The 212,540-nt window shown below is 48.7% G+C and overlaps 1 protein-coding gene and 1 long non-coding RNA gene across 3 annotated transcripts; one reads left to right on the top strand and one right to left on the bottom strand.

The window, feature by feature from the left end:
• Positions 1-5,743: 5,743 nt before the first annotated feature.
• On the bottom strand, positions 5,744-34,971 carry LOC140402899 (uncharacterized). Its single transcript, XM_072490527.1, has 8 exons — positions 34,863-34,971; positions 33,204-34,770; positions 32,279-33,095; positions 29,354-29,427; positions 28,342-28,478; positions 22,050-22,189; positions 20,563-20,718; positions 5,744-6,117 (listed from the first exon to the last, which is right to left on the bottom strand). Exons 1-8 carry the CDS (start codon positions 34,969-34,971, stop codon positions 6,052-6,054), a joined length of 3,066 nt encoding a protein of 1,021 aa, XP_072346628.1. The 3' UTR covers positions 5,744-6,051.
• Positions 34,972-42,391: 7,420 nt separating this feature from the next.
• Positions 42,392-206,962, top strand: LOC140403027 (uncharacterized). Of its 2 annotated transcripts, none has more exons than XR_011938213.1 (3): positions 42,392-42,432; positions 118,006-118,233; positions 206,710-206,962. It is a non-coding gene; the product is annotated as an uncharacterized lncRNA (long non-coding RNA). The 2 variants fall into 2 exon arrangements; XR_011938214.1 differs by having other exon boundaries at positions 118,006-118,256.
• The last annotated feature ends 5,578 nt before the right edge of the window (positions 206,963-212,540 follow it).

The following is a 212,540-nucleotide window of genomic DNA, read 5'->3' as shown; positions in this document are numbered from 1 at the left end:
GTCAATTTTCGGAGAGTTCCTTAAATCTATCACCAGGGGCGGCACGGTGGCGCAGTGGTTAGCACTGCTGCCTCACGGCGCTGAGGACCCGGGTTCGAATCCCGGCTCTGGGTCACTGTCCGTGTGGAGTTTGCACATTCTCCCCCGTGTCTGCGTGGGTTTCGCCCCCCACAACCAAAGGTGTGCAGGGCAGGTGGATTTCTCTGTCGTAGAACTCCACGGATTCTGCATTGACAAAATAAATAGTCACCTGGATAAATGCGGATTAATAAGGAAAAGCAGCAGGGATCCCCCCCCCCCTCCCGCCATGACCTCTTCCCCTCCTGCTCCATCACCTCTTCACCCCATCACTCTGCGTCGGTCTTTCCTGGCCTGGAACTTTGAAGATTTGCTTTCGTGCTATTTCCAGCCCATTGTGAATCTCAGTGCAGGGAGATTGGATGGAGCAGCTTTACAGCGCTGGGGAAACCCCAGGGTCCCGCGCAGTCCGTTTGGGAAACCCGGCCTCCAGGTTTAGGGGAATGAGGCAGCACGGTAGCACTGTGGATAGCACAATTGCTTCACAGCTCCAGGGTCCCGGGTTCGATTCCCGGCTTGGGTCACTGTCTGTGTGGAGTCTGCACATTCTCCCCGTGTGTGCGTGGGTTTCCTCCGGGTGCTCCGGTTTCTCCCACAAGTCCCGAAAGACGTGCTGTTGGGTGAATTGGACATTCTGAATTCTCCCTCTGTGTACCCGAACAGGCGCCGGAGTGTGGCGACTAGGGGCTTTTCACAGTAACTTTTTTTTAATGTATAAATTTAGAGTTAGCCAATTCATTTTTTCCAATTAAGGGGGCAATTTAGCGTGGCCAATCCACCTAGCCTGCACGCCTTTGGGTTGTGGGGCTGAAACCCACGCAGACACGGGGAGAATGTGCAAACACCACACGGACAGTGACCCGGGGCCGGGATCGAACCCGGGACCTCGGCGCCGTGAGGCAGCAGTGCTAACCACTGCGCCACCCTGCTGCCCTATTTTCACAGTAACTTCATTGCAGTGTTAATGTAAGCCTACGTGTGACAATAATAAAGATTATTATGATCGAACCAAATGGTGGAGGAGAGTCGAGGGGCCGAATGGCCTTCTGCTGCTGCTATTTTCAACATTCCATGTTCTTAAAGCGAGGCCCTCGCTGTCCCCCAGCTGATGAATATAGTCGGAGCCATGGCACTATTTGAATAACAGGAGTGTTCCCTAATAACCTGAGCAATATTTTATCCTTCAGCCAAGATCAACAACACATGAGATTTGCTGCTAATTTATCATTGATGTTTGCGGAGCTGAGCTTACTTTGCACAAGCAGCTGCAGCGTTTCCCTGCATTATGACGATGACCAGAGTTGAAAAACACTTTTATCGGCTCTTTAAAGCTTTGGGATATTTCGAGGTTTCGATCAGGCTCCGCCTCCGATCTTTTGCGATTCTTCTACCAGAGGGGAGAGCAACAGAGACCCAACCGGGGAGAATCATAGAATTTACAGTTCAGGAAGCCATTCGGCCCATCGGGTCGGTGCCGGCCCTTGAAGAGCACCCCACTTAAGCCCACACCTCCACCCTATCCCCGTAACCCCCACATCTATCCTTTTGTGGACACGAAGGGGCAATTTAGCGCAGCCAATCCGCCTAACCTGCACGTCTTTGACTGTGGGAGGAAACCGGAGCACCCGGAGGAAACCCACGCAGACACGGGGAAGAGAACGTGCAGACTCCGCACAGACAGTCATCCAAGCCGGGAATCGAACCCGGTCCTTTGCGCTGTGAAGCAGCAGTGCTAACCACTGTGCTACCTTGCCAAGCAAACCAGCCCTAAGCAATTGTAGCGCTGTACAGCAGAGTGGCTGTGCGATTAATAAACAGGCAGGCAAAAACAAAACCTCATTGAAAAATAATTATTGTTCCCTTTATTTGAGTGACACTTCATACTGACATTTCACAACTTCCTGTGTTACCAATTTGTCAATTGCCAAAAAATCTTACAAAGCAACGTGTGATAGGCTGAAATTACCATCAGAAGAATTTTAATACAAAAAAAAAACATGAATTTGTTTTATGTATATTCTGCAATCCTCAAACAGGAGTGGAGTTTTATTCTGGTTATAAATATAGTTAGTAGTTAATCAAGTTATTTAAAATGAGAGCAATGGTGATATATACACACACACGCAGACACACACACACGCAGACACACACACACGCAGACACACACACGCAGACACACACACACGCAGACACACACACGCAGACACACACACGCAGACACACACACACACGCAGACACACACACGCAGACACACACACACACGCAGACACACACACACGCAGACACACACACGCAGACACACACACACGCAGACACACACACGCAGACACACACACACGCAGACACACACACGCAGACACACACACACACGCAGACACACACACACACATGCAGACACTAACACACACACCTCACACACACGTGCACGCACAGACACACACACGCGCGCACGGACACACACACACACACACGCAGACACACACACACACGCAGACACACACCCTCACACGCAGACACACACACACGCGCAGACACACACACCCTCACACACACGCAGACACACATGCAGACACACACACACACGCAGACACACACACACACACCCTCACACACACGCAGGACACACACCCTCACACGCAGACACACACACACGCAGACACACACACCCTCACACACACGCAGACACACACACACACGCAGACACACACACGCAGACACACACACCCTCACACGCAGACACACACACACACGCAGACACACACACCCTCACACACACGCAGACACACACACACGCAGACACACACACACGCAGACACACACACACGCAGACACACACACCCTCACACACACGCAGACACACACACACATGCAGACACACACGCACGCAGACACACACACGCAGACACACACACACGCAGACACACACACACGCAGACACACACACCCTCACACACACGCAGACACACACACACATGCAGACACACACGCACGCAGACACACACACGCAGACACACACACACGCAGACACACACACACGCAGACACACACACACACGCAGACACACACACCCTCACACACACGCAGACACACACACACATGCAGACACACACACACGCAGACACACACACGCAGACACACACACACACGCAGACACACACACCCTCACACACACGCAGACACACACACACATGCAGACACACACACATGCAGACACACACACACGCAGACACACACACGCAGACACACACACACGCAGACACACACACGCGCAGACACACACCCTCACACACACGCAGACACACACACACATGCAGACACACACACATGCAGACACACACACGCGCAGACACACACACGCAGACACACACACGCAGACACACACCCTCACACACACACACACGCGCAGACACACACCCTCACACGCAGACACACACACACACGCAGACACACACACACACACACACGCAGACACACACACGCAGTGCAAGCACACATTGCTGGCAGAGAGAGAGTAGTTTTATGTCAACCCAGAAATCATCTGATCCCTCAGAACATGGTGGCCGCTCTGTTAGAAAGCATAGTCACACCAACCTCAGGTAGAAAGAAGCCTAACTTGGCAAATATATATATATATATACAGCTCAGACTGATAATAATGACTAAAGGGTTAAAAGCTGTGTATAAAAATTGAAGAACAGCCATCCTTACACACACAAAACTACAATTCCCTATCAGACAGCGACCGTTCCATCATACGGCTGGCTTTACAATCCTTGGACAGGCTCTGTGAAGAAAAGTCCAGTCGGTCCAGAGCTTAACGATCCATTCTTGAGGCAGCAACTGAAGTAAGAACATTTTCACATGCACGCAAAGTTTTGGCACCCAGCATTCAACGTTGGAATCCAAGGACACGATGGACTTGTAGTGAGTGTGAGGGAGGTGGTGAGCTGGCAGTGGAGGGCGGAGGGATTTTTTTTGCAGGCTGATTGTTTCACATTTGCTTGCACGCCTCCAAATAAATTGTTTATCGGGTCGTCTGGGTGGAGTAGCAAAGATTGAAATGAAAATCGCTTATTGTCACAAGTAGGCTTCAAATGAAGTTACTGCGACCCCGAGTCGCCACATTCCGGCGCCTGTTGGGGGAGGCTGGTACGGGAATACTGGCCTGCCTGGGTCTGCTTTCAAAGCCAGCGCTTTAGCCCTGTGCTAAACCAGCCCCTTTTTTGATTGCGAGAGAGCAAAGCGCTGCTTTGTCCCAATACGGGCTGGCGGAATCTCACAAATAACGAAGAGGCAGATTCAACTGGACAAAGTGATTCTCTTCCGTGTGAAAAAAATTGCTGCAAATATGCGACTTGACTATAAATATTTGTTTGCGTATTTACATATGGCGCGGCAAGTTATACATGAGCCGATATCGGAGATAGAATCAGCAGAACGTGGATTTCTAAAGACGCTTTACTGCACATTTGGGTAACAGGAGAATAATCTGCTCAGGACGTCTGCGGACGGGGTTGATGCTAAATCGGCAATTAACTCCAAATCGGAATTCAAGAGATTTGACGGGATTTCAGAGTGCTGTACCCTTTATTCTCTCAGTGCAAGGAGCACATGGATGGAATTTTTAGGTTATACTAACCTTGGGAGGGCACCCAATTGTCTGGCAGGTGGCGATTGTACACCTTAAACATAATCTGTGCCAATGTTTCGGTCTGAAAAGTTGCTCTGTGCATCAGAACTGGTTAAACTGACATTAATGAACAGCTGTATTAGCACTAATCTATTTGAATGGTAGAATTTACAGTGCAGAAGGAGGCCATTCGGCCCATTGAGTCTGCACCGGCCCTTGGAAAGAGCACCCCACCTAAGTTCACATCTCTACCCTATCCCCGTAACCTAACCTTAGACACGAAGGGCAATTTAGCATGACCAATCCACCTAACCTGCATATCTTTGGACTGTGGGAGGAAACCGGAGCACCCGGAGGAAACCCACGCAGACACGGGGGAGGACGTGCAGACTCCGCACAGACAGTGACCCAGCGGGGAATCGAACCTGGATCCCTGGAGCTGTGAGGAAGCAGTGCTAACCACTGTGCAGCCCGAGGTCCCTGCAAAGCAGCAGTGCTAACCAGTGTGACCCGGGTCCCTGGCGCTGTAAGGCAGCAGTGCTAACCACTGTGCCACCGTGCTGCCCTTAGTACCAAGCAGGCGGGTAATTAAGGCAAGGTTACAACATCAGGCTCAGTGGGAAAGGCATTAAACTCCTGTGGCCTCTCTTCTCGTCACCAAACCCACCCCAACCTTCAGAAACTGCCTCGTCCCAAAAACACGAATGGCTTTCCAAACTTAAACTTCAGTAAAAATGTGAGGAATTTCAACAATGCTCATACGATCAGAAGATGAGTGAGATCGGAAGATAAGACCAGCAAGGTAAGACCACAACGTAGCCCACGCCACTCTCCCAATCACGCTGAATCCCAAACAGATCCCAGCCATTCCTGTTCTGTGCAGCAGCCCACATGGACCCTGGCGATTCCGGTGCACCATCCCAAGGGATCACCAACCCCTCTCCTCCCCCCCCCCACCCCGAAAATTCCTGCACCGTGCTGCGTTCAAGGCTTTGAATTCTCTTCCCGCTCCAAATCAGTCGCCCTCGTCGCTGCCGTTTCCCATTTGACCGTTTTATGTGCCCGTGTTATTCTAACTTCCTAAACATTGGGCGTTTAAGTTTGACTGTGCGGTAAGGGTCACCGTATGTCCCCCCGCACTTTCTTTCATGGCTCTTGCCGTCGGTATCGGCAGTGAGGAGATCGAATGTTTATCCGGGGGGGGGGGGGGTTAGGGGGAGAAAACATTCCTTTGATAATATTTTAAAACGAAAGAATAGACTCAAAATTAAGTTTCAGAGTTGCCCGGCTGCGCGCTTCAATTGGAGGCCGCGTTCCACGTGAAATCTCCCGTCCGCCTTGTTCATAAGTTGTCCGACTCCACAGCATGGTTTGTATACGAGTACAAGTTTGTGCCGTTCCCGGGCATCTGCAAAAGTAGCGCAACAAATCGCAAATTATTTAAGTGCGCAACAAATGTCATTTCCAACATTAGCTTTCCTATATAGGCAATCGAAATAGAACAGCAAATTATGTCACACCCACTCCAATCTAATTTACTCCATTCTTCTGCTATTACACCCATGATGGGAGGCGGGGTGGTCTTGTCACTGGGCGAGCCATCCAGGGTAATGCTCCAGGGACCTGGGTTCAAATCCCCGATGGTGAAATTTCAATTCAGTAAAAATCTGGAATTGTAATGACCCCAAAACCATTGCCAGTTGTCGTAAAACCCCATCTGGTTCACTAATGTCCCGTAGGGAAGGAAATCTGCCGTCCTTACCCGGTCTGGCCTACACGTGACTCCAGACCCACAGCTATGTGGTCGATTCTTAACCCCGCCCCCCCCCAGGGCAATTAGGGATGTGTAATAAATGCTCACACAGCCAGCGACGCCCACGTTCCCATGAACGAATTTTAAAAAACCACTCTCGATGCGTCTCAATAAATAGTTTATTTTTTCTTTTTTAAATAAATTTAGAGTTCCCAATTCTTTTTATCGAATTAATGGTCAGCACGGTAGCACAAGTGGCTAGCACTGTGGCTTCACAGCGCCAGGGTCCCAGGTTCGATTCCCTGCTGGGTCACTGTCTGTGCGGAGTCTGCACGTTCTCCCCGTGTCGGCGTGGGTTTCCTCCGGGTGCTCCGGTTTCCTCCACGAGTCCCGAAAGGACTGTTAGGTCAATTGGACGTTCTGAACTCACCCTCTGTGTACCCGAACAGGAGCCAGAATGTGGCGACTAGGGGCTTTTCACAGTAACTTCATTGCAGTGTTAATGTAAGCCTACTTGTGACAATAAAGATTATTTTAAAAAAAATTAATTTAGACTGGCCAATCCACCTCCCCTGCACATCTTTGGGTTAGAACAAAGAAATGTACAGCACAGGAACAGGCCCTTCGGCCCTCCAAGCCCGTGCCGACCATGCTGCCCGACGAAACTACAATCTTCTACACTTCCTGGGTCCGTATCCCTCTATTCCCATCCTATTCATGTATTTGTCAAGATGCCCCTTAAACGTCACTATCGTCCCTGCTTCCACCACCTCCTCCGGCAGCGAGTTCCAGGCACCCACTACCCTCTGCGTAAAAAACTTGCCTCGTACATCTGCTCTAAACCTTGCCCCTCGCACCTTAAACCTATGCCCCCTAGTAATTGACCCCTCTACCCTGGGGAAAAGCCTCTGACTATCCACTCTGTCCATGCCCCTCATAATTTTGTAGACAAGGTTGTAGGGGCGAGACCCAAGCAAACGCGGGGAGAATGCACAAACTCCACACGGACAGTGACCCAGAGCCGGGATCGAACCTGGGACCTCGGCGCCGTGAGGCAGCAGTGCTAACCCACTGCCCCACCGTGCCGCCGCCCCCCCACTCAATAAATAGTTTTGATTTGACATTCAGCGGCATCACAGCTAAACATAATCTTGTCCCCAAACAGGCATTTCCAGGTGTCAGGAATAGCATCTGGGAGAACCGCTGGAGCGACTGACTCCTTCACACCTTTCCAGTACGAAACGCGTTGCAAATTCCAGTTTTTTCCCTGGATGCGGAATGAGATCATTAACCTCAGCAATATTCGTTTTCTGAGGCCTCCCTTTGCCCCAATGGACTGCAGGGAGAAAACCAGCTCGATCGCTAATTCTAATGATGTTGTGAAACAGCCGTGGGTGGGAGCGTGGAGCAGTGAGGCCGCCCCCCCCCCCCCCCCCCCCCCCCCCCCGGGGAGGGTTACAGTAAAATTAATTGGTGGCCCAACGGGGAAGCAAATGCATTTGACCACACGCGATTGGGAAACGAGTCGGGTGAGGGACAGATTTCAGTTCGAGAGGAATTAGAATTGGAGATGAGTGTGACGTACGACGTGGGAATTAAGCTTCACCCATTTACAACGTAAACCTCTGCTGGATCCTGCTAGCGAGCTGGAGCAGGTTTTGGCTTGGTAACCTAGCGACACGGTGCAAGGCCAGCTGGAGTATAATTAGCATTTTTCCACTTCGATACTTTAGTCACATTTGCACAGCAGAGGAGGGGTCCGCCCTATCCACAGCAGCCCCTCTCATCCACTTGGCAAGAGATTTCCCCCCCTAATTGAGGTAATTAAGCGTCTCGACTTCCGTCTCCAATTTGGGAAATGTGCCCTGAATTTCGCCGGCCTCCAGTGCCAGGCACGATCTGGTGAGCACGTCGGAAGGATAGTTGCGAAAACGACCATCGATCTTCCGCACAGACAACAGGAACTTAAATCTTCGGGTTGTGGAGGGGGGGGGGGGGGGGGGGGGTGGCGAGAGAACCACGCAGACACGGGGAGAATGTGCAAACTCCACGCGGGACCGGGACCCGGGGCCGGGATTCGAACCCGGGTCCTCGGCGCCGTGTGGCGGCGGCGCTAACCACTGTGGCACTCTGCCACCCGGAATTTTGTACCGCTTACATGAGAGATCCCTTTGCCATCTTAGGGGGCAGAGATCATCTACCTCCAACTCTGCCGTGTCCAAAGCCTCATTCGTATCTCTTTAAACTCCAGATCCCCATCATAATCACCATCATCATCTTTACTAGTGTTACAAGTCGGCTCACATTAACACTGCAGTGAAGTTACTGTGAAAAGCCCCTAGTCGCCACACTCCGGCACCTGTTCGGGTACACAGAGGGAGAATTCAGAATGTCCAATTCACCCAACAGCACATCTTTGGACTGTGGGAGGAAACCGGAGCACCCGGAGGAAACCCTCGCAGACACGGGGAGAACGTGCAGACTCCGCACAGACAGTGACCCGAGCCGGGAATCGAACCCGGGACCCTGGCGCTGTGGGCCACAGTGCTAACCACTGTGCTACCGTGCCGCTCCATGCGTTCCCCATTGTCCTCACATCCTCCAGCGCACCACCCTCTCCCACAGCGGCCAGCCCTTCTGTGCGGTCTGGACCCCGATGTGTAATCGCACAAAATGTTCTTGAAATGATTATTCACAGCTAACTAAGAATTATTTAACCTCGACATACTGGAGTAAAGCAGCTTGTGTTAATCAGCTGATTTTGAGAAGGGCTGGAAGCCAGATAGTACATTCCAGGCAGATCACTATCGGAGAGGGTGGGAGGAGCTGGAGAGAGTTTCAGGCGCAGGTGCACGGAGCAGCAAACAGTTTACTGTCCAGCTGGGCTGAAATGGGTCAGGCTGAATCTATTCTCATGGTACGGCATACACAGCTGTACGGAAAAGCCGGAACATTGAAAATCCTCCAGAATAAGGATTGTTGCATCACGGCAATAAACAATTTGATACTGGCGCGTCACGGTGATGTAGTGGTTAGCGCTGCTGCCTCGCGACACCGAGGACCAGGGCTCAATCCCGGCTCCGGGTCACAGTCCGTGCGGAGTTTGCACATTCTCCCGTGTTTGCGTGGGTCTCACCCCCACAGCCCAAAGATGTGCAGGGGAGGTGGATTGGCCGCGCTAAATTGCCCCTTCATTGGAAAAAATTAATTGGATATTCTAAATTTATTTAAAAAAAACATTGGGAAAAAAATAGAATTGGGTACTCTAAATTTATAAAATAAAAACAGGTGTAATTGTGTGCCGTCCCCATTGGCACGTTTGGTGTTGGGGGCATTTAATAGCATGGGGGGGGGGGGGGGGGCAGCGACCTGCCACCTCCACCTGATTTGCATTTGTTTATTGTCACGTGTTCTGTGAGCAGATCAAACAGATCATTTAGTACATGAAAAGAAAATACATAACAGGGCAACACAAGGTCCACAAGGTAAATACATAACACCGGCATCGGGTGAAGCAGACAGGGTGTAGTGTTAATCAGTTCAGTCCATAAGAGGGTTGTTTAGGAGTCTGGTGACAGCGGGGAAAAAGCTGTTTTTGAGTCTGTTCGTGCGTGTTCTCAGACTTCTGTACCTCCTGCCCGATGGAAGAAGTTGGAAGAGTGAGTAAGCCGGGTGGGAGGGGTCTTTGATTATGCTGCCCGCTTTCCCCAGGCAGCGGGAGGTGTGGATGGAGTCAATGGATGAGAGGGGGGTTTGTGCGATGGACTGGGCGGTGTTAGTACGCGGTGGAAAGGTCTGTGGATGGCCTTCCCGCCCAATTAATGTCTATTTAATGGCCTCATCCTGCTGTCATTCAGGGTCAGACAGGTGGGCTCGCCTTGCAGGGAGCAAGACAATATAACATTCTTTATTATCGCAGGTAGGTTTACATTAACACTGCAATGAAGTTACTGTGAATATCCCCTCGTCGCCACACTCCGGCGCCTGTTCGGGTGCACGGAGGGAGAATTCAGAATGTCCAATTCACCCAACAGCACGTCTTTCGGGACTTGCGGGAGGAAACCGGAGCGCCCGGAGGAAACCCACGCAGACACGGGGAGAACGTGCAAACTCCGCACAGGCAGTGACCCAAGCGGGAATCGAACCCCGGAGATGTGAAGACACAGTGCTAACCGCTGCGCTACCGTCTATCCTTCAAAGACACTCAGTGCTTGACTGAGGAGTCTGACATTAGGAAGGCGGAGGGACCACTGAAAGCCCTTACCGCCGTACCCCCCCCCCCCCCTTCCCTCACTCCATGACAAACCCCGCATTGCCCCAATTAGTATCCAGCACGATACTAAGCCTCACTAAGCCACCACCTACCCAGTGATGCCATCGTTCCAGAGAGCCGCCGGGGGTTTCCAGCTGGCTATATTTTTGTTAACGATTTGATCGCCAGGTTGTAGATATTTCCCAGTCCCGCCATACTGCCATTAATTCTTCTTCCCAAGTGCCTAGATGTCACGGCCTCAACCACCTGCCCGTTGCACACAGGAATGTGCATTTTATACCGAGGCTTTGGTGAGGAGAAGGTTTTCGAAAGATGCAGTCAGGCAAAACTGGAAACTGAGCCAAAATTAAATGTTTTGTGGCCAAAAGCTTGATCCTAATTTTAAGCTGGGACATAAAGGGGGCAGGGTGTTTGATGGAGAGGCTAGCGACCTCCAAGGGGAACTGGGTTGAGATACTATCTGATCCGAACAGTTGGAAGTGCAGATGCCATTGCCAGAATTAAGAGAACGGGAGTTGGTGCGGACGCCGGGAGGAGGTGGGCAGTGTTCCGAATGTCTTTGTGTTCCAGAGGATATATTGTTAGACACTAACATTCAGACCCGATGGGTTGCCAAGTTGGCCAATTGTCTGGTCCAACTCCAAACTGTGGCCGGAGGAGAGAGGGGAAGGTTCCAGAATCTAGCTTTGATTTTTTCAAAACTTAACTGGATCAAACATTGGCTTAGACCTCAGAATCTACAGAGCAGAAGGAGGCCCCTTGGCCCTTCGAGTAGACACCAGCGCCCTACCCAAGCCCACACCTCCACCCTATCCCCGCAACTCAGCCTAACATCTGGACGCCACGGGGCTATTGATCCCGGCCAATCCACCTTTCCCACACATCTCTGGACGGTGGGTACCCGGAGGTAAAGCAGGCAGTGACCCGAGCCGGGAATCGAACCCGGGACCCTGGCGGTGTGAAGCAACGGTGCTAACCACTCTGCTACCGTGCCGCCCGGTCTGACCAGCCAGGCGTCATCAATAGTTAGGGGCAGGTCAGGGCGGCCTGTGCCATGTTGCATGGCGTGTCTGCTGCAGGCCGCAGACCCGGCAATTCACCAAGCCGTAACGGCAACTAGAGCCGGGGACTCTACATTGCCGGCCTGTTAGCCCCCCCCACCAAACGGAGGATCAGTGGCTGTTTTGTGCCGAATTATCGGTCGTAAAACGTCACCATTCCCGCGCCGGCATCAGGGCATGGCCTGAGAATCGGAGACTCCAGCTGCCTGGGCGGGATTCTCCACCCCCGCGCGTGCGCGGTCGCCGTCCTGTCCGAATCCGCCCCGCAAGAAGATGGCGGACGGATCTTGCGGGGCCGCGGAAGGAAGGAGGTCCTCCTTCAGAGAGGACGGCCCGACGATCGGTGGGCACCGATCGCGGGCCACCCCACATACCAGGTGAAGCCCGGTGCAGGATCCCCCCTCGCCCCCCCCACGACGGCAGCGACCAGGTGTGGACGGCGCCGGGGGGAACCCGCCGTTTTTGGCCTGGCCGCTCGGCCCATCCGGGCCTGAGAATAGTGGGGGTGCCGGAGAATCGCCGGAAACACCCAAAATGGGAGGGCGTCGGACCGGCGTCCCCGGAAATTTTGGCGGCCCAGGCGATTCTCCCAACCGGCGTGGGAGTGGAGAATCGCGCCCCCCTGTGTCTCACCTCCAGCAAATTTCCCACAGGCCTGGACATAGTGTACAGGCAGGAAACTGCTCAACCTCTGAGCAAAGTTTCCGGCAAGTCTACAGACCAAGTTCTGAAAAATAAAATTAAAATGAGCGGCTAGAGTCTTTTTTTCTCTTCTTTCTTTCTTTTCTTTTTATAAATTTAGAGTACTCAATTCATTTTTACCAATTAAGGGCCAACCCACCTACCCTGCACACCTTTGGGTTGTGGGGGTGAGACCCACGCAGACACGGGGAGAATGTGCAAACTCCACACGGACTGTGGCCCGGAGCCGGGATCGAACCCGGGACCTCGGCGCTGTGAGGCAGCAGTGCTAACCACTGCGCCGCCTGCCGCCTTTTCCTCTTCTTTCGCCAGCGCAGACACGGTGCCCTCTTTCGCTGCTGTTCTGCGCCATCTTCAATCCAAACCCACCCCAGCCTCAGTCAGAGAATTCGGTTTGCAGATGATGCAGGAATGAGCACGCTCAGAGATCCAGGGCTCATGGCGGCATGGCGGCGCAGTGGTTAGCACTGCTGCCTCACGGCGCCGAGGTCCCGGGTTCGAATCCCGGCCCTGGGTCACTGCCCGTGTGGAGTTTGCACATTCTCCCTGTCAATGTGTGGGTCTCACCCCCCACAACCCAAAGATGTGCCGGGTAGGTGGATTGGCCGCGCTAAATTGCCCCTGAATTGGAAAAAAATAATTGGGTACCCGAAATTTATATTAAGAAAAAGAAATCCACGTGTCCGTTTACTCGTTCTCTGAAACGTATGGGACAATGGGCCTTTCCACTAAACACGAGAACATAAAACTAAGGTCCTCTTCCCAGCAACCCCCACAGCAAAATGCCCCCGTCCCATCAATTAAGATCAACGCCCTAGAAAATGTAGAACGCTTTCCATGGTCGGGATTCTCCGCAATCGGTGCGATGTCCGCCGACCGGCGCCAAAAACGGCGCGAATCAGTCGGGCATCGCGCCGCCCCAAAGGTGCGGAATTCTCCACATCTTGAGGGGCCGAACCTTCACTGTGAGGGGCTAGGTCGGCGCCGGTCTGATTTCCGCCCCGCCAGCTGGCGGGAAAGGCCTTTGGTGCCCCGCCAGCTGGCGCGGAAATGACTTTGCCGAGCGGCGCATGCGCGGGAGCGTCAGCGGCCGCTCACGGCATCCCCGCGCATGCGCAGTGGAGGGGGTCTCTTCCGCCTCCGCCATGGTGGAGACCACGGCGAAGGCGGAAGGAAAAGAGTGCCCCCACGGCACAGGCCCGCCCGCGGATCGGTGGGCCCCGATCGCGGGCCAGGCCACCGTGGGGGCACCCCCCGGGGCCAGATCGCCCCGCGCCCCCCCCCCACAGGACGCCGGAGCCCACCCGCGCCGCCTTGTCCCGCCGGTAAGAGAGGTGGTTTAATCCACGCCGGCGGGACAGGCATTCCAGCAGCGGGACTTCGGCTCATCCGGGCCGGAGAATCGCCGGGGGGGGGGGGGGGGGGCCGGCAACCGGCGCGATTCCCACCCCCGCCGAATCTCCGGTGCTGGAGAATCCGGCAACCGGCGGGGGCGGGATTCACGCCAGCCCCCGGCGATTCTCCGACCCGGCGGGGGGGGGGGGGTCGGAGAACCCCGCCCCATATCTTGAAAGCCTTAAGCTCGATGAAGGCAGACACAAACAACAAAATTCATCAATGCCTCTAATGTGCCTCCTCACCCTGTGGTCGACTGGGAAAAAGAGTATTTGAGACCGGGGTTCCTGGTTTACCCAGGGAGCAGCGACCCACGTGCTCCTGAATGCTTCAGAAATTTGGGATAACCTACAGCAGGCACTTCAAAGAACTGGTGAAGTACCTCTAGCAGCGTCTGCACAAGATCCTCCAAATTCAGTGGCAAGTAAGTTAGTCTGTGAACAGCATGTTCTCTCCCAAGCTAGCACGCCCAACATTGAGGTACTGATCACTCCAAGCCAGCTCTACTGGGAGGGACGTGTAGTGTGTAAGCCAGACATCGGACACCTGAAGCTAACTGCTTTTCCTGGAGCGTGGTTTCAAAGGCTCTCCAGAGGACAGTGGAAATTCTTCTGGGATGTCCTCGAAGCTTCACAAAGCGCTCGAACCATCCCCGCCGACTATTGGGTGTTTCTGACTTGGGACCACCCAAAATGGAGAAGGCTCTTCCGGGAAGGCACCAGATCTACTGAGAGACATCGTAGCACGTTCTCCCCGTGTCTGTGTGGGCCTCACCCGCCACCCCCCCCCCTCCACACACACACACACACACACACACACACCATAGATTCACACGGATGATCCCAGGAATGGTAGGCCTAACATACGATGAACGTTTGAGGATCCTGGGATTATATTCATTGGAGTTTAGGAGGTTGAGGGGAGATCTAATAGAAACTTACAAGATAATGAATGGCTTAGATAGGGTGGATGTAGGGAAGTTGTTTCCATTAGCAGGGGAGACTAGGACCCGGAGGCACAGCCTTAGAATAAAAGGGAGTCACTTTAGAACAGAGATGAGGAGACATTTCTTCAGCCAGAGAGTGGTGGGTCTGTGGAATTCACTGCCACAGAGGGCGGTGGAGGCCGGGACGTTGAGTGTCTTTAAGACAGAAGTTGATAAATTCTTGATTTCTCGAGGAATTAAGGGCTATGGAGAGCGGGTAAATGGAGTTGAAATCAGCCATGATTGAATGGTGGAGTGGACTCGATGGGCCGAATGGCCTTCCGCTCCTATGTCTTATGGTCTTATAGATGTGCCGGGTAGGTGGATCGGCCACACTAAATTGCCCCATTGATCGGAAAAATGAAGTAAAAATATATGTTAAACTTCTGCAGATGATACAAAGATCTGTAGAGGGACGGGTAGTATTGGGGAAGCAAGGGGGCTGCAGGAGGATTTGGACAGGCTCGGAGAGCGGGCAATGAAGTGGCAAATGGAATACAATGTGGGAAAATGTGAGGTTATGCACTTTGGAAGGAGGAATTTAGACACAGACTATTTTCTAAATGGGAAAATGCTGCGGAAATCAGGAGCACAAAGGGACTTGGGAGTCCTTGTTCACGATTCTCTTCAGGTTAACGAGCAGGTTCAGTCGGCAGTTAAGAAGGCAAATGCAATGTTAGCATTCATGTCGAGAGGGCTAGAATACAAGACCAGGGATGTACCTCTGAGGCTGTATAAGGCTCTGGTCAGACCCCATTTGGAGCATTGTGAGCAGTTTTGGGCCCCGTATCTAAGGAAGGATGTGCTGGCCTTGGAAAGGGTCCAGAGGAGGTTCACAAGAACGATCCCTGGAATGAAGAACCTGTCGTACGAGGAACGGTCGAGGACTCTGGGTCTGTACTCGTTGGAGTTTAGAAGGACGAGGGGGGATCTTATTGAAACTTACAGGATACTGCGAGGCCTGGATAGAGTGGACGCGGAGAGGATGTTTCCACTTGTAGGAGAGACTAGAAGCAGAGGACACCATCTCAGACTAAAGGGACGATCCTTTAAAACAGAGATGAGGAGGAATTTCTTCAGCCGGAGGGTGGTGAATCTGTGGAACTCTTTGCCGCAGAAGGCTGTGGAGGCCAAATCACTGAGTGTCTTTAAGACAGAGATCGATAGGTTCTTGATTAATAAGGGATCAGGGGTTATGGGCAGAAGGCAGGAGAATGGGGATGAGAAAATATCAGCCATGATTGAATGGCGGAGCAGACTCGATGGGCCGAGTGGCCTAATTCTGCTCCTCTGTCTTACGGTCTTATGACAGGCGAACACCCTAAAACTCAACTGAGTCCGAAGCAATAGCCAAGCGTCAGACTGACGTTTTGGCCGAGAGCCAATGGTGGAAGACAGACAGATTAAATGCAGCTACCTCCTGATCGAACAGGGGAAACAAAACAAATGGAACAACCTCAAAATGCAGGTGCTAAAATGCCCTGGTGACCTCATCAGAGGCTTGTGACTGTAAACAGAAAAAGAGAGTAGCACAAACAACACAGAGTCAGTCCCAGTGGAGGAACCTGTTGTACAAACAGAGGCAGCCCGCGGGCAAAAGCAGCACCTACTGGCTCCAGAAAACCTGGGTGCAAGGAGCTTTCTCTCGCCACGTCGGCAAGTGGTCTGGATCGGCTGCCCCCCTGTTCTCCAGAGGGGCGATGACAGGCGCAGAGGGATGGTTCAAAGTAATTTTGTTCTAAAGTGACTCCTGGGCTATGGCCTCCTCCTGGGCCTGTGGCCTACTCCCGGGCCTATGGCCTACTCCTGGGCCTGTGGCCTACTCCCGGGCCTATGGCCTCCTCCTGGGCCTATGGCCTACTCCTGGGCCTATGGCCTCCTCCTGGGCCTGTGGCCTACTCCTGGGCCTATGGCCTACTCCTGGGCATATGGCCTACTCCTGGACCTATGGCCTACTCCTGGACCTATGGCCTACTCCTGGACCTATGGCCTACTCCTGTGCATATGGTCTACTCCTGGGCCTATGGCCTACTCCTGGACCTATGGCCTACTCCTGGGCATATGGTCTACTCCTGGACCTATGGCCTACTCCTGGACCTACGGTCTACTCCTGGACCTATGGCCTACTCCTGGGCATATGGTCTACTCCTGGGCCTATGGCCTATTCCTGGGCCTATGGCCTACTCCTGGGCATATGGTCTACTCCTGGGCCTATGGCCTACTCCTGGGCCTATGGCCTACTCCTGGGCCTACGGCCTACCCCTGGGCTGTGGCCTACTCCTGCACCTATGGCCTACTCCTGAGCCTGTGGCCTACTCCTGGGCCTGTGGCCTACTCCTGGGCCTGTGGCCTACTCCTGGGCCTGTGGCCTGCTCCTGGGCCTGTGGCCTACTCCTGGGCCTGTGGCCTACTCCTGGGCCTGTGGCCTGCTCCTGGGCCTGTGGCCTGCTCCTGGGCCTATGGCCTACTCCTGCGCCTACATTCCTATGTTTTCTTTTGCATGCTGACCAACAGCTGTGCATTTCCATCATCATCTTTTTTATGTCGCGATTTCCACCATTGCGGCTCCGGGCCACCATCTGGCCAACTCAGGATGGGCAGTCAAGGCCGGCTCTACCCGCACCACCCACCCCCCCAGAACTATTCCTTTAAATTCTGACATATTGCTTTTACCGCACTTTCCCCTTTCCATGTCCTCCGACCAGTTTTAGACTTGATCCACACAAGTTCATTCCACACTGGCATCCTCCCGTAGTACAGTTATCTCCCAGTGACACCCTCAATATGGGAAGCTTATAATTACCTCCCTGAGGCACTGTTATCAGGAAATCTCAATGCACCAAATTCACCCCTTGGGAGTCGGCTCAGTGTATAGGTTTCAGGGTCAAGGTATTTAATCCTGTTTCACCTTCAGTTCTCTTGTCAATAGTGTGGTAGCCACTCCCCACCCAATTTATCAAACTGAGCTCAGCAGACAGGCATGTGGTAGGCTGTTTGCACATACCTTCACAGCGACTCAGACAGAGCACAGGTTATCAGAGCCCCTCCATCACAGAGCTACACCGTACTGTCTCCTCCTCATGAAACATTCCACTCGCTCGCTCCCACAATGGCTGTGAGCTTTAAGGACGGAACAACGGGGTCCTCTGGGTCACGAAGCTCACAGGCTGGGATGGCAATGGTGGGCCTTTGGTAACTTTGATAAATTGTGGGCTCAGAAAGAGGGCCGAACCTCACCAGGCCTCACCAACACCCCCGGGTGTGGCAGGACAGAATCCCAATTGTACCTTTATTCAAGGATTTTCCAAATCAACTTTCAATGAAGATGTTTATGAGGAACATATTTCAGCCGCTTTTTGAAAACTGGGGCGGGATTCTCTGCAGACTGGCGATGATGTCCGCTACCCGGCGGCAAAAACGGCACTGATCACTCCGGCGTCGGGCCGTCCCAAAGGTGCGGACCTTGAGGGGCCAAGCCCTCACCTTGAGGGGCTCGGACCGCGTCGGAGTGGTTTCCGCTCCACCAGCCGGCGTGAAAGGACTTCGCCGGACGACTAGCTCCAGGGTCCCGGGTTCGATTCCCCGCTGGGTCACTGTCTGTGCAGAGTCTGCCCGTATCTGCGTGGGTTTCCTCCGGGCGCTCCGGTTTCCTCCCACAAAGTCCAAAGATGTGCTGTTAGGTGAATTGGCCAATGATAAATTGCCCTTAGTGTCCAAAAAAGGTTGGGTGCGGTTACGGGGATAGGGTGGAGGTGTGGGGATGGGGCGGAGGTGTTGAGTTTGGGTGGGGTGCTCTTTCCAAGAGCTGGTGCAGACTCGATGGGCCGAATGGCCTCCTTCTGCACTGTAAATTCTATGATTGTACGATTGGCCTCCCTCGGTACTCTGGGACTTTATTCCAGCTGCTAAAAAAAAATAATGCAGCACTCGCCCCTCACTCCTCCCCTCCCCCCCACTGCACACTCCCCATGTCCCATCCATACCAACACGAGCCACTTCATGCCTCACCATCTCTCCATGCTAACCCATTCCCCTGTACCCACTCCCATGACCTTCATAATCCCAATCCCAGCCCATGCGCCTCCACCCTTTGCCCTTACACCCTCAATGCCAGTGTCCACCATGGGCCGACCTCAGGATCCATAGTGTGATGAAATAAAATAAAGCTCTAAGTGTCTATTGATAACTTTGTCATTTTAAAAACCCATTCGTAAAAACCCATTCAATGAGCTTACACACTTTTCCCCCACATTCATATCTTCGAACAATCCCGAATGCTTGATTTTTCCCAAGGATCACCTGAGCCGTCCCAAGGGCACCTAACCCTCATGGCAGGTTGATGCAAAAGATTACATCACACAGGGTCAGGGGTGAGCTAGCTGGATGGATCCAGAACTGGCTGGGCCATAGAAGACAGAGGGTAGCAGTGCAAGAGTGTTTTTCCGAATGGAGGTCTGTAACTAGTGGTGTTCCGCAGGGATCAGTTCTGGGACCTCTGCTCTTTGTAATATATATATAAATGACTTGGAGGAAAACGTAGCGGGAATGATTAGCAAGTTTGCGGATGACACTAAGATTGCAGGAGCTGCGGATAGTGATGAAGATTGTCCGAGAATACAACAGGATATAGATAGGCTGCAAAATTGGGCAGAGAAATGGCAGATGGAGTTTAACCCGGACAAATGCGAGGCGATGCATTTTGGTAGATCCAATTCAGGTGGGGGCCATACAATAAATGGCAGAACCATCAGGAGCAGAGACACAGAGAGATCTGGGCGTGCAGGTCCACAGATCCTTAAAAGTGGTAGCACAGGTGGAAATGATGGTAAAGAAAGCGTATGACATGCTTGCCTTCATAGGACGGGGTATCGAGTATAAAAGCTCGAAAATTATGTTTATTATATAGAATGTTGGTTCGGCCACATTTGGAATACTGTGTCCAATTTTGGGGTCCCGCACTACCAGAAGGACATGGGGGCTTTGGAGAGAGTACAGAAAAGGTTTACCAGGATGTTGCCTGGTATGGAGGGTATTAGCTATGAGGAGAGATTGAATAAACTGGGATTGTTCTCCCCGGAGAGACGGAGGCTGAGGGGCGACCTGATAGAAGTTTATAAAATTATTGGGGGTATAGATAGGGTGAACAGTTGGAGGCTTTTTCCCAGGGCGGAAATGACAATTACAAGGGGGCACAGGTTGAAGGTGAGGGGGGGAAAGGTTCAGTGGAGATGTTCAGGGGCTGTTTAGCACAGGGCTAAATCGCTGGCTTTGAAAGCGGACCAAGGCAGGCCAGCAGCACGGTTCAATTCCCGTAACAGCCGCGCCGGAATGTGGCGACTAGGGGCTTTCCACAGTAACTTCATTTGAAGCCTACTTGTGACAATAAGCGATTTACATTTCCATGTGCGGGGGAAGTTTTTTTACACAGAGGGTGGTGGTGGCCTGGAATGCCACTGCCCAGTGAGGTGGTTGAGGCAAATACATTAGACCTTTAAGACTTATTTGGATAGGCACATGAACAGACGGGGTATAGAAGGATACAGGCGATTGGTCTAGATAGGGCACGTGATTGGCACAGGCTTGGAAGTCAGAGAGACCCTCTCCATCTTTACAAAGAATTCAGAGCCAAGTCTCCCCGAGCTCGAGGATTAAATCAGGTTTTCCGTTAAATCAGATTACCCTACCTGGTTGTAGGAATTTTGCTTCCCATTGGGTGATGTGAACCTGGTATGAGTTGTGTACTGCGGGTAATCGCTCCGATCCGCCATTGGATAGTACGATCCCCGGGACCCGAGCAATTCGAGCTGCCCCTTGCTCCTGCGACGGCACACGTAGATGATCTGGAGGGAGGGAGGGGAGGGTACGGTAGAGGTTGCAAAATGAAAAATGAGTTAGTTCTACCAAACAAACAAGGGTTGTAATAACCAGGAAAAAAGTTGACAAATTCTTATTTATAATTTGCAAAAATCACAAAACAAATGTTGAAATGGAAAAACATGTGGCTGGATTTCACAAGCTTCTCCCCAGGGATATAGAACACATCTGTTAGCGTAGACCTAACAACCTGACAAAGGCTTCTCTTAAATAAAGCCTGGGGAAGATCTTGCAGGCAAATCGTAGATCAGACGTTTGGATTTCAATTCCTGACCCTTCAGCCACACACCAGTCTTTTTTTTAAACGTAAATTTAGAGTACCCAATTCATTGTTTCCAATTAAGGGGCAATTTAGCCAATCCACCCACCCTGCACATCCTTGGGTTGTGGGGGTGAAACCCACGCAGACACGGGGAGAATGTGCAAACTCCACACGGACAGTGACCCAGAGCCGGGATCGAACCTTATAGAGATAGATAGGTTCTTGATTAATAAGGGATCAGGGGTTATGGGGAGAAGGCAGGAGAATGGGGTTGAGAAAAATATCAGCCATGATTGACTGGCGGAGCAGACTCGATGGGCCGAGTGGTCGAATTCTGCTCTTATGTCTTATGGGACCTGGGACCTCGGTGCCGTGAGGCAGCAGTGCTAACCACTGCACCACCGTGCTGCCCTCACACACCAGTCTTAAGGACGCACCAAGTTGTCTGTCTCGGGGCCTGACCAACACAAAACATAATCAGAATGTGCATGTTCTTGAAATTCAGCTTGAGTTGAAACTGCCATATTCACGTTGTGTCCCTTTATAATAATCATCTTTACTCGTGCCCAATTCACCTGGCAATGAATCCGGGAGGAAACCGGAGCACCCGGAGGAAACCCACGCAGACACGGGGAGGACGTGCAGCCTCCGCACAGACGGTGACCCAGCGGGGAATCGAACCTGGGACCCTGGCGCTGTGAAGCCACAGTGCTAACCACTGTGCTTACCATGCCGCGTTGGACTGCATTTGTTCGGGGTCCCATTTCCCTCTTACCCCAGTGAGCAAGCTCAAGCGAGAAGAGGGAGAGAGTAAAGTTTGGCTTTTCGGAGGCCAAACCATTTCCCCCAATGCCCGCAAGCTCCTCAAAGCTGATGGTGACGCTGGCCTAACCGGATTTCAAGCTTGTCCAGGGTCCCCATGGAGGGGATTTGTAGGAGGCAGTGGAAGGTCCACCTCATTAATCAGGACTGTACAACCTGCAAGGGGAGGATTATCAATGGGTACAGTACAGACGAAAACCATTGAGGACTTACAATGAGGAGCAAGATGATGATGACGATCAGGAGGATGACGCAGGCAAGAACGAGAAGAGCAATGCCCCAGCCGGGGACGAGAGGAGCCCGAGAGGTTGTGGTTGCTGTGGTTGTAGCGGAGCCGGATAGTATCTCATTCACTAAACAAAGAAGTTACGATAAATAAAGAGCACGGTCTTCCCTCTGAAATTTCACTTTCATTCGCCAATGAGAGGATTTACACGAATGAGAAATGGTCAGACAGCCACACCCTGGGCGGGATTCTCTCAGCCCGGGGCCGGGCCGGAGAATCCCCACGCTCGGTCCACGCCGCAGCGGGCGGCCTCCTTTCCTACGCGCCGGCCCCTGTAGCCCTGCGCCACGTTGCGTTGGGGCCGGCGCGTTGAATGAGGCCGCTGCGCATGTCCTTTTTGGCACCCCAACCACTGCGCCCGTGCGGATCCCGCGGCCCCCGGTCCGCGCCGGGATCGGCGGCTGAACCACCCCAGCGCCGTGCTGGCCCCCTGGAGGCACCAGAATTACTCCCGGCAGTGGCCGGTTCACGCGACGCCGTTTACGGTGGCGCGGACACTCTGCTGCGGGATGAGAGAATCCCGCCCCCTATTTTAGAGACCCAAATGGGACTTTCACCTTTTTCCTGCCATGCACCCATATTTCCTGCTCAATCAGGACTCAATATAACCCCTGCTGAATACTTCACATGGATCCACGAGTCAATAAAACAGTGAATCTATTCAAGAGGCGGCTGGATATAGCACTTGGGGAGAATGGGATCAAAGGCTATGGGGAGAAAGCAGGATTAGGCTATTGAGTTGGATGGTCAGCCATGATGGTGATGAATGGCGGAGCGGGCTCGAAGGGCCAAAAGGCCTCCTCCTGCTCCTATCTTCCATGGCTTTATGTCTCTAAGGAGAAGGGGTAGAGTGAGTTAGGATGGAGGAGGAATCTTGAAAGAGGTCTAGGTTGAGGGCCATAGAACATAGAACATTACAGCGCAGTACAGGCCCTTCGGCCCTCGATGTTGCGCCGACCTGTGAAACCACTCTAAAGCCCATCTACACTATTCCCTTATCGTCCATATGTCTATCCAATGACCATCTGAATGCCCTTAGTGTTGGCGAGTCCACTACTGTTGCAGGCAGGGCATTCCACGCCCTTACTACTCTCTGAGTAAAGAACCTACCTCTGACATCTGTCCTATATCTATCTCCCCTCAATTTAAAGCTATGTCCCCTCATGCTAGACATCACCATCCGAGGAAAAAGGCTCTCACTGTCCACCCTATCCAATCCTCTGATCATCTTGTATGCCTCAATTAAGTCACCTCTTAACCTTCTTCTCTCTAACGAAAACAGCCTCAAGTCCCTCAGCCTTTCCTCATAAGATCTTCCCTCCATACCAGGCAACATTCTGGTAAATCTCCTCTGCACCCTTTCCAATGCTTCCACATCCTTCCTATAATGCAGCGACCAGAATTGCACGCAATACTCCAAATGCGGCCGCACCAGAGTTTTGTTCAGCTGCAACATGACCTCATGGCTCCGAAACTCAATCCCCTCTACCAATAAAAGCTAACACACCATACGCCTTCTTAACAACCCTCTCAACCTGAGTGGCAACTTTCAAGGATCTATGTACATGGACACCGAGATCTCTCTGCTCATCCACACTGCCAAGAATCTTACCATTAGCCCAGTACTCTGTCTTCCTGTTATTCCTTCCAAAATGGATCACCTCACACTTTCCTGCATTAAACTCCATTTGCCACCTCCCAGCCCAGCGCTGCAGCTTATCTATGTCCCTCTGTAACTTGTAACATCCTTCCGCACTGTCCACAACTCCACCGACTTTAGTGTCATCTGCAAATTTACTCACCCATCCTTCTACGCCCTCCTCCAGGTCATTTATAAAAATGACAAACAGCAGTGGCCCCAAAACAGATCCTTGTGGTACACCACTAGTAACTGGACTCCAGTCTGAACATTTCCCATCAATCACCACCCTTTGTCTTCTCCCATGCCTCCGTATTTTCTGCAGTAGCCTACCGTGGGGAATCTTATCAAACGCTTTACTGAAATCCATATACACCACATCAACTGCTTTACCCTCATCCACCTGTTTGGTCACCTTCTCAAAGAACTCAATGACGTTTGTGAGGCACAACCTACCCTTCGCAAAACCGTATTGACTATGTCTAATCAAATTATTCCTTTCCAGATGATTATACATCCTATCTCTTATAAACCTTTCCAAGACTTTGCCCACAACAGAAGTAAGGCTCACTGGTCTATAGTTACCGGGGTTGTCTCTACTCCCCTTCTTGAACAAGGGGACAACAGTTACGGGAATTGGGCCAGCAGCACGGTTCAATTCCCCTAACAGCCTCCCCGAACAGGCGCCGGAATGTGGCGACTAGGGGCTTTTCACAGTAACTTCATTGAAGCCGACTTGTGACAATAAGCGATTTTCATTCATTCATTCATTTCATTTCATTTCATTTGCTATCCTCCAGTCTTCTGGCACTATTCCTGTAGACAAAGATGACGTAAAGATCAAAGCCAAAGGCTCAGCAATCTCCTCCCCAGCTTCCCAGAGAATCCTAGGATAAATCCCATCCGGCCCAGGGGACTTATCTATTTTCACACTTTCCAGAATTGCTAACACCTCCTCCTTATGAACCTCAAGCCCTTCTAGTCTAGTAGCCTGAATCTCAGTATTCTCCTCGATAACATTGTCTTTTTCTTATGTGAATACTGACGAAAAATATTCATTTAGCACCTCTCCTATCTCCTCGGACTCCACGCACAACTTCCCACTACTGTCCTTGACTGGCCCTACTCTTACCCTAGTCATTCTTTTATTCCTGACATATCTATAGAAAGCTTTAGGGTTATCCTTGATCCTACCTGCCAAAAACTTCTCATGTCCCCTCCTGGCTCTTCTTAGCTCTCTCTTTAGGTCCTTCCTAGCTAACTTGCAACTCTCGAGCGCCCTAACTGAACCTTCATGTCTCATCATTACATAACCTTCCTTGTTCCTCTTGACAAGTGTTTCGACTGCTTTAGTAAACCACGGTTCCCTTGCTCGACCACTTCCTCCCTGCCTGACAGGTACATACTTATCAAGGACACGCAGTAGCTGTTCCTTGAACAAGCTCCACATTTCCATTGTGCCCATCCCCTGCAGTTTGCCTCTCCATCCAATGCATCCTAAGTCTTGCCTCATCGCATCATAATTGCCTTTCCCCCAGATATAACTCTTGCCCTGCGGTATATACCTATCCCTTTCCATCACTAAAGTAAACATAATCGAATTGTGGTCACTATCACCAAAGTGCTCACCTATCTCCAAATCTAACACCTGTCCTGGTCCATTACCCAGTACCAAATCCAATATGGCCTCGCCTCTCGTTGGCCTATCTACATACTGTGTCAGGAAACCCTCCTGCACCCATTGGACAAAAATGGACCCATCTAAAGTTATCGAACTATAGCGTTTCCAGTCAATATTTGGAAAGTTAAAGTCCCCCATAACAACTACCCTGTTGCTTTCGCTCCTATCCAGAATCATCTTTGCAATCCTTTCCTCTCCATCTCTGGAACTTTTCGGAGGCCTATAGAAAACCCCTAACAGGGTGACCTCTCCTTTCCTGTTTCTAACCGCAGCCCATACTACCTCAGTAGACGAGTCTTCATCAAATGTCCTTTCTGCCACCGTAATACTGTCCTTGACTAACAATGCCACCCCTCCCCCTCTTTTACCACCTTCCCTGAGCTTACTGAAATATCTAAACCCCGGCACCTGCAACAACCATTCCTGTCCCTGCTCTATCCATGTCTCCGAAATGGCCACAACATCGAAGTCCCAGGTACCAACCCATGCCGCAAGTTCACCCACCTTATTCCGGATGCTCCTGGCATTGAAGAAGACGCACTTTAAACCACCTTCCTGCCTGCCGGTACACTCCTGCAACTTTGAAACCTTACTACTTTGAGACCTCACTACTCTCAACCTCCTGTATACTGGAGCTACAATTCAGGTTCCCAAGCCCCTGCTGAACTAGTTTAAACCCTCCCGAAGAGCATTAGCAAATTTCCCCCCCAGGATATTGGTACCCCTCTGGTCCAGGTGTAGACCATCCCGTTTGTAGAGGTTCCACCGACCCCAGAATGAGCCCCAATTATCCAGAAATCTGAAACCCTCCCTCCTGCACCATCCCTGTAGCCACGCGTTCAACTCCTCTCTCTCACTATTCCTCGTCTCGCTAGCACGTGGCACGGGTAACAATCCAGAGATAATAACTCTGTTTGTCCTAGATCTAAGTTTCCACCCTAGCTCCCTGAATTCCTGCCTTACATCCCTATCCCTTTTCCTACCTATGTCGTTGGTACCTATGTGGACCACGACTTGGGGCTGCTCCCCCTCCCCCTTAAGGATCCCGAAAACACGATCCGAGACATCGCGGACCCTGGCACCTGGGAGGCAACATATCAACCGCGAGCCTCTCTCGTTCCCACAGAATCTCCTATCTATCCCCCTAACTATGGAGTCTCCAATGACTAATGCTCTACTCCTCTCCCCCCTTCCCTTCTGAGCAACAGGGACAGACTCTGTGCCAGAGACCTGTACCCCATGGCTTACCCCTGGTAAGTGTCCCCCCCCCCAACAGTATCCAAAGCGGTATACTTGTTACTAAGGGGAACGACCACAGGGGATCCCTGCACTGACTGCTTCCTCCCAGCCCCTCGCACCGTCACCCATCTATCTTTATTCTTCGGAGTAACTACATCTATGGTGACGGCAGCGTTGCCAATGGCTCCGAGTAGGTATTCGGGGAGCCCAGTGGTGCAGTCCACGGTGAAGATATGGAATCAGTTGAGGAGGCATTTTGGGGTGGAAGGGATGTCGGTGCTAATGCGCTGTGCAAGAATCATGAACTGGGGGTGGTGGATAGTGTATACAGGAGGTGGAGGGAAGCGGGGTTGGTCAGGGTGAGGGATCTGTATTTGGAGGAAGGGTTCGCCAGTCTGGAGCAGCTAAGGGAGAGGGTAGCGCTGCCGAGGCGGAGTGAGTTCAGGTATCTGCAGGTTAGGGTCTTTGTGCGAAAGTTCTGGTGGGGGTTCCCTAGGTTGCCGGGATACACCCTGCTCGAGCGACTGCTGCTTCCAGATGTGGAAGGGGAGGGAAGAATTGGGGATATATACAAGTGACTGGGGGAGCAGGGAGGCGAGCGGGTGGTGAAGATCAAGGAGAAATGGGAAGCGCAGTTGGGAATGGAGATCAATTGGGGAGTATGGAGTGAGGCACTGCAAAGGGTAAACGGGACCTCCTCTTGTGCAAGGATGAGCCTGATACAGTTTAAGGTGGTGCACAGGGTGCATATGACTCGGGCGAAAATGAGTGGGTTCTTTCAGGGGGTAGCAGATGAGTGAGAGAGGTGGGGGCGGGAGCCAGCGGATCGCGCGCACATGTTTTGGCGTTACGAAGAATTGGGAAGATTCTGGGCGGGAGTGTTGGCGGTCTTAGCCAGGTTAGTGGAGGAGGTTGTGGACCCGGACCCTTTGGTGGCGATATTTGGGGTTTCAGAGAAGCCGGAGCTCATGGAGAGGAGGAAGGCCGATGTCGTGGCCTTCGCCTCTCTGATTGCACGGCGGCGAATTTTACTGGAGTGGCGGTCGGCATCGCCACCGGGGGGTAGCGGCTTGGTTGGGTGACCTGTACGGCTTCCTGCAATTGGAGAAGATAAAGTATGAGTTAAGGGGCTCTTCAGAGGGGTTTGAGGAAAGGTGGGGGATGTTTGTGACCGCGTTTGAGGGGCTGTTCAGCGCAGGGGGGGGGGGGGGGGTGAAAAAGGGGGAAAGTCTGTACAGACTAGTTGATTGTTGGGAAGTAAGTTTCCCGGCGTGTTTGATACACATATGTAATAAAATGCATTTTTAAAAATTGTGTCTAGTCTCTAATTAAAAGCCTGGCTTCCCAAATTTTATTTTTGTCTATCCCCTTCATAATCTCCTCCGTCCTGCAAACATGATTCCTTATCCAGTGCTTCCCTCCTGAATTAGCCACAACGCTGTTCTATAAAGGATGGCTGCTCGAGGGCCTTGTCCAACTGATTGGTCTTCATGTGGGAGCCTAAACTGTGAGGTTTTGCCGTAGGCTGGGGAAGAGCAACAAAACCTCCCTTTTCTGCAACGTCTCTCCTCAGCCCATCATGGAACACCAATTACCAGCCTGCACCGTGTTGGTCCCACCTCTTGTCCCAACCTTCCTACACATCGGCAAATAGCACTACCTTTTAAATCTTTGACCCTCAGACTGTTGATTGTATTGTCCTTCAGAGCATTATTAAACTGTTCCTTAACTTGCTCGGCGTTTGCGTTACTGTCCGTCTTGAAGGTAGATTTAGTTTCAGCGACAACCGACCCTTCACTTAACGGAACAAACAAAACAATTCATCACAAACCATCCATTACGAAACTGCTTCAAAGACATCGGACGCATTAGGCTAGAAAAGCCCTCCTGTGAACTCTGAACTATGCTGAGTTAGTTGGTCTGTGTCAGGGCACAGGAACAACCCAATGAGCATCTTTGGACTGACGGTGATCCCGAAACAGGGGCCGATGACTTCAGTAAGAATCCTTTTTTAAAATATTGCCTATTGCCATCCGGGACGCTTGCCTGGCTCTGCGGTCTCAGTCCGCGGCCGCCCTGGTTGGGGGGGGGGGGGGGGAAAATCGGACCTTATGGGCAGATCGGTCCGGACCGACCTCCGGGCGCCCGGCCGATCGGGCGGGGGGGGGGGCCTACATTTTGCAGCAGCCTCCGCGGTTCGGGTCGGCCATGCTAGCCCCTGGCAGGTGAGTGAATTGGGTGATCTTTTTTATCAGGACATCGGGAATGAAACGCCAACGTTTTTACGCCGGCGTGGGGGGCGGAGTCCCATTTTCAGAGAATCCAGACCGTGAACTTCACTTTGAGCAATTATAAAAGTTGAAAGGATATTTGCTCTTGTGTGGAGCCGCACCTCTTTAAATTCGAGGTGGCAGCCACAACCTCCTGCCCCCCGACTAGGAGAAAAACCCCAGCGTAAAACTAAAAGCTTTGCTGAGATTTAATTTGCGAACTGATTGTTCAATTTAGCTGACCTCACAAAATTGACACTGCTGTCACTTTGGGACACACAACGACGTATTCTCGGTCGAGATTTTGCCAGGGCTGCAACACTGAAGGGACAGTGTTATTTCTGCGCTTGTGGTTGTCCCTCGTGCCACATCATCAGCTGTCACAGAGAACGAACGGCTTACCTGAATCGTACAACCTCTGAGCCTTCGTACGATGAGCCGAGGGGGCATGTAGAACAATTATAAGCTTCTTCCAGCTGCAAAAATACATTTTTAAAATGCATGATTCGATGGAATGGAAATAAAGCCCCAACAATTTCCTATTATCTGTGCCCCAAATACTTCCCCCCCTCCAACATCCTCAGCTCTCCACTTGCCTGGATGAGCGCAGCTCCATCAACACTCGAGAAGCTCGACACCATCCAGGACAAAGCAGCCGTTTGATTGTTCCTCCTTCCACAAACCTTCACTCCCTCCACCACTGACGCACAGTGACAGCCGTGTGCACCAGCTACGAGATGCACTGCAGTAACTCACCAAGGTCCCTTAGACAGCACCTTCCAAACCCACGACCACTGCCATCTAGGAGGGCAAGAGCAGCAGATACCTGGGAACCCCACCAACAGGAGGTTCCCCTCCAAGTCACTCACCACCCTGATTCGGAAATCTATCGGCCGTGCCTTCACAGTCGCTGGGGCAACATCCTGGAACTCCCTCCCTAACAGCACAGTGGGTGTACCTACGGTCATAATATACAGCAGTATATCATGGTGCAACACACACTGATGGACACACAGCGGGACCAATCAACACACACAACATCGCAGCCAATCACCAGTTAGAGCACACGCACTATAAAGACAGGGGGCATCAGAGTTCCCGCTCATTCGGGATGCAGCCTCCTACAAGGACAGAGCTCACAGCCTGCAGCACACATCTTCACCATGTGCTGAGTGCATAGACTGGTTAGGACAAGGCATAGGTCTTTAGTTCAATCTAACATCGTTAGTGAAAGTATGTTCAACAGTTTCTGACTTAAATAAAATAGTGTTGCACTATTTTAAGTGTTGGTGGCCTGTATGTGCTCCACGGATCCAGAGCGCCCAACACGACACCTCCACCTCGGGGACTACAGCGGTGCAGGAAGGCAGCTCACCACCACCTTCTGACGGCAACTAGGGATGGGCAATAAATGCTGGGTAAATGAATAACTAAAAAAATACAATCCCAAACATCTGGATCTTCCTTCATTCCGTTCTGTCACCACCAGCGATCGCTGCTTCCCTTCTCTCTCTCACCGCCAACTGCTTCCAAATTTAATGTATTCCAGTGGACCCTTGATTCAGGCAAGAGGTGAATCAGGCCTTCAGTGGAGTGGGCTTACCTGAAAGTGCCCTGATGCGGATCCCACTCTCTGCTGATAGCAAACGGCATCCACGAAACAGAAATGTTGCAAATGGGAGATGCACAGCTGTGATTGCAGGATTTAAAATGTCGCACCCCTCACTGATTGCAGGATTTAAAATGTCGCGCCCCTCACTGATTCCAGGATTTAAAATGTCGCGCCCCTCACTGATTCCAGGATTTAAAATGTCGCGCCCCTCACTGATTCGGCGCAGGCGCTAGTCCCACAATACCTGTCACAGCAGCGAGAGGCTTCTATCGGATCTACAGTTTGCCGCAGCAATGGCTGCTCATTCACAGAAATATTTTGGGGAGCGATGTTGTGCCCCTAGCCAAGAATGGACACACACACACACACACACACACACACACACACACACGCGCGCGCAGAGCAAGCAGAGAGTTCAGGGTTAAGCATACATAATGGAGTAAGAACCAAGCTCATTGCTCCTGCTCCGTGATCTGCTTCATTCAACATCTCGAGAATCAGGCACTTTAAATCCAGTCAGGGTGGATGCCTCCTTTATCTTCCGGCTAAAAGGTGGCAACAAAAACTAGATTTCATAGAATTTACAGTGCCGAAGGAGGCCATTCGGCCCATCGAGTCTGCACCGGCTCTTGGAAAGAGCACCCTACGTAAGCCCCCCCCACCCAGTAACCCCACCTGACCCTTTTTTCTGGACACTAAGGGGCAATTTATCACGGCCAGTCCACCCAACAGCACGTCTTTCGGGACATGTGGGAGGAAACCGGAGCGCCCGGAACAAACCCACGCAGACACGGGGGAGAACGCGCAGACGCCGCACAGGCAGTGACCCGGGCCGGGAATCGAACCCGGGACCCTGGAGCCGCGATGCGGCGGTGCTAACCGCTGTGCTACCCTGGCGCCCGGACCTGCGAAACCTCGTGCGCTCCAGCTGATTGCAAAGGTTGGCCACAGCTATGAGGTCTTTCAGAGACATCGCTAGATTGAGAGAAGAGGTTGTATGGCGGCCAAATCAATTATCCAATTGAAAACCAAAGTGACGGCTGGCAACTTTCCCCGGAGAATTCTTTCCCTCTCGATTCCACTTCCTGCTGAATGCAGCTCCCTCCTTTCTCGCCTAAACAGGGTGTCGACGAGCTACTTAACCATTGCAAAAATGGCAGCTGATTCTGATGCCGTGTCCTCGCGCAAACACTTCTCAGCACAGATTACCAGGAGGAGGGTTTTCAAATTGTTTTTCAAAATAAAGTACCCGATTCATTGTTCGCCCCCAATTAAGGGGCGATTTAGCGCGGCCAATCCACCTACCCTGCACATCTGTGGGCTGTGGGGGCGAGACCCACGCAGACACGGGGAGAATGTGCAAACTCCACACGGGCAGTGACCCGGGGCCGGGATCGAACCCGGGACCCCGGCGCCGTGAGGCAGCAGTGCAAACCCCCGCCCCGCCGTGCTGCCCTGATTACCAGGGATCTAAGAAAGTTTCCCAAATTCTCCCCGTCCCGTCCCATGGCCATTAAGGCCCATTTTACTCCCTCTGCTGCTACACATTTTGAGGATTTTCCCAGTGTATCGGTCTCAGTATTTCCGCTTGGGAACAGATATTTTCACCCATTAAGTTGGGGATTATGGAAGCAGGTTGGGGAGCACGAGGGCTGGAAGATGTAGTGTGTGTTAATCAGCACATGCATTTTCAATGTTGATACTATTAGACTTACTGCTTTGATCACTTCGTCGCGCAGCTTCTTGAACTCTGAAGAGGATCTGTCTGTCAGGGTTCGACTGAAATTCTTGTTGACGATTCTGAAAGTCACATTGAAGTTTAAAGCCGGGGCTGAGATGGTAATCGGCGCCTTGCTGGTGGTCCTCATGGTTGGTGGCACAGTGGACCCCGTGGCGTCGCTCGACAGCATGCTGCTGGTGGACATGTTATTGGCCGTGCTGCCAGATGTAGTAGTCAGACCAAGGCTGGCGTTGGCGGACGTTGGCGCGGTAGCCCGCGTTGTGACGGCCGCCCCCGAAGCGGTGGAGTTTGTCACAGGAGTTGGTGTTGGCGTGACAGTCGCGGTGCTCGGGGTCGCTGTCGTTATCTTGGTGGAAGTTGCACCGGTCGCGTTAGAAACAGTTGTAGAAGCCATCGGCGAAGAGGTTGTGGACTGAGCCATCGAACTAGAACTGGTTGTCCCGTTCATCGTCGTCCTTGTATTGTCCGGTGACACGGCACCAGTTGTAGAGTACGAGTGTGCAGTTGAATTCACTTCAGTTGTCACGCCAGTGGCGGCTGCGGTCGAGAACAGTGTGGGGTTACTTGTTACAGCTGAACCAGTGACCAGTGGGGCAGGCGTGCTGCTGTTCCCGGGCGGCGAATAGGTGCTGTTGCTCATTGGAGGAGGAGTCGAGGTCCCGTTTGCCAGTGGGGTGGAAGAGGTCCCGTTTGCCAGTGGGGTGGCAGAGGTCCCGTTTGCCAGTGGGGTGGCAGAGGTCCCGTTTGCCAGTGCGGTGGAAGAGGTCCCGTTTGCCAGTGCGGTGGAAGAGGTCCCGTTTGCCAGTGGGGTGGGAGAGGTCCCGTTTGCCAGTGGGGTGGCAGAGGTCCCGTTTGCCAGTGGGGTGGGAGAGGTCCCGTTTGCCAGTGGGGTGGGAGAGGTCCCGTTTGCCAGTGGGGTGGTCAAGGTCCCGTTTGCCAGTGCGGTGGGAGAGGTCCCGTTTGCCAGTGGGGTGGAAGAGGTCCCGTTTGCCAGTGGGGTGGAAGAGGTCCCGTTTGCCAGTGGGGTGGGAGAGGTCCCGTTTGCCAGTGGGGTGGTCAAGGTCCCGTTTGCCAGTGGGGTGGGAGAGGTCCCGTTTGCCAGTGGGGTGGTCAAGGTCCCGTTTGCCAGTGGGGTGGCAGAGGTCCCGTTTGCCAGTGGGGTGGTCAAGGTCCCGTTTGCCAGTGGGGTGGTCAAGGTCCCGTTTGCCAGTGGGGTGGGAGAGGTCCCGTTTGCCAGTGGGGTGGCAGAGGTCCCGTTTGCCAGTGCGGTGGCAGAGGTCCCGTTTGCCAGTGGGGTGGTCAAGGTCCCGTTTGCCAGTGGGGTGGTCAAGGTCCCGTTTGCCAGTGGGGTGGGAGAGGTCCCGTTTGCCAGTGGGGTGGTCAAGGTCCCGTTTGCCAGTGGGGTGGGAGAGGTCCCGTTTGCCAGTGGGGTGGCAGAGGTCCCGTTTGCCAGTGCGGTGGCAGAGGTCCCGTTTGACAGTGGGTTGGTCAAGGTCCCGTTTGCCAGTGGGGTGGGAGAGGTCCCGTTTGCCAGTGGGGTGGTCAAGGTCCCGTTTGCCAGTGGGGTGGTCAAGGTCCCGTTTGCCAGTGGGGTGGTCAAGGTCCCGTTTGCCAGTGGGTTGGTCAAGGTCCCGTTTGCCAGTGGGGTGGTCAAGGTCCCGTTTGCCAGTGGGGTGGGAGAGGTCCCGTTTGCCAGTGGGTTGGTCAAGGTCCCGTTTGCCAGTGGGGTGGGAGAGGTCCCGTTTGCCAGTGGGGTGGGAGAGGTCCCGTTTGCCAGTGGGGTGGTCAAGGTCCCGTTTGCCAGTGGGGTGGGAGAGGTCCCGTTTGCCAGTGGGTTGGTCAAGGTCCCGTTTGCCAGTGGGGTGGGAGAGGTCCCGTTTGCCAGTGGGGTGGGAGAGGTCCCGTTTGCCAGTGGGTTGGTCAAGGTCCCGTTTGCCAGTGGGGTGGCAGAGGTCCCGTTTGCCAGTGGGGTGGGAGAGGTCCCGTTTGACAGTGGGGCGGCAGAGGTCCCGTTTGCCAGTGGGGTGGCAGAGGTCCCGTTTGCCAGTGGAGTGGCCGAGGTCCCATTTGCCAGTGGGTTGGTCAAGGTCCCGTTTGCCAGTGGGGTGGCAGAGGTCCCGTTTGCCAGTGGAGTTGCCGATGTCCCGTTTGCCAGTGGGTTGGTCAAGGTCCCGTTTGCCAGTGCGGTGGCAGAGGTCCCGTTTGCCAGTGGGGTGGTCAAGGTCCCGTTTGACAGTGGGGTGGCAGAGGTCCCGTTTGCCAGTGGGGTGGCAGAGGTCCCGTTTGCCAGTGGGGTGGCAGAGGTCCCGTTTACCAGGGGAGTCGCCAATGTCCCGTTTGCCAGTGGAGTTGCTGATGTCCCGTTTGCCAGTGGTACAGGGGTGGAGGATGTGATCCCCCCTGTACTTGTGGAAGGTGATGAAACATCTCCATCCGTGTTCACAACTGTCGGACTTGTCCCTTCCACTGAAAAAGACCAAAAAACAAAAGCCATCATTGTGAGAGTGACAGGCGGGAAGGGGGAGTAACAATCTTCAACAAAGCAGATTCTGGTTCACATGAATCTTCCACCGCTTTGGTAGAAAGCTGTTCTCGCACACTGATGGAAAGCTGATGGAGCTCCCCCACAATAGCTCTGTCATTAATACTGAGTGTGCCAACCAACATTGATGCACCAACCCTCTTGCCTCACCCGAGTAAAGTGCTGTGTGAAAGAAGCCCACTTGAGTCTTTACCCTGTGTCATGGTGGGGAGATGTTAGGAACTTGGGGTCCAAGATGTAGCAGGCAATTTAGGGGTTAAACAGACTGATGGAAATGACTGCTAGCAACAGTGTTAGAGGGATACGACCACAGCCTGAGTTAACTTATCCCATTGAGACGTAACTTTGTTACCAGGAACACATAGGATGTCCCGGTTCAGATAAGATGATCCACCGAGGATCCATTGCCATTCGGGACAACGTTGTTTGACCAGCCATCAGCCCATCATCGGCAGATAACCTATTCGTCCATCAATGGAAGGTTAGTTGCATATGGGAGAGCACGGCAGCACAGTGGTTAGCACTGTGGCTTCACAGCTCCAGGGTACCAGGTTCGATTCCCAGCTTGGGACTTTTCACAGTAATTTCACTGCAATGTAAGCCTACTTGTGATAATAAAGATTATTATTATATGAATGGTATAATTCTGTTCTTTTGTATAAACAGGAGTGAGAATTCAGCCAAGATAACGAGAATAATAATAATCTTTATCATCACAAGTAGGCTTACATTAACACTGCAATGAAGTTACTGTGAAAAGCCCCTAGTCTCCACATTGCGACGCCTGTTCGGGTACACAGAGGGAGAATTCAGAATGTCCAAATTACCTAACAAGCACGTCTTTTGGGACTTGTGGGAGGAAACCGGAGCACCCGGAGGAAACCCACGCAGACACGGGGAGAACGTGCAGACTCCGCACAGACAGTGACCCAGGCCGGGAATCGAACCTGGGACCCTGGAGCTGTGAAGCGACAGTGCTAACCACTGTGCCACCGTGCCGATCAGCCAAGTCCGACCAGCTCAGGGGAGAACCTGTGTTTGAGGGAGGATGGGCGGAGCTAGAGAGAGAGAGAGAGAGACAAGGAACGCTGTTTGGAACAGTTACAGAAAGAAGGCTGTGGAAATCAACCAGGGTGAACGTTGCCACCGAGTCAGACTTGAAAAAAAGATTCTGAAGAAATGGCCCGACCAGAAATAAAGTGCTTTGTAAATGTAAGTATTGCCTTTGTCTGTCTGTGTAAGTGGAACAAGAGCTGCATTTTCATGTACAGTGTCGTTTAATGGGGACTCCTGTGTTAAGGTTAAGAAACATGCATGTAATCTGTTAGCGTTCAGCTTGCAGTTTAAAAGTTTAAATATTCTTTTCTTTTGTTTTAATAAAGTTTGTTTATAAAATAACCAAACTCTATTTCTTATATTATCACTCCTGGAATGAATCGATCTTTCCGCACTGCGCTAAAACTTAAAAGCATTACGACATCTGGTCCGGCCTCTTAGCCACTGTTGACCAGGTATCCTTAACACCCACCTTCCGATGTACAAAGAACAAAGTACAGCACAGGAACAGGCCCTTCGGCCCTCCAAGCCCGTGCCGACCATGCTGCCCGACTAAACTACAATCTTCTACACTTCCTGGGTCCGTATCCCTCTATTCCCATCCTATTCATGTATTTGTCAAGATGCCCCTTAAATGTCACTATCGTCCCTGCTTCCACCACCTCCTCCGGTAGCGAGTTCCAGGCACCCACTACCCTCTGCGTAAAAAAAACTTGCCTCGTACATCTCCTCTAAACCTTGCCCCTCTCACCTTAAACCTATGTCCCCTAGTAATTGACTTTCCCACTCTGGGAATTCTGATTATCCGCTCTGGCCATGTCAGTAATAGTTTTGTAAACGTCGATCTGAGTTTATATCCCTTTTTTTTCTTTAAAACAAAATAAAATGTAGAGTACCCAATTCATTTTTTTCCAATGAAGGGGCAATTTAGCGCGGCCAATCCACCTACCCTGCACATCTTTGGGTTGTGGGGGTGAAACCCACGCAGACACGGGGAGAATGTGCAAACTCCACACGGACAGTGACCCAGGGCCGGGATCGAACCCGGGTCCTCGGCGCCGTGATGCAACAGTGCGAACCCACTGCCCCACCGTGCTGCCCTAATCTGAGTTTATCCAACCTCCCCTCATAGCTAATGCCCTCCAGTGAGTATCACAATCTGATGTACGCTGACACTTTAATTAATCCATAGAATCCGTACAGTACAGAACGAGGCCATTTGGCCCATCGATGCTGCACCGACCCTCCGAAACAGTACCGTACCTAGGCCCACTCCCCCGCCCCATCCTTGTAACCTCCCGCATTGATCACGGCCAGTCCCCCTAACCTGCCCAACTTTGGGCTGTGGGAGGAAACCGGAGCACCCGGAGGACACATGTGGAGAACGTGCAGACTCCTCACAGACAGTGCCCGAGGCAGGAATTGAACCCAGGACCCTATGGGGCAGCAGTGCTAACCACTATGCTGCTCCAATGAGACCCTGAGAAAGTATCATATTAAAGATGTACTTCGGGGGCAGTTAGCACTGCTGCCTCACGGCGCCGAGGTCCCGGGTTCGAATCCCGGCCCTGGGTCACTGTCCCGTGTGGAGTTTGCACATTCTCCCCGTGTCTGCGTGGGTCTCACCCCCACAACCCAAAGATGTGCAGGGGAGGTGGATTGGCCGCGCTAAATTGCCCCTTAATTGGAAAAAAAATAATTGGGTACTCTAAATTTTCAAACAAAAAGATGTACTTCGGATGAAACATTAAAGCTGGTGAACTGAGCCCAACGCATCACACAAGCTCGCCGCTCTCACGTGGATTCTGTCTACACCTCCCGCTGCCTCGGGAAGGCAGACAGCATTGTCAGAGACCCCTCCCACCCAGTCACTGCCTTCTTCCAGACCCTTCCACCAGGCAGAAGGTACAGAAGTCTGAAGACCCGCACATCCAGACATGGGAACAGCTTCTTCCCCACAGCTACCAAACTCCTCAACGACTCCCCCTCGGACTGATCTGTTACCTGTAGGAACACTGGGTAAAAGCAAATTACTGCGGATGCTGGAACCTGAAACCAAAGAGAAAATGCTGGAAAATCTCAGCAGGTCTGGCAGCATCTGTAGGGAGAGGAAGGAGCGAACGATTCGAGTCCAGGTGACTCTTTGTCAAAGCTCCTTATCAAAACATTCCTGCTCCAGGCTCATTTTCTCTCTTTCAACTCTTTCAGTAAGATTCTAATCTCTACTTTGCATGGGTGAAACTTGTTGTCAATTGAAAGTCTGCTGTACAGGAGCTCAGATCCTGCATAAGATAATCGCATTCATCATGTCATCGTATTTACAGATACAAAATAATCAAAGATGGGGATCTAAGAGAAGAAGGAAAGATGACACACTGAAGTCACATTGTACAGTCTTTGGGCTCCCAGGGCTGGTCCCCCCCCCAACCCACCAGTCTTGGCACTATTTAATAGTTATCCCTAAAACTTACTTCTAACTTTTGTACCTTGTCCTGGGTAAGCGATGACAACAAGGAGCATAAACTCACATTTGGCACATGCAGAATCATTTGGGACACGTGGTAAGGGACAGAGCTGTGAGGGTGACTTCTAACCATTGCCCCTCAGTGAATGGTCACATAGTTGCTGTAATTTCCTATCCTATAATTCATCATCTCCCCCGGCCGCCATCTCACACTGAAACCAGACTGTTCGCAACGCTGCCACCTTATCTGACCCAGAACTGCCCATGTCCAAACTTACTCCGAGTCCCGCTTACACCATCACCCCTGCCTCCACTCGCTGACCTGGTCCAGCAACGACACCGTTTAAAAATTCCAGTCCCTTTGTTCCAATCCTTACATCTCTGTAACCTCCTCCAGCCCTTAACACCTTCCGAAAATGTTGTTTCTCCAACTCTGATGTCTTGCACAACCTCACTTACCTTCTCGCCAAAATTGGCTGAGGTGCCTTCAACAATCGAGGGCAGGCTTGTACAAAAGTACAAATGTGCTCCTCCCCTCCCCTCTCCTCCCCATCTCCCCCCTCCCTCCCCCCGCCCCCCCAACATGAGTGAAAAGGTTGGTCAAGCCCAATTGAGTACCGAAACTCCAGAATCTGTTCCGAAAACCTCCCCGAAAACCTAACTCTTTGACCCAGTAGTTGTTCCCTATTCCACGATCGTACTGGGCACAGTAGACATTTTTGTCTGATTCTTTCCTGCGCTTTATCAATGCAAGTTACGAGGGTTTGCAATTGGAATGTAAGATTGAGGTCAGTTTGAATGATTGAGTTAAGCAAGCTCTCCTCCACATCCTGCCCCCCCGATTCAATCACAAAGGGGGATTGGATTGTAACTCTGTGCAGTTGACTATTACTTCTCCAGCTGATGACACTGGAGCAAGCCAACCTTTTATTGATCAATTTAAAAATCTTCAGGGGCTTTAGAAACATTTTACCTGCAGTGCATTTGGTTAGTTTGCTTTGTTTTATATGATGTCGTTTTCTATTAGTTATTCCCCCCTTTGAAGGGGGGGAACTTTTGATAAGATTATTTATAAGTCAGATCCAGTTAGCACTGCTGCCTCACGGCGCCGAGGTCCCAGGTTCGATCCCGGCTCTGGGTCACTGTCCGTGTGGAGTTTGCATATTCTCCCCGTGTCTGCGTGGGTTTCGCCCCCACAACACAAAGATGTGCAGGGTCGGTGGATTGGCCGCGCTAAATTGCCCCTGAATTGAAAAAAAATAAATTGGGTATTCTAAACTTATAAAATAAAAATAAATCAGCCCCACTGTGATTGATCAGTTCTTTTTATTCGTTCTTGCGCTATCATGAGACTTTTGTTTTAATTTAGAATGCCCAATTCTTTTTTATTTCCAATGAAGGGGCGATCCACCTACCCTGCACATCTTTGGGTTGTGGGGGCGAAACCCACGCAGACACGGGGAGAATGTGCAAACTCCACACGGACAGTGACCCAGGGCCGGGATCGAACCCGGGTCCTCAGCGCCGTGAGGCAGCAGTGCTAACCGCTGCGCCGCCCTGCTGCCCCTCTTAATTCCAGATTTTCTTTCTTCTGAAGTGAAATGGGATCGGACCCAGGGTCACAGAGCATTACCCTGGCTCTCTGCATTACTCATCTAGTGGCAATACCACTGCGCCAATGTAGTCTGTCCCCACACTGACTGGGCACTTGGGCTGTGTCGAGAACCACTTCCAATAATTACACTGAAAGCAATTCCAAATTGAAGATGCTGTAAATCTGAAATAAGACCAGAACTTGCTGGCAATACTCAGTGAGTTTGGCACGCGATGTACTTTACCTGGACAACTTGGAAACTTGTACATACCTGAGCAGGTATGGTGTGGAGATGGAGCGGGAGAAAAACAATACACTTTCTCCCCTCTAACTGGAGGGTGGGGGTGGGGCTGGGGGAGGGGGGGGGGTAAGATGAATTTCTTTCGGGGGGAAGGGGTGACAAGCAGAATGGGAAGACCCACAGAAGCCGGGCCCACACTGAGCTGTAACCCTGCCTGACTGGGAAAACCATCCACGCCGTTAGACAGGCAGTAACTTATTAGTTACTCTGTAACTTGGCCAACAAAAAAAAACAACATCATTCACGCGGGGCGATACTGGGAGTGCTGGCGGTTGGATTGCAAGCCCCTTAATCAGCTGCCAACAACTGAAGGAATCCGACACAGAGCAAAAAGAAAAGTACACGCCAGCTATTGCCCGAATTTCAGACTGAAAAAATATGTAACGTTCGTTTCCCAAGACCTGGATCTAGTCATTAAAAACAAACTGCTGGTTGGAATGGGGCGCAGTGGTTAGCACTGGGACTGCGGCGATGAGGATCCGGGTTTGAATCCCGGCCCTGGGTCACTGTCCGTGCGGGGTTTGCACATTCTCCCCGTGTCTGCGTGGGTCTCACCCCCACAACCCAAAGATGTGCAGGGTGGGTGGATTGGCCGCGCTAATTCGCCCCTCAAGTGGAGAAAAAAAATAATTGGGTACTCTTAAATTCTTTTTTTTTAAATCTGCAGCTGTACCGAGGTAAAAGAGAGCCAGCAGTTGCAATTGGATGCGGTACAGTTTGCACTGGGTGTGCGGGGTCACAGAAAAGGGATGTTGCTCGCGATTGCTGGAGAATCCAGTGGTTGGAGCCGCTGCTCCCTCGGGCATTCGATCCCCCCCGAAGCCCGGCAAGGAAGGGGTATCTTTAGCGAGAGCGGCTGCACGCACCCGGGACAGGGCGGTGGGGGCGCGGAATGGCCCTGGATAATAGCTGACCAGAGTGACGGGGTTGGGTCAGCAAACAGAAGTGTTCACAAGGCTGGCCTGTGATGTCACTGCGATCCGCTGACTCAAGGTCACTGCTCAGAGCTCGTTGAATCACACGCGACACGATCGTTCCAGTGATTCCTGTAAACCTGGTTTAGTCAGTCGTTTCGTGCTGCCCCCACGGGGGAGCACCTCGAGCTGACAATGAATGTGGCACTGACCCTTTGCAAACTGATGAGGTTTGAACATAGAACTTGGAACATAAACAGTACAGCACAGCACAGGCCCTTCGGCCCACAATGCTGTGCCGACCATTTAGCCTAATCTGAGATCAAACTCACCTACACCCCTTCAATTTACTGCTGTCCTTGTGCCTGTCCCAGAGTCGCTTAAATGTCCCGAATGACTCTGACTCCACCACCTCTGCTGGCAGTGATTCCACACACCCACCTCTCTCTGTGTAAAGAACCTCTGACATCTCCCCTATACCTTCCTCCAATCACCTTAAAATTATGTCCCCTCGTGACAGCCATTTCCACCCTGGGGAAAAGTCTCTGGCTATCCACTCTATCCATGCCTCTCATCACCTTGTCCACCTCTATCAAGTCACCTCTCTGCCTTCTTCGCTCCAGTGAGAAAAGCCCTCGCTCCCTCAACCTTTCTGCATAAGACCTGCCCTCCAGTCCAGGCAGCATCCTGGTAAATCTCCTCTGTACCCTCTCCAAAGCATCTACATCCTTCCTCTAATGAGGCGACCTGAACTGGACACAATATTCCAAGTGTGGTCTAACCAGGGTTTTATAAAGCTGCAGCAAAACCTCGCGGCTCTTAAACTCAATCCCCCTGTTAATGAAAGCCAACACACCGTACGCCTTCTTAACAACCCTATCAACCTGGGTGGCAACTTTGAGGGATCTATGTACGTGGACCCCAAGATCCCTCTGTTCCTCCACACTTCCAAGAATCCTGCCTTTAACCCGGTATTCAGCATTCAAATTCGACCGTCCAAAATGAATCACTTCACATTTATCCAGGTTGAACTCCATCTGCCACTTCTCAGCCCAGCTCTGCATCCTGTCAATGTCCTGTTGTCACCTGCAACAACCCTCAACACGATCTACAACTCCCCCAACCTTCGTGTCATCGGCAAACTTACTAACCCACCCTTCCACTTCCTCATCCAAGTCATTTATAAAAACCACAAAGAGCAGAGGTCCCAGAGCAGATCCCTGCGGGACACCACTGGTCACCGATTCCGACACAGAGGTGGGTAGCTGCCTTTAAAAGTTGAGAAACTTCACAAGTTTGAATTAACTGGTCGCCGCACTACCAGAAGGACGTGGAGGCTTTGGAGAGAGTACAGAAAAGGTTTACCAGGGTGTTGCCTGGTATGGAGGGTATTAGCTATGAGGAGAGATTGAATAAACGGGGATTGTTCTCCCGGGATAGACGGAGGCTGAGGGGCGACCTGATTGAAGTTTATAAAATTATTACGGGTACAGATAGGGTGAACAATTGGAGGCTTTTTCCCAGGGTGGAAATGACAATTACAAGGGGGCACAAGTTCAAGGTGAGGGGGGAAAGGTTCAGTGGAGATGTGCGGGGGAAGTTTTTTTACACAGAGGGTGGTGGTGGCCTGGAATGCCACTGCCAAGTGAGGTGGGTGGGGCAGATACATTAGAGACCTTTAAGACTTCTCTGTATAGGCACAGGAACAGACGGGGTATAGAAGGACCCAGGCGGTTGGTCTCGATAGGATATGTGATCGGTGCAGGCTTGGAGGGCCGAAGGGCCTGTTCCTGTGCTGCATTGTTCTTTGTTCTTTGAAACCTCATGCCTTCATTGGCTCTGAGGCTCTTTGGAAGGCCCCCTGGGGATTCCACCTCTAAATCCCTCAACCTCTCTCCTTCTTGAAGACATTTCTTGAAACCTACCTCTTTGAACAAACGTAGGGCAAAGAGTCATGGAGCTTTTACAGAACTGACAGAGGCCCTCCTGCCCATCCTGTCTGCACTGGCCATCAAACATCTATCTTCTGCAACCCCGTGTCCCAGCACTTGGCCCATAGACGTGTGTGCTATGGTATTTCACGTGGTCATCTAAATCCTTCTTCAGTTCCCAGCTGTTCCAGATTCCAACAACCTTCCGGGTGAAAAGACTTCCCCTCACATTTCCTAGAAACCTCCGACACATTAAATCTATGCCCCCTGGTTATCGATCCCTCCGCTAAGGAAGAAAGTTCCTTCCTGGCCACCCTATCTACGCTCCTCATACACCTCACTCAGGTCCCCCTTGGCCTTCTGTGCAGCCAGGAAAACAACCCTTGTCTATCCAGTCCAAAGATGTGCGGCAGATTGACCGTATTAAATTACCCTTAGTGTCCAAAAGGATTAGGTGGGGTTACGGGGATAGGGTGGGGGAGTGGACTTAAGTAGGCTGGCTCTTTCCGAGGGCCGGTGCAGACTCGATGGGCCGAATGGCCTCCTTCTGCACTGTAAATTCTATGATTCTACGATTTTATAAAAATAAATTTAGAGAACCCAATTCAGTGGTGGGGTTAGCACTGGGGCTGCGGCGCTGAGGTCCCAGGTTCGATCCCGGCCCCGGGTCACTGTCCGTGTGGAGTTTGCACATTCTCCCCGTGTCTGCGTGGGTTTCGCCCCCACAACCCAAAGGTGTGCAGGTTAGGTGGATTGGCCACGCTAAATTGCCCCTTAATTGGAATAAAATAATTGGGTACTCTAAATTATTTTTGGTTATAATTCAATCAGATCATGCCTGGGGTGGGATTCTCCGACCCCCCCGCCGGGTCGGAGAATCGCTGGGGGCTGGCGTGAATCCCGCCCCCACCGAATATCCGGTGCCGGGAATCGCGCCGCGCTGGTTGGCGGGCCCCCCTCCCCCCCGCCGATTCTCCGGTCGCGATGGGCCGAAGTCCCGCTGCTGGAATGCCAGTCCCGCTGGCGAGAATCAAACCACCTCTCTTACCGGCGGTACAAGGCGGCGCGGGCAGACTCCGGGGTCTTGGGGGGGGGGGGGCGGGGCGATCTGGCCCTGGGGGGTGCCCCCACGGTGGCCTGGCCCGCGATCGGGGCCCACTGATCCGCGGGGGGCCTGTGCCGTGGGGGCACTCTTTCCCTTCCGCCTTCGCCGTGGTCTCCACTGTGGCGGAGGCGGAAGAGACCCCCTCCACTGCGCATGCGCGGGGATGCCCAAAGGCCTTTCCCACCAGCTGGCGGGGCGGAAATCAGTCCGGCGCGGGCCAAGCCCCTCACAGTGAAGGCTCGGCCCCTCAAGATGCGGAGAATTCCGCACCTTTGGGGCAGCGCGATGCCGGACTGTTTCGTGCGTTTTTTGGCGCCGGACATCGCGCCAATTGCGGAGAATCCTGCCCCTGATCTCTTCCTGGTCTCAAACCCACCTCCCCACCTGTTGCCCAAATCAGAAATATATCCAGAGGGCTCAATCAGTAAATGCTCGGTCTAGGGCGGAACCTGAGCCACAAGGGCATTCCAATGCCCCCAATTCGATATCATGTCCTGCGTTGGCCAGCGGCCGAGAGCTTGATTCGGGCTTGGTGAAGTCCACAAATAATAATGTTGTTTGCTCGCCCGTGTGATGACTTGGTCCGGCCAGTCACAGTCGCCGAATAGGAGGTAGCAAATTTCAAACTGAGTCGAGGAGAAACTACTTCCTCCAATGGGCTGTGGATCAGTGGAATTCGTGACCCCAGAGTGCAGTGCATGCTGGGACAGCGAGTAAATTTAAGGAGGGGGTTAGACAGATTTGTAATGGGTTGAAGGGTTATGGAGAACGGGCAGGAGGGTGGAGTTGAGGCTAGGGTGGGACCAGCCATGATCACATTGAGGGTGTTGGGCTCGGGAGGCTAAATTGCCGATTCCCGCTCCTAGATCGTGTGTTCCCGGGAGGAGGTGCTCTGGCTGATTTCGCAATCCAGCTCTTGGTCTGTAACATTGTAGGTAGCAGATGAGGAACATAGAAGCATGATAGAATGGCGGAGCAGACTCGATGGGACGAATGGCCCAATTCTGCTCCCATATCTCATGAACAAGTGAAGAAACTGGTGTGGAATTTAGCATAAATGCAGTCAGAAACAATTCAATCAGTGGCTTTGCAAGATTGCTTAAAGCTCAGTTACTAACTTAACTTGCCTTCACTGCACGGTAGCTCATCGACTGGATTCGTAACAGCACAGCCTCCCCCCCCCCCCCCCCCTTCTCCCCCGCTTGCACCACACCCTGAGAGAGTGTGGCAAACAACTCATTCCTCACCAAAGTGATTCAGCGTCAAAGTAACACCGGCCCGAGAGTGAGTTACGGGTCCGAATTTGTAACAGTTCTGCTCCCCGCCACCCCCCCCCACCCCCCACACTCGCTCGCCCTGCTGCTGATGCCAAGCAGTGCCAATCCTGCCACCCCACCCACATTCTTTCCGTTCACAGGATTGCCACGGTCGTCACACATATTATCGATGTTTTTAATGTAAATTTAAAGTTAGCCAATTATTTTTTTTTCCAATTCAGGGGCAATTTAGCGCGGCCAACCCACCTGCCCTGCACATGTTTGGGTTGTGGGGGGCGCGACCCACGCAGACACGGGGAGAATGTGCAAACTCCAGACGGACAGTGTCCCAGGGCCGGGATTCGAACCGGGGCCCTCGGCGCCGTGAGGCAGCAGGGCTAACCCCTGCGCCACCCTGCTGCCGCCATTGCATCTATCCAGGCCGACCACGAAATAAATCAATCTACACTTCTGAGCGGCGCAGTGGTTAGCACTGCTGCCCCACGGAGCCGAGGACCCGGGTTCGATCCTGGCCCCGGGTCACTGTCCGTGTGGAGTTTGCACATTCTCCCCGTGTTTGCGTGGGTTTCGCCCCCACAACCCAAAAAGACGTGTGCGGTGGGTGGATTGGCCGCGATAGATTGCCTCTTAATTGGAAAAAGAATTGGGTACTCTAAATTTAAAAAAAATATATCAATCCACACCAGTCCCATTCCCCAGCACTCGGCGCCTAGCCAGTTTAATTCGCCGTTGATTACCGACACACCAGAAATATACACAATGCCTCCCACAGATGGAGCAAGACTAGTTTCCCCTCAGCAGCGACTCTGGGTGAGTTGCAGATTTGCACTGGGCAGGGAAGTGGTTAGGCTGGTCTGGTCTGGTGTGGGATGGTGGTGGACAATGGGGGAGGGGGTGCAGTCGATTTAACCAACCCCAGGGTGAAGGAGCAGCCCCTGTGTTGCCCACAAGATCTCTGTTCAACACCACAACCCCTTTGTCTCTTTGGTTTTTCCAGCCAGTTTGGGCTGTGATGGACCTCCCAGTCGAACAGTTCCCTGGGGGAGGGGACGCCTGGCTTTCGGATCAGACAAAGGGGAAGTGGGGGGTTTGCTCAGACAGCATGGAGCCAGCTCAGCTCCAGGGGGCCAGGAGGGACCCTCAGCTCCCACAATCACAGTGCCTGAAACATTTCCAAAGGCTGCTCCTTTGCCCCAGCAGCACCCCAGCCCTCACACCTCTGCTCTGCAACCCACTGCAACGCTTCTCCCCGCACCTTCCCACTTTGAGGGAACTGGGTGCCAAGGTGAGCCCCCCCGGGGAAAGCGCACAGCTGCCCCCACATCCTGCCCCTCTCTCCTGCTCACTCCCGAGGGATTTGAAACTCTCACCTGCTCCCAGCAACATCCCCAACAAGAGTAGGGCGGGCACCCTGCGCCGCGGCTCCATGGCACGGACAGGGACACAGACAGAGACACACACAGGGACACAGACACTGAGAACAGTCAGCACTGCACCACCTCCTGGGCACGAATCAAGAGGCTCCGCCTGCAACAGGTACCAGTGCACCTGGAGACCCCGCCCATGCCGAGCAAACCCCACCCACCGGCCCGGCCCCCCCCCCCCCCACCGGCCCGGCCACCCCCCCCCCCCAACGGCCCGGGACCCCCCCCCCCCCCCCCCCCATCCAGCAGAAATTTACAAAACCCACTTCCCGCTCAAATTAACCTGCATCCCTCACTCCCCCAAACTCCAGCAGAACACAGTGCCCCATATAACACACTGCCCCATATAACACACTGCCCCATGTAACACACTGCCCCATGTAACACACTGCCCCATATAACACACTGCCCCCATATAGCACACTGCCCCAGAAACACACTGCCCCATATAACACACTGCCCCATGTAACACACTGCCCCATATAACACACTGCTCCATGTGACACACTGCCCCATATAACACACTGCCCCATATAGCACACTGCCCCATGTAACACACTGCCCCATATAACACACTGCCCCATATAACACACTGCTCCATGTGACACACTGCCCCATATAACACACTGCCCCATATAGCACACTGCCCCATGTAACACACTGCCCCATATAACACACTGCCCCATATAACACACTGCCCCATATAGCACACTGCCCCATGTAACACACTGCCCCATGTAACACACTGCCCCATATAACACACTGCTCCATGTGACACACTGCCCCATATAACACACTGCCCCATATAGCACACTGCCCCATGTAACACACTGCCCCATATAACACACTGCCCCATATAACACACTGCCCCATATAGCACACTGCCCCATGTAACACACTGCCCCATGTAACACACTGCCCCATGTAACACACTGCCCCATGTAACACACTGCCCCATATAACACACTGCCCCATGTAACACACTGCCCCGTATAACACACTGCCCCATGTAACACACTGCCCCATGTAACACACTGCCCCATGTAACACACTGCCCCATGTAACACACTGCCCCATGTAACACACTGCCCCATATAACACACTGCTCCATATAACACACTGCCCCATATAGCACACTGCCCCATGTAACACACTGCCCCATGTAACACACTGCCCCATATAGCACACTGCCCCATGTAACACACTGCCCCATGTAACACACTGCCCCATGTAATACACTGCCCCATGTAACACACTGCCCCATATAACACACTGCCCCATGTAACACACTGCCCCATGTAACACACTGCCCCATGTAACACACTGCCCCATGTAACACACTGCCCCATATAACACACTGCTCCATATAACACACTGCCCCATGTAACACACTGCCCCATGTAACACACTGCCCCATGTAACACACTGCCCCATGTAACACACTGCCCCAAATAACACACTGCCCCATGTAACACACTGCCCCATGTAACACACTGCCCCATATAACACACTGCCCCATATAACACACTGCCCCATATAGCACACTGCCCCATATAACACACTGCCCCATATAGCACACTGCCCCATATAACACACTGCCCCCATATAACACACTGCCCCATATAACACACTGCCCCATATAACACACTGCCCCATATAGCACACTGCCCCATATAACACACTGCCCCATATAACACACTGCCCCCATATAACACACTGCCCCATATAACATACTGCCCCATATAGCACACTGCCCCATGTAACACACTGCCCCATGTAACACACTGCCCCATATAACACACTGCCCCATATAGCACACTGCCCCATATAACACACTGCCCCATATAACACACTGCCCCATATAGCACACTGCCCCATATAACACACTGCCCCATATAACACACTGCCCCATATAACACACTGCCCCATATAGCACACTGCCCCATGTAACACACTGCCCCATATAACACACTGCCCCATATAACACACTGCCCCATGTAACACACTGCCCCATATAACACACTGCCCCATATAGCACACTGCCCCATATAACACACTGCCCCATATAACACACTGCCCCATATAACACACTGCCCCATATAACACACTGCCCCATGTAACACACTGCCCCATATAGCACACTGCCCCATATAACACACTGCCCCATATAACACACTGCCCCATATAACACACTGCCCCATATAACACACTGCCCCATATAACACACTGCCCCATATAGCACACTGCCCCATATAACACACTGCCCCATATAACACACTGCCCCATATAACACACTGCCCCATGTAACACACTGCCCCATATAACACACTGCCCCATATAACACACTGCCCCATGTAACACACTGCCCCATATAACACACTGCCCCATATAACACACTGCCCCATATAACACACTGCCCCATGTAACACACTGCCCCATATAACACACTGCCCCATATAACACACTGCTCCATATAACACACTGCCCCATATAACACACTGCCCCATGTAACACACTGCCCCATATAACACACTGCCCCATGTAACACACTGCCCCATATAACACACTGCTCCATATAACACACTGCCCCATATAACACACTGCCCCATATAACACACTGCCCCATATAACACACTGCCCCCATGTAACACACTGCCCCATATAACACACTGCCGCATATAACACACTGCCCCATATAACACACTGCCGCATATAACACACTGCCCCCATGTAACACACTGCCCCATATAACACACTGCTCCATATAACACACTGCCCCATATAACACACTGCCCCATATAACACACTGCCCCATGTAACACACTGCCCCATATAACACACTGCTCCATATAACACACTGCCCCATATAACACACTGCCCCATGTAACACACTGCCCCATATAGCACACTGCCCCCATATAACACACTGCCCCATATAACACACTGCCGCATATAACACACTGCCCCATGTAACACACTGCCCCATATAACACACTGCCCCCATATAACACACTGCCCCATATAACACACTGCCCCCATGTAACACACTGCCCCATATAACACACTGCCGCATACAACACACTGCCCCATATAACACACTGCCCCCATATAGCACACTGCCCCATATAACAAACTGCCCCATATAACACACTGCCCCCATATAGCACACTGCCCCATATAACACACTGCCCCATATAGCACACTGCCCCCATATAACACACTGCCCCATGTAACACACTGCCCCATATAACACACTGCCCCATATAACACACTGCCCCCATATAGCACACTGCCCCATATAACACACTGCCCCATATAACACACTGCCCCATATAACACACTGCCCCATATAGCACACTGCCCCCATATAACACACTGCCCCATGTAACACACTGCCCCATATAACACACTGCCCCATATAACACACTGCCCCCATATAGCACACTGCCCCATATAACACACTGCCCCATATAACACACTGCCCCATATAACACACTGCCCCCATATAACACACTGCCCCATGTAACACACTGCCCCATATAACACACTGCCCCATATAACACACTGCCCCCATATAGCACACTGCCCCATATAACACACTGCCCCATATAACACACTGCCCCATATAACACACTGCCCCATGTAACACACTGCCCCCATATAGCACACTGCCCCATGTAACACACTGCCCCATATAACACACTGCCCCCATATAGCACACTGCCCCATATAACACACTGCCCCATATAGCACACTGCCCCCATATAGCACACTGCCCCATATAACACACAGCCGCCATATAGCACACTGCCCCATATAACACTCTGCCCCATATAACACACTGCCCCATGTAACACACTGCCCCATATAACACACTGCCCCATATAACACACAGCCGCCATATAGCACACTGCCCCATATAACACTCTGCCCCAAATAACACACTGCCCCAAATAACACACTGCCCCATGTAGCACACTGCCCCATATAACACACTGCCCCATATAACACACAGCCGCCATATAGCACACTGCCCCATATAACACTCTGCCCCAAATAACACACTGCCCCAAATAACACACTGCCCCATGTAGCACACTGCCCCATATCACACACTGCCCCATATAACACACTGCCCCATATAACACACTGCCCCATAGAACACACTGCCCCAAATAACACACTGCCCCAAATAACACACTGCCCCATGTAGCACACTGCCCCATATAACACACTGCCCCATATAACACACTGCCCCATAGAACACACTGCCCCAAATAACACACTGCCCCAAATAACACACTGCCCCCATATAACACACTGCCCCATATAGCACACTGCCCCATATAACACACTGCCCCATATAACACACATAGAACATAGAAAATACAGCACAGAACAGGCCCTTCGGCCCACGATGTTGTGCCGAACCTTTGTCCTAGATTAATCATAGATTATCATTGAATCCACAGTGCAGAAGGAGGCCACCCGACCCCCCGAGTCCGCACCAGCCCCCGGAAAGAGCACCCCACCCAAACCCAACACCTCCACCCACCACCAAGGGCAATTTGGACATTAAGGGCAATTTATCATTGGCCAATTCACCTAACCCGCACATCTTTGGACTGTGGGAGGAAACCGGAGCACCCGGAGGAAACCCACGCAGACACGGGGAGGACGTGCAGACTCCGCACAGACAATGACCCAAGCTGGAATCGAACCTGGGACCATGGATCTGTGAAGCAATTGTGCTATCCACAATGCTACCGTGCTGCCCTTAAGAACAAATAAATCTACACTATATCATTTTCCCGTAATCCATGTACCTATCCAACAGCTGCTTGAAGGTCCCTAATGTTTCCGACTCAACTACTTCCACAGGCAGTGCATTCCATGCCCCCACTACTCTCTGGGTAAAGAACCTACCTCTGATATCCCTCCTATATCTTCCACCTTTCACCTTAAATTTATGTCCCCTTGTAATGGTGTGTTCCACCTGGGGAAAAAGTCTCTGACTGTCTACTCTATCTATTCCCCTGATCATCTTATAAACCTCTATCAAGTCGCCCCTCATCCTTCTCCGCTCTAATGAGAAAAGGCCTAGCACCCTCAACCTTTCCTCGTAAGACCTACTCTCCATTCCAGGCAACATCCTGGTAAATCTTCTTTGCACCTTTTCCAGAGCTTCCACATCCTTCCTAAAATGAGGCGACCAGAACTGTACACAGTACTCCAAATGTGGCCTTACCAAGGTTTTGTACAGCTGCATCATTACCTCATGGCTCTTAAATTCAATCCCTCTGTTAATGAACGCGAGCACACCATAGGCCTTCTTCACAGCTCTATCCACTTGAGTGGCAACTTTCAAAGATGTATGAACATAGACCCCAAGGTCTCTCTGCTCCTCCACAATGCCAAGAACTCTACCGTTAACCCTGTATTCCGCATTCATATTTGTCCTTCCAAAATGGACAACCTCACACTTTTCAGGGTTAAACTCCATCTGCCACTTCTCAGCCCAGCTCTGCATCCTATCTATGTCTCTTTGCAGCCGACAACAGCCCTCCTTACTATCCACAACTCCACCAATCTTCGTATCGTCTGCAAATTTACTGACCCACCCTTCAACTCCCTCATCCAAGTCATTAATGAAAATCACAAACAGCAGAGGACCCAGAACTGATCCCTGCGGTACACCACTGGTAACTGGGATCCAGGCTGAATATTTGCCATCCACCACCACTCTCTGACTTCTATCGGTTAGCCAGTTCGTTATCCAACTGGCCAAATTTCCCACTATCCCATGCCTCCTTACTTTGTGCAGAAGCCTACCATGGGGAACTTTATCAAATGCCTTACTAAAATCCATGTACACTACATCCACTGCTTTACCTTCATCCACATGCTTGGTCACCTCCTCAAAGAATTCAATAAGATTTGTAAGGCAAGACCTACCCCTCACAAATCCGTGCTGACTATCCCTAATCAAGCAGTGTCTTTCCAGATGCTCAGAAATCCTATCCTTCAGTACCCTTTCCATTACTTTGCCTACCACCGAAGTAAGACTAACTGGCCTGTAATTCCCAGGGTTATCCCTAGTTCCTTTTTTGAACAGGGGCACGACATTCGCCACTCTCCAATCCCCTGGTACCACCCCTGTTGACAGTGAGGACGAAAAGATCATTGCCAACGGCTCTGCAATTTCATCTCTTGCTTCCCATAGAATCCTTGGATATAACCCGTCCGGCCCGGGGGACTTGTCTATCCTCAAGTTTTTCAAAATGCCCAACACATCTTCCTTCCTAACAAGTATTTCCTCGAGCTTACCAATCTGTTTCACACTGTCCTCTCCAACAATATCGCCCCTCTCATTTGTAAATACAGAAGAAAAGTACTCATTCAAGACCTCTCCTATCTCTTCAGACTCAATACACAATCTCCCGCTACCGTCCTTGATCGGACCTACCCTCGCTCTAGTCATTCTCATATTTCTCACATATGTGTAAAAGGCCTTGGGGTTTTCCTTGATCCTACCCGCCAAAGATTGTTCATGCCCTCTCTTAGCTCTCCTAATCCCTTTCTTCAGTTCCCTCCTGGCTATCTTGTATCCCTCCAATGCCCTGTCTGAACCTTGTTTCCTCAGCCTTACATAAGTCACCTTTTTCCTCTTAACAAGACATTCAACCTCTCTTGTCAACCATGGTTCCCTCACTCGACCATCTCTTCCCTGCCTGACAGGGACATACATATCAAGGACACGTAGCATCTGTTCCTTGAACAAGTTCCACATTTCACTTGTGTCCTTCCCTGCCAGCCTATGTTCCCAACTTATGCACTTCAATTCTTGTCTGACAACATCGTATTTACCCTTCCCCCAATTGTAAACCTTGCCCTGTTGCACGTACCTATCCCTCTCCATTACTAAAGTGAAAGTCACAGAATTGTGGTCACTATCTCCAAAATGCTCCCCCACTAACAAATCTATCACTTGCCCTGGTTCATTACCCAGTACTAAATCCAATATTGCCCCTCCTCTGGTTGGACAATCTACATACTGTGTTAGAAAAGCTTCCTGGACACACTGCACAAACACCACCCCATCCAAACTATTTGATCTAAAGAGTTTCCACTCAATATTTGGGAAGTTAAAGTCGCCCATGACTACTACCCTATGACTTCTGCACCTTTCCAAAATCTGTTTCCCAATCTGTTCCTCCACATCTCTGCTACTATTGGGGGGCCTATAGAAAACTCCTAACAAGCTCCTTTCCTATTTCTGACTTCAACCCATACTACCTCAATAGGGTGATACTCCTCAAACTGCCTTTCTGCAGCTGTTATACTATCTCTAATTAATAATGCCACCCCCCCACCTCTTTTACCACCCTCCCTAATCTTATTGAAACATCTATAACCAGGGACCTCCAACAACCATTTCTGCCCCTCTTCTATCCAAGTTTCCGTGATGGCCACCACATCGTAGTCCCAAGTACCGATCCATGCCTTAAGTTCACCCACCTTATTCCTGATGCTTCTTGCGTTGAAGTATACACACTTCAACCCATCTCCGTGCCTGCAAATACTCTCCTTTGTCAGTGTTCCCTTCCCCACTGCCTCATTACAAGCTTTGGCGTCCTGAATATCGGCTACCTTAGTTGCTGGACTACAAATCCGGTTCCCATTCCCCTGCCAAATTAGTTTAAACCCTCCCGAAGAGTACTAGCAAACCACCCTCCCAGGATATTGGTGCCCCTCTGGTTCAGGTGCAACCCGTCCTGCTTGTACAGGTCCCACCTTCCCCAGAATGCGCTCCAATTATCCAAATACCTGAAGCCCTCCCTCCTACACCATTCCTGCAGCCACGTGTTCAACTGCACTCTCTCTCTATTCCTAGCCTCGCTTTCACGTGGCACCGGCAACAAACCAGAGATGACAACTCTGTCTGTCCTGGCTTTCAACTTCCAGCCTAACTCCCTAAACTTGTTTATTACCTCCACACCCCTTTTCCTACCTATGTCGTTGGTACCAATGTGCACCACGACTTCTGGCTGCTCCCCCTCCCCCTTAAGGATCCTGAAGACACGATCCGAGACATCCCTGGCCCTGGCACCCGGGAGGCAACATACCTTCCGGGAGTAAACACTGCCCCATATAACACACTGCCCCATAGAACACACTGCCCCAAATAACACACTGCCCCATATAACACACTGCCCCATATAACACACTGCCCCATAGAACACACTGCCCCAAATAACACACTGCCCCAAATAACACACTGCCCCCATATAACACACTGCCCTCATATAGCACACTGCCCCATATAACACACTGCCCCATATAACACACTGCCCCAAATAACACACTGCCCCATATAACACACTGCCCTCATATAGCACACTGCCCCATATAACACACTGCCCCAAATAACACACTGCCCCATAGAACACACTGCCCCAAATAACACACTGCCCCCATATAACACACTGCCCCATATAACACACTGCCCCCATATAACACACTGCCCCATATAACACACTGCCCCATATAACACACTGCCCCATATAACACACTGCCCCAAATAACACACTGCCCCCATATAACACACTGCCCCCATATAACACACTGCCCCATATAACACACTGCCCCCATATAACACACTGCACCATATAACACACTGCCCCATATAACACACTGCCCCATAGAACACACTGCCCCAAATAACACACTGCCCCCATATAACACACTGCCCCATATAACACACTGCCCCATATAACACACTGCCCCATATAACACACTGCCCCCATATAACACACTGCCCCATATAACACACTGCCCCAAATAACACACTGCCCCATATAACACACTGCCCCATGTAACACACTGCCCCATATAACACACTGCCCCATGTAACACACTGCCCCCATATAACACACTGCCCCATATAACACACTGCCCCATGTAACACACTGCCCCATATAACACACTGCCCCATATAACACACTGCCCCCATATAACACACTGCCCCATGTAACACACTGCCCCAAATAACACACTGCCCCATATAACACACTGCCCCATGTAACACACTGCCCCATATAACACACTGCCCCATATAACACACTGCCCCATGTAACACACTGCCCCATGTAACACACTGCCCCCATATAGCACACTGCCCCATGTAACACACTGCCCCATGTAACACACTGCCCCCATGTAACACACTGCCCCCATATAACACACTGCCCCATGTAACACACTGCCCCAAATAACACACTGCCCCATATAACACACTGCCCCATGTAACACACTGCCCCATATAACACACTGCCCCATATAACACACTGCCCCATGTAACACACTGCCCCATGTAACACATTGCCCCCATATAGCACACTGCCCCATGTAACACACTGCCCCATGTAACACACTGCCCCATATAACACACTGCCCCCATATAACACACTGCCCCCATATAGCACACTGCCCCATATAACACACTGCCCCATATAACACACTGCCCCATTTAACACACTGCCCCAAATAACACACTGCCCCATATAACACACTGCCCCATGTAACACACTGCCCCATATAACACACTGCCCCATGTAACACACTGCCCCCATATAACACACTGCCCCATATAACACACTGCCCCATATAACACACTGCCCCAAATAACACACTGCCCCATATAACACACTGCCCCATGTAACACACTGCCCCATATAACACACTGCCCCATATAACACACTGCCCCATGTAACACACTGCCCCATGTAACACACTGCCCCCATATAGCACACTGCCCCATGTAACACACTGCCCCATGTAACACACTGCCCCCATATAACACACTGCCCCATGTAACACACTGCCCCATGTAACACACTGCCCCATGTAACACACTGCCCCATGTAACACACTGCCCCATATAACACACTGCCCCATATAACACACTGCCCCATGTAAAACACTGCCCCATATAACACACTGCCCAAAATAACACACTGCCCCATGTAACACACTGCCCCATATAACACACTGCCCCATGTAACACACTGCCCCATATAACACACTGCCCCCATATCGCACACTGCCCCATGTAACACACTGCCCCATGTAACACACTGCCCCCATGTAACACACTGCTCCATATAACACACTGCCCCCATATAGCACACTGCCCCATGTAACACACTGCCCCATGTAACACACTGCCCCATATAACACACTGCCCCATATAACACACTGCCCCATGTAACACACTGCCCCATGTAACACACTGCCCCATATAACACACTGCCCCATGTAACACACTGCCCCATATAACACACTGCCCCATGTAACACACTGCCCCCATATAACACACTGCCCCATATAACACACTGCCCCATATAACACACTGCCCCATGTAACACACTGCCCCACATAACACACTGCCCCCATATAGCACACTGCCCCATGTAACACACTGCCCCATGTAACACACTGCCCCCATGTAACACACTGCTCCATATAACACACTGCCCCCATATAGCACACTGCCCCATGTAACACACTGCCCCATATAACACACTGCCCCATATAACACACTGCCCCATGTAACACACTGCCCCATATAACACACTGCCCCATGTAACACACTGCCCCATATAACACACTGCCCCATATAACACACTGCCCCATATAACACACTGCCCCATATAACACACTGCCCCCATATAGCACACTGCCCCATGTAACACACTGCCCCATGTAACACACTGCCCCCATGTAACACACTGCTCCATATAACACACTGCCCCCATATAGCACACTGCCCCATGTAACACACTGCCCCCATATAACACACTGCCCCATATAACACACTGCCCCATGTAACACACTGCCCCATATAACACACTGCCCCCATATAGCACACTGCCCCATGTAACACACTGCCCCATGTAACACACTGCACCCATGTAACACACTGCCCCATATAACACACTGCCCCATATAGCACACTGCCCCATGTAACACACTGCCCCATATAACACACTGCCCCCATATAGCACACTGCCCCCATGTAACACACTGCCCCCATATAGCACACTGCCCCATGTAACACACTGCCCCCATATAACACACTGCCCCATGTAACACACTGCCCCCATATAGCACACTGCCCCATGTAACACACTGCCCCATGTAACACACTGCCCCATATAACACACTGCCCCCATATAACACACTGCCCCCATATAGCACACTGCCCCATATAACACACTGCCCCATATAACACACTGCCCCATATAACACACTGCCCCAAATAACACACTGCCCCATATAACACACTGCCCCATGTAACACACTGCCCCATATAACACACTGCCCCATGTAACACACTGCCCCATATAACACACTGCCCCATGTAACACACTGCCCCATATAACACACTGCTCCATATAACACACTGCCCCATATAACACACTGCCCCATATAACACACTGCCCCATATAACACACTGCCCCCATGTAACACACTGCCCCATATAACACACTGCCGCATATAACACACTGCCCCATATAACACACTGCCGCATATAACACACTGCCCCCATGTAACACACTGCCCCATATAACACACTGCTCCATATAACACACTGCCCCATATAACACACTGCCCCATATAACACACTGCCCCATGTAACACACTGCCCCATATAACACACTGCTCCATATAACACACTGCCCCATATAACACACTGCCCCATGTAACACACTGCCCCATATAGCACACTGCCCCCATATAACACACTGCCCCATATAACACACTGCCGCATATAACACACTGCCCCATGTAACACACTGCCCCATATAACACACTGCCCCCATATAACACACTGCCCCATATAACACACTGCCCCCATGTAACACACTGCCCCATATAACACACTGCCGCATACAACACACTGCCCCATATAACACACTGCCCCCATATAGCACACTGCCCCATATAACAAACTGCCCCATATAACACACTGCCCCCATATAGCACACTGCCCCATATAACACACTGCCCCATATAGCACACTGCCCCCATATAACACACTGCCCCATGTAACACACTGCCCCATATAACACACTGCCCCATATAACACACTGCCCCCATATAGCACACTGCCCCATATAACACACTGCCCCATATAACACACTGCCCCATATAACACACTGCCCCATATAGCACACTGCCCCCATATAACACACTGCCCCATGTAACACACTGCCCCATATAACACACTGCCCCATATAACACACTGCCCCCATATAGCACACTGCCCCATATAACACACTGCCCCATATAACACACTGCCCCATATAACACACTGCCCCCATATAACACACTGCCCCATGTAACACACTGCCCCATATAACACACTGCCCCATATAACACACTGCCCCCATATAGCACACTGCCCCATATAACACACTGCCCCATATAACACACTGCCCCATATAACACACTGCCCCATGTAACACACTGCCCCCATATAGCACACTGCCCCATGTAACACACTGCCCCATATAACACACTGCCCCCATATAGCACACTGCCCCATATAACACACTGCCCCATATAGCACACTGCCCCCATATAGCACACTGCCCCATATAACACACAGCCGCCATATAGCACACTGCCCCATATACCACTCTGCCCCATATAACACACTGCCCCATGTAACACACTGCCCCATATAACACACTGCCCCATATAACACACAGCCGCCATATAGCACACTGCCCCATATAACACTCTGCCCCAAATAACACACTGCCCCAAATAACACACTGCCCCATGTAGCACACTGCCCCATATAACACACTGCCCCATATAACACACAGCCGCCATATAGCACACTGCCCCATATAACACTCTGCCCCAAATAACACACTGCCCCAAATAACACACTGCCCCATGTAGCACACTGCCCCATATCACACACTGCCCCATATAACACACTGCCCCATATAACACACTGCCCCATAGAACACACTGCCCCAAATAACACACTGCCCCAAATAACACACTGCCCCATGTAGCACACTGCCCCATATAACACACTGCCCCATATAACACACTGCCCCATAGAACACACTGCCCCAAATAACACACTGCCCCAAATAACACACTGCCCCCATATAACACACTGCCCCATATAGCACACTGCCCCATATAACACACTGCCCCATATAACACACATAGAACATAGAAAATACAGCACAGAACAGGCCCTTCGGCCCACGATGTTGTGCCGAACCTTTGTCCTAGATTAATCATAGATTATCATTGAATCCACAGTGCAGAAGGAGGCCACCCGACCCCCCGAGTCCGCACCAGCCCCCGGAAAGAGCACCCCACCCAAACCCAACACCTCCACCCACCACCAAGGGCAATTTGGACATTAAGGGCAATTTATCATTGGCCAATTCACCTAACCCGCACATCTTTGGACTGTGGGAGGAAACCGGAGCACCCGGAGGAAACCCACGCAGACACGGGGAGGACGTGCAGACTCCGCACAGACAATGACCCAAGCTGGAATCGAACCTGGGACCATGGATCTGTGAAGCAATTGTGCTATCCACAATGCTACCGTGCTGCCCTTAAGAACAAATAAATCTACACTATATCATTTTCCCGTAATCCATGTACCTATCCAACAGCTGCTTGAAGGTCCCTAATGTTTCCGACTCAACTACTTCCACAGGCAGTGCATTCCATGCCCCCACTACTCTCTGGGTAAAGAACCTACCTCTGATATCCCTCCTATATCTTCCACCTTTCACCTTAAATTTATGTCCCCTTGTAATGGTGTGTTCCACCTGGGGAAAAAGTCTCTGACTGTCTACTCTATCTATTCCCCTGATCATCTTATAAACCTCTATCAAGTCGCCCCTCATCCTTCTCCGCTCTAATGAGAAAAGGCCTAGCACCCTCAACCTTTCCTCGTAAGACCTACTCTCCATTCCAGGCAACATCCTGGTAAATCTTCTTTGCACCTTTTCCAGAGCTTCCACATCCTTCCTAAAATGAGGCGACCAGAACTGTACACAGTACTCCAAATGTGGCCTTACCAAGGTTTTGTACAGCTGCATCATTACCTCATGGCTCTTAAATTCAATCCCTCTGTTAATGAACGCGAGCACACCATAGGCCTTCTTCACAGCTCTATCCACTTGAGTGGCAACTTTCAAAGATGTATGAACATAGACCCCAAGGTCTCTCTGCTCCTCCACAATGCCAAGAACTCTACCGTTAACCCTGTATTCCGCATTCATATTTGTCCTTCCAAAATGGACAACCTCACACTTTTCAGGGTTAAACTCCATCTGCCACTTCTCAGCCCAGCTCTGCATCCTATCTATGTCTCTTTGCAGCCGACAACAGCCCTCCTTACTATCCACAACTCCACCAATCTTCGTATCGTCTGCAAATTTACTGACCCACCCTTCAACTCCCTCATCCAAGTCATTAATGAAAATCACAAACAGCAGAGGACCCAGAACTGATCCCTGCGGTACACCACTGGTAACTGGGATCCAGGCTGAATATTTGCCATCCACCACCACTCTCTGACTTCTATCGGTTAGCCAGTTCGTTATCCAACTGGCCAAATTTCCCACTATCCCATGCCTCCTTACTTTGTGCAGAAGCCTACCATGGGGAACTTTATCAAATGCCTTACTAAAATCCATGTACACTACATCCACTGCTTTACCTTCATCCACATGCTTGGTCACCTCCTCAAAGAATTCAATAAGATTTGTAAGGCAAGACCTACCCCTCACAAATCCGTGCTGACTATCCCTAATCAAGCAGTGTCTTTCCAGATGCTCAGAAATCCTATCCTTCAGTACCCTTTCCATTACTTTGCCTACCACCGAAGTAAGACTAACTGGCCTGTAATTCCCAGGGTTATCCCTAGTTCCTTTTTTGAACAGGGGCACGACATTCGCCACTCTCCAATCCCCTGGTACCACCCCTGTTGACAGTGAGGACGAAAAGATCATTGCCAACGGCTCTGCAATTTCATCTCTTGCTTCCCATAGAATCCTTGGATATAACCCGTCCGGCCCGGGGGACTTGTCTATCCTCAAGTTTTTCAAAATGCCCAACACATCTTCCTTCCTAACAAGTATTTCCTCGAGCTTACCAATCTGTTTCACACTGTCCTCTCCAACAATATCGCCCCTCTCATTTGTAAATACAGAAGAAAAGTACTCATTCAAGACCTCTCCTATCTCTTCAGACTCAATACACAATCTCCCGCTACCGTCCTTGATCGGACCTACCCTCGCTCTAGTCATTCTCATATTTCTCACATATGTGTAAAAGGCCTTGGGGTTTTCCTTGATCCTACCCGCCAAAGATTGTTCATGCCCTCTCTTAGCTCTCCTAATCCCTTTCTTCAGTTCCCTCCTGGCTATCTTGTATCCCTCCAATGCCCTGTCTGAACCTTGTTTCCTCAGCCTTACATAAGTCACCTTTTTCCTCTTAACAAGACATTCAACCTCTCTTGTCAACCATGGTTCCCTCACTCGACCATCTCTTCCCTGCCTGACAGGGACATACATATCAAGGACACGTAGCATCTGTTCCTTGAACAAGTTCCACATTTCACTTGTGTCCTTCCCTGCCAGCCTATGTTCCCAACTTATGCACTTCAATTCTTGTCTGACAACATCGTATTTACCCTTCCCCCAATTGTAAACCTTGCCCTGTTGCACGTACCTATCCCTCTCCATTACTAAAGTGAAAGTCACAGAATTGTGGTCACTATCTCCAAAATGCTCCCCCACTAACAAATCTATCACTTGCCCTGGTTCATTACCCAGTACTAAATCCAATATTGCCCCTCCTCTGGTTGGACAATCTACATACTGTGTTAGAAAAGCTTCCTGGACACACTGCACAAACACCACCCCATCCAAACTATTTGATCTAAAGAGTTTCCACTCAATATTTGGGAAGTTAAAGTCGCCCATGACTACTACCCTATGACTTCTGCACCTTTCCAAAATCTGTTTCCCAATCTGTTCCTCCACATCTCTGCTACTATTGGGGGGCCTATAGAAAACTCCTAACAAGCTCCTTTCCTATTTCTGACTTCAACCCATACTACCTCAATAGGGTGATACTCCTCAAACTGCCTTTCTGCAGCTGTTATACTATCTCTAATTAATAATGCCACCCCCCCACCTCTTTTACCACCCTCCCTAATCTTATTGAAACATCTATAACCAGGGACCTCCAACAACCATTTCTGCCCCTCTTCTATCCAAGTTTCCGTGATGGCCACCACATCGTAGTCCCAAGTACCGATCCATGCCTTAAGTTCACCCACCTTATTCCTGATGCTTCTTGCGTTGAAGTATACACACTTCAACCCATCTCCGTGCCTGCAAATACTCTCCTTTGTCAGTGTTCCCTTCCCCACTGCCTCATTACAAGCTTTGGCGTCCTGAATATCGGCTACCTTAGTTGCTGGACTACAAATCCGGTTCCCATTCCCCTGCCAAATTAGTTTAAACCCTCCCGAAGAGTACTAGCAAACCACCCTCCCAGGATATTGGTGCCCCTCTGGTTCAGGTGCAACCCGTCCTGCTTGTACAGGTCCCACCTTCCCCAGAATGCGCTCCAATTATCCAAATACCTGAAGCCCTCCCTCCTACACCATTCCTGCAGCCACGTGTTCAACTGCACTCTCTCTCTATTCCTAGCCTCGCTTTCACGTGGCACCGGCAACAAACCAGAGATGACAACTCTGTCTGTCCTGGCTTTCAACTTCCAGCCTAACTCCCTAAACTTGTTTATTACCTCCACACCCCTTTTCCTACCTATGTCGTTGGTACCAATGTGCACCACGACTTCTGGCTGCTCCCCCTCCCCCTTAAGGATCCTGAAGACACGATCCGAGACATCCCTGGCCCTGGCACCCGGGAGGCAACATACCTTCCGGGAGTAAACACTGCCCCATATAACACACTGCCCCATAGAACACACTGCCCCAAATAACACACTGCCCCATATAACACACTGCCCCATATAACACACTGCCCCATAGAACACACTGCCCCAAATAACACACTGCCCCAAATAACACACTGCCCCCATATAACACACTGCCCTCATATAGCACACTGCCCCATATAACACACTGCCCCATATAACACACTGCCCCAAATAACACACTGCCCCATATAACACACTGCCCTCATATAGCACACTGCCCCATATAACACACTGCCCCAAATAACACACTGCCCCATAGAACACACTGCCCCAAATAACACACTGCCCCCATATAACACACTGCCCCATATAACACACTGCCCCCATATAACACACTGCCCCATATAACACACTGCCCCATATAACACACTGCCCCATATAACACACTGCCCCAAATAACACACTGCCCCCATATAACACACTGCCCCCATATAACACACTGCCCCATATAACACACTGCCCCCATATAACACACTGCACCATATAACACACTGCCCCATATAACACACTGCCCCATAGAACACACTGCCCCAAATAACACACTGCCCCCATATAACACACTGCCCCATATAACACACTGCCCCATATAACACACTGCCCCATATAACACACTGCCCCCATATAACACACTGCCCCATATAACACACTGCCCCAAATAACACACTGCCCCATATAACACACTGCCCCATGTAACACACTGCCCCATATAACACACTGCCCCATGTAACACACTGCCCCCATATAACACACTGCCCCATATAACACACTGCCCCATGTAACACACTGCCCCATATAACACACTGCCCCATATAACACACTGCCCCCATATAACACACTGCCCCATGTAACACACTGCCCCAAATAACACACTGCCCCATATAACACACTGCCCCATGTAACACACTGCCCCATATAACACACTGCCCCATATAACACACTGCCCCATGTAACACACTGCCCCATGTAACACACTGCCCCCATATAGCACACTGCCCCATGTAACACACTGCCCCATGTAACACACTGCCCCCATGTAACACACTGCCCCCATATAACACACTGCCCCATGTAACACACTGCCCCAAATAACACACTGCCCCATATAACACACTGCCCCATGTAACACACTGCCCCATATAACACACTGCCCCATATAACACACTGCCCCATGTAACACACTGCCCCATGTAACACATTGCCCCCATATAGCACACTGCCCCATGTAACACACTGCCCCATGTAACACACTGCCCCATATAACACACTGCCCCCATATAACACACTGCCCCCATATAGCACACTGCCCCATATAACACACTGCCCCATATAACACACTGCCCCATTTAACACACTGCCCCAAATAACACACTGCCCCATATAACACACTGCCCCATGTAACACACTGCCCCATATAACACACTGCCCCATGTAACACACTGCCCCCATATAACACACTGCCCCATATAACACACTGCCCCATATAACACACTGCCCCAAATAACACACTGCCCCATATAACACACTGCCCCATGTAACACACTGCCCCATATAACACACTGCCCCATATAACACACTGCCCCATGTAACACACTGCCCCATGTAACACACTGCCCCCATATAGCACACTGCCCCATGTAACACACTGCCCCATGTAACACACTGCCCCCATATAACACACTGCCCCATGTAACACACTGCCCCATGTAACACACTGCCCCATGTAACACACTGCCCCATGTAACACACTGCCCCATATAACACACTGCCCCATATAACACACTGCCCCATGTAAAACACTGCCCCATATAACACACTGCCCAAAATAACACACTGCCCCATGTAACACACTGCCCCATATAACACACTGCCCCATGTAACACACTGCCCCATATAACACACTGCCCCCATATCGCACACTGCCCCATGTAACACACTGCCCCATGTAACACACTGCCCCCATGTAACACACTGCTCCATATAACACACTGCCCCCATATAGCACACTGCCCCATGTAACACACTGCCCCATGTAACACACTGCCCCATATAACACACTGCCCCATATAACACACTGCCCCATGTAACACACTGCCCCATGTAACACACTGCCCCATATAACACACTGCCCCATGTAACACACTGCCCCATATAACACACTGCCCCATGTAACACACTGCCCCCATATAACACACTGCCCCATATAACACACTGCCCCATATAACACACTGCCCCATGTAACACACTGCCCCACATAACACACTGCCCCCATATAGCACACTGCCCCATGTAACACACTGCCCCATGTAACACACTGCCCCCATGTAACACACTGCTCCATATAACACACTGCCCCCATATAGCACACTGCCCCATGTAACACACTGCCCCATATAACACACTGCCCCATATAACACACTGCCCCATGTAACACACTGCCCCATATAACACACTGCCCCATGTAACACACTGCCCCATATAACACACTGCCCCATATAACACACTGCCCCATATAACACACTGCCCCATATAACACACTGCCCCCATATAGCACACTGCCCCATGTAACACACTGCCCCATGTAACACACTGCCCCCATGTAACACACTGCTCCATATAACACACTGCCCCCATATAGCACACTGCCCCATGTAACACACTGCCCCCATATAACACACTGCCCCATATAACACACTGCCCCATGTAACACACTGCCCCATATAACACACTGCCCCCATATAGCACACTGCCCCATGTAACACACTGCCCCATGTAACACACTGCACCCATGTAACACACTGCCCCATATAACACACTGCCCCATATAGCACACTGCCCCATGTAACACACTGCCCCATATAACACACTGCCCCCATATAGCACACTGCCCCCATGTAACACACTGCCCCCATATAGCACACTGCCCCATGTAACACACTGCCCCCATATAACACACTGCCCCATGTAACACACTGCCCCCATATAGCACACTGCCCCATGTAACACACTGCCCCATGTAACACACTGCCCCATATAACACACTGCCCCCATATAACACACTGCCCCCATATAGCACACTGCCCCATATAACACACTGCCCCATATAACACACTGCCCCATATAACACACTGCCCCAAATAACACACTGCCCCATATAACACACTGCCCCATGTAACACACTGCCCCATATAACACACTGCCCCATGTAACACACTGCCCCCATATAACACACTGCCCCATATAACACACTGCCCCATATAACACACTGCCCCAAATAACACACTGCCCCATATAACACACTGCCCCATGTAACACACTGCCCCATATAACACACTGCCCCATATAACACACTGCCCCATGTAACACACTGCCCCATGTAACACACTGCCCCCATATAGCACACTGCCCCATGTAACACACTGCCCCATGTAACACACTGCCCCCATATAACACACTGCCCCATGTAACACACTGCCCCATGTAACACACTGCCCCATGTAACACACTGCCCCATATAACACACTGCCCCATATAACACACTGCCCCATGTAAAACACTGCCCCATATAACACACTGCCCAAAATAACACACTGCCCCATGTAACACACTGCCCCATATAACACACTGCCCCATGTAACACACTGCCCCATATAACACACTGCCCCCATATCGCACACTGCCCCATGTAACACACTGCCCCATGTAACACACTGCCCCCATGTAACACACTGCTCCATATAACACACTGCCCCCATATAGCACACTGCCCCATGTAACACACTGCCCCATGTAACACACTGCCCCATATAACACACTGCCCCATATAACACACTGCCCCATGTAACACACTGCCCCATGTAACACACTGCCCCATATAACACACTGCCCCATATCACACACTGCCCCATGTAACACACTGCCCCATATAACACACTGCCCCATGTAACACACTGCCCCCATATAACACACTGCCCCATATAACACACTGCCCCATATAACACACTGCCCCATGTAACACACTGCCCCATATAACACACTGCCCCCATATAGCACACTGCCCCATGTAACACACTGCCCCATGTAACACACTGCCCCCATGTAACACACTGCTCCATATAACACACTGCCCCCATATAGCACACTGCCCCATGTAACACACTGCCCCATATAACACACTGCCCCATATAACACACTGCCCCATGTAACACACTGCCCCATATAACACACTGCCCCATGTAACACACTGCCCCATATAACACACTGCCCCATATAACACACTGCCCCATATAACACACTGCCCCATATAACACACTGCCCCCATATAGCACACTGCCCCATGTAACACACTGCCCCATGTAACACACTGCCCCCATGTAACACACTGCTCCATATAACACACTGCCCCCATATAGCACACTGCCCCATGTAACACACTGCCCCCATATAACACACTGCCCCATATAACACACTGCCCCATGTAACACACTGCCCCATATAACACACTGCCCCCATATAGCACACTGCCCCATGTAACACACTGCCCCATGTAACACACTGCACCCATGTAACACACTGCCCCATATAACACACTGCCCCCATATAGCACACTGCCCCATGTAACACACTGCCCCATATAACACACTGCCCCCATATAGCACACTGCCCCCATGTAACACACTGCCCCCATATAGCACACTGCCCCATGTAACACACTGCCCCCATATAACACACTGCCCCATGTAACACACTGCCCCCATATAGCACACTGCCCCATGTAACACACTGCCCCCATATAGCACACTGCCCCCATGTAACACACTGCCCCATATAACACACTGCCCCATATAACACACTGCCCCATGTAGCACACTGCCTCATGTAACACACTGCCCCCATATAACACACTGCCCCCATATAGCACACTGCCCCATGTAACACACTGCCCCATGTAACACACTGCCCCATATAACACACTGCCCCCATATAGCACACTGCCCCATGTAACACACTGCCCCATGTAACACACTGCCCCCATGTAACACACTGCCCCATATAACACACTGCCCCCATATAGCACACTGCCCCATGTAACACACTGCCCCCATATAACACACTGCCCCATATAACACACTGCCTCATGTAACACACTGCCCCATATAACACACTGCCCCCATATAGCACACTGCCCCATGTAACACACTGCCCCATGTAACACACTGCCCCCATGTAACACACTGCCCCATAGAACACTGCCCCCATATGGCACACTGCCCGATGTAACACACTGCCCCATATAACACACTGCCCCCATATAGCACACTGCCCCCATGTAACACACTGCCCCCATATAGCACACTGCCCCATGTAACACACTGCCCACATATAACACACTGCCCCATGTAACACACTGCCCCATGTAACACACTGCCCCATATAACACACTGCCCCATATAACACACTGCCCCATATAACACACTGCCCCATATAACACACTGCCCCCATATAGCACACTGCCCCATGTAACACACTGCCCCATGTAACACACTGCCCCCATGTAACACACTGCTCCATATAACACACTGCCCCCATATAGCACACTGCCCCATGTAACACACTGCCCCCATATAACACACTGCCCCATATAACACACTGCCCCATGTAACACACTGCCCCATATAACACACTGCCCCATGTAACACACTGCCCCATATAACACACTGCCCCATATAACACACTGCCCCATATAACACACTGCCCCATATAACACACTGCCCCCATATAGCACACTGCCCCATGTAACACACTGCCCCATGTAACACACTGCCCCCATGTAACACACTGCTCCATATAACACACTGCCCCCATATAGCACACTGCCCCATGTAACACACTGCCCCCATATAACACACTGCCCCATATAACACACTGCCCCATGTAACACACTGCCCCATATAACACACTGCCCCCATATAGCACACTGCCCCATGTAACACACTGCCCCATGTAACGCACTGCCCCCATGTAACACACTGCCCCATATAACACACTGCCCCCATATAGCACACTGCCCCATGTAACACACTGCCCCATATAACCCACTGCCCCCATATAGCACACTGCCCCCATGTAACACACTGCCCCCATATAGCACACTGCCCCATGTAACACACTGCCCCCATATAACACACTGCCCCATGTAACACACTGCCCCCATATAGCACACTGCCCCATGTAACACACTGCCCCCATATAGCACACTGCCCCCATGTAACACACTGCCCCATATAACACACTGCCCCATATAACACACTGCCCCATGTAGCACACTGCCTCATGTAACACACTGCCCCCATATAACACACTGCCCTATATAACACACTGCCCCATGTAACACACTGCCCCATATAACACACTGCCCCCATATAGCACACTGCCCCATGTAACACACTGCCCCATGTAACACACTGCCCCCATGTAACACACTGCCCCATATAACACACTGCCCCCATATAGCACACTGCCCCATGTAACACACTGCCCCCATATAACACACTGCCCCATATAACACACTGCCCCATGTAACACACTGCCCCATATAACACACTGCCCCCATATAGCACACTGCCCCATGTAACACACTGCCCCATGTAACACACTGCCCCCATGTAACACACTGCCCCATAGAACACTGCCCCCATATAGCACACTGCCCCCATATAACACACTGCCCCCATGTAACACACTGCCCCATATAACACACTGCCCCATATAACACATTGCCCCCATATAGCACACTGCCCCATGTAACACACTGCCCCATATAACACACTGCCCCATATAACACACTGCCCCCATATAGCACACTGCCCCATGTAACACACTGCCCCATGTAACACACTGCCCGATGTAACACACTGCCCCATATAACACACTGCCCCCATATAGCACACTGCCCCCATGTAACACACTGCCCCCATATAGCACACTGCCCCATGTAACACACTGCCCACATATAACACACTGCCCCATGTAACACACTGCCCCCATATAGCACACTGCCACCATGTAACACACTGCCCCATATAACACACTGCCCCATATAACACACTGCCCCATGTAACACACTGCCCCAGGTAACACACTGCCCCATATAACACACTGCCCCCATGTAACACACTGCCCCATATAACACACTGCCCCCATATAACACACTGCCCCATATAGCTCACTGCCCCATATAACACACTGCCCCATGTAACACACTGCTCCATGTAACACACTGCCCCATGTAACACACTGCCCCATGTAACACACTGCCCCATATAACACACTGCCCCATATAACACACTGCCCCATATAGCACACTGCCCCATATAGCACACTGCCCCCATATAGCACACTGCCCCCATGTAACACACTGCCCCATATAACACACTGCCCCATATAACACATTGCCCCCATATAGCACACTGCCCCATGTAACACACTGCCCCATATAACACACTGCCCCCATATAACACACTGCCCCATATAACACACTGCCCCATGTAACACACTGCCCCATATAACACACTGCCCCCATATAACACACTGCCCCATATAACACACTGCCCCATATAGCATACTGCCCCATATAACACACTGCCCCATATAACACACTGCCCCATACAACACACTGCCCCGTATAACACACTGTCCCCATATAACACATTTCCCCATATAGCACACTGCCCCCATATAACACACTGCCCCCATATAACACACTGCCCCCATATAGCACACTGCCCCATATAACACACTGCCCCATATAGCACACTGCCCCATATAACACACTGCCCCATATAACACACTGCCCCATGTAGCACACTGCCCCATATATCACACTGCCCCATATAGCACACTGCCCCATGTAACACACTGCCCCATGTAACACACTGCCCCCATGTAACACACTGCCCCATATAACACACTGCCCCCATATAGCACACTGCCCCATGTAACACACTGCCCCCATATAACACACTGCCCCATATAACACACTGCCCCATGTAACACACTGCCCCATATAACACACTGCCCCCATATAGCACACTGCCCCATGTAACACACTGCCCCATGTAACACACTGCCCCCATGTAACACACTGCCCCATAGAACACTGCCCCCATATAGCACACTGCCCGATGTAACACACTGCCCCATATAACACACTGCCCCCATATAGCACACTGCCCCCATGTAACACACTGCCCCCATATAGCACACTGCCCCATGTAACACACTGCCCACATATAACACACTGCCCCATGTAACACACTGCCCCCATATAGCACACTGCCCCCATGTAACACACTGCCCCATATAACACACTGCCCCATATAACACACTGCCCCATGTAACACACTGCCCCAGGTAACACACTGCCCCATATAACACACTGCCCCCATGTAACACACTGCCCCATATAACACACTGCCCCCATATAACACACTGCCCCATATAGCTCACTGCCCCATATAACACACTGCCCCATGTAACACACTGCTCCATGTAACACACTGCCCCATGTAACACACTGCCCCATGTAACACACTGCCCCATATAACACACTGCCCCATATAACACACTCCCCCATATAGCACACTGCCCCATATAGCACACTGCCCCCATATAACACACTGCCCCCATGTAACACACTGCCCCATATAACACACTGCCCCATATAACACATTGCCCCCATATAGCACACTGCCCCATGTAACACACTGCCCCATATAACACACTGCCCCCATATAACACACTGCCCCATATAACACACTGCCCTATATAGCACACTGCCCCATATAACACACTGCCCCATATAGCACACTGCCCCATATAGCACACTGCCCCCATATAACACACTGCCCCCATATAACACACTGCCCCATATAACACATTTCCCCATATAGCACACTGCCCCATATAGCACACTGCCCCCATATAACACACTGCCCCACATAACACACTGCCCCATATAACACACTGCCCCATATAGCACACTGCCCCATATAGCACACTGCCCCCATATAACACATTTCCCCATATAGCACACTGCCCCATATAGCACACTGCCCCCATATAACACACTGCCCTCATATAACACACTGGCCCCATATAACACACTGCCCCCATATAGCACACTGCCCCATATAACACACTGCCCCATATAACACACTGCCCCATATAACACACTGCCCCATGTAACACACTGCTCCATGTAACACACTGCCCCATATAACACACTGCCCCATGTAACACACTGCTCCATATAACACACTGCCCATATAGCACACTGCCCCATGTAGCACACTGCCCCATATAACACACTGCTCCATATAACACACTGCCCCATGTAACACACTGCCCCCATATAACACACTGCCCCCATAAAACTAACTGCTCCATATAACACACTGCCCCATGTAACACACTGCCCCCATATAACACACTGCCCCATATAACACACTGCCCCCATATAGCACACTGCCCCATGTAACACACTGCCCCATGTAACACACTGCCCCCATATAACACACTGCCGTCATATAACACACTGCCCCCATATAACACACTGCCCCCATATAGCACACTGCCCCATATAACACACTGCCCCATATAACACACTGCTCCATATAACACACTGCCCCATGTAACACACTGCTCCATGTAACACACTGCCCCATATAACACACTGCCCCATGTAACACACTGCTCCATATAACACACTGCCCATATAGCACACTGCCCCATGTAGCACACTGCCCCATATAACACACTGCTCCATATAACACACTGCCCCATGTAACACACTGCCCCCATAAAACTAACTGCTCCATATAACACACTGCCCCATGTAACACACTGCCCCCATATAACACACTGCCCCATATAACACACTGCCCCCATATAACACACTGCCCCCATATAGCACACTGCCCCATGTAACACACTGCCCCCATATAACACACTGCCCCATATAACACACTGCCCCATGTAACACACTGCCCCATATAACACACTGCCCCATGTAACACACTGCCCCATATAACACACTGCCCCATATAACACACTGCCCCATATAACACACTGCCCCATATAACACACTGCCCCCATATAGCACACTGCCCCATGTAACACACTGCCCCATGTAACACACTGCCCCCATGTAACACACTGCTCCATATAACACACTGCCCCCATATAGCACACTGCCCCATGTAACACACTGCCCCCATATAACACACTGCCCCATGTAACATACTGCCCCCATGTAACACACTGCCCCATATAACACACTGCCCCCATATAGCACACTGCCCCATGTAACACACTGCCCCATATAACACACTGCCCCCATATAGCACACTGCCCCCATGTAACACACTGCCCCCATATAGCACACTGCCCCATGTAACACACTGCCCCCATATAACACACTGCCCCATGTAACACACTGCCCCCATATAGCACACTGCCCCATGTAACACACTGCCCCCATATAGCACACTGCCCCCATGTAACACACTGCCCCATATAACACACTGCCCCATATAACACACTGCCCCATGTAGCACACTGCCTCATGTAACACACTGCCCCCATATAACACACTGCCCTATATAACACACTGCCCCATGTAACACACTGCCCCATATAACACACTGCCCCCATATAGCACACTGCCCCATTTAACACACTGCCCCATGTAACACACTGCCCCCATGTAACACACTGCCCCATATAACACACTGCCCCCATATAGCACACTGCCCCATGTAACACACTGCCCCCATATAACACACTGCCCCATATAACACACTGCCCCATGTAACACACTGCCCCATATAACACACTGCCCCCATATAGCACACTGCCCCATGTAACACACTGCCCCATGTAACACACTGCCCCCATGTAACACGCTGCCCCATAGAACACTGCCCCCATTTGGCACACTGCCCGATGTAACACACTGCCCCATATAACACACTGCCCCCATATAGCACACTGCCCCCATGTAACACACTGCCCCCATATAGAACACTGCCCCATGTAACACACTGCCCACATATAACACACTGCCCCATGTAACACACTGCCCCCATATAGCACACTGCCCCCATGTAACACACTGCCCCATATAACACACTGCCCCATATAACACACTGCCCCATGTAACACACTGCCCCAGGTAACACACTGCCCCATATAACACACTGCCCCCATGTAACACACTGCCCCATATAACACACTGCCCCCATATAACACACTGCCCCATATAGCTCACTGCCCCATATAACACACTGCCCCATGTAACACACTGCTCCATGTAACACACTGCCCCATGTAACACACTGCCCCATGTAACACACTGCCCCATATAACACACTGCCCCATATAACACACTGCCCCATATAGCACACTGCCCCATATAGCACACTGCCCCCATATAGCACACTGCCCCCATATAACACACTGCCCCCATGTAACACACTGCCCCATATAACACACTGCCCCATATAACACATTGCCCCCATATAGCACACTGCCCCATGTAACACACTGCCCCATATAACACACTGCCCCATATAACACACTGCCCCATATAACACACTGCCCCATATAACACACTGCCCCATATAGCACACTGCCCCATATAGCACACTGCCCCCATATAACACACTGCCCCCATATAACACACTGCCCCACATAACACACTGCCCCATATAACACACTGCCCCATATAGCACACTGCCCCATATAGCACACTGCCCCCATTTAACACATTTCCCCATATAGCACACTGCCCCATATAGCACACTGCCCCCATATAACACACTGCCCTCATATAACACACTGCCCCCATATAACACACTGCCCCCATATAGCACACTGCCCCATATAACACACTGCCCCATATAACACACTGCCCCATATAACACACTGCCCCATGTAACACACTGCTCCATTTAACACACTGCCCCATATAACACACTGCCCCATGTAATACACTGCTCCATATAACACACTGCCCATATAGCACACTGCCCCATGTAGCACACTGCCCCATATAACACACTGCTCCATATAACACACTGCCCCATGTAACACACTGCCCCCAAAGAACACACTGCCCCCATAAAACTAACTGCTCCATATAACACACTGCCCCATGTAACACACTGCCCCCATATAACACACTGCCCCATATAACACACTGCCCCATATAACACACTGCCCCATGTAACACACTGCCCCATATAGCACACTGCCCCCATAAAACACACTGCCCCATATAACACACTGCCCCACATAGCACACTGCCCCATATAGCACTCTGCCCCATATAACACACTGCCCCACATAACACACTGCCCCATGTAACACACTGCCCCATATAACACACTGCCCCCATATAACACACTGCCCCATATAACACACTGCCCCATATAGCACACTGCCCCATATAACACACTGCCCCATATAACACACTGCCCCATATAACACATTTCCCCATATAGCACACTGCCCCATATAACACACTGCCCCATATAACACACTGCCCCATGTAGCACACTGCCCCATATATCACACTGGCCCATATAGCACACTGCCCCATGTAACACACTGCCCCATGTAACACACTGCCCCCATGTAACACACTGCCCCATATAACACACTGCCCCCATATAGCACACTGCCCCATGTAACACACTGCCCCCATATAACACACTGCCCCATATAACACACTGCCCCATGTAACACACTACCCCATATAACACACTGCCCCCATATAGCACACTGCCCCATGTAACACACTGCCCCATGTAACACACTGCCCCCATGTAACACACTGCCCCATAGAACACTGCCCCCATATAGCACACTGCCCGATGTAACACACTGCCCCATATAACACACTGCCCCCATATAGCACACTGCCCCCATGTAACACACTGCCCCCATATAGCACACTGCCCCATGTAACACACTGCCCACATATAACACACTGCCCCATGTAACACACTGCCCCCATATAGCACACTGCCCCCATGTAACACACTGCCCCATATAACACACTGCCCCATATAACACACTGCCCCATGTAACACACTGCCCCAGGTAACACACTGCCCCATATAACACACTGCCCCCATGTAACACACTGCCCCATATAACACACTGCCCCCATATAACACACTGCCCCATATAGCTCACTGCCCCATATAACACACTGCCCCATGTAACACACTGCTCCATGTAACACACTGCCCCATGTAACACACTGCCCCATGTAACACACTGCCCCATATAACACACTGCCCCATATAACACACTGCCCCATATAGCACACTGCCCCATATAGCACACTGCCCCCATATAACACACTGCCCCCATGTAACACACTGCCCCATATAACACACTGCCCCATATAACACATTGCCCCCATATAGCACACTGCCCCATGTAACACACTGCCCCATATAACACACTGCCCCCATATAACACACTGCCCCATATAACACACTGCCCTATATAGCACACTGCCCCATATAACACACTGCCCCATATAGCACACTGCCCCATATAGCACACTGCCCCCATATAACACACTGCCCCCATATAACACACTGCCCCATATAACACATTTCCCCATATAGCACACTGCCCCATATAGCACACTGCCCCCATATAACACACTGCCCCACATAACACACTGCCCCATATAACACACTGCCCCATATAGCACACTGCCCCATATAGCACACTGCCCCCATATAACACATTTCCCCATATAGCACACTGCCCCATATAGCACACTGCCCCCATATAACACACTGCCCTCATATAACACACTGGCCCCATATAACACACTGCCCCCATATAGCACACTGCCCCATATAACACACTGCCCCATATAACACACTGCCCCATATAACACACTGCCCCATATAACACACTGCCCCATGTAACACACTGCTCCATGTAACACACTGCCCCATATAACACACTGCCCCATGTAACACACTGCTCCATATAACACACTGCCCATATAGCACACTGCCCCATGTAGCACACTGCCCCATATAACACACTGCTCCATATAACACACTGCCCCATGTAACACACTGCCCCCATAAAACTAACTGCTCCATATAACACACTGCCCCATGTAACACACTGCCCCCATATAACACACTGCCCCATATAACACACTGCCCCCATATAACACACTGCCCCCATATAGCACACTGCCCCATGTAACACACTGCCCCCATATAACACACTGCCCCATATAACACACTGCCCCATGTAACACACTGCCCCATATAACACACTGCCCCATGTAACACACTGCCCCATATAACACACTGCCCCATATAACACACTGCCCCATATAACACACTGCCCCATATAACACACTGCCCCCATATAGCACACTGCCCCATGTAACACACTGCCCCATGTAACACACTGCCCCCATGTAACACACTGCTCCATATAACACACTGCCCCCATATAGCACACTGCCCCATGTAACACACTGCCCCCATATAACACACTGCCCCATATAACACACTGCCCCATGTAACACACTGCCCCATATAACACACTGCCCCCATATAGCACACTGCCCCATGTAACACACTGCCCCATGTAACACACTGCCCCCATGTAACACACTGCCCCATATAACACACTGCCCCCATATAGCACACTGCCCCATGTAACACACTGCCCCATATAACACACTGCCCCCATATAGCACACTGCCCCCATGTAACACACTGCCCCCATATAGCACACTGCCCCATGTAACACACTGCCCCCATATAACACACTGCCCCATGTAACACACTGCCCCCATATAGCACACTGCCCCATGTAACACACTGCCCCCATATAGCACACTGCCCCCATGTAACACACTGCCCCATATAACACACTGCCCCATATAACACACTGCCCCATGTAGCACACTGCCTCATGTAACACACTGCCCCCATATAACACACTGCCCTATATAACACACTGCCCCATGTAACACACTGCCCCATATAACACACTGCCCCCATATAGCACACTGCCCCATGTAACACACTGCCCCATGTAACACACTGCCCCCATGTAACACACTGCCCCATATAACACACTGCCCCCATATAGCACACTGCCCCATGTAACACACTGCCCCCATATAACACACTGCCCCATATAACACACTGCCCCATGTAACACACTGCCCCATATAACACACTGCCCCCATATAGCACACTGCCCCATGTAACACACTGCCCCATGTAACACACTGCCCCCATGTAACACACTGCCCCATAGAACACTGCCCCCATATAGCACACTGCCCGATGTAACACACTGCCCCATATAACACACTGCCCCCATATAGCACACTGCCCCCATGTAACACACTGCCCCCATATAGCACACTGCCCCATGTAACACACTGCCCACATATAACACACTGCCCCATGTAACACACTGCCCCCATATAGCACACTGCCCCCATGTAACACACTGCCCCATATAACACACTGCCCCATATAACACACTGCCCCATGTAACACACTGCCCCAGGTAACACACTGCCCCATATAACACACTGCCCCCATGTAACACACTGCCCCATATAACACACTGCCCCCATATAACACAATGCCCCAATAGCTCACTGCCCCATATAACACACTGCCCCATGTAACACACTGCTCCATGTAACACACTGCCCCATGTAACACACTGCCCCATGTAACACACTGCCCCATATCACACACTGCCCCATATAACACACTGCCCCATATAGCACACTGCCCCATATAGCACACTGCCCCCATATAGCACACTGCCCCCATATAACACACTGCCCCCATGTAACACACTGCCCCATATAACACACTGCCCCATATAACACATTGCCCCCATATAGCACACTGCCCCATGTAACACACTGCCCCATATAACACACTGCCCCATATAACACACTGCCCCATATAACACACTGCCCCATATAACACACTGCCCCATATAGCACACTGCCCCATATAGCACACTGCCCCCATATAACACACTGCCCCCATATAACACACTGCCACATATAACACATTTCCCCATATAGCACACTGCCCCATATAGCACACTGCCCCCATATAACACACTGCACCACATAACACACTGCCCCATATAACACACTGCCCCATATAGCACACTGCCCCATATAGCACACTGCCCCCATTTAACACATTTCCCCATATATCACACTGCCCCATATAGCACACTGCCCCCATATAACACACTGCCCTCATATAACACACTGCCCCCATATAACACACTGCCCCCATATAGCACACTGCCCCATATAACACACTGCCCCATATAACACACTGCCCCATATAACACACTGCCCCATGTAACACACTGCTCCATGTAACACACTGCCCCATATAACACACTGCCCCATGTAACACACTGCTCCATATAACACACTGCCCATATAGCACACTGCCCCATGTAGCACACTGCCCCATATAACACACTGCTCCATATAACACACTGCCCCATGTAACACACTGCCCCCATATAACACACTGCCCCCATAAAACTAACTGCTCCATATAACACACTGCCCCATGTAACACACTGCCCCCATATAACACACTGCCCCATATAACACACTGCCCCATGTAACACACTGCCCCATATAGCACACTGCCCCCATAAAACACACTGCCCCATATAACACACTGCCCCACATAGCACACTGCCCCATATAGCACTCTGCCCCATATAACACACTGCCCCACATAACACACTGCCCCATGTAACACACTGCCCCATATAACACACTGCCCCCATATAACACACTGCCCCATATAACACACTGCCCCATATAGCACACTGCCCCATATAACACACTGCCCCATATAACACACTGCCCCATATAACACATTTCCCCATATAGCACACTGCCCCCATATAACACACTGCCCCCATATAACACACTGCCCCCATATAGCACACTGCCCCATATAACACACTGCCCCATATAGCACACTGCCCCATATAACACACTGCCCCATATAACACACTGCCCCATGTAGCACACTGCCCCATATAACACACTGCCCCATATAGCACACTGCCCCATATAGCACACTGCCCCCATATAACACACTGCCCTCATATAACACACTGCCCCCATATAACACACTGCCCCCATATAGCACACTGCCCCATATAACACACTGCCCCATATAGCACACTGCCCCATATAACACACTGCCCCATATAACACACTGCCCCATATAACACACTGCCCCATGTAACACACTGCTCCATGTAACACACTGCCCCATATAACACACTGCCCCATGTAACACACTGCTCCATATAACACACTGCCCCATATAGCACACTGCCCCATGTAGCACACTGCCCCATATAACACACGGCTCCATATAACACACTGCCCCATGTAACACACTGCCCCCATATAACACACTGCCCCATATAACACACTGCTCCATATAACTCACTGCCCCATGTAACACACTGCCCCCATATAACACACTGCCCCATATAACACACTGCCCCATATAACACACTGCCCCATGTAACACACTGCCCCATATAGCACACTGCCCCCATATAACACACTGCCCCATATAACACACTGCCCCATGTAACACACTGCCCCATATAACACACTGCCCCCATATAACACACTGCCCCATATAACACACTGCCCCATATAGCATACTGCCCCATATAACACACTGCCCCATATAACACACTGCCCCATACAACACACTGCCCCATATAACACACTGTCCCCATATAACACATTTCCCCATATAGCACACTGCCCCCATATAACACACTGCCCCCATATAACACACTGCCCCCATATAGCACACTGCCCCATATAACACACTGCCCCATATAGCACACTGCCCCATATAACACACTGCCCCATATAACACACTGCCCCATGTAGCACACTGCCCCATATATCACACTGCCCCATATAGCACACTGCCCCATGTAACACACTGCCCCATGTAACACACTGCCCCCATGTAACACACTGCCCCATATAACACACTGCCCCCATATAGCACACTGCCCCATGTAACACACTGCCCCCATATAACACACTGCCCCATATAACACACTGCCCCATGTAACACACTGCCCCATATAACACACTGCCCCCATATAGCACACTGCCCCATGTAACACACTGCCCCATGTAACACACTGCCCCCATGTAACACACTGCCCCATAGAACACTGCCCCCATATAGCACACTGCCCGATGTAACACACTGCCCCATATAACACACTGCCCCCATATAGCACACTGCCCCCATGTAACACACTGCCCCCATATAGCACACTGCCCCATGTAACACACTGCCCACATATAACACACTGCCCCATGTAACACACTGCCCCCATATAGCACACTGCCCCCATGTAACACACTGCCCCATATAACACACTGCCCCATATAACACACTGCCCCATGTAACACACTGCCCCAGGTAACACACTGCCCCATATAACACACTGCCCCCATGTAACACACTGCCCCATATAACACACTGCCCCCATATAACACACTGCCCCATATAGCTCACTGCCCCATATAACACACTGCCCCATGTAACACACTGCTCCATGTAACACACTGCCCCATGTAACACACTGCCCCATGTAACACACTGCCCCATATAACACACTGCCCCATATAACACACTGCCCCATATAGCACACTGCCCCATATAGCACACTGCCCCCATATAACACACTGCCCCCATGTAACACACTGCCCCATATAACACACTGCCCCATATAACACATTGCCCCCATATAGCACACTGCCCCATGTAACACACTGCCCCATATAACACACTGCCCCCATATAACACACTGCCCCATATAACACACTGCCCCATATAGCACACTGCCCCATATAACACACTGCCCCATATAGCACACTGCCCCATATAGCACACTGCCCCCATATAACACACTGCCCCCATATAACACACTGCCCCATATAACACATTTCCCCATATAGCACACTGCCCCCATATAACACACTGCCCCACATAACACACTGCCCCATATAACACACTGCCCCATATAGCACACTGCCCCATATAGCACACTGCCCCATATAACACATTTCCCCATATAGCACACTGCCCCATATAGCACACTGCCCCCATATAACACACTGCCCTCATATAACACACTGCCCCCATATAACACACTGCCCCCATATAGCACACTGTCCCATATAACACACTGCCCCATATAACACAATGCCCCATATAACACACTGCCCCATGTAACACACTGCTCCATGTAACACACTGCCCCATATAACACACTGCCCCATGTAACACACTGCTCCATATAACACACTGCCCATATAGCACACTGCCCCATGTAGCACACTGCCCCATATAACACACTGCTCCATATAACACACTGCCCCATGTAACACACTGCCCCCATATAACACACTGCCCCCATAAAACTAACTGCTCCATATAACACACTGCCCCATGTAACACACTGCCCCCATATAACACACTGCCCCATATAACACACTGCCCCATATAACACACTGCCCCATGTAACACACTGCCCCATATAGCACACTGCCCCCATAAAACACACTGCCCCATATAACACACTGCCCCACATAGCACACTGCCCCATATAGCACTCTGCCCCATATAACACACTGCCCCACATAACACACTGCCCCATGTAACACACTGCCCCATATAACACACTGCCCCCATATAACACACTGCCCCATATAACACACTGCCCCATATTGCACACTGCCCCATATAACAGACTGCCCCATATAACACACTGCCCCATATAACACATTTCCCCATATAGCACACTGCCCCCATATAACACACTGCCCCCATATAACACACTGCCCCCATATAGCACACTGCCCCATATAACACACTGCCCCATATAGCACACTGCCCCATATAACACACTGCCCCATATAACACACTGCCCCATGTAGCACACTGCCCCATATAACACACTGCCCCATATAGCACACTGCCCCATATAGCACACTGCCCCCATATAACACACTGCCCTCATATAACACACTGCCCCCATATAACACACTGCCCCCATATAGCACACTGCCCCATCTAACACACTGCCCCATATAGCACACTGCCCCATATAACACACTGCCCCATATAACACACTGCCCCATATAACACACTGCCCCATGTAACACACTGCTCCATGTAACACACTGCCCCATATAACACACTGCCCCATGTAACACACTGCTCCATATAACACACTGCCCCATATAGCACACTGCCCCATGTAGCACACTGCCCCATATAACACACTGCTCCATATAACACACTGCCCCATGTAACACACTGCCCCCATATAACACACTGCCCCATATAACACACTGCTCCATATAACTCACTGCCCCATGTAACACACTGCCCCCATATAACACACTGCCCCATATAACACACTGCCCCATATAACACACTGCCCCATGTAACACACTGCCCCATATAGCACACTTCCCCCATATAACACACTGCCCCATATAACACACTGCCCCATGTAACACACTGCCCCATATAACACACTGCCCCCATATAACACACTGCCCCATATAACACACTGCCCCATATAGCATACTGCCCCATATAACACACTGCCCCATATAACACACTGCCCCATACAACACACTGCCCCATATAACACACTGTCCCCATATAACTTATTTCCCCATATAGCACACTGCCCCCATATAACACACTGCCCCCATATAACACACTGCCCCCATATAGCACACTGCCCCATATAACACACTGCCCCATATAGCACACTGCCCCATATAACACACTGCCCCATATAACACACTGCCCCATGTAGCACACTGCCCCATATATCACACTGCCCCATATAGCACACTGCCCCATATAACACGCTGCCCCACATAACACACTGCCCCATGTAACACACTGCCCCATATAACACACTGCCCCCATATAACACACTGCCCCATATAACACACTGCCCCATATAGCACACTGCCCCATATAACACACTGCCCCATATAACACACTGCCCCATATAACACACTGCCCCATATAACACACTGTCCCCATAGAACACATTTCCCCATATAGCACACTGCCCCCATATAACACACTGCCCCCATATAACACACTGCCCCCATATAGCACACTGCCCCCATATAACACACTGCCCCATATAACACACTGCCCCATATAGCACACTGCCCCATATAACACACTGCCCCATATAACACACTGCCCCATGTAGCACACTGCCCCATATAACACACTGCCCCATATAACACACTGCCCCATATAACACACTGCCCCATGTAACACACTGCCCCATATAACACACTGCCCCATATAACACACTGCTCCATATAACACACTGGCCCATATAACACACTGGCCCATATAACACAGTGCCCCATATAACACACTGCCCCATGTAACACACTGCCCCCATATAACACACTGCCCCATATAACACACTGCCCCATATAGCACACTGCCCCATATAACACACTGCCCCATATAACACACTGCCCCATGTAACACACTGCCCCCATATAACACACTGCCCCATATAATACACTGCCCCATGTAACACACTGCTCCATATAACACACTGCCCCATATAACACACTGCCCCATGTAACACACTGCCCCACGTAACACACTGCTCCATATAACACACTGCCCCATGTAACACACTGCCCCCATATAACACACTGCCCCATATAACACACTGCCCCATATAGCACACTGCCCAATGTAGCACACTGCCCCATGTAACACACTGCCCCCATGTAACACACTGCCCCATGTAACACACTGCGCCATATAAAACACTGCCCCATATAACACACTGCCCCATGTAACACACTGCCCCCATATAACACACTGCCCCATATAACACACTGCCCCATATAACACACTGCCCCATATAGCACACTGCCCCATATAACACACTGCCCCATATAACACACTGCCCCATGTATCACACTGCCCCATATAACACACTGCCCCATGTAACACACTGCCCCATATAACACACTGCCCCATATAACACACTGCCCCCATATAACACACTGCCCCATATAACACACTGCCCCATGTAACACACTGCCCCATATAACACACTGCCCCCATATAACACACTGCCCCATATAACACACTGCCCCATGTAACACACTGCCCCATATAACACACTGCCCCATATAACACACTGCCCCATGTAACACACTGCCCCATATAACACACTGCCCCATATAACACACTGCCCCCATATAACACACTGCCCCATATAACACACTGCCCCATGTAACACACTGCCCCATATAACACACTGCCCCCATATAACACACTGCCCCGTATAACACACTGCCCCATATCGCATAATATCCCATTGGGGTCCCGCCCAGGAATATAATCACTGCACCTGACCAGTCCCGCACATGGAACATGTCCATATCTAGAACATGCCACACCTGGACTGATCCTGAACTGCCACATACCCGCACCTGGACTGATCCAGAACTGCCACATACCCGCACCTGGACTGATCCAGAACTGCCACACACCTGCACCTGGACTGATCCAGAACTGCCACGTACCTGCATTTGGACTGATCCAGAACTGCCACATATCCGCACCTGGACTGATCCAGAACTGCCCCATACCCACACCTGGACAGACCCAGAAATGCCACGTACCTGCATCTGGACTGATCCAGAACTGCCACATACCCGCACCTGGACTGATCCAGAACTGCCACATACCCACACCTGGACTGATCCAGAACTGATACATACCCACACCTGGACTGATCCAGAAATGCTACCTACCCACATCTGGTCTGATCCAGCACTGCCACATACCTGCATCTGGACTGATCCAGAACTGCTACATACCCACACCTGGACTGATCCAGAACTGATACATACCCCCACCTGCACTGATCCAGAACTGCTACATACCCACACCTGGACTGATCCAGAACTGATACACACCCACACCTGGACTGATCCAGAACTGCTCCATACCCACATCTGGACTGATCCAGAATTGCGACATACGCACACCTGGGCTGATCCAGAACTGCTACATACCCACACCTGGACTGATCGAGAACTGATACACACCCACACCTGGACTGATCCAGAACTGCTACATACCCACACCTGGACAGATCGAGAACTGATACACACCCACACCTGGAGTGATCCAGAACTGATACACTCCCACACCTGGACTGATCCAAAACTCACACATACCCACATCTGGAGTGAGACAGAACTGCCACATACCCACATCTGGACTGATCCAGAACTTTTACATACCCACACCTGGACAGATCCTGACCTGCTACATACTCACACCTGGAGTGATCCAGAACTGATTCACTCCCACACCTGGACTGATCCAGACCTGCTACGTACCCGCACCTGGACTGATCCAGAACTGCCACAGACCCACACCAGGACTGATCCAGAACTGCTACACACCCAAACCTGGACTGAACCAGAACTGCCAGATACCCACACCGGTTCTGATCCAGAACTGCTACATTCCAACACCTGGACTGATCCAGAACTGCCACGTACCCACACCTGGATTGATCCAGGTCTGCTACATACCCACACCTGGTCTAATCCAGAACTGCTACATACCTGCACCTGGACTGATCCAGAACTGTTACATACCCACACCTGGACTGATCCAGAACTGCTACATACCCACATCTGGACTGAACCAGAACTGCTACATACCCACACCTGGACAGATCCAGAACCGCTACACACCCACACCTGGACTGATCCAGAACCGCCACATACCCACACCTGGACTGATCCAGAACTGCTACATACCCACACGTGGATTGATCCAGAACCGCTACATACCCACACCTGGACTGATCCAGAACCGCTACATACCCACACCTGGACTGATCCAGAACCGCTACACACCCACACCTGGACTGATCCAGAACCGCTACATACCCACACCTGGACTGATCCAGAACCGCTACATACCCACACCTGGACTGATCCAGAACTGCCACACACCCACACATGGACTGATCCAGAACTGCCACAGACGTGCACCTGGACTGATTTGGAACTGCCACATACCCACACCTGGACTGATCCAGAACTGCCAAATCCATGCACCTGAACTGTTCCTGAACTGCTACATACGCACACCTGGACAGATCCTGAACTGCTACATACACACCTGGACTGTTCCAGAACTGCTACCTACCCACACCTGGACAGATACAGAACCGCCAGATTCCCACACCTGGACTGATCCAGAACTGCTACATACCCACACCTGGACTGACCCAGAACTGCTACATACCTACACTTGGACTGATCCAGAACTGATACAGACCCACACCTGGACTGATCCAGAACTGCTACGTACCCAAACCTGGACTGTTCCAGAACTGCTACATACCCACACCTGGACTGATCCAGAACTGCTACATACCAACACGTGGAGTGATCCAGAACTGCTACACACCCACACCTGCAGTGATCCAGATCTGCTACACACCCACACCTGGACTGATCCAGAACTGCCACATTCGCACACCTCGACTGATCCAGAACTGCTACGTACCCACACCTGGACTGATCCAGAACTGTCCCATTCCCACACCTGGACTGATCCAGAACTGCCACATTCCCAAACGTGGACTGTTCCAGAACTGCTACATACCCACACCTGGACTGTTCCAGAACTGCTACATACCCACACCTGGACTGATCCAGAACTGCTACATACCCACACGTGGAGTGATCCAGAACTGCTACTACCCACACCTGCAGTGATCCAGAACTGCTACATACCCACACCAGGACTGATCCAGAACTGATACATACCCACACCTGGGCTGATCCAGAACTGCTATATACCCACACCTGGACTGATCCAGAACTGCTACATACCCACACCTGGACTGATCCAGAACTGCTACATACCAACACCTGCAGTGATCCAGAACTGCCACATTCCCACACCTGGAGTGATCCAGAACTGATACATACACACACCAGGACTGATCCAGAACTGCCACACACCCACGCCTGGACTGATCCAGAACTGCCACATACCCACACCTGGACGGATCCAGGACTGCCACATACCTGCACCTGGACTGATCCAGAACTGCTACATACCCGCACCTAGACTGATCCAGAACTGTTACATACCCACACCTGGTCTGAACCAGAACTGCTATACACCCACACCTGGACTGATGCAGAACGGCCAAATACCCACACCTGGACTGATCCAGAACTCCTACATCCCCACACCTGGACTGATCCAGAACTGCTACACACCCACACCTGGACTGATCCAGAACTGCTACATACCCACACCTGGACTGATCCAGAACTGCTGCACACCCAAGCCTGGACTGAACCAGAATTGCTACATACCCACACCTGGACTGTTCCAGAACTGCTACACACCCACACCTGGACAGATCCAGAACTGCTACATACCCACACCTGGACAGATCCTGAACTGCTACATACCCAAAACTGGACTGTTCCAGAACTGCCACATACCCACTCCTGGACTGATCCAGAACTGCCAAATACCTGCACCTGGACTGATCCAGAACTGCCACATACCCACACCTGGAGTGTTCCAGAACTGATACATACTCACAACTGGACTGATCCAGAACTGCCACATACGAACACCTGGACTGTTCCAGAACTGATACATACCCACACCTGGACTGATCCAGAACTGCCAAATCCATGCACCTGAACTGACCCTGAGCTGCCACATACCCACACCTGGACTGTTCCAGAACTGCCACATACCCACACTTGAACTGATCCAGAACTGCCACATTCCCACACCTGGACTGATCCAGAACTGCTACATACCCACACCTGGGCTGATCCAGAACTTCTACATACCCACACCTGGACTGATCCAGAACTGCTACATACCCACACGTGGAGTGATCCAGAACTGCTACTACCCACACCTGCAGTGATCCAGAACTGCTACATACCCACACCAGGACTGATCCAGAACTGCTACATACCCACACCTGGGCTGATCCAGAACTTCTACATACCCACACCTGGACTGATCCAGAACTGCTACATACCCACACCTGGACTGATCCAGAACTGCTACATACCAACACCTGCAGTGATCCAGAACTGCTACTACCCACACCTGGACTGATCCAGAACTGATACATACCCACACCTGGACTGATCCAGAACTGCTACATACCTACACCTGGACTGATCCAGAACTGATACACACCCACACCTGGGCTGATCCAGAACTGCTACATACGCACACCTGGGCTGATCCAGAACTGCTACAAACCCACACCTGGACTGATCGAGAACTGATACACACCCACACCTGGACTGATCCAGAACTGCTACATACCCACACCTGGACTGATCGAGAACTGATACACACCCACACCTGGACTGATCCAGAACTGCCAGATACACATGCCTGGAGTGAACCAGAACTGATACACTCCCACACCTGGACTGATCCAAAACTCACACATACCCACATCTGGAGTGAGCCAGAACTGCCACATACCCACATCTGGACTGATCCAGAACTTTTACATACCCACACCTGGACAGATCCTGAACTGCTACATAACCACACCTGGAGTGATCCAGAACTGATACATTCCCCCACCTGGACTGACACACTCCCACACCTGGACTGATCCAGAACTGCTACATACCCACACCTGGTTTAATCCAGAACTGCTACATACCCACACCTGGACGGATCCAGAACTGCCACACACCTGCACCTGGTCTGATCCAGAACTGCTACATACCAGCACCTGGACTGATCCAGAACTGTTAGATACCTACACCTGGACTGATCCAGAACTGCTGCATACCCACATCTGGTCTGAACCAGAACTGCTATACACCCACACCTGGACTGATCCAGAACCGCTACATACCCACACCTGGACAGATCCAGAACTGCCACATACCCACACCTGGACTGATCCAGAACTGCCACATACCTGCATCTGGACTGAATCGGAACTGCCACATACCCACACCTGGACAGATCCAGAACTGCTACATACCCACACCTGGACTGATCCAGAACTGCCAGATTCCCACACCTGGACTGATCCAGAACTGCTACATACCCACACCTGGACTGATCCAGAACTGATACAGACCCACACCTGGAGTGATCCAGAACTGCTACGTGCCCAAACCTGGACTGTTCCAGAACTGCTACATACCCACACCGGGACTGATCCAGAACTGCTACATACCAACACGTGGTGTGATCCAGAACTGCTACACACCCACACCTGCAGTGATCCAGAACTGCTACACACCCACACCTGGACCGATCCAGAACTGCCACATTCCCACGCCTGGACTGATCCAGAACTGCTACATACCCACACCTGGACTGATCCAGAACTGTCCCATTCCCACACCTGGACTGATCCAGAACTGCCACATTCCCAAACCTGGACTGTTCCAGAACTGCTACATACCCACACCTGGACTGATCCAGAACTGCTACATACCCAAACCTGGACTGATCCAGAACTGCTACATCCCCAAACCTGGACTGTTCCAGAACTGCTACATACCCACACCTGGACTGATCCAGGACTGCTACATACCCACACGTGGAGTGATCCAGAACTGCTACTACCCACACCTGCAGTGATCCAGAACTGATACATACCCTCACCAGGACTGATCCAGAACTGCTACATACCCACACCTGGGCTGATCCAGAACTGCTACATACCCACACCTGGACTGATCCAGAACTGCTATATACCCACACCTGGACTGATCCAGAATTGCTACATACCAACACCTGCAGTGATCCAGAACTGCTACTACCCACACCTGGACTGATCCAGAACTGCTACATACCAACACCTGCAGTGATCCAGAACTGCTACTACCCACACCTGGAGTGATCCAGAACTGATACATACCAACACCAGGACTGATCCACAACTGCCACACACCCACACCTGGACTGATCCAGAACTGCCACATACCCACACACTGGACGGATCCAGAACTGCCACATGCCTGCACCTGGACTGATCCAGAACTGCTACATACCCACACCTAGACTGATCCAGAACTGCCAGATACACACTCCTGGACTGATCCAGAACTGCCACATTCCCACACCTGGACTGATCCATAACTGATACATACCCACACCAGGACTGATCCAGAACTGCCACACACACACACCTGGACTGATCCAGAACTGCCACATACCCACACCTGGACGGATCCAGAACTGCCACATACCTGCACCTGGACTTATCCAGAACTGCTCCATAACCGCACCTAGACTGATCCAGAACTGTTACATACCCACACCTGGACTGATCCAGAACTGCTACATACCCACACCTGGTCTGAACCAGAACCGCTACATTCCCACACCAGGACTGATCCAGAACTGCTACACACCCACACCTGGACTGATCCAGAACGGCCACATCCCCACACCTGGACTGATCCAGAACTGCTACATCCCCACACCTGGACTGATCCAGAACTGCTGCACACCCACCCCTGGACTGATCCAGAACTGCTACATCCCCACACCTGGACTGATCCAGAACTGCTGCATACCCACTCCTGGACTGATCCAGAACTGCCACATACCTGCACCTGGACTGATCCAGAACTGCCATATACCCACACCTGGACTGTTCCAGAACTGATACATACCCACTCCTGGACTGATCCAGAACTGCCACATACCTGCACCTGGACTGATCCAGAACTGCCACATACCCACACCTGGACAGATCCAGAACTGCCACATACCCACACCTGGACTGATCCAGAACTGCCACATTCCCACACCTGGACTGATCCAGAACTGCTACATACCCAAACCTGGACTGACCCAGAACTGCTACATACCCAAACCTGGACTGTTCCAGAACTGCTACATACCCACACCTGGACTGATCCAGAACTGCTACAAACCAGTACCTGCTGTGATCCGAGAACTGCTACTACCCACACCTGGACAGATCCAGAACTCCTACATCCCCACACCTGGACTGATCCAGAACTTCTACACACCCACACCTGGACTGATCCAGAACTGCTGCACACCCACACCTGGACTGATCCAGAACTGCCACATACACACACCTGGACTGATCCAGAACTGCCACGTACCCACACCTGGACTGATCCAGAACTGATACATACCCACACCTGGACTGATCCAGAACTGCCACATACCCACACCTGGAGTGATCCAGAACTGCGAAATATCCACACCTGGACTGATCCAGAACTGCTGCACAACCACACCTGGACTGATCCTGAACTGCCACTTACACACACCTGGACTGATCCTGAACTGCCACGTACCCACAGCAGGACTGATCCAGAACTGATACATACCCACACCTGGACTGATCCAGAACTGCCACATACCCACACCTGGCGTGATCCAGAACTGCGAAATACCCACCCCTGGACTGATCCAGAACTGCTACAAACCCACGCTTGGACTGATCCAGAACTGCTACATACCCACACCTGGAGTGATCAAGATCTGATTCACACCCACATCTGGACTGATCCAGAACTGCTACATACCCACACCTGGTCTGAACCAGAACTGCTACATACCCACACCAGGACTGATCCAGAACTGCTACACACCCACACTTGGACTGATCCAGAACGGCCACATACCCACACCTGGACTGATCCAGAACTGCTGCACACCCACACCTGGACTGATCCAGAACTGCTACATATCCACACCTGGATTGATCCAGAACTGATACATACCCACACCTGGACTGATCCAGAACTGCCACACACCCACACCTGGACTGATCCAGAACTGCCAGATTCCCACACCTGGACTGATCCAGAACTGCTACATACTCACACCTGGACAGATCCTGAACTGCTACATATCCACACCTGGACTGTTCCAGAACTGTCCCATTCCCACACCTGGACTAATCCAGAACTGCTACATACTCACACCTGGACAGATCCTGAACTGCTACATACCCACACCTGGACTGTTCCAGAACTGCCAGATTCCCACACCTGGACTAATCCAGAACTGCTACATACCCACACCTGGACTGATCCTGAACTGCTACATACCCAAACCTGGACTGACCCAGAACTGCTACATACCCAAACCTGGACTGATCCAGAACTGATACAGACCCACACCTGGACTGATCCAGAACTGCTACGTACCCAAACCTGGACTGTTCCAGAACTGCTACATACCCACACCGGGACTGATCCAGAACTGCTACATACCAACACGTGGAGTGATCCAGAACTGCTACACACCCACACCTGCAGTGATCCAGAACTGCTACACACCCACACCTGGGCTGATCCAGAACTGCCACATTCCCACGCCTGGACTGATCCAGAACTGCTACATACCCACACCTGGACTGATCCAGAACTGTCCCATTTCCACACCTGGACTGATCCAGAACTGCCACATTCCCAACCCTGGACTGTTCCAGAACAGCTACATACCCACACCTGGACTGATCCAGAACTGCTACATACCCAAACCTGGACTGATCCAGAACTGCTACATCCCCAAACCTGGACTGTTCCAGAACTGCTACATACCCACACCTGGACTGATCCAGAACTGCTACATACCCACACGTGGAGTGATCCAGAACTGCTACTACCCACACCTACAGTGATCCAGAACTGATACATACCCTCACCAGGACTGATCCAGAACTGCTACATACCCACACCTGGACTGATCCAGAACTGCTATATACCCACACCTGGACTGATCCAGAATTGCTACATACCAACACCTGCAGTGATCCAGAACTGCTACTACCCACACCTGGAGTGATCCAGAACTGATACATACCAACACCAGGACTGATCCACAACTGCCACACACCCACACCTGGACTGATCCAGAACTGCCACATACCCACACACTGGACGGATCCAGAACTGCCACATACCTGCACCTGGACTGATCCAGAACTGCTACATACCCGCACCTAGACTGATCCAGAACTGCCAGATTCCCACACCTGGACTGATCCATAACTGATACATACCCACACCAGGACTGATCCAGAACTGCCACACACCCACACCTGGACTGATCCAGAACTGCCAGATTCCCACACCTGGACTGATCCAGAACTGCTACATACTCACACCTGGACAGATCCTGAACTGCTACATACCCACACCTGGACTGTTCCAGAACTGTCCCATTCCCACACCTGGACTAATCCAGAACTGCTACATACTCACACCTGGACAGATCCTGAACTGCTACATACCCACACCTGGACTGTTCCAGAACTGCCGGATTCCCACACCTGGACTAATCCAGAACTGCTACATACCCACACCTGGACTGATCCTGAACTGCTACATACCCAAACCTGGACTGACCCAGAACTGCTACATACCCAAACCTGGACTGATCCAGAACTGATACAGACCCACACCTGGACTGATCCAGAACTGCTACGTACCCAAACCTGGACTGTTCCAGAACTGCTACATACCCACACCGGGACTGATCCAGAACTGCTACATACCAACACGTGGAGTGATCCAGAACTGCTACACACCCACACCTGCAGTGATCCAGAACTGCTACACACCCACACCTGGACTGATCCAGAACTGCCACATTCCCACGCCTGGACTGATCCAGAACTGCTACATACCCACACCTGGACTGATCCAGAACTGTCCCATTCCCACACCTGGACTGATCCAGAACTGCCACATTCCCAAACCTGGACTGTTCCAGAACAGCTACATACCCACACCTGGACTGATCCAGAACTGCTACATACCCACACCTGGACTGATCCAGAACTGCTGCACACCCAAGCCTGGACTGAACCAGAATTGCTACATACCCACACCTGGACTGTTCCAGAACTGCTACACACCCACACCTGGACAGATCCAGAACTGCTACATACCCACACCTGGACAGATCCTGAACTGCTACATACCCAAAACTGGACTGTTCCAGAACTGCCACATACCCACTCCTGGACTGATCCAGAACTGCCAAATACCTGCACCTGGACTGATCCAGAACTGCCACATACCCACACCTGGAGTGTTCCAGAACTGATACATACTCACAACTGGACTGATCCAGAACTGCCACATACGAACACCTGGACTGTTCCAGAACTGATACATACCCACACCTGGACTGATCCAGAACTGCCAAATCCATGCACCTGAACTGACCCTGAGCTGCCACATACCCACACCTGGACTGTTCCAGAACTGCCACATACCCACACTTGAACTGATCCAGAACTGCCACATTCCCACACCTGGACTGATCCAGAACTGCTACATACCCACACCTGGGCTGATCCAGAACTTCTACATACCCACACCTGGACTGATCCAGAACTGCTACATACCCACACGTGGAGTGATCCAGAACTGCTACTACCCACACCTGCAGTGATCCAGAACTGCTACATACCCACACCAGGACTGATCCAGAACTGCTACATACCCACACCTGGGCTGATCCAGAACTTCTACATACCCACACCTGGACTGATCCAGAACTGCTACATACCCACACCTGGACTGATCCAGAACTGCTACATACCAACACCTGCAGTGATCCAGAACTGCTACTACCCACACCTGGACTGATCCAGAACTGATACATATCCACACCTGGACTGATCCAGAACTGCTACATACCTACACCTGGACTGATCCAGAACTGATACACACCCACACCTGGGCTGATCCAGAACTGCTACATACGCACACCTGGGCTGATCCAGAACTGCTACAAACCCACACCTGGACTGATCGAGAACTGATACACACCCACACCTGGACTGATCCAGAACTGCTACATACCCACACCTGGACTGATCGAGAACTGATACACACCCACACCTGGACTGATCCAGAACTGCCAGATACACATGCCTGGAGTGAACCAGAACTGATACACTCCCACACCTGGACTGATCCAAAACTCACACATACCCACATCTGGAGTGAGCCAGAACTGCCACATACCCACATCTGGACTGATCCAGAACTTTTACATACCCACACCTGGACAGATCCTGAACTGCTACATAACCACACCTGGAGTGATCCAGAACTGATACATTCCCCCACCTGGACTGACACACTCCCACACCTGGACTGATCCAGAACTGCTACATACCCACACCTGGTTTAATCCAGAACTGCTACATACCCACACCTGGACGGATCCAGAACTGCCACACACCTGCACCTGGTCTGATCCAGAACTGCTACATACCAGCACCTGGACTGATCCAGAACTGTTAGATACCTACACCTGGACTGATCCAGAACTGCTGCATACCCACATCTGGTCTGAACCAGAACTGCTATACACCCACACCTGGACTGATCCAGAACCGCTACATACCCACACCTGGACAGATCCAGAACTGCCACATACCCACACCTGGACTGATCCAGAACTGCCACATACCTGCATCTGGACTGAAACGGAACTGCCACATACCCACACCTGGACAGATCCAGAACTGCTACATACCCACACCTGGACTGATCCAGAACTGCCAGATTCCCACACCTGGACTGATCCAGAACTGCTACATACCCACACCTGGACTGATCCAGAACTGATACAGACCCACACCTGGAGTGATCCAGAACTGCTACGTGCCCAAACCTGGACTGTTCCAGAACTGCTACATACCCACACCGGGACTGATCCAGAACTGCTACATACCAACACGTGGTGTGATCCAGAACTGCTACACACCCACACCTGCAGTGATCCAGAACTGCTACACACCCACACCTGGACCGATCCAGAACTGCCACATTCCCACGCCTGGACTGATCCAGAACTGCTACATACCCACACCTGGACTGATCCAGAACTGTCCCATTCCCACACCTGGACTGATCCAGAACTGCCACATTCCCAAACCTGGACTGTTCCAGAACTGCTACATACCCACACCTGGACTGATCCAGAACTGCTACATACCCAAACCTGGACTGATCCAGAACTGCTACATCCCCAAACCTGGACTGTTCCAGAACTGCTACATACCCACACCTGGACTGATCCAGGACTGCTACATACCCACACGTGGAGTGATCCAGAACTGCTACTACCCACACCTGCAGTGATCCAGAACTGATACATACCCTCACCAGGACTGATCCAGAACTGCTACATACCCACACCTGGGCTGATCCAGAACTGCTACATACCCACACCTGGACTGATCCAGAACTGCTATATACCCACACCTGGACTGATCCAGAATTGCTACATACCAACACCTGCAGTGATCCAGAACTGCTACTACCCACACCTGGACTGATCCAGAACTGCTACATACCAACACCTGCAGTGATCCAGAACTGCTACTACCCACACCTGGAGTGATCCAGAACTGATACATACCAACACCAGGACTGATCCACAACTGCCACACACCCACACCTGGACTGATCCAGAACTGCCACATACCCACACACTGGACGGATCCAGAACTGCCACATACCTGCACCTGGACTGATCCAGAACTGCTACATACCCACACCTAGACTGATCCAGAACTGCCAGATACACACTCCTGGACTGATCCAGAACTGCCACATTCCCACACCTGGACTGATCCATAACTGATACATACCCACACCAGGACTGATCCAGAACTGCCACACACACACACCTGGACTGATCCAGAACTGCCACATACCCACACCTGGACGGATCCAGAACTGCCACATACCTGCACCTGGACTTATCCAGAACTGCTCCATAACCGCACCTAGACTGATCCAGAACTGTTACATACCCACACCTGGACTGATCCAGAACTGCTACATACCCACACCTGGTCTGAACCAGAACCGCTACATTCCCACACCAGGACTGATCCAGAACTGCTACACACCCACACCTGGACTGATCCAGAACGGCCACATCCCCACACCTGGACTGATCCAGAACTGCTACATCCCCACACCTGGACTGATCCAGAACTGCTGCACACCCACCCCTGGACTGATCCAGAACTGCTACATCCCCACACCTGGACTGATCCAGAACTGCTGCATACCCACTCCTGGACTGATCCAGAACTGCCACATACCTGCACCTGGACTGATCCAGAACTGCCATATACCCACACCTGGACTGTTCCAGAACTGATACATACCCACTCCTGGACTGATCCAGAACTGCCACATACCTGCACCTGGACTGATCCAGAACTGCCACATACCCACACCTGGACAGATCCAGAACTGCCACATACCCACACCTGGACTGATCCAGAACTGCCACATTCCCACACCTGGACTGATCCAGAACTGCTACATACCCAAACCTGGACTGACCCAGAACTGCTACATACCCAAACCTGGACTGTTCCAGAACTGCTACATACCCACACCTGGACTGATCCAGAACTGCTACAAACCAGTACCTGCTGTGATCCGAGAACTGCTACTACCCACACCTGGACAGATCCAGAACTCCTACATCCCCACACCTGGACTGATCCAGAACTTCTACACACCCACACCTGGACTGATCCAGAACTGCTGCACACCCACACCTGGACTGATCCAGAACTGCCACATACACACACCTGGACTGATCCAGAACTGCCACGTACCCACACCTGGACTGATCCAGAACTGATACATACCCACACCTGGACTGATCCAGAACTGCCACATACCCACACCTGGAGTGATCCAGAACTGCGAAATATCCACACCTGGACTGATCCAGAACTGCTGCACAACCACACCTGGACTGATCCAGAACTGCCACTTACACACACCTGGACTGATCCTGAACTGCCACGTACCCACAGCAGGACTGATCCAGAACTGATACATACCCACACCTGGACTGATCCAGAACTGCCACATACCCACACCTGGCGTGATCCAGAACTGCGAAATACCCACCCCTGGACTGATCCAGAACTGCTACAAACCCACGCTTGGACTGATCCAGAACTGCTACATACCCAAACCTGGACTGACCCAGAACTGCTACATACCCAAACCTGGACTGATCCAGAACTGATACAGACCCACACCTGGACTGATCCAGAACTGCTACGTACCCAAACCTGGACTGTTCCAGAACTGCTACATACCCACACCGGGACTGATCCAGAACTGCTACATACCAACACGTGGAGTGATCCAGAACTGCTACACACCCACACCTGCAGTGATCCAGAACTGCTACACACCCACACCTGGGCTGATCCAGAACTGCCACATTCCCACGCCTGGACTGATCCAGAACTGCTACATACCCACACCTGGACTGATCCAGAACTGTCCCATTTCCACACCTGGACTGATCCAGAACTGCCACATTCCCAACCCTGGACTGTTCCAGAACAGCTACATACCCACACCTGGACTGATCCAGAACTGCTACATACCCAAACCTGGACTGATCCAGAACTGCTACATCCCCAAACCTGGACTGTTCCAGAACTGCTACATACCCACACCTGGACTGATCCAGAACTGCTACATACCCACACGTGGAGTGATCCAGAACTGCTACTACCCACACCTACAGTGATCCAGAACTGATACATACCCTCACCAGGACTGATCCAGAACTGCTACATACCCACACCTGGACTGATCCAGAACTGCTATATACCCACACCTGGACTGATCCAGAATTGCTACATACCAACACCTGCAGTGATCCAGAACTGCTACTACCCACACCTGGAGTGATCCAGAACTGATACATACCAACACCAGGACTGATCCACAACTGCCACACACCCACACCTGGACTGATCCAGAACTGCCACATACCCACACACTGGACGGATCCAGAACTGCCACATACCTGCACCTGGACTGATCCAGAACTGCTACATACCCGCACCTAGACTGATCCAGAACTGCCAGATTCCCACACCTGGACTGATCCATAACTGATACATACCCACACCAGGACTGATCCAGAACTGCCACACACCCACACCTGGACTGATCCAGAACTGCCAGATTCCCACACCTGGACTGATCCAGAACTGCTACATACTCACACCTGGACAGATCCTGAACTGCTACATACCCACACCTGGACTGTTCCAGAACTGTCCCATTCCCACACCTGGACTAATCCAGAACTGCTACATACTCACACCTGGACAGATCCTGAACTGCTACATACCCACACCTGGACTGTTCCAGAACTGCCGGATTCCCACACCTGGACTAATCCAGAACTGCTACATACCCACACCTGGACTGATCCTGAACTGCTACATACCCAAACCTGGACTGACCCAGAACTGCTACATACCCAAACCTGGACTGATCCAGAACTGATACAGACCCACACCTGGACTGATCCAGAACTGCTACGTACCCAAACCTGGACTGTTCCAGAACTGCTACATACCCACACCGGGACTGATCCAGAACTGCTACATACCAACACGTGGAGTGATCCAGAACTGCTACACACCCACACCTGCAGTGATCCAGAACTGCTACACACCCACACCTGGACTGATCCAGAACTGCCACATTCCCACGCCTGGACTGATCCAGAACTGCTACATACCCACACCTGGACTGATCCAGAACTGTCCCATTCCCACACCTGGACTGATCCAGAACTGCCACATTCCCAAACCTGGACTGTTCCAGAACAGCTACATACCCACACCTGGACTGATCCAGAACTGCTACATACCCACACCTGGACTGATCCAGAACTGCTGCACACCCAAGCCTGGACTGAACCAGAATTGCTACATACCCACACCTGGACTGTTCCAGAACTGCTACACACCCACACCTGGACAGATCCAGAACTGCTACATACCCACACCTGGACAGATCCTGAACTGCTACATACCCAAAACTGGACTGTTCCAGAACTGCCACATACCCACTCCTGGACTGATCCAGAACTGCCAAATACCTGCACCTGGACTGATCCAGAACTGCCACATACCCACACCTGGAGTGTTCCAGAACTGATACATACTCACAACTGGACTGATCCAGAACTGCCACATACGAACACCTGGACTGTTCCAGAACTGATACATACCCACACCTGGACTGATCCAGAACTGCCAAATCCATGCACCTGAACTGACCCTGAGCTGCCACATACCCACACCTGGACTGTTCCAGAACTGCCACATACCCACACTTGAACTGATCCAGAACTGCCACATTCCCACACCTGGACTGATCCAGAACTGCTACATACCCACACCTGGGCTGATCCAGAACTTCTACATACCCACACCTGGACTGATCCAGAACTGCTACATACCCACACGTGGAGTGATCCAGAACTGCTACTACCCACACCTGCAGTGATCCAGAACTGCTACATACCCACACCAGGACTGATCCAGAACTGCTACATACCCACACCTGGGCTGATCCAGAACTTCTACATACCCACACCTGGACTGATCCAGAACTGCTACATACCCACACCTGGACTGATCCAGAACTGCTACATACCAACACCTGCAGTGATCCAGAACTGCTACTACCCACACCTGGACTGATCCAGAACTGATACATATCCACACCTGGACTGATCCAGAACTGCTACATACCTACACCTGGACTGATCCAGAACTGATACACACCCACACCTGGGCTGATCCAGAACTGCTACATACGCACACCTGGGCTGATCCAGAACTGCTACAAACCCACACCTGGACTGATCGAGAACTGATACACACCCACACCTGGACTGATCCAGAACTGCTACATACCCACACCTGGACTGATCGAGAACTGATACACACCCACACCTGGACTGATCCAGAACTGCCAGATACACATGCCTGGAGTGAACCAGAACTGATACACTCCCACACCTGGACTGATCCAAAACTCACACATACCCACATCTGGAGTGAGCCAGAACTGCCACATACCCACATCTGGACTGATCCAGAACTTTTACATACCCACACCTGGACAGATCCTGAACTGCTACATAACCACACCTGGAGTGATCCAGAACTGATACATTCCCCCACCTGGACTGACACACTCCCACACCTGGACTGATCCAGAACTGCTACATACCCACACCTGGTTTAATCCAGAACTGCTACATACCCACACCTGGACGGATCCAGAACTGCCACACACCTGCACCTGGTCTGATCCAGAACTGCTACATACCAGCACCTGGACTGATCCAGAACTGTTAGATACCTACACCTGGACTGATCCAGAACTGCTGCATACCCACATCTGGTCTGAACCAGAACTGCTATACACCCACACCTGGACTGATCCAGAACCGCTACATACCCACACCTGGACAGATCCAGAACTGCCACATACCCACACCTGGACTGATCCAGAACTGCCACATACCTGCATCTGGACTGAAACGGAACTGCCACATACCCACACCTGGACAGATCCAGAACTGCTACATACCCACACCTGGACTGATCCAGAACTGCCAGATTCCCACACCTGGACTGATCCAGAACTGCTACATACCCACACCTGGACTGATCCAGAACTGATACAGACCCACACCTGGAGTGATCCAGAACTGCTACGTGCCCAAACCTGGACTGTTCCAGAACTGCTACATACCCACACCGGGACTGATCCAGAACTGCTACATACCAACACGTGGTGTGATCCAGAACTGCTACACACCCACACCTGCAGTGATCCAGAACTGCTACACACCCACACCTGGACCGATCCAGAACTGCCACATTCCCACGCCTGGACTGATCCAGAACTGCTACATACCCACACCTGGACTGATCCAGAACTGTCCCATTCCCACACCTGGACTGATCCAGAACTGCCACATTCCCAAACCTGGACTGTTCCAGAACTGCTACATACCCACACCTGGACTGATCCAGAACTGCTACATACCCAAACCTGGACTGATCCAGAACTGCTACATCCCCAAACCTGGACTGTTCCAGAACTGCTACATACCCACACCTGGACTGATCCAGGACTGCTACATACCCACACGTGGAGTGATCCAGAACTGCTACTACCCACACCTGCAGTGATCCAGAACTGATACATACCCTCACCAGGACTGATCCAGAACTGCTACATACCCACACCTGGGCTGATCCAGAACTGCTACATACCCACACCTGGACTGATCCAGAACTGCTATATACCCACACCTGGACTGATCCAGAATTGCTACATACCAACACCTGCAGTGATCCAGAACTGCTACTACCCACACCTGGACTGATCCAGAACTGCTACATACCAACACCTGCAGTGATCCAGAACTGCTACTACCCACACCTGGAGTGATCCAGAACTGATACATACCAACACCAGGACTGATCCACAACTGCCACACACCCACACCTGGACTGATCCAGAACTGCCACATACCCACACACTGGACGGATCCAGAACTGCCACATACCTGCACCTGGACTGATCCAGAACTGCTACATACCCACACCTAGACTGATCCAGAACTGCCAGATACACACTCCTGGACTGATCCAGAACTGCCACATTCCCACACCTGGACTGATCCATAACTGATACATACCCACACCAGGACTGATCCAGAACTGCCACACACACACACCTGGACTGATCCAGAACTGCCACATACCCACACCTGGACGGATCCAGAACTGCCACATACCTGCACCTGGACTTATCCAGAACTGCTCCATAACCGCACCTAGACTGATCCAGAACTGTTACATACCCACACCTGGACTGATCCAGAACTGCTACATACCCACACCTGGTCTGAACCAGAACCGCTACATTCCCACACCAGGACTGATCCAGAACTGCTACACACCCACACCTGGACTGATCCAGAACGGCCACATCCCCACACCTGGACTGATCCAGAACTGCTACATCCCCACACCTGGACTGATCCAGAACTGCTGCACACCCACCCCTGGACTGATCCAGAACTGCTACATCCCCACACCTGGACTGATCCAGAACTGCTGCATACCCACTCCTGGACTGATCCAGAACTGCCACATACCTGCACCTGGACTGATCCAGAACTGCCATATACCCACACCTGGACTGTTCCAGAACTGATACATACCCACTCCTGGACTGATCCAGAACTGCCACATACCTGCACCTGGACTGATCCAGAACTGCCACATACCCACACCTGGACAGATCCAGAACTGCCACATACCCACACCTGGACTGATCCAGAACTGCCACATTCCCACACCTGGACTGATCCAGAACTGCTACATACCCAAACCTGGACTGACCCAGAACTGCTACATACCCAAACCTGGACTGTTCCAGAACTGCTACATACCCACACCTGGACTGATCCAGAACTGCTACAAACCAGTACCTGCTGTGATCCGAGAACTGCTACTACCCACACCTGGACAGATCCAGAACTCCTACATCCCCACACCTGGACTGATCCAGAACTTCTACACACCCACACCTGGACTGATCCAGAACTGCTGCACACCCACACCTGGACTGATCCAGAACTGCCACATACACACACCTGGACTGATCCAGAACTGCCACGTACCCACACCTGGACTGATCCAGAACTGATACATACCCACACCTGGACTGATCCAGAACTGCCACATACCCACACCTGGAGTGATCCAGAACTGCGAAATATCCACACCTGGACTGATCCAGAACTGCTGCACAACCACACCTGGACTGATCCAGAACTGCCACTTACACACACCTGGACTGATCCTGAACTGCCACGTACCCACAGCAGGACTGATCCAGAACTGATACATACCCACACCTGGACTGATCCAGAACTGCCACATACCCACACCTGGCGTGATCCAGAACTGCGAAATACCCACCCCTGGACTGATCCAGAACTGCTACAAACCCACGCTTGGACTGATCCAGAACTGCTACATACCCACACCTGGAGTGATCAAGATCTGATTCACACCCACATCTGGACTGATCCAGAACTGCTACATACCCACACCTGGTCTGAACCAGAACTGCTACATACCCACACCAGGACTGATCCAGAACTGCTACACACCCACACTTGGACTGATCCAGAACGGCCACATACCCACACCTGGACTGATCCAGAACTGCTGCACACCCACACCTGGACTGATCCAGAACTGCTACATATCCACACCTGGATTGATCCAGAACTGATACATACCCACACCTGGACTGATCCAGAACTGCCACACACCCACACCTGGACTGATCCAGAACTGCCAGATTCCCACACCTGGACTGATCCAGAACTGCTACATACTCACACCTGGACAGATCCTGAACTGCTACATATCCACACCTGGACTGTTCCAGAACTGTCCCATTCCCACACCTGGACTAATCCAGAACTGCTACATACTCACACCTGGACAGATCCTGAACTGCTACATACCCACACCTGGACTGTTCCAGAACTGCCAGATTCCCACACCTGGACTAATCCAGAACTGCTACATACCCACACCTGGACTGATCCTGAACTGCTACATACCCAAACCTGGACTGACCCAGAACTGCTACGTACCCAAACCTGGACTGATCCAGAACTGATACAGACCCACACCTGGACTGATCCAGAACTGCTACGTACCCAAACCTGGACTGTTCCAGAACTGCTACATACCCACACCGGGACTGATCCAGAACTGCTACATACCAACACGTGGAGTGATCCAGAACTGCTACACACCCACACCTGCAGTGATCCAGAACTGCTACACACCCACACCTGGGCTGATCCAGAACTGCCACATTCCCACGCCTGGACTGATCCAGAACTGCTACATACCCACACCTGGACTGATCCAGAACTGTCCCATTTCCACACCTGGACTGATCCAGAACTGCCACATTCCCAAACCTGGACTGTTCCAGAACAGCTACATACCCACACCTGGACTGATCCAGAACTGCTACATACCCAAACCTGGACTGATCCAGAACTGCTACATCCCCAAACCTGGACTGTTCCAGAACTGCTACATACCCACACCTGGACTGATCCAGAACTGCTACATACCCACACGTGGAGTGATCCAGAACTGCTACTACCCACACCTACAGTGATCCAGAACTGATACATACCCTCACCAGGACTGATCCAGAACTGCTACATACCCACACCTGGACTGATCCAGAACTGCTATATACCCACACCTGGACTGATCCAGAATTGCTACATACCAACACCTGCAGTGATCCAGAACTGCTACTACCCACACCTGGAGTGATCCAGAACTGATACATACCAACACCAGGACTGATCCACAACTGCCACACACCCACACCTGGACTGATCCAGAACTGCCACATACCCACACACTGGACGGATCCAGAACTGCCACATACCTGCACCTGGACTGATCCAGAACTGCTACATACCCGCACCTAGACTGATCCAGAACTGCCAGATTCCCACACCTGGACTGATCCATAACTGATACATACCCACACCAGGACTGATCCAGAACTGCCACACACCCACACCTGGACTGATCCAGAACTGCCAGATTCCCACACCTGGACTGATCCAGAACTGCTACATACTCACACCTGGACAGATCCTGAACTGCTACATACCCACACCTGGACTGTTCCAGAACTGTCCCATTCCCACACCTGGACTAATCCAGAACTGCTACATACTCACACCTGGACAGATCCTGAACTGCTACATACCCACACCTGGACTGTTCCAGAACTGCCGGATTCCCACACCTGGACTAATCCAGAACTGCTACATACCCACACCTGGACTGATCCTGAACTGCTACATACCCAAACCTGGACTGACCCAGAACTGCTACATACCCAAACCTGGACTGATCCAGAACTGATACAGACCCACACCTGGACTGATCCAGAACTGCTACGTACCCAAACCTGGACTGTTCCAGAACTGCTACATACCCACACCGGGACTGATCCAGAACTGCTACATACCAACACGTGGAGTGATCCAGAACTGCTACACACCCACACCTGCAGTGATCCAGAACTGCTACACACCCACACCTGGACTGATCCAGAACTGCCACATTCCCACGCCTGGACTGATCCAGAACTGCTACATACCCACACCTGGACTGATCCAGAACTGTCCCATTCCCACACCTGGACTGATCCAGAACTGCCACATTCCCAAACCTGGACTGTTCCAGAACAGCTACATACCCACACCTGGACTGATCCAGAACTGCTACATACCCAAACCTGGACTGATCCAGAACTGCTACATCCCCAAACCTGGACTGTTCCAGAACTGCTACATACCCACACCTGGACTGATCCAGAACTGCTACATACCCACACGTGGAGTGATCCAGAACTGCTACTACCCACACCTGCAGTGATCCAGAACTGATACATACCCTCACCAGGACTGATCCAGAACTGCTACATACCCACACCTGGGCTGATCCAGAACTGCTACATACCCACACCTGGACTGATCCAGAACTGCTATATACCCACACCTGGACTGATCCAGAATTGCTACATACCAACACCTGCAGTGATCCAGAACTGCTACTACCCACACCTGGAGTGATCCAGAACTGATACATACCAACACCAGGACTGATCCACAACTGCCACACACCCACACCTGGACTGATCCAGAACTGCCACATACCCACACACTGGACGGATCCAGAACTGCCACATACCTGCACCTGGACTGATCCAGAACTGCTACATACCCGCACCTAGACTGATCCAGAACTGCCAGATTCCCACACCTGGACTGATCCATAACTGATACATACCCACACCAGGACTGATCCAGAACTGTCACACACCCACACCTGGACTGACCCAGAACTGCCACATACCCACACCTGGACGGATCCAGAACTGCCACATACCTGCACCTGGACTGATCCAGAACTGCTCCATACCCACACCTGGACTGATCTAGAACTGCTACATACCCACACCTGGTCTGAACCAGAACCGCTACATACCCACACCAGGACTGATCCAGAACTGCTACACACCCACACCTGGACTGATCCAGAATGGCCACATCCCCACACCTGGACTGATCCAGAACTGCTACGCACCCACACCTGGACTGATCCAGAACTGCTACATACCCACACCTGGACTGATCCAGAACTGCCACATACCTGCACCTGGACTGATCCAGAACTGCTACATACCCGCACCGAGACTGATCCAGAACTGCCAGATTCCCACACCTGGACTGATCCATAACTGATACATACCCACACCAGGACTGATCCAGAACTGCCACACACCCACACCTGGACTGACCCAGAACTGCCACATACCCACACCTGGACTGATCCAGAACTGCTACACACCCACACCAGGACTGATCCAGAACTGCTACACACCCACACCTGGACTGATCCAGAATGGCCACATCCCCACACCTGGACTGATCCAGAACTGCTACGCACCCACACCTGGACTGATCCAGAACTGCTACATACCCACTCCTGGACTGATCCAGAACTGCCACATACACACACCTGGACTGATCCAGAACTGCTACATACCCACACCTGGACTGATCCAGAACTGCTACGCACCCACACCTGGACTGATCCAGAACTGCTACATACCCACACCTGGACTGATCCAGAACTGCCACATACACACACCTGGACTGATCCAGAACTGCTACATACCCACACCTGGACTGATCCAGAACTGTTACATACCCACACCTGGACTGATCCAGAATTGCTACATACCCACACCTGGACTGATCCAGAACTGCCACATACCTGCACCTGGACTGATCCAGAACTGCCACATACCCACTCCTGGACTGATCCAGAACTGCCACATACCTGCACCTGGACTGATCCAGAACTGCCACATACCCACACCTGGACTGTTCCAGAACTGATACATACCCACACCTGGACTGATCCAGAACTGCCAAATCCATGCACCTGAACGGACGCTGAACTGCTATATACCCACACCTGGACAGATCCAGAACTGCTACATACCCACACCTGGACTGATCCAGAACTGCCACATACCCACACCTGGACTGATCCAGAACTGCCACATTCCCACACCTGGACTGATCCAGAACTGCTACATACCCAAACCTGGACTGACCCAGAACTGCTACATACCCAAACCTGGACTGTTCCAGAACTGCTACATACCCACACCTGGACTGATCCAGAACTGCTACAAACCAATACCTGCTGTGATCCAGAACTGCTACTACCCACACCTGGACTGATCCAGAACTCCTACATCCCCACACCTGGACTGATCCAGAACTTCTACACACCCACACCTGGACTGATCCAGAACTGCCACATACACACACCTGGACTGATCCAGAACTGTGACGTACCCACACCTGCACTGATCCAGAACTGATACATACCCACACCTGGACTGATCCAGAACTGCCACATACACACACCTGGACTGATCCAGAACTGCCACATACCCACACCTGGAGTGATCCAGAACTGCGAAATACCCACACCCGGACTGATCCAGAACTGCTGCACACCCACACCTGGACTGATCCAGAACTGCCACATACATACACCTGGACTGATCCAGAACTGCCACATACCCACACCTGGACTGATCCAGAACTGCCACATACCCACACCTGGCGTGATCCAGAACTGCGAAATACCCACACCTGGACTGATCCAGAACTGCTACAAACCCACACTTGGACTGATCCAGAACTGCTACATACCCACACCTGGACTGATCCAGAACTGCTGCACACCCACACCTGGACTGATCCAGAACTGCTACACACCCACACCTGGACTGATCCAGAACGGCCACATACCCACACCTGGACTGATCCAGAACTGCTGCACACCCACACCTGGACTGATCCAGATCTGCCACTTATACACACGTGGACTGATCCAGAACTGCCACGTACCCACACCTGGACTGATACATACCCACACCTGGACTGATCCAGAACTGCCACATACACACACCTGGACTGATCCAGAACTGCTACATATCCACACCTGGATTGATCCAGAACTGATACATACCCACATCTGGACTGATCCAGAACTGCCACACACCCACACCTGGACTGATCCAGAACTGCCACACACCCACACCTGGACTGATCCAGAACTGCTACATACCCACACCTGGACTGAAAAAAAACCCTGGAGGTTCACCAGCAAGTCACCCACCACCCTGACTTGGAAATATATTGTTGTTCCTTCACTGGGGCAACATCCTGGAACTCCCTCCCTAACAGCACCGTGTGTGTACCTGCACCTCCAGGACTGCAGCTGTAAAGAAGGCAGCTCACCACCACCATCTGAGGGCAACAGTGGATGGGCAATAAATGCTGGGCCTAATCAGTGATGCTCACGTCAGTTAAATGAGTTACAGAAAGAAGCTTGGAGGTGACATTGAACATGAACAGGGACACGAAACCGGCAGTAATGCTCCACTTGCAGTTTGGGGGTTCCACTCTATATGTCGTTCAATTGTATACAATAAACCTGAGTGTTACACATGTGGTATTATGGGCAGCAGAATCATGTTTCATGTCGTTAAGACTTCCCAAAATTGAAGGGTAGTTTGTATCAACAGATACACCTGCACACGTACACCTGCACACATACACCTGCACACATACACCTGCACACACACACCTGCACACACACACCTGCACACATACACCTGCACACATACACCTGCACACACACACCTGCACACACACACCTGCACACATACACCTGCACACACACACCTGCACACATACACCTGCGCACACACACACCTGCACACATACACCTGCACACACACACCTGCACACATACACCTGCACACACACACCTGCACACACACACCTGCACACATACACCTGCACACACACACCTGCACACACACACCTGCACACATACACCTGCACACACACACCTGCACACATACACCTGCACACACACACCTGCACACATACACCTGCACACACACACCTGCACACATACACCTGCACACACACACCTGCACACACACACCTGCACACACACACCTGCACACATACACCTGCACACACACACCTGCACACATACACCTGCACACACACACCTGCACACACACACCTGCACACACACACCTGCACACATACACCTGCACACATACACCTGCACACATACACCTGCACACATACACCTGCACACACACACCTGCACACACACACCTGCACACATACACCTGCACACACACCTGCACACACACACCTGCACACATACACCTGCACACATACACCTGCACACAAACACCTGCACACATACACCTGCACACACACACCTGCACACACACACCTGCACACATACACCTGCACACATACACCTGCACACATACACCTGCACACATACACCTACACACACACACCTGCACACATACACCTGCACACATACACCTGCACACATACACCTGCACACATACACCTGCACACACACACCTGCACACACACACCTGCACACACACACCTGCACACACACACCTGCACACATACACCTGCACACATACACCTGCACACACACACCTGCACACACACACCTGCACACACACACCTGCACACACACACCTGCACACACACACCTGCACACATACACCTGCACACACACACCTGCACACATACACCTGCACACACACACCTGCACACATACACCTGCACACATACACCTGCACACATACACCTGCACACACACACCTGCACACATACACCTGCACACACACACCTGCACACACACACCTGCACACATATACCTGCACACATACACCTGCACACATACACCTTCACACATACACCTGCACACACACACCTGCACACACACACCTGCACACATACACCTGCACACATACACCTGCACACATACACCTGCACACATACACCTGCACACACACACCTTCACACATACACCTGCACACATACACCTGCACACGTACACCTGCACACATACACCTGCACACGTACACCTGCACACACACACACCTGCACACACACACCTGCACACATACACCTGCACACATATACCTGCACACATACACCTGCACACATACACCTGCACACATACACCTGCACACACACACCTTCACACATACACCTGCACACATACACCTGCACACGTACACCTGCACACATACACCTGCACACGTACACCTGCACACATACACCTGCACACATACACCTGCACACACACACCTGCACACATACACCTGCACACATACACCTGCACACATACACCTGCACACACACACCTGCACACATACACCTGCACACACACACCTGCACACATACACCTGCACACATACACCTGCACACATACACCTGCACACACACACCTGCACACATACACCTGCACACATACACCTGCACACACACACCTGCACACATACACCTGCACACATACACCTGCACACATACACCTGCACACACACACCTGCACACATACACCTGCACACACACACCTGCACACATACACCTGCACACACACACCTGCACACATACACCTGCACACATACACCTGCACACATACACCTGCACACACACACCTGCACACATACACCTTCACACATACACCTGCACACATACACCTGCACACATACACCTGCACACACACACCTGCACACATACACCTGCACACATACACCTGCACACATACACCTGCACACACACACCTGCACACATACACCTGCACACACACACCTGCACACATACACCTGCACACATACACCTGCACACATACACCTGCACACACACACCTGCACACACACACCTGCACACATACACCTGCACACACACACCTGCACACACACACCTTCACACATACACCTGCACACATACACCTGCACACATACACCTGCACACACACACCTGCACACACACACACCTGCACACACACACCTGCACACATACACCTGCACACATACACCTGCACACACACACCTGCACACATACACCTGCACACATACACCTGCACACATACACCTGCACACATACACCTGCACACATACCTGTGGAGGAACAGATTGGGAAACAGATTTTGGAAAGGTGCAGAAGTCACAGGGTAGTAGTCATGGGCGACTTTAACTTCCCAAATATTGAGTGGAAACTCTTTAGATCAAATAGTTTGGATGGGGTGGTGTTTGTGCAGTGTGTCCAGGAAGCTTTTCTAACACAGTATGTAGATTGTCCGACCAGAGGAGGAGCAATATTGGATTTAGTACTGGGTAATGAACCAGGGCAAGTGATAGATTTGTTAGTGGGGGAGCATTTTGGAGATAGTGACCACAATTCTGTGACTTTCAGTTTAGTAATGGAGAGGGATAGGTACGTGCAACAGGGCAAGGTTTACAATTGGGGGAAGGGTAAATACGATGTTGTCAGACAAGAATTGAAGTGCATAAGTTGGGAACATAGGCTGGCAGGGAAGGACACAAGTGAAATGTGGAACTTGTTCAAGGAACAGGTACGTGTCCTTGATATGTATGTCCCTGTCAGGCAGGGAAGAGATGGTCGAGTGAGGGAACCATGGTTGACAAGAGAGGTTGAATGTCTTGTTAAGAGGAAAAAGGTGACTTATGTAAAGCTGAGGAAACAAGGTTCAGACAGGGCATTGGAGGGATACAAGATAGCCAGGAGGGAACTGAAGAAAGGGATTAGGAGAGCTAAGAGAGGGCATGAACAATCTTTGGCGGGTAGGATCAAGGAAAACCCCAAGGCCGTTTACACATATGTGAGAAATATGAGAATGACTAGAGCGAGGGTAGGTCCGATCAAGGACAGTAGCGGGAGATTGTGTATTGAGTCTGAGGAGAGGTCTTGAACGAGTACTTTTCTTCAGTATTTACAAATGAGAGGGGCCATATTGTTGGAGAGGACAGTGTGAAACAGATTGGTAAGCTCGAGGAAATACTTGTTAGGAAGGAAGATGTGTTGGGCATTTTGAAAAACTTGAGGATAGACAAGTCCCCCGGGCCTGACGGGATATATCCAAGGATTCTATGGGAAGCAAGAGATGAAATTGCAGAGCCGTTGGCAATGATCTTTTCGTCCTCACTGTCAACAGGGGTGGTACCAGGGGATTGGAGAGTGGCGAATGTCGTGCCCATGTTCAAAAAAGGAACTAGGGATAACCCTGGGAATTATAGGCCAGTTAGTCTTACTTCGGTGGTAGGCAAAGTAATGGAAAGGGTACTGAAGGATAGGATTTCTGAGCATCTGGAAAGACACTGCTTGATTAGGGATAGTCAGCACGGATTTGTGAGGGGTAGGTCTTGCCTTACAAGTCTTATTGAATTCTTTGAGGAGGTGACCAAGCATGTGGATGAAGGTAAAGCAGTGGATGTAGTGTACATGGATTTTAGTAAGGCATTTGATAAAGTTCCCCATGGTAGGCTTATGCAGAAAGTAAGGAGGCATGGGATAGTGGGAAATTTGGCCAGTTGGATAACGAACTGGCTAACTGATAGAAGTCAGAGAGTGGTGGTGGATGGCAAATATTCAGCCTGGATCCCAGTTACCAGTGGCGTACCGCAGGGATCAGTTCTGGGTCCTCTGCTGTTTGTGATTTTCATTAATGACTTGGATGAGGGAGTTGAAGGGTGGGTCAGTAAATTTGCAGATGATACGAAGATTGGTGGAGTTGTGGATAGTAAGGAGGGCTGTTGTCGGCTGCAAAGAGACATAGATAGGATGCAGAGCTGGGCTGAGAAGTGGCAGATGGAGTTTAACCCTGAAAAGTGTGAGGTTGTCCATTTTGGAAGGACAAATATGAATGCGGAATATAGGGTTAATGGTAGAGTTCTTGGCAATGTGGAGGAGCAGAGAGATCTTGGGGTCTATGTTCATACATCTTTGAAAGTTGCCACTCAAGTGGATAGAGCTATGAAGAAGGCCTATGGTGTGCTCGCGTTCATTAACAGAGGGATTGAATTTAAGAGCCGTGAGGTGATGATGCAGCTGTACAAAACTTTGGTTAGGCCACATTTGGAGTACTGTGTACAGTTCTGGTCGCCTCATTTTAGGAAGGATGTGGAAGCTTTGGAAAAGGTGCAAAGAAGATTTACCAGGATGTTGCCTGGAATGGAGAGTAGGTCTTACGAGGAAAGGTTGAGGGTGCTAGGCCTTTTCTCATTAGAACGGAGAAGGATGAGGGGCGACTTGATAGAGGTTTATAAGATGATCAGGGGAATAGATAGAGTAGACAGTCAGAGACTTTTTCCCCGGGTGGAACAAACCATTACAAGGGGACATAAATTTAAGGTGAAAGGTGGAAGATATAGGAGGGCTATCAGAGGTAGGTTCTTTACCCAGAGAGTAGTGGGGGCATGGAATGCACTGCCTGTGGAAGTAGTTGAGTCGGAAACATTAGGGACCTTCAAGCAGCTATTGGATAGGTACATGGATTACGGTAAAATGATATAGTGTAGATTTATTTGTTCTTAAGGGCAGCACGGTAGCATTGTGGATAGCACAATTGCTTCACAGCTCCAGGGTCCCAGGTTCGATTCCGGCTTGGGTCACTGTCTGTGCGGAGTCTGCACGTCCTCCCCGTGTCTGCGTGGGTTTCCTCCGGGTGCTCCGGTTTCCTCCCACAGTCCAAAGATGTGCGGGTTAGGTGAATTGGCCAATGATAAATTGCCCTTAATGTCCAAATTGCCCTTGGTGTTGGGTGGAGGTGTTGAGTTTGGGTAGGGTGCTCTTTCCAAGAGCCGGTGCAGACTCAAAGGGCCGAATGGCCTCCTTCTGCACTGTAAATTCAATGATAATCTATGATTAATCTAGGACAAAGGTTCGGCACAACATCGTGGGCCGAAGGGCCTGTTCTGTGCTGTATTTTCTATGTTCTATGTTCTATGTTCTATGCACCAGTACACATGCACCTGCACGCATACACCTGCACGCATACACCTGCATGCATACACCTGCACGCATACACCTGCACGCATACACCTGCACGCATACACTTGCACACATACACCTGCACACATACACCTGTACATATGCACCTTACACATTCACCAGCACATATACTCCTGTTCACATACACCTGTACACATACACCTGTACACCAGCACATATACACCTGTTCACATACACCTTTACACGTACACCTGTACACATACACCTGTACATATACACCTTACAAATGCACCTGTACACATACACCGGTACAGATACACCAACACATATAGACCTGTACACATACACCTCTACACATACACCTGTACACATACACCTGTACACGTACACCTGTACACGTACACCTGTACACATACACCTGTACACATACACCAGCACAGATACACATGTACACATACACCAGTGCACATACACCTGTACATACACCAGCACATATACACATGTACACATACACCTGTACACATACACCTGTACACATACACCTGTACACATACACCTTACAAATACACCTGTACACATACACCTGTACACATACACCTGTACACATACACCTTACAAATACACCTGTACACATACACCTGTACACATACACCTGTACACATACACCTGTACACATACACCAGCACATATACAGGTGTATGTGACTAGACTACATCATTCTCCCAGGGAAGCCTGTGTTGCTGGCTGCTATTATATAATCCTGATATTTTCATTAGAGCGACTGGTTGATGGTACATTTTGTCCATGTTTTGTTTCGCGGTGAATAATTGAGAAACAATTTGTTTCCAGTGTTCTGGTCTCCCAGAGTGGAGGAGCTACAGTCCCAACATCAAAGAGAGGTGTCAACAGATCCGGTTCCCTGACCCCGGGCTGCGAGCCAGCATTGAGAGTCACATTGAGATCGAGAGCTCAGCAAATGTGATTACAGCTCCCCCAAGTGCTCACCCTAAACCTTCCCGCCTGTCGACTTGGGCACGGGACCAGTAATTCGCAGGTGAAAACAGAAAACGGCAGGAGGTCAGCAGGTCTGGCAGTTTGAGGTCAGTGATCTTTCACGAGACATTTTATTATCGTTCCCGACGCGGATCCGGGTCTGTGGCACCGTGAGGCTGCACGCTAACCACTGCATCACCGCACCGCCAAACTCTTTTTGTAAAATAAATGTAGAGTGCCCAATTATTTTTTTTCCAATGAAGGGGCAATTTAGCGCGGCCAATCCACCTACCCTGCACATCTTTGGGTTGTTGGGGGGGCGAAACCCACGCAGACACGGGGAGAATGTGCAAACTCCACACGGACAGTGACCCAGGGCCGGGATCGAACCTGGGACCTCGCCGCCGTGAGGCAGCAGTGCTAAGCTAACCATGCCGCCCCTGAAATGTTAACGCTTTCTGTGTGCGTGGCTGCGGCTAACGCTGCGAAGTATTGCCGCCGTTTTCTCATTTTATTTTGGATTTCCAGCACCGCAGGATTTTGCTTTTGCATTGCGGAAGAGTTTTTAAAACCCGTTTTCTCCACACTTCTGCTGATGGTACCGACTCAAAACCATCTTCACCGGTCCGTCCTATCACCCACCGGGTCAAATTCACTCTCATCAACTCAAACTTCCTCAACTACCTCACACCAACAATTAGCAACCAATTCCCAACCAGAATTCACCGTCTATCCTGATTCTCACGGCAACCACCATCAATCACTGGATCTCACGAACTATCACTGGCTCTAATTGTCAACCACTGTCTCTCACTGTCAATCATTGGCTCTCACTAACTATCACTGGCTCTCACTGTCTCTCACTGTCAATCACAGTGCTCACTGTCAATCACTGTCTCTCTCTGTCAATCACTGTCTCTCTCTGTCAATCACTGTCTCTCACTGTCTCTCACTATCAATCACTGTCTCTCACTGTCAATCACTGTCTCTCACTGTCAATCACTGTCTCTCACTGTCTCTCACTGTCAATCACTGGCTCTCACTGTCCCTCACTGTCAATCACTGTCACTCACTATCAATCACTGTCTCTCACTGTCAATCACTGGCTCTCACTATCAATATCTGTCTCTTACTGTCAATCACTGTCTCTCACTGTCAATCACTGTCTCTCAATATCAATCACTGTCTCTCACTGTCACTCACTGGCTCTCACTATCAATATCTGTCTCTTACTGTCAATCACTGTCTCTCACTGTCAATCACTGTCTCTCAATATCAATCACTGTCTCTCACTGTCAATCACTGGCTCTCACTATCAATATCTGTCTCTTACTGTCAATCACTGTCTCTCACTGTCAATCACTGTCTCTCACTGTCAATCACTGTCTCTCAATGCCTCTCACTGTTAATCACTGTCTCTCTCTGTCAATCACTGTCTCTCACTGTCAATCACTGTCAATCACTGTTTCTCACTGTCAACCACTGGCTCTCACTGTCATCACTGTCAATCACTGTCTCTCACTGTCTCTCACTGTCAATCACTGTCAATCACTGTCAATCACTGTCTCTCACTGTCAATCACAGGCTCTCACTGTCAATCACTGTCTCTCACTGTCAATCACTGTCTCTCACTGTCAATCACTGGCTCTCACTGTCAATCACTGTCTCTCACTGTCAATCACTGTCTCTCACTATCAATCACTGTCTCTCACTGTCAATCACTGGCTCTCACTGTCAATCACTGTCTCTCTCTGTCTCTCACTGTCAATCACTGTCTCTCACTATCAATCACTGGCTCTCACTGTCAATCACTGTCTCTCACTGTCTCTCACTATCAATCACGGTCTCTCACTGTCTCTCACTATCAATCACTGTCTCTCACTGTCAATCACGGTCTCTCACTGTCTCTCACTATCAATCACGGTCTCTCACTGTCTCTCACTATCAATCACTTGCTCTCACTGTCAATCACTGTCTCTCACTTTCTCTCACTATCAATCACTGTCTCTCACTGTCAATCACTGTCTCTCACTGTCAATCACTGGCTCTCACTGTCAATCACTGTCTCTCACTATCAATCACGGTCTCTCACTGTCTCTCACTGTCAATCACTGTCAATCACTGTCTCTCACTTTCTCTCACTATCAATCACTGGCTCTCACTGTCAATCACTGTCTCTCACTTTCTCTCACTATCAATCACTGTCTCTCACTGTCAATCACTGTCTCTCTCTGTCAAGCACTGTCCCTCACTGTCAATCATTGTCAATCACTGTCTCTCACTGTCAATCACTGTCTCTCACTATCAATCACTGTCTCTCACTGTCAATCACTGTCTCTCACTGTCAATGACTGTCTCTCACTGTCAATCACTGTCTCTCACTGTCTCTCAGTGTCTCTCACTGTCTATCACTGTCTCTCACTGTCAACCACTGTCTCTCACTGTCTCTCAGTGTCTCTCACTGTCTATCACTGTCTCTCACTGTCAATCACTGTCTCTCACTGTCAATCACTGTCTCTCACTATCAATCACTGTCTCTCACTGTCAATCACTGTCTCTCACTGTCAATCACTGTCTCTCACTATCAATCACTGTCTCTCACTATCAATCACTGTCAATCACTGCCTCTCACTGTCTCTCACTTTCTCTCACTGTCTCTTACTGTCAATCACTGTCTCTCACTGTCAATCACTGGCTCTCACTATTCTATATCTGGCTCTCACTGTCAATCACTGTCTCTCACTGTCAATCACTGTCTCTCACTATCAATATCTGTCTCTTACTGTCAATCACTGTCTCTCACTGTCAATCACTGTCTCTCACTGCCTCTCACTGACAATCACTGCCCTTCACTGTCAATCACTGTCTCTCACTGTCAATCACTGTCTCTCACTGTCAATTACTGTCTCTCTCTGTCAATCACTGTCTCTCAATGTCAATCACTGGCTCTCACTGCCAATCACTGTCTCTCACTGTCTCTTACTGTCAATCACTGTCTCTCACTGCCTCTCACTATCAATCACTGCCTCTCACTGTCAATCACTGTCTCTCACTGTCAATCACTGTCTCTCACTGTCAATCACTGTCTCTCAATGTCAATCACTGGCTCTCACTGCCAATCACTGTCTCTCACTGTCTCTTACTGTCAATCACTGTCTCTCACTGCCTCTCACTATCAATCACTGCCTCTCACTGTCAATCACTGTCTCTCACTGTCAATCACTGTCTCTCACTGTCAACCACTGTCTCTCACTGTCAATCACTGTCTCTAACTGTCAATTACTGTCTCTCTCTGTCAATCACTGTCTCTCAATGTCAATCACTGGCTCTCACTGCCAATCACTGTCTCTTACTGTCAATCACTGTTAATCACTGTCTCTCACTGTCTCTCACTGACAATCACTGTCTCTCACTGTCTCTCACTGATAATCACTGTCTCTCTCTGTCAATCACTGTCTCTCACTGTCATCACTGTCTCTCACTGTCATCACTGCCTCTCACTGTCAATCACTGTCTTTCACTGTCTCTCACTGTCAATCACTGTCTCTCACTGTCTCTCACTGTCAATCACTGTCAATCACTGTCTCTCACTGTCTCTCATTGATAATCACTGTCTCTCTCTGTCAATCATTGTCTCTCACTGTCTCTCACTGACAATCACTGTCTCTCACTGTCTCTCACTGTCTCTCACTGTCAATCACTGTCTCTCACTGTCAATCACTGTCTCTCACTGTCAATCACTGTCTCTCACTGTCTCTCACTGTCAATCACTGTCAATCACTGTCTCTCACTGTCAATCACTGTCTTTCACTGTCTCTCACTGTCAATCACTGTCTCTCACTGTCTCTCACTGTCAATCACTGTCTCTCACTGTCTCTCACTGTCAATCACTGTCAATCACTGTCTCTCACTGTCTCTCATTGATAATCACTGTCTCTCTCTGTCAATCATTGTCTCTCACTGTCATCACTGCCTCTCACTGTCAATCACTGTCTCTCACTGTCTCTCACTGTCATTCACTGTCTCTCACTGTCATCACTGGCTCTCACTGTCATCACTGCCTCTCACTGTCAATCACTGTCTCTCACTATTAATCACTGTCAATCACTGTCTCTCACTGTCTCTAATTGTCAATCACTGCCTCTTACTGTCTCTCACTTTCTCTCACTGTCTCTTCCTGTCAATCACTGTCTCTCACTGTCAATCACTGGCTCTCACTATTCAATATCTGGCTCTCACTGTCAATCACTGTCTCTCACTGTCAATCACTGGCTCTCACTATCAATATCTGTCTCTTACTGTCAATCACTGTCTCTCACTGCCTCTCACTGACAATCACTGCCTCTCACTGTCAATCACTGTCTCTCACTGTCAATCACTGTCTCTCACTGTCAATTACTGTCTCTCACTGTCAATCACTGGCTCTCACTATTCAATATCTGGCTCTCACTGTCAATCACTGGCTCTCACTGTCAATCACTGTCTCTCTCTGTCAATCACTGTCTCTCACTGTCAATCACTGTCTCTCACTGCCTCTCACTGACAATCACTGCCTCTCACTGTCAATCACTGTCTCTCAATGTCAATCACTGTCTCTCACTGTCAATTACTGTCTCTCTCTGTCAATCACTGTCTCTCACTGTCAGTCACTGTCTCTCACTGTCAATCACTGTCTCTCACTGTCAATCACTGTCTCTCACTGTCAATCACTGTCTCTCACTGTCAATCACTGTCTCTCACTGTCTCTCAGTGTCTCTCACTGTCTATCACTGTCTCTCACTGTCAACCACTGTCTCTCACTGTCTCTCAGTGTCTCTCACTGTCTATCACTGTCTCTCACTGTCAATCACTGTCTCTCACTGTCAATCACTGTCTCTCACTGTCAATCACTGTCTCTCACTATCAATCACTGTCTCTCACTGTCAATCACTGTCTCTCACTGTCAATCACTGTCTGTCACTGTCAATCACTGTCTCTCACTATCAATCACTGTCAATCACTGCCTCTCACTGTCTCTCACTTTCTCTCACTGTCAATCACTGTCTCTCACTGTCAATCACTGTCTCTCACTGTCAATCACTGTCTCTCACTATCAATCACTGTCAATCACTGCCTCTCACTGTCTCTCACTTTCTCTCACTGTCTCTTACTGTCAATCACTGTCTCTCACTGTCAATCACTGTCTCTCACTGTCAATCACTGTCTCTCACTATCAATCACTGTCAATCACTGCCTCTCACTGTCTCTCACTTTCTCTCACTGTTTCTTACTGTCAATCACTGTCTCTCACTGTCAATCACTGTCTCTCACTATCAATCACTGTCAATCACTGCCTCTCACTGTCTCTCACTTTCTCTCACTGTCTCTTACTGTCAATCACTGTCTCTCACTGTCAATCACTGTCTCTCACTGTCAATCACTGTCTCTCACTATCAATCACTGTCAATCACTGCCTCTCACTGTCTCTCACTTTCTCTCACTGTTTCTTACTGTCAATCACTGTCTCTCACTGTCAATCACTGTCTCTCACTGTCAATCACTGCCTCTCACTGTCAATCACTGTCAATCACTGTCTCTCACTGTCTCTCACTGTCTCTCACTGATAATCACTGTCTCTCTCTGTCAATCACGGTCTCTCACTGTCATCACTGTCTCTCACTGTCATCACTGCCTCTCACTGTCAATCACTGTCTTTCACTGTCTCTCACTGTCAATCACTGCCTCTCACTGTCTCTCACTTTCTCTCACTGTCAATCACTGTCTCTCACTGTCATCACTGCCTCTCACTGTCAATCACTGTCTTTCACTGTCTCTCACTGTCAATCACTGTCTCTCACTGTCTCTCACTGTCAATCACTGTCAATCACTGTCTCTCACTGTCTCTCACTGTCAATCACTGTCTCTCACTGTCTCTCATTGATAATCACTGTCTCTCTCTGTCAATCATTGTCTCTCACTGTCTCTCACTGACAATCACTGTCTCTCACTGTCTCTCACTGTCTCTCACTGTCAATCACTGTCTCTCACTGTCAATCACTGTCTTTCACTGTCTCTCACTGTCAATCACTGTCTCTCACTGTCTCTCACTGTCAATCACTGTCAATCACTGTCTCTCACTGTCAATCACTGTCTTTCACTGTCTCTCACTGTCAATCACTGTCTCTCACTGTCTCTCACTGTCAATCACTGTCTCTCACTGTCTCTCACTGTCAATCACTGTCAATCACTGTCTCTCACTGTCTCTCATTGATAATCACTGTCTCTCTCTGTCAATCATTGTCTCTCACTGTCATCACTGCCTCTCACTGTCAATCACTGTCTCTCACTGTCATTCACTGTCTCTCACTGTCATCACTGGCTCTCACTGTCATCACTGCCTCTCACTGTCAATCACTGTCTCTCACTATTAATCACTGTCAATCACTGTCTCTCACTGTCTCTAATTGTCAATCACTGCCTCTTACTGTCTCTCACTTTCTCTCACTGTCTCTTCCTGTCAATCACTGTCTCTCACTGTCAATCACTGGCTCTCACTATTCAATATCTGGCTCTCACTGTCAATCACTGTCTCTCACTGTCAATCACTGGCTCTCACTATCAATATCTGTCTCTTACTGTCAATCACTGTCTCTCACTGCCTCTCACTGACAATCACTGCCTCTCACTGTCAATCACTGTCTCTCACTGTCAATCACTGTCTCTCACTGTCAATTACTGTCTCTCACTGTCAATCACTGGCTCTCACTATTCAATATCTGGCTCTCACTGTCAATCACTGGCTCTCACTGTCAATCACTGTCTCTCTCTGTCAATCACTGTCTCTCACTGTCAATCACTGTCTCTCACTGCCTCTCACTGACAATCACTGCCTCTCACTGTCAATCACTGTCTCTCAATGTCAATCACTGTCTCTCACTGTCAATTACTGTCTCTCTCTGTCAATCACTGTCTCTCACTGTCAGTCACTGTCTCTCACTGTCAATCACTGTCTCTCACTGTCAATCACTGTCTCTCACTGTCAATCACTGTCTCTCACTGTCAATCACTGTCTCTCACTGTCTCTCAGTGTCTCTCACTGTCTATCACTGTCTCTCACTGTCAACCACTGTCTCTCACTGTCTCTCAGTGTCTCTCACTGTCTATCACTGTCTCTCACTGTCAATCACTGTCTCTCACTGTCAATCACTGTCTCTCACTGTCAATCACTGTCTCTCACTGTCAATCACTGTCTCTCACTGTCAATCACTGTCTGTCACTGTCAATCACTGTCTCTCACTATCAATCACTGTCAATCACTGCCTCTCACTGTCTCTCACTTTCTCTCACTGTCAATCACTGTCTCTCACTGTCAATCACTGTCTCTCACTGTCAATCACTGTCTCTCACTATCAATCACTGTCAATCACTGCCTCTCACTGTCTCTCACTTTCTCTCACTGTCTCTTACTGTCAATCACTGTCTCTCACTGTCAATCACTGTCTCTCACTGTCAATCACTGTCTCTCACTATCAATCACTGTCAATCACTGCCTCTCACTGTCTCTCACTTTCTCTCACTGTTTCTTACTGTCAATCACTGTCTCTCACTGTCAATCACTGTCTCTCACTATCAATATCTGTCTCTTACTGTCAATCACTGTCTCTCACTGTCAATCACTGTCTCTCACTGCCTCTCACTGACAATCACTGCCCTTCACTGTCAATCACTGTCTCTCAATGTCAATCACTGGCTCTCACTGCCAATCACTGTCTCTCACTGTCTCTTACTGTCAATCACTGTCTTTCACTGTCTCTCACTGTCAATCACTGTCTCTCACTGTCTCTCACTGTCAATCACTGTCTCTCACTGTCTCTCACTGTCAATCACTGTCAATCACTGTCTCTCACTGTCTCTCATTGATAATCACTGTCTCTCTCTGTCAATCATTGTCTCTCACTGTCATCACTGCCTCTCACTGTCAATCACTGTCTCTCACTGTCTCTCACTGTCATTCACTGTCTCTCACTGTCATCACTGGCTCTCACTGTCATCACTGCCTCTCACTGTCAATCACTGTCTCTCACTATTAATCACTGTCAATCACTGTCTCTCACTGTCTCTAATTGTCAATCACTGCCTCTTACTGTCTCTCACTTTCTCTCACTGTCTCTTCCTGTCAATCACTGTCTCTCACTGTCAATCACTGGCTCTCACTATTCAATATCTGGCTCTCACTGTCAATCACTGTCTCTCACTGTCAATCACTGGCTCTCACTATCAATATCTGTCTCTTACTGTCAATCACTGTCTCTCACTGCCTCTCACTGACAATCACTGCCTCTCACTGTCAATCACTGTCTCTCACTGTCAATCACTGTCTCTCACTGTCAATTACTGTCTCTCACTGTCAATCACTGGCTCTCACTATTCAATATCTGGCTCTCACTGTCAATCACTGGCTCTCACTGTCAATCACTGTCTCTCTCTGTCAATCACTGTCTCTCACTGTCAATCACTGTCTCTCACTGCCTCTCACTGACAATCACTGCCTCTCACTGTCAATCACTGTCTCTCAATGTCAATCACTGTCTCTCACTGTCAATTACTGTCTCTCTCTGTCAATCACTGTCTCTCACTGTCAGTCACTGTCTCTCACTGTCAATCACTGTCTCTCACTGTCAATCACTGTCTCTCACTGTCAATCACTGTCTCTCACTGTCAATCACTGTCTCTCACTGTCTCTCAGTGTCTCTCACTGTCTATCACTGTCTCTCACTGTCAACCACTGTCTCTCACTGTCTCTCAGTGTCTCTCACTGTCTATCACTGTCTCTCACTGTCAATCACTGTCTCTCACTGTCAATCACTGTCTCTCACTGTCAATCACTGTCTCTCACTATCAATCACTGTCTCTCACTGTCAATCACTGTCTCTCACTGTCAATCACTGTCTGTCACTGTCAATCACTGTCTCTCACTATCAATCACTGTCAATCACTGCCTCTCACTGTCTCTCACTTTCTCTCACTGTCAATCACTGTCTCTCACTGTCAATCACTGTCTCTCACTGTCAATCACTGTCTCTCACTATCAATCACTGTCAATCACTGCCTCTCACTGTCTCTCACTTTCTCTCACTGTCTCTTACTGTCAATCACTGTCTCTCACTGTCAATCACTGTCTCTCACTGTCAATCACTGTCTCTCACTATCAATCACTGTCAATCACTGCCTCTCACTGTCTCTCACTTTCTCTCACTGTTTCTTACTGTCAATCACTGTCTCTCACTGTCAATCACTGTCTCTCACTATCAATCACTGTCAATCACTGCCTCTCACTGTCTCTCACTTTCTCTCACTGTTTCTTACTGTCAATCACTGTCTCTCACTGTCAATCACTGTCTCTCACTATCAATATCTGTCTCTTACTGTCAATCACTGTCTCTCACTGTCAATCACTGTCTCTCACTGCCTCTCACTGTCAATCACTGTCTCTCACTGTCAACCACTGTCTCTCACTGTCAATCACTGTCTCTAACTGTCAATTACTGTCTCTCTCTGTCAATCACTGTCTCTCAATGTCAATCACTGGCTCTCACTGCCAATCACTGTCTCTTACTGTCTCTCACTGACAATCACTGTCTCTCACTGTCTCTCACTGATAATCACTGTCTCTCTCTGTCAATCACTGTCTCTCACTGTCATCACTGTCTCTCACTGTCATCACTGCCTCTCACTGTCAATCACTGTCTTTCACTGTCTCTCACTGTCAATCACTGCCTCTCACTGTCTCTCACTTTCTCTCACTGTCAATCACTGTCTCTCACTGTCATCACTGCCTCTCACTGTCAATCACTGTCTTTCACTGTCTCTCACTGTCAATCACTGTCTCTCACTGTCTCTCACTGTCAATCACTGTCTCTCACTGTCTCTCATTGATAATCACTGTCTCTCTCTGTCAATCATTGTCTCTCACTGTCTCTCACTGACAATCACTGTCTCTCACTGTCTCTCACTGTCTCTCACTGTCAATCACTGTCTCTCACTGTCAATCACTGTCTCTCACTGTCTTTCACTGTCTCTCACTGTCAATCACTGTCTCTCACTGTCTCTCACTGTCAATCACTGTCAATCACTGTCTCTCACTGTCAATCACTGTCTTTCACTGTCTCTCACTGTCAATCACTGTCTCTCACTGTCTCTCACTGTCAATCACTGTCTCTCACTGTCTCTCACTGTCAATCACTGTCAATCACTGTCTCTCACTGTCTCTCATTGATAATCACTGTCTCTCTCTGTCAATCATTGTCTCTCACTGTCATCACTGCCTCTCACTGTCAATCACTGTCTCTCACTGTCATTCACTGTCTCTCACTGTCATCACTGGCTCTCACTGTCATCACTGCCTCTCACTGTCAATCACTGTCTCTCACTATTAATCACTGTCAATCACTGTCTCTCACTGTCTCTAATTGTCAATCACTGCCTCTTACTGTCTCTCACTTTCTCTCACTGTCTCTTCCTGTCAATCACTGTCTCTCACTGTCAATCACTGGCTCTCACTATTCAATATCTGGCTCTCACTGTCAATCACTGTCTCTCACTGTCAATCACTGGCTCTCACTATCAATATCTGTCTCTTACTGTCAATCACTGTCTCTCACTGCCTCTCACTGACAATCACTGCCTCTCACTGTCAATCACTGTCTCTCACTGTCAATCACTGTCTCTCACTGTCAATTACTGTCTCTCACTGTCAATCACTGGCTCTCACTATTCAATATCTGGCTCTCACTGTCAATCACTGGCTCTCACTGTCAATCACTGTCTCTCTCTGTCAATCACTGTCTCTCACTGTCAATCACTGTCTCTCACTGCCTCTCACTGACAATCACTGCCTCTCACTGTCAATCACTGTCTCTCAATGTCAATCACTGTCTCTCACTGTCAATTACTGTCTCTCTCTGTCAATCACTGTCTCTCACTGTCAGTCACTGTCTCTCACTGTCAATCACTGTCTCTCACTGTCAATCACTGTCTCTCACTGTCAATCACTGTCTCTCACTGTCAATCACTGTCTCTCACTGTCTCTCAGTGTCTCTCACTGTCTATCACTGTCTCTCACTGTCAACCACTGTCTCTCACTGTCTCTCAGTGTCTCTCACTGTCTATCACTGTCTCTCACTGTCAATCACTGTCTCTCACTGTCAATCACTGTCTCTCACTGTCAATCACTGTCTCTCACTGTCAATCACTGTCTCTCACTGTCAATCACTGTCTGTCACTGTCAATCACTGTCTCTCACTATCAATCACTGTCAATCACTGCCTCTCACTGTCTCTCACTTTCTCTCACTGTCAATCACTGTCTCTCACTGTCAATCACTGTCTCTCACTGTCAATCACTGTCTCTCACTATCAATCACTGTCAATCACTGCCTCTCACTGTCTCTCACTTTCTCTCACTGTCTCTTACTGTCAATCACTGTCTCTCACTGTCAATCACTGTCTCTCACTGTCAATCACTGTCTCTCACTATCAATCACTGTCAATCACTGCCTCTCACTGTCTCTCACTTTCTCTCACTGTTTCTTACTGTCAATCACTGTCTCTCACTGTCAATCACTGTCTCTCACTATCAATATCTGTCTCTTACTGTCAATCACTGTCTCTCACTGTCAATCACTGTCTCTCACTGCCTCTCACTGACAATCACTGCCCTTCACTGTCAATCACTGTCTCTCAATGTCAATCACTGGCTCTCACTGTCAATCACTGTCTCTCACTGTCTCTCACTGCCTCTCACTGTCATCACTGTCAATCACTGTCTCTCACTGTCTCTTACTGTCAATCACTGTCTCTCACTGCCTCTCACTATCAATCACTGCCTCTCACTGTCAATCACTGTCTCTCACTGTCAATCACTGTCTCTCACTGTCAATCACTGTCTCTCAATGTCAATCACTGGCTCTCACTGCCAATCACTGTCTCTTACTGTCAATCACTGTCTCTCACTGCCTCTCACTATCAATCACTGCCTCTCACTGTCAATCACTGTCTCTCACTGTCAATCACTGTCTCTCACTGTCAACCACTGTCTCTCACTGTCAATCACTGTCTCTAACTGTCAATTACTGTCTCTCTCTGTCAATCACTGTCTCTCAATGTCAATCACTGGCTCTCACTGCCAATCACTGTCTCTTACTGTCAATCACTGTCAATCACTGTCTCTCACTATCAATCACTGCCTCTCACTGTCAATCACTGTCTCTCACTATCAATCACTGCCTCTCACTGTCAATCACTGTCTCTCACTGTCATCACTGTCTCTCACTGTCATCACTGTCTCTCACTGTCATCACTGCCTCTCACTGTCAATCACTGTCTTTCACTGTCTCTCACTGGCAATCACTGTCTCTCACTGTCTCTCACTGTCAATCACTGTCAATCACTGTCTCTCACTGTCTCTCATTGATAATCACTGTCTCTCTCTGTCAATCACTGTCTCTCACTGTCAATCACTGCCTCTCACTGTCAATCACTGTCTCTCACTGTCTCTCTCTGTCATCACTGCCTCTCACTGTCAATCACTGTCTCTCACTGTCTCTCACTGTCAATCACTGTCTCTCACTGTCATCACTGGCTCTCACTGTCATCACTGCCTCTCACTGTCAATCACTGTCTCTCACTATCAATCACTGTCTCTCACTGTCTCTAATTGTCAATCACTGCCTCTCACTGTCTCTCACTTTCTCTCACTGTCTCTTCCTGTCAATCACTGTCTCTCACTGTCAATCACTGGCTCTCACTATTCAATATCTGGCTCTCACTGTCAATCACTGTCTCTCACTGTCAATCACTGGCTCTCACTATCAATATCTGTCTCTTACTGTCAATCACTGTCTCTCACTGCCTCTCACTGACAATCACTGCCTCTCACTGTCAATCACTGTCTCTCACTGTCAATCACTGTCTCTCACTGTCAATTACTGTCTCTCACTGTCAATCACTGGCTCTCACTATTCAATATCTGGCTCTCACTGTCAATCACTGGCTCTCACTGTCAATCACTGTCTCTCACTGCCTCTCACTGACAATCACTGCCTCTCACTGTCAATCACTGTCTCTCAATGTCAATCACTGTCTCTCACTGTCAATTATTGTCTCTCTCTGTCAATCACTGTCTCTCACTGTCAATCACTGTCTCTCAATGTCAATCACTGGCTCTCACTGTCAATCACTGGCTCTCACTGCCAATCACTGACTCTCACTGTCTCTTACTGTCAATCACTGTCTCTCACTGCCGCTCACTATCAATCACTGCCTCTCACTGTCTATCACTGTCAATCACTGTCTCTCACTGTCAATCACTCTCTCTCACTGTCAATTACTGTTTCTCACTGTCAATCACTGTCTCTCACTGTCAATCACTGTCTCTCACTGTCAATTACTGTCTCTCTCTGTCAATCACTGCCTCTCAATGTCAATCACTGTCTCTCACTGTCAATCACTGCCTCTCACTGTCAATCACTGTCTCTCACTGTCAATCACTGTCTCTCACTGTCAATCACTGTCAATCACTGTCAATCACTGTCTCTCACTGTCAATCACTGTCTCTCACTGTCAATCACTGTCTCTCACTGTCTCTCACTGTCAATCACTGTCTCTCACTGTCAACCACTGGCTCTCACTGTCATCACTGTCAATCACTGTCTCTCACTGTCTCTCACTTTCAATCACTGTCTCTCACTGTCAATCACAGGCTCTCACTGTCAATCACTGTCTCTCACTGTCAATCACTGTCTCTCACTGTCAATCACTGGCTCTCACTGTCAATCACTGTCTCTCACTGTCAATCACTGTCTCTCACTATCAATCACTGTCTCTCACTGTCAATCACTGGCTCTCACTGTCAATCACTGTCTCTCTCTGTCTCTCACTGTCAATCACTGTCTCTCACTATCAATCACTGGCTCTCACTGTCAATCACTGTCTCTCACTGTCTCTCACTATCAATCACGGTCTCTCACTGTCTCTCACTGTCAATCACTGTCAATCACTGTCTCTCACTTTCTCTCACTATCAATGACTGGCTCTCACTGTCAATCACTGTCTCTCACTTTCTCTCACTATCAATCACTGTCTCTCACTGTCAATCACTGTCTCTCACTGTCAATCACTGGCTCTCACTGTCAATCACTGTCTCTCACTATCAATCACGGTCTCTCACTGTCTCTCACTGTCAATCACTGTCAATCACTGTCTCTCACTTTCTCTCACTATCAATCACTGGCTCTCACTGTCAATCACTGTCTCTCACTTTCTCTCACTATCAATCACTGTCTCTCACTGTCAATCACTGTCTCTCTCTGTCAAGCACTGTCCCTCACTGTCAATCATTGTCAATCACTGTCTCTCACTGTCAATCACTGTCTCTCACTATCAATCACTGTCTCTCACTGTCAATCACTGTCTCTCACTGTCAATGACTGTCTCTCACTGTCAATCACTGTCTCTCACTGTCTCTCAGTGTCTCTCACTGTCTATCACTGTCTCTCACTGTCAACCACTGTCTCTCACTGTCTCTCAGTGTCTCTCACTGTCTATCACTGTCTCTCACTGTCAATCACTGTCTCTCACTGTCAATCACTGTCTCTCACTGTCAATCACTGTCTCTCACTATCAATCACTGTCTCTCACTGTCAATCACTGTCTCTCACTGTCAATCACTGTCTCTCACTATCAATCACTGTCTCTCACTATCAATCACTGTCAATCACTGCCTCTCACTGTCTCTCACTTTCTCTCACTGTCTCTTACTGTCAATCACTGTCTCTCACTGTCAATCACTGGCTCTCACTATTCTATATCTGGCTCTCACTGTCAATCACTGTCACTCACTGTCAATCACTGTCTCTCACTATCAATATCTGTCTCTTACTGTCAATCACTGTCTCTCACTGTCAATCACTGTCTCTCACTGCCTCTCACTGACAATCACTGCCCTTCACTGTCAATCACTGTCTCTCACTGTCAATCACTGTCTCTCACTGTCAATTACTGTCTCTCTCTGTCTCTCACTGTCTCTCTCTGTCTCTCACTGTCAATCACTGTCTCTCAATGTCAATCACTGGCTCTCACTGCCAATCACTGTCTCTCACTGTCTCTTACTGTCAATCACTGTCTCTCACAGCCTCTCACTATCAATCACTGCCTCTCACTGTCAATCACTGTCTCTCACTGTCAATCACTGTCTCTCACTGTCAATCACTGTCTCTCAATGTCAATCACTGGCTCTCACTGCCAATCACTGTCTCTCACTGTCTCTTACTGTCAATCACTGTCTCTCACTGCCTCTCACTATCAATCACTGCCTCTCACTGTCAATCACTGTCTCTCACTGTCAATCACTGTCTCTCACTGTCAACCACTGTCTCTCACTGTCAATCACTGTCTCTAACTGTCAATTACTGTCTCTCTCTGTCAATCACTGTCTCTCAATGTCAATCACTGGCTCTCACTGCCAATCACTGTCTCTTACTGTCAATCACTGTTAATCACTGTCTCTCACTGTCTCTCACTGACAATCACTGTCTCTCACTGTCTCTCACTGATAATCACTGTCTGCTCTGTCAATCACTGTCTCTCACTGTCTCTCACTGTCATCACTGCCTCTCACTGTCAATCACTGTCTTTCACTGTCTCTCACTGTCAATCACTGTCTCTCACTGTCTCTCACTGTCAATCACTGTCAATCACTGTCTCTCACTGTCTCTCATCGATAATCACTGTCTCTCTCTGTCAATCACTGTCTCTCACTGTCATCACTGCCTCTCACTGTCAATCACTGTCTCTCACTGTCTCTCACTGTCAATCACTGTCTCTCACTGTCATCACTGGCTCTCACTGTCATCACTGCCTCTCACTGTCAATCACTGTCTCTCACTATCAATCACTGTCAATCACTGTCTCTCACTGTCTCTAATTGTCAATCACTGCCTCTTACTGTCTCTCACTTTCTCTCACTGTCTCTTCCTGTCAATCACTGTCTCTCACTGTCAATCACTGGCTCTCACTATTCAATATCTGGCTCTCACTGTCAATCACTGTCTCTCACTGTCAATCACTGGCTCTCACTATCAATATCTGTCTCTTACTGTCAATCACTGTCTCTCACTGCCTCTCACTGACAATCACTGCCTCTCACTGTCAATCACTGTCTCTCACTGTCAATCACTGTCTCTCACTGTCAATTACTGTCTCTCACTGTCAATCACTGGCTCTCACTATTCAATATCTGGCTCACACTGTCAATCACTGGCTCTCACTGTCATCACTGTCTCTCACTGTCATCACTGCCTCTCACTGTCAATCACTGTCTTTCACTGTCTCTCACTGGCAATCACTGTCTCTCACTGTCTCTCACTGTCAATCACTGTCAATCACTGTCTCTCACTGTCTCTCATTGATAATCACTGTCTCTCTCTGTCAATCACTGTCTCTCACTGTCAATCACTGCCTCTCACTGTCAATCACTGTCTCTCACTGTCTCTCTCTGTCATCACTGCCTCTCACTGTCAATCACTGTCTCTCACTGTCTCTCACTGTCAATCACTGTCTCTCACTGTCATCACTGGCTCTCACTGTCATCACTGCCTCTCACTGTCAATCACTGTCTCTCACTATCAATCACTGTCTCTCACTGTCTCTAATTGTCAATCACTGCCTCTCACTGTCTCTCACTTTCTCTCACTGTCTCTTCCTGTCAATCACTGTCTCTCACTGTCAATCACTGGCTCTCACTATTCAATATCTGGCTCTCACTGTCAATCACTGTCTCTCACTGTCAATCACTGGCTCTCACTATCAATATCTGTCTCTTACTGTCAATCACTGTCTCTCACTGCCTCTCACTGACAATCACTGCCTCTCACTGTCAATCACTGTCTCTCACTGTCAATCACTGTCTCTCACTGTCAATTACTGTCTCTCACTGTCAATCACTGGCTCTCACTATTCAATATCTGGCTCTCACTGTCAATCACTGGCTCTCACTGTCAATCACTGTCTCTCACTGCCTCTCACTGACAATCACTGCCTCTCACTGTCAATCACTGTCTCTCAATGTCAATCACTGTCTCTCACTGTCAATTATTGTCTCTCTCTGTCAATCACTGTCTCTCACTGTCAATCACTGTCTCTCAATGTCAATCACTGGCTCTCACTGTCAATCACTGGCTCTCACTGCCAATCACTGACTCTCACTGTCTCTTACTGTCAATCACTGTCTCTCACTGCCGCTCACTATCAATCACTGCCTCTCACTGTCTATCACTGTCAATCACTGTCTCTCACTGTCAATCACTCTCTCTCACTGTCAATTACTGTTTCTCACTGTCAATCACTGTCTCTCACTGTCAATCACTGTCTCTCACTGTCAATTACTGTCTCTCTCTGTCAATCACTGCCTCTCAATGTCAATCACTGTCTCTCACTGTCAATCACTGCCTCTCACTGTCAATCACTGTCTCTCACTGTCAATCACTGTCTCTCACTGTCAATCACTGTCAATCACTGTCAATCACTGTCTCTCACTGTCAATCACTGTCTCTCACTGTCAATCACTGTCTCTCACTGTCTCTCACTGTCAATCACTGTCTCTCACTGTCAACCACTGGCTCTCACTGTCATCACTGTCAATCACTGTCTCTCACTGTCTCTCACTTTCAATCACTGTCTCTCACTGTCAATCACAGGCTCTCACTGTCAATCACTGTCTCTCACTGTCAATCACTGTCTCTCACTGTCAATCACTGGCTCTCACTGTCAATCACTGTCTCTCACTGTCAATCACTGTCTCTCACTATCAATCACTGTCTCTCACTGTCAATCACTGGCTCTCACTGTCAATCACTGTCTCTCTCTGTCTCTCACTGTCAATCACTGTCTCTCACTATCAATCACTGGCTCTCACTGTCAATCACTGTCTCTCACTGTCTCTCACTATCAATCACGGTCTCTCACTGTCTCTCACTGTCAATCACTGTCAATCACTGTCTCTCACTTTCTCTCACTATCAATGACTGTCTCTCACTGTCAATCACTGTCTCTCACTGCCTCTCACTGACAATCACTGCCTCTCACTGTCAATCACTGTCTCTCAATGTCAATCACTGTCTCTCACTGTCAATTACTGTCTCTCTCTGTCAATCACTATCTCTCACTGTCAGTCACTGTCTCTCACTGTCAATCACTGTCTCTCACTGTCAATCACTGTCTCTCACTGTCAATCACTGTCTCTCACTGTCAATCACTGTCTCTCACTGTCAATCACTGTCTCTCACTGTCTCTCAGTGTCTCTCACTGTCTATCACTGTCTCTCACTGTCAACCACTGTCTCTCACTGTCTCTCAGTGTCTCTCACTGTCTATCACTGTCTCTCACTGTCAATCACTGTCTCTCACTGTCAATCACTGTCTCTCACTATCAATCACTGTCTCTCACTGTCAATCACTGTCTCTCACTGTCAATCACTGTCTGTCACTGTCAATCACTGTCTCTCACTGTCAATCACTGTCTCTCACTGTCAATCACTGGCTCTCACTGTCAATCACTGTCTCTCACTGTCAATCACTGTCTCTCACTGTCAATCACTGTCTCTCACTATCAATCACTGTCTCTCACTGTCAATCACTGTCTCTCACTGTCAATCACTGTCTGTCACTGTCAATCACTGTCTCTCACTATCAATCACGGTCAATCACTGCCTCTCACTGTCTCTCACTTTCTCTCACTGTCTCTTACTGTCAATCACTGTCTCTCACTGTCAATCACTGGCTCTCACTATTCAATATCTGGCTCTCACTGTCAATCACAGTCTCTCACTGTCAATCACTGTCTCTCACTGTCAATCACTGTCTCTCACTATCAATCACTGTCAATCACTGCCTCTCACTGTCTCTCACTTTCTCTCACTGTCTCTTACTGTCAATCACTGTCTCTCACTGTCAATCACTGTCTCTCACTGTCAATCACTGTCTCTCACTGTCAATCACTGTCTCTCACTATCAATCACTGTCAATCACTGCCTCTCACTGTCTCTCACTTTCTCTCACAGTTTCTTACTGTCATTCACTGTCTCTCACTGTCAATCACTGTCTCTCACTATCAATATCTGTCTCTTACTGTCAATCACTGTCTCTCACTGTCAATCACTGTCTCTCACTGCCTCTCACTGACAATCACTGCCCTTCACTGTCAATCACTGTCTCTCACTGTCAATCACTGTCTCTCACTGTCAATCACTGGCTCTCACTGTCAATCACTGTCTCTCACTGTCAATCACTGTCTCTCACTGTCAATCACTGTCTCTCACTATCAATCACTGTCTCTCACTGTCAATCACTGTCTCTCACTGTCAATCACTGTCTGTCACTGTCAATCACTGTCTCTCACTATCAATCACGGTCAATCACTGCCTCTCACTGTCTCTCACTTTCTCTCACTGTCTCTTACTGTCAATCACTGTCTCTCACTGTCAATCACTGGCTCTCACTATTCAATATCTGGCTCTCACTGTCAATCACTGTCTCTCACTGTCAATCACTGTCTCTCACTGTCAATCACTGTCTCTCACTATCAATCACTGTCAATCACTGCCTCTCACTGTCTCTCACTTTCTCTCACTGTCTCTTACTGTCAATCACTGTCTCTCACTGTCAATCACTGTCTCTCACTGTCAATCACTGTCTCTCACTGTCAATCACTGTCTCTCACTATCAATCACTGTCAATCACTGCCTCTCACTGTCTCTCACTTTCTCTCACAGTTTCTTACTGTCATTCACTGTCTCTCACTGTCAATCACTGTCTCTCACTATCAATATCTGTCTCTTACTGTCAATCACTGTCTCTCACTGTCAATCACTGTCTCTCACTGCCTCTCACTGACAATCACTGCCCTTCACTGTCAATCACTGTCTCTCACTGTCAATCACTGTCTCTCACTGTCAATTACTGTCTCTCTCTGTCAATCACTGTCTCTCAATGTCAATCACTGGCTCTCACTGCCAATCACTGTCTCTCACTGTCTCTTACTGTCAATCACTGTCTCTCACTGCCTCTCACTATCAATCACTGCCTCTCACTGTCAATCACTGTTTCTCACTGTCAATCACTGTCTCTCACTGTCAATCACTGTCTCTCAATGTCAATCACTGGCTCTCACTGCCAATCACTGTCTCTCACTGTCTCTTACTGTCAATCACTGTCTCTCACTGCCTCTCACTATCAATCACTGCCTCTCACTGTCAGTCACTGTCTCTCACTGTCAATCACTGTCTCTCACTGTCAACCACTGTCTCTCACTGTCAATCACTGTCTCTAACTGTCAATTACTGTCTCTCTCTGTCAATCACTGTCTCTCAATGTCAATCACTGGCTCTCACTGCCAATCACTGTTAATCACTGTCTCTCACTGTCTCTCACTGACAATCACTGTCTCTCACTGTCTCTCACTGATAATCACTGTCTCTCTCTGTCAATCACTGTCTCTCACTGTCATCACTGCCTCTCACTGTCAATCACTGTCTTTCACTGTCTCTCACTGGCAATCACTGTCTCTCACTGTCTCTCACTGTCAATCACTGTCAATCACTGTCTCTCACTGTCTCTCATTGATAATCACTGTCTCTCTCTGTCAATCACTGTCTCTCACTGTCAATCACTGTCAATCACTGTCTCTCACTGTCTCTCATTGATAATCACTGTCTCTCTCTGTCAATCACTGTCTCTCACTGTCTCTCACTGTCTCTCACTGTCTCTCACTGTCAATCACTGTCTCTCACTGTCATCACTGGCTCTCACTGTCTCTCACTGTCAATCACTGTCTCTCACTGTCATCACTGGCTCTCACTGTCATCACTGCCTCTCACTGTCAATCACTGTCTCTCACTATCAATCACTGTCAATCACTGTCTCTCACTGTCTCTAATTGTCAATCACTGCCTCTCACTGTCTCTCACTTTCTCTCACTGTCTCTTCCTGTCAATCACTGTCTCTCACTGTCAATCACTGGCTCTCACTATTCAATATCTGGCTCTCACTGTCAATCACTGTCTCTCACTGTCAATCACTGGCTCTCACTATCAATATCTGTCTCTTACTGTCAATCACTGTCTCTCACTGCCTCTCACTGACAATCACTGCATCTCACTGTCAATCACTGTCTCTCACTGTCAATCACTGTCTCTCACTGTCAATTACTGTCTCTCACTGTCAATCACTGGCTCTCACTATTCAATATCTGGCTCTCACTGTCAATCACTGGCTCTCACTGTCAATCACTGTCTCTCTCTGTCAATCACTGTCTCTCACTGTCAATCACTGTCTCTCACTGCCTCTCACTGACAATCACTGCCTCTCACTGTCAATCACTGTCTCTCAATGTCAATCACTGTCTCTCACTGTCAATTACTGTCAATCACTGTCTCTCACTGTCAATCACTGTCTCTCAATGTCAATCACTGTCTCTCACTGCCTCTCACTGACAATCACTGCCCTTCACTGTCAATCACTGTCTCTCAATGTCAATCACTGGCTCTCACTGCCAATCACTGTCTCTCACTGTCTCTTACTGTCAATCACTGTCTCTCACTGCCTCTCACTATCAATCACTGCCTCTCACTGTCAATCACTGTCTCTCACTGTCAATCACTGTCTCTCACTGTCAATCACTGTCTCTCAATGTCAATCACTGGCTCTCACTGCCAATCACTGTCTCTTACTGTCAATCACTGTCTCTCACTGCCTCTCACTATCAATCACTGCCTCTCACTGTCAATCACTGTCTCTCACTGTCAATCACTGTCTCTCACTGTCAACCACTGTCTCTCACTGTCAATCACTGTCTCTAACTGTCAATTACTGTCTCTCTCTGTCAATCACTGTCTCTCAATGTCAATCACTGTCTCTCACTGCCAATCACTGTCTCTTACTGTCAATCACTGTTAATCACTGTCTCTCACTGTCAATCACTGTCTCTCTCTGTCAATCACTGTCTCTCACTGTCATCACTGTCTCTCACTGTCATCACTGCCTCTCACTGTCAATCACTGTCTTTCACTGTCTCTCACTGGCAATCACTGTCTCTCACTGTCTCTCACTGTCAATCACTGTCAATCACTGTCTCTCACTGTCTCTCATTGATAATCACTGTCTCTCTCGGTCAATCACTGTCTCTCACTGTCATCACTGCCTCTCACTGTCAATCACTGTCTCTCACTGTCTCTCTCTGTCATCACTGCCTCTCACTGTCAATCACTGTCTCTCACTGTCTCTCACTGTCAATCACTGTCTCTCACTGTCATCACTGGCTCTCACTGTCATCACTGCCTCTCACTGCCAATCACTGTCTCTCACTGTCTCTTACTGTCAATCACTGTCTCTCACTGCCTCTCACTGTCAACCACTGTCTCTCACTGTCAATCACTGTCTCTAACTGTCAATTACTGTCTCTCTCTGTCAATCACTGTCTCTCAATGTCAATCACTGGCTCTCACTGCCAATCACTGTCTCTTACTGTCAATCACTGTTAATCACTGTCTCTCACTGTCTCTCACTGACAATCACTGTCTCTCACTGTCTCTCACTGATAATCACTGTCTGCTCTGTCAATCACTGTCTCTCACTGTCTCTCACTGTCATCACTGCCTCTCACTGTCAATCACTGTCTTTCACTGTCTCTCACTGTCAATCACTGTCTCTCACTGTCTCTCACTGTCAATCACTGTCAATCACTGTCTCTCACTGTCTCTCATCGATAATCACTGTCTCTCTCTGTCAATCACTGTCTCTCACTGTCATCACTGCCTCTCACTGTCAATCACTGTCTCTCACTGTCTCTCACTGTCAATCACTGTCTCTCACTGTCATCACTGGCTCTCACTGTCATCACTGCCTCTCACTGTCAATCACTGTCTCTCACTATCAATCACTGTCAATCACTGTCTCTCACTGTCTCTAATTGTCAATCACTGCCTCTTACTGTCTCTCACTTTCTCTCACTGTCTCTTCCTGTCAATCACTGTCTCTCACTGTCAATCACTGGCTCTCACTATTCAATATCTGGCTCTCACTGTCAATCACTGTCTCTCACTGTCAATCACTGGCTCTCACTATCAATATCTGTCTCTTACTGTCAATCACTGTCTCTCACTGCCTCTCACTGACAATCACTGCCTCTCACTGTCAATCACTGTCTCTCACTGTCAATCACTGTCTCTCACTGTCAATTACTGTCTCTCACTGTCAATCACTGGCTCTCACTATTCAATATCTGGCTCACACTGTCAATCACTGGCTCTCACTGTCATCACTGTCTCTCACTGTCATCACTGCCTCTCACTGTCAATCACTGTCTTTCACTGTCTCTCACTGGCAATCACTGTCTCTCACTGTCTCTCACTGTCAATCACTGTCAATCACTGTCTCTCACTGTCTCTCATTGATAATCACTGTCTCTCTCTGTCAATCACTGTCTCTCACTGTCAATCACTGCCTCTCACTGTCAATCACTGTCTCTCACTGTCTCTCTCTGTCATCACTGCCTCTCACTGTCAATCACTGTCTCTCACTGTCTCTCACTGTCAATCACTGTCTCTCACTGTCATCACTGGCTCTCACTGTCATCACTGCCTCTCACTGTCAATCACTGTCTCTCACTATCAATCACTGTCTCTCACTGTCTCTAATTGTCAATCACTGCCTCTCACTGTCTCTCACTTTCTCTCACTGTCTCTTCCTGTCAATCACTGTCTCTCACTGTCAATCACTGGCTCTCACTATTCAATATCTGGCTCTCACTGTCAATCACTGTCTCTCACTGTCAATCACTGGCTCTCACTATCAATATCTGTCTCTTACTGTCAATCACTGTCTCTCACTGCCTCTCACTGACAATCACTGCCTCTCACTGTCAATCACTGTCTCTCACTGTCAATCACTGTCTCTCACTGTCAATTACTGTCTCTCACTGTCAATCACTGGCTCTCACTATTCAATATCTGGCTCTCACTGTCAATCACTGGCTCTCACTGTCAATCACTGTCTCTCACTGCCTCTCACTGACAATCACTGCCTCTCACTGTCAATCACTGTCTCTCAATGTCAATCACTGTCTCTCACTGTCAATTATTGTCTCTCTCTGTCAATCACTGTCTCTCACTGTCAATCACTGTCTCTCAATGTCAATCACTGGCTCTCACTGTCAATCACTGGCTCTCACTGCCAATCACTGACTCTCACTGTCTCTTACTGTCAATCACTGTCTCTCACTGCCGCTCACTATCAATCACTGCCTCTCACTGTCTATCACTGTCAATCACTGTCTCTCACTGTCAATCACTCTCTCTCACTGTCAATTACTGTTTCTCACTGTCAATCACTGTCTCTCACTGTCAATCACTGTCTCTCACTGTCAATTACTGTCTCTCTCTGTCAATCACTGCCTCTCAATGTCAATCACTGTCTCTCACTGTCAATCACTGCCTCTCACTGTCAATCACTGTCTCTCACTGTCAATCACTGTCTCTCACTGTCAATCACTGTCAATCACTGTCAATCACTGTCTCTCACTGTCAATCACTGTCTCTCACTGTCAATCACTGTCTCTCACTGTCTCTCACTGTCAATCACTGTCTCTCACTGTCAACCACTGGCTCTCACTGTCATCACTGTCAATCACTGTCTCTCACTGTCTCTCACTTTCAATCACTGTCTCTCACTGTCAATCACAGGCTCTCACTGTCAATCACTGTCTCTCACTGTCAATCACTGTCTCTCACTGTCAATCACTGGCTCTCACTGTCAATCACTGTCTCTCACTGTCAATCACTGTCTCTCACTATCAATCACTGTCTCTCACTGTCAATCACTGGCTCTCACTGTCAATCACTGTCTCTCTCTGTCTCTCACTGTCAATCACTGTCTCTCACTATCAATCACTGGCTCTCACTGTCAATCACTGTCTCTCACTGTCTCTCACTATCAATCACGGTCTCTCACTGTCTCTCACTGTCAATCACTGTCAATCACTGTCTCTCACTTTCTCTCACTATCAATGACTGTCTCTCACTGTCAATCACTGTCTCTCACTGCCTCTCACTGACAATCACTGCCTCTCACTGTCAATCACTGTCTCTCAATGTCAATCACTGTCTCTCACTGTCAATTACTGTCTCTCTCTGTCAATCACTATCTCTCACTGTCAGTCACTGTCTCTCACTGTCAATCACTGTCTCTCACTGTCAATCACTGTCTCTCACTGTCAATCACTGTCTCTCACTGTCAATCACTGTCTCTCACTGTCAATCACTGTCTCTCACTGTCTCTCAGTGTCTCTCACTGTCTATCACTGTCTCTCACTGTCAACCACTGTCTCTCACTGTCTCTCAGTGTCTCTCACTGTCTATCACTGTCTCTCACTGTCAATCACTGTCTCTCACTGTCAATCACTGTCTCTCACTATCAATCACTGTCTCTCACTGTCAATCACTGTCTCTCACTGTCAATCACTGTCTGTCACTGTCAATCACTGTCTCTCACTGTCAATCACTGTCTCTCACTGTCAATCACTGGCTCTCACTGTCAATCACTGTCTCTCACTGTCAATCACTGTCTCTCACTGTCATTCACTGTCTCTCACTATCAATCACTGTCTCTCACTGTCAATCACTGTCTCTCACTGTCAATCACTGTCTGTCACTGTCAATCACTGTCTCTCACTATCAATCACGGTCAATCACTGCCTCTCACTGTCTCTCACTTTCTCTCACTGTCTCTTACTGTCAATCACTGTCTCTCACTGTCAATCACTGGCTCTCACTATTCAATATCTGGCTCTCACTGTCAATCACAGTCTCTCACTGTCAATCACTGTCTCTCACTGTCAATCACTGTCTCTCACTATCAATCACTGTCAATCACTGCCTCTCACTGTCTCTCACTTTCTCTCACTGTCTCTTACTGTCAATCACTGTCTCTCACTGTCAATCACTGTCTCTCACTGTCAATCACTGTCTCTCACTGTCAATCACTGTCTCTCACTATCAATCACTGTCAATCACTGCCTCTCACTGTCTCTCACTTTCTCTCACAGTTTCTTACTGTCATTCACTGTCTCTCACTGTCAATCACTGTCTCTCACTATCAATATCTGTCTCTTACTGTCAATCACTGTCTCTCACTGTCAATCACTGTCTCTCACTGCCTCTCACTGACAATCACTGCCCTTCACTGTCAATCACTGTCTCTCACTGTCAATCACTGTCTCTCACTGTCAATCACTGGCTCTCACTGTCAATCACTGTCTCTCACTGTCAATCACTGTCTCTCACTGTCAATCACTGTCTCTCACTATCAATCACTGTCTCTCACTGTCAATCACTGTCTCTCACTGTCAATCACTGTCTGTCACTGTCAATCACTGTCTCTCACTATCAATCACGGTCAATCACTGCCTCTCACTGTCTCTCACTTTCTCTCACTGTCTCTTACTGTCAATCACTGTCTCTCACTGTCAATCACTGGCTCTCACTATTCAATATCTGGCTCTCACTGTCAATCACTGTCTCTCACTGTCAATCACTGTCTCTCACTGTCAATCACTGTCTCTCACTATCAATCACTGTCAATCACTGCCTCTCACTGTCTCTCACTTTCTCTCACTGTCTCTTACTGTCAATCACTGTCTCTCACTGTCAATCACTGTCTCTCACTGTCAATCACTGTCTCTCACTGTCAATCACTGTCTCTCACTATCAATCACTGTCAATCACTGCCTCTCACTGTCTCTCACTTTCTCTCACAGTTTCTTACTGTCATTCACTGTCTCTCACTGTCAATCACTGTCTCTCACTATCAATATCTGTCTCTTACTGTCAATCACTGTCTCTCACTGTCAATCACTGTCTCTCACTGCCTCTCACTGACAATCACTGCCCTTCACTGTCAATCACTGTCTCTCACTGTCAATCACTGTCTCTCACTGTCAATTACTGTCTCTCTCTGTCAATCACTGTCTCTCAATGTCAATCACTGGCTCTCACTGCCAATCACTGTCTCTCACTGTCTCTTACTGTCAATCACTGTCTCTCACTGCCTCTCACTATCAATCACTGCCTCTCACTGTCAATCACTGTTTCTCACTGTCAATCACTGTCTCTCACTGTCAATCACTGTCTCTCAATGTCAATCACTGGCTCTCACTGCCAATCACTGTCTCTCACTGTCTCTTACTGTCAATCACTGTCTCTCACTGCCTCTCACTATCAATCACTGCCTCTCACTGTCAGTCACTGTCTCTCACTGTCAATCACTGTCTCTCACTGTCAACCACTGTCTCTCACTGTCAATCACTGTCTCTAACTGTCAATTACTGTCTCTCTCTGTCAATCACTGTCTCTCAATGTCAATCACTGGCTCTCACTGCCAATCACTGTTAATCACTGTCTCTCACTGTCTCTCACTGACAATCACTGTCTCTCACTGTCTCTCACTGATAATCACTGTCTCTCTCTGTCAATCACTGTCTCTCACTGTCATCACTGCCTCTCACTGTCAATCACTGTCTTTCACTGTCTCTCACTGGCAATCACTGTCTCTCACTGTCTCTCACTGTCAATCACTGTCAATCACTGTCTCTCACTGTCTCTCATTGATAATCACTGTCTCTCTCTGTCAATCACTGTCTCTCACTGTCAATCACTGTCAATCACTGTCTCTCACTGTCTCTCATTGATAATCACTGTCTCTCTCTGTCAATCACTGTCTCTCACTGTCTCTCACTGTCTCTCACTGTCTCTCACTGTCAATCACTGTCTCTCACTGTCATCACTGGCTCTCACTGTCTCTCACTGTCAATCACTGTCTCTCACTGTCATCACTGGCTCTCACTGTCATCACTGCCTCTCACTGTCAATCACTGTCTCTCACTATCAATCACTGTCAATCACTGTCTCTCACTGTCTCTAATTGTCAATCACTGCCTCTCACTGTCTCTCACTTTCTCTCACTGTCTCTTCCTGTCAATCACTGTCTCTCACTGTCAATCACTGGCTCTCACTATTCAATATCTGGCTCTCACTGTCAATCACTGTCTCTCACTGTCAATCACTGGCTCTCACTATCAATATCTGTCTCTTACTGTCAATCACTGTCTCTCACTGCCTCTCACTGACAATCACTGCATCTCACTGTCAATCACTGTCTCTCACTGTCAATCACTGTCTCTCACTGTCAATTACTGTCTCTCACTGTCAATCACTGGCTCTCACTATTCAATATCTGGCTCTCACTGTCAATCACTGGCTCTCACTGTCAATCACTGTCTCTCTCTGTCAATCACTGTCTCTCACTGTCAATCACTGTCTCTCACTGCCTCTCACTGACAATCACTGCCTCTCACTGTCAATCACTGTCTCTCAATGTCAATCACTGTCTCTCACTGTCAATTACTGTCAATCACTGTCTCTCACTGTCAATCACTGTCTCTCAATGTCAATCACTGTCTCTCACTGCCTCTCACTGACAATCACTGCCCTTCACTGTCAATCACTGTCTCTCAATGTCAATCACTGGCTCTCACTGCCAATCACTGTCTCTCACTGTCTCTTACTGTCAATCACTGTCTCTCACTGCCTCTCACTATCAATCACTGCCTCTCACTGTCAATCACTGTCTCTCACTGTCAATCACTGTCTCTCACTGTCAATCACTGTCTCTCAATGTCAATCACTGGCTCTCACTGCCAATCACTGTCTCTTACTGTCAATCACTGTCTCTCACTGCCTCTCACTATCAATCACTGCCTCTCACTGTCAATCACTGTCTCTCACTGTCAATCACTGTCTCTCACTGTCAACCACTGTCTCTCACTGTCAATCACTGTCTCTAACTGTCAATTACTGTCTCTCTCTGTCAATCACTGTCTCTCAATGTCAATCACTGTCTCTCACTGCCAATCACTGTCTCTTACTGTCAATCACTGTTAATCACTGTCTCTCACTGTCAATCACTGTCTCTCTCTGTCAATCACTGTCTCTCACTGTCATCACTGTCTCTCACTGTCATCACTGCCTCTCACTGTCAATCACTGTCTTTCACTGTCTCTCACTGGCAATCACTGTCTCTCACTGTCTCTCACTGTCAATCACTGTCAATCACTGTCTCTCACTGTCTCTCATTGATAATCACTGTCTCTCTCGGTCAATCACTGTCTCTCACTGTCATCACTGCCTCTCACTGTCAATCACTGTCTCTCACTGTCTCTCTCTGTCATCACTGCCTCTCACTGTCAATCACTGTCTCTCACTGTCTCTCACTGTCAATCACTGTCTCTCACTGTCATCACTGGCTCTCACTGTCATCACTGCCTCTCACTGTCAATCACTGTCTCTCACTATCAATCACTGTCAATCACTGTCTCTCACTGTCTCTAATTGTCAATCACTGCCTCTCACTGTCTCTCACTTTCTCTCACTGTCTCTTCCTGTCAATCACTGTCTCTCACTGTCAATCACTGGCTCTCACTATTCAATATCTGGCTCTCACTGTCAATCACTGTCTCTCACTGTCAATCACTGGCTCTCACTATCAATATCTGTCTCTTACTGTCAATCACTGTCTCTCACTGTCAATCACTGACAATCACTGCCTCTCACTGTCAATCACTGCCTCTCACTGTCAATCACTGTCTCTCACTGTCAATTACTGTCTCTCACTGTCAATCACTGGCTCTCACTATTCAATATCTGGCTCTCACTGTCAATCACTGGCTCTCACTGTCAATCACTGTCTCTCACTGCCTCTCACTGACAATCACTGCCTCTCACTGTCAATCACTGTCTCTCAATGTCAATCACTGTCTCTCACTGTCAATTATTGTCTCTCTCTGTCAATCACTGTCTCTCACTGTCTCTCACTGTCAATCACTGTCTCTCAATGTCAATCACTGGCTCTCACTGTCAATCACTGGCTCTCACTGCCAATCACTGACTCTCACTGTCTCTTACTGTCAATCACTGTCTCTCACTGCCGCTCACTATCAATCACTGCCTCTCACTGTCTATCACTGTCAATCACTGTCTCTCACTGTCAATCACTCTCTCTCACTGTCAATTACTGTTTCTCACTGTCAATCACTGTCTCTCACTGTCAATCACTGTCTCTCACTGTCAATTACTGTCTCTCTCTGTCAATCACTGCCTCTCAATGTCAATCACTGTCTCTCACTGTCAATCACTGCCTCTCACTGTCAATCACTGTCTCTCACTGTCAATCACTGTCTCTCACTGTCAATCACTGTCAATCACTGTCAATCACTGTCTCTCACTGTCAATCACTGTCTCTCACTGTCAATCACTGTCTCTCACTGTCTCTCACTGTCAATCACTGTCTCTCACTGTCAACCACTGGCTCTCACTGTCATCACTGTCAATCACTGTCTCTCACTGTCTCTCACTTTCAATCACTGTCTCTCACTGTCAATCACAGGCTCTCACTGTCAATCACTGTCTCTCACTGTCAATCACTGTCTCTCACTGTCAATCACTGGCTCTCACTGTCAATCACTGTCTCTCACTGTCAATCACTGTCTCTAACTATCAATCACTGTCTCTCACTGTCAATCACTGGCTCTCACTGTCAATCACTGTCTCTCTCTGTCTCTCACTGTCAATCACTGTCTCTCACTATCAATCACTGGCTCTCACTGTCAATCACTGTCTCTCACTGTCTCTCACTATCAATCACGGTCTCTCACTGTCTCTCACTGTCAATCACTGTCAATCACTGTCTCTCACTTTCTCTCACTATCAATGACTGGCTCTCACTGTCAATCACTGTCTCTCACTTTCTCTCACTATCAATCACTGTCTCTCACTGTCAATCACTGTCTCTCACTGTCAATCACTGGCTCTCACTGTCAATCACTGTCTCTCACTATCAATCACGGTCTCTCACTGTCTCTCACTGTCAATCACTGTCAATCACTGTCTCTCACTTTCTCTCACTATCAATCACTGGCTCTCACTGTCAATCACTGTCTCTCACTTTCTCTCACTATCAATCACTGTCTCTCACTGTCAATCACTGTCTCTCTCTGTCAAGCACTGTCCCTCACTGTCAATCATTGTCAATCACTGTCTCTCACTGTCAATCACTGTCTCTCACTATCAATCACTGTCTCTCACTGTCAATCACTGTCTCTCACTGTCAATGACTGTCTCTCACTGTCAATCACTGTCTCTCACTGTCTCTCAGTGTCTCTCACTGTCTATCACTGTCTCTCACTGTCAACCACTGTCTCTCACTGTCTCTCAGTGTCTCTCACTGTCTATCACTGTCTCTCACTGTCAATCACTGTCTCTCACTGTCAATCACTGTCTCTCACTGTCAATCACTGTCTCTCACTATCAATCACTGTCTCTCACTGTCAATCACTGTCTCTCACTGTCAATCACTGTCTCTCACTATCAATCACTGTCTCTCACTATCAATCACTGTCAATCACTGCCTCTCACTGTCTCTCACTTTCTCTCACTGTCTCTTACTGTCAATCACTGTCTCTCACTGTCAATCACTGGCTCTCACTATTCTATATCTGGCTCTCACTGTCAATCACTGTCACTCACTGTCAATCACTGTCTCTCACTATCAATATCTGTCTCTTACTGTCAATCACTGTCTCTCACTGTCAATCACTGTCTCTCACTGCCTCTCACTGACAATCACTGCCCTTCACTGTCAATCACTGTCTCTCACTGTCAATCACTGTCTCTCACTGTCAATTACTGTCTCTCTCTGTCTCTCACTGTCTCTCTCTGTCTCTCACTGTCAATCACTGTCTCTCAATGTCAATCACTGGCTCTCACTGCCAATCACTGTCTCTCACTGTCTCTTACTGTCAATCACTGTCTCTCACAGCCTCTCACTATCAATCACTGCCTCTCACTGTCAATCACTGTCTCTCACTGTCAATCACTGTCTCTCACTGTCAATCACTGTCTCTCAATGTCAATCACTGGCTCTCACTGCCAATCACTGTCTCTCACTGTCTCTTACTGTCAATCACTGTCTCTCACTGCCTCTCACTATCAATCACTGCCTCTCACTGTCAATCACTGTCTCTCACTGTCAATCACTGTCTCTCACTGTCAACCACTGTCTCTCACTGTCAATCACTGTCTCTAACTGTCAATTACTGTCTCTCTCTGTCAATCACTGTCTCTCAATGTCAATCACTGTCTCTCACTGTCTCTCACTGACAATCACTGTCTCTCACTGTCTCTCACTGACAATCACTGTCTCTCACTGTCTCTCACTGATAATCACTGTCTGCTCTGTCAATCACTGTCTCTCACTGTCATCACTGCCTCTCACTGTCAATCACTGTCTTTCACTGTCTCTCACTGTCAATCACTGTCTCTCACTGTCTCTCACTGTCAATCACTGTCAATCACTGTCTCTCACTGTCTCTCATCGATAATCACTGTCTCTCTCTGTCAATCACTGTCTCTCACTGTCAATCACTGTCTCTCACTGTCAATCACTGTCTCTCACTGTCAATCACTGTCTCTCACTATCAATCACTGTCTCTCTCTGTCATCACTGCCTCTCACTGTCAATCACTGTCTCTCACTGTCTCTCACTGTCAATCACTGTCTCTCACTGTCATCACTGGCTCTCACTGTCATCACTGCCTCTCACTGTCAATCACTGTCTCTCACTATCAATCACTGTCAATCACTGTCTCTCACTGTCTCTAATTGTCAATCACTGCCTCTTACTGTCTCTCACTTTCTCTCACTGTCTCTTCCTGTCAATCACTGTCTCTCACTGTCAATCACTGGCTCTCACTATTCAATATCTGGCTCTCACTGTCAATCACTGTCTCTCACTGTCAATCACTGGCTCTCACTATCAATATCTGTCTCTTACTGTCAATCACTGTCTCTCACTGCCTCTCACTGACAATCACTGCCTCTCACTGTCAATCACTGTCTCTCACTGTCAATCACTGTCTCTCACTGTCAATTACTGTCTCTCACTGTCAATCACTGGCTCTCACTATTCAATATCTGGCTCTCACTGTCAATCACTGGCTCTCACTGTCAATCACTGTCTCTCTCTGTCAATCACTGTCTCTCACTGTCAATCACTGTCTCTCACTGCCTCTCACTGACAATCACTGCCTCTCACTGTCAATCACTGTCTCTCAATGTCAATCACTGTCTCTCACTGTCAATTACTGTCTCTCTCTGTCAATCACTGTCTCTCACTGTCAGTCACTGTCTCTCACTGTCAATCACTGTCTCTCACTGTCAATCACTGTCTCTCACTGTCAATCACTGTCTCTCACTGTCAATCACTGTCTCTCACTGTCAATCACTGTCTCTCACTGTCTCTCAGTGTCTCTCACTGTCTATCACTGTCTCTCACTGTCAACCACTGTCTCTCACTGTCTCTCAGTGTCTCTCACTGTCTATCACTGTCTCTCACTGTCAATCACTGTCTCTCACTGTCAATCACTGTCTCTCACTATCAATCACTGTCTCTCACTGTCAATCACTGTCTCTCACTGTCAATCACTGTCTGTCACTGTCAATCACTGTCTCTCACTGTCAATCACTGTCTCTCACTGTCAATCACTGGCTCTCACTGTCAATCACTGTCTCTCACTGTCAATCACTGTCTCTCACTGTCAATCACTGTCTCTCACTATCAATCACTGTCTCTCACTGTCAATCACTGTCTCTCACTGTCAATCACTGTCTGTCACTGTCAATCACTGTCTCTCACTATCAATCACGGTCAATCACTGCCTCTTACTGTCTCTCACTTTCTCTCACTGTCTCTTACTGTCAATCACTGTCTCTCACTGTCAATCACTGGCTCTCACTATTCAATATCTGGCTCTCACTGTCAATCACTGTCTCTCACTGTCAATCACTGTCTCTCACTGTCAATCACTGTCTCTCACTATCAATCACTGTCAATCACTGCCTCTCACTGTCTCTCGCTTTCTCTCACTGTCTCTTACTGTCAATCACTGTCTCTCACTGTCAATCACTGTCTCTCACTGTCAATCACTGTCTCTCACTGTCAATCACTGTCTCTCACTATCAATCACTGTCAATCACTGCCTCTCACTGTCTCTCACTTTCTCTCACAGTTTCTTACTGTCATTCACTGTCTCTCACTGTCAATCACTGTCTCTCACTATCAATATCTGTCTCTTACTGTCAATCACTGTCTCTCACTGTCAATCACTGTCTCTCACTGCCTCTCACTGACAATCACTGCCCTTCACTGTCAATCACTGTCTCTCACTGTCAGTCACTGTCTCTCACTGTCAATTACTGTCTCTCTCTGTCAATCACTGTCTCTCAATGTCAATCACTGGCTCTCACTGCCAATCACTGTCTCTCACTGTCTCTTACTGTCAATCACTGTCTCTCACTGCCTCTCACTATCAATCACTGCCTCTCACTGTCAATCACTGTCTCTCACTGTCAATCACTGTCTCTCACTGTCAATCACTGTCTCTCAATGTCAATCACTGGCTCTCACTGCCAATCACTGTCTCTCACTGTCTCTTACTGTCAATCACTGTCTCTCACTGCCTCTCACTATCAATCACTGCCTCTCACTGTCAATCACTGTCTCTCACTGTCAATCACTGTCTCTCACTGTCAACCACTGTCTCTCACTGTCAATCACTGTCTCTAACTGTCAATTACTGTCTCTCTCTGTCAATCACTGTCTCTCAATGTCAATCACTGGCTCTCACTGCCAATCACTGTCTCTTACTGTCAATCACTGTTAATCACTGTCTCTCACTGTCTCTCACTGACAATCACTGTCTCTCACTGTCTCTCACTGATAATCACTGTCTCTCTCTGTCAATCACTGTCTCTCACTGTCATCACTGCCTCTCACTGTCAATCACTGTCTTTCACTGTCTCTCACTGGCAATCACTGTCTCTCACTGTCTCTCACTGTCAATCACTGTCAATCACTGTCTCTCACTGTCTCTCATTGATAATCACTGTCTCTCTCTGTCAATCACTGTCTCTCACTGTCATCACTGCCTCTCACTGTCAATCACTGTCTCTCACTGTCTCTCTCTGTCATCACTGCCTCTCACTGTCAATCACTGTCTCTCACTGTCTCTCACTGTCAATCACTGTCTCTCACTGTCATCACTGGCTCTCACTGTCATCACTGCCTCTCACTGTCAATCACTGTCTCTCACTATCAATCACTGTCAATCACTGTCTCTCACTGTCTCTAATTGTCAATCACTGCCTCTCACTGTCTCTCACTTTCTCTCACTGTCTCTTCCTGTCAATCACTGTCTCTCACTGTCAATCACTGTCTCTCACTGTCAATCACTGTCTCTCACTGTCAATCACTGGCTCTCACTATTCAATATCTGGCTCTCACTGTCAATCACTGTCTCTCACTGTCAATCACTGGCTCTCACTATCAATATCTGTCTCTTACTGTCAATCACTGTCTCTCACTGCCTCTCACTGACAATCACTGCCTCTCACTGTCAATCACTGTCTCTCACTGTCAATCACTGTCTCTCACTGTCAATTACTGTCTCTCACTGTCAATCACTGGCTCTCACTATTCAATATCTGGCTCACACTGTCAATCACTGGCTCTCACTGTCAATCACTGTCTCTCTCTGTCAATCACTGTCTCTCACTGTCAAACACTGTCTCTCACTGCCTCTCACTGACAATCACTGCCTCTCACTGTCAATCACTGTCTCTCAATGTCAATCACTGTCTCTCACTGTCAATTACTGTCTCTCTCTGTCAATCACTGTCTCTCACTGTCAATCACTGTCTCTCAATGTCAATCACTGGCTCTCACTGTCAATCACTGGCTCTCACTGCCAATCACTGACTCTCACTGTCTCTTACTGTCAATCACTGTCTCTCACTGCCGCTCACTATCAATCACTGCCTCTCACTGTCTATCACTGTCAATCACTGTCTCTCACTGTCAATCACTCTCTCTCACTGTCAATTACTGTTTCTCACTGTCAATCACTGTCTCTCACTGTCAATCACTGTCTCTCACTGTCAATTACTGTCTCTCTCTGTCAATCACTGCCTCTCAATGTCAATCACTGTCTCTCACTGTCAATCACTGCCTCTCACTGTCAATCACTGTCTCTCACTGTCAATCACTGTCTCTCACTGTCAATCACTGTCAATCACTGTCAATCACTGTCTCTCACTGTCAATCACTGTCTCTCACTGTCAATCACTGTCTCTCACTGTCTCTCACTGTCAATCACTGTCTCTCACTGTCAACCACAGGCTCTCACTGTCATCACTGTCAATCACTGTCTCTCACTGTCTCTCACTTTCAATCACTGTCTCTCACTGTCAATCACAGGCTCTCACTGTCAACCACTGTCTCTCACTGTCAATCACTGTCTCTCACTGTCAATCACTGGCTCTCACTGTCAATCACAGGCTCTCACTGTCAATCACTGTCTCTCACTATCAATCACTGTCTCTCACTGTCAATCACTGGCTCTCACTGTCAATCACTGTCTCTCTCTGTCTCTCACTGTCAATCACTGTCTCTCACTATCAATCACTGGCTCTCACTGTCAATCACTGTCTCTCACTGTCTCTCACTATCAATCACGGTCTCTCACTGTCTCTCACTGTCAATCACTGTCAATCACTGTCTCTCACTTTCTCTCACTATCAATGACTGGCTCTCACTGTCAATCACTGTCTCTCACTTTCTCTCACTATCAATCACTGTCTCTCACTGTCAATCACTGTCCCTCACTGTCAATCACTGGCTCTCACTGTCAATCACTGTCTCTCACTATCAATCACGGTCTCTCACTGTCTCTCACTGTCAATCACTGTCAATCACTGTCTCTCACTTTCTCTCACTATCAATCACTGGCTCTCACTGTCAATCACTGTCTCTCACTTTCTCTCACTATCAATCACTGTCTCTCACTGTCAATCACTGTCTCTCTCTGTCAAGCACTGTCCCTCACTGTCAATCATTGTCAATCACTGTCTCTCACTGTCAATCACTGTCTCTCACTATCAATCACTGTCTCTCACTGTCAATGACTGTCTCTCACTGTCAATGACTGTCTCTCACTGTCAATCACTGTCTCTCACTGTCTCTCAGTGTCTCTCACTGTATATCACTGTCTCTCACTGTCAACCACTGTCTCTCACTGTCTCTCAGTGTCTCTCACTGTCTATCACTGTCTCTCACTGTCAATCACTGTCTCTCACTGTCAATCACTGTCTCTCACTGTCAATCACTGTCTCTCACTATCAATCACTGTCTCTCACTGTCAATCACTGTCTCTCACTGTCAATCACTGTCTCTCACTATCAATCACTGTCTCTCACTGTCAATCACTGGCTCTCACTATTCTATATCTGGCTCTCACTGTCAATCACTGTCACTCACTGTCAATCACTGTCTCTCACTATCAATATCTGTCTCTTACTGTCAATCACTGTCTCTCACTGTCAATCACTGTCTCTCACTGCCTCTCACTGACAATCACTGGCCTTCACTGTCAATCACTGTCTCTCACTGTCAATCACTGTCTCTCACTGTCAATTACTGTCTCTCTCTGTCTCTCACTGTCTCTCTCTGTCTCTCACTGTCAATCACTGTCTCTCAATGTCAATCACTGGCTCTCACTGCCAATCACTGTCTCTCACTGTCTCTTACTGTCAATCACTGTCTCTCACTGCCTCTCACTATCAATCACTGCCTCTCACTGTCAATCACTGTCTCTCACTGTCAATCACTGTCTCTCACTGTCAATCACTGTCTCTCAATGTCAATCACTGGCTCTCACTGCCAATCACTGTCTCTCACTGTCTCTTACTGTCAATCACTGTCTCTCACTGCCTCTCACTATCAATCACTGCCTCTCACTGTCAATCACTGTCTCTCACTGTCAATCACTGTCTCTCACTGTCAACCACTGTCTCTCACTGTCAATCACTGTCTCTAACTGTCAATTACTGTCTCTCTCTGTCAATCACTGTCTCTCAATGTCAATCACTGGCTCTCACTGCCAATCACTGTCTCTTACTGTCAATCACTGTTAATCACTGTCTCTCACTGACAATCACTGTCTCTCACTGTCTCTCACTGATAATCACTGTCTGCTCTGTCAATCACTGTCTCTCACTGTCATCACTGTCTCTCACTGTCATCACTGCCTCTCACTGTCAATCACTGTCTTTCACTGTCTCTCACTGTCAATCACTGTCTCTCACTGTCTCTCACTGTCAATCACTGTCAATCACTGTCTCTCACTGTCTCTCATCGATAATCACTGTCTCTCTCTGTCAATCACTGTCTCTCACTGTCTCTCACTGTCAATCACTGTCTCTCACTGTCATCACTGGCTCTCACTGTCATCACTGCCTCTCACTGTCAATCACTGTCTCTCACTATCAATCACTGTCAATCACTGTCTCTCACTGTCTCTAATTGTCAATCACTGCCTCTTACTGTCTCTCACTTTCTCTCACTGTCTCTTCCTGTCAATCACTGTCTCTCACTGTCAATCACTGGCTCTCACTATTCAATATCTGGCTCTCACTGTCAATCACTGTCTCTCACTGTCAATCACTGGCTCTCACTATCAATATCTGTCTCTTACTGTCAATCACTGTCTCTCACTGCCTCTCACTGACAATCACTGCCTCTCACTGTCAATCACTGTCTCTCACTGTCAATCACTGTCTCTCACTGTCAATTACTGTCTCTCACTGTCAATCACTGGCTCTCACTATTCAATATCTGGCTCTCACTGTCAATCACTGGCTCTCACTGTCAATCACTGTCTCTCTCTGTCAATCACTGTCTCTCACTGTCAATCACTGTCTCTCACTGCCTCTCACTGACAATCACTGCCTCTCACTGTCAATCACTGTCTCTCAATGTCAATCACTGTCTCTCACTGTCAATTACTGTCTCTCTCTGTCAATCACTGTCTCTCACTGTCAGTCACTGTCTCTCACTGTCAATCACTGTCTCTCACTGTCAATCACTGTCTCTCACTGTCAATCACTGTCTCTCACTGTCAATCACTGTCTCTCACTGTCTCTCAGTGTCTCTCACTGTCTATCACTGTCTCTCACTGTCAACCACTGTCTCTCACTGTCTCTCAGTGTCTCTCACTGTCTATCACTGTCTCTCACTGTCAATCACTGTCTCTCACTGTCAATCACTGTCTCTCACTATCAATCACTGTCAATCACTGTCTCTCACTGTCAATCACTGTCTGTCACTGTCAATCACTGTCTCTCACTGTCAATCACTGTCTCTCACTGTCAATCACTGGCTCTCACTGTCAATCACTGTCTCTCACTGTCAATCACTGTCTCTCACTGTCAATCACTGTCTCTCACTATCAATCACTGTCTCTCACTGTCAATCACTGTCTCTCACTGTCAATCACTGTCTGTCACTGTCAATCACTGTCTCTCACTATCAATCACTGTCAATCACTGCCTCTCACTGTCTCTCACTTTCTCTCACTGTCTCTTACTGTCAATCACTGGCTCTCACTGTCAATCACTGTCTCTCACTGTCAATCACTGTCTCTCACTGTCAATCACTGTCTCTCACTATCAATCACTGTCAATCACTGCCTCTCACTGTCTCTCACTTTCTCTCACAGTTTCTTACTGTCATTCACTGTCTCTCACTGTCAATCACTGTCTCTCACTATCAATATCTGTCTCTTACTGTCAATCACTGTCTCTCACTGTCAATCACTGTCTCTCACTGCCTCTCACTGACAATCACTGCCCTTCACTGTCAATCACTGTCTCTCACTGTCAATCACTGTCTCTCACTGTCAATTACTGTCTCTCTCTGTCAATCACTGTCTCTCAATGTCAATCACTGGCTCTCACTGCCAATCACTGTCTCTCACTGTCTCTTACTGTCAATCACTGTCTCTCACTGCCTCTCACTATCAATCACTGCCTCTCACTGTCAATCACTGTCTCTCACTGTCAATCACTGTCTCTCACTGTCAATCACTGTCTCTCAATGTCAATCACTGGCTCTCACTGCCAATCACTGTCTCTCACTGTCTCTTACTGTCAATCACTGTCTCTCACTGTCTCTCACTATCAAGCACTGCCTCTCACTGTCAATCACTGTCTCTCACTGTCAATCACTGTCTCTCACTGTCTCTCACTGCCTCTCACTATCAATCACTGTCTCTCACTGTCAATCACTGTCTCTCACTGTCAATCACTGTCTCTCACTGTCAACCACTGTCTCTCACTGTCAATCACTGTCTCTAACTGTCAATTACTGTCTCTCTCTGTCAATCACTGTCTCTCAATGTCAATCACTGGCTCTCACTGCCAATCACTGTCTCTTACTGTCAATCACTGTTAATCACTGTCTCTCACTGTCTCTCACTGACAATCACTGTCTCTCACTGTCTCTCACTGATAATCACTGTCTCTCTCTGTCAATCACTGTCTCTCACTGTCATCACTGTCATCACTGTCTCTCACTGTCATCACTGTCTCTCACTGTCATCACTGCCTCTCACTGTCAATCACTGTCTTTCACTGTCTCTCACTGGCAATCACTGTCTCTCACTGTCTCTCACTGTCAATCACTGTCAATCACTGTCTCTCACTGTCTCTCATTGATAATCACTGTCTCTCTCTGTCAATCACTGTCTCTCACTGTCATCACTGCCTCTCACTGTCAATCACTGTCTCTCACTGTCTCTCACTGTCATCACTGCCTCTCACTGTCAATCACTGTCTCTCACTGTCTCTCACTGTCAATCACTGTCTCTCACTGTCATCACTGGCTCTCACTGTCATCACTGCCTCTCACTGTCAATCACTGTCTCTCACTATCAATCACTGTCAATCACTGTCTCTCACTGTCTCTAATTGTCAATCACTGCCTCTCACTGTCTCTCACTTTCTCTCACTGTCTCTTCCTGTCAATCACTGTCTCTCACTGTCAATCACTGGCTCTCACTATTCAATATCTGGCTCTCACTGTCAATCACTGTCTCTCACTGTCAATCACTGGCTCTCAGTATCAATATCTGTCTCTTACTGTCAATCACTGTCTCTCACTGCCTCTCACTGACAATCACTGCCTCTCACTGTCAATCACTGTCTCTCACTGTCAATCACTGTCTCTCACTGTCAATTACTGTCTCTCACTGTCAATCACTGGCTCTCACTATTCAATATCTGGCTCTCACTGTCAATCACTGGCTCTCACTGTCAATCACTGTCTCTCTCTGTCAATCACTGTCTCTCACTGTCAATCACTGTCTCTCACTGCCTCTCACTGACAATCACTGCCTCTCACTGTCAATCACTGTCTCTCAATGTCAATCACTGTCTCTCACTGTCAATTACTGTCTCTCTCTGTCAATCACTGTCTCTCACTGTCAATCACTGTCTCTCAATGTCAATCACTGGCTCTCACTGTCAATCACTGGCTCTCACTGCCAATCACTGACTCTCACTGTCTCTTACTGTCAATCACTGTCTCTCACTGCCGCTCACTATCAATCACTGCCTCTCACTGTCTATCACTGTCAATCACTGTCTCTCACTGTCAATCACTCTCTCTCACTGTCAATTACTGTTTCTCACTGTCAATCACTGTCTCTCACTGTCAATCACTGTCTCTCACTGTCAATTACTGTCTCTCTCTGTCAATCACTGCCTCTCACTGTCAATCACTGTCTCTCACTGTCAATCACTGCCTCTCACTGTCAATCACTGTCTCTCACTGCCAATCACTGTCTCTCACTGTCAATCACTCTCTCTCACTGTCAATTACTGTCTCTCACTGTCAATAACTGTCTCTCACTGTCAATCACTGTCTCTCACTGTCTCTCACTGTCAATCACTGTCTCTCTCTGTCAATCACTGCCTCTCACTGTCAATCACGGTCTCTCACTGTCAATCACAGTCTCTCACTGTCAATCACTGTCTCTGACTGTCAATCACTGTCTCTCACTGTCAATCACTGTCTCTCACTGTCTCTCACTGTCAATCACTGTCAATCACTGCCTCTCACTGTCAATCACTGTCTCTCAATGTCAATCACTGTCTCTCACTGCCAATCACTGTCTCTCACTATCTCTTACTGTCAATCACTGTCTCTCACTGTTAATCACTGTCTCTCACTGTCTCTCACTATCAATCACTGCCTCTCACTGTCAATCACTGGCTCTCACTGTCAATTACTGTCTCTCTCTGTCAATCACTGTCTCTCAATGTCAATCACTGGCTCTCACTGTCAATCACTGTCTCTCACTGTCAATCACTGTCTCTCACTGTCAATCACTGTCTCTCACTGTCAATCACTGTCTCTCACTGTCAATCACTGTCTCTCACTGTCTCTCACTGTCAATCACTGGCTCTCACTGTCAATCACTGTTAATCACTGTCTCTCACTGTCAATTACTGTCTCTCACTGTCAATCACTGTCTCTCACTGACAATCACTGTCTCTCACTGTCAATCACTGTCTCTCACTGTCAATCACTGTCTCTCACTGTCACTCACTATAAATCACTGTCTCTCACTGTCAATCACTGGCTCTCACTGTCAATCACTGTCTCTCACAGTCAATCACTGTCTCTCACTGTCAATCACTGGCTCTCACTGTCAATCACTGTCTCTCACTGTCAATCACTGTCTCTCACTGTCAATCAATGGCTCTCACTGTCAATCACTGTCATTCACTGCCAATCACTGTCTCTCACTATCAATCACTGTCTCTCACTGTCAATCACTGTCTCTCACTGTCAATCACTGGCTCTCACTATCAATATCTGTCTCTTACTGTCAATCACTGCCTCTCACTGTCAATCACTGTCTCTCACTGTCTCTCACTGATAATCACTGTCTCTCTCTGTCAATCACTGTCTCTCACTGTCATCACTGCCTCTCACTGTCAATCACTGTCTCTCACTGTCTCTCACTGATAATCACTGTCTCTCTCTGTCAATCACTGTCTCTCACTGTCTCTCACTGCCAATCACTGTCTCTCACTGTCAATCACTGTCTCTCACTGATAATCACTGTCTCTCACTGTCTCTCACTGTCTCTCACTGTCAACCACTGTCTCTCACTGTCAATCACTGTCTCTTACTGTCAATCACTGTCTCTCACTGTTAATCACTGTCTCTCACTGTCTCTCACTGACAATCACTGTCTCTCACTGTCAATCACTGTCTCTCACTGATAATCACTGTCTCTCACTGTCTATCACTGTCTCTCACTGTCATCACTGCCTCTCACAGTCAATCACTGTCTCTCACTGTCAATCACTGTCTCTCACTGTCAATCACTGTCTCTCACTGTCAATCACTGGCTCTAATTGTCAATCACTGTCTCTCACTGTCATCACTGTCTCTCACTGTCAATCACTGTCTATCAATGTCAATCACTGTCTATCACTGTCAATCACTGTCTCTCACTGTCAATCACTGTCTCTCACTGTCAATCACTGGCTCTAATTGTCAATCACTGTCTCTCACTGTCAATCACTGGCTCTAATTGTCAATCACTGTCTCTCACTGTCAATCACTGTCTATCACTGTCAATCACTGTCTCTCACTGTCAATCACTGGCTCTAATTGTCAATCACTGTCTATCACTGTCAATCACTGTCTATCACTGTCAATCACTGTCTCTCACTGTCAATCACTGGCTCTAATTGTCAATCACTGTCTATCACTGTCAATCACTGTCTATCACTGTCAATCACTGTCTCTCACTGTCAATCACTGTCTCTCACTGTCAATCACTGGCTCTAATTGTCAATCACTGTCTCTCACTGTCAATCACTGGCTCTAATTGTCAATCACTGTCTCTCACTGTCAATCACTGTCTATCAATGTCAATCACTGTCTATCACTGTCAATCACTGTCTCTCTCTGTCAATCACTGTCTCTCTCTGTCAATCACTGCCTCTCACTGTCAACCACTGTCTCTCACTGCTGTCAATCACTGTCTCTCACTGATAATCACTGTCTCTCACTGTCAATCACTGTCTCTCACTGTCAATCACTGTCTCTCACTGTCAATCACTGTCTCTCACTGATAATCACTGTCTCTCACTGTCTCTCACTGTCAATCACTGTCTCTCACTGTCAATCACTGTCTCTCACTGTCAATCACTGTCTCTCACTGATAATCACTGTCTCTCACTGTCTCTCACTGTCAATCACTGTCTCTCACTGTCTCTCACTGTCTCTCACTGTCAATCACTGTCTCTCACTGTCAATCACTGTCTCTCTCTGTCAATCACTGTCTCTCACTGTCTCTCAGTGTCTCTCACTGATAATCACTGTCTCTCACTGTCTATCACTGTCTCTCACTGTCATCACTGTCTCTCACTGTCAATCACTGGCTCTAATTGTCAATCACTGTCTCTCACTGTCAATCACTGTCTCTCACTGTCAATCACTGTCTCTCTCTGTCAATCACTGTCTCTCACTGTCAATCACTGTCTCTCTCTGTCAATCACTGTCTCTCACTGTCAATCACTGTCTCTCTCTGTCAATCACTGCCTCTCACTGCTGTCAATCACTGTCTCTCACTGATAATCACTGTCTCTCACTGTCTATCACTGTCTCTCACTGTCTATCACTGTCTCTCACTGTCAATCACTGTCTCTCACTGTCAATCACTGCCTCTCACTGCTGTCAATCACTGTCTCTCACTGATAATCACTGTCTCTCACTGTCTATCACTGTCTCTCACTGTCAATCACTGTCTCTCACTGTCAATCACTGTCTATCAATGTCAATCACTGTCTCTCACTGTCAATCACTGTCTCTCACTGTCATCACTGCCTCTCACTGCCAATCACTGTCAATCACTGTCTCTCACTGTCTCTCACTGTCAATCACTGTCTCTCACTGTCTCACTGTCAATCACTGGCTCTAATTGTCAATCACTGTCTCTCACTGTCAATCACTGTCTCTCACTGTCAATCACTGTCTCTCACTGTCTCTCACTGTCAATCACTGTCTCTCACTGTCAATCACTGGCTCTAATTGTCAATCACTGTCTCTCACTGTCAATCACTGGCTCTCACTGTCTCTCACTGTCAATCACTGTCTCTCACTGTCTCACTGTCAATCACTGTCTCTCACTGTCTATCACTGTCAATCACTGTCTCTCACTGTCAATCACTGGCTCTAATTGTCAATCACTGTCTATCAATGTCAATCACTGTCTCTCACTGTCATCACTGCCCCTCACTGCTGTCAATCACTGTCTCTCACTGTCAACCACTGTCTCTCACTGTCTCTCAGTGTCTCTCACTGTCTATCACTGTCTCTCACTGTCAATCACTGTCTCTCACTGTCAATCACTTTCTCTCACTGTCAATCACTGTCTCTCACTGTCAATCACTGTCTCTCACTGTCTATCACTGTCAATCACTGTCTCTCACTGTCAATCACTGGCTCTAATTGTCAATCACTGTCTATCAATGTCAATCACTGTCTCTCACTGTCATCACTGCCCCTCACTGCTGTCAATCACTGTCTCTCACTGTCAATCACTGTCTCTCACTGTCAATCACTGTCTCTCACTGTCAATCACTGTCTCTCTGTCAATCACTGTCTCTCACTGTCAATCACTGTCTCTCACTGTCAATCACTGTCTCTCACTGTCAATCACTGTCTCTCACTGTCAATCACTGTCTCTCACTGTCTCACTGTCAATCACTGTCTCTCACTGTCAACCACTGTCTCTCACTGTCAATCACTGTCTCTCACTGTCAATCACTGTCTCTCACTGTCAATCACTGTCTCTCACTGTCTCACTGTCAATCACTGTCTCTCACTGTCAACCACTGTCTCTCACTGTCAATCACTGTCTCTCAATGTCAATCACTGTCTCTCACTGTCAATCACTGTCTCTCACTGTCAATCACTGTCTCTCACTGTCTCTTACTGTCAATCACTGGCTCTAATTGTCAATCACTGTCTCTCACTGTCAATCACTGTCTCTCACTGTCAATCACTGTCTCTCACTGTCAATCACTGTCTCTCACTGTCAATTACTGTCTCTCACTGTCAATCACTGTCTCTCACTGTCAATCACTGTCTCTCACTGTCAATCACTGTCTCTCACTGTCAATCACTGTCTCTCACTGTCTCACTGTCAATCACTGTCTCTCACTGTCAACCACTGTCTCTCACTGTCATCACTGTCTCTCACTGTCAATCACTGTCTCTCACTGTCAATCACTGTCTCTCACTGTCAATCACTGGCTCTAATTGTCAATCACTGTCTCTCACTGTCAATCACTGTCTCTCAATGTCAATCACTGGCTCTCACTGCCAATCACTGTCTCTCACTGTCAATCACTGTCTCTCACTGTCAATTACTGTCTCTCACTGTCAATCACTGTCTCTCACTGTCTCTCACTGGCTCTAATTGTCAATCACTGTCTCTCACTGTCAATCACTGTCTCTCACTGTCAACCACTGTCTCTCACTGTCAATCACTGTCTCTTACTGTCAATCACTGTCTCTCACTGTTAATCACTGTCTCTCACTGTCTCTCACTGACAATCACTGTCTCTCACTGTCAATCACTGTCTCTCACTGATAATCACTGTCTCTCACTGTCTATCACTGTCTCTCACTGTCATCACTGCCTCTCACTGTCAATCACTGGCTCTAATTGTCAATCACTGTCTCTCACTGTCAATCACTGTCTCTCACTGTCAATCACTGGCTCTAATTGTCAATCACTGTCTCTCACTGTCAATCACTGTCTCTCACTGTCAATCACTGGCTCTAATTGTCAATCACTGTCTCTCACTGTCATCACTGTCTCTCACTGTCAATCACTGTCTATCAATGTCAATCACTGTCTCTCACTGTCAATCACTGTCTCTCACTGTCAATCACTGGCTCTAATTGTCAATCACTGTCTCTCACTGTCATCACTGCCTCTCACTGTCAATCACTGGCTCTAATTGTCAATCACTGTCTCTCACTGTCAATCACTGTCTCTCACTGTCAATCACTGGCTCTAATTGTCAATCACTGTCTCTCACTATCAATCACTGTCTATCAATGTCAATCACTGTCTATCACTGTCAATCACTGTCTCTCACTGTCAATCACTGTCTCTCACTGTCAATCACTGTCTCTCACTGATAATCACTGTGTCTCACTGTCTCTCACTGTCAATCACTGTCTCTCACTGTCAATCACTGTCGCTCACTGTCTCTCTCTGTCAATCACTGTCTCTCACTGATAATCACTGTGTCTCACTGTCAATCATTGTCAATCACTGTCTCTCACTGTCAATCACTGTCTCTCACTGTCAATCACTGTGTCTCACTGTCTCTCTCTGTCAATCACTGTCTCTCACTGATAATCACTGTGTCTCACTGTCAATCATTGTCAATCACTGTCTCTCACTGTCAATCACTGTCTCTCACTGTCAATCACTGTCGCTCACTGTCTCTCTCTGTCAATCACTGTCTCTCACTGATAATCACTGTGTCTCACTGTCAATCATTGTCAATCACTGTCTCTCACTGATAATCACTGTGTCTCACTGTCAATCACTGTCTCTCACTGTCAATCACTGTCTCTCTCTGTCAATCACTGTCTCTCACTGTCAATCACTGTCTCTCACTGTCAATCACTGTCTCTCACTGTCAATCACTGTCAATCACTGTCTCTCACTGTCATCACTGTCTCTCACTGTCAATCACTGTCAATCACTGTCTCTCACTGTCAATCACTGTCTCTCACTGTCAATCACTGTCTCTCACTGTCATCACTGTCTCTCACTGTCTCTCACTGTCAATCACTGTCTCTCACTGTCAATCACTGTCTCTCACTGTCAATCACTGTCTCTCACTGTCATCACTGTCTCTCACTGTCAATCACTGTCTCTCACTGTCAATCACTGTCTCTCACTGTCAATCACTGTCTCTCACTGTCATCACTGTCTCTCACTGTCAATCACTGTCTCTCACTGTCAATCACTGTCTCTCACTGTCAATCACTGTCTCTCACTGTCATCACTGTCTCTCACTGTCAATCACTGTCAATCACTGTCTCTCACTGTCAATCACTGTCTCTCACTGTCAATCACTGTCTCTCACTGTCATCACTGCCTCTCACTGTCAATCACTGTCTCTCACTGTCATCACTGTCTCTCACTGTCATCACTGTCTCTCACTGTCAATTACTGTCTCTCACTGTCAATCACTGTCTCTCACTGTCAATCACTGTCTCTCACTGTCAATCACTGTCTCTCACTGTCATCACTGTCTCTCACTGTCAATCACTGTCTCTCACTGTCAATCACTGTCTCTCACTGTCAATCACTGTCTCTCACTGTCATCACTGTCTCTCACTGTCAATCACTGTCAATCACTGTCTCTCACTGTCAATCACTGTCAATCACTGTCTCTCACTGTCAATCACTGTCTCTCACTGTCATCACTGTCTCTCACTGTCAATCACTGTCTCTCACTGTCAATCACTGTCTCTCACTGTCAATCACTGTCTCTCACTGTCATCACTGTCTCTCACTGTCAATCACTGTCAATCACTGTCTCTCACTGTCAATCACTGTCTCTCACTGTCATCACTGTCTCTCACTGTCAATCACTGTCAATCACTGTCAATCACTGTCTCTCACTGTCAATCACTGTCAATCACTGTCTCTCACTGTCAATCACTGTCTCTCACTGTCTCTCACTGTCAATCACTGTCAATCACTGTCTCTCACTGTCAATCACTGTCTCTCACTGTCATCACTGTCTCTCACTGTCAATCACTGTCTCTCACTGTCTCTCACTGGCAATCACTGTCAATCACTGTCTCTCACTGTCAATCACTGTCTCTCACTGTCATCACTGTCTCTCACTGTCAATCACTGTCTCTCACTGTCAATCACTGTCTCTCACTGTCAATCACTGTCTCTCACTGTCAATCACTGGCTCTCACTGTCAATCACTGGCTCTCACTGTCAATCACTGTCTCTCACTGTCAGTCACTGTCTCTCACTGTCATCACTGTCTCTCACTGTCAATCACTGTCTATCACTGTCAATCACTGTCTCTCACTGTCAATCACTGTCTCTCTCTGTCAATCACTGTCTCTCACTGTCTCTCACTGTCAATCACTGTCAATCACTGTCTCTCACTGTCATCACTGGCTCTCACTGTCAATCACTGTCTCTCACTGTCAATCACTGTCTCTCACTGTCAATCACTGTCAATCACTGTCTCTCACTGTCATCACTGTCAATCACTGTCAATCACTGTCAATCACTGTCTCTCACTGTCAATCACTGTCAATCACTGTCTCTCACTGTCATCACTGTCAATCACTGTCAATCACTGTCAATCACTGTCTCTCACTGTCAATCACTGTCAATCACTGTCTCTCACTGTCAATCACTGTCTCTCACTGTCATCACTGTCAATCACTGTCAATCACTGTCAATCACTGTCTCTCACTGTCAATCACTGTCAATCACTGTCTCTCACTGTCAATCACTGTCAATCACTGTCTCTCACTGTCAATCACTGTCTCTCACTGTCAACCACTGTCTCTCCCTGTCAATCACTGTCTCTCCCTGTCAATCACTGTCTCTCCCTGTCAATCACTGTCACTCACTGTCAATCACTGTCTCTCACTATCAATCACTGTCTCTCCCTGTCAATCACTGTCTCTCCCTGTCAATCACTGTCACTCACTGTCAATCACTGTCTCTCACTATCAATCACTGTCTCTCACTGTCAATCACTGTCTCTCACTGACAATCACTGTCTCTCTCTGTCAATCACTGTCTCTCACTGTCAATCACTGTCTCTCACTGTCAATCACTGTCTCTCCCTGTCAATCACTGTCTCTCACTGTCAATCACTGTCTCTCCCTGTCAACCACTGTCTCTCAATATCAATCACTGTCTCTCACTGTCTCTCACTGTCTCTCACTGTCAATCACTGTCACTCACTGTCAATCACTGTCTCTCACTATCAATCACTGTCTCTCACTGTCAATCACTGTCTCTCACTGTCTCTCACTGTCAATTACTGTCTCTCACTGTCAATCACTGTCTCTCCCTGTCAATCACTGTCTCTCACTGTCATCACTGTCTCTCAATGTCAATCACTGTCTCTCCCTGTCAATCACTGTCTCTCACTGTCAATCACTGTCTCTCCCTGTCAATCACTGTCTCTCCCTGTCAATCACTGTCTCTCACTGTCATCACTGTCTCTCACTGTCAATTACTGTCTCTCACTGTCTCTCACTGTCTCTCACTGTCAATCACTGTCTCTCACTGTCAATCACTGTCTCTCACTGTCAATCACTGTCTCTCACTGTCAATCACTGTCTCTCACTGTCAATCACTGTCTCTCACTGTCATCACTGTCTCTCACTGTCAATTACTGTCTCTCACTGTCTCTCACTGTCTCTCACTGTCAATCACTGTCTCTCACTGTCATCACTGTCTCTCACTGTCAATCACTGTCTCTCACTGTCAATCACTGTCTCTCACTGTCAATCACTGTCTCTCACTGTCATCACTGTCTCTCACTGTCAATCACTGTCTCTCACTGTCTCTCACTGTCAATCACTGTCTCTCACTGTCAATCACTGTCTCTCACTGTCAATCACTGTCTCTCACTGTCTCTCACTGTCAATCACTGTCAATCACTGTCTCTCACTGTCTCTCACTGACAATCACTGCCTCTCACTGTCAATCACTGTCTCTCACTGTCAATCACTGTCTCTCACTGTCAATCACTGTCTCTCACTGTCAATCACTGTCTCTCACTGTCTCTCACTGTCAATCACTGTCTCTCACTGTCAATCACTGTCTCTCACTGTCTCTCACTGTCAATCACTGTCTCTCACTGTCAATCACTGTCTCTCACTGTCTCTCACTGTCAATCACTGTCTCTCACTGTCATCACTGTCTCTCAATGTCTCTCACTGTCTCTCACTGTCTCTCACTGTCTCTCACTGTCTCTCACTGTCAATCACTGTCTCTCACTGTCAATCACTGTCTCTCACTGTCATCACTGTCTCTCACTGTCAATCACTGTCTCTCACTGTCATCACTGTCTCTCACTGTCAATCACTGTCTCTCACTGTCATCACTGTCTCTCACTGTCATCACTGTCTCTCACTGTCAATCACAGTCTCTCACTGTCTCTCACTGTCTCTCACTGTCAATCACTGTCTCTCACTGTCTCTCACTGTCAATCACTGTCTCTCACTGTCTCTCACTGTCTCTCACTGTCAATCACTGTCTCTCACTGTCATCACTGTCTCTCACTGTCATCACTGTCTCTCACTGTCATCACTGTCTCTCACTGTCAATCACTGTCTCTCACTGTCTCTCACTGTCAATCACTGTCTCTCACTGTCTCTCACTGTCATCACTGTCTCTCACTGTCTCTCACTGTCTCTCACTGTCTCTCACTGTCAATCACTGTCTCTCACTGTCTCTCACTGTCTCTCACTGTCTCTCACTGTCAATCACTGTCTCTCACTGTCTCTCACTGTCAATCACTGCTTCTCACTGTCAATCACTGTCTCTCACTGTCAATCACTGTCTCTCACTGTCAATCACTGTCTCTCACTGTCAATCACTGTCTCTCACTGTCTCTCACTGTCTCTCACTGTCAATCACTGTCTCTCACTGTCTCTCACTGTCTCTCACTGTCTCTCACTGTCAATCACTGTCTCTCACTGTCTCTCACTGTCAATCACTGCCTCTCACTGTCAATCACTGCCTCTCACTGTCAATCACTGTCTCTCACTGTCAATCACTGTCTCTCACTGTCAATCACTGTCTCTCACTGTCAATCACTGTCTCTCACTGTCAATCACTGTCTCTCACTGTCAATCACTGTCTCTCACTGTCTCTCACTGTCAATCACTGCCTCTCACTGTCAATCACTGTCTCTCACTGTCTCTCACTGTCAATCACTGTCTCTCACTGTCAATCACTGTCTCTCACTGTCTCTCACTGTCAATCACTGTCTCTCACTGTCATCACTGTCTCTCACTGTCAATCACTGTCTCTCACTGTCATCACTGTCTCTCACTGTCATCACTGTCTCTCACTGTCAATCACTGTCTCTCACTGTCTCTCACTGTCTCTCACTGTCAATCACTGTCTCTCACTGTCATCACTGTCTCTCACTGTCAATCACTGTCTCTCACTGTCTCTCACTGTCAATCACTGTCTCTCACTGTCTCTCACTGTCTCTCACTGTCAATCACTGTCTCTCACTGTCTCTCACTGTCTCTCACTGTCAATCACTGTCTCTCACTGTCAATCACTGTCTCTCACTGTCAATCACTGTCTCTCACTGTCTCTCACTGTCTCTCACTGTCTCTCACTGTCAATCACTGTCAATCACTGTCAATCACTGTCTCTCACTGTCTCTCACTGTCTCTCACTGTCAATCACTGTCTCTCACTGTCAATCACTGTCAATCACTGTCTCTCACTGTCAATCACTGTCAATCACTGTCTCTCACTGTCAATCACTGTCAATCACTGTCAATCACTGTCAATCACTGTCTCTCACTGTCAATCACTGTCTCTCCCTGTCAATCACTGTCTCTCCCTGTCAATCACTGTCAATCACTGTCTCTCACTGTCAATCACTGTCAATCACTGTCTCTCACTGTCATCACTGTCTCTCACTGTCAACCACTGTCTCTCCCTGTCAATCACTGTCTCTCCCTGTCAATCACTGTCAATCACTGTCTCTCAGTGTCTCTCACTGTCAATCACTGTCAATCACTGTCTCTCACTGTCAATCACTGTCAATCACTGTCTCTCTCTGTCAATCACGGTCTCTCACTGTCAATCACTGTCATCACTGTCTCTCACTGTCTCTCACTGTCTCTCACTGTCATCACTGTCTCTCACTGTCAATCACTGTCTCTCCCTGTCAATCACTGTCTCTCACTGTCTCTCACTGTCAATCACTGTCTCTCTCTGTCTCTCACTGTCTCTCACTGTCAATCACTGTCTCTCACTGTCTCTCACTGTCTCTCACTGTCATCACTGTCTCTCACTGTCAATCACTGTCTCTCTCTGTCTCTCACTGTCTCTCACTGTCATCACTGTCTCTCACTGTCAATCACTGTCTCTCACTGTCAATCACTGTCTCTCACTGTCAATCACTGTCTCTCACTGTCAATCACTGTCTCTCACTGTCATCACTGTCTCTCACTGTCAATCACTGTCTCTCACTGTCTCTCACTGTCAATCACTGTCTCTCTCTGTCTCTCACTGTCAATCACTGTCAATCACTGTCAATCACTGTCAATCACTGTCTCTCACTGTCATCACTGTCTCTCACTGTCAATCACTGTCTCTCACTGTCAATCACTGTCAATCACTGTCTCTCACTGTCAATCACTGTCTCTCACTGTCAATAACTGTCTCTCACTGTCAATCACTGTCTCTCACTGTCAATCACTGTCTCTCACTGTCAATCACTGTCTCTCACTGTCATCACTGTCTCTCACTGTCAATCACTGTCAATCACTGTCTCTCACTGTCAATCACTGTCTCTCACTGTCTCTCACTGTCATCACTGTCTCTCACTGTCAATCACTGTCTCTCACTGTCAATCACTGTCAATCACTGGCTCTCACTGTCATCACTGTCTCTCACTGTCTCTCACTGTCAACCACTGGCTCACACTGTCATCACTGTCTCTCACTGTCAATCACTGTCTCTCACTGTCATCACTGTCTCTCACTGTCAATCACTGTCTCTCACTGTCTCTCACTGTCAACCACTGGCTCTCACTGTCAATCACTGTCTCTCACTGTCTCTCACTGTCAATCACTGTCTCTCACTGTCTCTCACTGTCAATCACTGGCTCTCACTGTCAATCACTGTCTCTCACTGTCTCTCACTGTCAACCACTGGCTCACACTGTCATCACTGTCTCTCACTGTCAATCACTGTCTCTCACTGTCAATCACTGTCTCTCACTGTCTCTCACTGTCAATCACTGTCTCTCACTGTCTCTCACTGTCATCACTGTCTCTCACTGTCAATCACTGTCTCTCACTGTCAATCACTGTCTCTCACTGTCTCTCACTGTCAATCACTGTCTCTCACTGTCTCTCACTGTCAATCACTGTCAATCACTGTCAATCACTGTCAATCACTGTCTCTCACTGTCAACCACTGGCTCACACTGTCATCACTGTCTCTCACTGTCTCTCACTGTCAATCACTGTCTCTCACTGTCTCTCACTGTCTCTCACTGTCATCACTGTCTCTCACTGTCATCACTGTCTCTCACTGTCAATCACTGTCAATCACTGTCTCTCACTGTCAATCACTGTCTCTCACTGTCAATCACTGTCTCTCACTGTCAATCACTGTCTCTGACTGTCAATCACTGTCTCTCACTGTCAATCACTGTCTCTCACTGTCAATCACTGTCTCTCACTGTCATCACTGTCTCTCACTGTCATCACTGTCTCTCACTGTCAATCACTGTCTCTCACTGTCAATCACTGTCTCTCTCTGTCTCTCACTGTCTCTCACTGTCAATCACTGTCTCTCACTGTCAATCACTGTCTCTCACTGTCAATCACTGTCTCTCACTGTCAATCACTGTCTCTCACTGTCAATCACTGTCTCTCACTGTCTCTCACTGTCTCTCAATGTCAATCACTGTCTCTCACTGTCAATCACTGTCTCTCACTGTCAATCACTGTCTCTCAATGTCAATCACTGTCTCTCACTGTCATCACTGTCTCTCAATGTCTCTCACTGTCAATCACTGTCTCTGACTGTCAATCACTGTCTCTCACTGTCTCTCACTGTCTCTCAATGTCAATCACTGTCTCTCACTGTCAATCACTGTCTCTCACTGTCAATCACTGTCTCTCAATGTCTCTCACTGTCAATCACTGTCTCTCACTGTCAATCACTGTCTCTCAATGTCAATCACTGTCTCTCACTGTCAATCACTGGCTCTCACTGTCAATCACTGTCTCTCACTGTCAATCACTGTCTCTCAATGTCAATCACTGTCTCTCACTGTCATCACTGTCTCTCAATGTCTCTCACTGTCAATCACTGTCTCTGACTGTCAATCACTGTCTCTCACTGTCTCTCACTGTCTCTCAATGTCAATCACTGTCTCTCACTGTCAATCACTGTCTCTCACTGTCAATCACTGTCTCTCAATGTCTCTCACTGTCAATCACTGTCTCTCACTGTCTCTCACTGTCAATCACTGTCTCTCACTGTCAATCACTGTCTCTCAATGTCAATCACTGTCTCTCACTGTCATCACTGTCTCTCAATGTCTCTCACTGTCAATCACTGTCTCTGACTGTCAATCACTGTCTCTCACTGTCTCTCACTGTCTCTCAATGTCAATCACTGTCTCTCACTGTCAATCACTGTCTCTCACTGTCAATCACTGTCTCTCAATGTCTCTCACTGTCAATCACTGTCTCTCACTGTCAATCACTGTCTCTCAATGTCAATCACTGTCTCTCAATGTCAATCACTGTCTCTCACTGTCATCACTGTCTCTCAATGTCTCTCACTGTCAATCACTGTCTCTGACTGTCAATCACTGTCTCTCACTGTCTCTCACTGTCTCTCAATGTCAATCACTGTCTCTCACTGTCAATCACTGTCTCTCACTGTCAATCACTGTCTCTCAATGTCTCTCACTGTCAATCACTGTCTCTCACTGTCTCTCACTGTCAATCACTGTCTCTGACTGTCAATCACTGTCTCTCACTGTCTCTCACTGTCTCTCAATGTCAATCACTGTCTCTCACTGTCAATCACTGTCTCTCACTGTCATCACTGTCTCTCACTGTCATCACTGTCTCTCACTGTCAATCACTGTCTCTCACTGTCAATCACTGTCAATCACTGTCAATCACTGTCTCTCACTGTCTCTCACTGTCATCACTGTCTCTCACTGTCTCTCACTGTCAATCACTGTCTCTCACTGTCATCACTGTCTCTCACTGTCTCTCACTGTCTCTCACTGTCAATCACTGTCTCTCACTGTCTCTCACTGTCTCTCACTGTCAATCACTGTCAATCACTGTCATCACTGTCTCTCACTGTCTCTCACTGTCTCTCACTGTCATCACTGTCTCTCACTGTCTCTCACTGTCTCTCACTGTCAATCACTGTCTCTCACTGTCTCTCACTGTCTCTCACTGTCAATCACTGTCTCTCACTGTCAATCACTGTCAATCACTGTCATCACTGTCTCTCACTGTCATCACTGTCTCTCACTGTCATCACTGTCTCTCACTGTCTCTCACTGTCTCTCACTGTCATCACTGTCTCTCACTATCAATCACTGCCTCTCACTGTCAATCACTGTCTCTCACTGTCAATCACTGTCTCTCAATGTCAATCACTGTCTCTCAATGTCAATCACTGTCTCTCACTGTCAATCACTGTCTCTCACTGTCTCTCACTGATAATCACTGTCTCTCTCTGTCAATCACTGTCTCTCACTGTCAATCACTGTCTCTCACTGTCAATCACTGTCATCACTGCCTCTCACTGTCAATCACTGTCTCTCACTGTCAATCACTGTCTCTCACTGTCAATCACTGTCTCTCACTGTCAATCACTGTCTCTCAATGTCAATCACTGTCTCTCAATGTCAATCACTGTCTCTCACTGTCAATCACTGTCTCTCACTGTCTCTCAATGTCAATCACTGTCTCTCACTGTCAATCACTGTCTCTCACTGTCATCACTGTCTCTCACTGTCAATCACTGTCAATCACTGTCTCTCACTGTCTCTCACTGTCATCACTGTCTCTCACTGTCTCTCACTATCAATCACTGTCTCTCACTGTCAATCACTGTCTCTCACTGTCAATCACTGGCTCTCACTGTCAATCACTGTCTCTCACTGTCAATCACTGTCTCTCAATGTCTCTCACTGTCAATCACTGTCTCTCACTGTCTCTCACTGTCTCTCACTGTCTCTCACTGTCTCTCACTGTCTCTCACTGTCAATCACTGGCTCTCACTGTCAATCACTGTCAATCACTGTCAATCACTGTCTCTCAATGTCTCTCACTGTCAATCACTGTCTCTCACTGTCTCTCACTGTCTCTCACTGTCTCTCACTGTCTCTCACTGTCTCTCACTGTCAATCACTGTCTCTCACTGTCTCTCAGTGTCTCTCACTGTCAATCACTGTCTCTCACTGTCAATCACTGTCTCTCTCTGTCAATCACTGTCTCTCACTGTCAATCACTGTCTCTGACTGTCAATCACTGTCTCTCACTGTCTCTCACTGTCTCTCAATGTCAATCACTGTCAATCACTGTCTCTCACTGTCTCTCACTGTCATCACTGTCTCTCACTGTCATCACTGTCTCTCACTGTCAATCACTGTCAATCACTGTCTCTCACTGTCTCTCACTGTCATCACTGTCTCTCACTATCAATCACTGTCTCTCACTATCAATCACTGTCTCTCACTGTCTCTCACTGTCTCTCACTGTCTCTCACTGTCAATCACTGTCAACCACTGTCTCTCACTGTCTCTCACTGTCAATCACTGTCTCTCACTGTCATCACTGTCTCTCACTATCAATCACTGTCTCTCACTGTCAATCACTGTCAATCACTGTCAATCACTGTCTCTCACTGTCTCTCACTATCAATCACTGTCTCTCACTGTCAATCACTGTCTCTCACTGTCATCACTGTCTCTCACTATCAATCACTGCCTCTCACTGTCAATCACTGTCTCTCACTGTCAATCACTGTCTCTCACTGTCAATCACTGTCTCTGACTGTCAATCACTGTCTCTCACTGTCTCTCACTGTCAATCACTGTCTCTCACTGTCAATCACTGTCTCTCAATGTCAATCACTGTCTCTCAATGTCAATCACTGTCTCTCACTGTCAATCACTGTCTCTCACTGTCTCTCACTGTCTCTCAATGTCAATCACTGTCTCTCACTGTCAATCACTGTCTCTCACTGTCAATCACTGTCTCTGACTGTCAATCACTGTCTCTCACTGTCTCTCACTGTCTCTCAATGTCAATCACTGTCTCTCACTGTCAATCACTGTCTCTCACTGTCATCACTGTCTCTCACTGTCAATCACTGTCAATCACTGTCTCTCACTGTCTCTCACTGTCATCACTGTCTCTCACTGTCTCTCACTATCAATCACTGTCTCTCACTGTCAATCACTGTCTCTCACTGTCAATCACTGTCTCTCAATGTCTCTCACTGTCAATCACTGTCTCTCACTGTCTCTCACTGTCAATCACTGTCTCTCACTGTCAATCACTGTCTCTCAATGTCAATCACTGTCTCTCACTGTCAATCACTGTCTCTCACTGTCATCACTGCCTCTCACTGTCAATCACTGTCTCTCACTGTCAATCACTGTCTCTCACTGTCTCTCACTGTCAATCACTGTCTCTCACTGTCAATCACTGTCTCTCAATGTCAATCACTGTCTCTCACTGTCTCTCACTGTCTCTCACTGTCATCACTGTCTCTCACTGTCAATCACTGTCTCTCACTGTCTCTCAATGTCAATCACTGTCTCTCACTGTCTCTCACTGTCAATCACTGTCTCTCACTGTCAATCACTGTCTCTCACTGTCATCACTGTCTCTCACTGTCATCACTGTCTCTCACTGTCAATCACTGTCTCTCACTGTCAATCACTGTCTCTCACTGTCAATCACTGTCAATCACTGTCTCTCACTGTCTCTCAATGTCAATCACTGTCTCTCACTGTCTCTCACTGTCAATCACTGTCTCTCACTGTCAATCACTGTCTCTCACTGTCAATCACTGTCTCTCACTGTCTCTCACTGTCAATCACTGTCTCTCACTGTCAATCACTGTCTCTCAATATCAATCACTGTCTCTCACTGTCATCACTGTCTCTCACTGTCATCACTGTCTCTCACTGTCAATCACTGTCTCTCACTGTCTATCACTGTCTCTCACTGTCAATCACTGTCAATCACTGTCAATCACTGTCTCTCACTGTCAATCACTGTCTCTCACTGTCAATCACTGTCTCTCACTGTCATCACTGTCAATCACTGTCTCTCACTGTCAATCACTGTCTCTCACTGTCAATCACTGTCTCTCACTGTCAATCACTGTCTCTCACTGTCATCACTGTCTCTCACTGTCATCACTGTCTCTCACTGTCATCACTGTCTCTCACTGTCAATCACTGTCAATCACTGTCAATCACTGTCTCTCACTGTCTCTCACTGTCAATCACTGTCAATCACTGTCAATTACTGTCTCTCACTGTCAATCACTGTCTCTCACTGTCAATCACTGTCTCTCACTGTCAATCACTGTCTCTCACTGTCAATCACTGTCTCTCACTGTCAATCACTGTCTCTGACTGTCAATCACTGTCTCTCACTGTCATCACTGTCTCTCACTGTCAATCACTGTCAATCACTGTCAATTACTGTCTCTCACTGTCAATCACTGTCTCTCACTGTCAATCACTGTCTCTCACTGTCAATCACTGTCTCTCACTGTCAATCACTGTCTCTCACTGTCAATCACTGTCTCTGACTGTCAATCACTGTCTCTCACTGTCATCACTGTCTCTCACTGTCATCACTGTCAATCACTGTCTCTCACTGTCAATCACTGTCAATCACTGTCTCTCACTGTCTCTCACTGTCAATCTCTGTCTCTCACTGTCATCACTGTCAATCACTGTCTCTCACTGTCAATCACTGTCTCTCACTGTCAATCACTGTCAATCACTGGCTCTCACTGTCAATCACTGTCTCTCACTGTCTCTCACTGTCAATCACTGTCTCTCACTGTCAATCACTGTCTCTCACTGTCTCTCACTGTCTCTCAATGTCAATCACTGTCTCTCACTGTCTCTCTCTGTCTCTCACTGTCATCACTGTCAATCACTGTCTCTCACTGTCAATCACTGTCTCTCACTGTCTCTCACTGTCTCTCAATGTCAATCACTGTCTCTCACTGTCTCTCACTGTCTCTCACTGTCATCACTGTCTCTCACTGTCAATCACTGTCTCTCACTGTCTCTCACTGTCTCTCAATGTCAATCACTGTCTCTCACTGTCAATCACTGTCTCTCACTGTCAATCACTGTCAATCACTGTCAATCACTGTCTCTCACTGTCAATCACTGTCTCTCAATGTCAATCACTGTCTCTCACTGTCTCTCACTGTCTCTCACTGTCAATCACTGTCTCTCACTGTCAATCACTGTCTCTCACTGTCAATCACTGTCTCTCACTGTCAATCACTGTCTCTCACTGTCAATCACTGTCTCTCACTGTCAATCACTGTCAATCACTGTCAATCACTGTCTCTCACTGTCTCTCACTGTCTCTCACTGTCAATCACTGTCTCTCACTGTCAATCACTGTCTCTCACTGTCAATCACTGTCTCTCACTGTCAATCACTGTCTCTCACTGTCAATCACTGTCTCTCACTGTCAATCACTGTCAATCACTGTCAATCACTGTCTCTCACTGTCTCTCACTGTCTCTCACTGTCAATCACTGTCTCTCACTGTCAATCACTGTCTCTCACTGTCAATCACTGTCTCTCACTGTCAATCACTGTCTCTCACTGTCTCTCACTGTCAATCACTGTCAATCACTGTCAATCACTGTCTCTCACTGTCAATCACTGTCTCTGACTGTCAATCACTGTCTCTCACTGTCAATCACTGTCAATCACTGTCTCTCACTGTCAATCACTGTCAATCACTGTCAATCACTGTCTCTCACTGTCAATCACTGTCTCTGACTGTCAATCACTGTCTCTCACTGTCAATCACTGTCAATCACTGTCTCTCACTGTCATCACTGTCTCTCACTGTCATCACTGTCTCTCACTGTCATCACTGTCTCTCACTGTCATCACTGTCATCACTGTCAATCACTGTCATCACTGTCAATCACTGTCTCTCACTGTCAATCACTGTCAATCACTGTCTCTCACTGTCAATCACTGTCTCTCACTGTCAATCACTGTCTCTCACTGTCAATCACTGTCATCACTGTCAATCACTGTCATCACTGTCAATCACTGTCTCTCACTGTCAATCACTGTCAATCACTGTCTCTCACTGTCAATCACTGTCTCTCACTGTCAATCACTGTCTCTCACTGTCAATCACTGTCTCTCACTGTCAATCACTGTCTCTCACTGTCAATCACTGTCTCTCACTGTCAATCACTGTCAATCACTGTCTCTCACTGTCAATCACTGTCTCTCACTGTCAATCACTGTCTCTCACTGTCAATCACTGTCTCTCACTGTCAATTACTGTCCCTCAATGTCATCACTGTCTCTCACTGTCAATCACTGTCTCTCACTGTCTCTCACTGTCAATCACTGTCAATCACTGTCTCTCACTGTCAATCACTGTCTCTCACTGTCAATCACTGTCTCTCACTGTCTCTCACTGTCAATCACTGTCTCTCACTGTCAATCACTGTCTCTCACTGTCAATCACTGTCTCTCACTGTCAATCACTGTCTCTCACTGTCAATCACTGTCTCTCAATGTCATCACTGTCTCTCAATGTCATCACTGTCTCTCACTGTCTCTCACTGTCAATCACTGTCTCTCACTGTCTCTCACTGTCAATCACTGTCTCTCACTGTCAATCACTGTCTCTCACTGTCAATCACTGTCTCTCAATGTCATCACTGTCTCTCAATGTCATCACTGTCTCTCACTGTCAATCACTGTCTCTCACTGTCAATCACTGTCTCTCACTGTCAATCACTGTCTCTCACTGTCAATCACTGTCTCTCACTGTCAATCACTGTCTCTCAATGTCATCACTGTCTCTCACTGTCTCTCACTGTCAATCACTGTCTCTCACTGTCAATCACTGTCTCTCACTGTCAATCACTGTCTCTCACTGTCAATCACTGTCTCTCACTGTCAATCACTGTCAATCACTGTCTCTCACTGTCAATCACTGTCTCTCACTGTCAATCACTGTCAATCACTGTCTCTCACTGTCAATCACTGTCTCTCAATGTCAATCACTGTCTCTCACTGTCAATTACTGTCTCTCAATGTCATCACTGTCTCTCACTGTCAATCACTGTCTCTCACTGTCAATCACTGTCTCTCACTGTCAATCACTGTCTCTCACTGTCAATCACTGTCTCTCACTGTCAATCACTGTCTCTCAATGTCATCACTGTCTCTCACTGTCTCTCACTGTCAATCACTGTCTCTCACTGTCAATCACTGTCTCTCACTGTCAATCACTGTCTCTCACTGTCAATCACTGTCTCTCACTGTCAATCACTGTCAATCACTGTCTCTCACTGTCAATCACTGTCTCTCACTGTCAATCACTGTCTCTCACTGTCTCTCACTGTCTCTCACTGTCATCACTGTCTCTCACTGTCAATCACTGTCTCTCAATGTCATCACTGTCTCTCACTGTCAATCACTGCCTCTCACTGTCAATCACTGTCTCTCACTGTCAATCATTGTCTCTCACTGTCTCTCACTGTCATCACTGTCTCTCACTGTCATCACTGTCTCTCACTGTCTCTCACTATCAATCACTGTCTCTCACTATCAATCACTGTCTCTCACTGTCTCTCACTGTCAATCACTGTCTCTCACTATCAATCACTGTCTCTCACTGTCAATCACTGTCTCTCACTGTCAATCACTGTCATCACTGTCTCTCACTATCAATCACTGTCTCTCACTATCAATCACTGTCTCTCACTGTCTCTCACTGTCAATCACTGTCTCTCACTGTCTCTCACTGTCTCTCACTGTCAATCACTGTCTCTCACTGTCTCTCACTGTCTCTCACTGTCAATCACTGTCTCTCACTGTCAATCACTGTCTCTCACTGTCAATCACTGTCTCTCAATGTCAATCACTGTCTCTGACTGTCAATCACTGTCTCTCACTGTCTCTCACTGTCTCTCACTGTCTCTCAATGTCAATCACTGTCTCTCACTGTCTCTCACTGTCTCTCACTGTCTCTCACTGTCAATCACTGCCTCTCACTGTCAATCACTGTCTCTTACTGTCAATCACTGCCTCTCACTGTCAATCACTGTCTCTCACTGTCAATCACTGTCTCTCAATGTCAATCACTGTCTCTGACTGTCAATCACTGTCTCTCACTGTCTCTCACTGTCTCTCACTGTCTCTCAATGTCAATCACTGTCTCTCACTGTCTCTCACTGTCTCTCACTGTCTCTCACTGTCAATCACTGCCTCTCACTGTCAATCACTGTCTCTTACTGTCAATCACTGCCTCTCACTGTCAATCACTGTCTCTCACTGTCTCTCAGTGTCTCTCAATGTCAATCACTGTCTCTGACTGTCAATCACTGTCTCTCACTGTCTCTCACTGTCAATCACTGTCTCTGACTGTCAATCACTGTCAATCACTGTCTCTCACTGTCAATCACTGTCTCTCACTGTCAATCACTGTCTCTCACTGTCAATCACTGTCTCTCACTGTCAATCACTGTCTCTCACTGTCTCTCACTGTCAATCACTGTCTCTCACTGTCAATCACTGTCTCTCAATGTCAATCACTGTCTCTCACTGTCAATCACTGCCTCTCACTGTCTCTCACTGTCTCTCACTGTCTCTCACTGTCATCACTGTCTCTCACTGTCAATCACTGTCTCTCACTGTCAATCACTGTCATCACTGTCTCTCACTGTCAATCACTGTCTCTCACTTTCTCTCAGTGTCTCTCACTGTCAATCACTGTCTCTCACTGTCAATCACTGTCATCACTGTCTCTCACTGTCAATCACTGTCTCTCACTGTCTCTCACTGTCTCTCACTGTCTCTCACTGTCTCTCACTGTCATCACTGTCTCTCACTGTCTCTCACTGTCTCTCACTGTCTCTCACTGTCAATCACTGTCTCTCACTGTCAATCACTGTCTCTGACTGTCAATCACTGTCTCTCACTGTCTCTCACTGTCAATCACTGTCTCTCACTGTCATCACTTTCTCTGACTGACAATCACTGTCTCTCTCTGTCAATCACTGTCTCTCTCTGTCAATCACTGTCTCTCAGTGTCTCTCACTGTCAATCACTGTCTCTCACTGTCAATCACTGTCTCTCACTGTCAATCACTGTCTCTCACTGTCAATCACTGTCTCTGACTGACAATCACTGTCTCTCTCTGTCAATCACTGTCTCTCACTGTCAATCACTGTCTCTCACTGTCAATCACTGGCTCTCACTGTCAATCACTGTCTCTCACTGTCAATCACTGTCTCTCACTGTCTCTCACTGTCTCTCACTGTCTCTCTCTGTCAATCACTGTCTCTCACTGTCAATCACTGCCTCTCACTGTCAATCACTGTCTCTGACTGTCAATCACTGTCTCTCACTGTCAATCACTGCCTCTCACTGTCATCACTGTCTCTCACTGTCAATCACTGTCTCTGACTGTCAATCACTGTCATCACTGTCAATCACTGTCTCTCACTGTCTCTCACTGTCATCACTGTCTCTCACTGTCTCTCACTGTCTCTCACTGTCTCTCACTGTCAATCACTGTCTCTCACTGTCATCACTGTCTCTCACTGTCTCTCACTGTCTCTCACTGTCTCTCACTGTCAATCACTGTCTCTCACTGTCAATCACTGTCTCTGACTGTCAATCACTGTCTCTCACTGTCTCTCACTGTCAATCACTGTCTCTCACTGTCATCACTTTCTCTGACTGACAATCACTGTCTCTCTCTGTCAATCACTGTCTCTCTCTGTCAATCACTGTCTCTCAGTGTCTCTCACTGTCAATCACTGTCTCTCACTGTCAATCACTGTCTCTCACTGTCAATCACTGTCTCTCACTGTCAATCACTGTCTCTGACTGACAATCACTGTCTCTCTCTGTCAATCACTGTCTCTCACTGTCAATCACTGTCTCTCACTGTCAATCACTGGCTCTCACTGTCAATCACTGTCTCTCACTGTCAATCACTGTCTCTCACTGTCTCTCACTGTCTCTCACTGTCTCTCTCTGTCAATCACTGTCTCTCACTGTCAATCACTGCCTCTCACTGTCAATCACTGTCTCTGACTGTCAATCACTGTCTCTCACTGTCAATCACTGCCTCTCACTGTCATCACTGTCTCTCACTGTCAATCACTGTCTCTCACTGTCAATCACTGTCTCTCTCTGTCTCTCACTGTCTCTCACTGTCAATCACTGTCTCTCACTGTCTCTCACTGTCTCTCTCTGTCAATCACTGTCTCTCACTGTCAATCACTGTCTCTGACTGTCAATCACTGTCTCTCACTGTCATCACTGTCTCTCACTGTCAATCACTGCCTCTCACTGTCATCACTGTCTCTCACTGTCAATCACTGTCTCTCACTGTCATCACTGTCTCTCACTGTCAATCACTGTCTCTCACTGTCTCTCACTGTCTCTCAATGTCAATCACTGTCTCTCACTGTCAATCACTGTCAATCACTGTCTCTCAATGTCAATCACTGTCAATCACTGTCTCTCACTGTCTCTCACTGTCATCACTGTCTCTCACTGTCAATCACTGTCTCTGACTGTCAATCACTGTCAATCACTGTCAATCACTGTCTCTCACTGTCTCTCACTGTCAATCACTGTCAATCACTGTCTCTCACTGTCTCTCACTGTCAATCACTGTCTCTCACTGTCAATCACTGTCTCTCACTGCCAATCACTGTCTCTCCCTGTCAATCACTGTCTCTCTCTGTCTCTCACTGTCATCACTGTCTCTCACTGTCTCTCACTGTCTCTCACTGTCTCTCACTGTCAATCACTGTCAATCACTGTCTCTCACTGTCATCACTGTCTCTCACTGTCAATCACTGTCAATCACTGTCTCTCACTGTCAATCACTGTCTCTCACTGTCTCTCACTGTCTCTCACTGTCAATCACTGTCTCTCACTGTCTCTCACTGTCTCTCACTGTCAATCACTGTCAATCACTGTCTCTCACTGTCAATCACTGTCTCTCACTGTCAATCACTGTCTCTCACTGTCATCACTGTCTCTCACTGTCAATCACTGTCTCTCACTGTCTCTCACTGTCAATCACTGTCAATCACTGTCTCTCACTGTCAATCACTGTCTCTCACTGTCAATCACTGTCTCTCACTGTCATCACTGTCTCTCACTGTCAATCACTGTCTCTCACTGTCAATCACTGTCTCTCACTGTCAATCACTGTCTCTCACTGTCAATTACTGTCTCTCACTGTCTCTCACTGGCAATCACTGCCTCTCACTGTCAATCACTGTCTCTCACTGTCAATCACTGTCTCTCACTGTCAATCACTGTCTCTCACTGTCTCTCACTGTCAATCACAGTCATCACTGTCTCTCACTGTCAATCACTGTCTCTGACTGTCAATCACTGTCTCTCACTGTCTCTCACTGTCAATCACTGTCTCTCACTGTCTCTCACTGTCAATCACTGTCTCTCACTGTCAATCACTGTCTCTCACTGTCTCTCACTGTCAATCACTGTCTCTCACTGTCTCTCACTGTCTCTCACTGTCAACCACTGTCTCTCACTGTCAATCACTGTCTCTGACTGTCAATCACTGTCAATCACTGTCTCTCACTGTCTCTCACTGTCAATCACTGTCTCTGACTGTCTCTCACTGTCTCTCACTGTCTCTCACTGTCATCACTGTCTCTCACTGTCATCACTGTCTCTGACTGTCAATCACTGTCTCTGACTGTCAATCACTGTCAATCACTGTCTCTCACTGTCTCTCACTGTCATCACTGTCTCTCACTGTCAATCACTGTCTCTGACTGTCTCTCACTGTCTCTCACTGTCATCACTGTCTCTCACTGTCAATCACTGTCTCTGACTGTCAATCACTGTCAATCACTGTCTCTCACTGTCTCTCACTGTCAATCACTGTCTCTCACTGTCTCTCACTGTCAATCACTGTCTCTGACTGTCTCTCACTGTCTCTCACTGTCAACCACTGTCTCTCACTGTCAATCACTGTCTCTGACTGTCAATCACTGTCAATCACTGTCTCTCACTGTCTCTCACTGTCAATCACTGTCTCTGACTGTCTCTCACTGTCTCTCACTGTCTCTCACTGTCATCACTGTCTCTCACTGTCATCACTGTCATCACTGTCATCACTGTCTCTCACTGTCTCTCACTGTCAATCACTGTCTCTCACTGTCTCTCACTGTCAATCACTGTCTCTGACTGTCTCTCACTGTCTCTCACTGTCTCTCACTGTCATCACTGTCTCTCACTGTCAATCACTGTCTCTCACTGTCATCACTGTCTCTCACTGTCAATCACTGTCTCTCACTGTCAATCACTGTCTCTCACTGTCTCTCACTGTCAATCACTGTCTCTCACTGTCTCTCACTGTCTCTCACTGTCTCTCACTGTCAATCACTGTCTCTCACTGTCAATCACTGTCTCTCACTGTCAATCACTGTCTCTCACTGTCAATCACTGTCTCTCACTGTCAATCACTGTCTCTCACTGTCACACTGTCAATCACTGTCTCTCACTGTCATCACTGTCTCTCACTGTCAATCACTGCCTCTCACTGTCAATCACTGTCTCTCACTGTCAATCACTGTCAATCACTGTCTATCACTGTCTCTCACTGTCTCTCACTGTCTCTCACTGTCATCACTGTCTCTCACTGTCTCTCACTGTCTCTCACTGTCTCTCACTGTCAATCACTGTCTCTCACTGTCTCTCACTGTCTCTCACTGTCTCTCACTGTCAATCACTGTCTCTCACTGTCACACTGTCAATCACTGTCTCTCACTGTCATCACTGTCTCTCACTGTCAATCACTGCCTCTCACTGTCATCACTGTCTCTCACTGTCATCACTGTCTCTCACTGTCAATCACTGTCTCTCACTGTCAATCACTGTCTCTCACTGTCAATCACTGTCTCTCACTGTCAATCACTGTCTCTCACTGTCAATCACTGTCAATCACTGTCTATCACTGTCTCTCACTGTCTCTCACTGTCTCTCACTGTCATCACTGTCTCTCACTGTCTCTCACTGTCTCTCACTGTCTCTCACTGTCAATCACTGTCTCTCACTGTCTCTCACTGTCTCTCACTGTCTCTCACTGTCAATCACTGTCTCTCACTGTCTCTCACTGTCATTCACTGTCTCTCACTGTCAATCACTGTCTCTCACTGTCTCTCACTGTCTCTCACTGTCATCACTGTCTCTCACTGTCAATCACTGTCTCTCACTGTCAATCACTGTCAATCACTGTCTCTCACTGTCTCTCACTGTCTCTCACTGTCTCTCACTGTCAATCACTGTCATCACTGTCAATCACTGCCTCTCACTGTCAATCACTGTCTCTCACTGTCATCACTGTCTCTCACTGTCTCTCACTGTCAATCACTGTCTCTCACTGTCTCTCACTGTCTCTCACTGTCAATCACTGTCTCTCACTGTCAATCACTGCCTCTCACTGTCTCTCACTGTCAATCACTGTCTCTCACTGTCTCTCACTGTCAATCACTGTCTCTCACTGTCAATCACTGCCTCTCACTGTCTCTCACTGTCATCACTGTCTCTCACTGTCTCTCACTGTCAATCACTGCCTCTCACTGTCTCTCACTGTCATCACTGTCTCTCACTGTCTCTCACTGTCATCACTGTCTCTCACTGTCATCACTGTCTCTCACTGTCTCTCACTATCAATCACTGTCTCTCACTGTCTCTCACTGTCAATCACTGTCTCTCACTGTCAATCACTGTCTCTGACTGTCAATCACTGCCTCTCACTGTCTCTCACTGTCTCTCACTGTCTCTCACAGGCTCTCACTGTCATCACTGTCTCTCACTGTCTCTCACTGTCTCTCACTGTCTCTCACTGTCAATCACTGTCTCTCACTGTCATCACTGTCTCTCACTGTCTCTCACTATCAATCACTGTCTCTCACTGTCTCTCACTGTCAATCACTGTCTCTCACTGTCAATCACTGTCTCTGACTGTCAATCACTGTCAATCACTGTCTCTCACTGTCTCTCACTGTCTCTCACTGTCATCACTGTCTCTCACTGTCTCTCACTGTCTCTCACTGTCTCTGACTGTCAATCACTGTCTCTCACTGTCTCTCACTGTCTCTCACTGTCAATCACTGTCTCTCACTGTCATCACTGTCAATCACTGTCAATCACTGTCTCTCAATGTCAATCACTGTCTCTCACTGTCATCACTGTCTCTCACTGTCATCACTGTCTCTCACTGTCATCACTGTCTCTCACTGTCATCACTGTCAATCACTGTCTCTCACTGTCTCTCACTGTCATCACTGTCTCTCACTGTCATCACTGTCTCTCACTGTCAATCACTGTCTCTCACTGTCAATCAGTGTCTCTCACTGTCTCTCACTGTCAATCACTGCCTCTCACTGTCAATCACTGGCTCTCACTGTCTCTCACTGTCATCACTGTCTCTCACTGTCATCACTGTCTCTCACTGTCAATCACTGTCTCTCACTGTCAATCACTGTCAATCACTGTCAATCAGTGTCTCTCACTGTCTCTCACTGTCAATCACTGCCTCTCACTGTCATCACTGTCTCTCACTGTCAATCACTGTCTCTCACTGTCAATCACTGTCTCTCACTGTCAATCACTGTCTCTCACTGTCAATCACTGTCTCTCACTGTCAATCACTGCCTCTCACTGTCATCACTGTCTCTCACTGTCAATCACTGTCTCTCACTGTCAATCACTGTCTCTCACTGTCAATCACTGTCTCTCCCTGTCAATCACTGTCTCTCACTGTCAATCACTGTCTCTCACTGTCATCACTGTCTCTCACTGTCAATCACTGTCTCTCACTGTCAATCACTGTCTCTCACTGTCATCACTGTCTCTCACTGTCAATCACTGTCTCTCACTGTCAATCACTGTCTCTCACTGTCATCACTGTCTCTCACTGTCATCACTGTCTCTGACTGTCAATCACTGTCTCTCACTGTCATCACTGTCTCTCACTGTCATCACTGTCTCTCACTGTCTCTCACTGTCTCTCACTGTCAATCACTGTCTCTCACTGTCAATCACTGTCAATCACTGTCTCTCACTGTCAATCACTGTCTCTCACTGTCATCACTGTCTCTCACTGTCATCACTGTCTCTCACTGTCATCACTGTCTCTCACTGTCATCACTGTCTCTCACTGTCTCTCACTGTCAATCACTGTCTCTCACTGTCAATCACTGTCTCTCACTGTCAATCACTGTCAGTCACTGTCTCTCACTGTCATCACTGTCTCTCACTGTCATCACTGTCTCTGACTGTCAATCACTGTCTCTGACTGTCAATCACTGTCTCTCACTGTCAATCACTGTCTCTCAATGTCAATCACTGTCTCTCACTGTCTCTCACTGTCAATCACTGTCTCTGACTGTCAATCACTGTCTCTCACTGTCAATCACTGTCTCTCACTGTCTCTCACTGTCTCTCACTGTCAATCACTGCCTCTCACTGTCAATCACTGTCTCTCACTGTCATCACTGTCTCTCACTGTCAATCACTGTCTCTGACTGTCAATCACTGTCTCTCACTGTCAATCACTGTCTCTCACTGTCAATCACTGTCTCTGACTGTCAATCACTGCCTCTCACTATCAATCACTGTCTCTCACTGTCAATCACTGTCTCTCACTGTCAATCACTGTCTCTGACTGTCAATCACTGTCTCTCACTGTCAATCACTGTCTCTCAATGTCAATCACTGTCTCTCACTGTCAATCACTGTCTCTCACTGTCAATCACTGTCTCTCACTGTCAATCACTGTCTCTCACTGTCAATCACTGTCAATCACTGTCAATCACTGCCTCTCACTGTCATCACTGTCTCTCACTGTCAATCACTGCCTCTCACTGTCATCACTGTCTCTCACTGTCAATCACTGTCTCTCACTGTCAATCACTGCCTCTCACTGTCAATCACTGGCTCACACTGTCATCACTGTCTCTCACTGTCAATCACTGCCTCTCACTGTCATCACTGTCTCTCACTGTCAATCACTGTCTCTCACTGTCAATCACTGTCTCTCACTGTCATCACTGTCTCTCACTGTCTCTCACTGTCTCTCACTGTCAATCACTGTCTCTCACTGTCAATCACTGTCTCTCAATGTCAATCACTGTCAATCACTGTCAATTACTGTCTCTCACTGTCAATCACTGTCTCTCACTGTCTCTCACTGTCTCTCACTGTCTCTCACTGTCAATCACTGTCTCTGACTGTCAATCACTGTCTCTGACTGTCAATCACTGTCTCTCAATGTCAATCACTGTCTCTCAATGTCACTCACTGTCTCTCACTGTCATCACTGTCTCTCACTGTCAATCACTGTCTCTGACTGTCAATCACTGTCTCTCACTGTCAATCACTGTCTCTTACTGTCATCACTGTCTCTCACTGTCTCTCACTGTCAATCACTGTCTCTGACTGTCAATCACTGCCTCTCACTGTCATCACTGTCTCTCACTGTCAATCACTGTCTCTGACTGTCAATCACTGTCTCTCACTGTCAATCACTGCCTCTCACTGTCAATCACTGTCTCTCACTGTCAATCACTGTCTCTCACTGTCAATCACTGTCTCTCACTGTCAATCACTGTCTCTCACTGTCTCTCACTGTCATCACTGTCTCTCACTGTCTCTCACTGTCAATCACTGTCTCTCACTGTCAATCACTGTCTCTGACTGTCAATCACTGCCTCTCACTGTCTCTCACTGTCTCTCACTGTCTCTCACAGGCTCTCACTGTCATCACTGTCTCTCACTGTCTCTCACTGTCAATCACTGTCTCTCACTGTCAATCACTGTCTCTCACTGTCATCACTGTCTCTCACTGTCAATCACTGTCTGTCACTGTCACTCACTGTCTCTCACTGTCTCTCACTGTCATCACTGTCTCTCACTGTCAATCACTGTCTCTCACTGTCTCTCACTGTCAATCACTGTCTCTCACTGCCTCTCACTGTCTCTCACTGTCATCACTGTCTCTCACTGTCTCTCACTGTCTCTCACTGTCATCACTGTCTCTCACTGTCAATCACTGTCTCTCACTGTCTCTCACTGTCTCTCACTGTCATCACTGCCTCTCACTGTCAATCACTGTCTCTCACTGTCACTCACTGCCTCTCACTATCAATCACTGTCTCTCTCTGTCAATCACTGTCTCTCACTGTCTCTCACTGTCTCTCACTGTCTCTCACTGTCATCACTGTCTCTCACTGTCAATCACTGTCTCTCACTGTCTCTCACTGTCTCTCACTGTCACTCACTGCCTCTCACTATCAATCACTGTCTCTCTCTGTCAATCACTGTCTCTCACTGTCTCTCACTGTCTCTCACTGTCATCACTGTCTCTCACTGTCAATCACTGTCTCTCACTGTCTCTCACTGTCTCTCACTGTCAATCACTGTCTCTCACTGTCAATCACTGTCTGTCACTGTCACTCACTGTCTCTCACTGTCAATCACTGTCTCTCACTGTCAATCACTGTCTCTCACTGTCAATCACTGTCTCTCACTGTCAATCACTGTCTCTCACTGTCATCACTGTCTCTCACTGTCAATCACTGTCTCTCACTGTCTCTCACTGTCATCACTGTCTCTCACTGTCAATCACTGTCAATCACTGTCTCTCACTGTCTCTCACTATCAATCACTGTCTCTCACTGTCAATCACAGGCTCTCACTGTCATCACTGTCTCTCACTGTCAATCACTGTCTCTCACTGTCAATCACTGTCTCTCACTGTCAATCACTGTCAATCACTGTCTCTCACTATCAATCACTGTCTCTCACTGTCAATCACTGTCTCTCAATGTCAATCACTGTCTCTCACTGTCATCACTGTCTCTCACTGTCTCTCACTGTCAATCACTGTCTCTCACTGTCATCACTGTCTCTCACTGTCAATCACTGTCTCTCACTGTCAATCACTGTCTCTCACTGTCTCTCACTGTCAATCACTGTCTCTCACTGTCATCACTGCCTCTCACTGTCAATCACTGTCTCTCACTGTCATCACTGTCTCTCTCTGTCAATCACTGTCAATCACTGTCTCTCACTGTCTCTCACTGTCTCTCACTGTCATCACTGTCTCTCTCTGTCAATCACTGTCTCTCACTGTCTCTCACTGTCAATCACTGTCTCTCACTGTCTCTCACTGTCAATCACTGTCTCTCACTATCAATCACTGTCTCTCACTGTCAATCACTGTCAATCACTGTCTCTCACTGTCAATCACTGTCTCTCACTATCAATCACTGTCTCTCACTGTCATCACTGTCTCTCTCTGTCAATCACTGTCTCTCACTGTCTCTCACTGTCAATCACTGTCTCTCACTGTCTCTCACTGTCAATCACTGTCTCTCACTGTCAATCACTGTCTCTCACTGTCTCTCACTGTCTCTCACTGTCAATCACTGTCTCTCACTGTCTCTCACTGTCAATCACTGTCTCTCACTGTCATCACTGTCTCTCACTGTCAATCACTGTCTCTCACTGTCTCTCACTGTCAATCACTGTCAATCACTGTCTCTCACTGTCATCACTGTCTCTCACTGTCAATCACTGTCTCTCACTGTCTCTCACTGTCAATCACTGTCTCTCACTGTCAATCACTGTCTCTCACTGTCAATCACTGTCTCTCACTGTCAATCACTGTCTCTCACTGTCATCACTGTCTCTCACTGTCAATCACTGTCTCTCACTGTCTCTCACTGTCAATCACTGTCTCTCACTGTCTCTCACTGTCAATCACTGTCTCTCACTGTCAATCACTGTCTCTCACTGTCTCTCACTGTCTCTCACTGTCAATCACTGTCTCTCACTGTCTCTCACTGTCTCTCACTGTCATCACTGTCTCTCACTGTCAATCACTGTCTCTCACTGTCAATCACTGTCTCTCACTGTCAATCACTGTCAATCACTGTCTCTCACTGTCAATCACTGTCTCTCACTGTCAATCACTGTCTCTCACTGTCAATCACTGTCTCTCACTGTCAATCACTGTCAATCACTGTCTCTCAGTGTCTCTCACTGTCTCTCTCTGTCTCTCACTGTCAATCACTGTCTCTCAGTGTCTCTCACTGTCAATCACTGTCTCTCACTGTCATCACTGTCTCTCACTGTCATCACTGTCTCTTACTGTCAATCACTGTCTCTTACTGTCAATCACTGTCTCTCACTGTCAATTACTGTCTCTCACTGTCAATCACTGTCTCTCACTGTCAATCACTGTCTCTCACTGTCAATCACTGTCTCTCACTGTCAATCACTGTCTCTCACTGTCAATCACTGTCTCTCACTGTCAATCACTGTCTCTCACTGTCATCACTGTCTCTCACTGTCATCACTGTCAATCACTGTCAATCACTGTCTCTCACTGTCAATCACTGTCTCTCACTGTCAATCACTGTCTCTCACTGTCAATCACTGTCATCACTGTCTCTCACTGTCAATCACTGTCTCTCACTGTCTCTCACTGTCTCTCACTGTCATCACTGTCTCTCACTGTCATCACTGTCAATCACTGTCTCTCACTGTCAATCACTGTCAATCACTGTCTCTCACTGTCATCACTGTCTCTCACTGTCTCTCACTGTCTCTCACTGTCAATCACTGTCAATCACTGTCTCTCACTGTCTCTCACTGTCTCTCACTGTCAATCACTGTCTCTCAGTGTCTCTCACTGTCATCACTGTCTCTCACTGTCTCTCACTTTCAATCACTGTCTCTCACTGTCAATCACTGGCTCTCACTGTCAATCACTGTCTCTCACTTTCAATCACTGTCTCTCACTGTCAATCACTGGCTCTCACTGTCAATCACTGTCTCTCACTGTCAATCACTGTCAATCACTGTCTCTCACTGTCAATCACTGTCAATCACTGTCTCTCACTGTCAATCACTGTCTCTCACTGTCAATCACTGTCTATCAATGTCAATCACTGGCTCTCACTGTCTCTCAATGTCAATCACTGTCTCTCACTGTCAATCACTGTCTCTCACTGTCATCACTGTCTCTCACTGTCAATCACTGTCTCTCACTGTCTCTCAGTGTCTCTCACTGTCAATCACTGTCTCTCACTGTCAATCACTGTCTCTCACTGTCAATCACTGTCTCTCACTGTCAATCACTGTCTCTCACTGTCTCTCAGTGTCTCTCACTGTCAATCACTGTCTCTCACTGTCTCTCACTGTCAATCACTGTCTCTCACTGTCTCTCACTGTCTCTCACTGTCATCACTGTCAATCACTGTCTCTCAATGTCAATCACTGTCAATCACTGTCTCTCACTGTCTCTCACTTTCAATCACTGCCTCTCACTGTCAATCACTGTCTCTCACTGTCTCTCACTGTCTCTCACTGTCAATCACTGTCTCTCACTGTCATCACTGTCTCTCACTGTCATCACTGTCTCTCACTGTCATCACTGTCTCTCACTGTCAATCACTGTCAATCACTGTCTCTCACTGTCAATCACTGTCTCTCAGTGTCTCTCACTGTCATCACTGTCTCTCACTGTCTCTCACTTTCAATCACTGTCTCTCACTGTCAATCACTGGCTCTCACTGTCAATCACTGTCTCTCACTTTCAATCACTGTCTCTCACTGTCAATCACTGGCTCTCACTGTCAATCACTGTCTCTCACTGTCAATCACTGTCAATCACTGTCTCTCACTGTCAATCACTGTCAATCACTGTCTCTCACTGTCAATCACTGTCTCTCACTGTCAATCACTGTCTATCAATGTCAATCACTGGCTCTCACTGTCTCTCACTGTCAATCACTGTCTATCAATGTCAATCACTGTCTCTCACTGTCAATCACTGTCTCTCACTGTCATCACTGTCTCTCACTGTCAATCACTGTCAATCACTGTCTCTCACTGTCAATCACTGTCTCTCACTGTCAATCACTGTCTCTCACTGTCTCTCAGTGTCTCTCACTGTCAATCACTGTCTCTCTCTGTCAATCACTGTCTCTCACTGTCTCTCACTGTCTCTCAGTGTCTCTCACTGTCAATCACTGTCTCTCTCTGTCAATCACTGTCTCTCACTGTCAATCACTGTCTCTCACTGTCTCTCAGTGTCTCTCACTGTCATCACTGTCAATCACTGTCAATCACTGTCATCACTGCCTCTCACTGTCAATCACTGTCTATCAATGTCAATCACTGGCTCTCACTGTCTCTCACTGTCAATCACTGTCTATCAATGTCAATCACTGTCTCTCACTGTCATCACTGTCTCTCACTGTCAATCACTGTCAATCACTGTCTCTCACTGTCAATCACTGTCTCTGACTGTCAATCACTGTCTCTCACTGTCATCACTGTCAATCACTGTCAATCACTGTCTCTCAGTGTCTCTCACTGTCAATCACTGTCTCTCACTTTCAATCACTGTCTCTCACTGTCAATCACTGGCTCTCACTGTCAATCACTGTCTCTCACTGTCAATCACTGTCTCTCACTGTCAATCACTGTCTCTCACTGTCTCTCACTGTCAATCACTGTCAATCACTGTCTCTCACTGTCAATCACTGTCAATCACTGTCTCTCACTGTCAATCACTGTCTCTCACTGTCAATCACTGTCTATCAATGTCAATCACTGGCTCTCACTGTCTCTCACTGTCAATCACTGTCTATCAATGTCAATCACTGTCTCTCACTGTCTCTCACTGTCAATCACTGTCTCTCACTGTCATCACTGTCTCTCACTGTCAATCACTGTCAATCACTGTCTCTCACTGTCAATCACTGTCTCTCACTGTCAGTCACTGTCTCTCACTGTCAATCACTGTCTCTGACTGTCAATCACTGTCTCTCACTGTCATCACTGTCAATCACTGTCAATCACTGTCTCTCACTGTCTCTCACTGTCAATCACTGTCTATCAATGTCAATCACTGTCTCTCACTGTCTCTCACTGTCAATCACTGTCTCTCACTGTCATCACTGTCTCTCACTGTCAATCACTGTCAATCACTGTCTCTCACTGTCTCTCACTGTCTCTCACTGTCTCTCACTGTCAATCACTGTCTCTCACTGTCAATCACTGTCAATCACTGTCTCTCACTGTCAATCACTGTCTCTCACTGTCAATCACTGTCTCTCAGTGTCTCTCACTGTCAATCACTGTCTCTCACTGTCAATCACTTTCTCTCACTGCCAATCACTGTCAACCACTGTCTCTCACTGTCATCACTGCCTCTCACTGTCATCACTGTCTCTCACTGTCAATCACTGCCTCTCACTGTCATCACTGTCTCTCACTGTCATCACTGCCTCTCACTGTCAATCACTGTCTCTCACTGTCAATCACTGTCTCTCACTGTCAATCACTGTCTCTCACTGTCATCACTGTCTCTCACTGTCAATCACTGCCTCTCACTGTCAATCACTGTCTCTCACTGTCAATCACTGTCTCTCACTGTCTCTTACTGTCAATCACTGTCTCTCACTGTCAATCACTGTCTCTCACTGTCAATCACTGTCTCTCACTGTCTCTTACTGTCAATCACTGTCTCTCACTGTCATCACTGCCTCTCACTGTCAATCACTGTCTCTCACTGTCAATCACTGTCAATCACTGTCAATCACTGTCTCTCACTGTCTCTCACTGTCAATCACTGTCAATCACTGTCTCTCACTGTCTCTTACTGTCAATCACTGCCTCTCACTGTCAATCACTGTCTCTCAGTGTCTCTCACTGTCATCACTGTCAATCACTGTCTCTCACTGTCAATCACTGTCTCTCACTGTCAATCACTGTCTCTCACTGTCAATCACTGCCTCTCACTGTCAATCACTGTCTCTCACTGTCAATCACTGTCTCTCACTGTCTCTTACTGTCAATCACTGCCTCTCACTGTCAATCACTGTCTCTCACTGTCAATCACTGTCTCTCACTGTCTCTCACTGTCAATCACTGTCAATCACTGCCTCTCACTGTCAATCACTGTCTCTCACTGTCAATCACTGTCTCTCACTGTCTCTTACTGTCAATCACTGTCTCTCACTGTCAATCACTGTCTCTCACTGTCTCTTACTGTCAATCACTGTCTCTCACTGTCAATCACTGTCTCTCACTGTCAATCACTGTCTCTCACTGTCTCTTACTGTCAATCACTGTCTCTCACTGTCATCACTGCCTCTCACTGTCAATCACTGTCTCTCACTGTCAATCACTGTCTCTCACTGTCTCTTACTGTCAATCACTGCCTCTCACTGTCAATCACTGTCTCTCAGTGTCTCTCACTGTCATCACTGTCAATCACTGTCTCTCACTGTCAATCACTGTCTCTCACTGTCAATCACTGGCTCTCACTGTCAATCACTGTCTCTCAATGTCAATCACTGTCAATCACTGTCTCTCACTGTCTCTCAGTGTCTCTCACTGTCAATCACTGTCTCTCACTGTCAATCACTGTCAATCACTGTCTCTCACTGTCTGTCAATGTCTATCAATGTCAATCACTGTCTCTCACTGTCATCACTGTCTCTCACTGTCAATCACTGGCTCTCACTGTCAATCACTGTCTCTCAATGTCAATCACTGTCATCACTGTCAATCACTGTCTCTCACTGTCTCTCACTGTCTCTCACTGTCATCACTGTCTCTCACTGTCTCTCACTTTCAATCACTGTCTCTCACTGTCAATCACTGGCTCTCACTGTCAATCACTGTCTCTCAATGTCAATCACTGTCTCTCACTGTCAATCACTGTCAATCACTGTCTCTCACTGTCTCTCAGTGTCTCTCACTGTCAATCACTGTCTCTCACTGTCAATCACTGTCAATCACTGTCTCTCACTGTCTGTCAATGTCTATCAATGTCAATCACTGTCTCTCACTGTCAATCACTGTCAATCACTGTCTCTCACTGTCTGTCAATGTCTATCAATGTCAATCACTGTCTCTCACTGTCAATCACTGTCTCTCACTGTCTCTCACTGTCAATCACTGTCTCTGACTGTCAATCACTGTCTCTCACTGTCATCACTGTCAATCACTGTCAATCACTGTCTCTCAGTGTCTCTCACTGTCAATCACTGTCTCTGACTGTCAATCACTGTCTCTCACTGTCTCTCACTGTCAATCACTGTCATCACTGCCTCTCACTGTCTCTCAGTGTCTCTCACTGTCAATCACTGGCTCTCACTGTCATCACTGTCTATCAATGTCAATCACTGTCTCTCACTGTCAATCACTGTCTCTCACTGTCAATCACTGTCTCTCACTGCCTCTCACTGTCAATCACTGGCTCTCACTGTCATCACTGTCTATCAATGTCAATCACTGTCTCTCACTGTCAATCACTGTCTCTCACTGTCAATCACTGTCTATCAATGTCAATCACTGTCTCTCACTGTCAATCACTGTCTCTCACTGTCAATCACTGTCTCTCACTGTCAATCACTGTCAATCACTGTCTCTCACTGTCAATCACTGTCTCTCACTGTCAATCACTGTCTCTCACTGTCATCACTGTCTCTCACTGTCAATCACTGTCTATCAATGTCAATCACTGTCTCTCACTGTCAATCACTGTCTCTCACTGTCAATCACTGTCTCTCACTGTCAATCACTGTCAATCACTGTGCTCACTGTCTCTCACTGTCAATCACTGTCTCTCACTGTCAATCACTGTCTCTCACTGTCTCTCACTGTCAATCACTGTCTCTCACTGTCAATCACTGGCTCTAATTGTCAATCACTGTCTCTCACTGTCAATCACTGGCTCTAATTGTCAATCACTGCCTCTCACTGTCAATCACTGGCTCTAATTGTCAATCACTGTCTCTCACTGTCAATCACTGTCTCTCTCTGTTAATCACTGTCTCTCACTGTCTCTGACTGTCAATCACTGTCTCTCACTGTCAATCACTGTCTCTCTCTGTTAATCACTGTCTCTCACTGTCTCTGACTGTCAATCACTGTCTCTCACTGACAATCACTGTCTCTCACTATCAATCACTGTCTCTCACTGTCAATCACTGTCTCTCTCTGTCAATCACTGTCTATCAATGTCAATCACTGGCTCTCACGGTCTCTCACTGTTTCTGACTGTCAATCACTGTCTCTCACTGTCAATCACTGTCTCTCACTGTCAATCACTGTCTCTCACTGTCAATCACTGTCTCTCTCTGTCAATCACTGTCTCTCACTGTTAATCACTGTCTCTCACTGTCTCTGACTGTCAATCACTGTCTCTCACTGACAATCACTGTCTCTCACTATCAATCACTGTCTCTGACTGTCAATCACTGTCTCTCACTGACAATCACTGTCTCTCACTATCAATCACTGTCTCTCACTGTCAATCACTGACAATCACTGTCTCTCACTGATAATCACTGTCTCTCACTGTCAATCACTGTCAATCACTGTCTCTCACTGATAATCACTGTCTCTCACTGTCAATCACTGTCTCTCAATGTCAATCACTGACAATCACTGTCTCTCACTGATAATCACTGTCTCTCACTGACAATCACTGTCTCTCAATGTCAATCACTGTCTCTCAATGTCAATCACTGGCTCTCACTGTCTCTCACTGATAATCACTGTCTCTCACTGTCAATCACTGTCTCTCAATGTCAATCACTGACAATCACTGTCTCTCACTGATAATCACTGTCTCTCACTGACAATCACTGTCTCTCACTATCAATCACTGTCTCTCTCTGTCAATCACTGTCTCTCAATGTCAATCACTGACAATCACTGTCTCTCACTGATAATCACTGTCTCTCACTGACAATCACTGTCTCTCACAATCAATCACTGTCTCTCACTGTCAATCACTGTCTCTCACTGTCAATCACTGTCTCTCACTGTCAATCACTGTCTCTCACTATCAATCACTGTCTCTCACTGTCAATCACTGTCTCTCACTGTCAATCACTGTCTCTCACTGACAATCACTGTCTCTCACTATCAATCACTGTCTCTCACTGTTAATCACTGTCTCTCACTGTCTCTGACTGTCAATCACTGTCTCTCACTGTCAATCACTGTCTCTCACTGTCAATCACTGTCTCTCACTGTCAATCACTGTCTCTCACTGTCTCTCACTGTCTCTGACTGTCAATCACTGTCTCTCACTGTCAATCACTGTCAATCACTGTCTCTCACTGTCATCACTGTCTCTCACTGTCAATCACTGTCTCTCACTGTCAATCACTGTCTCTCACTGTCAATCACTGTCAATCACTGTCTCTCACTGTCTCTCACTGACAATCACTGTCTCTGACTGTCATCACTGCCCCTCACTGTCAATCACTGTCAATCACTGTCTCTCACTGTCTCTCACTGTTAATCACTGTCTCTCACTGTTAATCACTGCCTCTCACTGTCTCTCACTGTTAATCACTGCCTCTCACTGTCTCTCACTGTTAATCACTGCCTCTCACTGTCTCTCACTGTCAATCACTGTCTCTCACTGTTAATCACTGTCTCTCACTGTCTCTCACTGTTAATCACTGTCTCTCACTGTTAATCACTGTCTCTCACTGTTAATCACTGTCTCTCACTGTCTCTCACTGTTAATCACTGCCTCTCACTGTCTCTCACTGTCAATCACTGTCTCTCACTGTCTCTCACTGTTAATCACTGTCTCTCACTGTTAATCACTGCCTCTCACTGTCTCTCACTGTTAATCACTGCCTCTCACTGTCTCTCACTGTTAATCACTGCCTCTCACTGTCTCTCACTGTCAATCACTGTCTCTCACTGTCAATCACTGTCTCTCACTGTCAATCACTGTCTCTCACTATCAATCACTGTCTCTCACTGTCTCTCACTGTCATCATTGCCCCTCACTGTCAATCACTGTCTCTCACTGTCAATCACTGTCTCTCACTGTTAATCACTGTCTCTCACTGTCAACCACTGTCTCTCACTGTCAATCACTGTCTCTCACTGTCAATCACTGTCTCTCACTGTTAATCACTGTCTCTCACTGTCAATCACTGGCTCTCACTGTCAATCACTGTCTCTCACTGTCTCTCACTGTCAATCACTGTCTCTCACTGTCAATCACTGTCTCTCACTGTTAATCACTGCCTCTCACTGTCTCTCACTGTCAATCACTGTCTCTCACTGTCAATCACTGTCTCTCACTGTCTCTGACTGTCAATCACTGTCTCTCACTGTCAATCACTGTCTCTCACTGTTAATCACTGTCTCTCACTGTCTCTGACTGTCAATCACTGTCTCTCACTGTCAATCACTGTCTCTCACTGTTAATCACTGTCTCTCACTGTCTCTCACTGACAATCACTGTTTCTCACTGTCAATCACTGTCTCTCACTGTCTCTGACTGTCAATCACTGTCAATCACTGTCAATCACTGTCAATCACTGTCTCTCACTGTCATCACTGCCTCTCACTGTCAATCACTGTCTCTCACTGTCTCTGACTGTCAATCACTGTCAATCACTGTCAATCACTGTCTCTCACTGTCAATCACTGTCAACCACTGGCTCTCACTGTCAATCACTGTCTCTCACTGTCAATCACTGTCTCTCACTGTCATCACTGTCTCTCACTGTCAATCACTGTCTCTCACTGTCTCTCACTGATAATCACTGTCTCTCACTGTCTCTGACTGTCAATCACTGTCTCTCACTGTCAATCACTGTCTCTCACTGTCAATCACTGTTTCTCACTGTCAATCACTGTCTCTCACTGTCTCTGACTGTCAATCACTGTCAATCACTGTCTCTCACTGTCAATCACTGTCTCTCACTGTCATCACTGCCTCTCACTGTCAATCACTGTCTCTCACTGTCTCTGACTGTCAATCACTGTCAATCACTGTCAATCACTGTCTCTCACTGTCAATCACTGTTTCTCACTGTCAATCACTGTCTCTCACTGTCTCTGACTGTCAATCACTGTCAATCACTGTCTCTCACTGTCTCTGACTGTCAATCACTGTCAATCACTGTCTCTCACTGTCAATCACTGTCTCTCACTGTCATCACTGCCTCTCACTGTCAATCACTGTCTCTCACTGTCTCTTACTGTCAATCACTGTCAATCACTGTCAATCACTGTCTCTCACTGTCAATCACTGTTTCTCACTGTCAATCACTGTCTCTCACTGTCTCTGACTGTCAATCACTGTCAATCACTGTCTCTCACTGTCAATCACTGTCTCTCACTGTCATCACTGCCTCTCACTGTCAATCACTGTCTCTCACTGTCTCTGACTGTCAATCACTGTCAATCACTGTCAATCACTGTCTCTCACTGTCAATCACTGTCAACCACTGGCTCTCACTGTCAATCACTGTCTCTCACTGTCAATCACTGCCTCTCACTGTCAATCACTGTCTCTCACTGTCTCTGACTGTCAATCACTGTCAATCACTGTCAATCACTGTCTCTCACTGTCAATCACTGTCAACCACTGGCTCTCACTGTCAATCACTGTCTCTCACTGTCAATCACTGTCTCTCACTGTCTCTCACTGTCAACCACTGGCTCTCACTGTCAATCACTGTCTCTCACTGTCAATCACTGTCTCTCACTGTCATCACTGTCTCTCACTGTCAATCACTGTCTCTCACTGTCTCTGACTGTCAATCACTGTCAATCACTGTCAATCACTGTCTCTCACTGTCAATCACTGTCTCTCACTGTCATCACTGTCTCTCACTGTCATCACTGCCTCTCACTGTCAATCACTGTCTCTCACTGTCAATCACTGGCTCTCACTGTCAATCACTGTCTCTCACTGTCAACCACTGTCTCTCACTGTCAATCACTGTCTCTCACTGTCAATCACTGTCTCTCACTGTCAATCACTGTCTCTCACTGTCAATCACTGTCTCTCACTATCAATCACTGTCTGTCAATGTCGATCACGGGCTCGCACTGTCAACCACTTTCAATCACTGTCTCTCACTGTCAACCACTAGCTCGCAATGTCTCTCACTGTCAACCACTGTCTCTCACTGTCAACCACTGTCTCTCACTGTCAATCACTGTCTCTCACTGTCAATCACTGTCTCTCTCTGTCAATCACTGTCTCTCACTGTCAATCACTGTCTCTCACTAGCAATCACTGGCTCTCACTGTCACTCACTGTCTCTCACTGTCAATCACTGTCTCTCACTATCAATCACTGTCTCTCACTGTCTCTCACTGTCAACCACTGTCTCTCACTGTCAATCACTGTCTCTCACTGTCAGTCACTGTCTCTCACTGTCAATCACTGTCTCTCACTCACTATCACTGGCTCTAATTGTCAATCACTGTCTCTCACTAGCAATCACTGGCTCTCACTGTCACTCACTGTCTCTCACTGTCAATCACTGTCTCTCACTATCAATCACTGTCTCTCACTGTCTCTCACTGTCAACCACTGTCTCTCACTGTCAATCACTGTCTCTCACTGTCTATCACTGTCTCTCACTGTCAATCACTGTCTCTCACTCACTATCACTGGCTCTAATTGTCAATCATTGTCTCTCACTGTCTCTCACTTTCTCTCACTGTCTCTCACTGTCAACCACTGGCTCTCAATTTCTCTCACTGTCTGTCACTGTCAATCACTGTCTCTCACTGTCTTTCAGTGTCTCTCACTGTCTATCACTGCCTCTTACTGTCAATCACTGGCTCTCACTGTCGATCACTGGGTCACACTATCAATCACTGTCTCTCAATGTTTCTCACTGTCTCTCACTGTCTCTCACTGTCAATCACTGTCTCTCACTGTCAATCACTGCCTCTCTCTGTCTCTCAATATCAATCACTGGCTCTCACTGTCAATCACTGTCTCTCACTGTCAATCACTGTCTCTCACTGTCAATCACTGCCTCTCACTGTCTCTCACTATCAATCACTGGCTCTCACTGTCAATCACTGTCTCTCACTGTCAATCACTGGCTCTCACTGTCAATCACTGGCTCTCACTGTCAATCACTGTCTCTCACTGTCAATCACTGTCTCTCACTGTCAATCACTGGCTCTCACTGTCTCTCACTATCAATCACTGGCTCTCACTGTCAATCACTGTCTCTCACTGTCAATCACTGTCTCTCACTGTCAATCACTGTCTCTCACTGTCAATCACTGGCTCTCACTATCAATCACTGCCTCTCACTGTCAATCACTGTCTCTCTCTGTCAATTACTGTCTCTCTCTGTCAATCACTGTCTCTCAATATCAATCACTGTCTCTCACTGTCATGACTGTCTCTCACTGTCAATCACTGTCTCTCACTATCAATCACTGTCTGTCAATGTCGATCACTGGCTTGCACTGTCAACCACTGTCAATCACTGTCTCTCACTGTCAACCACTGGCTCTCAATGTCTCTCACTGTCTCTCACTGTCAATCACTGTCTCTCATTGTCAATCACTGTCTCTCACTATCAATCACTGGCTCTCACTGTCTCTCACTGTCAATCACTGTCTCTCACTATCAATCACTGTCTCTCACTGTCTCTCACTGTCAACCACTGTCTCTCACTGTCAATCACTGTCTCTCACTGTCTATTACTGTCTCTCACTGTCAATCACTGGCTCTAATTTTCAATCACTGTCTCTCACTGTCTATCACTGTCTCTCACTGTCAATCACTGGCTCTAATTGTCAATCACTGTCTCTCACTGTCTATCACTGTCTCTCACTGTCAATCACTGGCTCTAATTGTCAATCACTGTCTCTCACTAACTATCACTGGCTCTAATTGTCAATTATTGTCTCTCACTGTCTCTCACTTTCTCTCACTGTCTCTCACTGTCAACCACTGGCTCTCAATGTCTCTCACTGTCTATCACTGTCTCTCACTGTCAACCACTGTCTCTCAGTGTCTCTCAGTGTCTCTCACTGTCTATCACTGCCTCTTACTGTCAATCACTGGCTCTCACTGTCGATCACTGGGTCACACTATCAATCACTGTCTCTCAATGTTTCTCACTGTCTCTCACTGGCTCTCACTGTCTCTCACTGTCAATCACTGTCTCTCACTGTCAATCACTGCCTCTCTCTGTCTCTCAATATCAATCACTGGCTCTCACTGTCAATCACTGTCTCTCACTGTCAATCACTGTCTCTCACTGTCAATCACTGGCTCACACTGTCTCTCACTGTCAATCACTGTCTCTCAATGTTTCTCACTGTCTCTCACTGTCTCTCACTGTCTCTCACTGTCAATCACTGGCTCTCACTGTCTCTCACTATCAATCACTGGCTCTCACTGTCAATCACTGTCTCTCACTGTCAATCACTGGCTCTCACTGTCAATCACTGGCTCTCACTGTCAATCACTGTCTCTCACGGTCAATCTCTGGCTCTCACTGTCTCTCACTATCAATCACTGGCTCTCACTGTCAATCACTGTCTCTCACTGTCAATCACTGTCTCTCACTGTCAATCACTGTCTCTCTCTGTCAATCACTGGCTCTCACTGTCTCTCACTATCAATCACTGGCTCTCACTATCAATCACTGTCTCTCACTGTCAATCACTGGCTCTCACTGTCTCTCACTGTCAATCACTGTCTCTCACTGTCAATCACTGCCAATCACTGTCTCTCACTGTCAATCACTGTCTCTCACTGTCTCTCACTGTCAATCACTGTCTCTCACTGTCTCTCACTGTCAATCACTGTCTCTCACTGTCAATCACTGTCTCTCACTGTCTCACTATCAATCACTGTCTCTCACTGTCAATCACTGGCTCTCACTGTCTCTCACTGTCAATCACTGTCTCTCACTGTCAATCACTGCCAATCACTGTCTCTCACTGTCAATCACTGTCAATCACTGTCTCTCACTGTCAATCACTGTCTCTCACTGTCTCTCACTGTCAATCACTGTCTCTCACTGTCTCACTGTCAATCACTGGCTCACACTGTCATCACTGTCTCTCACTGCCAATCACTGTCTCTCACTGCCAATCACTGTCTCTCACTGTCAATCACTGTGTCTCACTGTCAATCACTGTCTCTCACTGTCAATCACTGTCTCTCACTATCAATCACTGTCTATCACTGTCTCTCACTGTCAATCACTGTCTATCACTGCCTCTTACTGTCAATCACTGGCTCTCACTGTCGATCACTGGGTCACACTATCAATCACTGTCTCTCAATGTTTCTCACTGTCTCTCACTGGCTCTCACTGTCTCTCACTGTCAATCCCTGTCTCTCACTGTCAATCACTGCCTCTCTCTGTCTCTCAATATCAATCACTGGCTCTCACTGTCAATCACTGTCTCTCACTGTCAATCACTGTCTCTCACTGTCAATCACTGCCTCTCTCTGTCTCTCACTGTCTCTCACTGTCACTCACTGTCTCTCACTATCAATCACTGGCTCTCACTGTCAATCACTGTCTCTCACTGTCAATCACTGTCTCTCACTGTCAATCACTGTCTCTCACTGTCAATCACTGTCTCTCACTGTCTCTCACTGTCAATCACTGTCTCTCACTGTCAATCACTGTCTCTCACTGTCTCTCACTGTCAATCACTGTCTCTCACTGTCTCTCACTATCAATCACTGGCTCTCACTGTCAATCACTGTCTCTCACTGTCAATCACTGTCTCTCACTGTCTCTCACTGTCAATCACTGTCTCTCACTGTCAATCACTGTCTCTCACTGTCAATCACTGTCTCTCACTGTCTCTCACTATCAATCACTGGCTCTCACTGTCAATCACTGTCTCTCACTGTCAATCACTGTCTCTCACTGTCAATCACTGGCTCTCACTGTCAATCACTGTCTCTCACTGTCAATCACTGTCTCTCACTGTCAATCACTGTCTCTCACTGTCAATCACTGGCTCTCACTGTCTCTCACTGGCTCTCACTGTCAATCACTGTCAATCACTGTCTCTCACTGTCTCTCACTGTCAATCACTGTCTCTCACTGTCAATCACTGTCTCTCACTGTCAATCACTGTAACTTCATTGCAGTGTTAATTTAAGGCTACTTGAGACAATAAAAAAGATTATTATTATTGCGTGAGCCAACATTCATCTCTGATCCAATATCACACCTAAAAACAAAATGACTTTCATTTCTCTTCCAATGCTACATGTAATAATAATAATAATCTTTATTGTCGCAAGTAGGTTTACATTATCACTGCAATGAAGTTACTGTGAAGGTCCCCTAGTCGCCACACTCCGGCGTCTGTTCGGGTACACGGAGGGAGAATTCAGAATGTCTTTCGGGACTTGTGGGAGGAAACCGGAGCTCCCTTGTTGCTGTTGCCGGCAGTTAATTGTCACTTACATAATATTCACTGCAATTGAAAAGTTAATTTATTGTGAAAACAGTGTGGGTGAATGGTGTATTGTAACGAATGTTAGTTTGTCTTTTTGCAGTGATAGTATAAAAACCTCGATTCGAATGCTTCCTGAGAATAGGACCCGGTGGCAAAATCGCAACGGGAGCCGATTTGACGTCAAATTGCAATTCTCCGTCACCTCGACAGCGACGTCAATATGGTCCGGAATGGACGCGCAGGAAACGCCGTTTGCACATCTTTAGCGGGTCCTCTGCAATTCGCTGCCTCCGACGGGCCGAGCTCTCGACCGCGCGTGACGGAGCCCTGGTTTGATGAATCCTTGTATTTTCTCTCAATAAAAGGGTAAAAGTTCGCTTTTGATTTCAATGTTGGGCAGTGCGGCTGACGGTACACAATTTCTGACACTTTGCTAAAACAACTTGGCCAACTGGCCAGTACAAAACATAATAAACTTAGGAGATACTTGGAAGTAATTTAAAGAAGGCAGCGCACCGCACATGAGAGTGGGCCCAGGACAGGCTGAGAGAGAGACAGAGGGAGATAGAACGAAGGCTTCATTTCTGGGCTACGCTCTTTAAGGAGATGCTTATCTTTGTGTTAACATAAGAACATAAGAACTAGGAGCAGGAGTAGGCCATCTGGCCCCTCGAGCACAATTGCTTCACAGCTCCAGGGTCCCAGGTTCGATTCCGGCTTGGGTCACTGTCTGTGCGGAGTCTGCACGTCCTCCCCGTGTCTGCGTGGGTTTCCTCCGGGTGCTCCGGTTTCCTCCCACAGTCCAAAGATGTGCGGGTTAGCTGGATTGGCCGTGATAAATTGCCCTTAGTGTCCAAGGTTGCCCTTAGTGTTGGGTGGGGTTGGGTGAGGTTACTGGGTTATGGGGATAGGGTGGAGGTGTTGACCTTGGGTAGGGTGCTCTTTCCAAGAGCCGGAGCAGACTCGACGGGCCGAATGGCCTCCTTCTGCACTGTAAATTCTATGTATCTATGTATCAATGAGATCATGGCTAATCTTTTGTGGACTCAGCTCCACTTTCCGGCCCGAACACCATAACCCTTAATCCCTTTATTCTTCAAAAAACTATCTATCTTTATCTTAAAAACATTGAATGAAGGAGCCTCAACTGCTTCACTGGGCAAGGAATTCCATAGATTCACAACCCTTTGGGTGAAGAAGTTCCTCCTAAACTCAGTCCTAAATCTACTTCCCCTTATTTTGAGGCTATGCCCCCTAGTTCTGCTTTCACCCGCCAGTGGAAACAACCTGCCCGCATCTATCCTGTCTATTCCCTTCATAATCTTATATGTTTCTATAAGATCCCCCCTCATCCTTCTAAATTCCAACGAGTACAGTCCCAGTCTACTCAACCTCTCCTCGTAATCCAACCCCTTCAGCTCTGGGATTAACCTAGTGAATCTCCTCTGCACACCCTCCAGTGCCAGTACGTCCTTTCTCAAGTAAGGAGACCAAAACTGAACACAATACTCCAGGTGTGGCCTCACTAACACCGTATACCCTTGCTTTGTCTCTAATTGGCTCTTTGCCTGGAGTCTGCTGTCTTTGATTTGCCCAGCTAGATGTCCGTCAATTAGCTGATATGGTTATCAGTTTTGATTGGATGAAATTTGCTGCAGTATAACCTCATTTTATTCAAGTTTGTACCTGTGTGTGTGCATCCTGAAAGGTATTGGAACTTGATCTCTTTAATGGTTTTGTCTGAGGAGATTGAAACTTGACTGATCTCTTTTTTTTCATAAATTTAGAGCACTCAATTATTGTTTTTTCCAATTAAGGGGCAATTTAGCGCGGCCAATCCACCTACCCTGCACATCTTTGGGTTGTGGGGGCGAAACCCACGCAGACACGGGGAGAATGTGCAAACTCCACACGGACAGTGACCCAGAGCCGGGACCGAACCCGGGTCCTCGGCACCGTGAGGCAGCAGTGCTAACCACTGCGCCGCCCTGCCGCCCTACGTCACCACATTCTTGACCCTTCCCCCAATGGAAATACTTTCTCCTTATCTCGTCCCTGACCCTTTTGAATATCTCCATCAAATCTCCTCTCAACAGTCACTTCAAGGAGAACAAATCCAACTTCTCCAATCTATGCTTGTTGCCAAAAGTTTCTAACTTCTTGAGCCATTGTCCTGAAACTTTTCAGCTCCCTCTCGACTACCTTCACATTCTTCCTGAAGCTGGATCCCAGAATTGGACACAATACTCCAGTTGAAATTGGACTGGTGTTTCATAAAGTTTCACCATAACTTCATGCATTCTTTTTGAGCCCCCCTCCCTCCCCATCCCGCCCGCTTGTCCTCACACAGGGCATCGTATTCTTTACTAACCACTTTCTCAATCTGCCCTGCCACCTTCAAGCATCTGTGCCCATATATCACCAGGTCCCTCCGCTCTGCACCCTCTGAACTCTATGCTTGATTTTATACCACCGTTCCTCGCTCTCTGTCACAAAATGTCTCACCTTGGCTTTGGATCCAAATCCAAGGTGAGACATTTTGGATTTTTGTTTATTGTCACGTGTACCGAGGTGCAGCAAAAAGTATTATTCTGCGAGCAGCTCAAACAGATCATTTAGTACATGAAAAGAAAATACATAACCGGGCAACACAAGGTCCACACGCTTCTTCCATCGGGCAGGAGATACAGAAGTCTGAGGACACGCACGAACAGACTCAAAAACAGCTTCTTCCCCGCTGTCACCAGACTCCTAAACAACCCTCTTATGGACTGACCTGATTAACACTGCACCCTGTATGCTTCACCCGATGCCAGTGCTTACGTAGTTACATTGTGTATGCCGTGTTGCCCTATTATGTATTTTCTTTTATTTTCATGTATAGAACAATATAGTATGGACTGTACGCAGAAAAATACTTTTCACTGTACCTCGGTACACGTGACAATAAACAAATCCAAATGCAAATCCAGACATAGGAATAGCTTCTTCCCCACAGCTACTAGACTCCTCAACGACTCCCCCTTGGATCCAATCTAATGCAAGGGCAGAATGGTAAACGTGCATTATCTGACCTTGCCAACCGGACAATGGCCTTGTAAATGCTATGGAGTGCCGCCCACGTGTCTTAATATTTCTCCCCACGTATCAGGAGGCTCGACGTCTCAGTGTCCAAGAGGTTTGACATCCCGTGACAACTTGCCCTTGTAGTTCTATTTCATCAGTACCACACTACATGCTCAGTGCATGTCTGAGCTTGCATTTCTTCCTCTTTTATTCCTGACGTACATTCCTATGGGCAGCATGGTAGCACTGTGGCTTCACAGCGGCAGGGTCCCGGGTTCGATTCCCGGCCTTGGGTCACTGTCTGTGCGGAGTCTGCACGTCCTCCCCGTGTCTGCGTGTGTTTCCTCCGGGTGCTCCCGTTTCCTCCCACAGTCCAAATGTGGGATTTTTAAAATTAATTTACAGGATGTGGGCTTGGCTGGTTGGGCCCAGCATTTATTGCCCTTCCCTAGTTGCCCTTCAGAAGGTGGTGGGTGAGCTGTCTTCCTGAACCACTGCAGTCCCTGAGGTGTAGGTACACCCACTGTGCTGTTAGGGAGGGAGTTCCACGATGTTGCCCCAGCGACAGTGAAGGAACGGCCAATATATTTCCGAGTCAGGATGGTGAGTGACTGGGAGGGGAACCTCCAGGTGGTGGGGTTCCCAGGTATCTGCTGCTCTTGTCCTTCTAGATCGGAGTGGTCTTGGATTTGGAAGGTGCTGCCTAAGGAACCTTGCTGATGGTACACACGGCTGGCACTGTGCATCGGTGGGGGAAGGTTTGTCTGTTTATGGAAGGGGGAGCAATCAAGCGGGGCCTGGATGGTGTCGAGCTTCTTGAGTGTTGTTGGAGCTGCGCTCACCCAGGCGAGTGGGGGGCATTCCATTATACTCCTGACTTGTGCCTTGTGGATGGTGGACAGGCTTTGGGGGGGTCAGGAGGTAAGTTACTCCTAGTAGAATTCCTATCCTCTGACCTGCTCTGGTAGCCACAGTATTTATACGGCTGGGTCCAGTTCAGTTTCTGATCAATGGTAACCCCCAGGATGTTGATAGTGGGGGACACAGCGATGGTAATGCCATTGAATGTCACGGGGCGATGGTTAGATCCTCTCTTGTCGGAGATGGACATTCCCTGGCACTTGTGTGGAGCGATTGTAACTTGCCACTTGTCAGCCCCGAGCCTGGATATTGTCCGGGTCTTGCTGCGTTTGGACAGGGACTGCTTCAATATCTGGGGAGACGCGAATGGTGCGGAACATTGTGCAGTCATCCACAAATATGATGGAAGGGAGGTCATTGATGGAGCAGCTGAAGATGGTTGGGGACGAGGACACGACCCTGAGGAACTCCTGCAGTGATGTCCTGGAGCTGAGATGATTGACCTCCAACCACCACAAACATCTTCCTTTGTGCCGGGTATGACCCCAACCAGCGGAGAGTTTCCCCCCGGATTCCCATTGGCTCCAGTTTCGCTCGGGCTCCTTGATGCCACACTCGGTCAAATGCTGCCTTGATGTCGAGGGCAGTCACTCTCACCTCATCTCTGGCATTCAGCTCTTTTGTCCATGTTTGAACTATAAACTTTACTATTGTCACAAGTAGGTTTACATTAACACTGCAATGAAGTTACTGTGAAAATCCCCTAGTCGCCACATTCCGGCTCCTGTTCGGGTGCATGGAGGGAGAATTCAGAATGTCCAATTCACCCAACAAGCACGTCTTTCGGGACTTGTGAGAGGAAACCGGAGCACCCGGAGGAAACCCACGCAGACACGGGGGAGAACGTGCAGACTCCGCACAGACAGTGACCCAAGCCGGGAATCGAACCTGGGACCCTGGCGCTGTGAAGCAATTGTGCTAACCACTGTGCTACCGTGCTGCGGTATATCCCGGGCCAGGAGGTTACAGACTGTGGTTGATACAATTCTGCTGCTGCTGATGACCCTCAGCGCCTCATGGATGCCCAGTTTTGACTTCCGAGATCTGTTCTGAATCTCTCCCATTTCGCACGGTGCCACACAACACGATGGAGGGTGTCCTCAATATGAAGACGGGACTTTGTCTCCACAAGGACTGTGCGGCGGTCACTTCCACCGATACTGTCAGGGACAAATGCATCTGCAGCAGGCAGGTTGGTGAGGACGAGGTCAAGTATGTTTTTCCCTCTTGTTGGTTCCCTCACCACCTGCTGCAGTCCCAGTCTAGCAGCGATGTCCTTTAGGACCCGGTCAGCTGGGTCGGTGGTGGTGATACTGAGCCAATCTTGGTGATGGACACACGTCCCCCCCCACACCCAGAACCTATTGTGTGTCCTCCAAGTGGTGTTCAACAAGGACGAGTACGTGATGGCCGGCACGTGGTAATCAGCAGGAGGGTTCCTTGCCCATGTTGACCATGGTCAATTGCCCCTTAGTGTCCAAAGGGTAGGGGGAGTTATGGGGTTAAGGCAGGGGTGTGAGTTTGGGTGGGTGCTCGTTCCGAAATTTGCTGCAGACCCGATGGTCAAATGGCCAACCCTTGCACTGTAGAGGTTATTTATGATCAGAAATGAACATAGCTCAATATCACCTATCTAGTGGTGATATATTAAAAACTGTAGGCACGTGGCAGCAATATCGGACTATTGCAGTATCAAGGACTGAGTATTATTTCACTCTGTGTTTGACTTGGTGTAATGTCAGTCAGTCGCTCCGATATTTGATCTTCCTTCTCAGTCAGTCCCTTGGGACCGAGGGTGACTGCATTGCATTCTGGTTCAGCAGGCTCGGAGATGGCTGACAGGTTTAGTGTGTGATTTGGAGACTCTGCCACCCGCAGGACAGGTGGTGCTTGAAGGATCAGGCAGGTGAGTGGCTGAGAGGTTTTTACTCTCTCCCCGACGCC

Source organism: Scyliorhinus torazame, chromosome 26 (genome assembly GCF_047496885.1).
Source record: "Scyliorhinus torazame isolate Kashiwa2021f chromosome 26, sScyTor2.1, whole genome shotgun sequence".
Classification (NCBI taxonomy): Eukaryota; Metazoa; Chordata; class Chondrichthyes; order Carcharhiniformes; family Scyliorhinidae; genus Scyliorhinus; species Scyliorhinus torazame.
This window is presented reverse-complemented; position numbering and strand designations above follow the sequence as displayed.

What these genes read in the sequence shown, in the direction of transcription:
- LOC140402899 (XM_072490527.1), bottom strand. Translation starts at nt 34,971, where the DNA reads ATGTTGGTTGGCACACTCAGTATTAATGACAGAGCTATTGTGGGGGAG. An exon ending in ACCCCACTGGCAAACGGGAC is followed by an intron (nt 33,096 to 33,203) that starts CTCTCCCACCCC and finishes GGCAAACGGGAC; the next exon opens with CTCTTCCACCGCACTGGCAA. An exon ending in GAGGGTCAAAGATTTAAAAG is followed by an intron (nt 22,190 to 28,341) that starts GTAGTGCTATTT and finishes TTCTTTGTTTAG; the next exon opens with TGAATGAGATACTATCCGGC.